The 248,171-nt window shown below is 40.8% G+C and overlaps 1 protein-coding gene across 2 annotated transcripts; it reads left to right on the top strand.

Moving 5' to 3' along the window:
- The first annotated feature begins 24,679 nt into the window (after positions 1-24,679).
- GPR158 (G protein-coupled receptor 158) lies at positions 24,680-234,638 on the top strand. 2 transcript variants are annotated; one of them, XM_027799290.2, is made up of 12 exons: positions 24,681-26,166; positions 40,914-41,019; positions 113,926-114,028; positions 121,621-121,838; positions 145,642-145,710; positions 176,559-176,668; positions 209,110-209,348; positions 221,829-221,967; positions 225,969-226,074; positions 227,999-228,145; positions 228,902-229,724; positions 229,851-234,638. In XM_027799290.2, exons 1-12 carry the CDS (start codon positions 25,295-25,297, stop codon positions 230,354-230,356), a joined length of 3,438 nt encoding a protein of 1,145 aa, XP_027655091.2. In that variant the 5' UTR covers positions 24,681-25,294; the 3' UTR covers positions 230,357-234,638. The 2 variants fall into 2 exon arrangements, with proteins under 2 accessions (XP_055565568.1, XP_027655091.2); XM_055709593.1 differs by having other exon boundaries at positions 24,680-26,166; positions 228,902-234,638.
- Positions 234,639-248,171: the final 13,533 nt, after the last annotated feature.

The following is a 248,171-nucleotide window of genomic DNA, read 5'->3' as shown; positions in this document are numbered from 1 at the left end:
AATGTTGCTAAAGCAAAAGAGTTTCTTCTATAAGGCTTCAGTACTACATTTCTGATAACAGGTACAGGAGTAGGAATTACAGCTGAAAGTTCTGAGCTGTGCCTTAAAGATCACTTACTGATAAGGGGGGCAGTTCTCTGACAGAGGAGAAATCTTACCTAAACTTACCTGAGCTCTAAGGAAGCTCCCAAGCAGATAGGCATCTTTCCTTGAACATGAGCTCAGATATGGGTTGAGTTCTTCCTGTAACAGCTTATCTTTAATACAAAAATATCTGTCTTTTTAAGGCCAGCAGATACACCTCCTTGCTGTTTGCAGTCCAGCTTCTTTCTGTTAATCCAGCGGATAGGAAATCATGGCTTATCGCTCACATCTGACACTTGGCCTCTAATGCTTTCCTGTTGCTTGATTTCCTATTAACCTAAATTAGCATCATTGAAGTCAGGCCGAGGCTTGTAGTAACATTCTGTCATGTTCTGCTACCTCTTCAGCTTTTAAACTACTTCTAGATTATCTTACACTATTCGATACACCAAAGCCCACAATAATAATGAATATTGAAATATACTGAATAATTAAGATTATTCAAAAATTATACAACCGTGTGCGCAATTAACACTGCATGTCTTGTAATGCCACACGGAGCCATTTCCTGGGCTGCATGTCCCGCTCGGGGCAGTACCACAGCTGTCTCGCCTCAACCTTTGTCACCTCTCGGAGGGAACACACACAGGCATAACATCTAGTGGCTTATCTGTCACACCACCATTTCATTTGTACAGATACCGTAATAAGGTTTCACAGTTTTAGGGCTTTGGGGTATCACTTTTGCTTATCATGTAACCCTTGATCAATGTCACCAGCTGTTTAAAGTCTTCACAGCGGGGGGTCTGTTAATCAACTAGCTGGTTTTCTTCACCTGGCCACCATCTCTGCTGAAGAAAGTTCCTGTTTGAGTAGGAGGCACATAAGCTTTAGCAAATCTTGAAATTTGTCTTTTGTCATCAGTGTTGCTGTCTAGGCCCCAGAAGAACTGGAAAGACAGTGGCAAGAAAAGGCAGATTGGACTCACAAAATGAAGTTTGCAATTTAATATGTGGTTGCTATTGCCTACTGAGAGTTCGTAATAGAAGTCTTTAATTGCAATTTATAAATTGCTGATAGACAGATTTCCAAAATGATCATTATTACACTTACCATCAATCTGCCAGTATAAATGACTGACCAAGGTAGACAGACAGTTGATATAAAAATCAATCTTATATCCCTTTTATCAGGCTTGGCTACACAATTCTGTCAATTTTCCACAGAAAATCAATAGCAATAATAGCTGTCTCATTAGCAGCCGTCACAGTGTCACTAATATGGCTCCTTTGTAGGGCCAAAACATTGGCCTGCCTATTTTTTTTATTTCACAGGGACTGTCTAGGGATCTAGAAATACCAGAGATGAGACAATTGTTCAAATTACATTTGGAAGATTTCTTCAAAAGAAGTCCCAGCCTGCTTTATGAGGACTGGCGCTAATCTTCCAGGGCCCAGTTTTTCATCTAAGCATCTGTTTTCTTGCAGAAATAGTTTTCTATCTAGGATCTGGCACTGCAATTCTCTTGAGCTTTTTCAAGGAAATTGATGATAAAATTAAGTAAATTAATTTTCCAATTTCATCTATTAAATATCCACTCAGCCCCATTAGCTAAGACTTCTTATAAACTAACAAAGACCAAACCAAGCCTTTCTTCTCTCTGCCCAGTGGGGTCGGGCAGGGAAGCATCCAAGTAGGACAGCGCACCCTGAACTTTCCCGTCATTCCTGTTCCCAGAAAGGGGGTTGCCTGTCACCAGCCCCGGTGCTGCAGAAGCGCTGTGTCCTGTCACCGGCCTCCCTCAGTACCTCCTTTGCCCTGGTCCATGATGTCCACCCTTGGAGAACCTTGCCATGCAGAGGCCATGTAATCATGCAGTCCCTGCACCACCTCAGTATTGCCTGCTTTCACTGCCGACAGGGTTCCTGCTGTTAAGGTGGGAATTGGTTTTTCAGTGGTGTGCTGAAAGGGAGGGGTGATGGGGCCCACTGCATCCAGGACTCATCTGCCACAGCTTTACTTGCCATCGCTTGGTGGTCCTGGCCCAGACCTGAGAGCCGATCTGACTTAGAGAGCTGAGGGGTTGTGTTTAGAGACAAGGAGACAGCAAAGCCAAATAGTTGAGCAGGAAACTATACCCTGGGAGGAACTGTTACCAATTAAATTCTGATTTAAGAATAAAACCAAAAAGAAATTGTAATTGTTTTGAAAAGGCTCTGACACTGAAGTTTTTCACTTGGGTGATGTAAAGGCTCTCTAGAAGGTTGCACTGGGGCTACTAAAGGGTGCCACGGTGAGGGGCTTTGCTGGGAGGGTCAGCCAGGTGCTCACAAAGACCAGCTTTGCTTCTGAGTGTGACCAACACCCCTGGCAACAGGGAGCTTAGTCTCCACCTGGTCCTGAGCATTTGGTTAGAAAGGTCAGTGTTGAAAGAGCTACAACAAAAAATAATGGATTATTGTCAGTTTCTTTAAATGCTCCTGCCTTTCTTAGAGACCAGACAGCAGGCAGAGGATGCAGTAGGCCCTTGGCCAAGGTCATCCAGCGAAGCATCCCAAGAGGGGACCAGAGTGGGGGAATTGTACCTAGTCACCTCAGTCGTCCCTGCAAGTGCCTTCACCTTCACAGGGCTGGAGACTTCAAACTACACCAGCTGTTTGCATTTCATTGGCACAATGAACCTCCCCACCACCAATGCATCTTAACTCCAAGTGCTCAAATTGTTTTTCCTTTTCCTGTTCCTTTATGCATGGGCAGCACTGAACTAAAGGGTGGTTTTGATTGTGTTTATGTAGACACAATTTGATCCTTGGAAGTCTGTTTCATATCCCTCAAGTAAAACACTGCCCTGCTCCAAGGGAAAAGCAGCTTTTTGCCAATCATCACCTTGCTCTTTTATAAACAATCTCTGTGTTAGTGCTAAATAGAATAGGATCAGTGCAGAAGAAGCACCTGTTCTCATGAGACATAAGTGAGATGCCTCTATACGTGGTTTCTGGAAAACCCAGGAGTCTCTGCCCCAGCGCAGAGAAGAGCTGTGTGCACATTTAATTTCCAAATGCTTCCACCTTGTGCTGCCTCTCAGTGATGGTGATGCTTCTGACCTCACCATATGTGTGCAGACTGCTGGAGCTGTTAAATAACTGCCGTGTTTTCACCCCATATTGGTGCCTATCTGTGGTGACCAAAATGTTTCCTAGGACTATAAGGCTATGTTTTATTTTCCCAACTTTGAGTCAATGGTAGAGCTTTCAAGCTGGCTCTGGCCACTGATAAAGAAGGGCCGCCTGAGACACTGCCTCGTCCTTTTCCCTCATAAGCAGAAATGACATAAGCTGAAGAGATTTCCTGGGAGAATGAACGTAGGAACACCCTGCTTTCCTGTTTGCCTCTCCAACTCCTGCCATAAGTATTTTTTAAGGGATTTGGACTCTGCGGAGGAGTCTTGGTGTGCATGACTTCTGCAAGGGCAACAGAGCTGGAGGAGATTGGAATTCCTCAGGAGGGGGTATGGAGAAGCAGGACTACTGTGTGGCTGTCTTATGGCTTCATTGTCTCCTTATTTCTGTGCAGATGTTATGGGATACTGGTGGTGGCTGATTTTCCTGCTTTGTCCTTGAGAAGAAAAGTGATAAGCCCAGTGCAGCTGGAGCAGGAAGAAAGGATAGGGTGTTGTGAAGGGAAACTCACTGACTGCAAGGTACTGAACAGGAGTACCCAGAGAGGGAAAGTCATTTTGGTTTATGGTTTACAGACCAGGCAGTAATTTGTAAAGCATTCGTATACCCTTCCATGCCAAGATGCCAGGCAAGTGTGACACCCAGTCAAGAGGTACAGATGGCAAAAATAATTAGGAAGTCAAGGCACGTAGTTTTGATAATCTTATTTAATGACAATAACAACCTCCATTTCATCCTAAGAGCTCTGAGGCTAATCCTGCTATTTTATTTCTGAGCATTCTTGAGTGTGACTTTTAAAATCTCTTTGACTAATTCACTGCCTTCTATTTTAGGAAAGCCTTGAGAGGTGCTGCTAATGAAGACAAATGAAGGAAAAGGAACTTGACCCCAGAGTATGAAATTTTGCTCATTAACTTGTGCTTCCAGTTGGCTTTTTGATATTATTTGGATGTAGATGGGGTAATTAATGACAGGAAGCAATGTAGCAGGATATGAGTTGTGTGGAATGCACTTCAGTAAATCTACCTTTTATTATGTTTCGGTTTATTTACGTGCACTGTATTTGTTATGCCACTGCCTGATGCAGTTACCACCTTCATTCGGAATTTCCTTAACTGAATTGTTTTCTTCATTCTTTGATGCTATTTTGGGAATTTTTTGTTTATGTTTCTGTGTGTAACAATCTCCTAGTCTGTTTTTAGTAGCATGAGGATGCATTTTCATGGCCATAGGGAACATTTCAGCATGTGAAACATTTTTTACAACAGGAATTTCTGTTGAAATGAACTGTACTTCCTTCCTACTTCATTGGACAGGCTATTGGTATTGCCAGTAAATTAATGGTCACAAATCTCCTATGTACTCTCACTTACATTTTTCCTCTGTCGCAGAAGGAAATGAGCTAAATATGAAATGTTTTACATTTTTGGGGTGGGTGGAGGGTGAAAGGCTATGTCAGAACTTCTGTTAAATGTCACATCCTCCTGGGAAGGAAATTGTCCTATGATTTGAGCCAAAGGATTTTAAACCAGTAAAATATCACTGTGCTGTTGATTTAGCTTCTTGATGTGTGTGCAACATATATCACCAAAGGAAAAGATGAGCTTAAAATACTAAGTGATGCGACGTGACCCCTGGAAAGACTCTGTAAATGTTTATGCCTGTGAATAATTTTACACAAACTGACTGAGGTGATAAAGAGAATATGCTCAAGAAAAAGTTATTGACCTGAATGTTTGTTTGAAGGATCAGGCTGTTCCTATGAATATTTTTACTCAGGTCTCTCAAAGAACACTATGTTTTATATGTTTGCCTGCCCACCTGTCTTTTGCCACCCAAAAACCTTTGAATCCTTGGATATAAAACCTGTACTTACACTTGAGGTGGCACAATGAAACCTCTTACATAGCGCATGGCTCATAAAACAAACAAAAAAAAATTGAACAACAAAAAATTATGTACTTTTATGCAAGATGCAAAGCAGCAGATGGAAGAAAATGCCAGGACAGATTAAGAATGTGAAATTAAGAGTTAATGCCTGTGTAAATGGAGCTGGTATGGTCATAGGCACAGATAGATTCCTAGGAAGGAGGCAGACAAAATGGGAGTTACAGCTTGGGGCTACATGGCATTGTCTGTGTGTACCTCTCCAGATCAAGGGGACTGAGACTGCTTATCTGTGAAAGAGGGGAAGATAACCTCACATGTCCTGCAAGGAAGAGCATTCAGATGAGCAATTATCAGACAATAGCAGATGCTCTGAAATTTCCTCTAACAATAACTTGATTGCTTGCATATTCTCACAGGCATTAAAAGAGAGAGGCAGGGAGAATCAGGTACTCCAGGTACTCCAACAACTTTGATACGCCTCATGATTTTATTTAGAAAATGTTGAGATAAACATTGAAAGTGGTGATACAGTGTTGTATTCCTACTGAGGGTGACAGTGTGGTTCAGGTATATGCTGCTTATAGATTACAGAAGTATCCTTCCCCGTGCCAGACTGCTTCATCCCGCTCACTTCAAACATGAACATCTGGGTGTCCAGCATCCTTGGGGCATAAAATGGAGATCTTAACCCTTGAAGGCATCCAGTGTTGGCTGCAGAGTCTTTGCTAAATATGGAGTGACTAAGTCATGATACTTAGCAGTGTCCTGTACCTAAACATGACATTTACTTGTTATCTTGGATCATTATGCAGTGAAAGTGGTATCGTGTTTGTATTTCACCCCAGACCTGTCTGCATTCTTCACTTTTTATAAATGAAATGGGTTGGGAAGAAAAATCTCTCTTTAAAGTTGCTTAATTTACTGAAACATCCTTGGAATAGTTCAGGTGTAGGCTCAGTAAAGGATCTTTAAGTAATCTTACCTTTTAGCCTGCTTCAAAGAGCTAATAACACCTTTAAAGTTCATAATGTAATACCCTAATAATGAATATTACTTCATGTGGGCTATTTTTATGTGATAATAACAATGTGAAGTGAAAGTTCATCTTGCCAGAAATACATAACACAGCCAAGAGAAAAAAAAGCTCTCACCCTCTCCAGTGAGAACTGCAGAAAAGAAAAAGCAGACTTCTATCATTCAGAATTTACTGAAAACATGTTGAATGTTTATTTGAAATGAGAGGAATGGCCAGCCAGCTGGCAGCCTTCTGAAAGTCTGTGTGTCTCCTCTCAGCAGATGGTGCACACAGAACCCAAACACTAAAGCCTCCTCCTTTTGTCTTAGGTGCTTCAAAATGTGCTTCGAGGCCCTGCGGACTGCTCCTGCTGTGTGACCACTGCCAGTGCTTTCAGGGACTAGTCAGGGTAGGAAGCATTTTAAGACAGGTAACAAGCCATTTAGTATGAAGCATTTTATTTTTCCTGTTGAAATAAGCCTTGATTTGATTTTGTGTTCCAATGTTAAAAATAATAAAGAGAATAATCCCTCTGGTCATATTACATAGACTTCATTGTCTCTTCCAGTCTCTCTTGCTCTCCTTCACTCTCCCAGAGTACCCATCCTTGTGCCCTTCCCCACAACTGCTCTCCTGTGCTCTGCCTGCATTTATTGTCTGTAACTCAAATTCACCCCTTTGAATCAGAACTTTTATTTTACTTTTTCTCCATTTCTTCTCTAATGGTGATTTATGAATTAACTCACACACATTGCAGCTGATACGAAAACAATAAATGTTCTGGGAAAATTACTGTGGTAAACTGCATGGGTCATAAGCCCCAAAAATTGCAGGGAAACTGCCAAAAAATTTCATTGTATAGGCACGACAACCTGGGAGCGCGAAGTTCCCATAGCTAATGAGAGCGATAATTAGCCAATCAGTCCGTGGATGTAAAGACTACAGTTAAAAGTAACTCTCTGGTATTTCTGACTTTTTGTCAGAAATGAGAAAATCATTGTTGGTAGTTGGCCACTTCGAAGAGCGGGATCAGCTGGCTGCCAGTTTTTCTAATAAGAAAATAACGTGTAACTGGCCTGACCTTACTGCTCCCCAGCGCCGGCCGCCCCTGCGCAGCAGGCTGGGGCTGGGGGGGAGGCTGGGGGTGAGGCTGGGGGTGAGGCTGGGGCAGAGGGTGAGGTTGCGGCAGAGGCTGGGGCGGAGGCTGGGGCTAAGCAGGGCAGGCAGTGGCTTCCCGAGAACTGCAAAGCCCTGCCCGGCCAGCTGCACAAGGCCTCGCAAGGGCGCTCCCCCCAACGCCCGTGTGTCACACACGCCCGGGCTGCCGGCCCTGCAGCCCCGGCCGCCGGGGTGCCGCTGTGGCACTTGCCCCCCCCGCAGGCTCTGCCCGCGGAGCCCTGCGGCTCTGGGGAGGGATGCTCCGGGTGCCGTGCCTGAACGAGGAGCCTTAGTTAGCCCACCCCGAAGGTCTTAGCTGGTTCCACTCCTAAGACTGAGCCATATAAGAGCTTAATGACCATTCCTGGTGTTAAGCCTCCTAGGAAAAGCTTTTCGTAGCTATTCAGGTTGCTAACTCTAAAGCAGGAACAAAGTGAAAACTAAATTTCTAGCCTACCTTTAAGGATTAAAGGCATATTCCACTCACTGATGTGAGAGGATTGCCTTTTTCCGCTGCAGGTCCCAGGATACTGCTCAGGTAGAATTATTCAGCTGCTCTGTTAGTCATTGAATACAGCTTTATGTAATGTTTCTTTAATCAGCCTTGAGGATCTCAGGTGTGATGGCTGCTTTTATTATAGCCACAGATCCCTGTGGCAGATCCTAGGAATTATGTAGTAGAGAGAAGCTTTTTTTTTTTTCTTTTTCCTTTTAAACCTCCTTCCACAAGACAAAACAAAAAGGCTGTTGTTTATGGAGAGTAACATCCACCCTATTTTACATGTACTCAAGCATCTCATCTCTGAAGTGCATAAGCCTTTCACAGATAAAAATTATCCTATCAGACATCAACAGTTATTGTATAGATATTCCTGTTTCCATTCAGATGTCCAGAAGCCTGCACAAGTCTGTAAGCTATACGTAACACAGGTGCATTTAAGAAACTAGTGTGACTTGGAAGGGGTGGCATTCTGGGTGAGGTTTGTGGCTGCGTTAGGTAAAGGATCTGAGTTATGCTGCCTGTTGGCAGAGCTTGATCTGAAATACCATCATGTGGTGAGAAATATTGCAAAGGCTTTAAGGAAAGCCCCAAAGAAATGGCTCAGGACAGGACTATAGACCAGACTAGCATCACTGCTGCAACAAAGCCCCATGTAGGTCAGGGTAGTTAGAACAGACACAAGGCTAAAAAAATCCCCGAGTTCTGAACTTGGAAACCATCTGAATATCCTCAAAAAAGATGTAGACAGGGTGGCTACAGCATGCAAAGACTGGAATATTATGTAGTACCCTTCACTCAGGCACAGTGCATTGACAGCAACCAAGAGGCGAAACTAAGGTGCACAACTTGTAACTGGCTGCCAGTTGGATGTGACTCTGTTCACCACCACTCCCTGGGCCTGGCCATCCAGCCAGGATTTTACCCAGCAAAGAGTACACCTGTGCAAGTCAGCTTCTCCAGAAGAATGCTGTGGGTAAGGTGTCCAAGGTGGACAACATCCACAGCATCTATAAGGCTACCTGAACTACTGAAAGAAGGGGTCCAGACAAGGTTTAAAAAGACTTACTTGACTTTGTGTGACTTGAGAGCAAAACCTGAACCAAAGCTAGAGCTGAAGGAATCTTGGGTGAAAGAAGTGGTGTTGCTTATTCTCTTGGATTTATCTGTCATAAAAAGTTGTATTTCAGCATTTATAGTTCTTTCAGATTAATGTCTAAACTAGTTTTTTAAAGTAAAAAAGGCTCTCTGGTGAGATTTGTAATAAACTTCAGTGCAAAAGTTCACATCGTGACCTCAACACACTGTGTGTCTGTGCATGTCTGTGGATGGACACCCACCTCCGACAGGTCTTACCTATCACTCAGAGCAAATCCTCCTGATTCATTTTACTGTGTTGCCCTTTGGGGCATCCTCATTTCCTACAGCATTGTCAGGACCCACAAAGTTATTGTAAGGAAATTACAGGCTTAACATTAGCTGCAACCTTTGTCACAGGAAAAAATTAGACAGGACTCTCAGAAATAACTACCTCAGGCAGCCAGCATCTCATTAGAGGAAAAATCTGGCCAAATGTGAATTTTTTGAGCACTTTGGCCTGAGGATAGATGCAAAAGTTGTGAATAAATCAAAGTGTAAAATAACTGCTATAAAATCTTTTCTTGCAAACATTACACCAGGGATCCCAGATATTACTTTTCCCTAATGCTTGTATTTTTCATCTGTCAGAGTTTTTTCAGTGTGATCTAATGCTGCAAATCCTGAAAGGTCACTGGTTGTAGGTGGATTTATTTCCTTCTGTTATTTCAAATAGAAATACAGCACTGAACTTTGTGTGTTTGGGCCTTTATACATCTCGAGGAAATTCTAGAAATGAAATACTGATGGATAACACAAATCTGGTAGTTAACCCCTGCTATTTTAGGGAGAAAGAAAACTGCTGGTGAAAAAGAAATGAGCTACTTAGAAGTAAAATCTTATAGACTAGAGGAACTGACAATGAAACCAAGGGTACCCTCAGCTCAAAGACACTACTAAAGGAATTGAGAAGAATTATTAGGAAAAGGAGACTACCTTGTGGTGCAAGGATGACAGAGGAGTGAAGCAAGCATGTGCTACATCACACCAGAATTATTTCAAATGCTTCTATATATATTAACAAGCATTCCCACTTAATGTTTAGATGACATAAACCACAGACCCGAGCACTGAGACTTTCTCTCCAATACAGAAGAGTGTAAGTTTTACTGGGGAATGTGCAGATTAATGGAGAGGCAAACACGTCTCTTCAGTAAAGAGGGGTAAGTGTGTTAGTATGAGTGATCTGACAGGGAGAGAGATCTGAGGGACCTAAGGAGAGAACGCAAGAATGGTCAGAGCACTAGAAAATATGACCCATGAAAAAAAAGGTTGAAATACATGTGGCAGCTCAATCCAGAGAAGGGAAGGCTGAAAGTGGATATGTGCAAAATCTGAATGTTACCAGAAAAAGAGGAAGGAGTGAATAGCTCACCATGTCCAGTGTGCTGGCACAAGTAAAACAGGCTGACACTGCAACAGGGATAAGCAAGGACAGGGAGCAGGGCTAGCAGGGCAGGGCTCAGACTGCGTGGGAAGGCTGTGGGAGCTCCACCACTAAGGAGTTTTGAGAAATTATTTAATCCGAGAACAAGAAGTATACTTTCAGTGCACATTTTTGTGGCAAAAATGAGTGACTGAGAACAGCAGGGCAAGGTTTTAGGGAAATGATGATTTTCAAAACTGGCATGGAGGTACAGACATGGAAAAGGAGATAAACTGAGTACCAAAACCTCTAGGCTAGACAAAATTGATTGGCACCAAAACCAAGGGTGAATCAGAAATCTTGGGGCATAAATCTTTTTCCAGTGCTATAACTCACCAGGATCTAGAGACCTGTGCACTAATTTTAACACTGTTTGCAATCTGGTATTCCTTGATGTTGAAAGAAAATTTCCTAGGAAACAGAACTAGCTAACAGGGCCCTTCTGTCTCTGGGATAAAAAGGATGGGAGAAGCAGAACAGAAAAGATTAAAAAATATGTGAAAAAAGCTATGAAAGGCACCAGGAAACCCAGCTGAAGAGTAGACTATGCAAATGCAGACCAGATGTAAAAAGAGAAGCTGGGGCACAAAAGATGACAGGTGTTGCACAGAGATGAATAGTTCCTGCAAAGATTAAGAGTGGCCACTGCCTATAAAAAAGAAAAAGGGAGAAAAGAGACAAGAAAAAAAAAAAAAAGCTTGCAAAGCTGCAGAGGGAATAGCAGGGTGCTGGTGAATTCTAAAGGTGTGGGAAATGAATATGAAATGATGCGGAAAGAAAGTCAATGGAGAAGATAACCAAGAGGAAAAGGAATGAGAGAGAAAAAAAGAACTATGAGATTTATAACCTTTACTATAATATGTTATCAACTCCCAATAAAAACTGCTATTATCAGGGTGCTGCCACCAGAATCAACAGAAGAAAGGAGACGAAGGGAGACAGAAAAGATGGAAGAGCACCAGGCATTTACAGAAGATTTGAAGGAGAGAGTGTTCAGATAACAAGAAATGGAAGATGGTAAGGGGTGGTAGACTGACAAAACTGGATGCAGGAAAGGGATCAAAGGGGCAACATCCAAGAGCTAGCTGCAAAGGAGAAAGCAGAGATGGAGAAAGAGTGCATGCCTGTTTAGAGAGGTGTGGCTGAGCTTGAAATGGCTGAATCTATGAGGTGAAAACAGGAAAGGCAGAAGCCAAGTCAGGTAAGAGCTGTAGGCTATGTCTGCATAGTGTGAAATGGCCTGGGCACCACTCAGAGGCTGACTGCCCCAATGCAGTTTGCACCTATAGGGCTAAATGCTTTCAGACCACTGAACAGGGTGGCCACGTCCAGAAAGCCTGTTGGGAATGGTCCCAGCTTGGCATTAATGCCCAGACTCTGCCATGGAAGTGGTGCTGGGCAAGGCCAGCAGGCTCCCAGGGTCTGGACTACCCGTGCAGGCTGTGTGCTGTCGCTCAGGACTGTGCCCTTGCTCACCCTGTCACAGATGGCCCCCACGGGGGCTAAAACTTCAAGGGACGGGGAAGATTAAAGGCCTGTGGAGGGTGTTCTACCACTGCTACTGATAGCACCATGCCAGCTTCTGCATCCTCCTTCAAAATAAGGTGGCCTGAAGCAGAATACGTCAAGCTGCTGAGTGGGGTCAGGAGTTAAAATCCTGTTCAGGTAAATAACACACCACTGCCAAAACCAAAGGTAATAATTTCAGGTAACAGGAAGATGCAGAATTGAGTCCAGTCAGCATAAACGTAAAATATATGCATAATGAATATTCCTGGGGTAGAGGAAATGAAAATAGACTTGATAACATTCCACTTTGCTAAACATGGAGCTTATCTTCTGTTTGCAATGGGAATTTATCAAGTCTGATGGCCTAGAGCAAAGAGACAGGTGAACATCTGCAGCACAGTGAACAGCAGTCAGAATATGTGCCCTGGACCTCAGCTGACTTAATCCTTACCTCTCAGTACTGCAGTCTTTGTTCTAGCCAGCAGGCACTAGTCCTGGGCATAAGGGGAACGCTGAAAGAGCCCTTCCACCTGTCTTGTCCCCTGCTCCTTCCCAGCTGTGTGAGCCAGCTGCACCTTCCTCTTCTCATCTTTGCAGATGGTTGCTGTGACATTGCCTCAGCTGAGCAACAGAGTCTCTCAGGGTTAAAAATGTAGGTGGGATAAGGGGGTTGGAGTAGTAAAGGAACATGGTTAGGACAGTGTCATGGGGCTCACAGAATGTGGATGGATGGATGGATGGATGGATGGGTGGGTGGGTGGGTGTGTGTACACACATAGATGAATACATAAGAATGCAATGGAAGAGATGAAAGCAGAGAACTTAATTAGTATCAGAGGATCAGAACTATTAAACAGTATGAAGATAAGGGAAGAAAAAGGTATTTTTTTCAGTGTTGGATTATTTTTTCAGGATTTGATAGCTTGATGAAGGTACCTGGTACATTTAGTATGAGGCATTTCACTAGTACAAAAGCACTGTCATTCATAGCAAAGAAAAAGGCAGTAGGAGATAATCTGCAGCACCACTCCCATCACTAAGCCTGTGTCTGTGTCACACTGTATGGTGTTGCCTCATCCTTCAACAATACCTGGGTTTCAGGCAGACCTTGGTAAACCCCAGCCAAAAGCATGCAATCCTGTGCTTGGGTCAAGGTGGGGCTGCTGGGATATATGCTTCTAAAAACTGGGTCCCTCCTTGGGAGGAAGGTATGGGTTCAGCCATGCGGAAGGTTGAAACACTGGGACACTAAGAACCTGCAGAAAGCAGGTATGATGGGCTTTAAGCAGATGATGTGAATTTTACCCAACTGGTACATCAAGATGTCAAGTGAAAATTTTTCATTTGGGCAGAGGCAGAAAAAGAGGCTCCTACCACCTTAGATTGCAGAGATAGTGGGACCCAAGCCAGCTGCAGGTAGCTGAGGTTTTCATTTTTGTGTAGTGTAAGCTACAGTATTGTGCAGGCTGTGAAGACATACTTCTTTTCTCTTCCCATTTTTCATGTAATGGAGCCCTAAAGCCAGCTTGCCTTCATTCTTCAATCTTCATTTGTTGTGATTGTTTCTATACAGTCTTTGCGGAGATTAAAGTGCCAAAGTTATAGAATGATTTTTCTAGAGTTAGGAGGAAAGCTATTACAACTGATTTTACCTGTAGGGAAAGAATGAACTCACCAAGTATCGCAGCTGATTTTTATAGAGAAACATTTCTTCACAAACTAATCGAGCATATTTAATTAAAAAAAGCATTAAAGCCCCTTAAGTACAATATTTCTGCCTTAAATAAAATTACAGAAAGTCATATGGAATGGCTGGAAGAGGAAAAAATTATCAAGTCTCATATTTGATTTCCCTGGCTGCTTCTTGTTGGCTCACTGAGCACATTCACTTTTTCATCAAGATGGTCACCAGAATTTTGTTCTGCTCTGTTTGTTGCAGAGCATCACAGACACTGCAGATCTTAGGAAAAATCTATTCTCCCTCCTTCTCTCAATGTGTTAAACTGCCATCTTGTAAAATGAACTAACCTTGCAATTTGGTATTAAAATAAACTGCTATACAAGTCATTTTTACAGCAGGAACAAAATTTAAGCAATGAATGCTGATACACCCACACAAATACACATACATGCACACACTCCCACACAGCCATTTGAAGTGAATACTGAGTTCCAGCTTCTGTATAAAATTGATCTGGGTTGTGCTCGTTTTGGATGTCGAAATCTGTAGGTTTTGTAGAAAATGCCTTAGAACAGTGCACAGGGCAGTGACAACACATTTGCAGAAGGGCAGTATAAATAGCAGATCTGAGATAAGATGGCTGATAAGTTCTGGCTTATCAAACAGAAGATGCCTCTCCTGTTTGTGGAAGAGAACAGATGCTTTACATATCTTTTAACATAACTCTGAGATCTGTGAGGAAAAAAAGTAAAATGTTGTGAATTGCCCAAGTCTAAAGAGTCCAAGTCTCACTTTCTGAAGTAATTTTTAACTAAAACATGGTGATTCAAAAGAATCAGCGGTGCACAGGCTGCTTACACTTGCTGAAAATATTAGCTGCAAATGATTGATCCTGAGAACAAAGCTGAAAGTTATCTATCTTCTAAATCACAGCAGGGTAAAACTAGAAGACATGCTCTTGCAATTAAGTAAACCAAAAGACATTGACCTGAATTGTCCTCAGCATAGTTATATGTGAAGGGTGCCCACTTTCCACAGATCCTGTCCGGCAGCATGGGATGGATGTACTTGTGCTGTCTTTACAGCATTATCCAGCTGCTGTTTCAATCTCCGTAGCACACACCAAGGGCAGACAGAGTGAGGCACTTAGGACTTACAGTGTCAAAAGCTACGTTATCTGTATCTTCCACTCTCTTGCATTAAATGTTTTGCAAGGGACATCAGTTCAGTGCAGAACTTGATGGTGTGTCTTTTTTGCCAGTGTATGCTAAAACACTGACTCGCCCAAGAATCAATATGCTTCTTGATCCCCACTGTGCTCCAGAAAGAGAATTATGAGCTACATCACTAGGTGGATAATACTGTAAAGACAGCTCAAGTATATCCATCCCATGCTGCTGGACAGAATTTGTGGAAAATAGGCATCCTCCACAAATTATGGCTTGTATTAAGCAAATATCATTAGTCTATTAGCTGAAAACTGTATATGAGCAAAAATGTCCTTGAAGGTATCACTTAACATGTAACTCACATACCTTTGTTTTGACTTTATTACTTCAATTGTCTTAGAAAAGGAATTGAGGTAATCAATGCAAAAATTGGACCACTGACTATAATATGTCTTAGGGAGAGGAACTACAGAATGAAGTTAGGGGTCAAAAACCAGTTATCCTTCTTTTCTGTTTCTGTGAAGTAGTTGTGTTTTTTCCTCACGGGAAATCATCACTCTTCTGGAGAAGGTAAATTGAAATGTTCCTCTGAAATAGCTTTCTTCTTCACAATAATGGTTGAATCCCCCTTCTACCTCATCCACATTAGATTCAAATCTTTTTGGAAGCCACTGATTTGTAGAATCAGTGGGGAACAAGCACCTTCTCCCGAGTGTTATCCTTGCTCAGTTGAACCATAGATTTAAGAGTCTCCAATTTTATAGAAATGTACAGAAATTCTCATCTGCTTTTGAGCTGACATTCATTTTGAAGAGGATTCTACGGGAATGCTGGATTGGCTGAAGAGACTTCTTAATCTATAGGGATTTTTTTCTGAGTTCAAAGACCAAAAGCTCTTATCCCCACAAGACCTCTTTACCATCTGTGTGAAGGATGTCACTCTGTGCATCATTATTCACTACAGGTCCCAGTGACCAGCGATCCACATCAGGAAATATGAATGCCACAGTTGCAAATAAGGGGCATTAATGATGACAGTCTCAGTGGAGAAAGTGTGTTTTTCAGTCTGCTCCTATCCAATGCCTTACTTCTTCACAGCATGCCTCCCTCTTCAATGTCAGAGGACTCTTGAGTCTGGATCAGCCCTACAGAGATCCCACCCGAACAGTGCGATGGTAAATGGCTGTGTAATCTTGCTTGTCTGCTGTCCTTGCTGTATAGGTTTTATACAACTACTAAAGACTTCTCCCTAGGGTATCCAGCCACGTGCCCTCTTTTCCATTAAAACTGCTTTCGTAAATGAAAAAGATGGGTGTTTTAGAGCCTTGTACGTATGACAAGAGGCTGTATCGTTATTACTTCTTTTTTCACTGTACTGCCTCCAGCACATTGCCTTTCTCCTCCGGAGTACAGTGTGGCTGACGTATAGTCAAGAAGAGTGTCTCTTTTTATAAGTTATTAAAAGCAAAAAAAAAAAAGAGAGAGTCAGAAACTGAAATTTTCTTGGCTCCTCTTTCTCCTTCCCTCTCTGACATGATTGGTATTTCCCTCTCATTCACTGGTAATAGGAGTCAAAGTATCTACGACATTTCACCTCTGGCTTCACTGTTGCATGTGGCATGGGACAGAAGGAGTAGGGGGAGGGTAATCTGGTTTTCTTGGGGAAATAGTGTTTTTTCCAAGAAAAAAAATAAAAAGTAGCATCTTAACTGAGAGCTTATTTTGAATACGTTATCAGCATGGAAGCAAGGACTGCCTCAAACCTCAAAGCCCACAATCAGTAGCTTCTGCTATGTACTTATTTCAAGTGGACAGCTCTGCATCAAACAGCAGAGCAGTTAAAAGGCTAATGTCTACTTAACAGCACAGTATAAAGCAACCATTTCCAAACTGAACTTATTTTGAGATTGTGATTTAGCTCCCAATTAATTGAAATGATTCCTCCCTTTGAAGTTTATTTTCATTAGCTGACATCTGCAGATTCTTAGAACAAAATGTAACAGGATGTAGGTTTTTGAAACATTTTAATAGGAATTCTGGATTTTGCCTTCTGTATGTAAGGTGAGTGGGCAAATACTTATCTATATAAACTCATGCAATTTCATTGGCTTCATTAAAGATATGCTAATCTACATCAGATGACAATTTGTTCTATTTTCCTAACTGAAAGCAAATGCAGTATAATTTTAGTGTTGAAATGTATTTGAAAAAGAGCCATTGGGAGGAAGAATATTGAATCCAGACATACAGTTAAATGCAAAGTAGTTACCATGCCATCATATAGCAGGTCACACCTTTCAAAGTTCAACAAAGTTTACAGTGCCCTAAATCCCAAGCAGAAAGAAAGCAAGGAAGAAAACAACAGATAGCATTTTACTGCTGCACAGACTGGATTAGGATAGGAGGGTAAGACTTTGGCAGGATAGTGTGCATTCATGATTTATGGTTTGATATGATTGAGATATCGTTGGAAATACTACGAATGTTACTCTTGCAATAAGACAACAAAGAAACCCACCTTGCCTGTGTTCTTATCCAGCACATTATTCTTCTCTGATAGTTCTAAGGGATGTATATTAAATGTTTTAAAGCACCATATTGATAAGTATGCTTATTGTAATCAGCTGGTTCATTACTGAAGGCAAGGTGCTCACAGGAAAATTAAGCTACTCAGTATAACATGTCCCAATTGAGATTTAATTTTCCTGATACTTATAGTTTGTTTGCTTGTTTTTTAAAAACTTTACTTTTCAGGTGATTCCTCCTTTATCTTGTCTTAGTGCATTTATCCTTTATTAATTTCTTGTGTGCTCCATTCTGGCCTTAACAAGCTGCCAGTTTGCTGTTGGGCTGTCTTCTCAAAGTTGTGGTTTTGAAGCTTTTGTTGAGAAGGGCCTCCATCTATCTCACTTGCCACAGAAGTGTTCTAGGCACTGGCTATTAATCCAAAGGTGAGCAGTACCACCACCTCTGGCTGTGCTTTAGCAGACATCCATTAATCTGTACCCAAATACATGACTTAGGTGGCTAAGCACAAGTATTTTTTACCCTCTGAATGAAAGGCTGCAGCCAAATGCTGCTCTTGCTATAACTAAAGCAGATGAACAGGGAAGCCAGCACTCCCCCTCCACGTGTTACTGCTCTGCCAGGCATGGCTGAGGGGCTGAGCTCAGTCATTCATTCTGCTGCAGGGGCTGGGGGTTTAGGCTAGCTTTTAGGCTTCACAACATAGGGCCTGAAACAGCAGTATCTCCTTTTGGATACAGCTCTGAGTCTTCTTCTACCATTATTAGGGGTGTTGCCCACTTAATGTCCTTATTTAGCACAACGTATGTATTGGAACTTATGGGGAAGCGGGATTCACTTACTGAAGGCAGCCCAGATGTAATGTGAGCCATTTATTCCCTTGGCCACACTGCCTTCACTGTCATAGATGTTTCTGGTTTACCTTTGTTGCAGTTTTGCTCTCCTTAATATAAGTGCATTACACCGTATGTCCTTGCAACATTCTGAGGCCACCAGCAGCTTCTACTATACTTGTGCAGTGTTTCCTAACATTCAAATTGTGTCTGTAAAGCACACGCAGAATGGACTGGGTTTGCAGTCTTAACTTCAGCATCCCCTTGTCTTTTCCCAACTGTGAATAGGCTTACAAAGATTTTGAATAGTGTTTATTTAAAATGCAGATTCTGCATATCAGATGCAAGCTCTCCATCAACAATTAGAAGTCAAAGCCATCAGTATGTTGTCTGACAGCCAGTTTTGTCCTAATCTAGAATAACATTTTCTGTTGGAGATAAGATGTGATCTTTCAAACATATACTACCACTTGCCATTTCAAGTGTTTGGGAGGAAGATTCTAAAGTTGGAAAAAAATCATACTATGTATTTTCAGAAAAAGACAAGGGAGAGTATAAAGAAGCTCATGAAATAATTATCACCAGGGAGATTCAGCAAAGAATTATTAAACTACTCTTTACTAATCACCTAGAAAATAATAAATTGCTTAAAATCACCCGGTGTGAGATTGTCAAGAAACTTCAATATGAAACAAACCGGAATTTTCTTTTTTGACTCATAACTGACCTTATGATATGATGATAGTGATGAAGCAGTAGATATGCTATATGTCTCCATCAACATCATTCCTTACATATTTAGCACGAGGTTCTCATCAGTAAGCTAAGGAAATTTTGTGTAGGTGGGTCATGAGTGGGTAAGCAATTACCTCTGAAGTCATTGTCAAAAAGTATCAGTTGTGTACTATCAAACCAGGACATTTTAAGTAGATTCCTGAAGGGTTCTGCTCTCAGATACATTCTATTAAATAGGTTAATGAACAAATTGGATAAGGAAATAAAAGGTCATAAAATTAGCAAATGACTACAAGAAACAGGGAAACATTTAAAAGTATTTTGAAGAACAGAATAGGAACTAAAGATAATCTTGAAAAATCAGAGACATGGCCTAAAATCAGTAAGGTAAAATTCAAGAAGGACAAGTGCAAAGTACTACCCAGAGGAAGCAGAGCTCAAATCCTCAAATGAAAATAAATGACAGATAACTAGGAAGCAACGTGTTTTGAAATGTTACGAGGATTACATAGCATTACAGACTTGAGTAGTGGTCAATACTGTGGTGAAGGTGAAAAAGCAGACAGACCTCAATGTGGGGTACATTAACAGAGAATTTTACATAGCCTGCAGAAGATGCATAGCAGGAGGCCTTGTCTGGGACACCTAGAGAAACAGGCTAACAAAATGGATGGTCAAGAAGAGAACAGCAGAGCCAACAAAAGTTTTAGAAAGCATAGCCTGCTAAGAAATCTGATTAATTTAGCCCAGAGAAAAGAAAAAAGGAAGTAAGTCAAAGTGGTCTTTTGCAGACAGATACTAGCTTATGGTGATTGTGGTCTGAGAAGAAAGCAAAGAAAAAAGAAAGAAAAGAAGAATTTGAGTATATTAGGGAACCTCCGTCCCTCACACTTGGTGCTAAGGTGATAAAACCTCGAAGAAGGTAGATAGGGTGGCTGTGGAGGCTACCTGACTGAAAGTTCTCTGAAAGAAGGTAGATAAACTCCTGCCAGAGATGACCTTGCTGTAAGTAATCCTGCCGCAGTGCAGGAGTGCTGTGCTGGGTAACCTCTGTGAGATTCCTTCTGTCCCAATGTTTCTATGAAAATATCCAGTTGGTTTAAACTGCTCACTACAAGTTAATATTAATTGGTACGTAAGCCCTTGGTTCTAAGTTAGAACTTTTGTACTCTGCATTTTCACAGAATCACAGAATGGTCAGGGTTGGAAGGGACCTCTAGAGATCATCTAGTGCAGCCCCCTGATAAAGCAGGTTCACCTAAAGGAGGTTGCACAAAATCACATCCAGAAGGAGACCCCACAGCCTCTCTGGGCAGCCTGTTCCGGTGCTCTGTCACCCTCAAGCTAAACAAGTCCCTCCCCATATTCAGACGGAACTCCCTCTGTTGCGGTTTGTGCCCGTTGCCCCTTGTCCTGTTGCCGGGCACCACTGAACGAGCCTGGCCCCAGCCCCTGGACACCTGCCCCTAAGGTATTTGGGTGCATCGGTGAGATCCCCTCTCGGTCTTCTCTTCTCCAGGCTGAACCGGCCCAGCTCTCTCAGCCTTTCCTCATCAGGGACACGTTCCAGTCCCCTCACCATCTTTGCAGCCCTCTGCTGTACCCTCCCCAGCAGTTCCCTGTCTCTCTTGTACTGGGGAGCCCAGAACCGGACACAGCACTCCAGATGCGGCCTCACCAGGGCACAGCAGAGGGGGGATCACCTCCCTTGACCTGCTGGCCACGTTGCCCCTAATGCCCCCCAGGGTACCACTGGCCTTCTCGGCCCCACGGGCACACTGCTGGCTGACGGGCACCTTGGTGTCCAGCAGGGCTGCCAGGCCCTTCCCCGCAGAGCTGCCTTCCAGCAGGTCAGCCCCAGCCTGCGCTGGTGCGTGGGGTTACTGCTCCCCACGTGCAGGACCCTACACCTGCCCTTGTTGAACTTCAGGAGGTTCCTCTCTGCCCAGCTCTCTGGCCTGCCCGGGTCTCGCTGAATGGCAGCGCAGCCTCTGGGCTACCAGCCACTCCTCCCAGTTTGGCATCATCAGCAACCTTGCTGAGCGCAAACTCTGCCCCTTCATCCAGGTCGTTGGTGGATAAGCTGAACAGGACTGGACCCAGTACTGGCCCTGGGGAACACCGCTGGCTACAGGCCTCCAGCTGGACTCTGCGCCACTGATCACAACCCTCCGAGCTCTCAGCCCACCTCACTGTCGCCCCATCTAACCCACACCCCTGAGCTTGCCTGTGAGGATGTTATGGGAGGCAGTGTCATCGATTGTCAGTTGGATATTTCACATTGTTCCTGTTTTGTGAAATACAATGCATAATTCCAAAAGTTTTAATACTTACTCTTAGTGAGTATACTCTGTATATCACCTAATTAGTTTAGGACAAATTTTAATAAATACATTTCACAGCTACAACAATCTGTCCTTCATTCCAATTGGTTTTAACAATAGAATAGTTCTGATGCTTCTAGCATTTCAAATAGTCCTGATAAACCAAGTTCTTCTTTTATAGGCCATATTCAGAGAAAGTAGGTTAGACTTACTCTAGTCTGTTAAAAATTGCTAACATTTTGCACTGCTATTTTTTCTACACTGTAATTAGACTCAGGCTGAGCTCACACCACATCAAAAGGCAGACTTCTAGTCTCATAGGTCACACAAATTGAGGTCCTTCATGTACAGGTGCTTTGCATGCAGCAATTGTGATAGCTGCAACAACCCAGAAATACATGAGATAATGGTCAGATGCTTCCTGATTCCTTGTTGGTGGATGGCTTGAAGCAGCACCTCTGGCAGAACTGAGGCAGAAGCTGAGGAAACATTATTCAATCACAGTAATTTTGTGTCTCAGGGACTCCCAGTCTATTTGTCACATTGTGGTGGTCACCGCTAAACAGACTTCTGATATAGTCAACTGTTTACAAATGACAGGCCAGAATCATCAGTGCATTTTAATATTAAAATACAACTACAATGATCAAAGGTTCCTACCTCGTTTCCAATCCTTAGTGAACTAATGTAAATGAAGTATTTGGTAGATTTCCTTAATCTAAGAGGATACTATCCATATTGCCAGCTCCTTGGATCTCCCACAGCACAGTTTTTACAAAGCTGTAAGAAGATGCATATTTGCAATGGCTTAAAATCTGTTTGTGTCTCATTTTGGACACAGTTATACACAATAGCTGTCGGGGAGCACGTCTGAACTGACCATGGGAGGAAGCCCTAGGGGATAAAGGAAGGCTCTCCAAACGCTCTGTGATGCAGCTTATACAAGACTGAACAATGAACCTGGCACCCTTAATGAGAAAGTCCTCCAGCTAACCTCTCCTCTCTCCCTCTGACTCCATGGCACAGGGAGCACAAACACAGCAAACCAGTAAGGCAGGAAAAAGAGAGCCTTCTCTTGAGATAAGGGAGAGACTTCCAGCAGCTGGAGTTGTGCCCTAACTCACTTGGGTCTTTGCTCCTGCCAAACCTTTGGGTTAAGAACAACAGCTTCTGGGGGTGTTAGTGAAGGACAAGGGGGTGGGGGAGCGGTGGGTGCTACCGGAGAAGGGTATTTGGAAGGACTATGAGGAGATCAGGAAACAGAAGGAACTTACTGTGTAAGTATATTAAAGGGATATTTGATTATCCCGAGAATGTGTGAACATGGCCGTTCAGCAGGCGTAGTGCAATTTAAATAGGTATTAATAGTCAGGCTAGAAGTAGGGGAAGTGATTTCCCATCAGGGAACTGACCTTTCCTTTAGAGCAGCCCCTGACAGTCAGTAAAGAGAATCAGCACAGGCGCACCATTAAAAAAAATGCTTGTTTATTTATGTTGCCATTGATATCTCCCCATGTAACCGATCCCATGTTAGCTTAGCTCAGCCTTGACAGCTGCTCCTGTCAAAAGCCCTGATTCTCACTTATCCACAGCAAACGATGCATCTTTAGGTATTTGTTCAGAGCAGACTTGGAAGCACAGGCTCCCTGCGCTGTGCTAAACTGTAAATACCAGCTTCTGAGTTGCTCAGTATATGTGGTTTCTAAGTAATCTCACAGGCTATTCACTGGAGGGAAAGTTCAGTAAACTATTCTTAAGCAGTGAACATCCTCTTCGACTGCATGCAATGAGGGAAAAAAAGTATTTATAACTTTCTCTCTTATCCATATGTGATATTGTAATTATTAAAGGTGACCATAAGCAAAGATAAAGTTCATTACATCACTAGGATATATAGGCTGCAAATGTAATTTGCACGTAGCTATATTAGAATGACTATTCCTTTAAGTAGCTTCAAATAATTCTGAAGTAACAGTATGCTTTAAGGAGCAGATATATTGGTGGTGGTTTAAAATTAGATCATATATTCTGCATGACTGAAATCTGCTCCTTACAGGATGTGCATGCACATGTGTGTGTATGAAAACCAAGAATTCCTCCTTTTACCACTTTTTTCATCTGCACATTTGAATTCTAAAATGGGAATTTTATATTAAACCAGAATGGGATTAATTGTAATTAGGAGATTTTGCTGTGGACCACCTCCTCTGAAATTCACCCTTTGCTAATTGCCTCCTGTCACGAGCCCCTCATCCAATGGTAAAATATTGAGCAGGAGAATACTTCTGCTAGAGAGAATGCATGAAGTCAAAACATATGTTTAAATGCTTTGCTAAACTAGATCCATATGACTGATCATGATGGTCCTATAACTGATGGCTTACTGGAAGATCCTAACTACATCTTCAATGCATTTGTGTTTTTCCAAGGGTGGCTTCAGTGGAGCAGGAGGAAAGCTAGGTGATCAGCCGGCTCCACACAGGTGCTCTGCAGGTCAGCATTGAAAGCCACGGGATTAAGGGCTTAGTTTTGAAGACAGCAGTAGGAATTAGCCTCTTGGAGTTAAAACACCAAGGAAAAAAAGGAGGAAAGATTATGGCCACAGAAGTACGATCAGCCAGCCACTGTGGCTGAAGGGAGAGGGAAGTGGCCCAGCACCCGTGAGGGTGGGAGCACCCCGTGTGATGGGGCACACGTGAGGCAAGGGCGACGCGTGGGACGAGGATCTCAGGAACGCAGCGGAGCCCACAGACGATGCGGGCATCTCGGCCGTGGGTGCACGGGCCACAGGAGGCAAGGCCACCCATTCCGGCCCAAACAGCGAGCGCTCTGCCAAGCGCCTTCCTCCTCCCGCCGAGGCAGCCCGGCCGGCCCCACGCCTGCCCGGGGGCGCGGAGGCGCAGGCCGGTGTCCCCCCGCCACCCACCCCCAGCACGGCTGAGGCAGGAGAGCCTTCCTCACAGCCGCGCAGCGCTGACAGGCGTAGCCCCCGCCCTGCGGATCTAGCTGTAACTGCCTTCCCCCGCAGCGCCGGGCTTCTCCCGTCCCCCCGCGGTGCGGCGGGAGGCGGAGATATTTTTAACGCCCGGCACCCCCCTGCTCCCCTCCGCCCCCGCCGCCGCTGCCCGGCGGTTCCCGCCGGATCGCCCCCGGAGCGTAGGCGCAGAGCGCAGCGGCGCCGCTCCGCGCCCGGCCAGCAGGTGTCGCTGCCACACTCCCGGGCAAGCCCCGCACACCGGCTGGGGCGCGGCGGAGCGCCCACGGGCCGGTTCCCCGCCCGCGGCCCCTGTCCCTCGGCCGAGGGGAGAGCGGAGCGGCCGCCGGTGCGGGGGGGGGGGGGGGGGGGGGGGGGGGGGGGGGGGGCCGCGTCTGCGCCCCGCGCGGGGCCGGCGGCGGGTGAGGCGAGGTGCCTCGACGCCTCTCGGCGGCGGCAGCACCACCTCCCTCAGTCCCGCACAGCGCCGTCCTCCTGCCCCGTGAATGGCTGCCGGCTGACTGACAGGCGAGGCGGCCACACAGGGCGGCAGCTGCCTGGCGTACACCTATAAGGGCTGGCGGGGAAGGGGTGCCGGCTGGCGAGGGGTTGCCCGCGGCGGAGCCGCCCGGTGAGCAGTTCCCCCGCAGCTGGGGGTCCTCGCTCGGAGAGCCGAGCGCCCGCCCGCCGATCCCCGCAGCGAGTCGCACTCCCGCGCCGCGCCCCCCCCCCCCCCCCCCCCCTCTCTGGCAGCGGCGCCCGAAGGATGCGGAGCGGCGGAGCGCGGGTGGCGGCGGGGCGCCGCGGGGGGACCCGCCGCTGCGCCGGGCGCGGGCGCCGCCGCCCCTGCGCTTTGCGCTGGGCAGCGGCTCAGTGAGCGCGGTGGCCGCGGCGGGAGGAGGCGCAGGCGGGCTCGCTGCAGTCGCTGCCGTCGCCGGAGGGGCTGGGAGCCGCTCCGCGCCGGCGGCGGGGCTGCGCGACGCCCCGCACTGGGGAGGGCGCGGGCGCCGCCGCCACAGGTGACTCGGGGGCCGCTTTCCGTCCCGTTGTCGCTCGGCCGCCCCTGCGCGTTCGTGCCCCTGCGCCGCGGCCGCCTGCGCGAAGCCCATCTTCAGCCACTTCGCTGTGCCTGCGCGGCCGGGAGCGCCGGGGGACATGGCTTTGCTCCGGCTCCTTCTTCTCTTGCTTCTCGCCCAGCGGGGGCTCGGTGCCGCCGCCGGCCAAGGGCAGGCGGTGCGCGGCCGGGAGCGGGCTCTCAGAGGGAGGCAGCCTATTTACAACCACATCAAGAGCCGGGAGCCGCCGCCGGCCCCGCGGAGCCGCTCTACGGAGAGCACCATCTTGGCGCAGCGGCTCGCCGAGGAGGTGCCCCAGGACGTGGCCTCGTTCCTCTACACGGGCGACTCCCGGGAGCTGCGGCGTGCCAACTGCTCCGGGCGGTACGAGCTGGCCAGCCTCGCCGGCAAGTCGCGCTTCACCTCGCACCCTTCCCTGCACGGGGCCCTGGACACCCTCACCCACGCCACCAACTTCCTCAACATGATCCTCCAGAGCAATAAGTCGCGGGAGCAGAACTTGCAGGAGGACCTGGAGTGGTACCGCGCCTTGATCAGGAGCCTCCTGGAGGGGGACCCCAACATCTCCAGGGCAGCTATCACTTTCAGCGCGGAGCCTTTCTCCTCCACCCCCCAGGTTTTCCTCCAGGCCAGCCGGCATGAGAGCCAGGTCCTCCTGCAGGACTTGTCCTCTTCGGCTCACCGCCTAGCCAACGCCTCTGTGGAAACAGAGTGGTTCCACGGCTTGAAGCGCAAGTGGAGGCCTCATCTGCACAGGAAGGTGTTAAACACTGGCCCCAGAACTTTGGAGAACAGCTGGAAGAGGCGGGAGGGCTTCACTGCTGATAAGAGCCACATCAGGTGGTCCTCGCCATACCTGGAGTGTGAGAATGGGAATTACAAACCCGGCTGGCTGGTGACTCTCTCGGCAGCTTTCTATGGGCTGCGGCCAAACCTGCTCCCCGAGTTCAGGTAGGAGGGGTGTTGCTCTGCTTGCTTTCTGCCAAGAAGCGGGTAGGATGGGGTTCTGGTTCTGCCCCCCTCCTAGGAAAGGGTGTGCGGTGTCTCTGGAGTGACCTGATCAACTCTTGCAGGCAGGCTGCTCAGTCACACCGCAGAGCAACCTCAGGCCTTCCTGTGGAGCTCTACCTTCGTGTGCCTTAGGGAGGTGTTACTCGGTAAAAGAATCGCTTTCATCTCTGTCTGTAAGACAGCATTTGCTTTACCTGCTCCCAGCGAAACAGGTGTGCGTGTGGGTTATGCTCCTGGTGTATTTCTGGTGGGGAGAGGGGAGCAGCTGTTGCCAGGTGTAGGTTATTTCTGACTGCAACTGGAAGATGTTTACTGAGGTGTTGTTTCTTACTACGCTGCATAATTAAACCTTGCTTGACCCCAGCTGTGCTTTTAACCAACTGGGCATACAACATTGTTACGCTGGTGAACTGTGATTTCTGGTCTCCAGAGCACATCATCCACTGTGGGGTGCTCGAGCCTGGTCAGCGGTCAGTACGTTTGTAGGTAAATAAGCGTGTGTGACTGCAGTTCTGTCACAGTGCATGTGGCAACATCCTGAACTGGCAGTAGAAAAGCTTTCCTTAGGATGCCTCCCGGTTTATAGCTGTGTAGCTGATACCTGGCATATGGAAAGAATTGCTGACTTCTTATTGCTGTTAACCCCAGGACTCTTGCAACTAGGCTGTGACTAGCAGAGAGGGGGCTGTAAAAAGGCCTGCTCCTGTGTCTTCGTGTTTGACAGCAAAGAGGGATTTGCTCAAAGAATGAGAGCAGCCTGTGGGGTACAGGATGCCAGATTTCCTCACAGCGCTTCTGTGGTGAAGCTCATGGGTAACAGTATCCTTTGGGGAAGGCCCACTGCCCAGAAGCAGCTGGCATTTCTCTAGGGGTGAGAGGAGCACAGAATTTGCTTTGTGCTGCAAATCAGTAGTGGGTAAAGATAAAAGACAAGAACATAGTAGGCACCAGAGAGATCTTGTTGCACCTCAGTAGTGAGGCAGTAGTGTCTGTGAACGCTGGTTTTCTTGGCTTAGTCTGAAATCCAGTGGGATCAAACGGGTGTGAATGCAGTCATGCATCCTTGGGGAAAAAGTCTGTTGAATAGAGAGTGGCTGCTTATTTCCCTATTGAATTACCTTTTGCTCTGAAATTTTCACTTAGGGGGTTGGTAGGCTTAAGGTAAAATGAGCTCATCTGCAGGCTGGCTGTTGCTGAATTCCTCTCAAGACTAAAACCCAAGAATAGCTCTACTGCAGTGGTCTTCTGGACCCTAGCAAGGGGTCCAGAAAAGTTCAGGAAACTTCTCCATAGGTCATTGAAATACAGTATTTCACACTTCAGGATGAACTTCAGGATGCAGGTGAAAGCTCATGCAGGCTGTGATACTCTCTTGTTGGGGGTAGAGGTTCACATAACCTGAAAAACCACCAGGCTGGGAGTGGGATGGCAGCCACTAACCACCTATCTGAGAATTTAGATCTTGATATAAAGCTTAATCCAACGGAGCTCAGTCGTGACTTCAGTGAAGAGAAAAAAACATGCCTTTTAAACAAGAGAGTCTAAAGCTTCAATCTCAGGTCTGTGCCAAGATGCTGTAATGCCAGGAAGCATCTTGGTGGTGTAGGTTTCTGCTGTGGTAGCGCTGGTGTGCATAACGCACCAGGTCCATTTTGGGGTAACCCTGGCCAACCAAGGCAACCAGTAGAGGTCCTCCTGGGTGCAGTACAAAACGCTGCCTTCATTTCCTTATCTTCCCAGTCTCTATTTACCATGTGGGTGTCATATCAGTTGAAGAAATGGAATAAACTGTTGTAACTGATACTTTAAAGGGCTTCCATTAAGCACATCTAAACTTGGAGAACCTCTTCTTATTTAGAAGATCTTGCAATGGGGTATGCTGTGCAAATTCAAAGTATTTTATTGTTGCTGTACTGAACAGTTAGGACAAAACTAACAAAGTTTTGTTGTATCAACACTAGAGATGAGTTGGTAAGCATTTCTAAGGAAGTGGGTCAGTATGTTTTTGGTAACTATATAAGGAAACAAGTGTAAGAAATACATATATATATCTATATGCACATAATCTGGCAAGGCTAAATGATAGTTCTTTGTTCCTAGGTTGAGATATGTTACATGAAAGATGGACTTCTAAGAAAAGCTTATTATTTGGGATACTGAAAAAGTAACTCTGCAACTACATAGGAAATAGTATAAGCAAAATATACTTCGCCCAAGACTTGTGGGAATGTCTTAATATTTGCACAGTATTTTATATATTTGATAGGCAAACAGCCTCAATGAGAATTCTTAAGAAATGGTTTAAAGTACAAGCATGTAATATAAAAATGTAAAAACTGATGTAGTTATTAGAACATTAGTATTAATTATTAAAGGTGCCTCTTGAAATAAGCTTTATTTCCCCTCACTGTCTGTCTTTGAGTGACACAATGGTTTCAATTCCTGTTTAAGGCCTGTGTGGTAAAAAGCATCATGTATTAACCTCCATCTTTTGAGAAAACTACCTTGGTTTTCCCAACAAAGTGCCTCTGAACCATCTGTTAGGAACATGTAAATGGATCAGTTTACATGCTCTTTCTATTTAATAGACTGGTGTGAGGTCACTGATGGTAATTTAGTGCATGCCCCTTTAGTGTTCTTCTAACAGTTTATGTACCTTTGTCTTTGCCGACATTAGGTTTATGGCATGGTACATTAGGTTAGGAGACCTTCAGAACATGTTATCTCCATGGAGTTCTTTCAGATTGCAGAAAGAAAAGCCGTTGCTACTGCTGCTTGATATCTCTTCTGTTGCAGCATAACAGATGGGTATGTCATGTGGTGTAGCAATGGGAAGAGTTTAATGAAGGCAATACTAATAACTCCTACTGGTTATGTTCAATACATGCTACTACTGCAATCTTGTTGTCAATGATGTTCTGAAAGTGCAGCAAAAACACAAAAAGCTTTGTTGTTGTCTTGAAGGGTTAGAGTGCCTCCTGCCAGAGGAAGCAAGTGTTCCAGGCAGGGACGCTCTTGCAAGCAGCTTGCTATCTGTCTTTAATTTCGCCTCCTGCCCTCTCCCCCCCTTCCCAAGAGATGACAGCCAAACTGTCCAAAGGAAGACCAAGGAAGGTGAGAGAATACGGTTGTCTTAAGTTGTCTTGTCAAGGCTAGCATTGTAGACCAATACTGAGATGAAGCGGAGAAACCAAGGACAACTTGATTGTTCTGTTAAACTCACCAGAAGCTGTCCAGGCCCAGTAGGACCACATTAGCCCAGCACAGTGCTAAGCTAGTGGTCCTGACTGTCAAGCCTCTTAGCAGTGCTTGCTGGTGGTTTTTTTTGTCTGCATTCACTGGTCTTTGGTCCACCCAAAGTGCAGGGAGAGAATGTTACCACCTGCTTACAAAATACAGTGTAGGCTTTCATTCAGGAATGAGGATCCATGAGACTAGGAGTAATTGCTTAGTGATATTAACCATTCCCTTCTCCTTCTGTAAAAAGTCTAAATTGATGAAGTTTGCAGCTAGAATTCACTAATGTGCCCAATCACTTTACAACTCTAGTACTGGCGAGGGTAGAGCGCGATAGCATTTGTCGCTGATCTTCTGTGACTCTCCTCTGCTACTTCCTATTATGTGATGAGACTGAACCATATTCCATGCCACATGGTGATCTTTTTGCAGCCCTACTGTGGAAGTGGAAAGGTGTGAGAAGCTGCATGTTGTGAGTACAGTTCCTTCTCTAAAACTGCTTACTTGGCTCCTGGAGAGGAAATGGGAGGTTTTCATTGCTTCAGCAGCCTACAAGGCCGGTGAGGAGGATCACTGCTTGATCTAGAAGAAAGACATGCTACTAGGAACATACAACTTTAAAAAAAAAAAAAAAAAAGTCTTCCTGAGTGACTGTTGGCACAAGCCAACTTAGTGTCATCGGTTAACCAATGTCCATCTTGAAGTAGGTGGGTTTCCCTCTTGACTCACCAGTCCACTGGCATACCAGGCCTAATGGTTGGTTAGTGTCTTCTGATTTCTGATCTAAATTTATTCACAGTCAGCTCTTATTCATTTATTGCTGTTCCAGAACTGCCTTATATCTGAAATAGCACTCTTCACTGATGTTTACTGCCCTGACCTATTTATAGGCAGCACTCCCTTCTTCAACTTTGTTTACTAGACTACACAAATCAGCTTTCTTTAGTCTCCTGTTATAAGCTCTATTGCTATATTCCCTCTTTTCAAGTCTTGTTCCAGTATTTCTTGAATGTGGGTAGTCAGATTCATGTGCAGTGTTTCAGCTTTGTGCAATGACATCAGCTATCCCCAAACTCTGATGAATGAATTGCTGCTTTTGCAGTTCAAAATGTTCTTGTGTGCTGTTCTCGGTTTTTTTAATGTTGTGTTGTAATATGCCAACATTTTGGGAACTGGTCATCGCTCTTGCACTGTTCCACCTAGGAGGTCAGAATATCTCTAGGATACAGGGGCATTTTTCCTCTCCCACTGTGTTCCAGCAAGGCCAGGTAGTTTTTTCACCAAAGCTAGGGCAGTATTTGCAATCTTTTTTTAAGGACTGTTGGGAGAATGCAATGAAATAATGGCTGTTTTGGCAGAGGTACACAATCAGCAAGCTGAGTAAGTTTTTTTTTGTTGTTGTTGTGTGGTTTGTGTTTATTATTTTGAATGATGGTGTTATGGAGCATTTGCTGATAACTTCATTCTGAAGTTTGGCTGAATTCAGTGTTACCTCTTAATATTTTTTTGTCTTCCTGACATTTGCTACTTCTCTCTTAATTAATGGAAAAGTATTCCTTGGTGCAAAGATTAATCTTTATTGCATAGCTAAATTTAGCTTTTTCTTCCCTAAAGGCAGTGTAATGTAGTTATTTCCACTGTACTATTAACAATGACTCAGACCACTCCAGTGTTAGGTCATAATGAGGCTCTTATTTGCCTTCAATAATGTTTCCTTAACTTAAACCATGGAGGTAGAAGTATATATGACAAATAAGTAATTTCTTGTGGAATATATGTGATTCATCTTCTGCTAAATATTTCACAGCTATTAAATTGTTTGGTAAAATAACCATAAATGTAGATGCAAGAAAAGAGATTGTAAAAACAAGTAACTTTTTTCGTTAATTTCTTCCTTTAGGCCCCTTTTTATTTTCTCCCTTAGTTTCTCTTTAGTCTCAGTGCTGAACTAAGAAATAAAATGTATTTAAACTGTTTAGGAGGCTTTTGATTTTTTTTTTTTGTGCCATGATACATTAGTTGTATAATCCTGAAAATATTTTAAAATCGTGAGGCTAACATTTTTTTCTGTAACACACCCTGGCCTATATAATGTGATTGAAGGTGTGGGTGGCTTTAGAACAGGCTTTAAAGATGAAAAGGAATAACTTATTTCCTAGAAGTTCTGAAAGTCTGGATTTATATTCCTGAAAAGAAGTGAGAACAAAGAAACATCTTCCTATGACTTACGGCCGGCTTATAGAAACCCCCAGTATGCTTTAAGTATTCTCTAGACAATCAGTTAAGTCTCTGCCTCTTTTGTACGAGGTCATGGATGAGGGTAGAAAACTGGATGGTGATGAAAGAAAAGAAATAATAAATAGGGATTTCTTTTCTTAGAAACATGATTCAGCTCTCTTCACTATTGGAGAAACAGAAGTGGGTCTTAAAAGAAAGAAGTTAAATATGGCCAGGGGAGGACTGAAACACTTGCTGCATTCGTGTCCACAATTATGTAGCGCATGTTGAGTTGCAATAAAAGGAATTGGCTTTTGGGGTCAAACTGCAGTTTCCCCTCCTCTGTTCTCCCGCTTGGGCAAGGCTTCCAGCACAGCAGGTTATCAAAGCTCTTTTGAGGAGAATGGACATGTGACAGTCCCTGCTGTCTCAGATTCAGCTCCAGGACTGTCACCTTATATTCTCTCTGCTCATGAACCTGGGCTGAGATAGAGAAATGTTCCTAAAGGTGACAACAAAAACACTGCTGTGTTAGGTCAGGTGAAAGGCTTACCTGGCTCGCTCTCCAAAAGCAGCTTCTCGCAAGTACTTACGGGAAAATGTAAGAGCGGTGGATGTGCATGGTTCTCCTATCTTTGTTATATCCCATTACAGATAATAAGTGATAATAAGTAATAATAATTAATAATAATAAAATCAGAGTCTATTCTATCTAAAGAAGTGTTAATAGTATGAATTAAATTGACCTCCTTGATTCTAATTCACTTTTTAACCCATTTTTGTCTTCTGCAATGTAGTTCGGCATGGATTTCATAATTATGAACAGCTTGAAGAAAAGAGACAACTTCTGTTTTTAAATCTGTTCCACGAATCTAAATTCATTGGGAGATCCCAGATTCTTGTGATTAAAAAAAACCACACCAAAACACTGTGGAAAGAGTTCATTCATCTTCTCTATGTCAGTCAGATTTAGCTGTGGGTTATACTAAGTATTTTTATCACCGCCAAACTTTGTCACTGGTCATCCATTTGTGGTCATCTGGGAATGTGTTGAACAAAGAAGGGATAGTTGTGGTGCCCAGCTTGTTAACCTCCCTGCACGTGAAAGCTGACTTTTGTCATGTTGATACTATCAGGAATGGCTCAAAGGTTGGAGCCTTCCTGGCTCTAAAGTGTGCAGTGGTAAAAATAGTTTTCTGCAAAGGCTGTCTCTACTCTGAGCAAGTTTTCTATCTTGATTGTCTGTTGGCCTTACAGATTTTACTTAAGGCTTCGTTTTTCTCAGATATTTGAAAAGTTTTTAATTAGTAGAGCCTATGCTTTTAACATGCTGCTTCTAAAAATGTCTCTTCATTTTTGTCTTACACTTTTGTAGTTTTGCATGTTCCTTGCCCAGATCTATGCCTCTCCATTTTTTTTTTTTTTGTAAAATGTTGGCTTCCACTTTTCAGTTTTAAAACTACCTTTAAATAAATCTTCAGGGTCAGAAAACTGGGTATAGTTAAGCCGAGGCCACCTCTCCTGTGTAGGATCCTGCTAATTAAAAACTTCTTGTTCCCAGTGTCTTTTCTTAAATCTTATATTCTTTTATATATATCTATCTTCTATACTGTTCCTTGAGGCCCTTTATTTCTACCTGTCTCTTTGACCCCATGTATAGTAGTGAGAGCACTAAAAAAAATATGAATACTGGTTTCCTACCGAATAGCTTGAATTTGACTCCACTGTAAGGTGATGCTTTGTTGACTGAGTTGGATGCTAGCAGCTACTTGAACATCATTGAGAAAAAATAATGTCACCCCTCAAAGTACTTGGGAAGCTCTCTGACTAAACTGCAAGGAAATCCCTAGAGAGATGACACTGCATGCCATAAATCTGAAGGCTGATTTAAATCTGAAATAATTCTTCAGATGACAGAGGATTCAGCTTCAAGTATGCTGCCCTTGTAGTACTGCCTCAAATGGCCTGGAGGGGTGTTCTGTGCAGGTGAACCCTAATTCATGTGCCCACACTACTATACCTTGCTCTTCAGTTAAGTTTATTTTTAGTGAAAGCTGGTTCTCCTGTCAAAATGTGTGCTGAAAAGCAGCAGTCATGCTGTGGCTGAGGTATTAGGTGAGTTTGTCTCTGTCCTAGCTATAAGAAATCAGCAGTAACTCTGTGACCAGGTCAAAATCATGTTGTATGTAATGTCCCAGTAACCTTTTGTGAATCTGCCTGGATATGCAGAGGTAATGGTTTCAAAAATGTCTAAGTGATGCTTGATCCTAAACCTCAACTCTCAAAAGCAACTTGAACCTGCAGAAGCTGCTGATTGCCAGTAAGACTTATGGCTGAAAGTCACTTTTGAATTTGACACCAGGATTATTTTTGGATGCTCAGTTGATGGTACACTAAAGGAGCTTCAGGTGTCAGGTGCTATGCACTGTTTGAAAATTAGTATTCTTGAGAGTGTCAGGCTCCAAAATGAGAAAGGCCAGAAAATATATCTGCCCTGAAAACATTTGCTGTTCTGATTACATTCATCTAGAGGTATGGGCATTTGCAGATTTGGGATGGCTGTAGAGAATTTTTCTTACCTCCTCATTTTGTGGTAAGGAGTAATTATGAAGGGCAGCGTGTAGGGGTGAATGAATATGGCAGCAAGGATCTAGGCAGGTATTTGGATTTGGGGGCTGTATGCTTCAGCATGTGATAACTATGCCTTATGCCTTTTTCATGGCTGCCTGCAATGCTTACAGGTACAAAAATAAGCATACAAACTTAGAAGACAAACTTTGAATGCCTGTTTAGCTCGGCTGTGATGACCTCTGGGCCAAAAAGCTTCTGAAGATCTATAAGACAAAGATACTGTTTATCGCTATCTAAAAGTTGACAGGCTATTATTTTGTGCATTTCTGGCTTAAGCTGGCTGGGAGAAAGCAAACACGTTCCTTCTACATTTTTTAGGATGTAACAGTACAGGCAAAAAAAATTCTTCTGTAAATACAGGTTTTATAACATGTTGTTACAATGAAATATTATAACTACTGAAACTATCAAGAATAGCTAGTAGGTTGGGAAAATAAGCTTAAATCAATTTCTGGCACAGATTTCAAGGCAAACAGCATGCCAACAAACAGTGCTACTGGAAATTAAGACAGATGTGAAAGCCTCTTAAATAAAACCTCTGACCTGACAGAAAATCCTTCATGACATCATTCTTCAATGATTATCTATTATGTACAATTCAGCTGATTCTTTCTTAACTACATGTTAAACACGAATGTGATACCCTTAAGTATCTTTTTCCGTGTTAAGGACTGTAAAGTTGTGGCAGAAGACATATTTATTGTTAAAGGAGATTAACAAAATATACTTACTTGCCAGATGGCCCACAATTACTAGTAATATTGTTACTAACTCTCCACTGTGGCTTGGGTTCAGCCAGGCAGCACTGTCAGTGTGGATGAATGTGTTATGCTGATAATCTGAGTCTGCTCTTATACTGTTAATATTTGTCTTGATTGCTTCTATCAAGATTGCAGAGCTGCAGTTATTCCCAGTTAGTTCAATAAATATAACAGGTAGTTGGTCCATATACATTCTAGGAGGATGTGTTTTCCCGTATGTTCCATTTTCTGAATGTTGAATCAAAAATAACTGGAAATGTGGGTGGCTAAACAGACTGTGCCAGCTCCTGTATTAATCACAGATGAATTTCAGAAATATATCACATATTGGTGTACTCTATGTATAATAATGGTGGGGTACAAGTCTGAGGCGGTGTTTTACTTGGGGTGCGTTGCCATTTTGAATGCAGTAGAAGTTTTGTGCTACCATCATGCTTTCTGTAAATGCCACATGCATGCTTAAAAAAAACCCTTTTCTTTTGAAAGTAAGGTATCCTCAGGTAGTAGCAGACCCTGTTACTATATCATCAGAACTGCGATGTTGCCATGAAGCATGAACATATATTGCAGAGGTCTAGTGAAAAAAGAATAATGTGCACCACAGGGGGCAAAAATGGAAAGTGTATGGTAGATATTAACTGTCAGGAGAGGTTGCTTTCATATGCCTGCCTCTGGGCTTTACTGTAGTTTTTCCTTCCTGTTTTCACTGCAGAAATTCATAAAGCTCTGAGAAAAGGAAAAAACAGAACAACTTAATCGTATCAGAAGTTGAGGCTGTGCTACAGAAGAGCTACAGACAGGAGAAGAGTGTAGGTAGAGATGTATTGAATTCATGAAGACTGGGTTTTGTGAAAGGCAAACGTTCTAAAAAGCTTTAGCATGAGAAGCAAAGGGAAGACACAGTTTTAAAAGGAAGAATTTTGTAGTGTTTCTGGAAGAAGTATTGTGAAAACATTTTGAAATTAGATAATTTTCAGGCCTTTGTGGCATAACAAGGAGCTTCTGACAAAACTCAAGAGTAAAATGAAAGTGCACAAGAGGTGGAAGCAGGGTCAGGTAACCTGTGATGAATATGGAGGCATGGTCTGAGCATGATTGATACAAGATGCTCGTGTTCACAGAAACAGTGTGGCCAGCAGGACAAGGGCAGTGATTGTCCCCCTGTACTTTGAACACTGTATTCGAGTTGCAGTCTCAGTAGTGCCGTTTTGGGCCCCTCACTGCAAGGCAGATATTGAGGTGCTGGGGTGTTCAGAGAAGGGGAACGGAGCTGGTGAAGGGTCTAGAGAACAAGTCATATGAGGAGCAGCTAAGGGAATGGGGGTTGTTTAGCTTTGAGAAAAAGAGCCTCAGGGGAGACCTTGATCGCTCTCTACAACTGCCTGAAAGGAGCTTGTAGGCAGGTGGGTGTTGGTCTCTCCTCCCATGTTAGAAATGATAGGACCAGAGGAAATGGCCTCAAGTTGCGCCATGGTGGTTTAGGTTGGATGTTAGGAAAAATTTCTTCACCAAGTGGTTTATCCAGTGTTTGAACTGGCTGTCCAAGGAAATGGTTGTGTGACCATCCCTGGAAGTATTTAAAAGATGTGTAGATGTGGTGCTTGGGGACGTGGTTTAGTGGTGGACTTGGCAGCGTTAGGTTAATGGTTGGACTTGGTGGTCTTAAAGGTCTTTTCCAACCTAAATGATTCTATGCATGGAGTCAGGGAAACCAAAGCCCATATGGGGCTGAATCTGGTGGGAGGGACATGAAGGGCAACAAAAATACGCTGGAAGCAAAACTGGGACTAGGGAGAATGTGGGCCAGCTGCTCAATGAGGCAGTGGACTTTGTGACGAAGGACGTGGAAAGGGCAAGACTTAATGTTTTCTGAGAAACACAGGCTGATCAGCCTCATCTTAGTCCCTGGGAAGGTGATGGAGCAGATCTTCCTGGAAACTACTTCTGAAACACATGGAGAAGAATGTGATTAGGAGTAGTCAGCATGGGTTTATGAAGGGGAAATAGTGTTTAATCAACCCAATAACCTCCTGTGTGTAGTGACGAGTTCAGCTGGAGGTCAGTCAATATTAATATACCCCAAGGGCTGATAGTGTAGCCAATTCTGTTTAACACTTTCATTTGGTGGCCTGGACAGTAGGGTAGGGTGTGCTTTTAGCAAGTCTGCAGATGATAAAAATCCGGAGGAGTGGCTGAGAGACCAGATAGTTGTTTTGTCATTCAGGGGGACTAAAACAGGCTGGAGAAACAAACAAATGAGAACCCTGTGAAGTTCATCAAAGGGAAATGCCAAGTACTGCACCTATGGAGGAATAACCCCATGTATCGGTACAGGCTGGGGGCTTAATGGCTGGAAAGCAGCTTTGTAGAAAAGGTCTGGAGGGTCCTGGTGGGCACCAGTTTGACATGGTGGTTTTTTATGATTTAACAGTACAGGCAAAAAAATTCTTCTGTAAATATAGGTTTTACAACATACAACACACTCAGAGTGTGCTTGTGGCAAAGATGACTGACAGCCTTCTGGGTTGTGAGAGGAAGAGTGTCGCCAGTGGCTTGAGCGAGGTGGTCCTTCCTCTTCACCCAGCCTGATGGGGCCCCATCAGGAGGGCTGTGTCCACTTCTGGGCTCTGCAGAATGAGACATAGATGTGCTGGAGTGAGCTTAGTGAAGGCCACAGAGATGATGAAAGGTTGGAGAATCTGAAAGAGAAGGGCTGAGTGAGCTGGGATGATTCAGCCTGGAGAAGAAAAGGCTCCAGGAGGATCTTACACATGTGTGAATACCTGATGGAAAAAACCATAAAGGAGGTAGGGCCAGACTTTTCTCAGGGGTAGTCGGTGAAAGGGCAGAAAATACAACAGGCACAAATTGAAATGCAAAAAAACTACGTTTAATCATCAGAGAAGCTTTTTTTTTTTGACAGTGTGAGGGTGGTCAGACACTAGATCAGTTTTCCCAGTGGTGGTAAAGTCTCCCTTGAGGTATTAAAAAACCCAGCTAAACTGAGCCTGCTCTAAGCAGGTGGTTGGACTGGATGATCACAAGAGGCTTCTTTCAATGACAGTTGCTGTATGAATCTATGATTTTCATATCTGTTTTGAACAAAATAATTGTAACAAATGGTTTTCAAAGGATACAAGTAACTTAATTATGATGTGAAAAACCTGGAAGTACATTTCCTTTCTTTCCGGTACATGGCTCTGAGCATTAGGATGCTATCCTGCTTTTCTGCCTCTTGGCCCACTAAAACATGCCACTAATTCTTCAAATTGCAGTGTGTCTGGTACAAGGCCATACTCAAATGCTTACTTAGTGTGTTTACTGTCCCCAGTTCCTCTGGCTTGTATGTGTTGTCTTTCTCACAAGTAAACTCTAGTTAAGTTTTCTCTTGAAAATGTTTATATCTCTTTGTACTGACACTGTGCTTCTTCAGGGTGTGCTCATGATACTGCAAGCAAAATCTTAAGGTGCTCTTCCTCTCCTAGGAGCGATTGTTTACCCTTAATTTGCAATCTGTCCCTCTTTGTGGAAGCATTTGTAAAGGGAAAGGGGAGTTTTCTTTCCTACCAGTTAAAAACAAAATGTCCACAAGGGAAAAGCTTTCCATGAAACGGAAATAGACCTGCTTCCCTAAGGTGCTTGAGAGTCTCCCAGGTGAATCTCTTGCAGTCCTAATAAGGGTGAATCATCACTTTTTTTAGTACTATATAAACTGATTTCTGTAATGTAGTTGGAATCATGTTAATGTTTGAGAGACCTTTGCCAAGGTGCCTGGTGTATAACATGAACTAGGAAAGCAAGGAGTAGTGTTGATCCTGGTCCTGCTACCTGCTTTGTGCCTGTATGCAGCCATGGTGAGATTATTTACTTGCAGAACATCTCCTGTCCCCAGTCCACATGCTAATATTTATGCTCAGAAAGGTCCGGAAAGTATTAGAAACTTACCTGGTGGGATCTGCATGTGACCAGATGAGGAATTAGTTACCTCTGCCTATGAGTATCTGAGACAGATACCTTGTTATCAGGTTAAGATAAGCTTGTAATCCACTGACATCAGCATCTTATAAGGAGTTAGTCTGGACAGGATGGCAGGTTTTCCCTTGAAGTCAGAGGTCACCTGGGACACGGAAGAAGCGGTTAATTGGGGTGGAAGTGTAGTTTTAGCAGTCCCTGGAGAGACTGTTCTTCAAGTGCAGAAAGGCACAAAGCTGTAAATTAAAAATACTTCTGAATATTCTAGAAGCTTGGTGTATGCTATTTCAAATTGAACTTGGTGGAGCCAGCACTTAAATATTTCAGGTAATTTCTAAGTGTGCCCACCATTATATTGTTTAGATTCTAGGCAGGAGGCAGAGGGTAATGAAGTGCACCTGTGCTGTCTGACTTCCTGCATAATTGCTTAATGCATTCTTCATTGGATCACTTAAACGATATGCTTGTGTTTCTGCAATGACTGTATAGCATGTCTGAGGATGAATGTCCAAACATAGCTGCTATGGTCACTTTGCACTTGGCTATACTGGGGTCAGGTATGAGGGAGCAGTATTGTCCTAGTTTGGATCAAGCTCACTCTTACGCCTGTTCTGATTTTGTTCATAAGTAGCCTCTCAAATATATGGCTCTGTAGGAATTATGATGATGGTGATGTACTGAGCTTTAATTAAAGAGGCAGCATGCTTTGAGGTGGGTAAGGTGTTTGTGAGATAGAGGTTGGGCTGCACCTTTGGCAGTCCACAGCCTGATGAGGGGATGATGGTGTTTGTAGTCACGGAAGTTCAGACTGTGGAAATAAATCTTTTTTTTCTGAAGTGGCTGGAATATTTGACTTAAAAAGGAATGGTACCCTAGATTTAAGATATCAGTACAGAGTATTCTGTTACAAGTGAGTCTGTGTAATGATCTAACTACCAGAAGTTGCATACTGACATTTTTGCTAAGTCCAGACAGCAGTGAAGCAGTCACAGATACATGCTCTCACAAGATGATGCTATAAATGTTCTCCATCCAAAGTAGTTCTGGAGGTTATTTTAGAGAGAATAAGGAAATCTTAGAAGGGTTTTTGTAAGGCACACAACTACAGTCTTGGAGCTTTTTTTCATTTGGTGATTTCAGAGTTATTTATAAAATAGTGTTAACTTTGTTATCAAGTGGTTAGCTTTTCATTCAAAAAACATTTCTGAGGAAACAGATGATGAAAACTCGAGTGTTCTTGGCATAGCACTAATGCAGTTCTGACAGTCCTTGAAGACCTGTGTGTTGTATCTGGTATTATACCAGCACCAGCTGGCAGAGGTGGGGGAGAGGGGTGTTTGGGTGTCTGCTGGAGGAGAGGCCTGAGGCCAGGCTGTCCCTGGGGAGGGTACAGAAAAAGACTTTTGCCAGTTGTTGCAAATAATGTTCCCTGGAGCATAAGTGAGGGTGTCGCTGCTGGGCTTTGGGGTTAGGTGTGGCACCTGCTAATATATTCAGTGTTGGACAGGGAGGTTGCTGGCCTTGGGAAAAAGTAGTGCAGATCCTCCACTGTATCGTAGTTCTTCGTGTTGTAAAATGTGAAGGGCGTTAAATTGTTTGAGTGTATAACTTATTCTTACCTGCCGCAATATGCTTCGTCAGTGTGTGAGATTTACTGAGCTTTTGTTGTAATCTCAGTAAGGTCTAATGTGAGAATGTGTCTCTGCCATCATGGCTTTAGGAACACAAAACTGACCCGTTTTCAGACTTTTCATCAAATCCTATATTTAGAAGAAAGATGTAGTTCCACTTTGCAGGCTACAGCATCATAAAGAGGTTTAACCTGTTTCTGTAGTCACTGTGTTGAAGGCTGGTTTTCTCTGTTTTCAGAGGCGTTGTCAAAGTTGACATCAATCTGCAGAAGGTGGACATTGACCAGTGTTCGAGTGAGGGGTGGTTCTCGGGGACGCACCGGTGTCATCTCAACAATTCTGAGGTATGTCTGTCCCTAAGGGACTGAGCTACACTTCAATAACAAGTCTTTCCCCTATGAATAATTTTCTGTAGTATAAATGCTATCTGTTTTAAAGACTTTAAATGTGGTTTGTAAGCTGAAAAAATCTTTCTGTGCAAGTTAATAGTCAGCAGAAGTTAAGTTATTGTGCAGAAATAACAGCTATAAACAAAATATATTACCAGTGAAATGATTTATGAAGTTCTGCTTGCAAGTCAAACAATTAGTTAACACTCAAAATCGACTTCTAATGTCAGTGTCACTTTTGACTGGACAGCCTTGCAAAATACAGATAAAGTAGCTCAAAAGCTACTAATAATTATTCAGAAAAACATGGGCTCTTGGTAGAATGATACAGAATAACAGGCAAGAATTGGATACTGTGATTCTTAACAGAAATGCCAAGGTTTTGACAGAGCTGACTAAATGTTTCTGTTCAGCTCCTTCCTGCTTCCCCTTTCTTTTGAAGGTCTGTGCCTGGCTCCGTCTGTTAGCATATGGTAGATCATTCAGCCTGGCCAGTCATATATGTTCAATGAAACTTTAAAACAAAATACATTCAGTGATTATTTTTTTTTGTTATGGCATATGTTGTTGTTTTCAGAGGCACCCTTTTGTTTTCTGTGGGAGTAGGTACCTCATGCACTTTGTGCTTTCAAAAAGGGCGATTAAAATGTAGGGAAAGTTGACTTGTCTACTGGAAGTCAGGAGGTGTTTACCAAATTAGTTATAAAATGCCAATTTATCAAAGTCAAATCTAAATTTAGGGAAAGAGTTGGTTTTGATGAATTCATCTGCTAACATTCTTGAGCAAGAAAAACTCAGAATTTTTGTATACATCCTTTCTGGTATTTTTCATTTGCAGTTTTTTTCCTTAAACTTGAAATGAGAAATCAAGTAGTCTTTGATAAAGACTAATTTCAAATGGAAATATTTTTCCATTTGCAAAAATATTTTAAGTACTTTTTGACTTCTGAATTCAAGGGAATGCTTTAATATCTTGTTTCTTCCTGGAAGAAATAGTTTCCCATGAGATCTGATAAACATCTTTTTAAATATATGCTAGTTATCCTGAATGTGATTATATATTTTGGCAAGTTCTCCTCCTTTTCTTAATGTCTTATGAGCAAAATTGTCAGCAGAGGAGTGGGATTGTAAGTTGTATCTCGTCCTGCAACTAAGAAGAAAAGGGAGGAAAAAACCCCTATGAGAAGGCTTAAGAAAAACCAAGGCAAGAGTGAAATGGAGAAAATGAAGAAAGCTCAATGGTGGGCTTTAATGCACCTTTGGTTCGGTTCAAAGCCCGTTGCTGTAATGGGCTGTAATAACTTTTTTTTTTCTCTAATCATGCTCTGTATTCTTAGGAAACCAGAAGATGAGTCAAACCAAACCAGATATAATCCCACAGTTACACTCCTTTCCAACTCTTAAGTCCTTAAGCGTGTCCTGGAGAGAACAATGCAAAAAGCTACTCTCTCTGGAAGAATCTGTTGAAGAAGGGAGGGAAATAAAAGGATTTTTTTCACTCTTCACAATTCATTTTCACAGGAGTAAAAAGTAGTTTCTGTTTCTCTGTAGAATTCACTCTGATTATAGAAAGGGGTTTTCTTCATGAATACGACATTCAGTAAAATCTACCTTCCATTTTATTATTGCACATGAGGCAAGCAGACTGCTTTAGGGAACTGAGTGCAGAATGAAATTCTGCGTGAAAGAACGTTAAGGGTTACAGAAGATTTTCTATGACTTGCAAACCCCATTTTAATTCCATAGTTTTTAGTGTCTCAGTGGGTAAACTGGAAAAATCTCACTTCTATGATTTGGTCTCTTACTGTGCATGGGAAACCAAGGTGGCTGTTGTGGGTCACTGATGCAGAGACAGTTTTTTCACCAACTTTGAGCCAGAACTGGGTTCTTGGCATTCTGGGCTTCCCGCTGTTGCTGAGAGGGTAGTGGACATTTCCTGTCTGCTGAAGGAGACCATAACATTTCTTCTACTTAAAATGTACATTATAGATTGGTTCTTCATGTTGGGGTTCTGGGGTGTGTTGTTGTAAAGCTTTCTGTCCTCAAGCAAGCTTCTTTGCAGAGCTTTTATTTACCGGACTGACTTGCACTGTTTTTACTTTGTTTTTTTCTGTCCCTGTTTATTCTGCATAGTGTTTTCCTTGTTTTTTAGGGCTAACAAACTGCTCTACATGGTTTGCAATAATACTTCTTTTTTGTACAACACTTCTGCTACTGTTGAGTCCAACCTCATATATCAGTACAAAACCAGAGCTGCTTTGTGCTGTTTTGACAATAGGAGGCACTACATTTACTGATGTTACAAAGGAGGTTGTCTTTTTTTTTTTACTGGACAGTTGCATGTTTTTGTTTTAGTATGCCTACTGTGATGCTGTAGTCCATAAGTGAGTTCTTATGATGCAAAAAGGAATTAAAATATACATTATAGGGCAGAAGATCTTTAATGAGGGATGCTGTGTATGTGAGTGGCTTGTGTTCACACCCTAAGGTGTTAAAAACATGGGCAAGGAGATTAATGCCACTTCATGAATGGCTTTTCAACAAAAACCTGCCGGCTGTTCTTCCATCTCCATGGCACTTAGTAGAGTGTTAAATCAACAAGACTTTCATGGCCAACAAGGATATATAGGTAATACAAACCTCCCCCAAAATGAAACTTGCAAAACAGGGAGTGTCTTTCCTTATTGCACCTAAAGAGGATGTGACTCCTCGCTCAGTAACAGTGGCCCTGGGTATGGGAAGTTGCTGGGAACAATCTATAGAGAAACTTTCTCTTCTTTTACCCTATAGTCACCACTTCAGGAGAGTTCAGTCTGATGAGGACTTCTTTCTTTACAAGCAGGTCCCATATGCTGCTTTTAACGCTTTGTTAAAACAGAGGTCTCTGGATTTTCCTTCCTCTCTAGTTTTGTTAGGTGACGTGAGTATTTAGTGCAGCATAGCCTTTCCACAGACTGGTAAGCCTTTGCCATAGTGAATTTCTGATTTGGTTCTGAAAATCTGTTTACTGTATAGCCCATACTACATGGCTGGGCTGCCAGTGCCATTAAATCTTAAGGCATAAAGATCAGTATTTCAGAGATAGAATTCCTCTCTTCCCTAATACTATGAAAATATAGCAAGTGACAGAGAAGGGAAAGGGAGTGTCTTAGGGAATGGACAAGAGGAGAAAAAAAGCCAAAACGATGGGTTACTAAAATGCTTCTTTTCTTTGTCTTATTTTAGTTAATTTTATAGTGGCTGGAATCTACTAGACAATTGCAGACAAATTTTCCTACTTTCTGTGCTGTCCTGAAGTGTTTACCTTCTAAATAAGTATCAATGGAAAGGAGGGAGACGGAGGTGCACTACAGCGCATGTAAACATGTAGTAAACCAGCGGTCCATATGTGGTAGACAGGAAGAGGGAAGGAATGGATGGGACCCATCTTCTACCAGAAAACAAACAGGTTGTTGTTGAAAGTACTGTATTGCCCTCATGTGCTGTGGCACAGAGTCACTAGGAGATGATGCTAACCATGACATTGGGATTTGGCTTTGGGAGGTGTCAAGTAACCTGATGATGTGATGAAATAGTTGTAGTGCTAGTCCTTGCTTGAAAGAAAAATAGTGTGTGATTGGGAAATTAAGGAATATTACAACTCAAGTACACAAAATGCTTAAACATAATATTCTTCCTTTAACTGCCGTCTGTCACTAGATTTAGGTGTGCCTCAGAAGGTGGATTGGTGACTTAAATATCCTGATTTGTGCATGGTGCCCTCAAACTGAGTACAAAACAAAAGCAAGTGCTGGGTACTCTAGATTCCCCGCTTTTAAATTGACTACCTAAACTCCTAATATATAGTAATATTTTTCCTGATTTGTTCTTTTGTGCATGGAACCCACGGATCCCTGATTTCATAGCAGCCTAGATGAACTAGGAGAAGAGTGCCCTCCTACAACCTCAGTATGAATGGAAAATGCCCAGTCTAATTAGGCAGGAAGTTAGGTGAGACATTACACAGGAAAGCCAAATGGCAGCAGTGGCTAAAGCCTATTTCAATTGTGAACATTTTTTCCTCTTTTTAATTGTATCAGCCAAAAAGAGGCTGATGGCCAGGTGTTATCTTGTTGACCTAAGTTAAGAAGGGACAACTCACAGTGAAGTGTGGAGCTACATTTTCCTTCCTGCCCTCTACCTTGATGCACAAATAGGGAACAGTTTTCCCCAAAAATATGTGGGCAAGAGATTTGGATTCTGTGGGACTGCAACAGATGAGGTGGGTAATATCTGCAGGGTTAGAAATAATTAAAATTAATTGGGTAGAGACCAAAATGATGCAAGTAATTCTGGAGTTAACAAACACAGGAAAAAAATAGTTACCCAGGAATGTCTTTACTTTTTTTTTTTACTGAAGTAATGTCATTATACAGGCAAGGCTGGTTGTGGGGGTAAGAAAACATGCCTTTTTACCCTTTTGAAACCTTTGAAAATTCTTCTTTTAATGTGTTAGATTCCTTCCCCATAGATGCTGTTAGCAGCTGCTGGCACTTTTAGTAACAACTTTAGAGTCCTTGTTGAGACATCAACAGTAAAATCAAGACTGAGGAGCATCTGAAGAGATCAGCCAGCATAGCCCATTGAGCTTGGCCAAATGCTTCCAACCAGCAGCATCAGTCTGTGAAAAAACAGCAGCGGACTCCATGCTGTTCCCCCATCCTTAATGAGACTGCCAACAGCTTGCAGTGCAAGGCAGGCTCAGCTGACATCCCTTTAGGTTTCAACAGTATTCCACAAATGACAGTGTGCAAAAATATCTAGAGGGAATGAGAGGCAGAGTAAACAGAAAAGCTGCATTGCTGTCTGTATATAGTGTGTATATCTGTGTTTGTAGGAAGTTGCATAGGCCTACTCTGTGTGTATTCATTCTATGCAAACACAAAAACAACTGAGAAAGGAAAACAAATGAGCAGTACAGCCAAAATCTTTTTTCTATTGTTTAGCAAAACATTTGGGACCATCATATTTTACTGTATTGTATATAGTGTTACAGACAACCAACTGAAAAAGGGAGGCAGGGGCTGATTTAAAAAATTGCAGTGGGTCTGAGTTGGGAAAGGAAAAAAATCCAGTGCTTTCTGTTTTTTTTTTCAGGCACTTTCCAGTGCCCTTGTCAAACTGGAAAAGGCTGTTAATGCACATACTCTGTGGGAGGGGAAGCATGACAAGACATTAGCATCTGAAGTCATAACTCAGTGGGTTATATCCACTATTATCAGTTTTGCTTATTGCATGTATTTTCTGTCCTTTTCATTAGGAAAAATGCAGTCAGAATGAGAAAAATTTGAAAAGAAAGCTGTTCGGTGATTCAGTCTGAATGAACAGGGTTTATGGAATATAGTTAACTTCTATGTTGGAAATAATCATCCTTGGAGCTACAGATTGCATCTGGCATGGTTTAACCCCGGCTGGCAACCAAGCACCACATAGCTGCTCCCTCACTTCCCCCTCACTCAGAGAGATGGGGAGGAGAATTGGAAAGGAATGTAAAACTCAAGGGTTGAGATAAGAACAATTGAATAGGTAAATCCAAAGCCGTGCATGCAAGCAAAGCAAAACAAGGGATTCATTCAGTACTTCCCATGGGCAGGCAGGTGTTCAGACACCTCCAGGAAAGCCGGGCTCCATCATGTGTAACAGTTACTTGGGAAGGCAAATGCCATAATACCAAATGTCCCTGTCGTCCCCCCACCCCCCCCCCTCCTTCCTTCTTCCTCCCCCAGTTTATATACTCAGCATGATGTCATATGGTATGGAATATCCCTTTGGCTAGTTCAGTCCCCTCCCAGTTTCCCATGCCCCTCCAGCCCTCTCGCTGGCGGGGCCCAAGGAACTGAAAAGTCCTTGACTTGCTATAAACATCACCCAGCAACACCCAAAAACATAGATGTGGTATCAGGGTTGTTCTCACACCAAATCCAAAACACAGCACTGCACCAGCTACCAAGAAGATAATTAACCCTATCCCAGCTGAAACCAGAGCAGCATGCAAGACAGGGCAAGAGAAGTACCCAAACCAGGGTAGAAAGCATATGTCAGATCATATTTCTTCCTAGAAGAAAACAAGGTCTTTAGTGCTAGAATACAAATGTTAAATGCTATATCAAATCCTGGGCTAAAGGGGTAATCTAAGACAGAAAAGGGAGCGGCTTGGTTTGGTACAGAGATAAAGGAAAATGCAGCCGGTGTTCTTGGATCCAAGTGCAGAAAGGCGTATCTGTTCTCTCAGACTGATGGCTGCTTGCACAACTTGGTGTGTTTGGAGAGCATACAGTAGACACAAAGAACATCTCTGATGCTATTTTAAAAATAACTTTGCATCATCTGTGTTCATGGGAAAAGTCCCTTTATGACAGTATTACTAGATCTGATCTGGCACTCCCTTAGACACAATTACATAAAATAAGGTGGAAGTTTGTCAGAGCTTTCAGTGATAAACAAGGTGCTATGAAAACCAACTTTCAGGTTAAGGAAAAGCCAGGTTGCTTAACTACACCATCTTTTCAGAAAAAAATGAAATTACTGTGTTTTACAGGAGCTAATCTGTTATCAATGTTTTCTTCAAAGAAGAAAACCTTTGCAGCAATTCCTTTCATCCTAGTTAGTAGCATTCATTCAAATGAATTCATCCAGCTCAGTTCTATTTGCTGCTGTTTTCCTTTCCCCAGAGTTAAAAAGTGAAAAGCAGTAGATGATTGGTTGAATGATGCTGTCTGACAAAAATGAAAATAGCAGGAGGTATTTGGTTTCTCGTGCAGTTGATGGGCAATGATAGCATTGTATCTATTACCAGTTCTTTTAGATCCATTGCTATGGCTTTCAGATCTTTCTCTGCTGGACTCCTCTAAGCATCCTCTTAGGCAGTGCCCATCAGATGAACTGTTGGGTCTTCCCATCCTGTTTGGGAAGGAAAGAATTGAGGCCCAGAAGTTTAGTTAGCTGGGGGGACATGGACAAAATATGCCTGGTGGGAGCAAAGGGGAGGTCACAGGGAGGGGAACGGACATAGGGAAGAGTTCTTCCCTGGAGAAAGACTGAGAAACTGACTGTCTGTGGTTGGGGCAAGAGGTGGAAGATCAGGTACTATTGGGAGCCACAGAAGACCTGCCAGCAAGGAGCCTGGGGACTGTAGCACGGCTGGACTGTTCATCCTCAGCAGGCTGGCTGTGACTTATCTTTCCCAGAAGTAAAGTGGCAGTAGCTGTATCAGATCTAGGCTTAAACAGAGCACAGCTTCATTCGGGGCTCTTGGTTGTTATCGCTACATTCAGAGCACCATACAATATCTGCAAAAACCTCTAGTAGCATTAAGCGCAATTAGATGTACGCAATTAGATAAAGATACAGCATTTCAGTATTGAAGCATCTGGTCCATTCTATGTGAGATGTGATACGCTTATCTTGGAAGATACACAAGTATATTCCCATATCTTGTGAGATATTATAAAGACTATTACCCCCATCTTACAGCTGGGATGAGAGGCAAAATGATTATCTCTAAGCTGATAGCCACCCTGACTCAAATTGAGGTGTGATCTCCAGGTGTGCAAATTACCCTCTCCACAGTTTGGTTTCTGCAGAAAAGTACGCCAAGCATGTGACGAAAAGGAGTCCTGATGTGCTCCAACCACGGACCCAGGCTGGATCATCTTCCAAGTGGGATTTTGAGGTGCATTACAGCATGCATTTCCCCCATACTTCAGATAGTTCCAGGAAGTTAAGCACCCCTCCTGATCTATTTTTGAAACCTGTGTCTGAACAGCTTCATAGTTTTCTTAGTGATCTTGATTTGTGATAGCATTCTGGTCAAAAATTAAGCCACTCAACGCCCTCTTAGCTGAATGAGCTGTTGCTGCACTTGCTGTCATTGCAAAGGACACCAGCTTCCTACGAACTGTGCAGATTCTTTTCCTGACTTGCATACTTAGTGATTTGCTTATTCAGGCCATATACTGCAGAGGGTTTTTTTGTTGTTAAAATATGAAAATTTTCTCATGCACATATTCTACAGTTCACTACTTTTGTTGAAAGAACATGGACTTGAGCAATAGTAAACCAATACAAAAAACTTGTCTGCCTTATTTTTAAAAAAACTTTATTAAATGTAACAAGTTTCTCCTGTTCTTTTAATACTTCATGATACATGCACGAGACAAGTTTAATTTAGCCTTGAGAAGAAAGGTCATTCCTCTTTCTCCTATAACAAATTAAAATTAGATTGAAAACTTATTAAAGACCCTAAGATGAAAACCTAGAAAAAATAGCTGTTGAAACTTCATATTCAAAGCAATGTACTGAGGTGTAGTAATAGCCTTAATGGAAGCAAACTCATTTAGTTATAGTTTTGGGGCACAATTTTAGAGCACTAGACATTCAAATGCCGTCATTTTTGTTGGTGACTTACAGTAGGAGGTGAATATTTTTTTGCTAATGAAAAAGAACTGCTTTTGGTTTACCTATGCTTTTGTTTAAATCCCAGTAATTCATATATTTTGTTTTTCTAGTTGGCATTTGCCAGTATTGTAAACTGATGGTTATCAGGTCATCCATTCACTGAGCAGGGGCTGGTCTAGAAATTTCTCAGTCTGTACTATTCTACTTAATGTCTTTTGTTTTGTTTCTTCATTGCTTTGTCGACCTGTGTTGTTTTAGATCATGAATATATTAAGCACCAGTACTAACATAAGAATGCAGAACATGTGATTTTTAATCTTTATCTTTTTGAGTATTTTTATTCTTTTTTATGTTTTGGCTAGTTTATAAGCCATTACTGAGTTTCATCATATTACTGCTTGTATTTCTCATTCATCTCCTTTAATGGTTTTACTCTTTTGTCTTGTTGGTGAATGAGTAGTGAAAGAAACAAACACTTCTTCCCAATGACTTATGCATGTAAACTTAAGATAAAGAAGATATTTATCATCTTTGATTGCTTCTTTAGTTGGAAGAGGTGGTGAGGAAAAGTAGGTATTACTGTAGAGACAAATAAGGCAATTTTGTATTTGTAATACTGCACTGTTTTCTTTTTGCAGCAGGATCAGAATTCCTCTGCAGTTAAATTTAGGCCCTCAATTTGCCACAACCATTGTTTATGGGGCAATCAGTTTCTATTTGCTTGTATAAAGTAGATAGTAGGATTTGCTTACTGAGCTTCGCTCTTTTTATCAGAATATAGTAGTTACTTTTTTTGCACCACCAGTTCCATCTACTTATTCTGTCAGTTTTTTCATCTTTCAAATACGGTTGGCTAGGGAGGAAAAGCATTCATGGAGTGGTATAACTATGCATTCTAATTTAGGCAAAGTGAGTCCTGTAACTTTCTTCTAAAACAGTTCTGGTGTTACTCTTGCGTTTTAAAATAAAGCTCACTAGGTTGGCCTGACATGAGAAACAAACTGAGCTTTCTCTGTAGCTAATAAATTGAATTATTTGCAACCCTCAAATATTTTTATGTATGTTTTTAGATATACATTTATTTACAGCTAAGCTGTTCTTGTGTGTGCCTATGTATGAATACACACATGTATGCCTATATATACATATATGGGGAAACTGTGAATTACTTGGTCATTTGCACATAGACATTCTATGACTGTTCTGTGATGAGATGTTACAGCAGCTGGGGAGATGGTGGTCCTTGCTTCCACCTAACCCCATGCACCCGCGCAGGCTGCAGGGCTGAATGGCTGGAAAGCAGCTTTGCAGAAAAGGCTCAGAGAGTCCTGGTGGACATCAAGTTGACTGTGGGCCAGCAGTGTGCCCTTGCAGCAAAGAAGGTCAACAGCCTCCTGGGCTGAGTCTGGCAGAGCGTTGCCAGCTCATGAAGGGAGACAATCTTTCCTCTTTGCCCAGCCTGTTGAGGTAGCATCTGGAGGGCTGTGTCCAGTTCTGGGCTTCCCAGTAAAGCGACATGGCTGTACTGGAGTGAGTCCAGTGAAAGGCCACCAGGATGATTACAGGTTTGGAGCACCTGTTGAACAGGGAGAGGCTGATCAAGCTGGGACTGTTCAGCCTGGAGAAGAGGAGGTTCAGGGGATTTTATCTGTGTGTATAAATACCTGATGGAGAGGTGTAAAGGAGACAGAGCCAGGCTCTTCTCAGGGTAGTCAGTGGCAGGACAAGAGGCACAAACTGAAACAGAAAAAGAAAACTTTTTTTCTTTTTTTTTTTTTTTTTACACACTGTGAAGGTAGTCAGACACTAGAACAGGTTGCCCAGAGATATGGTGGAGTCTCCATTGCTGGAGACACTCACAACCTGAATGTGCCTGGCCCTGGGCAACTTGTTTTTGCTGAGTCTGCTCTGAGCAGGGGTTGGGACTGGATGATCTCCAGAGGTGCCTTCCAACATCAGCTGCTATGTGACTCTGTGGTCAGCTCTTTCATCTTTTGTGCAGTTTGTTTTTCATGTCAGATTTATGTCTGGAGAATATGGTATCCCTTTTGAGCTTTGTATTTCCACTCTGTTTTATTCATGCTTATGTCTTTTCCGTTGCCAACTGCTTTTGCTCACCAGTTATTTCTTTTAAACTTCTTATAAGTATGTAAAAATGTGTTTGAATTTTTTGAGAAATCATTTACTTCTGATACTTTTTCTATAACAAGTTCAACACTTCTTTTTCCTACTACAACAGAAGAAATGAAGTTAGTATATTCAGATTCTTATTTTTTAGTTAGTAGCTACAAACATATCTACTTACTTTCTTTCAGAACTTCAAAAGCTGATTTAGTAGAGATAACACCAAGATTTTGAACGATGATACTGCCTTGTTGCTTGGGCTAGGTTTGAAATATTTTTCATCCCTTTATGTATATTATCTGTGTATCTAATGGTCAAAGCTTTGAAAGGGGGGAAGATCTGTAATATAGATATGGTAGTGGGTTTTACTTGGATAACATATGCTGCATTATGAAATGTGAGTTTTCTGAAGAGAGTAAATTAGCCTACAATGTATAGGATAATGTCCTAGAGATAGAGGAGAATTGCTAGGGCTATTTGGTAAATTGTTATTGGCTTGTTTGAAATTATGACATCTTGATACTAGTTTTCATTGTGAAATAGAGTGAAACCAACATCAGCAGTGCATTTTTCTGGATTAACATTTTAAAAACTCTTACATTTTTAAAAAGTACTGATTTGGAAATACAAAAATAGGTATTTCAGGGAGCTGCTCTAGGAGATTGTATAATTTGAAAGACTGATAAAACTTGATTAAAAATATGCATTAGTTTGAATCCTTTCTTATGCGGAAAAATGAGAAGACATTTTGAGAAAGTTTTGTTGTATGGTAATGGAAAATGACTGAGTGATGACATTTTGAGCAGTTCTAGAAACCTATGTTCCTGTCCAAGTCCCACAAAGAAAAACGTTCTTTTTCTCTCTTGGAAGGTTTAGAAACTTTTGATACTATTTGTCCAGTTCCATCACTATCTATCTTACATCACTGAATAGTCATTGTGTTTTTTAGCTCAGCCAAAACAGCTTGTCTCTCTTCCAGGAAAGGAAGTCAAATAAAGCAGCCCTCCAGAACTTGCAAAGTTTTACAAGGCATGATAAAACATCTTTATATTCCAATATGTACAAGACATGGCAAAAATTGGTTTTAAGGATGTGAGAGCAAAATGCCACATAGAGTTTAAATTCCTGAATTCATATTGTTCCAGGGCCCTTCAAAGTGAATACTGCATTACATTAGCTGAAAAAGGCATTTCTTGGTATTTTAATTATACAGAAATTTTATAGATAACTAATAGAGTATTTGAAATAAATGTCTAAATAAAATGCTCCAGTTATCCTGATATGAATCTTCTGGATTACATTTGTAAAAAACTCCAAGACCGATATTTTTTTTTTTGTAATGGAATGAAGTTTGATTTTGAAGTCAGAGTTTACTTTCAGGATAGGGCTCCATAATAATGATTGCTTTCTAAGGGACTGCTTCATTGCTACAGATTCTGTGTAATTATAAGAGCATTTTTTATGAAGTATTACTGAGTAAGCCACTTCAAGAAGAATCATTTTTACAGGTTTAATGCATATTTCAGTTATGTTTCATTTCCATAGGTGATTGAGAGTTGCTTTTAATTATGCGTCAGTGGATTATTCTAGTGGATTATTCTAGCTGCTTTCTAACATCACTTAACAAAAATGATACATTACAACAGTAATTTTTGTTGTAAGTGTAACCTAAAAATATTTTCTTCAGTGATTACCTGGTTATGAGGAGTCACATTTTGCATCTTTGTCTTTGTATTGTACTGCACCAAATTTAAAAGTATTTTCCCTATTTGTATATTTTTGTTACTACACTGCTAAATGGTGATGATGTTGGAACAGCTGGAATAATTAAGAGATGCATGAATTTTGAAGTCTTCACTAAATTTTCCATAGCCCTTGAGTTAGTTCTACATTTAAACGTATATGTATGTTACACAAGAAATGACTGCCATGTTTTGCAAATGTATAAAAGAAAGCAAAGTTGGTGTATATGTGAAGCACCACATATGTCAGTTGGATCCTATGACGGGAGGAGGCTCTCCTTAAGCTAGAGTCCTATTGATAAAAGTAATGGAAGAAGAGGAAGGCTTGAAAAGGATAAATTTTATACAACAGCTGAATACTTACCTTCTTAGTAAGAGTTAAGAATAATACTATTAACATTGTTAACGTTAGCTCTTACAGTGAAATAGGATCTCACTTATTGATTATGAACATCAAACATTTGACTTTGTGCTCTTATTTCACTTCATCTGTTGTCTCCAGAGATATAAACACTGTTACAAAAAACAATCCTTGCGTTTTTTTGGCCATTATTTCTTGCCTTGATAGAGTCCCAAATAATTCTGGGTCACAAGCGTGAGTACATTTATAGTTTTCTATTCAGATATTCCATAGCTGTATGATTTCATAGCAATAGGTTTACATTAGGAATTGGTGTTTCAGTCTGGAGCATGCAGACAGTTCTCACTAATATGATTTTAATTCTTGTTTGAATCTAAAGAATGGAGGCAGTGTTCTGTGACCTGTGGAAAGTTCAGCAGAGCTGCTGACCTGTTGTGCTGGCCCTGAGAGCCCCTGTTGTGGTTTGTTCTATGACCAGCTTTTTTGAGTATCCTCTGGAGCAAGGCATTTTAGATCTTGGAGGGAGAATGAAAGCAAATGGAATATGTTCTTCCCTCTCACAACAAAGGCTAATCAGCTCACCATTCAGTGGATCATTCTCCCTTTATCACCTTCTCAGGTACTATTGATCTTCTTGTTCAATTAAACCATCAGTACAAGCAACATACTCTTAGCCAGTACAGCTCTGTGGACGTGGTCCAAATCATTGAGGTCAGACTGGTTTCTGGCAGGCATTCATTCTGACTTCTGGAGCACCTCTGTGCAGGTTAAAAAAAGTCTTTAGCTTCTGCTTCCTCTTTGGGAAAGGAGAACCCTTTTATTTTCTGAAATAAAATAACCGCTTACCTTTCCTAGTGGCTTTTCCCTTTATTTTTGGGATGACTGCAGACATCACAGTGGTCATATTTTACCTTTCAGGAAGCAGCTTTGTATTGATAGTCACCACTGTAGTGATGTGTTTTTGATGTTTTCTGTCATTGGCGATTTATTTGAGCGGAGGTTAAATCTGACTCTGTCTAGCGCTCGGTGCAATGGGACCCTGGGGCTCTTTGACTGTCTTAGATGTTACCAATAATTATTTTCACCTTTTTGATACACTGTCATAGTTGGGACAATCAGACCCTTTCCCTATTATCTTCTTCCCCCACCAAATCCCAGTCAGTTTGCTTTTTTTTTTTAAAAAAAAAAAACAACAAAAAACCCCTGAAAACCAAAAAACAACAAACCAAACCAACGAACCAAAAAAACCCAAAACCCAACAAAAAAAACCCCCAAAACCCTACCCCCCAAACCCAAATAAAACCAAACCACACCCAAACCAACAAAAAACCACAAAAAAACCCCAACAACCCCCAACAAAAACCTAAAAAACCCAACCCCAAGCAATGCATAAATTTGTGCTTTTGAGTCTGCAGTCTTATTTTAAATGGGATTCTTCAGCTTAGCCTAGCCTTAGGTTTAGATTATATTCCTGGTTTTGAGAAGTGCGCAGATGTAAATGAAGCTATTTGTGTGAAACTCTTTGTCTTAAGTCTGTTTTTGTTTTTCTCCTCTCTAGATTGACTCTCAGGTGAAATGCTTTGGAGTTTCAGCTTTTCTTTCTAACTATATTTCTGATCTCTTCTACTGTTGTCTTCCTATTATTTTTGGTTTTTTACCAGCTTACGTACCACCTCTAGTAAATACGTTGGAATGCAGTGGGTTGAAGTGAATTTTGAAACTGGCAAAAACTTGTGTGTTGTACAAGTGTGTGAGTGTTCAGGCATGCGGGGAGCAGCAGAGTGCTGCACCCTCCCTCGGACCCAGGCTTTCCTCTTCTCCCATCTGTGTGAAATCCCTTCTGCCCTCTGATAGCTGAGCCACTGAAGAGGTGCAGGGGGGTGTAGGTATAATCGTGCATTTGTTTGTGGTGTTTATTTTGCCCTGGTAACTGCGAGCGCAAACGCATTGTAGGCTGGTGATATTTGCGCTGTTAACAAGGAAAATCAAATCCAAATAGGGTCTGACCTATTCTCTCTCTGATTTTCAAATGCAGATACCTTTCTGGAAGACCCTTATTAGCCATTCCCACACTGTTGGGATCTGGTTGAAGTGGTGTGGTCTGTGTTAATACAATCTCACCAGCTCTACTATCTAATACTCCCCTTTGGTTTAACATAGAGTCAATAAAGACACGGAAGTACTGAATCATTTCATTGTATGTACCTTTGGTCCTGTTACTCTTTCAATTGCTGAGAGTTTTTGAAGTACAGTAAATGCCTCTCCTTTTGATACCTTTTCTAACCTAAGTTGACTGAGAGTCTTCCGAACTCAGACAATTACACAGCAGTCCAGTACAATTTTATTTAGAGATTTATACAATCTCTAACCCCATTGGAGAGCTTTCAACCTCAGAGCTGGTTTCCTTTTTGCTTCAGCCACTCACATTTGTGAAGTTTTTGCCATAAACAGCATAATGCATGTGAAAAAGCTGCAAAACTTATTTAAAACTTTAAAATGTTACTACTCTGCAATGGATTTCAAGAAGACAGGAGTCAGTGTGGTCACTGTAAAACTCCTGGTTGCTGGACTGTGGAGCAAAGGCTGGTGCATTGCCAGGGCAGCAGAGGACAGGTGGCTGCAGGTGGGTACTGTGAAGGTCTCTGCCTCTCCTGAAAAAAGTGACAGTGCAGAAATAACAGCATCTGGCAAGCCAAATCAGCAGCTTGTCTCTGTTTCGAACCAGTTCTGCTCATATGTATGACAACTCTACTTAGTACAGCCAAAGAAATACAGAGCAGTATTAGAAGAAACTTCCCGCCCCTTCATGCATGTTCCTCAGACTTGTTAACTTGGTGGAGAGTTAAGAGCCTAATTCCTATTAAGCTTGTCTCTGTAATGAAAATCAAGGAAAGATGTCTGGTGGGCCTCTGACAGTTTTCTTTGTGCTGCCTTAAATAGCCCTGCTACATTTTGATTACAGAATTAGTCTTGTTTGCTACATCACATCTTGTTGAGAGAAATGAGGCAACGTATTGGGGTGCTGTGGTAGCCTGCGAACCTTGTGGGCAGCACCACTGGACTGGTCACATCTCTTTTACCCTGATAACAGTCTGTAAGAAGAAATACAACAACGAGATTTTGGATGCTTGCCTGTGACTGCCAGTCTGGCTTTTAGAGAGGAAAAGCTATAGATGTGAGTGAATTTTGTTCAGGGTAGACAGAAGAAGTGTGGAGCCTCGTACTAACGGTCTTAGACATTCTTTACACAGAAGATGACAGGTTTTAGGGAAACAGCATAGCTTTTTTTAAAGCAACTTGCACAGTTTGCACATTTACCTCAAAACACGGTGGCCAGATGTCTGTAAGGAAAAACTCCAGGTTCAGAAAAGCAGACATTAGACTTTTTGTCATTTTTCTTTTTTTTCCTCCCTACTTGTGTAAAGTAAGTTCTCCCTTAAACCACTATTAACATTGATTTTGTGAGAGCTGACTCAAGAAACTGCTCTGAGTGAAAGGTAAAGATTACATGTTGGAGGCATGGTGAGTTGTCAAAACATCTAAAGCTGTTTACAATGTAGATTCCAAAATGAGTATTTTTTCGGCACTCCTTCAAACTAGTGTTGTGCTTACCTAGTCCCCTTTCTCATGAAGAATTGCTTTTTGTTGTCTCTGTCAAAATGCCGTTAACTGACATTTCAGATCTGATGGTCCTGAATTTTGAGGCACAATCTGATCTTCACAGGAAGGGCCCCTGTTATGGCTTCTTCAGGAGAGATGATGTTGAGGATGTGTTCTGTAACGTGGTACCATGTGCCAGAGTTTCTCCAGCTCTTACAGAGAAAAATATTAAGAACTTTTCCCCAAAAAAGCTTGTACTGGGAAAATGTGTGATGGTTCTGCATCACAGAATGTTTATTGTCATGTAAGTAAACGTTCCTAAAAGCAAGTGTCAATCAGACTTGAATAATTTGCAGTCAAGTAGACTATTCAAGCCAAGGAAAAGGGACAGGGAAAACATGCCACTTAGAAGGAGAGACCCATGGTTTTCCTGTTGTTCTTCTTTCCAGTTTTTTTTAAATGTTTTGTAATGAATCAGTTTAATAATGAAGCAAGTTTTTAGGGCAGTAATTGACAATACTGGGGTGGATTTAGACCCGGCTGGGCAATTCTGGATGATCCCTTTCCTCGTGCTGGATAGGAAGTCAGGAACGCTGAATAGGAAGTTTGGAAACAAACCCTTCTTTCTTGTGACTTACACTGAAAATATTTGTAATGACTAAAGCTAATGTTTGTTGAACTATTTTGTCAGCCTCTATCTGTGAAAGTCATACAGTTAAGTTTGTTGTTGTATAAGGTCAGTAATTTAAAAGTGGGGTTGTATTTGGCCGTATACAGTCACATTTGAAGTGATTAAAGCTGTTGCCGTGTTGCCAGTGCACCTTGCCGCTGCTTTGTAAAACACAGCTCAGCATCTTGTAGGTCATGAAAAGATCCTTTTGTAGTTTTTTTTTTTTTCTCCTAGAACTTGAAAATTACAATAATATTCTAGTGATAAAATAAAAGGTGCTTCCAGGTATGAGAAGTAATAAGTAAAAGATGAGCAAGCTTCCTAGCTAAAAAGAAAGTGTAATGAAATCTGAATAACAGGAACCCCTTCCTTGAAGATGTAATTATTTGAGAGAGCGTAGTGAGGGTATTAACTAAACAAATCAGATGGGGAAAAAGCTGTTTTATTAAATTTCAAATATGTAAACACTGAGAAAAATGCAATTCAATTAATTTAATTGTTTTCATTATGGTAAGTGAACCATTTTTATTCAGTAGACCACTATATAGGAAGCTGTTATAACATAAGTTAGAACTAACTTGTATTTTGGCCTCTGAATTTAGACTTCTATTGTATATAAATTTCTATCAGGCAGTTTTTTATTGGAAAATCTCTGGCTTTAATATTAATTTCAGATTATCCAGAATGAAAGTAATGCCAAATCTGTTTTGTAATCAGACATTTTTTACTCAGTAGGGGTGTAGTTCTGCCATTACAGGAGACAAGGATTCCAAAGAAATTCTCAGAAAACGCAGAGCAAGGAGCTGGTTCCATAGAGGTGGTAATGAGTACCTGTAAAGTTAGTTTGTCCACAGGTGATCTCAGGGTTCCTTCGTGAGAGGAGCCATGGTAAAAATTTGCGCAGGCCAGGAAGTCCTTTTCAGCTGCTGGCACGAACCTCCTGAAGGGGATCTAGTGCTGACTTTAAGCACGATTTGAAGGACCACAGAAATTTAGCAACTATTAACTTACATTTTGGGATGAAATGAGGACAAAAAAATTTCTGGTATGGTTGAAGGGTTATGTCTTGTTTTACTTCTTTCTCACTGATGTTTGGCTGTTAGTTCATACCACTAAGTAATTTATAAATCTCGGGGTTTGTGGCTGAAGATGACTAAGGGAAGGAATTAACTGTTTAAGTCTAAAAGAATGAAAAAAACCTATTCTTAGTGTGTAAACCTGGGGTTATTACTCTAAGTAAGAGGTATTTTTGTCCTAAGGATGCCTTGAATTGTAAAACATTTGAGAATTATTTTTTATTTCTGTGCATTGATTTTAACAGTAAACTTAAAAAAAAAATAGAGGGAATAGTTCCCACAACAAATATCATGTAGGGAGTTCGAGAAAGTGATGCTGAACTGAGTGAGCATGGGTAGAAAAACTGGTTGCAATTTTAGAGGAAATTCCTCTTACCAAAAAGGGTTTTTCTGTATTCAGCAGTGCCTTTGTATTCCTGACAGTTTTTCTGTAAATATTATGTTACTTTATATGAAAGCAGAGTAACTTTAGTTGAGAAGCTGAAAAGCCCTTCCCCTCTGCAGAATATTACTCCAGAAGAGCCACAGAGGAAGTGTGTCTTTTGATTTTGAGGTCAATGTCATCCTTTCAAGAGTAGCTTAAAAGATTTTAAAAAAACCTCAATCCCAAACCAAACAAAAAATCCCAGACATAAGAGTCTTCCTGATTGTTTTTGTGGATAGTGCTTTGCTTTCACTTTTGGTGTTGCAAACAAAAGTGACACATTTTATTTATCTTGGGGTGGTGGTGGAAACTGGAAATAACTTTTTTCCATCAAGAAAAACAGTGTTCCCCATCCTCCTTTCGCCCTCTGTAGCCCAAAGGAGATTTTGAGCCACTCCAAGCAAAATACTTTTGGTTTGAACACTGGAGGGATACACTTTTTGGAGAGATCTAACTGCAGAAGCTCCAAGACCTGTAGCTTTAAAGCTATTGCAACTGGGTAAAAGTTGCACTAAGACCGTAGTAGTTGGCAGTGCCATGTGTACCTGCACAAATATGGCTACTACGTGTAAAGTCAGCAGAAGCTGGTCTGGTGTAGGTCTGAGAGATGTTCAGCTTTGCTCCTCATTGGATAGTGCTGCTCTTGACTTCAGTTTCAGACTGAACTTCTCACTGCAGAACTTTGCCCTACAAGTGATTGAACATTATCAGATGGTCTTTGAATTCAGAAAGTAATGATTACTACTTTTGAAAGCATTTAGAAATTTCCAGAGCTTTCTAAAATGCTTGTTTAGGGAGGAAATCACTGTATTAAAAGTTCACAAGAGTATGGATTGTCTATGGGTAAAGGGGCCCTAAATCCATTAAAATTACCTCTCTGAAATACCTTTGTTCTTCATTCCCCCATGCAAATTCTCTTTTTGTCATCTGAACACAAATGGACATTTGTCTGCCACTCTCTGCATCAGTGCTTGAGTTTCTCTCATTAAATCAGGCAGGTGCCCAGTGATTAGCATCTTCCCAAGGCAAGTGGCAAAATCTGCTGTGCTGATTTACAGGTGTCCCCATAACAGCTGGAAGTTTATTAGTATTCTATAGCATCCTGTGGCCTGTAGGAGGACATGAGTTGCTGAGGACTTTCTTGGAAGAAGATGACAAAATGATTACTTTTTGCTTTTACTCTGCCTGAGAAGTCAAAGTAGATCAAATAACTCCATTATGCAAACAAGTGATGGATACATTATTCATCTCTGTCGCTCCCAGTTCATGCAGTTTGTATATGATCTATTTCCTTCGATTTAATGAAGAATCTAAAACTCCCTTGATCCCATACTAAGTAGCTCTTTTTTTTTTTTTTTTTTTTTTTTTTAGTTTATTTATTTTTTTATTTTAACAATGTTCTTGCTGGTGCTGGCTTGTAAGAAGCCAGATCAGGGTCAGGGTATCCAGTTTACTCAGAGTGAAAAGGCTGGACCTAGTTTTAAAATTGGAAGCTCCAGCAGTGGACGTAATTTTTAAGAATTGTTTTACTGCTACAGTTGGTGACTGAGCTTTTATATAATTTTGTGACTGGCTGGGATGAGAGAAACTTCTGATGCAGGAGCTAGGTATTTTAAGAAAGAGCCCAACTGAAATATTGTGTGGTAGGGGTGTATCTTGCTGCTTGTTTCACGTCTCACTCCTATCCTGGCAGGAGGAAATAGAATACTTGAAGATTATTGAAGATTAATACTGACATGTTAATAAAGGGTTACTGGTTCCTCTTGCTTACACAGTTTACTTGAATGTGGTTGCATAGACTCCAAGGAACTGCTTCTGAGTTAGGCTGTCAAATTATCACTGAGCCTTGCATTTCTGAGCAGTTTCAACCTGAGGCATTGCTCTAGCAACTGTCCTGTGTAAGCTGTTTAGTTCTCCCCAAATTCCCAAAACACAGCTCAGAGGTTTTAAAAAATTAGTATTCCTCCATTCCTTTCTGTTTTCTATTTGTGACTACTACCTAATTTCTGTATTAATGATTTTTTACAGCTGTCTTCACTTTAGCTTTCACCCATACAAACTCAACCTGAAATCTCAAAATTACTGTGTGCTCTTACTTCTTTATATGACATAAAATCAGGTTCATGTTTGTCCCATTATATTAGTGTATCATACAGATACCAGAGGAGTTCCTTTCTCCTAGGTTGTATGTGTGTGCTACTGCTAAAATTAGGGGAATAAGAAAATGCCATCTTTCTTGCTGTCCAGGTCTATTGCAGGACCAAACTTATGAACAGTTTGAACAATTTAGTATTGGGTCTAACACTGAGTGTTAAATCCAGTATGTGTATAAACAGTTTACAGTTCAGTGCTTTAATGTTAGTTTCAGGTTTATATGTTGTTTTGACCTGGCTTTTCCCAAGTACTTGTATGCACTTTGTTTACATTTGTCAATTAATCGATAGGTAGCAATGCCAATAATGAAAGGTAAGCAAACTAGTGTGCCTGTGTAGTCTGTGAAAAGACTTCCAGAGTTTACTCTGTATGGCTGACTGTACCAAAATGGAATTTTTATTTATGAACCATTACTATAATTAAATTCCATTTTCTTTAGGTTGTGTATTCCTACTGGAACATAGGAAAAGTAGGTCAAAAAAATGACTGCAAACACACAAGCTGTTTTTGGAAGCAGAGCTCAGCTCTTGGAGACTTTGAAAGTTCAATTCTCTTGTGACTGATAGGTGTTGAGCACTCTAGAGGGTTTTTTTCCCTAAGAATCTAGTGAAAAATAGACAAATTACATTTCTCAGGAATTTAATGTGACAATACCTGTGTTGTCTTTAGTGGCTATAGGGTTGTTGGACCTTAAGGACCTTATTTTAAAAAAGCAATGCAGTGAAGAAAGGCTTGAGAGCCTTGTTTTCTGTATAACACTGCAAACAACAATCAGAGAACCAGCAATAAAGGAGGCAACAATAAGGTTGGCTGTCTAAAGCCTTTTGCCCTCAAATGAAGACTATGACCTTGAATCTGTTCGCATATTGGTGTGAAGTCCTAGATCAGGAAAACATTAGGAACAAGACAGAAGGACTTAAACCTCAGTGAACTGAAATGCCACCTTAATTTTCAGCACAAGGTTAAGTGCATTCTTGATATGAAGTCTGGCATGGAAATGACTGAAGAAATGAGGTCAGTATATTGTAAAACTTGTCTCCAATCATAAAAATGTACAAGACCACTCTGTTTGGGTCTATGGTCTACCCGTCTTTGTAGTGAATTTTTTTACATGCCTCCAAGAGGAGACGTAATACTGAAAAAGGTTATTTGATAGATTCACCTTGGGTCACTCTTTTCTGGCAAAGATATTTTCACACTTAAATAAGGATAAAAGTGATAATAGTTGTCCATAAGACAACTGTTACCTACCTAGCCTTGGTAGCAGCAGTAGCAAAGACCAACAGGTAACAGAGTTTGGGACAGATTATGCTAATTTGCACATCTGTGTGTTGGCTGGTTAAGTACAGGTAGCTGAGTTGTTTCCTCTTCATGCTGAAGACATGATTTTCTAAGTGTTGCATAAATACTTATGGCACTCCATACCTCATAATTAATATAATAAAAGTACATACTATATGAAGAGAAAAAAAGCTGAGGAAATGCCAGGACAGATGGCATAATCTTGCCTGTGGTAATCAAAACGTTGTGTCAGCATTTGTCTAAGTAACTGAACACTAGGAAACCTCTCTGGTCTGACAGACACAAAGCAAGCCATTTTTATTTGGAGACTGATAAAGGCATACAAAGAATGCTGAGAGTATGTACGTGTCAACTAGTGATCTTGGTGAGACTCCTCAGGGAAAGAAAACAGCATGTGTTTGGGGTTTGTTTTGTGGCGGGGAGGGACAACAGTAGAGGTTTGGGGAAATCAGTAAGATGGGTTGAGTCCTGTGGATCTCATTTGTTATCTACTGAGAATCTCCTCAGTCTCAGTTCTCTTGCAAAAATGGTAATTTTCCTACCGAGTAAAATTCACTTTTTTTTAACTTGTCAGCATTGTCACAGCATTAGAATTCATTACTAGTTTTAGTGGATCAGAAAGAAATATTGGAATTTTCTTGTTGATGTGGACCACTGTATGGGTCCCTACCAGTGCTTACTAAAAAGAGGGAAATCTTTTTGTCAGTAGAAAGATGAAATGATGTGCAAATTTTATCATAACTCTGCTGTTCAGAGGCACGATGAATCTAAATTTAATTAAATACAAGACCATTCCCATTGTGTTCTCAGAGAAAGATGCTCATTACCCTTCTCTACTTCAGTTACACCTCAATTCACAGGCAGCGCTACTGGATATAGTAAGATAATGTTTGGGAAAAAAAGGTGCCATTTAATGTAAGAGTTGCAGAACTTAGAAATCCTCATTTGTCACCCACTATAAAGTATATTTCAAAATATCCATTTTTATTTAATCAGAAAGTATTAAAAGCAATTTTCAAGCATTTTTTTATTTTGTCCTTTCACCTTCAGTCTCCATCTCAGCAGTCTCCACATCTCTTCAATATAGGAACATTTCAGTCTGGACAGCCCTTTTTGCAGGGCCTGGTATTAGCTGATTCAAGGGTTTTCTTGCTTAAAAGGGAATGTTTACTGAGTGGTTAACACAGATCATTAGCATCAGTTGGCTTGTCATTGCATAAAGACACATTTTTTCCTTAAGGCTTCATAAGAGCAAGAAAAGCGCATCATTTTATGCGGGTCTTTTGGTATCTAAAATAATTTCTTTTTTTTGTTTTCTTTTTTTTTTAAATTAATACTGATGTTGAATAATTATTTCTTAGGAGAAATGATTCTCACTGTCCAACTAGTCCTACATACTGTGAACATTACAGCAGAATCGTGTTTTTAATTCAAAAAAGCTAAGGGATTCCATCACCCATTTTTATGGAAGGGACAGCCATATTCCATTAGTCTGCTGTTACTTTTGTTTCAGATCATTTTTCTCTTGCTTTCAGGAAAGTTTTCATGGTTGTGGTCTTGTTCATGTTGCATCTTTGTAATAGACTGGAGCTGCTCTTTCAGTCTTCTACATTTGGAAAATGCCAAGATTGTAAGTATTTCAAGGGGAGCCCAACAAAAATCAAAGCCACCAGCTGAATTACTGACAGAGTTAAAAGTCATGCAGTGGTAGCAGGCATAGGACTGAACAAGAAGCCTTCTAGCCTTATGTTATTACTCGAAGAGAGTACCGCAGGCTTTCTTTGTTACATCTTTTGTGAAACAATTCTGTGCAGTAATTTCCTGAGAAAAGAAATCAAAAGGCCAAGCCCTTGTGCAGCACAGGTTACCTACAAATTCCTGCATTAAATTGGTAGACAACAAGGCTATGACTCGGAGAGGGAGATCCCCTCTTGGTTTTGCATTTGAAATGGTAAATAATCTGGTGGCATGAGAGGTTTTCCAGCCAAAATGACTGTTTGTTTAGCTTCAGTTTCTTTTTCATCGTAAATGTAATATGCAGAGTCAAAGATAACATGTAAACATCAACCTCATCACACCACATATCTAAAGATCTCCTTTACTATTGATTAACATCTTTCACTATAGATACTTGGTTGGTAATCAACTAAAATTTGCTGCCTTTGTGAAAATATGTCTCAATCTGAACAACTCAAGTCTTTTTTTGTCATGAAGAAGTCTTCATTTAAAGCCCATTTTCTGGTGTTCAGCTCGGTTTTATGGATCTTTTTCTGAATTTACTCCAATGTACTACTGATCCTTCACAAAATGTATACACCAGGAATGGGCACACATCCCAAAATGTGCTTCACCATTAATGATATATCTCGTTACTTCACTATTTGATATTTTTCCTGGTATTATGTGTAAAGCTTATGTTTTCTTCTAGTCTTTCAGGTGACTGGGATGTTAACCTTTATTCTTGTAACATGTTTAGACTTCTGAGTGGATCAGAATTTTTTGGAAAAAAATTAAAATAATTGTTTGGTATCTTTACTCAAACTGTTAACAGAATGTAGCCTTTTGTGAAATAGGAAGGGATTTTTGCAGATTTTGCATGCATCAATATTTTTACTCAGTGTTTTGCTGCTGTTGAAAAACTGAAATGTGAAATACATGCAGGTAGTGTGTTTGTGTATCTGTAACTGATATGAAAAAGAATTGGAAATTTGAAGTGAACTGCACTTGCAGATCTGTGATGCTTCCGTATTTACCTAGGATGCTTCCCTAAGTGGGTTACTTGAACCAACCATGAGTTTTTTTCAGGTTGGTCTATCCCTGGTATGTCTGTTACATCTTGCAGCATTTAAAATTTGCCACTGAAAATAGCAGATAGTATAATACTAAATTGTTTTAATTAGCACCCTTTGGAGGCAGTATTCAACAATATAGCGTGCCTAGGTATTAGTTTTCCTTAAAACTTTCCAAGTATAATTACTTCAGTTTGAACTGGATGTTATAATCTTTGGTGTGTTACTCAGAGTCTCTGTGCCAGTGCTTAATATCAGCTGTGTTGAAGTGAGTCTTGGATAAATTATCTGAAATCAATGGAGTTGCCCTGATGCGCTGAAATCTGAAACTTACAAAATAGCTTTGTCAACCAGGGTGGGAAGAACCACTGTCTTTGTATAATTCCAGCTAAACAATTTAATTTGTCTCTACAGCATGTTTGTAATTACTCGTTCAGTTTCAACAAGTTTTCTATAAAGGTATTGGATTTTGGTTGAATTTCTTCCAGTCACTTATAACCGACCACATGAGATGACAGGCTGTTCCAAAAGTGTGTGACTTTAATTGGCAAAAGTAATAAACTTATTTCCATTTTGAGGTTATGTAATTTCAGTTTCTGATAAATGGAATTAGTCAGGCCACTTTTTTTGATAAAGAGGCAACCAGTACTAGAACTCTGTCTGGCAAGGAAGTATTTATGAAACTAATTGATTATTATTTTATTTTTTAATAAATGAGACTACCATTGTGCATATTTCTCAACCTTTGACTCATACCTATAGCTGTTTTTGACTTTTCCTTTTATTTGTCCGTCTCTTTTCTGAAATTTGAATGCTGAGACAGGACACTACCTTTTGATTATGGCCTCGTGAATGCCATAGTATGATGTTAGCATTGACCCTTCATTCTTGCGATGTAACCCTGCTGATATATGCCAGGATCAACTGTCCTGTTTCAGCAGTCAAGAGTAATTGGTGATGAATTCTGATTGCTAATTTCTTCAGAAGTCCTGTAGAGTTTCCCTTCCCCAATTTCAACTTCAGTGTTTATCAGACTCCTACGTGTTTTCTGAAGATCTGAACTTCAGTTATGTTCTGTGTAACAGATTTCCCTAACACTGTCCTTCATCCACCTTAGCTCCTTGCTCCTTTAGGTATAACGTTTCATGTACAGCCATGTTAAATTCCATGTTCTGTGAACCTCCTTAACTGGCTGTGAAATTCCTGTTTTTCCTATGTAATCTCAGTAACACTTGTTGATTATGGCTTCCTTTTAAAAAGTGATTTTCCAAGTTTGTCTTTCCATTTCCTAGGACATCAGGAGGGGTTTCCCATATGTTAAAAAGGGAGAAAGTGTCTGCTCTCCTTTCAAAGTGAATGCTTTTTTACATTAACTACTTAATGCATGTGATATTAGGTGAAGAAGGTGACTGAATTTATTATTTCAGATTAAGTATCTTTGACATATTATTTGAGTTACCTGCCCAAGCATGTTTTTAGTTTAGGTGTCAGAAGACTCAAGTAACCATTCCTGGACTGCTGGCCCTGGATTTCTAGCTACTAAGAGTTAAGGCTTTTTGTTATCCAGAACTGAAACATTATGCATCATCATTTTGGGTAAAATTTTGTTCTGCTGATGAAATTGAGAAATTTTTGCAGATGTTTCTGTACCAGAAGGGCATTGTGGTCTATTGAGCGTAGCTTCTTTCCTTTGTAGTTTCAGCAGCAGCTTGATAGCACGAGCAACTGGGGTACAGATGAAGCTTCAGGTTTGCATTAGACATCCCTTTCTGGCTAAGACAGTTCTGAAAACAGAATGTCCTGGCATCCTAATGGAAATGGTCAGGATGTTTTTTCTTAGGCCATGAGATTTTCTAAACTTCCCCTGCAGCTGCAGCTGTAGGAATTAAGCTGTTTCTGAGCCTCAGCTGTGAAATGTGATCACTGCATTGGGTTATGGAACCTGACACAGCACAGGTCCCTGTCACATGCACTAAGTGGCCATACAGAATATAGAAAAAAAAATTTACAAAAATCCCAAACAGGAAAAAAAAGGTGCATGTATTTAGATCTGTATTCCTATTGCAAATTCCTGAGGTTGTTCTTTGAAGGCTTGAATTACCTCTAAATTTTATGATGTTTATTATATTATAATATATAATAATAGAATATTATTATTATAAGTATTTATTCATGAAACTGATTATCACATGTTCTGTGGCCTTTAAAAATTGACAGCACTAAATTTTTGAAGACCTACAAATTAGTAAGCTCTAGCCAAATGAATGACCAGTTAAAGAGATGCAGCAGCGCAGCAAGGCTGAGCTGCCTTGTTCCTCTGCCTGCTTTGCAGCCTGTATCACAGCCCTTCGCTTCTGTGTTAGATACACCCATAGGCACTCCTGTGCCTGCTTTTTTTCTGCAGTCAGTCTTTTGGAGTGTGGAGATCACAGTAAGTAGTTAAAACTCCCATCTGCGTGAACCATTCATGGTCAGCATGGCTAGGACTGCATCTTTTCTGGTGACTTTTCTAGGTGTCTTGGCCCACTCCAAATAGAGTAGCTGGATCTCTGTTACCCTGAAGATGCTGATCTGCTTCTGCCCTGAGCTTCTGTTGTCATCCAAACAGAAAGTGAAATGCTTCCCTGTGACACAGTTAAATTATTACCAAAGGTCGAACTCGATGAGTCAAAATAAATCCTGTAATAAGGTGAAAAGTGGTGAATCCTTTTCAGTCTCTACAGTTAGGACAATTCTTTATGCTGATGTGACTGTTGGCCTGTGAGAAGCAAGTTTGCCTCTATTAGCACAGAAAAAATAGATCAATGATCTGCAAAAGTATTCTTAGCTTTTTCAGCTGAGTTCTGAGAGTTTACTCAGTTCATATATAGTGTAATATTTTGCTTCAGGTTAGCGACCATTGCCCATATAGAGCAAGCATCAGCATTTGTTTGGAGCTGGATGTGTTTCCTATGACTGTGTTTCAGTTATATCTGGAAAGTCGCTCACTGATATTTTTAGCCTGTTCTTGTCTTAGCACATTTCTAATTTTTGCTCTTTTTTTCTTGCTTGTATCTGAACAGTTTTGTAATTTCCTGCTGGCTAATGGCTTCTAGTAGGAGTGGCTGCTACTGTGGTAATGGATTTTGACAGACAGATTTCAAAGCTTCAGGAAAGCAAAATATGTGGCCATTATTATTTTGGAGGCCAGGAACTGTAGAGGTTCGGCTGCAATTGGCAGCAGTTTCCCTGATAAATGTGGTATTATTCAGGGTATATACATTAATACACTGTAGTCTGCTGTAAGAATATAGACTACAGCATAGAGAGGCAATGCCTATCCCTATGTCATCTGTTTTTCTTTTAGTTAAAGCAATCCCATAGTTTATTTAATCTTGAAAATATAATCTGAGCTAGTGTTTCTAATTTTAGGGCAGACAGCATCTTAGAGGGAACCTAAGAGAGAGGGGTTAGTCAGACCCCTAGAGGGTCTGAGAGAACTGGTTAATATCCACATGTCACATCCTCCAAGATCCAGGTTGGTGCATCCCTATGAGTAAGAAATCAAGCAAAGGGGGCAGTAGACCTTCATGGAAGAGCAAGTAGCTTCTGTCAAAACTCAAACAGAAGAAGGAAGTTTTATGGAGTGTGGAAGAAGGGACAGGCCAGTTGGGAGGAATATAGGAATGGTGCCAGAGTATGCAGAGATGCGATGAGGAAGGCTAAGGTTAATCTGAAATTGAATCTGGCAGGGATGTCAAGGACAACAGGAAGGGTTTCTTCAAGTACATCAGTAGCAAAAGGAAGACTAGGGAAAACGTGGACCTGCTGTTGAAAGAGGTGGGTACCCTGGTAACGAAGGTTACAGAGAAGGTGGCATTAATGAATGCTGCCTTTGCTTCAGTCTTTACTGAGGCCAGCCCTCAAGAATCCCAGACCCTGGAGGCAAGAGAGAAAGTCTAGAGGAAGGAGGACTTTCCCTTGGTTGAGGAAGATCAAGTTATGAGATCATTTAGGCAAACTTGACACCCGCAAATCCATGGGGCCCAATGGGGTGCACCCCTGAGAGCTGAGGGAGCTGGCAGGTGTTATTGCTAAGCCTCTTTCCATCATCTTTGAAAGATGATAGAGAACAGGAGAGGTGCCTGAGAACTGGAGGAAAGCCAATGTCACTTCAGTCTTCAGAAAGGTCAGGAAAGAGGACCCAGGAAACTACAGGCTGGTCAGCCTCACCTCCATCCCTGGAAAAAGGTGATGGAACAGCCCATCCTGGAGGTCATCTATAAGGCTAGGGGCTGACCTGCTGGAAGGCAGCTCTGCGGGGAAGGGCCTGGCAGCCCTGTTGGACACCAAGGTGCCCGTCAGCCAGCAGTGTGCCCGTGGGGCCGAGAAGGCCAGTGGTACCCTGGGAGGCATTAGGGGCAACGTGGCCAGCAGGTCGAGGGAGGTGATCCCCCCTCTGCTGTGCCCTGGTGAGGCCGCATCTGGAGTGCTGTGTCCGGTTCTGGGCTCCCCAGTACAAGAGAGACAGGGAACTGCTGGGGAGGCTCCAGCCGAGGGCTGCAAAGATGGTGAGGGGACTGGAACGTGTCCCTGATGAGGAAAGGCTGAGAGAGCTGGGCCGGTTCAGCCTGGAGAAGAGAAGACTGAGAGGGGATCTCACCGATGCACCCAAATACCTTAGGGGCAGGTGTCCAGGGGCTGGGGCCAGGCTCGTTCAGTGGTGCCCAGTGACAGGACAAGGGGCAACGGGCACAAACCGCAACAGAGGGAGTTCCGTCTGAATATGGGGAGGGACTTGTTTAGCTTGAGGGTGACAGAGCACCGGAACAGGCTGCCCAGAGAGGCTGTGGGGTCTCCTTCTCTAGAGACATTCAAAACCCTGCCTGTATGTGATCCTGTGCAAGCTGCTCTAGGTGAACCTGCTTTAGCAGGGGGTTGGACCAGATGATCTCCAGAGGTCCCTTCCAACCTCAACCATTCTGTGATGCTGTCATCGTTACCCAAGTAGCAGACCATGGATGTGCATGAGAACTAAGATTAAAAGGATGGTAGTCTCCTCCCCTTGCCTTCTCAAAAGCATTGCCTGGAGTGGTAGGTAATATCAGGTGGTGTGATGGCAGCTGGCTGGCATTGAAGTCCACTTTGACCCTTACACCCTAGTCTATTGTGGCAGTATACAGCACTGAGTATATGGAATGGAATCATAGAACCATTGAATGGTTTGGATTGGGAAGGACCTTAAAGATCCCATCCAACCTCCCTGCCCTTGTTTGTTTTTTAATGTTTAAAAGTACTTAGAATATAAAGGCTGGTACTTTAGCACTGTTTTTAAAATTAAATTTTTCAGATAATGATCTTTCTAGTTTAAAAGGAAGTAAATGAAAGTACCACTTGGTACACACACATCTGCTATGGTAAATACCACAGCATAATGTTTGAAAAGCAGAATGTACAATTTGTCAGCAAGCATCATTCCCGAAGTCAACTACTAAAAAAGTAAACAGTAATTGGAACTAAATCAAGTGGGGGGGAAAAACAATTCAGAATGAAACATCTGAAGTTATTCTAGCTATAAATGTCTGGTTACTTTTATTTCTTATTTAACCATAAATTTAATTTCATGTTGATGAAATAGCACATAGCGTAATGTGCTTAATAAATTAATAGCCAAGTGAGATGATGTGTAAGAGTAAAAGGAAGAGATCTTGAATTCTTTAGTAAGTATATCTCTCTTATTGTTTCTGTTTATGTAAACAGCCTGATTTTTCATTAAACATATGGAGTTGAAGTCAGCTTGAGAATGTGTCTAATTTTGTTTGAGGGCTGTCTTTAAAACAGTGGATGTGAAAAGGCATGGCTTTGTGTGTGTATATATGTGTACGTAACAAAGCTGTTGAAGAGTTGCATTTTATTTTGGAGAAGCCGTTGTTCAAAGAAAGGTTAACAGAAAAAGGTGTTTACTCTTTTCCCCAAATAATGAAACAGAAAAATGCAAAACCATTACAAATTAAAACATGGTACATAGCAGAATCGAAGTGGAGCTTTCTGTTTAAAATAGGTTAATATCTTTTAAATTCAGAGTTTTTAAAAATAGTTCTGTATAGTATGAACTAGGTGTCTATTGGGGATTTTGTGTACAAGTAAGAAGGGTAGGCAAGCTGCACTCCTTGCTGGCATGGTGGGGAACACATGTGATGGGTGACATCTTCCTTTGAGCCTGAAGTGTGTTACCTGTTCCCATTGCCATCAGAGAAGACTGCCTTTCTGAGGCTCTCTGGTACAGATAGCTCTGCTTACCATGTGTTTGTAGCAGTGCTTACTTTTAAGCAGGGTTTACTCTCTGTCTCCCAGAATTATATGACATTATATGACCATATTGGAAGCCTGTGGTGATAAAGCCTCTGCAGTTTTGCTTCTTGTTGTAGGTGGTTGTTTCCTCATTACTTGCAGCCCCCTTCCTTGGGACTAGCTCTGTATTAGCCACCTTTTCCTACGTTTATGCTTATTCACCCTGGAATTTATTTAATTCCCTGCCATGTTCACGTGAGAAATGCAGTTGTAAGGAGTTTTATGTGAAAATTTGTTGTACGTTTCTGTTTCACTCAGGAGTGTTTCTTTCAGCATTTACATAAAAATCTTAAGTGCCTGGATATAAATACACACTGGAGCATGCACTCCTTGGAATGTGAGTAATTTTATTGATTAGTCTGTTAAATGTATTCAGTGTTGCCTCCCAGTGCTTCCAAACAGGCTGGCAGACTGAGAACCCTGAGAACCAATTCAGGTTCCTCACTGGCTGTGATACCTATGGCAATGACTCGACTTCCTCACAAGAGCCCAGGGGTGCAGAGCCCTGCAGTCTGTGCTGCTGACTACAGTTACAACCCCTGGCTTTAATGGTCTGCTGTAGTCTTTGGGGTACACCTCTCTCCTGGAGAAGACTGCTCTGGTTTCTCAGGTTGCTAGGAGAACACCATCCTGTATCAACCTTCTTTTCTAGTATTGGTTTGTTATTGTATACAAGGAGGTCAAGATTTGTCATAATTTTTATTTTTATATTAATTCTTTCCCCCACAAGTGGTGACTATAGGTGCCAGAGATTCTTTTTCCATAGTAATCACGTTCTTCTGAGAAGGAAGATACCAAATGCATCAAGCAGGTGACAGAAGAAAGGATTGCTTTGTGTGCTGAATAGTTCAGCACTGAAATTCCTTGACAGAGAGCACCATGGAAGCTAACAGTTCATATATGTTCAGAAAATGTATGGATACTTGAAGGGAAGCAAAATCAAACACGGGTTATGAAATCAAATGATACACCTCTTACCCCTGAGCTGTAAGTTGGGCAAGTGTTGTAGAGAAATATCGCTGTATATTATTCTAGTCTCCTGTGGTCTTGAGGGCTTTCTTCAAAGGATGCTCATAGTAGGAAAACCAGCTGAGGTCTCTACCCTTATGGAACAGAAAGTAGGAGTGGTTGCTGGCACCATGTAGCTGCTGCTTTCTAGCTTTATGGAGAATGGAAAAGTTAAAAACAGTAGTGAATTTCTCTCTCTTTTGCTTAGCTTTCTGAAGTCTCCCTTGCTCTCTGCCTATCACCATACATTATTGAGTCCTAAACCTATGCAGTTTTTTTCCAAGAGATCCTCTTACAAGCATCATTTTGGACCAGACACACGTAGCTGTACAGTGACCTCCTGGAAGCTGAAGAGTTTTGAAGATCTGTGTTAAAACTGGAAATCTGCACTACAGCTTCCAGAAAAATACACAGGCAGACTAAGAAATTTTACCCCATTGCTGAGTGCAGTTACTTTTTTCTTCTGCTAAGTCTACTTTATATATGCGACTATCTTTTGATTGTTGATAACGGCTTCTTAAGTTCTGCTGCAGACACTTTGTGCTGTCCCTGAAGCAGAGAGCAGTTCCTGGCCGGTCCAGGGCTGTGCCACAGGTGATACAGGCTTTTTCATACAACCGTGGTTTTCCAGGGTGAACGTGTGAGATGATGACAGTTTCTTGTTTTGTCACTGCATTTTTGTTGAGCGGGCTGTCCTGAGCTAGTAACTCCTGCCAACAAGGGGGCTTACTAACTTGTGTGCAACTCTTGCTACGTGCAGATACTGTCTTTCTGGAGCTGAGCAGTAACCACACTACAGCTTTCCATGGCAAGGTGTGAGCTTGCTCTTGTCTCCTAGCCTCTACAATTTCAGGACCGTTAAGCCATGAACATGCTTCAATAGCAGAATTGCTGCTCACACCCACAGCACCTCAAGCAGCCCATGCAGGTTCAGTTTAGCTTCCAGTAGCTTGATTTATAGCTCCCCTTTTACCCAGCATGCATCCCAGCATATCATATAATGCATTTGCTACTTTTTTTTAAACTAAGGATTTCATATGCTGCGTGGATGTCTGTGCATGGTGCAAAAAAGCGCCAGTTTTGCTCCTTTTATTCCTTCATGTTTTGTGTACACCTGAAGTACACAAGTCTGTAGCTGTTTCAAATTATTATGGTATGCAAATTAAAAAAATGGGTTCCAGATACAGTTATTTCAGTTAAAACCATAAATATAGCAATTCAATTGAAAGTGTCTTATTCTTTTTTGCTTCCTTAATTCCACCTGCTTACTCAACCCTGTCAGTACTACTGGGATCATCGTTACTAGTGTTTAACTTGTCTACATGTTTGTGCAATTAGTGCAGTCTCTTTCCAGCGTAAATCAATTTTGCCTGTTGGCACATATACTGTATGTTATTCTAATGCATGTAATATCGAAGTATCTGAGACCTTGCTGAGCTGTCATAATAACACGGCCAAAAATCCCACTGCTTGATATCCATATTATCAGTTGACAACATCCCACGGTCATTTTAAGTGGTTTCTTTTGATGAAAATGGTCAAAAGATCGTAAGACCTTCAATGGTCCTTTCAGTAATGTAAAAGTAGTGACAAATCCTTTCTCTGCTATAGAGAGATGCTCTGGGTTCTCCTAGGGCATTGCGTTGGCACTATGTTTAAAAGGAGATTTGAACATGGTTTCTCACGCTAGCTTGGTAGTAGCACTACAAAACTCAGAATATCGTTCTAGATCACTGGTGGAACAAAATGAGACTGTTAAAGTAAAAAAATTTGTGTAGCAGTATCACTGGGACTTTGCTACAGCTTCTGTATTGTTTCTATGAAATTTGAACAAAAATTTCTGATCTTTTTTTTTTGTCAATTTTGAGAATCTTTTAGAGTGAGACAAAGTAGGAAAATTTTATTTAAATTTAGTGACTTCAATTTCCTCTAGATAGGTCCAAGTAGAGCCTCATATTTATCCCTTTTTGCTGCCACTGGAGTGTGATACTCACAGAAGGGCTGAGTTTGGTCCCTGTTTACTTCCCCTGGCCAAATTTAGTCTTAATGATATTTTTTTCATTACACTGGTTACTGCAGTGTAAAAAGCAATGAGACAAGGAATACATTGCAGTTGGTTGCGGGGTGCTTTATGGTGCTGCTACTGGGAGAGATTATAGAGTACAAATAATGCTTGGAAATTCTTATGTAACCTTGTATTATTTATGCCTTTCCCAAAGTATTTATTTTCTGTGAACTGCGAGATGTGACCCTTTGATATCTGATATCTTTAATATCGCCTCCTCCCATTTCAGATACGACTTAAGGATCCAGTGTATAATACTCCTTTTTTAAAAAGTTAAAGGAGAAAGTTAATGCTTCGTAGCCTTTGAAATGTTTTTTAAGCTATTCTTGGGTAGTACATGGATCTGATTTCTCTTTCTGGCTACACTTGAATTATTGGTTGCTAATATATCCAAATTGAAATGAGGGGGAAGGAAAGTAAAAACGTTATAAAAATGAAATTATTGGATTTTTATGTCTCATATTGTGCCACTTGCCAGGAATAGAATGAAATGTTTCAACCATTTGGTAATTGAGAATTGTTGTGTTCTATTAGCGTGAGGGATGTTCTGCTGATGATGGCCTGTGAGATATTAGCTTCCCCAGCCTCTTAACGATTTTCTGTGGGGAACTGCGGAAATTTGAATTTACTGAGTCTTGTATTAAGTAATTTTTATTCTTTGAGTTCTTCAAAGACATAAAAAGAATACAGCAAAGATTACAAAATCACTTAATATTCCTCTGTCTCAAAATTGCTGCAGATTAGCAGTGATAAGAATTAATGTATTAATGTTACTGAAAGAAAATATTGGTGGGTTTTCTTTACCCATACAATCTAAAACTGATCATTACTTCACTTTAGGGCTATGGTTTGTGCATACATGATATGTTTCCTAATTCTGGACTTGGATTAGACCAGAGCTGAGAAACATGTTCCTATTCAAGGAATACTGAGAGCTGGACTCAGCCAGGACCTGGTAACGATGAACTGTGTCACCTTACAATTGTTTTAGGCAGACTAGGCTGTAGAGTGAATTACTCATTTGGAAGGATCAGGCCACATCAAATCAGACATTGTAGCCTCGGCTGTGACTCACTGATTTCAGGGTCACGTAGAGAAGATACGAATAACTGGTCTGATCACTTGCATAATTCAAAGCACAAAATGTCACTCTGTAATTCCTGCTGTGGAGGAAATTCATCTTTCTAGGATGTATGTAAAAGCTGTCAAGTCTGATAAATTGTAGCTGAACTCAAGTATGTCTTCGAGAGAAACCTACGCTCTGAAATTAAAGGCTTTAATCAATGAGAAATTCCTTAGTTCCTTTGGTAATCTATCCCACTGTTACTCATGGCTGTGACTAGCTCATACTCTGCTGTTGCACTGAATGTAAGTGTGATTTTTTTTGAGGGAATTAAATGTATGGTAATGCTAGCCTTTCTCCATTTCTGCCTTTCTCCTTGTGCACTTCTTTCAAACTGTAATTCTCAACTTGATGAAAAATGTGCGAAGTGAAATGAAATGACTAAATTATAGTAGACCAAAGACTAGGAGGAAATAAAATTACCTGTGAAGAGACACTGAAAGGAGAGAATTTCAATTTTGGAAAGTACCTAATCCTGTAATACAGTGAATGTTGCAGCTTCTTTGCCAATGGGCAGAAGTGACGCATATCAGCTGAGATAATTAGGGTGGGTGGTGTTGAAATCATCAAAGTTGTTAAAGTTTGAGAACAGAATTTGGCCATTTATGATCCATTTTTAGTGTATTACTCTCATAAAACCACAAAGATTGGTTTAGTTTTCAGAACAGATGTTCTTAATGTTTATTTGAGCAGTCCCACCCAAATGTTCTGGAACTTCTGCTTGTCATGCAGGGTATTTCTTGAAGCTCTATTTGCAAAACACTTGGATAGGGAGGAAGACATTCTTGCAGAGTAAATGGGAATTTAAGACTGCACAACCAACCTATACTTTGAACTGGGAACTGTGGGAAAGACAATTAGGAAGGTATCTAGCTTGTCTCTTTATTAGTTCAGGAAGCCTTAGCAAGGCTGGATTTTGAAAGGCACATCTCTGACTTTTGGGTCTAGCAGGATTCTTCTTTGTTTGCTGTGCTCTGTAGTTTGTGCTTTATCCCTAGTTCTTCCTCGGTTGTTTGGTAACTCTTTGGAACAAGTGTTACAATTTCTGAAATACTGGACTCAAGAATGCTTTGCAGTAGAAAATACTTTGGTCAGGTTTGCTTTTTCTAATGTCATCCATCTCTCTCACACCTCTCCTCTTTCCCTCTCTATGAAAATCTGATTACAAATTAATATCATGCTGTAATTCCAGTCTGCAATATGGCAACACCATTTGTGGTACAGCCAACTACTCTGTCAGGATTAATAAACTGTACAAGTTGTTTTGTAGAGATAATACCTGAATTTGATGTGCTGCTAGTTTCCACGGATCCTTTCAGTTGCAGTGCAGACCTGTCTAGGATCTTGAGAGGTGAATTCAAATGCATTGCTCCTTTATCCACATAACTTCACCTTATGTTTCACTGCATAGACAAAAAAACCCACGATGTAATCTACTATTGCATCTTTATTTTTGTAGCAAGCAGCATTAAAAAAAAAGTATTGTTTTTAATTTTCTTTAGATCAGAACAAATGTTTACAATTATGTATGTTATATATGCAGCTGTTGTACTCACTGTTGTATTCTGAGCTGTATCCTTAACCAGTGGAAACTGAACAGTTTACTTTTATTTTCAATTTAACATCGTACTGCTCTAATATCTTAGGGTGTAGGCGCTTGTCCCTAACAGTATTCATTTATTTATTCATATTCAAACATGACAAGTACAAAGTAAACATTTGTGAACTTAGTTTTGAGAACAGCATTATTGTGGAGAGGTAAGATGGGTTATCCTGATCCCTGAATGCAAAGGGGATCTTTAACATCCATGTGCTCAGCAACCAGGGATAGGCAGAAGGGACTTAGTTTTATCCTCTTAACAAGGCTATAAATACATTTATAATTAAAATATATAGCCTTTGTGAGTTGAAGCTCTGAAGTAATTTCAATGTCAAATAGTATCAATATCTTATCATTAGACATACTAATGCTAATTATGTCTGATTTGGGATGTGTCTGGAGTCTTCTGTAAGTGATAACCGTGAACTTTGGCCTTGGTTTCATGGAGGTTGTGAATTAATAGAGGCATTAACAGCGCTGTGCAGCAATGCCCATTTCTGTTGTTGGTGTAGCTCAGGATCTTACCAATTGCCTGCAGAAGCAGTTTGTAAAGGTGGGACGTGGTCCAGGGGATAGTAAGTGTCCTCGCTGTTCACACAGCACGTCTGAGTGATTTTTCCCAGAGGGAATGACAAGAGCTAAGGAAAGAGCAAAGGTGTTTGGGCACTGGGAGACAGGATGCTCTCACAGATTGAGCCAAGAATATGGACAAGCCTGAGCCTAATATTTTAGCTCCAGGAGCTGCTGAAGTTCCCTTTATCAGTACTCCTTAAGAATACCTGTGTACTTGTCTAAGGTCTAAATATGTTTTCTATGCTTCAGTGAATACGTTGTTCCCACATCCAGTCTTACTTGTGATAGCGCCTGAAGTCTCATGTAAAGCATTTTCAGTGTGGATGAGTAGGGGAAATAATAGCAGCAAGACATGCAGTGGCACTGGAGACTCTTAAATATAAGGGCACCCAATTTAGGGAAGAGTAACTCCGGCTTGGGAAACTTTTGTGCTTTCTTGGAGCAGCCTGGACTTCAGTCTTGGATGTGCTGCCTGGTTGCTCTGCAGAGAGCCTGAGCAGGCAACTCCCTGCCTCTGCCACCGCTGAAATGCTTTCTGGGCAGCTCCACGGGGCTTGCACACTGGCTGAGAACAGCACCATTGCAGCCTGCTTCAGCCTGCTCCCATCACATATTCTTTGACTTTTTAACACTACAGTCGGGAGCCAGGGACCAAAGAAAAGAATTTTTGAAAGCCGTAAGGAGTTAACATGCAAACCCGGGTGGATGTGGTGGTCCAAACCGGAGCTCTGTGCTGCTGCTGTAGTGCGGTTTCCCAGTGTGCGAGCCAGCCTGTTTAAAGATGGTATCTCTGTGCTGCACTGCGTCCAGCAGCATCAACACACCCACTGTCTCCTGCTGTTTGATTCCTTCTGTGCTCAGGGGAATAGGACTTCTATAAATATAAATGCAATTGTGTCAGAGGAATTTGTGGATCTCTGATAATTGCTTCTCTTTCTGAAGGCAGCCCCCAAACCGCTGACTCTAATAGTGTATGTCAGAAAAAGTAGCAATACCATATAACCACATATATACACAGAGATTAGCAAGTCACTTTGGCTTGGTTTGTACTTCTATTTTTTGCTTTTTCTTCTAAGCTGTCTTTACTTGCTGCTTCAAGATAAGTACTCTGCGGTGTGACCTCAAGTTTGTTTTTAGGAGGTGACAAAAAATATGGAAAACTGAGAGAAAACTGAAGGCCTGTATGTCTGTGACAACCGAAGTAAAAAACCTGTAAGAAGATAGTACTAAAACTTCTATTAGCCAGCGAGAATATTGCTGATTCATGCCTGCCACAGATCTAGCCTGAGGAAGAGGAAGAGTCAGGGAGGCAGATCAGGTGTTTTGGCTGTGCGGCGGGACCAGGGAGCCAAGCTGCTTGGCCTCCTCAACATGACCTGCTGCTGGAGAGAGCTGGCGCCTGGTGTGTTTGGTAAGCGGGCCTTTTCAGGTGAATTGGGCTGAGGCATCCTGAAATCAGAATACATGCGAGAGCTGGCTGCTGTGGAAAATGTTGTGAAGATCTGTAAATGCCTTTGAAGTAGTAATAGAAGCATGGGAGGGGAGCAGTGCTCTGCCTGCATGCATAGGAAGACAAACAATTTGCTGATATGAAGTCCAGGGGAAATCCCAAGCTCTGGCAGATGTTTGCTGGCAAACCTACATGTGGAAGGTTGAAACACTGCTGCTCCCAGCCCTCTGCATGTCCTTGCTGTCAGAGACCTGCACCTCTGCCTCAGGGGGCTGACAAGAGGTTACGGGCAGGTACGTTACCTACGTCAGTTTTCCATCCTGAGTTTTAATGCAAACCTCTCTTTACCAGCTAATAATGGTAAGGGCAGAGTGTGAGCTGAGTAATTCAGCTGCAGCTAGGGCAGAATAAACACCCAGGGCAGCAGTGTCTTCAGCAGCGGCAGCAGGTAGAGCCAGCTTTGCTGGCTGTCAGGCTAAATATTCAAAATAGTTAACAACAGGTGTGTTCTCAAGGAACATGTGCGAAACTTGTCTGTTTTGGCATGCTTATGTGCTTCCTCTCCTAATGAAGTGTCTGAGCACTGACAGCCTTTTAAAGCAGCTCTTTGTGTGACTGGCCATCCGGGAGGTATGCGCTGTAACCTGTGTCTTTAAACGGTGATACAGTCTCAGACAAATAGCTGAGTTATGGTGGGGTAACAAACTGTTGATTTTTATATAAGGTACTGTAACTATCAATCTGATAGAATCAGAGAGCAATTCAGAGTGGAAGGGACCTCAGGAGTTCATTTGCATGTTCCTGGTCTTCCCAAATAAAATGTATTGGCTTAAAACTTTTTGTTGAGATTTTAAGTGAAGCTGCATTACTTCATAACTGTTTAGACAATGGGGGATTGAAATATAAAAAGAAATTCAAGGGAGTGGGTATCAGGTTGAAGAGAAAGTATTTAGAGATGGCCATTGATTAGTTCACGTGACACTGTACTTAAATGATGTGGCCAGAAGAGCCATTGGTATGACGGTCAATTTGAAGAAAGAAAACCCAAATCCCTAAAGCCAAATCTGGCAGCAAGGGCTGAAACTTGAAGCATAAGGTGCTTCTGACACTGGAAGCACTCAAAGGACGGTTTACTAAACAGTAGTGCAGATCCTGTTGGCAGTAGTAAAAAAAAATATGGATGAGACTGTTCTCATAGAGTTTAGAAAAGGAAACTAAAACCTTTGAAGGTGAGATCATAGGAGCGACTACTTAGAGAGTTAAGGGCATATGGAAGGAAGAAGAGACAGACAAAAAAGATAGATAAAGAGCATGAGAGGACAGAGTGTTAATCAGGCAACAAAATGAACGATGAACAGCTGTGCAATGCGGTTTAATGTGCCCTCAGCTTTGGCACAGAGTCATCCATCCTGGGTATGAGACACCATTCTGAAGCACCTGCTTCAGCAGCAGGTGGATAGGTTAGCTGAAATTTGGTGGATCAAACCAGCTAACTAGATGGAGTTTTCTAACTTACCTGTCATTGTAGTCACTGAATTTTCCTATTTAATGAATTTTCTCCCTTCTGCTGAGAAAAAAGCCTCATGACCTCTGTAGACAAAGACTTTTGCCTTGTGGTTCACGTAGCCTGGACAACATTTGGTCTATAGGTGGAAATCTTCATGACTTCTGCCATCACATTTGGGTGCTTGCTAATTTAGATCGTTGTACAGTTTCTGATAAGCAGAGCTGTAATTTATAGTTTACATATAAATTACGATAAGCAGACCTATAAATTCATACTCTTTATTTCAGATGATCCAATCTGGTATTTATGCTGCCATCAAGTGAAAAATGATGGATAGACGCCTTATTACATTTACATCTAGAAACATTACAGTTTGTTATTCAATGTGTCATATTTATCTACTTCTATTGACAGCTTTAATGAACTGTAGGTCTTCTAAGTTGTATTTTCCCTGTGGTCACTCATGAAATCATTATTGAATGGTCAATGAAGTCAGGCATCAAGCATTACAACAAAAAGCCGAACACAATTTAGTTTGCCATAACAAGAAAAGAAGGATGTTATTATTAGGAGGCCTAATAATGAAAATATAGCAAGTCACAATGTAACTAATATAACTGGTGGTTTTCTTTTGTGCTGTTAATATAAAGGTTTTCCTTTTATGTTTTGATGATGTATTTCCCCCCTCATTCCTTCCCCCCACCCCCCATCTACCCCTATGGGAAGCTACACTTTTAAGATTTATGTTTGGAAAAGTAGGACAATTTCAATTCTTCCTCCCATAAAGGTGCCTTCTTCTCAGGCTTCTGAGTCATCATGGCTCTGACTCACATGGCTTGCTTTCATGAAGATGAGTCACTCCAAATTTTCTGGCATTAAGTCTATCCTACTGTCTATCAGTGTGTTATCTGCAGTACACTGAGAAATGTTCTGAGCCATGCAGTTTTAAGTAGACATTAGAGAGTGGTAACGAAAGAGAGGGAAAATCTTTAAGCAAGTGATGGTTATTTTGATTTATCCTTTTGAGGGAGAGGGGAAGGCTGAAGAAGGTGATGGTGATCAAGTATAGATTATTCTGGTGACATTAGCAGATGTTATTCCTTTGACTGCCAAGTTCTATGGACAGCAACTCGGGAGACAGTGTTAGAGACTGCCGTTTAACTGTCAGAAAGAGGGAGAGAAGTCTTTTAAGAGGCTGAAATAGCTGATGTCTGAAAGTAAGAAGCCTTTCCCCCCTTCAATAGCTGTAGTAAGCATGTCAGCAGTTGTACCAAAAGCCAAAGAAGCTGGATAGTGATCACATGCTACGTAAACTGCAAGAGTAATTATTCACTTTTTTTTTTGTGAGCTGTTCTTTCTTTTCTTCAAAGGACCTAGAGGAGAGTGGAAACAGCAGGGATAGTTTTGCTTTGATCATTTGACCGCAGGTATGCACTCTGAGAAGGTTCCCCAGAGGCTGGGCAGGTTGGCTCTCTGAATCTTCCCCCATTTGGCTTTTTCTCTGCTTTGTCCTCTTCTTCAAAGCAGGGGAACGGCACCTAGACATAAAACCAGCAGCGGAGGAATAGTGTGTGTATGTCTTCTTGGATTTGTCCAAGAGGAAATGTTCTGAAGGGCTTCAGTGCCCTGTGGGGCAAACTCGCATGAAGCTAGGGAATCTTGGGCAGCTGAGCTCTGCTTCAGCCCCGGAAGCTCAGAATGTGCAGCAGAAAGGGCACTGGGTTAGGAGGCAGATTTAGATTCAGTTCCCCACTCTGCTGCTGACCCATTGTATGACTTTTGGCAAGTCACCAAAGGCAGCAGAGAGGTTTCTTTACATGCTGCTGAGCCGCAGCCCCCGCCCCCCCTCCCTTATGGGCAGCCTTTTTATTTTTTCCCATGGAACTCACCATGCCTCACTCTTTTAATTTAAAACACAGCTGGAGGAAGAGATGCGGCTGGTATCCCTGATCTGCAATGGCTTGCTAATTAAAACTCTCACCCAGGATGAAGGAGACCAGATTCCAAAATTCTGAGTGCATTCAAAACTACTCAGATCAGAGGAGTAACATGCCACCAGGCTAACACTGTCCTTAGCTGGGACACTCATTTCTCGCCTTGTTGACTTGATGCCACTGTGTAACCGAGGACTCAAGATGAATCGGACAGGAGAAAAGGGTTGGGGAAAGCACGGTTCTGTAGCCAACTGATCAGAGACCTCACTAGATAAGGAGACTTGTTCAGCTTATCCACCAACGACCTGGATGAAGGGGCAGAGTGTGCGCTCAGCAAGGTTGCTGATGATGCCAAACTGGGAGGAGTGGCTGGTAGCCCAGAGGCTGCGCTGCCATTCAGCGAGACCCGGGCAGGCCAGAGAGCTGGGCAGAGAGGAACCTCCTGAAGTTCAACAAGGGCAGGTGTAGGGTCCTGCAGGTGGGGAGCAGTAACCCCACGCACCAGCACAGGCTGGGGCTGACCTGCTGGAAGGCAGCTCTGCGGGGAAGGGCCTGGCAGCCCTGCTGGACACCAAGGTGCCCGTCAGCCAGCAGTGTGCCCGTGGGGCCGAGAAGGCCAGTGGTACCCTGGGGGGCATTAGGGGCAACGTGGCCAGCAGGTCGAGGGAGGTGATCCCCCCTCTGCTGTGCCCTGGTGAGGCCGCATCTGGAGTGCTGTGTCCGGTTCTGGGCTCCCCAGTACAAGAGAGACAGGGAACTGCTGGCGAGGGTACAGCAGAGGGCTCAAAGATGGTGAGGGGACTGGAACGTGTCCCTGATGAGGAAAGGCTGAGAGAGCTGGGCCGGTTCAGCCTGGAGAAGAGAAGACCGAGAGGGGATCTCACCGATGCACCCAAATACCTTAGGGGCAGGTGTCCAGGGGCTGGGGCCAGGCTCGTTCAGTGGTGCCCGGTGACAGGACAAGGGGCAACGGGCACAAACTGCAACAGAGGGAGTTCCGTCTGAATATGGGGAGGGACTTGTTTAGCTTGAGGGTGACAGAGCACCGGAACAGGCTGCCCAGAGAGGCTGTGGGGTCTCCTTCTCTAGAGACATTCAAAACCCTGCCTGTGTGTGATCCTGTGCAAGCTGCTCTAGGTGAACCTGCTTTAGCAGGGGGTTGGACCAGATGATCTCCAGAGGTCCCTTCCAACCTCAACCATTCTGTGAGACTTGCCTTCTTCCTGCTGCATGCCTAATTGCCTTGTCTTGTACAACGGATCTTTAATTTGAATTGATAATATTTCAGCTGCATGGCTGAGGAGCACTCCCTGCCTCCTCCTGTCCTTCATCTCCTTTCACATGTGCAGTCCAGAGCGTGGTGGTTAATGCTGTTTCTTGGGATGTATAGGGTATGGGTTTGAACCTTGTTCAGACAAGAGGGACCTAAACGTATGTCTTTCCACATTCCATGCAACTGCTGTAACCCAACAACTATAAAAATGAGGGTGAGTGGCAGATGCTCACCTTGGCAGCACCTGCCTTGTGCAGGGAGCCTGCTTCTGTCGGTACTTGCGTGCCTGCCCGGCTGCGCACCAGGTGTGAAGGGAGTAAGGTCAGGAGGAGCTTCTGCACCCTCCTTAAATGTCAACATCTGTTGAAAGCATGTAGAAGCCTGGTTAGCTCTTGTTAAGGGACACTGCTAGCAGGCTTACGGCCTTCAGTATTCCATGACCTGCACTTTTTTTGCAGTGGGCGGGTGAGTGGGTTGTCAAGGCTAGTAATGAAGTGTTAAGGCTGAAGTCCACCTGCCATTTTTGGAGGCATTCCTGAGTGGACTGAGGTAATGGATGCTCAGAGCTGAAACCTGAGGTGACCTTCTCTGAAGGTTTTGTCCCAGAGACTAAAAAGTTATCAGACTTAACCAAGATACTTGAACTTTCCTGTGGTAAGTATCTTGGTTTCCTTACTTTAGAGCCAGCTTTTCAGAACATAGGAACAGTGGAATAGACAAAGATCTTTGCTTGGGGTTTTTTGTGCAAAAATACAGAAACATTTACAGTAATTTAAAAAAAATACATCAGTTTGATTATGTTGCAGAGTTTGCAGGATTCTTTCTCCTATATTCTTGTTTTGGTACAGTCATGTTTTGAAAGGGACTTGACAGCTTTATGGAAGATAATTTGAAAGAATTGAAAGTACTATGAATTAAAGTTTTAAGATGTCTGTTGCAACATGCATTTCTGTAGTTATTAGACTTGTTTAACATCCAACACCTCCAAACACACATGCCAAATTTGAATCAAGGCATTTTTAAGGCCTCCAACCAGTTGGCAGTGTCCCTTTAAATTTGCTGTTGTGTTGCTTTCATCAAGCTAACTAGCACGATAGTCAGTGCCACGAAGAAGCTTAAAACACGCATATTTTATTAGTATTTCAGAGAACTGCCTCATAAAAGGAGCAGTAGGCTATGTCTACAGTATTATCACTTCACCTATTGTAACCTTCTCAAGGATTTTTTTAGATAAAAGAAAAGCTGCAGTGTATGATCACTGCAGGGTAGGGTCAGAGGTCATAGGAAGGGGGAGAAAAACAAAACCTCATGGTGTTTGAGGACATTTCTTGTCACCTTGGTCCATGCCATCTGATTGTCAAACTCTGTTCAGAGCTTTATTCAAAGGTTATTGTTGAAGTCATTCAGAGCATATTAACCCCCAGTACTTGTTTCTGATGTTTTTTGGGTAAATTTTATGAAATGCTGGCTGGATGTTTCCTATTTTTTGTTAACTCTGAAGGCTTGTGAAAGCTGGGAATTAGATAGGACTCATAAGACACACAGCATCCTTTACTCAGTTTCTATCAACGCCTGTGAAAACAGCTTTTCCCTTTAATGAGAGTGAAATGTTTGCTAAAATGAAATGCTGTAGTTGCTTATTTAAAAATAAAACAGCACTGTCTGCATCCTTTTAGTGTTTTGACTCCTAGAATATTTCCAGGTTGATTCAACTGTAAAACCACCATTGGGAATACAAGTTTAGTTGTAGCATTATGCAAGTAAAACTAAGTGTGCAACACACCTTGTGTTTGGTAGGCCACACAGAAATTGTTGAAATAGTAGTATTGCATACTAATACATAGGAAGAACTGCAACAGTTATTATCCATTGACAAAGACAGCAGCCAGGGACAGAAGTGTTGTCCACGCTTCTAGCAATATAATAAATATATATTATATATAAATATATAATATAAATATAAATAAATATAATAAAAAATAGCAAAGAAGTAGATGATGTGTGTAGGGTGCTTTGGGACAGGGTGGGTGTGCAGTGAAGCCAGCAGAGCTTGCTTCTGCTGCTGGGGTCGAGTGGTGTTGGGATCTGTGCCTCTTGCTGTGTAGCTGGGAGTGCAATCAAGCACCCTGTGAGTCTGTAAGCCCCGATGCTTGGCGTGCAGGATGCTTCCAACCTGTGAATAGCTGCAGGCTGCTGAGCTCTCTGACTCCAGCATTTATTTCAGATTTCTTGTGTGGTGGCCTTTGGAGGGCTATTTACACAGAAGTTTTAGAAGCTCTGTTAAGGCGGCTCTTGCTGGAATTATTTTCTGTTATTTACTCATGGCCTTTGTTTCTATGTCATCTTTTCTTTTTCCTGCTCCCATCTGGCTAACCACTGAAGTTGCTGATCATACCACGTATGGTTATCAGACTGCTTCAGCTGGCTTCCCTCTGCAACAGCAAGAATGTTTGAGTCCAGTGTTACCTGCTTGGATGCTTGTTTCTTCTGATCTCTGCTGCTTTGCTTCTCTTGATTTTGGTTTAACCAAAGTCTACTGTGCTCAGGCTTGAGCAGATCTCTGCCTCTTGGAAACCTTTTGCTTCCTGTCTTGATAGGATAGCTCTCAGGAGAACTGCCCTGAGCAGCACACCTTCCTCATGGCAGTGGTTGAGACAGGACATGAGCCATCCCTGGGTACGGATGGGGTTTAACCAAACAGACCTCAGTAGAAAAACTCACGTTCTTAGTAAATATTTACTGACATCGGGCACCTTACATGCAGGCTGCTGCCTGACTTCCTGCTCAGGGAATATAAGCCTGGGCTTTGTGCTCTGGATGTGTGTGGTCTTGGATCAGCTCATCGGCAGGGTGAGCTCGTGTTGACTTGGAGAAAGGGCAGGGTGAGCTCAGGTCTGACAGATTGATTACACATCCCCTTTACAGCCTAGGTAGGGATAGAAGCAGGTTCTTCAGGGAAGTACATAGTTAGATGAATCATGAAATCGTCTTGCAAGTCCTCTAATGCTTTACTTCATTTTCAATGCACTGTTCAGCTACTACAACAAATGAAGCAAGGTTACTCAGGCAGCAGGTGCTGTCAGTAAGCACCAGGATTTGTCTCAAGTCCAGATCTAGCCTGTGTCCTAAATCAAGAATGGGAGACAGCCTTGGATTTTACAACTGAAAATAATATCCTGTGATTCTCTTCTTTGTCTTAGTGTTTGCTGGGCCATCCTAAGTTCCTCTTCTTGCTTCTGGTGTCAGATAAAGCAATGCTATAAGGATCACAGAAATAAGAGTTTTAGGACCATGGAGTGGAGGTAGAAGACAAGGTCAGACAAGTCATCCCAGAAAGTCTATTGCTACATTCAAAAACAAATGAAAAGAAGGCCAGGTGGTTTAGCTGCAAATGGCATCAGCATAGAGCAGGATGTGATTTGTAAAATGGAACAATCAGACACATCGGTTCAGAGGCAAGTAGGTGTGTAATATTTATGGTACATAGCTTGAGAAAATGGTAGAGAAGGGAGCCGGTGCAGGGCTTTCAAAAACACGGCTAATGACATGGCCATGAAAGGACAGACCAGGGAGTCTGCAATGGAGAGGTTTGTGTGGCTCACCAAGGCTGGAGTGTCATCAGGAACAGCCACTGGCACAGTGTTGGTCTTGGTGAGCTGTGTTGGATAAGTCAGAAAGCCAAGAGAACCGTAAAAGAAGAGCGAGGCTGCAGCTTGTTCTTCCCAGCTTTACCAGGAGCAACCTTTCTAACTGATGTTTCCCATAGGAAGGGGCTGTGATGAGCAAGCGGGCTTCTGGGAGCCACGGTATAGTGCAGGGCTGAAAGCACATCCTGAACTGTTGGTCCTTCCCATCGGTCAGAAGGTGCAGCAGACCTGGTCAGAACTTGGAGCAGACAGTTCACAGTTTAAACTGTAGTCCTCTGAAATACAACCTATTGGGTGTATATCGCATTTGAGACGGACTCATGTCTTCTGCAAGTAAAGCACGAGCAAAGGTTCAAAGTGTGGGAAGATTTTCTTCAGTCTATAAGTGGGTGCATAGAGACCACTGATCTCTTGTCCTTCCATGGTCCTCTCCTAATACTGTCCACAAGTCCAGGGCAGTGGATGGACCTGGATCTCTCGCTACAGCATCTGCTTCCCCAAATTGCAGTGGGTGAAGGTGATTTGGCTGTTCTCTGGAGAGAAAGTAAGTTTTCTTTTTCCTACAGAAAGTAAGTCAGGTTTCCATGCTCCAGGATCAGTTAGTTACTGGGAAGCAATGTCATTGCCCAGTCTCACCATGCTGGACACTTGCCTATTTGTACCAGTGAAACATAAAAAAACTCATTTCTGGTATTATTTATTACTGTTATAGGAGTTGTAAACACTGACCTCTTTTCAACCAAGTCTTTGCTGTCAAATACAGAATGGTTTATACGCGTAATGCCACTCCTGACAGCCTAATAATACAGTTGGTAGAATTATGGGTGTTACGTCTATGAGCAAGATGACTTGGTTTGCACTGTCTGTTGAACAAGCAGAGGAGCTGCCTCTGCAAACTTTCTAAGAGGAGGCATCACTGTGATGCAGGGAATAGGTAATATAGGATTTCATTTTTATGTTGAATAACAGGATGAGTAACAGTTTGTAAGGGATAGCCAGTAATGACAGAAATCGTCCTGGGGCAGATGAAGTTATTCCTGTATGGTGTGGGGAAGTTTTGTGGTTATATATGAATATGAAATTAATCTTGAGAGGGAAGGAAAAAAAAGAAAGATAAAAGAAGAAAACTACCACTACTCGAATAACCTTAGCCTAGTTGTGTAAAGGAGTGGTGAAATGGGGAGGGAGTAAACAAACAGCAAAGATGCTGTGCAACTAAGTTACCTATTAAAGCAAAAAGAAAACACAGTTAGAATTCTATGGGCTATATTGCCTCAGAAATCTATGTAGTGTCTTCATGTTGATATTTGGTTCAAACGCAAGAGGAATTTTTCCACTAACTTTGACTGTATTTGACTTAAATTCTTTATTGCACAACTTTGGAAGTTTTGATTTTTTCTTTTATTTCATGTATACTAGTTAGAACTGAGAAAACTGAAGAATGCACAAGTTGGTTTTACAAATTGAATTCTTAGATATGTTTTTGTCAGAGACATTCAGAAAATATTTGGTGGCTAATACTTGGTTTACCTTAGCTTTTCTCCACAATTTAATATTCCAAATTCAAGCCATCTCTTTTGGTTCTCTTAAAACGTGTTTGTTGCATATGTTCTGTACCCTTATTACAAATGTCTAGCTGTTAGGCGTTTGTCATTTGGTTTTCATTGTTTGCACTGTTATTTCTGTTGGTAAACTGCTTGGGTGATTATATGTGGGAGTTTGGATAAAGGAAGATTCACTGAAACTTTTAATAATTCCACAGTATTATGTGAAATATAAGATTAAGAGATATCAAAATGTTCATTTAACAGTTTAAAACCGTTTGTATGAATGATCAAGATAATGCATATTTGGAAGTACGGCTATTTATATTGCTAGACAGTTACAGAAAGCGTGATTTCTTATTTATGAAAGCAATAATGATCCTAATATAAACACTTCATTAGTTTCTAGGTGAGTGCATTTTTGAATGGAATAATTGCAAATGAAGAAGGTATAGAACATTTAAATCCTTTTAAGGAAAGTTGCTTTGAGAGATGTATCTGCATTGCGTGCTTTTGGTCCACAGCTACTGAAAAATGAAACGAAAAATCTTACAATTCCCAGACAAAACCCCCATCCTTAATTTAGCTGAAAGTGTAAATATGTATCTGCTAAGTAAAAATCTTATTAGTGTTATTAGATTTTCCCAATACGCCAAAAAGCAAATCTTAAATTCAAACAGAAGGCTAAGCACAAATGCAAATGTGTACCCATATCTGCACTGGAAAGAGTAGCAGCACGCAAATCAAAGACATTTTTATCTGTCGGTAGTGATAATGGGAAAACCCAACGGTGGTTTATTCAGCCTTGAACTTCATTTTATTTTTTTAAATGAAAAAATGACCTTAGTGAACTGACACTTCAATTCCTGCATTTTCTTGCTATTTTTATGTTTCTGTTCTGACACTGAAACTCCTTAGCGAAGGCATCTAATAATTATTAAAACTCTGGAGACTGACTAAGAGGAAAAAGAAAATAGATGTTGCCTGTGTCCTAGACTCTGACTCCTGTTTCTCCTGGAAATCTTTTCACATTATTGTTGCACTACTTAGGGGGCAGCAAAGGTATGTTCCTGTTATGTGGGGAAAATACAGATTTTTTGGTGTGTGCTTGTTTTAAAAATAGCAAATCGGAATGTCTTGAATTGAATCAATTGGGAAAACTAGATTAGAAAGTACATTTTTTTTCATAAGCAGCTCTCTCTAGTCCATCCTTGTATTATATCCATAAAGTTGCAACTGCAGCCTTGGTTAAGATTGAGGACAGTCTGATTAACAGTGTCTGTCTCTGCAAGGTGCAGTGGCCCCCCCAGCTGTGAGGAAATTTCCAGTTATTCTCAAATTGAAATGATGCAGGTTGAGGCTGCCCAGCTTGATGTCAAGGCTACGAATGTGGCAGATGATGGATCAATGCTGCTGTGTTTTCTGGCTCGGTGTAGGTCAGTGGTGCTTACCAAATTGTTTAGGCAGCTTTGCATTATCTTTAGACCTTTGGATTTTTTTAGGCAGATTCTTTTAGGCTGCAGACAAGTGACCTCCCTGGTTGGGAAAGGTCCATGAAGAAACCATTATACAGTTGCTTATGGTGATTATTAGTGCTTTTTTTCAGGAGGGAAAGATAGAGTATCTGATGGTGAGGCCACTGGGTAAATTCTGCTCAGGAAGCTGGTTTCTGCTGATGATAATCAAGTTAATTATTGATCGATAAGGAGTTAGCATCTAAGCAAGGGTGGATGATATAATGCTGCTTTGAACAAGACAGGAGCCATACTGTGAAGGGCAAGCCATGGCAGCAGTGGTGGGCACAAGTGCTATCAGATAAAGCAGCTGACAGTTCACTGCGTGGGGCCAGTGGTCAGCTGGTGGTGCTGACTTCCTTGCAGCTGACTGAGAAGTGGGTGGCACTGGTTGGAAATGGGATTATCCTCACCTTGCTCAGAAAGCATGAAGGGTTGGGCTGTTCTCTCTCTTCTTTGGACACCATCAGTCAGTAGGGGCCCATCTTCTTTCTGCTGTTGGATGGCTACAGAGGCTATTAGCATGGTGCTGTCACAATTTTTATCTGTGGTGCTTGACTCAGCGGTACTGGACACATAAGACATGTTTTTGAATACCTGTAGTGAGATTAACCTGTCTGCAGCTGTGGCAGCGCTTGCAGAAACGTGGAAGCTATGGTGGAGATAAATGGATTTGAAGAAAAAGAATGTATTTTTCTGATGATTTCTACTTTTAATTGGTAAAGTGTCAAATATATTGGAAGCTCCTATGTTTCTACAGTCACCTCTCTATCCAGGACATACAGTTGAAGTTGTGATTGCAGAGATGATCAAGCTCAACATCAGAGAAGCGTTGAAACTGAGCACTCTGTAATGGTGTTCAGTCCTGCCCTGGGATAAAGAGAGTCAGATCACAGCAAATTTGCGGGCACGCTCAAACACCCCAGTGTTGCTAAGCAAGGAGTCTGCTTGGAAGTATTTTTGGGGCCATCCATCCAGGTTAAGTAGGAACAGTCTTGTAGTTTGGTGGATAACGAATCTAGGGTCTGCGAGTGGTGGAAGTGGGGGAAACTGTGTTATCGTTGGATATATTTCTATTGTTATTTAAACCCGGTTTCCCATGGAAAAGATGCATTTGCTGTGTTGTGTGACTGTCAAGTTGTCTCATGTAGAGCATTTTGAGCCAGTTGGCCAATATGTCAGTGGAGTGGAGGTCACAAATATATTATGGTCCTGCACGTTTTTTGAAGAGAAGGGAGTGGAGGAGAGTGACGGCTTTCCATAAGGTGAAAGACGTGGAGAGTGACTTCATCTGTTTCAGGCAGGAGAAGTTGCACAAGTGTAGAAGTTGTAAGCATCCCAGCCATGTGAGATGATTTAAGTAGAGCTCACAGTGAAACATGAGGTACATCTGTTAAGAAACCAGATTTCCTTATTGTACTGCCTATAGACTTTTTGTTGTTTGTTTTTTTTTTAGATTGTAACAAAGGCATCCAGAGTAGCAAGAGAGATGTCAAATCCTGTTGTCACCCACCCTTTATGTTATCTTAAGGTCTAAAAGTAAGGACTGTATATTCTCTCAATACTGTAAAGCACTGCACAGTCTGGGCAGGCATTTCTAAGAAAAGTAATTTCTAACAAAATTAAAGGGACAAAACCTAGTGCTAACCCATGAGCTTGCTGAATTCTTGCCTGCTAACCACAAAGGGTACCGTAGCAGATTGCTTTGTTCTTCTGTGTCCTTTTGACTATTTGCTATTTGGGTAGCACACAAATGGGTAGTAAAGTGTTACACAATGCAGCATTTCATTGTCACCTGCACCCCTGCTGTTGATGCTTCCCACTGGGGAGCTGTTGAGTTAAATGGTGCAGAGTCAGCTGGCTGTATTTTTCTTCTATCCCATGCAATGACTTCATCTCATTACCTCCCAGGTGAAACTGGAGCTGTCTGCATCAGCAACCTGATTCTGATTTCAAAGAATGAATTCGGGTGAAAAGGAAGCTCAGGGGAGACCTTAATGCTCTCTACAGCTACCTGAAAGGAGGTTATAGCGAGGTGGGTGTTGGTGGCTTCTCCCAAGTAACAAGTCATAGGATGGGAGGAAGTGGCTTCAATTTGCACCAGGGGAGGTTTAGATTGGATATTAGGAAATTTCTTCACCAAAAGGGTTATCCAGCATCGGAACAGGCTGCCCAAGGAAGTGGTTGAGTCACCATCCCTGGAGGTATTTAAAAGATATGTAAATGTGGTGTTTAGGGACATGGTGTAGTGGTGGACTTGGCAGTGTTAGGTTGCTGGTTGGACTTGATGGTCTTAAAGGTCTTTTCCAACCTGAATGATTCTATGATTTGTGACTGTTGACTGTGAAAGACAGGGCATTTGGAGCGCTAGCTCATTTTAAATCTATTATACCAACTTTCTGTTGTAATCACTGCTTCTGGAATTAATTGTTGGGCTTTCTTGGGTGGTTTTGTTTTCAAATACTGCAGTAGAAAGTTGAAAAACATAGGAAAGGAGAGAAACACTACAAGAGAAAATATGTATTAAAAATCTTCCCTGTGACTCCTGAGAAACAGCACAGTAATCCTAGATGTAACGTTCAAGTAGTGATTGCAGCTCTCCATTTATCAATTTGAAAAGTGTATAGCTAAATATCAAAGTATGCAGGTCATAATGCATTAGTAAAAGAAGGGGAAATACTGGTTTGTTTGCTTCTCTGCTCTGGCAGCTTTTTAGATAATGCAGACTAAACACTTCTAATTGTTTTTTTTTAAGATAAGGTTGAAAATTCATCAAACTCTTACCTATTATTCTAAACCAGTTATATAAAAGGTGTAAATCCTTTCATTTCTATGAAGATGAGCAGTGACAAATAATTACAAGTGTAAGCTAGGATCAAGTGTATCTGCAAATAAAAGCCTGTGTTCTCCCAGGGTGTCTGCAGCTTGAGAGTACCTGAATCCAGGCTGCCCAGTGAGAGGTTTCTTGGCATTCCTCTCCTAGTAGGCTAATCCTACACTGACAACACTTAAGAAGAAGAAATCTTTTTTTTTTCTTCACTCTCCCTCAGCATTCAGCATAACCTATTTAATGTAGAGGCAACAACTAAAGCAAAAAATGACAAGCTCAGCTTGTTCTGTTGCTCTAAAACCCAGCGTAGAAACTGAGGAAGTTGGATCATGTGGAGCAATTTCCTATGTATTTGAGTTAGCTGCAGGCAAAGAGTGAGCTGAGTGAAAAAATGTTCTCAAATTCTTCTCCCAACGATAGTTTCATACTTCTGCACGTGGAGCTATTTGCAGCACTGGCTTTTTTACAGGCCCCAGGTGGGAAAAGCACTTCCCACAGAACCCTTGGGAGCTCTTACTGTGATGGTGCTCTACCAGGTTGCATGCCTCATTTCTAACCCTCTTGGAGATTACCAGCTTTCCATTAGCAGCCGCTCTGAAGACACAGAAAGTACTGAAAATATGGTGATACAGATCGCTTGAGAGGAAGTGCCTTGGGAAGCTGAGAGAAGTGGTACAGAGTTGTAGGGAGCTGGTTCATCCTGACTGAGGATGCCCAGCTTCTCCAGCCAACCTAAACACGCTTCTGAGCTAGTGTCCTTTGATTGCATAGGTTTCTCTGAAAAAAATAGTTAGCTCACATAAGCCTCTGCTTGATGACTTAATTCTTAAGCATTTCACGTGTCCTGTGTTACGGGGAAGAACAATGTGATTAGGTTTGTCCTTCATTCATTAACCAAAAGTTATAATAGGTTTGATTTTAGTCATATCAAAGCAATCTAAAAAAGGAATGGAAAAGGAGGGAAAAGCCAGAAGCAGAAAAAGACTGAAGGAAATTTAAAAGGTGGAAAAACCCCGAGATCAGCAGAACAATTCCTGCAGGCACAACTCAGGGCTGTAAAGATGCCTCTTGCGAGGCAAGGGCTCTGGAAGGCATATAGGAGAGGGCCCAGCACTAAGTGGGAAAGGCTGGGAAAGGCATCTCCCAGAGGTCAGAAATTGTGACACCAAACTGCTGCTGGTGTCCTGCTGCCTCACTCTTGCCTGCTTCTCCAGGCTGTGAGTTCCTGCGGCAGGGATCATGTCTCTCTGCCATCTGGTGCTCTTGTGAGTGCTATAAAATATTTCCGTGCTCTACTGAAACATGTGAAAACCCAGAGGGCACCTTGAACAGGAGAGAAGTGTGTGGGGAAAAAAAATAAAAATGTAAGGGGAATGCTTCAGTGTGAGGAAATGGGAAGTAAATTTTACACTTTGACTCTACCCTACTACTGTCACGTAATAAATCACTTAAATGAAGTGCTGCCACATGGCGTGGAAGCACTGAGGAGGTGTGAATGGATCAGTAGCCTGGTAGCTAAAGGGTGCATATGAGAGGTGAGATGCTTTTTCTAAGGCACATTCAGAGACTTGAACTAAAATTCCCAGAGATCAGTATCACACAGTGTTCTGGCAAGTCTGAGAGAGACTACTCCCAGAACAATTCTGAGTGCTAGAACAGTCTCTGGGGATGGGAGATGCAAGTTTGGGTCCTTCAACACAAGGGAAGGACCTGAACGTGTGATGCCTACTGTACCACGGTAGGAACTCCTCGGTTTTCCAGTGGGAGGCTACCATTTCTGCAGCCATTCTTGAATGTTTTAATCATACAGAATTTAAGCTCTCCCTCTCCTCACCAGTATTTTTCAGTGGAGCAGATTCAACAGTTAAATATTTTAAATATGACCCAAACAATTCTTATTTTGCAATGTAGTGCTAGAGCTTTCCTTCAGCCCATATGTTATCACTGTAAGTTAGCAAAATAGGAACGACCCCAATTTTTCAATGGAGGCTCTAGTTCTGCTTTCAGTTGGTAGAACTCAATTCTTTATGATATATCCATCAAATGACACAAGTTTGTTAGGAGAAAAAACGGTGTCACAGCTGTGTAGCTGCTGGCAGCACTCGTGGGCAAAGCTGATGCCCTTCCCCAGGACAGGGCAGGCAGCAGCTGAGCAAGGAAAGGGGAGTGGGAAGGGTCCATAGCTTGATCTGCTGGTTAAGATGACTGCACAAAATATGTGTAGATAGCTGGAAATGTCCTTCCCTCTTGGAGAAGGATGGCCATGGTCCATGTGTGGTTGGCAGGGACCCCTGTGCAGCTAGCAGCTGGGGTGTGAGGGCAGGCACCCCGAACCTCCATCAGGCAGGAGGGGAGGGGGAGCACAGGGAAGGTTGGGAGCAGCTGTGGCACTGGCTCGCTGCACACAGGCTTGGCTTCTCTTTGAAACTGAACGTTTTGCTCTTGCTCCTGTTGAAACAAATAGTACTCGTGTCTCCCAGGCATGCTTTTCAGCCAGGATTTTTGCCTGGTTTGAAGTGGGGAGGTCAGTGGACCACAGCCTTTGCCACTGGATGGGACTGATGCTTTCAGGCTGCCTACTACCTACTTGTGATCCGTATTAAACAGGGCAGAAAGTAACATTGTGCTGCACTAGGTATTTTTTGGCAGAAAAATTGCAATTCACTAATGGCCTTTCCCCAGTTAAATGCTGTGCAACGACATTCTTGTAATTAATATTTAATCAGACACTAATAGCATTTTATGCAGAGTTCAGATAGGCTGGTGAGACCTTTCTGCATCAGAGCTTTGGGCTGTTGTGCTGCTTAGAGAACAGTTGTGTGTATGTTTTAAAGTGGTACATAAGCAGATAAGCTCTGTTTACATCTCTGCAGTCAATGTAGAGGAAATAGCACATAGGTAAGCATGACTGCAAGTTGCTTTGCTCTATGAAATTTTATGACACTGACAGCAAAGTAAGACCTTTTGAGGCCACAGTTCCTTGGGAAGACTAGACAGTATATTTAGGAAAATTACCATGATTGTTGGAGTGCAACTGGCACTTCCTGTTTCTTTTTAGAATTTTACCTACAAAATTGAAGGTTCATAAAAACTACAGTAAGTTTTTCTCTTTCTTTTCTCTCCTCTGACCATTGGATCTGGTAACTGTGCCATCAGGCAACATGGCTTGATCTCTTGTGTTTCTGAGAATAAAACTTTGGACTGCACTGCTAAACAGAAAACCTTAAAGCCAAGCCGCAATTAAAGCACTCAGTGAAATTAAATTGAAAGCTACATGTGTACAATTAAGAATAATAATGGGTAAAATCAATCTTCCTGGTGAAGCGGGTGTTGTCATACTAGATACTGCCTTTCAGGTTTGAATGAAAGCGCTTATAATGTTTTTCTTCAGTTGTCATTCAACGCAATGTTAATTACACTGTAGGGTTTCCCCAATGACATGTTTGTTGAGCTGTATGTAAGTGACAAGATGATTATGTCTAAATGATTGGTAAATGTGTTGGCTTTGAGGCCTTAAGTATTTATATAAATGATTTTTCCAAAAGCTGAGGAATGCTTGACATCTCCACAGATAGCAGGATAACAGTTTTGTTATGCAACTTATTTTAGGGCTATATTTTGATTGTCTTGCTCATTTTGGTAGTTTCTTCTCCAGCAAAGCAACCGGGAAAATCCAAGGGGCTGTTTCAGAGTAAGAAGCAAACCAGCACAGAGAAGATGACAGAATCTCCCATGCAAAGAAGGAATTTCTGTTGTAGCATTAAGACCTATGCACCTATGACACCTACTTCTCTGAGAGCAAATGAGGAGAAAATATATCTGTAGTGTCTTCAAGTGGGGAGTGCCTCTTACCTCTGTGCAGGAGGTTATTTGTTTGGACAATAAGTTTAATAGAATTCTGCAAAGTTATTTTAAAAGATGAAATTTCATAATAAATAGCCTGATGGAAAACTGCATGTTCTTAATAAGAAAAATATTCTAACAATTCTAATTTCTAAGGAGTTGCTGACACATTCAGTTAAAGATATGTGTGTAATGACTGTCAGTGTTGGGATGACAGCCTAAAAAAATTAGCAAATGTCCTACAATTTTTCTATAAATTAAGAAGTGTGTCTTAGACCAGAAAGAAAAGTGGAATAAAGGGGTATGTGAACCAGGGCAGAGAAGAGGGAGCTTTAACTGGCACCATTTCAGGGTTGCACAGGTAGAAAAACCTCCCAAGGAAGCAAATGGGACTGCAGGCGGGAGGGGGAAAGGGCAGACCCAGCCTGTGTGTTGCAGCAGGTGGCCCTTCCAATCCAGTGGGCAGTTCACATGAAAAACAAGTTATGACATGAAAAGTATGGTGGGTTTGCATGATAAAAAGGAGAGAATATTGTCTGTGGAAAGATCTGGGTGATTATTGAAACAGTCAAATTCTCACAGCTCAGCTCTGAGTAACTGCTGCGTAAAAACCGGTTAATTTACTGAAAGTGAAAAGCTGACTCTGGGCTGTCAGAAGTTCTGCCGCTGGAAGTGCTTTTTTTGAGACAGTGGCTTTTTGCAGCCTAATAGCTATTTTTGGTTGTCTAATAAAGATGTGAATCAGGCCACGGCCCAGTGTTACGTTCTGAACCAGCTTTTTCTGTAATCTCAGGTGATGCTACAAATAGGTATTCCAAAGGCTCTTTTGATTTTCTTGGGAAAAGCCCATCTTTGTTAGTTCTACCAGTGAAGTTCAGGCTGTGTGCATAATTGTCCTGGCATTGATCATGGTGAGCAGGGTGTTCAGCAAAACTACCTGTTAATAGTCACAAGTCATGTAACTCCCTCCCTCCCTCAGAGATCCCATAGTACACTTTGTTGACTTCAAGATTAGCTCAGGGATTTTTTCCACCTGTTAACACTGACATCCAGCTGTTTCAGTGGCAAAACTTGGCTATTGTTTGGCATCTCAAGGCAAGTTTACACTTTACAGCCAGGAGAGGAGCTTGCTGAAACTGTGAATTGGAAAACAGCATTTGAGGATTAAACAATTTTAGGAAAGTATTCACTGATAAAGCTGGAAATTGCTGAGGATCTGGGAAATCATGTGGCTTAATGAGTGTTGTTTGCTAGTTGGCAATAGCAGCAAGGCTGCCTTACCTTTGGGTCCTTCTGGAATCTGCTGGAAGCTGGCATCATGGGTGGCACTTCAGGCCATGGTGGTCTTCATTCTTCAAGGTTTATATCTTAGTAATCTCAATAAATGAATTTATATAAAAGCAATTGAGTATAAATTAAAGCATAAAAGCAGAATGAAGCAAAGTGGATTTGATTCTAGCATCATTAGCTAGTAATTTCAGTGAGGTGGCGGAAAGCACTGGAGTTACTGGAATTTTGTTTCATTTAAAATAAAGGCAAATGAGAACAGAGTTGAATCCTTCTCATTTTGTCTTTCAAGTATCTGTTACAATAAACTTCACGTGACAGACAGTATACGTCTTTTGTTCTGTGCAGCTCTGAGCACGTTAGTGTGTTTCTGAAAATAACCACTAATAATTTCCTGAAGAATTGTCCTTTTTGATGAACCACTGTGTATTTTCAGTTGCTTTTGATATTATGCCACTAAAAGCTGGTTTGCTCTTCAAATGTGTTTCCTCAGCTGTAGTTTGAGGTTCAGCAGCACAACTGCCTGTGAGGATAAATGTCTTTGTCTGGAAGATTTAGAGGTTACAAGGTTGGGGAAATAGTATCATGGAGGAAGATACTGGATGGGGTCTGTGGGATAAGATACACTGAATTTCCCCCCCTTCCTCTATATTGTTCGTTTTGACGTGAGAGAAACTAAAATAAGAGGAACATAGCTATGTTTTTCTGATGGAAAGAGGTTTTCGTGAAAACGCTAGTTCAACTGATGTGATTTTTTTGAGGGCATGTATCAGCTCTGTTCAACTTTGTGCAGGAAGGCAAGGAGACCACCCAGGTACTTGGCTGGGCTGCAGCCCCTGTCTGCTTCTCCAGTGGGCTGTCTTCTGGGTACAGACTTGTTCCCGTCATCTCCACTCACAGATTACATGCATATATTCAACTGTATCTACATTTTGTTGGAATTTTACTTGATATTATTCTGTATTACACTCTTAAAGTTAGAAATTTCTCATTGCCAAACCATCCTTTAATCCAAATTCTAACTTGAGTATAAGTAACCCATGAGGGTACTGACTGAGCAAGTCAGCAGTTACCAATTAGAACAACAATTTTAAAATTTACTGATTTTTGAGACCTAGAGCTATTAAATGAAAAATATATAGACTATATGCAGTAAGATGTGATTCATTGAGGATATATGTTGCAAAGTGAGTGCTGTAATACATTGCAGCATAGAGTCGTTACTAAAATCAGAATGATTTTTTTTTTAAAAAAGTGTGAGTTATTATTAATGTCATTAGGAGTATTTCAAATACATTTTAAATGTGTCAGAGACACGTTGTTGCTTTAGCTATAGATGGTGATCTTAAATTTCCACTCTAGTTGTTATTTCTGTTATTTTCAATGCAGATTTACATGAAAACAGGTTTATTTGGTGGCTAATTGTGAGTTATGGATTTTTTTATATTAACTTTATATGGTTGTATTTATGTAAATTTATATCATTTTTATTATTCTAAATTAACAGTAGTTACTTCTATTACTAAGAGATTAATGAAAGATGAGACGTCTTTTTTTTTTTTTTTTTTTTTAAGACTCTGTTTATTTCAGTGTCTTACAATAGGAGTTACGAGATGTGACTGAGGAACCTGTAACATATCTCTAGAAATGAGACAGTTTTCTGGATACTAATAGTTTCTACGCATACCTGGGTTCAAATTTTGTAAGGTGCTAAAGAGTGCCGTTGAAAGTAGTGTTTCTGTGTTAAATCATCTGTCATGAAGCTGTGGAAACTATGATGAGAAAAAGCACAAATGGTTCAATATACAAATGCCCATCCTTCCCCTCTCCCACATGTGACAGCTGGAGGCAGATGAAGGGGCACTGGCACTCACCTGGCTGCTGGTGGAAGGGTGCGTTCTGTAGGTGGAGTGGTTTAATTGCCTGCTCACTTCTTTATATTTGGTCCTTTCCCAGGGAACTTCTCCTTCACAAAACTGCTAGTTGTTCTAACACAAGCCTATAAAAGTTCATTGGGGAAATGAAGCTGTGCATTTACAGTAGATTGTAATTTGAAAAGCGGCCAAATGCTGAGCGCATCTCAATATGTTTCCCAAATTTACTTTACTTTGAATATAATTAACTTCAGGGTCTATAACTTGCTCTGCCAGTACCAGCATTGCTGCCAATATTAACAGGGTCTTTTTACAGGTCAGGGTAATTATAAGCAGCATACCAGTCTCAAATGAGCTAATAAAGATAGCAAGGAATTATAGCAAAATCCAAGCACAATGTTACTTGTCAGGTAACCTCTATGTCATGGGAATACTTTAATAATATTTGCATTATAGTGAGCAAGTTAGTACTTTTTAGAGTGAGGATCCTTTTTTTTTTCTTTCTTTTTTGTTACTTACCATACTTCCTTATGGGTACGATACTGACTAAATATCCTGGCATCTATACCAGGATGATGGTTCACCAAAACATTTCTCATGGTACAAAGCTGTATGAAATGCCTAACCTTGAGATGCCTTGGGGGTTTGCAAGTGAGATCAAAAAAGAAATTCCCCCACCCCTGAGAAGTTCATAGATAAGAAATAAGAAAGATGTATCATTTGCAAGACAGGCAAAAAAGAAACCTGTAGGTCAGTGAAGGAAACATTTTTCTGGTGAGAGATAGGTAAGGATTGTAAGTAAAAAAGTCATATTGACAATCAGCTGAAGTATTTGTTCTGGAGTGCTCATGCAGATGCTTATGGGCCTCTGAACGTTTCAGACCTTATCAAGAACCTCCAAACTTGACCCTGAAGCATGCAGGCTCTGCATCTCAGCAGGGCTTTCATGCTGCTCATAGAGAGTGCTTTGCTTTTTCAGCTGATGTTTCTGAGTTTCTTGAGCTTTCAAAATATTGCTTCTGTGTTTAAGGGTTTTCATTACATTTTTTGCATCTGCGTCTCTGGAAGGTTGATGTGAGTGAGAGTAGACTTCACCATAAGCTTCTGCCATGGTCCATTCATGCAGCTACGTAATTCTGTAATATAGCAGATACAATGTTATCATATGATAACTAAGTTTTTAACTTCTAGATATAGTTATCATATTATAGGATTGTATTAACTGTATTATAGAATTATAACTGTTGTATATAGAATCCAAAAAATATATGAAGCAATGACAGTAAAGTTTGCCTCAGACTCAAGAAAACTCCATGGAAACTCTTGTCATCAAGCTTGGCTGGTTTATAATTTGCTTACTATACAGAAACATGCTAATACAATTTACCTTCAGGAGGTTTTTTTTGTTTTAATGAAGTCAATGGTTGAGATGGAACTTTGGAAGTCTCAGAATGAAAATCTGGAAGACCTGATCTGTGTCCCATTTGTTCTGTTAGGAAATTTGGAAAAGTACTGGTCAATGTATTTGAACTGGGAAGGCTATTCAGACTGCTGAGCAGGCTGGTGCCTGGATTTGCCTCTTGCTTCCTAAGTGTTGGGAATGAGAGTCTGCTGTCTCATTCCTGGGGTGAGCTGGGAGACTTTTCTAGGGAGTCAGGTCACAAGTCTCACATCTGTGGTGATATGTTGCATTGTGCATCAGAGTAAGAGTAGAAAGGACAGAGAGGGGAGACCAGTAACACAAAACATAAAAGTTAGTTAATTTTACAAGCCTATGTGCTATAATGTTGTTCTTGTGGCATTGTTAACCCAGGAAGACAGGTGAGCGTTATTTATCTATAAATATGAAACTAAATCTGATGCCGTTAACTGCAGGTTAATGAGGTTACTAACCAAACATTTTCGTCTTAACCTGGGAGTTGTTTCCTTTTCCACTGTCACCTTTGTAATATCTACATAACTGAAATCTATGCATGTCTAACAGGACCTCGTTCTGCCTTCATTTGTCCTGGCTTTAACTTCATTGATCTCAGGGATTATGCCACTCAGTATAAGCAATAACTGTGTTGCAGCCTCTTTAAGTGATTTCAAAGTGAGAGTTAAAAAGTGAGATGATACAGAGCGAGGGTGAGCTTTTATGTGTTCATGCATGTGTCACATTAAGGCTGGCAGGTCTTCGGTGCTGTTTCTGTAGTGGCTTCCAATAAAATGGGTTTGCTCTGTCAGATGGAAAGTAAAGTTGACATTTTGTTGAGTCTGAGGCAGAGTCTTCCAAGTATCTTACTGTCTGCTGAGGTTTATATGTCTGCAAGGTACTGCTAACAGATGTTGTTGCTTCTGAGAGCTCTGAAAACAAGAGGTGCATGTCTATAATTAATAATAGAAAAATTCCTTTTTAATGATGTCAGAAAATATCCAGTCCACCTTGCTTTGTGAACCAGCTCCTGGTAGCTACTGAAAAATAGAAAGAAAACTCCAGCTTCCTTTATTTCCAATGGATGTACCATGTTACTCTTTATTCATTAGGCTCTGTTTTCATGCAAGTTCATTAAATATAATCGGTGGGTTATAGGTACCTTACTGCCTGAAGGCCACTTTGATTCCAGTGTTTTAGTGTTACCCTTCTGCCACTGTATATTGCAAGTACTTGAGGAAGATACAACTATGGTGCAGGTAAACTGTAAGAATTTTTTGACATTCTTAATGATCCCTAGGAAGCGGAATTCCAAATTTGCAGTTGCTTGCTTTTCACGTAGTGTTATTATTAGTTACCCTGCCAGGAGAAGGAATACAAAGTTTCAGAGTTTCTGGTTCCTGAGATTGTTTGATGCTTTGCTTTGGCTTCCTGCTGCATGCTGGCATGTCATCTTTCCTGTATCTCTGTGGTCTTGCTGTCTATCATTGGTGTTAACAGGGAACTCATTTTAGAATTGGTTAAACTGTCTGCCAGTTTGGGACCTTGGCTCAAAAATGGTGCGTTGCTGGACCAAGGGAAAGTGGAGTACCAAACAAATTAAAACTAAAAGTATACTTCATCCTTCCAGGTTAGATTTGAACTTAGCCTTCATGTTGGTGTGTGTATTGTTGTACATCTTGGAGGATTAATTAAATATGGCTATACTTCTGTAGTAGAGATTAGTTACACTTCAGATTTATACAAGATGAAAGCTGTCCTGCTTGGAGCTCTCACAAGGGAGGAGGGCTACTGCCAAGCTTTTAAGCCACCTTGGCACACTCGTGAGTCTGGGCTGCTCCGTTGAGGTCCCTGGCGTAACACTGACCTGAAGCCCCAGCAGGGCTCTGGGACCCGTTAAGCTATGGGCGATGTGCTCCAGCAGACAACCACCTAAAATTTCTGTGGATAACGAGAGGACTCTGTAACACAGGGGGTCCCTGTTGGAGGCAGGACAAGGGAATATTTGCTTTTATATACATGTCTAGACACAATAGTTTTTTCTCAGTCTGTTAAGATAAGAATGCTTCTTACAGATCTGTGTCAAAGCTGGTGTTCTACCACGAGCTTTAGAGAACTTTATAATGGGTGGCTTTTGTAATGTTAGACAGAGGCTGGCTGTAGCTTTGTATGAAGGAGTTCAGCTTGGGCAGAAAATGGCAGTCAAGCAGAACAGGCAAAAGTGGCTTTTAATCATTGGGGCACAGGTATAGCTTTGTTGGATTAAGTGCAAGCCTGAGGGAAAAATAATGATGGGCAGAGAGAAGTATCATTAAGTATCAAAAATGGTCATTTAGAGAGAGCCTTCCAAGGAATTTACATTCATGGCCAAACCCTCCAGCTCCAGAAGGCGGTGGAGGAGTGAGATATGAGTCATCAAGTCTACATTGGCTTTGGATAAAAAATAAGAATTTAGATTGAGATAAGGGAAGCAGAAGAACAGAGGAAAGATTTTCAAGGTGTCTGTTTAGAATATGGTGGCTCCAGATAGGGAGCTGGATCACCAGCTCTCTGGCTAGCCTCAGACCTAGAAGTGAGAGCTTACCTGTAGAACAGTTACTACTCGAAATTAGGGCTTTTTTCGTCAAAGCTAATAAAGGTTGTGTGAAAGCAACAAGCATTTGAAGCAAAACCCAGGACTTCATGGTATACTCTAGCATATCTCTCTGGTGTCCTGCATGAGAATCGGTAAGCAACTAGACGGGTATTAATTCATTAAGCATATTGCTGTTTCATATTAGCTTTAGTTATTACCTTTTGTTTCTGATTTGTTACCCAAAAGTATATCTCTGTGTCTAGTCTAAATACATTTTTTAAAGCCCTTGTGCTGGCCTAGTGCTGAAGAAGAGGCTGAATGAGCCAGCAAATAGCTGGCAGATAGTGGGTGCTGTATTTTCATGCTAGAGGGATATGCAGCACCTCTGTGGGGCTTGTGCCTTCTAATGAGTGAGTATACAGCCCCAGGCTTTGAAGATCAGTGTGAAGCTGGTACTGTCAAGTAATGGGAGTTTGGGAGGAATTTCTTCTGACAGCAACAATATGGTGATTCTTCTGACTGCGATATGACCCTTATGATGGTCCCGAGTAGTCTGACAGTCTGCAGACTGTCTTAGGCAAGAGGAGGGCTGATGTCTTTGTCACAAAATCATTGTTACCTCTGATAGATGAAATTTTGAAAGAAGCCGGATTATAAGATCGAAAGCAATCAAAAGGAATCTGGTTTAACAGAGCTCAGATCATAGGTTAAACCTAGAGACTGTGCTCTGAACTTCAGTTCTGAGGGACAACCCAACCTTGAGGATGGGACAGTTGTGGCTGGAACACGGAGATATTTTTGACAAGTAGAAAAACTCAAGTTCTGGTACTATCTTGTAAGCAAGACTAACTTTCTTGATGAGCTGACACATTGTCAAACTGTAGAGGCTACAATCCAGAATAAAGCAAAATTAATAAAAGGATATTGATCAGTCGTGAAGTCATGCTGCTGCAGGACGTGACCATCTTCTTGAATGAAAGAAATATGCTTTTAGAGTGCATGCTGCTGATGGAAAGAACTTAACTGGGAGTTTTGTTTTACCAATGACTACCAAGTAAACAGAAAAACTCATTTAATGGACCATGTTTTGTGATAAAAGGTGCTGTGTCTTCATTCAAGTACCAGTGAGGTTTCATTCAATTGCTGTCTAATGTTGCACTAATATAAAAAGAAAGAATACCACAAAATTCAGCAAAGATACTAAAATTTAGATCCTTAATACAGCCATCTTCTCAATCATGTTTCACACAAAATACTCAAGTAGAATTTCAGTAAGAAATTATTTTGTGACTAGGAGCATCATTTATACTTCACATAGTTGGACTCAAGACTCCTGGCAGTCTGAAGTAGCAACAACCTCTATAAAAATGGGCCAACTTGTCCTAAAGCTGGACTGAATGCCAAGGAACAGGAACATCAGATTAGTGCAGCTTGGTCTCTTAATGCATTTTTTTTATGCTGTTAACTGACGTCTAAGAATGCACCAGTGCTGGCTAAAGCTTTTCTTGTGGCTGTGGCATTTCTAGGAGCATTCTGTAGTGTCTAATGAAAGGTATGTCCTCATGATGTAGTCTGTCCCTCAGCAGGGACACTGATGGGTATCTCTTCTTGCCAGGATGTTGTTTTCATGAAGTTTGGGGGAACTTAGTAGGCTTCCCACCCCTACTGTACTGTCTGGAACCAGCCAGTAGGTCCAAAAGTTACTGTTGGTTGGGCAGACAGACACAAACTGTTACACACCTTTTCCAGGGTGATCACATATGTCTTGCTGGTGTGTGGAATTAGCCTAAAAATAACATGTAATAGTCAAGAGGTAACTTACATTAATGGTTGCTGGGAAATGCAGTATAAATGACAGATACAGCAGCTGGCTGGAAAATGTTGGTTTAGCGATATTGTCTGGGTTAACATTAAAATATTGTGCACTTTTTTCCACCATTATATTTGCTTCTTTGAATTATGCGTCTAAATTACCCATTGATTATAGCAGCTATTGGTTAGCTTTTGTATAAGCTATAGGAAACCTTTTCCCTTTCCAACCAGCAGGGCCAGCAGGCTATCCATGCTGGCGGTGCTTTAAGAGTCAGGCTCTTTCTAAAGAATGGCACAGTCTACAAGATGTTTGGCCATGCCCCTCTGTGAGATGAGCTGTGCAATTCCCATGCACCCTCTATTACCCTTTCCTATTCTGAATGAGTTTTCTTTGCTTAAATGCCACAATTATCTTGATGAGTTACTGGCTCGGACTGGCTCTTCTAGTATTTCCTATTGGCCTTTAGAAGAAAATGTAAATGGCTGTTCTTAGTATTGTAAATAAACATTTTTAATAAAGTTTATAAACATGCAAAATGGCTTTCAAAATGAAAGTAATTTGTATTGTCACAGTGCGGGTATCGCGTTTATTGACAGGCTGGTCAACTGTGAAAATTTGGTTAAAAAAAGTTAAAATCAGTAGGTAATTCAAAATAGAGGGGGTTTGCATTTTTTAAAACATTGCAAAATTCTGCTAGTTTGTTAATAATTCAGGGAAATACGGATAGGTGAGAAAGAGTACTCCACTGCTCAGAACTGCACCCTTCATGGGGATCAGGAATAGATCCAGCTTTTCACCCCACCAAAACATTCCAAAATGTTTTTGGAAACGCCTCACATTCTTGCAGGTTTTGGCAAGCTTTCTTAATCGCGTCTTACTGTGTCTTACATCTTCTAGGCAAACTTTTGCAACACTGAATTGGCAAGTCACAGATGGATTCAAAAGTAGTTGGCAGAACCAATTGTCCAGCGGTGAAGGACCTCTGTATTTTGGCATATTCCTTGACAGCTTGTGGAAGGTCTTCTGCAGACAATGTTTGGTATTTCCAGTATTGCCCATGTATAAAGCATAAAATTATCCTAGTGACAGGGAAAAAGGGGTAGAGATTCCGTATAAGGAGAATTCTCTCCAGTGTAGGTAGGAAGTGAATTAGTCTTTGCTCTAAATGCAGTTTAACCTGTGCTGATAGTAAAAAATGTCTCCATTTATCCTCAAAGCCAAGGAAGTCTGGCCCTGAGAAAGTGCCTTCAAATTAATCACACTGTGTTATGTAATGGCTATAAAACCATCAGTCCGTTTGGTGTCTGTTAACAGGTTCCCCTGTAATTGCTGTGCAGTTTTCTAGGAGAGAAGAAATTGTAAGTTTGTTGTTAATCAGAAGTGAAGTTTGATGTGTTCTAAAATGATATTCAGGTTTCCAATGACAATGCCAGTCTGTCATATAAAGAGATGATTATTTTTTTAGGTAGCTTGATTGTAGCCGGCACAGGTATTGTCAGCAGTAATGAAAAATCTGTCTTAAACATTGACGTTGCTGAGAACCTTTGAGTGTCCAAGTTACCCGTTCTCTGAAAATTGCTGTAATTGTTGTGTTTTCATCCTTCTGTAAAGGATCCCAACTATGGGAAGGATAGTTTTTAAGCTGACCTTGGGTTCTCCATATACATGACAACAGCTTGGATGAGTTTTCTGCTGCTTAGCCCCATTGTGGCCCCCAAGTCACCTGCTTTCAAACACTGCTAAATTAAACTTGTTCCTCTCTCGCTGTCTTCTAAGCAAGTGCCATGATTTGTACATATTTCTGATCTCATCTCTTCCATTTCTTTGCCAAACGCTCCACTTCCACCATTGTTTTTAATTCCCCGCTAGCAACTTGCTTTTTTGTCACATTTGTCCACCAATGGGCTGATAACTTTGGCTTCATGGGAGTGATGGAGATGAGAGCCAGAAGTGAGTCCCGTATGTCCTCAGACACACAGCCTGGTCACCAAACTGATTCACATTGCAGAACAGGTTAATTAGAGTTAAAGACTCTGCACTCTCTTACATTTAGCATATGCCTTCCTGCTCAGAGTGGGGGTGATCTGACATTAACTTTTCTGTTCATGGTTTGTCAGTAGTCACATGTCATTTATGACTTGTGTGGATGAGCTGAGACTCTTTACCATTGGTATTTACTGTCATCCCATGGCTTAAAAAAACCAGAATAATGAAAAATCACATTAAAAAGCAGCGAGGAATTTTTAGTAAAGCATCAAACTATCAAGACAAATACTGTCCTGATGCCTCCCTTTGCTTTAAGCAGACAGCTGTCTCTGTGCTTTATCTGACTCAGGATTTATACAGCCCAGTGTCATTTTAGTCCCTTGTTGTTGGAAAACACATTTTTAAACTTGAATTTAAAAATAATTAACTCCACCAATGCACTGAGAAGAAAGGAGAAAAGCTACAGAGGCTTATCAAGTAACCCTGCAGCGTAAATTATGAAGTGGCCAGCCCTGTTCTGTCCTTTTGAAACAGAATGTTGTATTTGAAGAGAAGTTTATGAGTAGTGTTGTTGGCAGGCTGGCTGCCTCCTGAGCTGTCCCGGGGCAAGCAGGGTGCTCCTGGGTGATGCACAAGGTCCTCGGATGCATGGATGTGCTCACTGTTCACTTCTGGGGCTGCAAACAGACTGTAACAAAAAACTCTGCTCTTGAAGGGTAAATGACGTGAGAAAACACAATGGGTAAAGCCTTTTCAATGGCAGAGCCATCACTGATTTCAGCAGAGAGAATTTTACTCTGACTTTTGTCATCTTTCATTTATTTTTATGAGTGGGCATGCTTGACAAAATGATAAACAGGATCAGAAAGAAGCTCTTGGGGTCTCACAGACCACCAACCTGCTCCAGCTGCTATCCTGGGCCAGGCACAAAATGACTCTTACGTACGTAGCATTTTCTAGAAATTCCCTATGTGCTGCCCCTAACCAGAGCAAAGAAATATGGACTTATTTGTATTATTTCCATTAAACTTTATCTATAATGACTTTGCTCTTACTACATCCTTTAAACATGGAGTTGACTTTAGAAAAGGGAGACATCCTCCTTATTGCTGTACACATGTGGGAATACAGTTTTTAAAACCTGCTCTTTGAAAAACTTGGTATACCCCAGTCAAAGCTGGCTGCATTTTTAGTCTTTTTTTTTTTTTTTTTTTTTTTTTAATTCTAAAATTACTGGTTCAACCTCTCTGCTCCAGAATGCCATAGACAGATTTTATTTAGTGGTTTATCTGAGTTTCTAAATTACATGCAGGACATGATGCCACGTGTTTTCTCTTCAGTAACTACTTTATTTTTGCCTTGTTCTCCCCTTCTGTTTTCTGGTGTGGAGGTAACACCTGCTTTGTGTACCTGCTGAATACTTTGTCACTTGGTTTATGGCTAATCGGATCTGATGAAGGGCTCTGCCTCTCTTATGCCAGGTTTGGCTCAGACTTCCAAGCCAATTGCACAGGTGATTCGAAGGATGTATTTTCTTTCGAACAGAGATATTCTTTATCACATTAGATTTTTCCAACTTCATCCTTTATAACTAGTAGCATAAAATTAAGCCAATACAGCCTTTTTTTTAAATTGCTTTAGATGCATCTGTGTTGATTCAGGAGCTCTTTATTTATAAATAATTTCAAGATAAATATTCACTGAATATCTTGTGTTTTGAGCTGACTGTATAATTTAAAGCATACTATGTTAAGCCTAGGAGTCGTTACATTATACTAATACTGTAAAGCTGAAAATACACTGCCAGAGAACAGACAGGTGGAATAAATGTGCTGTGAAATGTAAATGTGAATTGTATAGACTCCTGTTACTCTCTTTTTAGCAAAGATTATGATAAAGCTTATCTTAATTGTAACTAAGCCATCTATAACAACTAATAGCTGGAAGTTAAAGCAATACAAATTCCATTTAGGAGTATGATGTCCTGAAGGGTGTATGGGGGAAGGCTCACTCAATAGCTAGCCTACATCTTTCACCGTTTTCCTTGACACTGGCTGCTGGGCACATAAGAGATGTGATACAAGCCTAAATGGAACTTCTGTTCTAGCCTAAGGTAGCTGTTCTTATGAATTAAAGAAAGCATGATTTTAAAAAAGCTGATGACCACTGATGAAGAAAAATACTCAGGAATATGGTGGTTTTATTCCCAGAGCTTTGCTTTCACATTTATAATAAAATCTGAAACCAGGTCAGTTTTATGCTTCCTCTTTTTTTTGCTTATGTGGAGGCAGATATTTTTCACACATCTGCTTTTTTTGGTGCTAAGTTCTATAAATCTGAATTAATTTAGCAGCAGGTTAATATTTTAGTGGCTGTGTCTGTACAGTCTGTTGTGGGTTGCTCAGTCTCTCTGTTTCTGATGGTCTGAAGCCCGTGACTGGTACTGGGGGCTGCTGTAGCTGAGCTAGTACAGCTTTGCAGGGCTTGGGCTCTGGGTCTGCCAGCACCATCACTGGAACTGGGGTGCCGTTTGCCAGGGCAAGGACAAAAGTTGCTTGCACGTGCCTGCTGTATGTTGTGTGGTTTCACCCACAGACAGCCAGGAAAAGCCTCTGTATCTGAGGAAGGAGCCCTGATTAAACAAATCTGGACCTTGTTTGCTAAAGAACCTTCTGTACACTAGCAAACTCTTACTCATTTTATTTATTACCTTTTTCAATGTAACATTTACCACAATTGCTTAATATACTAATAACTGTTAATTTTTTTCCTAAAAGGAAGGGACTTTTTTCTTTCCAGGAGAAGTATTTTCCCCAGTTTTGCACACATGATATTTAGTGTTCTTTGCTGCCTGGTCGCTGCAAATTCTTAAAAAAAGTCAGGCTGTAAATAGTTCTGTTTCCATGCAGTGTGAGCACAGGGGAACTTCAGAGTTTGAAATTGCATCTGCAGGGATCTAGACTCCTTCCCCTCCTTCTCTCCATCCCTCCTCTCAAGAAACTCAAGTTCTGATCCCTATTACATCTTTGCATGGGATTACATGGACTGCAAGAAACAGAATTTGATGGATGGTTCTTAAGGTGTGCATTACAGCTGCCAATGACTGGAAAGAAGGGTAATATCCTAGACCAAGGAGAGATAACTGAGTTTGAGATTTTTTTTTTTTCATTTTCAAGTTTTGGACTGGTCAGTGACAATAAAATAAAAGTTACAGACCTTTATTTGGTGTGAATATTGGATGTGTGTGAAAGGAACCTCAGTTAAAACACTTATTTTAATGCAGAACAAATACATAAGCATGTGACACATTTTATATGAAGAATTTGTTCAGTGGCAATGCATTATGGATGTGGTACTAGAGGTGCTGCAGTGTTCGCTGAATACAGTAGAAGCTGCTACTTTTCTTTCTTGCCTTCGAAAAGAAAAGGCAGTCTCTATAGCAGCATGTACCTTCCTGTTACAAAGCAAGAAGCCAGAAAGGCGGAACAGAATTTTCCCCTGAAAAATTCTTTTTACTACTTTAACTGCTGTTTTGCGCCTGTTTAAAGAGGTTTTGCTGTCACTAGACTTGCACACACGCTCATCCCACTTTGATTTCTCCTGTCCTCCATCCTTTCAACAGTCACATTTCTGTAGGGTGAAGATGGGGCATGAAAAAAAAGTGGTTTGTGCTGCCTTTTTCAGTTTTTTCTTGCTTTCATGTTTACACAAAGGCTGAATAAATTTTCAGTGTTCTTACATGCCGGTTACCTGCTTATTAATCATTTTCCAATAGCACCCCAGGCCCCCACTGCATGCACAGACATCAGATTGGCAAAGGGTGGAGAAAAGAGGACGCCATCTGGGGGACTGAGGCAAAGAAAAGCAAAATGGCTTTCCTAATGTCAGGCAGAATTATGTCACAAAGGTGAAACTTGAGATAAAATGAGTTTTTCTAAAGTGTCAGTGCAGGCTGTTCTCTCCTGTTGTGCGTTTGATTTTTGAAACTCAGAAAACCTGTCCTCTGCATCTCCCTCCCCGTGGCAGGCAGTTAGAGATTGAAGCATAGTCTAAGGTCACAAACAAGTGAAATGGAAGGAAGTGCGAGGACGGAGGGTGTTTTGGTTAAATCGTTCAGTTGCTCACTGAGGAACTAGAAGTGTCTGGTTCCTATTCATGGAGGCATGTTGGTATAGGTACACCTATGCTATAGATACCACTATACTGATGGGAAAGTCATCTAGTACAGTAGCCTACTTTGATCTGATAAAATGAAGTAAGTTATGTTGGGGGAAAATAGTTTTATCAGTCTTTCTGCCTTATGTTGCTGAACTGTTACTTCCCTCTGTTCTAGGCAGAGTCTTATTTGTTGTACAGAAATGGTCTGACAGTAGATGTTCTGTCACTGTAATAAACTTGCTGTGCTTGCCCTGATGTCAAAATTAAGCAAAAGTGAAGTTGAGTTAAACCTTGTTTTGCGTTACTTCCTCGAAAAAGGAGGAGAGAGCTTAGAAGTATGGGGCTCCCATTGGCGTAGGTTTGCTCTCTTTCACCTCGGTCAGATTTAAGTTTGCAGACATTTTCTCTAACCAGTTGTTGGCTTTGTTTTGGTTGGGTCAGTCTCCACTCTGGTATGGTTGCCATTGGAGGGGGGCACCAGCATGTGCTGCCTGCAGAAGGTTGGTGGCTTGGTTGTGGATGGCCACATTCCTCCTCATGTAGCATGAGCTCCAGCCTTCTGAAACCCACCTGCTGTGCTGGGGAAAAGCGCTGGAAACTCTCCAGGAAAAAACACAACTTGCTGTTTGTTGGTGATGGACAACAGGGAAAAAAAGCTGGAGTGATATATGGCTGTGGAAAAAGTCACTGAGAAAGTACTGTCAGATGGAAGGGGTGCCTCTTTATTCTTAGAAGTCTGCTCATGGTACCTTGTAATGTTTTTATGATTGCATGTACTTCTGAGTATACAGTTGTATGATCATCTGCATGACTTTTCTTTTTTCTTTTCTCACAGTGCATGCCAATTAAAGGCCTCGGATTTGTACTCGGAGCCTACAAATGTATTTGCAAGGCTGGTTTCTATCATCCCAACATCTTCTCAGTGAGCAGCTTTCAGAGTAAGTGCCTTTGCTTGAGTTTACAAAAACAAACAAACAAACAACAAAAAATCAAAACAGACCTAGCATTAATAATGCAGGCTTCCTTTTTATCCTCATCAGGGTTATATAGTAAAATCCCAGTGGTTTGCAACTCTTGGATTATATAATCACTTAAGGAGTTCTAGCCCTTTGGTTTGTCATTCATGATACTCTTGAGGATCCTGTAAAACATACCCATTTGAAGAATATTTGATTTGTAAATAAATTTTAAAACAGGAAAGAAGGTCTTGCTATGGGGAAATAGAGGTTTCTGGCATCTGTGCTCAAGCACAAGTATTGAGGAAATTAATCTAGTAATTTTGTCTTTGGTCAGGATAAACTAGAATGCACTAGCCTCTTGCTTTGCATGGAATTTAATTATTTTTATTTTAATTCATTTGCAAAGGAGAATCCAAAAGAGCATCCAAACTCTAATACTTGCTGATGAGGTATGAGAGATGGGTCAGGCCTGAGAGTCTGGATGGATGTATGATACAAAAGACACGTAGCCTACACTTGACCAGGCACACATCGCTTGGTATTTAGCCTGAGTTGCCCACATTAAGGGAAACAGGACTCGGTTGACTCAGCAGGGAAATACATAACCTGCATGCCCAATGTTGATGCCTGTTGCTTTCACATATGACCAAAGTGTAATCTCTGCATGGAATTTGTGCCAAAATTGTTGCAGTTATACTAGTAGAGCTTATGCTGCAGTGTGTAAAGCTGTAGCTTGAAGGTGTAAGAGGGCATCCTCCTGCTCTGAAATGAATACCATCCCCAGCTTCTTCGCACCATCCTTTAGCCAAAGGTTCATGTTGTCAGCTTTCTGCCGTGGGAGCAGTTTGTTTGAGATACCCTGGGAATGGTGATGAACAGCTTTCACTGTTTCAAGGACAGCATGTATTTTCTCCTGCCTTGTGTGAACATAGCTGTTCCTGTTCCACTATAGAAGTATGTCTAGTAGTATTCAATACTTAATGTGTACCTAAGTGATACTCAGAGATTCAGGTGTTTTGTACCGGTAAATCGTGTGCAGGATTATATGACACGGTACTTGTAGAAGTATGTCCCTGTGCTACAGAGCTGCAAATAAATCTTCCAAGTTCCTTCCTATGTTAGTTGCTCTTGAGCTCTTCTTTCTTATGTGAAAAGTGACAGGGATTATAGGTGAAAGGTGAGTAACTTTCAATATTAGGAAAGCTTTAGAATTCCCTATTTGTTCACAGTCCTGAGTTCCTTTGACCTGTGTTGGCCCATTTTTATCAATTTGATCTGGTTTGCTTATAGATGGGGCAAGATATCTTACCCCTAGCTCAGTATATCCCATATATATGTATGATACATATATTTATGTCACTTGTGTGTGTGTGTGTATATATATGTAGCATAAATAGCACAGTTTGTTCAACAGCTTACCTGGTGACTGTTTGTTTCCCTTCTCATGTTGTGGAGTGCTGCAGAAGGCAAGCTTATGATAGTGCTTTTTCTCTGGTCTGTGTGAATCTTTTGATAGAGTAAGGATGGTGTTTGGTTGCTCTTGCAGTGCAGTGAGTTATGGTGGAGCTGGGATTTAACTCCTTGAATGAGAGAAAAAAAAAATCATTCTTAGATTTTTGTCATACCAAATGCCACAGAAAACACAAAAATAATGTGGCTAGAAATTGAAACAGAATTGATCATTAGGGATGAGACTCATTTTATCTCCTATCACCTATCTAAAATGTATATGCTTAGTATGTGTTAGCCACCTAGGTTTCAACTGCAGTCAGCATCGAGAGCGTGACTCTGCTGGAAGGTGATTCTGCTGATTTAGAATGGCAGAATTTGTATTTATATGGGAAAAGTAACTCTTGGCAAATAACCTTTTTTCTTCATTTACGGTAAGAGAAGCCCATATCGATTTGATACAGATCCACTTACCTTAGGTTGGATATTTAGCTTTTGAATAGAGTAAAATTTGTCTCATGAAAGTGTTTGCATATGCTGGTATTTTAGGATGTGCAGTTGCATGATCTGGGGCCACTTTGATTTGAATATGTGTTACTGTGAGCTAACATAAACATGAGTTTTGAAACAGTCAGTAATAAAGAACTGCTTTAATTCATGCAGATGCAGCTCAGTTTGCCCCAGGCTCTATAGGTGATTTCAAAAAGTGAACAGTGAGACAGCTAATGTGAGACTGGAAATGAGTGAAATAATGGTGGAAAGACCAGTGGTTCAAGGGAATTTAGCCCTTTCACCCAGCTGCATTCTGTAAAAAGCAAAAAGGAAAAGGTGACATGGTTAAAATGGCTGCAGTATGCATTTGCACATTCAAAATGATGCTAATAACAGGAATTCTAGACATGAATCCTGTAAGCAGTTTTGACAGAAACTGTCTGACCTGAAAATCTCTTTGTGGAGATAGGTTGGTGAAGTCTGATGATAAAAGAGATGAAAGTGAGTAGAATTGTTAATTGTTTAGCAAGTATTCCTAGTGGAAGAAAATAAAAGAGGCAGGAAAGATTTGCAGATCTCGAGATGTAAGCAAGCAGATAGATAGGTAGAAAAAAATAACCAGTGTTGTACTTCTGTGGATTGAAAAATTGGGTTGAGTGTGTTGTGTCTTGAAATGGACGCACTTCTCAATGATAGTGGGATTTTGCACAGCAGCAAAATACGGGTAACTACAGTGGCACAATTGTGCCTGAAGTGTCAGACTTTTAAGCAGGGGCAAGGTTCTGCTTTAGGTCCAGGTGAATGTTTTGGTTTGAATCTGAAAGATAGCTGTATAAAATGGCTTTGCAGGGATGTTGGACACTCTACATGGTTTGCTGGTGGGAAGGCTTAAAAGACTGCTTTTGGGCCTCCTCTGCAAACTCAGCTGGGGCCCTGAACACCAAGGTGCAATGTTGCATAAACTGTGTCCTCTGTAGGAAAAATTCTGTGAATTCGTTGTTTTTCTGACTGAAAGCAGCACAGTGTTGCTGCTCCCAGGGATGTTGCACATATTGCAGGTTCCTGAAGTGTATGTGGGGCAGGGGCACAGCTGAAATTTGGGTTGTTCTCTTGCTGAATAGGAAGACAAGTAGGAGAGTGTTTCCCTCCCAAGGCTGAGTTTGTTCTTCAGAACTGACGGTGGCAAAATACGTAAAACCTTTCTATTTTTTCTGCGTTAGTTAATGAGGACTCTGGGTACTAGTGGGGCACAGAGTTACTGCCATATTTCCAAGGTCTCTTTTGAGGACAGAAATAGGTTTTAGCAAAAAATTTATTTCACGTGTGCAAGTTGCATTAACCTGGAAGTGCTAAGCACATGATTATGCACTTTCTCCTAATGGCTCATGTTTAGGTAGCATTATCAGTATAGGTAGAATAGACTAACTGCTGACTACATACATTTTAATGTTTTTGCAGCACCCTCCTCCAAAGCACTTATGTTCTCCATCTCATGGGGTAATCAGGTTTGCATTGGAAGATCCTTAGTAGAACAGCGGTGCTTTGTTCAACCTAAAAGTTCATTCTTTAGTAATGCATAATCTGTGCGTTGCAGAGATTCTGCTCAGCTCTTGCTCTTCTGATGTGGAACCTGCCCTGTGCAAAAAGCTGCTTGTGCAAGAGATGGCTCTTCTGTCTGGGTTATATGGGACTTCACTGTCTCTAGTGGTGGTATGATCACATAAAAAGTTCCAAGAGGGGTTTCCAGTTCAGTGGGAATTACTGGTTTTTTACACTTGTCCTTTGGCTTTGGTTCTTCAACAGAACTCACGCATGCAGATCTTTGCACATATGAATGCTGTCACTGACTTCAGTGGTCTCTTTCAGGGATGAGGATTATGACTATGGCTAATTACCAGGTTTTGATGCTAACAGGTCCAGTTACGTTCACACACACTGTGTTACTGCAGCATCACTGATGCTACTGGTGTTGTTCCTAATTTTCTTTAATATTAGAGGACAGGAGCAGAGTCAGTCTTGTTCTGCTCAGTGCTCAGCATGCAGTCTGCTCTGTGTATTCATCTGCTGGGTTTTGGCTGGGGTCTAGAATGATTTTGTTTGGGATGGTAGCAATCTCTGCCCTGGCACTTAGCAGTCTGTGGTGCCATTCTTTCTTTGCAGGAAGATCTCAGCTGGCAATGTCCCAGCTGCTGAAGCACCCTTTGCATAGCAGAATGTGCTTAGGAGAACCAAAGCTGATGAAGAGTTGCCCTCAGGAGACCATTTCAAAAACAGATGGGCTGATCAGACAGAAAAATAAGACTGGGATAAAAGAGAGAAGAGCTAGAATAAAATACAGTAGAGGGGACACAACTGAAGCATTTAAGCTTTTTTTGTTGTTCCCCCCGCCACCCCCAGTACTCAAGCATTTTCCTTATTATACTTCATGTTAGTTTGTGTCCCTATTACTACTTTCCACCAATTCTTTGTACTATTCTTCTTCAGTTTTCTCCTTTTTTTTTGTTACTGCATTTTATTAGTTTTTTCTTTTTGTTTCTCCTTGAGAACGGTACTTTTTACACCTTCCTCATCCTCATTTTGAACTCCTGCAGCACAGTCAGTCTTTCAGTGTTTGCCTCCATTTCATTTGCATCAGTGCTAAAACTGTTGCTGCCATACATGGAGCAGTATTGTCTTCTTGTCCATCTACCTTATCATTGTTTAAATTTTTTTGCCATCTTTTGAGGGAGGAAAAACTGATTTTCTTCACTGGAGGAGGCATGTGTAATTCCAAAGAGCTGCCGAGATAGGAGAAGGCATGGCACAGTGAAATCTCTAGCAGTGCTCTAAGAGGCAGTAACTTCATGCTTGGCTTGTACCATCTGTGGCTTGAATTGATGTTACATTGACTTCGGTGAGGGGACAGGGCCAGATATAAAGGGCAGAAATGTTCAACTGTGCAGTGGGCAGCAGTGCCCTGAGACACGTAGTCAGGGCAAGGGTGTGTGCGGGCAAACGAAGCTCCCAATCAGTTGTAAATACAATGATGAGTTATTTCCCAAGAACGTTTTTTAGAGGGTCTGGAAAATGTTTGTTCTTTTGGGCAAGAAGAAAAAAATAAATAAGTGGATTGTTAATAATTCGTTATCACATTGTGTAAAATCCCAAGTAGATACAGGTTTTTTGATCTTTTTTATAGTAGCTATAATGAAGAATCATTTCAAAGTCAAAAGATAATCAGTCATAGCTGGCAGTGCAGGAGGTGCATATCAATGATATTCCTTTGTATACAGCAGACAGCATGGTGCCAGACACATCTAAGCAAAGCCTTACTGTTGTGTTATGAATTCATATCCCTGGGATATTTACTGCAACATGCAACTGTTTATTGGCTGTTATCCCTGTAGTATGTGAAGAGCATACACATGAAGAAACTTCCATGCATGACTCATGTAAGAAAATGATTGATGAAACAGATTATAATGCATTTGCAACAACTTTCAAGGTCGAACAATTAAGAAAAAAAGTAAAAATATCAAGCTTAGGATCATGCAAAGTTGTTAACCCGTATTCATATAATATTTGTGACTTAAGTAATATCACAACCTTAGGTTTTAAATTATATCATTTCAGTAATCAAGTTTTTACACTGAAAATAATTTATATGGTTACCACAATAAAAACATATTAACAGATGTCTCGTATGACTCAGAAATGTGAGGTTTATAAAGAGATTAAATAGTCTTTTTGGGGCTGGGGTAATTGAAGGGTGACTCTTTATGGAAATGATAAAGGAACAGATGTGTCATGGAAAAGCAGGTTGGCATGAGTGCAGATGTTGAGGAAAGAGTGAACTCAGTAGGCAGAGCACTTTAGATTTGGATTGGGAGGTGGGAGAGACTGTGACTTCTGTCTCTCAGAGGTCAGTGTGGGTCTGTTGCTCTAGCTGTAACTTAGAAAACACTTAATGTTGGATATAGAGAAGGTGGTTTCTGGCAAAGCTCTTGAAATGGTAACAGGCTGAGGTCCATGGGTGTTTGCTCTAAAAAGAAGTTCCAGTCATAGAGTATCTTCAGCATTAATGTTGCTTAGAGGTTCTCCACCTTCTTGGGATCCCCAAGCACAGTTATTTTCCAACATTTCCATTCCTGCCTCCCACAGTCTCGGTCAAGACGACACAAGATCTCTTCTTGCTGTCTGCTTGTATCTAAGAAAATCTGGCTACCAGCATGAGTCAGCACTACTCGGCTATATTCAGGTTTCCAACATCTTTGTTTAGAATAAAGCTCCAAAGAGAAATTCACAGTCTGCATGAGAAATACCAGCCTATTCTCTGCTCACTGCGGGATGCAGGAGCGAAGCATCCTACGCTGAGGACAAGGAGCACAAGGCTGCTGGAACAGCACACCAAATAAACAGACTTAGGTATACAGGCTTTTTATCCCTTTCTCAGGCTTTGTCTGTAAGCAGATGTGTGCTCATGTGCACTCGTACATAGATTTGAGAAAGCAAGAAATAATTACCCTTGTAAATAACCCTCTGCTTCAAATGTTTCAAGCTAAAAGTCTGAAGAGAGTTTCATCAGTCAGTATGCGTGTGCAACATTGGTGGAATAGGCTGCCTCTTGAATTAAGACTAAACAACTCATGATTTACTCCTTTCACTGATGGAGAGGACTTTTGATCAAAGACAGTGGAGCAATTCTCTGGTCTTGCGAAAGTGGGAGAATTTAACATGCATTTTAACACACTTTTGATTTGGTTTCGGCCACATTCTCTTGTTTCTGGAAGTTCCTGAGGCTGTCTTGCTTACATTAAACATTTTCAGCTAATTCAGTTTTTCTTCTTATTTAACAATATTCTTTTTCACCCCATTTATTTCACCTTTTTATCCGTTAATTGCCTGTAGAGTAAGCAGCCTTTACAGGGGGTTACGGGCAAGTGTTTATGGATCAGAAAAAGTAGGAGTCCTCCGGTGTCCTCTGTTGGTGGGATTGAAATGTCAGCTCAAGAATCACTAATTTTCATAGACAACATATTAACTTGCCAGTAGGTTCTCCAGGTTTCCTGGTGTGCTTGTGTGAACAATGGAAAATTATACTTAGTGTAAGTGCACTGGTTTTGCTTTGGGGACAGAGTAGTGCAGTCATGCAACAGCATGGTGAACAAATGTTAATTAAGAAGGGTTTTATCTAATTTGAAGGTAATTAATTCACTGATAGTGTCTTTATGAAATTGAGGAACGATCTGAAATAGGATCAGAGCTTGTACTGTGAACATTAGGTAGTTAATGTGTCTGCTCTTCATGTGTCTGTAAAATCCTTTCCTTATTCCTGAATCTTTGATGTAATTTTTCCCCATTCAGAAGTCTCCTTCAAATAATTTCCCATGCAGATTTGGCCCACATTAAATACAATGGGAGAGCATTTGGCATTTGATAAGGTCATTTTCCCTCATGTCTAAATTGGTCTGCATTTTCTGAACATGACAAAGGAGGGTGAAATGAGAAAAGCAGCCCTGACAAGCCATTTTGTAACTTAATGAGAGGGGCCAACCGGGAGGGCGAGGGAGTCAGCAGAGGACTGTTTTGCTGCTGTATGGAGCATCCTGTACAACTAAAGGTGTCTCCCCTTACCCTTCTGATACTTTCAGGAAAGGATGCAGAAAATCGCTTTTCTGGCAGTGAATTATCGGAGGAAGTCTACACCTGCCTACCCTGCAGGGAAGGATGTTCTTACTGTACAGATGATACTCCCTGCTATGCACAGGAGGACAAGTATTTACGGCTGGCTATCATCTCATTCCAAACACTCTGTATGCTTCTGGACTTCATAAGCATGCTGGTAGTGTACCATTTTCGCAAGGCAAAGGTAAGCAGACATGTTTTACTTTGATATTCCTGCTCATTGTGTGGTACAGATGTATGTTAGGTGTATAGCTTCTCATTTTGACAGTCAGTTTCTCAGGTAAGGAGCTCAGCTCAAGGAGGGGATGGGCTTTCCAAACAGGAATGCTTTGCTTTAGTCATGGAGGTACCTAAATTGTTTATGTAGTTTTTGAAAAAAAATGCTGAGCAGTTTGTACGTCCCAGTGAAATCCACTTACATTTATGGATGGTCAGCAAAAATCATGGAAACCTATTATGTTTGAAGTAATTTTGGAAAATCAGGCCAATTATGCAGGCAGCTAAAAGACTTGTGGGTATTTATAGTCTCAGGATCTTGAAAGTCTCTGTTTTACTACTGCTAGGAATGATGTTTGGTTTCAGTATGTTTGAGAGACTAGCTGGTAAATAATTATATCAAAGAAAAATCTCTCCAAATAATTCTAGTTCCTAGAGACTTTAAACTTGATTCTATGGTTAAAGATCTTACTTTTTCTCTAAAGTATTAATATATTAAAAGGAGTGTCTGTAAATTGCTGATGGAGGCTACGGTTATGTTTTATGTACTAACCTAATGAACCGTCTGATTTTAGCTCACTCAAAATCTTTTAACATATAACATGTGGAATCTCACTGTTGCCTTAGTAAATGCAGAATATTCTCTGAAGCTTCCAATTTACTAAAAAAAAAAGCAATGAACTGAAGCTGGCACGTATTCACTACCTACATTTGGGAGATGTAGGTGTGCACACAGTATGCTACATTGTTGAAATTAATAGATTGCTCCACTTTCTATAGATAAGCATTTCCATTTTGGTTTTTGAAACACTTGATCCCACAGTCTTCCTAATCCTACACTGTGTTACTAATGCATGGCTCATTTTGAAATACTTTAATATCCTGGCAGGAAATCACAGAATGAGCAGTAACTTTTTTTTTTTTCCTCTTCTGTTTCTGACAGAGTTTTTGTATTTAATGGTATTGCATAAAATGATTCAAATTACAGACTTAATTGTATTTATAAAGCTTTTCATTATGAAAAATCTGTTGTAGGCATCTGTTTAGTTGCTTAATGTTAACTTAGCAGAAGAACTTAATTCCAGTTTTGTGAGATTTTAGTCTGTATGGTAATGTTACTCACTTTTAATGTCATAGACAGCATCATGAAAGAAGCATTCTTTGTGAGTAAAAACTTTACACTCCTGAGTTACAAAATGAACAGAGTAGATTACTTGACATGCAGCTATTGCAAGTTTGGCCTGATTTATTTTTTTTTTACACTGAAATATGGATTGTTTTATAAGAAATTCATGTATTTTCTCATAAATAGTTTGAGATCAGAGATGAGTAAAACTGTTTACACTGTTGCACTTTTACACTTACATATGTTCTATGTATCCACTACAGTAAAAAAAAAATTATGTGTATGTATATATATATCTTTAATAATCATACTACAGAAATCTGGTATTTCAGAAAACCTGCCGGTAACAAAAGGTGCATTTTTACTTCTGTGATGATTAGGCATTTCCTAAAGTAGGCTATGAGTAAAGAACCAGATGGGATCTGAATTTTTAATACCAAAGCAATACTAAAGAGGCATATACACACACCTTTCCTTTTTTCTAAAGAACTTTTCAGTCTATATGCAAAAGCTTGAGCTTACTGTTTTCCAGGTTACCTCTTACCATTAGACATCATGATATCTGAACGGGTGAGAACCAGACATAAAACAAAACATTCTTTTTTCCAGAAAGAGAATTGTCTTTGAGACATTGTATTTCATTCAGTTCGAAGAGATTAATTCAATTATAATTTTGCTACATTAGAAGAGAGTTGACTTTGCTCTAAATATATATTTCACAAGGGAAAGGGGAGGAATAATATGGTGATTAACAATCCTTTCCTGTATGATCAACGTTTTCAAGGAATAGAAACTCATAAATAAGTGTTCCATTGCTTTTCATGTCATTCAACTGGATTTTTTTCTTGGATTCCTTTATGTTCTTTACGTTGTTGGTACAGCATGATTTTAAAAAGATAAAGATCTTGTGTGATTATCATGAAATGACAAGCTATGTAAAGGGGAAACATACTGGGAACAATGAGTATTTGCATAAGAAAACTGCTGGTTACATTGGGTAATGACAGAATTTTGGAGTGAAGGAGTTAGAAGACTAGTAACTGACTATGTACTCTCCACCAAGGGGAGAAAGTCACAAAAATGGAAGAACAAATATTAAAATATATTAAAAATATCTGCATTTTGAGAATTGCCAACTGTTAGCAAAACAAACCTCAATTACGTTAGTATGTCTGTCTGTGATTAAAGTTACTGTGTTAAACTGCTCATTTCCATTGTGCTGGGTGGGTGTCAGAGGAGAGCACTTTTTGGATTCACTCCCACATATGGCACTGCAATATTCAAATAGTTACAACAAGTAATTTTTGATAGCACGTTTTAACAGAAAGAACTGTGTACTGCTACCATATCAAGAAACAATATTCAGAGTGTTTTAAGAGTGAAAGATAAGGGTTAAGAATAAAAAAAAATGCTAAATGAAGATGCCAGTGATGAAAAAAGGAAGAGTGGTACTTTGGTACAGTTGTTGATGGGTAAAATGAGCATGCAAATGGGATCAGGTTACTGCTCCAGTAAAAGTGACTGTGCAAAACACTAATGCTTGTACTTCATGGAGGCTCCTGGTAAATATAAACTTCAAAAAGCTAAGGTCCTGAAAAGTTAAGGTCTGCCAGCAGAAAGCACCCTGGGAAGAAACACTCCTGGCACCTTGACTGTGAGAATAATAATTCAGACAAAGACTGATTGAGGTCCATAAGGGCCCTGTAAAGATCTACTGCTCCACTTCCAAAAGAACACAGTAATAAGAACAGAAACGTTTTCAACAATTAATGCCAAAGTATCGTTGACAGAATGTGGCAACATGACTTTCATTTTGACATGGTCTTTATTACTGACCAAGAATGTAATAACGATCTACAGGGAAACATGGTAAGTATCAGCCAAAGTGGTTCCACAAGTGAAAGATCTTGGCAAAATGAATGGTAATAAATAGCCAAAGCCTACAGCAAGCCAGGTGACTAAAGCCAGGTTTCTCTTTAGAGGAACCTTTACAAGTCTCTGAAGTTTAAGGTGTCTTCTTTTAGAACTAAAGATGCCTCTAAAGAGTCCTCTCCACGCTTCTGAAAGAACTCCTCTACAAAACTGTGGAATTACTTACTGTGGAGCAAGCTACTGCTTACATTAATAGCAGTAGAGGAGGAATGGAAGATGAGAAATGTGCCATCAGTGTTTACAAAGAATTCCCATAATTGTGACAAGAACTAAAGATCAATAGGTCCAACTTATATGCTTGCAAATTCATAGAAATGGTAATAAAAAGTAGAACTAATGGGTCCATGGATAAGTGTGGGAAGTGGGCTTTTGTGACAATGTGATGCCCTACAAATGTATTTATAGCTCTGTGAAAGTGGGTTATGAGCATGTGGATATGAGAGTACTTTTTCCAAAGTCTGCCACCAAAAGCTCTTAAAAATCCATGATCTCAAGGGGCTAGGGAAGTCACATTTCTTGTAGGTAACCAAGAGATGACAAAGGAAAAGACAGTGCAGGAAATGTGGTATAAGATCATGTAAGACAGGGACATGTTGACATGTGAAGAAATATTCATGGTTCCTTTTTTAGTATCGCTAGAGGGTGTTCAAGGGATCTCTCAAGAGGTTAAAAAAAATCAAGTAGGTGTTTTACACAACTTTTAATTGCTTTGTGTCACTCATTGGCAAAAAATATAATGGATCCCAAAGTATAAATCAATTCAGATAGAGTTTAGAAGGAATCTTGAAGGGTATTTCCATTATTAGCTGTTTAAACACAGTGGTTTTTGTGAAACATCTGGTACATGAAGTCCATTTTTTTTTTATTGTTAGAAACTGGGAAGATAGTCCAGAAAGGATAACTCTCTGCTGCTCTCCTTAAATAATGCAGCACAGGCCATGACCTGAGGTAGGACACTAGAGTCTGAATCAGACGAATCAGAAAAGACTCTTGGCAAAGAGTCATTAAGGTAGATGTCATGCCTCTTCTTGAAAGCATTGTAGTTACTCATATGGACTTACACATTTGATAGGTGGCAAAACAAAATGCAACTCACTTTTCCAAGACACAGTGACTCCAAACTATCACTGGTACTACTGACCAAAATCTTGACGTTGCCAACCTGTAAATGAAATGGCAAATTAATGACTTAAAGCAGTAGCCAGCTTTGGCAAACAGTACAAAATGGAACTGCAGAAAGATACTGTGAGAAAGCTCAGATCAGTGCTGAAGAATTCGAGGCATTGTCAAACACAGGTGAAAGTGACTCAGCAGTCCCAAGATTAGCTCAGCAGTAAAGTTATTAAACTACAAGAGTCATAACAGGAGAAAATCACAGGCAGAAAATGTGGCCCTGTGCCGAGAAAAGGGAGAGCTCCAAAGTAAGAATAGAAGAAATTTGGAAGAAGGCACAGGAGTAGCAGAAGCTAAACCACTAGTGAAAAGCATTGTAGGGAAAGACAGGATGAAAAATGTAACAGATAAAGCAGATGCTTCTGCTATAATGGGAAAAGACAAAGCATTTTTAGCAGGAGAATAAATGGAGGAAAAGTGCCAAACAAAGAAAAAAAATGAAAAAAATATTCACAGCTAATATAGAAGCGAAAGCAGATGTGCAGATCACTTAAAAGAAATTGTTAGCTACTCTAGACAACCCTCATGCCAAGCAGTAGTGAAAACTGGAAACCCTGAGCCAGGCATTGACACAAGCTGCAGGAGACTGAAAAGCTCCTGGGAGATGGAAATGGATGAAATCCCATCAGAAAAGCTGACAGCACTTGCCGCCACAAGTTTAATGACACTGGGAGTCAGTGAAGCCTGGGAAAAAGATTTTTCCTCAGTAGTGGAAATGTTGGAGTTTTGATAGACTGGCCTGACAGGGTGATTTTTCTGAGTACTGCAGCTGGGGAGATGCTGAGGCTTCTGCAGTGTAAGAGGGGTAAAGGGACACTGGATGCAAAACAAGGAACAGGCTCAACTGAAGCTCTCAGCACTTGGGGTGGGCTAGATATGTGTCCTAGCATTTGTAGAGGAGCATATAAAGGAATAGACTCCTTGTATTACTTTGGTTGTCAAAAGACTGACAGACTATGAAAGGATTTTGAAAAACAGCTTTCAGCCCTACGGAGTCAGATCTTCATGGCTGTATACAGAGGTGCAAAACGTTCTCTAAGTTGAACAACGAAGAAGCGAATCAACTCAAGGTGAACACTAGCAAACATCCTTGTGTGCTATGGAATTATTGATTGGATAATGCAAACATTGCTACTAAAAACACATCCAAAAAGTATGAGGCTAAGCTAACAAAAGTAGCCAGCAAGGACAGAAATCACTGGTGCTAAAAGAAATATTTTCAGAAAATAAGCAACTTAATATTGATTTTTAAGAAAAAGCATCAACAAAATAGGAGAATTCATCTATGTGAGTAGGGTTACATGAACCAATGGAGAGCGCACAGGGAGTGACCAACTGCAGTATTGATTTCATGCAGTGTAAGGGTAGCAAAGCTATACAGCACCAGAAAGAAACAGAATGTTTAAATAAATATAAAGAAAAAACTTTTTTTCATTTCAAAGCTAAAAAAGGATTTCAAGGGCTAAAGATCTACCAGAGCCTTAGAGAGGAAACCAGCTGCATTGTAAACATGTTCTTACAAAAGTACCAGACCGTGGAATGACATTACCTGTGAAGAACCTAAAGAGCTCATCAGTTATCAGGCTGCCTTTTCAAATAAATCAGAAAGAGGAGCTGAAAATAACTGACCTTCACCTAGCAGCATACCAGCTCAAACATGGAGCTGTCAGGTAGAATACAACTGCTGGGAGGAATTTTAAGTGCCCTTAAGAAATGCTAAGAACCACTACTGGCAAAGACACCAGAGAAGCTGATCTCAGCTGTAGCATAGAAGAGGCAAATTTCTACTTCAGTGATAAAGGAGGAATGACAATGTGATGCCAGCCTTGACTCACACTAGACATGTTCAGAAAGGTCATTGACTGTGAATTCTCATTCAGATCAATGCTAAAGGCCTCAGAGTAGTTGCACTAAAGCCAGGCTACTTTGCCATCATCTTTGCTCATCGTGCTCTGCTGTGCTGCCAGATCCTGAGCGTGCAGGGGAACTGCAGGTGTGTGGGAGGAAACCTTGGGGGGATCTGGTGGTTCAGTCTTCCTAAAGTATCTGTGGCCAGCATCTGTAGATGTACATCCAGCACATCAAGGTAAAATTGGCAGCAATGAGCGCACTTGGAAAAGGTTGTTTTCAGCTCTGAAAAACAATGGGAAAAAACGCTTAAAGGAGAGTCTTCAAAACAGCAGTTTGGAATGGTTTTGTCATATGGCATTAACAGTGATGAAGGATTTTGATAGAGCCCATTGAAATGAAGGGCTTTGCCCTATTCAAGACCATTTCCAATCCCAAATATTAGAAATTTATAACTAAATGACCCTGTATTGTACTGGTGCCCACCCCCCCTCCATTCATGAACACTCAAGAACTGTTGGAAATACAGAAATGCACATACTTTTAATGAGAGGAGAAAAATACATATCTGGAACACTGATCAGGGAAAAACCTCACAGTTAACAAGACACATGGCTAATCATCAACAAGAATAAATCATTTTACATCTCTTGAGAGAACTGTAGCAAATGAAAACAACTGACTGGTTATATATGGTTTTTACTCTGTCAAATACAGTTTTCCAGTGTTTGGAGTTCAGGTTGGCTAGATATTCTATGCTACAGCTTTCCTATTTTTCCATTTAGTGTAAATACGTTTAAGTGTTCTGCTAAAAATTATTTCAAAACTTTGAAGACAGGCCCTAAATAATGCAATTTTAAACACTGTAGGAAACTGCACATAGATGGAAAGGCAACATGCAAATTAATGCTTAGTTCCCCTTTCTAATACTGAGAAATCAAGAATATCTTTTCTCCCTTACTGCAGCCATGATAGGATGCAGTAATTCAGAGTGAGATAATCACAGGCTATTGATGCGTGATACATCTTTAAATATTAAAGCATGCTGGCTTTGCAAACATACCTTTTCTGCTAATGTAAAGCAGCTAATTCTTTTTTTTTTTTTTTTTAACTCTACAGTGGCATTTTGATGTGCTTATGCCTGGATGCCTTTCATCTTTGGTGCTCATTCTGCTTTTTTCTCCCTAGACACCAATTTCTGACATTTCAGCTGAAGTGGAAACTTGATAGAGGGAAGAGATCTTGCACAGATGGAGCAGCTGCCTTTACATGCTGTGCTGGTTGGTGGGCATACCTGACAGTTCACTCAGCACATACACATTCTGTACAGTGCTTTATACACCCTTTCTTTATCATATCCTGCAGTGAGAACCTAGTTTCTTGTCATTTTTCAAAGAAGTTCATTGTAGTCTTGAGGTGTGCAGCTTTAAAGACATTGGTGATGTTTAAGACTTATTTTTAGTGGAATTCTCATTTCCTTTATTCATAAAACAGAACTCATGAAATGTTCTTTCCCATTTTTCTGCATAGTTAAGGTATGCCTTTAGGGATGCTGTAATGTTTTAACTCTCACGTAAATAATTGCAGAGTGCCATATTGAGAAGATAAAAACTGCAGGGGCTTTTAGCCTGCAGCAGCAGTTGAGAGTGCCAGATGATACTGGCTGCTGGAGTTCCCAAAGACAGCAGGCAATGGTAGCCATGGCTGCAAAAGTTGTATTGGCCTGTGTTTGCAGGGTGTTGTGGTATTCACTTCATAAGAAAAAGGTTTCATATCTGTATATATTTGCATTCTAATATATGATTTAGAGGAATTAAATACTTGTGAATAGAAAAATAAACCTAGTTCCATTATAGACACTTTAGGTCTAAGGAAAAACTGAAGTATGAAGAAAATAAGGAACTAGCTATATAATATGTTGGTTAATTCGGTCTCGTAAGAAGAGATAATGAGAAGAGCAGGGTGGTAGGGAGCACAGAAAGGCTGTATACAGTGTTTGCTAGGCAGTCTACCCCTAATTGACACGGTAGGTCTTAAAAATGACTTTTCATCGGTACTCAGCAGTAGCTCTGAGGATTCAAGACCTATGATCTTCTTCATATATCTTTATATTAAGCCAACATTTTTCTCCAAAGTTGAATTATGCACCTTAGGGCCCATCTGAACAAAATACATGACTTGTAGGGCTGTGCACTGCCTTCAAAGTGATGTGAATCAGCCATGAACCGTGACATGTTTGTTCCACTTTGGCTTTGAGACTGATTCCTGGCTTTTACTTTGTTACCCTTAATGTCTTGCTGTTTAAGACCTCGCAGTCTACAAATCATTGTCATCATCTGTTCTGCCAATATTCCACCAAGCTCTACAACATAGACCCTCAAAGATGAAATTGATGGAGCTGATAGTAGTGCACTTTCAGTGCAGGGTGCTGGCTGGGAAGATTGCTGTCCCCAGAGACAAGGCTGTAGTAGTAGTAAATGTAAGTTTAATTGTATAACACTATGATTTCACTTTTAAAATAAATGTAAAATAAAGGTAATTGAATCCTTGAATTTCAGCATATATTTTCCAGCAATGAGAACTATTTACAGCATAGCATAGTTCTTCCAAAGCTGTTTCAGAGCTAGAAATAAAACTGAGCAAACTGCTAAGGTTTTGGGTTGTCTGTTAGTCTCTGTCTTCAATCCTTGCCGAGTCTTGTGTTTGTGGACCTTGTAGGGAAGCTGAGCAGACCAAATGGTCTGTCACATGATAATAAGCTTTCCCCACTGCTTCTCTGATGCAGTTACTTCAGGACAGTTGCATTTAGCTGAAGTTTCATTTGGGTTTGTGAATGGACATTTACAGATTTGCTGGGAAGAGACTTCCTATCATGTCAGCAGAATAACAGAGACATTACTTATTTATCCTGTTATTTGTCTTGGAGTTGTATGCTGCTGTGAACCTTCCTTGTACAATCAATAGCAATAGCAAAGTCCCCAGGGGTTTGCATGAGGTCTTTGGCATGCCTCCCATTCCAAGAGCAGACTTCTGTCTGCAGCAGGCCTTTCTTTTTGTTTTAGGAGTCTTAAGCATAGGCACAGAACAACTATTCCAAGTGTGAGCCCAAGTTGTAGTGGGGGGACTTTTCAACCAGGAAGGCTTGCAGAATTTCATAGGACAGTCATTTGCTTGATGAGCTCTTTGTCTCTGGGAAAAGTATTTGGCCAATGGACAGGGCCAAGTTTCAGAGATTGGAATGTGTTTTTTGATGCAGCTGTGATTTCCATTCCAGCGTGCCAGTGCCTGGACCCCATTTTGATGCTGAAAACCAGTATAACTAAGGTGAAGCACATCTGAAGATGCAAAACCACATTTTGTAGAAAATTCCACTCAAAGAGAAAGAAGAAATAGGTTAGATGAAGAAACAGGGAAAACAAACTATCAGAAAAAATGTAGTAAAAGAACTTTCAAATAGCAGAAATAAAACTGTATTGGAAACCTTATTCTAGGAAGTGTCTTACATTTTTACCTGATTTTTTTTGTTGTAAAACTTTTATTTAATGGTGGCATCCACAGAGAAACTTTATGTGCTGCTTTATTGTGGTTTTTTGGCTGTATCATGGTGAAAGCTGAACACAGATCGTTGAGACCAAAACATATGCCTGTTCTTCATTCTTTTATGCATTTCTTTGGGCAACAGTTGAAGGTTTATAGCTCACAAGCAGCAGCCTTATGCTGTCAGCTTCTCTTTAGGACTTGGTGCTGTGAACACAGTCAGATTGCTTTCTGCCTTTCCTGTCCTGGCCATGCCTCCCTCTGTCTGGAATAAAATCTTGACATTTTTCTCTGACATCTTATCATCAATATCAATATAACTGAACAGAAACCTTGATCTCCTCCTGCTTCCCTCTAAGACATCCCAGCTACTGCTTTCTTAGTTGCTATAGCAACCTGCTTGTTATCTAACATAATTTTGGACTCTGGAGCTCACTTTGCCTCCAGCTATGTCTAAGCCTTCCTGAACTCCTTCTAATACATGTTTTCTGCTTGGTCCACAGACCTGAAATTCTTGTCTCACCTTGTTATCGTGTCTCGACTGCTGCAGTGTCCTTTCAGCTGGCCTTGGCAAATGCAGTCATGGCCTGCTCCCATCTAGTCAAACCAATGCTGCAAACGATTATCTTCTTGCCACTTTGCATTGCCCTCATTGCATCTCCCTGCTGATACCGTACATGAGCTGTACCTTTTGGTTTTTGAACTCCAACATGAGTTTTTCTCTCTGTCCTGATGCCATTTCTTTGATGCAGAAGTTTCAACACTGGCCTCCATCATCATCTTGTTACATTTTTCAAAAAACAACCCTTGTTCTGTTCATACTTTCCTCATGCTTAGTAGAGGCTTTTTGAGAGCATCCCCTGCTCTCCATATCATGACTTCAGATTCAAGTGCTAACAAAGTATGTGACTACAGGTGGGAAACTGATAGGCTGGGACGACTGGTTGCTTGTTGCACTATGAGATATTGCCTTGTTGTTCCATCGTTATTTGCAACTGTTGTCCCTTATCTTAAACTCCTAACAGTCATTTTTACTTTCTGCTTGTGCAGGGTCCGTGATAACTTGAAGCTGACCTGGGGCTGGGGCTTTCGGCAGTACAGTGCTAGGAAGAATAATTAAGTTATACATAGTAATATTTTCTTCAAAGGCAAATAGACTTTTATTTCCAGTGAAACATAAAATCCATGATCTAAACTTAATGAGAGATTACTTAGTGTAATAAATTCGGAAGAGCTAAAAGATCTCACTGTTTTGGGGATCAGCATTTCTCAGATCCAGTCATAAGTTACTAGTTCTGAGCAGTTCAGCCACTTAGCTCTTGTAAAGTGAAAGTGAATAAAGTAAACTGTTGTTGGATTTAAAATCTTCACAATTTTAAAGTTTTGTTTGATTTGAAATTAGTATAATGATCTTAATCTATAGTTTGTTTGCCTTCTCAGTCATGTGAATAATGAGATTTTTTTTATCTTTATCAGGTTTATTCTAACCCTTCTCTTCTTACATCATTCTTGGTTTGTTTCCTCTGAGATACTATGAACCTTGAGCTTTGCAGTCAGGTTGTTTTTTTATCCTGTAATTTACCATAAACTCTTTCTTTCTACGTGATTGAACTATAATTTATACAGACTGTTTTAGTGAGCTGTGGTATTATCTTCTGTAACAGGTGATGCCATGCTGAATAAGAAAGCTGAAATTCAGTTCAGGTATTCTGAAGGTATTTGTAAAGTAAACCAGGGGAACACGCTAACTGATCCCTTCCTCCTGCTCATGAAATTTGGTTTTGTATTCCATCAGATATTTTGTATAGTCTGTTTGCTGATTAAATCCTTGCTGATTAAACAACTATCAATTTTAAAGCACATTTCATTCTTGAAGACCATAATGCCTTTGCATCTTCCTTTAATTTCATTTCTGCATTAATTTAATACATAACCTAGTGAAACAGGCACTTTAAGTGATCCTGAATTTTGACAATCATAATTTTACATACTCAGCTTTCAAATTAACTATAAGGACCAGACTGAAACTGAACTTAGACATTATTTACCTCATTACTGATTTTCCTTCATCTGCATACTCATGACTATTTGGTGAGAACCAGTTATCTTGATCTAAGCAGCGTGTCTATAAGGATGGAATTCCTACTCTTAGAAGAAAAGATGCCCCTGGGACATTAAACATTTTCACAGTCAGGGTTCTTCACCAACAAATACTGTTTTTTCAGGTATCTATCTGTCTTGTAGGCGGTGTAGTGCAACTTACATGCAGCAGGACCCATGTTTCAAAATGCAGAACACCTTACCTTCATCATGATGTACTGTAGCAGGTTTCATTACTTGTATAACAGAAAGGATCAAGGACCACATGAATTGGAAAATAAAATATTTGGGGATTTCTTGGATCCCTAACACCTTGTGCACTTTTAATGAAATTGATTTATGATTGATGGCTGCTTGACCTTTGCTTTTCCTAATTTTTTTTCAAGTAGAAAGTAAATTTAATAATTATATTCTGTTTGAGCTCAGGTACAACTAGTGATAGAAAAAAAAGTTGACCTTTGTGTAAGTATTCTTTAAAGGAAAATGAAAAAACATGAGGATTATATTTATTTGGTTTAGGAGTACTGCACAAAGCCTGCAGATGCCAGAAAATTCTGAAAGTTTGCCAATATAGCTTAAGTGGCAGCACATAACTGTAGGCCTATCTTTGGAAAATTGGCCTTTACATGAAATTTACTGTATTTGCAATCCGTGCTCTTTTAGAACGCTGTTATTCAAATAGAACAATTATCATTAAAACTATTTCTCTGTGTGGTAAGAGGTTGAGCAGGACACAGAATTTCATCTTACTTCACAAAGAAATTTTCAAGAGGTGCAACCATTTCTCACTTTAAGAGTGTTTCCTGCGGTTAGCTGGGAATTAGTTGCTTGGATGTTGTACATCAACCAACAATAATAAAATGAAAGCGTAGCCTTGTTATGGCATTTGACATTTCCCTTTTCCTCAGTAGCAGTCCTAACCAGTCCTGGAGTTTATTATCAATAAAATAAAAAAATGACAACAGTGCTGTTCCAGGGTATCTAACTGAGGCTTCAGGGGACTCCTTCCAGTTGCCTCTGTGCCCATTTTGTAGTCCCTAGTAGTCCTTGTCCAGGTGCAAACAGGATTAAGATAACCACCAAAATGAAATGCAGTTCTGCTCTTAATGTCAGCGGCTGTCCGGCTGGGAAGATCCGGCTTTTGCTTCTTAACAGAGGAGCCAAACATATTGCTCGCTGTAGCTCAGCCTCAGGGAAAGAATTCTTTCTCTATACTCTATATCTCTAGATTATCAATGTATTCTATTCCTTAAAGGTAAACTTCAAGTGAAATAAATTTTATGAAAAGTAGCACTTCAGTATTTCCACACAGCTTCTTCGCTGTGAAAAAGATAACAATGTGTTTGTAGCTGGGAGAAGTTACACAGGTTGAGAGACAGGGATGAAGTTCAGTGGGCTTTAGAAAAAGAGCACATGGAAATCCAAGCAAAATTACAGTCACACTGAAATAAATTGTTCGCTAGGAAGGCGTATTTCAGTAAGAAAAGAAACTGGTAACAAAACATTTCAACCGGCTGTACTTCAGACCAAATATTTTCAGCTTGAGGAAACCTCTCCCTTCTGTTGTTTGAGAGAAGTAGAGAACCACCTGTACCAGGAAACAAGAATTTGAGCAGGAAGGGTTTTCAGAGAAGTAAGAAAAAGGCAGATCTGGGAATACAATGCAGTAACTTGTCATCACATCTCCTGGGTCCTCATGTGTGGAGTTGAATGAATCTGCTAGACCTGCAGCTCCAGGATCACACCTGAGCTGCTACTCCAGGGAGCACTAGGGAGCGAGCACACTGCCATCATATGTATCTTTAGCTAAGCTTTTTGTTTCACTTGTTTTGAGACAGTTTTGCACAGTAATTTATCTGGTTACTTCAAATACATCAGCTTAGCACAGCAGAGCAAACCTGTATCTGTTCCCTATGTTCTATGCCCTTCTGTCCTTCCTATATGTTTTCTTCTGTATCATTCTGTCATGTGTCCATGTGTGCTTTCCAGTTGTGCACGGAGTGGTACATACCCTTTACAGTTTAGTAAGTACGAATGTGTTGTGTTCAAAGGTGAGATCAAAGATGAAATTTGTCTTCGCTTTTTTTCTAATAATTTCTTGTAGGCCTCATTTATCTGTTCTGTAACAAAAAAAAAAAGATCGTGTTGTGGCGGTAAGCCACATCTGCAAAAGGAAATTTTCTTTAAATCACAGCCCCACTCAGTCATTCTTTATATTGTAAAAGTGACAGAACTGTTTAATGAAAGTGAAAAAAAAATCAAAATATGCCAACCTTTTCCCCTCACTAGGTTTCCATGGTACCATGCTCATATAATACACAGTGACATGTGGCCCTGGGGAGATCTGCAGTCTTCCTGGACTGACACCAAAAGTCTACAGTTCTGTTAATTCAGTAATACACAATGTAGCAGATACAGAAATACTTTAGCTTCATTTAGGCTCTTAATTTCTTCTTTTTTCTCCTCTCTGAAAATACTTTGACACTTATATCACAGGCTTTGTGTGATGATATTCAGAAATTCGATGCTAATTAGTGCTGCTGTATTTCCTGGATTGCTTAGGACCACAGAGAATTGAAATGCTGTATCTCCTGTGCTTGTTTATCCATCATTTCAGCTTTTTGTTTTGTTACACTTGATGCAACTTGGCCAGCTACATTTTTTTAATTTCCCTTATGCAAATAAATTGTTAAGCATTTATTTATAACCCTTTAACTGTGCCTGAGAGGCACAAATGACTTCTTTTCCTAATGTGATTTGCCATAGAAGTGGTGTCACTTTCTGAGATCCAGGGATAAGGCATGACTGTTTATCTCGAAGGCTACTAATGTGGTCTAGATAGTATGGACAGAGAGAAGACTGAGCAAATCCCAAGGCATAAAGCAGCCCTTCACCATCAGTGTTATTTTTGCAGGCCTGGTCAAGTAAATGTGCTCTGCTAAGACAATCGGTAGGGGGAAACAGAAGGTGAGATGGGGGATACTTGGCCTGTGCTACCTATAAACTCCCCACCCCCTCATTAGTTTCACAGGCTATATACAGTAAAGCTCTAAGTTGAGAGGTGGACTGGCAATAGCACGTGTGGAGCTGATGAATATTTCATTCCTGCCATGGAGAAAGCTTCAGGAGCAAACCAAATAGCACAGTAACACAGAAAATCCTGCTTTTGAAGTGTGACATGAACATGATCTGGCTTTACCTATTCTTCTCCAGTGACACCTGGGAGTTATACCACATGTGCTTGTTCCTCAGCTCTTGTAGTCACCATTTCAGTTTTTATCTAGGAACTGCCCTCTTGTATTGGTCAGTTTGTTTAAGAAGTAGCTGAAGGTAATAGCAAGAATAGAGAATGAAATTCCATTTTTATGCTCTAGACACATGCAATTTTAGCTCCTTCAGATCAAAAATAGAGCCAGTAGTCAGACAGATAAAAAACTCTGGCTGAAACGCTGTCTTGGAATGAGGTGGATGAGGAAGCTCTATGAAAACCCCTTGCCTTGATACAATCTGTTCATATCTTGTATGTCTCTTCCATTTGTCCTGATCTTTTCATTAATCAAATGCCCTGAGTAGCAGCCTGGCTAAGACCAGGTGGCTCCAGTGTAATCAGGCTGAATATAAGCCTACGGTGAGCTCTCACCACAGTCCAGGAAAAAAACATATACTGGGCAGCAGGAGGGTGGCCAGCAGACAAAGGAAAGCTGTTACTCCACTCTACTCAGGGGTAGTGAGGCTGCTCCTGAAATACTCGGTCCAGTTTTGAGCTCAGTGGTTCAAGAGGAGTGTGGAGAGATGAGAGAGTCCAGTGGGTGATTACTAGTGGAGACTAGAGCATATAACCTACTGGTAGAGCTTGAGGGAGCTAAGCTTCACCAGGATGGCGAAGAGGAAGCTGCGGGGCAATCTAGTAGCAGCCTGCTTGAAGGATAGTTGTGAATATGGTTCCAAACACTCCTTAGTAATAACAAGTGATGGAAGGGGATGTGACGAAGGGAAAACAAGTCACAAATTATGGCTTCGGAGGTTTAAGCTAGGCATTAGGTAAAACTTTCTCAGTAGGAGAGAAGTGCCGGACCAGAGTCAGCTGGGTAGCACGTCAGTTACCCAGCTCCATTCTTGGAGATTTTCAAGACCTTGGATAGACAAAGCCAAGGCTAACCTGATCTAGTGTTGGCAGTACTCCTGCTTTGGCCAGGGGATGGGACGAGATGACCTGTACAAGTCCCTTCCAACAAATGTTTCTATGAGTGATTCTATGAGATTAGTTAGATTTTATTATGCACATTGTGACATATTAGAGTATTTATCGATACAAAGCATGCATAATAACAGGTACTATGGAAGGAAAAGGGCATCTCAGTCTTCTTTCAGCTGATGATTAGTTGTTTGTAAAGGTCATATTCCCTTTATTAGAGTATCCTGGAGAATATAAAGACTTGGAACTTTCTTTTTTTAATTTCCTTTGGATAAAGTGGATTAGAACAAAACCCTGTTATTTATAAGAATTTTTCTGGTAACTTTCCTTGACATCATTTTAATTCATTATAGTGAATAGTACTGCTTTAGGTCAACTAATTGATGTTTTACCTTTGTCAGTAGTTACAGCTTTATCTGTCTGTGCAGTGTTACTTCATTTTCTTTCAGTTTCTGCAAGTCCATTCTGTAGATTACTAGGCATTTTTGCTCTGCCACCCTACCCAGACACCTCCTTTTCTAATATATTCAAGAGAATAAAGGGTGGTGATCTTACTATGAAAAGCTGTGTAAGTCTCAAGTTTCACTGGTCATTTTCTGTGTCACAAGACTTTGCAAATGAGTGTTTGTTAGCAGATGTGACCCCTAGGACCCACATTATTTCTACTTTTACCGGCCCATTCCATCTCACTTCTTTTTTTTCTTTTCAGATTAATAACTTTGTGTTTTCTCTCTGTACATTCCTAACATGCTAGCTCCTTGCCTAGAAAAGCTGTAGACCTCAAAAACTCGTAATGGAATCGGGGTGATCTACATGTTAGCCACCTGCATGGTAATAATGCAGCTGCACCTCAGTTGTGTTTACTTTTATCCGAGCACTGATGAGTGGTCACACAGTCTTCTGCGTTTTGCAGTAGCTATATAAAAAGAATCTGATGTTCTTCACTCAGGCATACGCTCCCTCTTTCATTGTGCCGCCTTCTGTTCAGGTGTTCAGTTTTCAAAGCAGGCGTTAGCCCCAGTCCTGCTGGTTCAGCCGAGGCCGGCAGTGACTCTGTGCCAAAGGGGTGCTTCTGTCTCAGCTGGACTGCCCTTCACAGGGCAGCACAGACCTGTGGTGAATGGCTTCCCCCCTGTAATAGTGTGTTTGGTTTGCTTTTATTAATGAGAAAAGATACATGAGAAAGTTAGAAAATGGCTGTATTTCTCTAATAAACAGTGAATGAGGCCTTCTGTAAAGGAATTGCTCTGCAGAGACTGCTATGTTTGCCTCACAGGAGAGCAGAAGTAATGAACCAGCCTCTACTTCCTTGTCTTGCTAATTAAGAATATTTTTACGTGGTGAAATATTGAAAACACTGTTAATGACAAAAACAGCTTTGACTGCCTAGGTGTCTGGACCACATGAAGGTCTGGCAAGGTCTCCTGTGTCACAGGGTTGCCTTGCCTTGCACCCCAGCACCCTGATTTTGCTTTCCCTGCCCCTTGCCCCAAGGCTCTGTCTCCTCTCATCAGCACATCTTGCTTGACTGAGCAAAAGAACCTGCTGTGGGGTTACCATGACCCACCATTACATCTCATCTTCCAAGGGGAAGCCTACAAAGGCAGTTTCAGTGTAGCTCTTCCTCAACTTGTTTATGGACTGAACATGTAGCATGACATGATGTATCATGACTGACCCTATATGTGGACACGGAGTTGCAATCAAACCCTGAATCTCACATGGAGGTGATATCTAAACTCAGAGCCAGTAACAACCATGATTATTTCTTGACTTTGTGAATAGTTTTGTTTACTGTAGATCACCAACACTTATTTAAAACTTTTAGTCACTGAAATGCAAAACAGTCAGTAGCATCTCACAACTGTTAGTAGCTGTATCACAGCTGAAGGAGCTGCTGTGAATGTTTCCTAGCGTGTTCCTCCTTGAGTTGGAGTGCTGGTCCAGTCTGTAGTGGCTGTATAACACAAGGGTATGTGCTCGGCTATGTGGCCTGTGCCACTGCCTACATCATACTAGTTTACTTAAGCTCACTTTTTCCATAAATGCCTCTCAAAGTACATTACATAGAGATGCAAGACATTTTACTGTTCTAGTATGCAGATTTTTAGGGACCTTTATGTCTTGTGTCCTCACTACTTCATTATTTGCATTTGCTACCATGTACCTCAACCTGTCTTGTATTTTGCTAGCTGGCCCTGTTGATGGCTTCCCATGAAACACATATTGTAGTTCACTTGAATTCTTCTCATGGCTGACAATTTGACAAAAGCATCAGATTTGCTACAGCTGTCCTAGAGGATTTTATTGTTCATTGGAGAACTGAAGGACGGTAGCTACTCTCTAAAAAAATTCTAGCTCAGGATGAACAAGATGGTAGAAACCAGTACATATCTGGTCTTGACCTCTAATATATATATCGTACTACTTTTTGCTTCCTTTTGGTTTGATTCCAATTTTTTATTTCTGGACAGAGACTAGATTGAAGCTAATGCCTAGTTCAAGCATTACCTTTCCTCCTTTGACTTATCTTTATTATCTATATAATATATATTATCATTATTACTACTACTACTACTATTATTATTCCAAGATCTCAGTTACCTAACAAGCAAACAAACCTAGAGAATATGGAAAATGTGTGGCAGAGGTAGCTAATTGAAAGTTAGCATGAAGCTAGAAGCAAAATAAATTGCATTTAGGTGTCAGCAATGTGTAACCATTGAGACAGGGAAAACCAGAAAGGACAGCTTTACTGGCACAAATAAGTAAACATAGAAGTAAAACTCCAAAAGGGAAATGAGCACACAGATGAAGTGACAATAAACAGAACTGTATGTAAGATGAACAGCCAGATAAATAAGCAAACCCCAAAATAAATGCCAACAAGCAAGGCAGATGCAAAAAAACAAGCAGCTGTTGAGGAAGAGGAAGAGAAATTGAGCAAATGTTACATGCAAGTGGAAGAAAATCCTACTGTGTGGAATTTCAGGGCTATGTCCTAAACGGTCATGATTTCTGTGAATTCCATTGGAGATTTTTAATTGTGCAGACAGTATAGGTGGGCACCAGTTGGTGGAGGCTTTGTGTTGTTACTTGTTTCCATCTTTCATTTGTTTTCTTAAAAGAGCAAAGGCCTTTTTCCTGAGGTATGTGGGCATATTCACTCCTGTGTATGTTGCAGATTCCCATAAAGTCAAGCTGCCCACAGCCATGCCTTAAGGGGGCTGTATCTGCAAAGTCTGTACAGTGGAGGATTCAACTTTTGGTGGAAAAACTGGTGCTCAGACACTGGCGGAAATACTGTCTATCTGATATAGAGCATCCTTGTCTAATAAATTAATTTTAAAACATCCTGCTTAGTTTTGGTTTTCTCCTCTTTAGCTATTCCCTGATACTAAAGCTTCAGTGTTGGATGAAGATACTACTTCCTGGACCTTACCTCTTGGGCTACAGTGAGGGTTATTGGAAGAAAAAAGTCTCATACATTTTTTAAGTCAATGTGTATTTTTTTCTAACCCAAAAGCTCTCATGTTACCTTTTTGTTATTAAAAGATCTTTTTCTTTGCAGTAGAGAAAATTAACCATTGGCATTTCAAAAATGTAGTTTGGGAGCATTCTGATATTTCCATTTCCATCCCATTTTTTTCTTTTCTCTACACTTATGCAAAAATAATTCTTTGGTTGGAATATTTCTTATTTGAAGTTTGTGCTTTTCTTCATTGCTGTGGATGGCATTCATCTCTGCCAGAATGTGTGCTCCATTTGCTGAAGAATCCTATTAAGGAGAGCTGTGGTATCTGTAAACATTGGGTTAAAACTCTCATACTCCAGGTATCAAAGACTGAGATAAAATCCCAGTCAAAACCTGGATTCAAGCTCACTTTGAATTCCACTGTTGCTCTGTAAGCCACACTTCTTTCAGGGCAGGAAACAGAAATGCATAGAAAATCCAGAGAATGGTTCTTACTGGAACACAGGTGAGAAGAAAATCATGTTTGGAAGAGGAGCTGGAAACACTGAAGTTCTTTGCCCCTGCAGGTTATCTTATGATCGTGCTGCCCAGAAAAAAAGCTTGATAAGAAAAGACTTATCAGCATGTGCAATAATTGTTTAGGAAACGATGTTCACCTGAGGAGCTGTTTGAAGACCAGCTTCTTTAGGCCGTTTCCCTATATCTTCCCTATATGATGCCCATTTCAACTAGTGGCTTGGCCATTTGTCATGCATAGATGCATTGTACAAAATAAGAAAAAAAACCCACCTTCTTCAGTGGCTTGAGTATTGCTCAGAGAGACATGAGTTCACTGACTTCTGCCATTGTCTTGTACGGTGTTGGACAGAGCCCTCTGCAGTAATTTCCAATGAGTAAAGTGCTGTTCTCTTTCAAAGGTGTTGTGAAGAAAAACTGATTCAAAACATGTGGAGCTCCCAGCTATGGCAGAATCAGGGCCACAAAAGGAATCTTGTGGACATGGTTCTATAATGCATTTTTTAAAATTTGTGATACAATGCTGGACATCACAAAGTGTGAAACCTATGTTATCGGAGGCAGACTTTAACCTTTTCTAAGCTTTCTGAGCTTTTTTTTTTTTTTTTCTCCCATTTGCTACATACAGAACTTACGTCTCAGGCTTAATTTGTGCGTTCACTAGAAGTGTGAAATAACTCACACTGCTATATATGGTTTATGAAAATATTTGCACTTTCTATTGTATGTGTCAAAGCAGTGTGCATGATCCATAGCTTCAAATGTATAAGCTATAAAGTAATTGGCAGTCTAGTCACTTCTTAATTAAAATAATCTGGAAGTATTCCATTTAATGACTTCATAACTGGCATCTAAACATTTGCTTCCAGCTTTTTGGTGTTAGATCAGAACAGAAGTGTCTGCAGAAAACAGTTTTGAAAAGTTATCTATATGTATTGGTTTTTGTAATGCTGTTTGAAAAAGTTGAATGCATCTGAATACAGAAATATGGGTACATAAATAATTTTATTACAGCAGCCATAAAAGATAATATCATCCCTGTGCATCTTTGTTTATTGCTTAGGGATGCTTATAACAAATGAGTGTCTCACAAATGCAGAATCAATGTGCTTTGTGCAATTTTTTTCCCTGTTGATATATATGCTTTGTGAGTGTCTCTCTGGAGCATCCTTCTAGATGAAGTGAGGCAGGGCTGTTAACGTGGGGGAATGCAGTACAGAAGTGGTGGACTGTCTTTACATTAGCAGACTAGTGGGTAAGGCTGCCCATATGTCCAAGTGACAGAAATAAATTCTATAAAGTACTGACTCAGCTGAATTTGATACATCATTGAACAGTGTGATCGCTGGAGCCTAAAAAAACTGACATTGGCATTTCAGTTACTAGTTTCCCAGCTTTTTGCATCTGAGATTGTGTTTATGCTTTACCCAACATCATAATGGAGAAAAAAAACCAAACCAAAACACTTTAACTTCAGTTCTTGAAACAAATGTCTTCCATTGCAGGAACCCAGTATAAATATAAGCTGCACTTGTGAGTCAATATTAAAGTTTTAGCAATCGCTAAGGCAGACATTGCATTCTATTCAGAAAGGTGGTTACGTTATTTTAGATGTTTGTCAGTGTTTTGTTTTGTTTTGCTTTGCTTTTTTAAGAAACGTTTCATGGAAGCATGAAAATTTTACTAGAAATATATATGTCTCAGTTTCAGGGTGCAATTTTAGAGAGAGGTGGCAGAACAGTTTTGCAGTCCTTAATGTGAAACTCTTAGTACAATAGTGTAAGGTTAAGATCCACAAGGAAAAGTGAAAGAATTGGAAAAATCTAGAAGAGAGGAGGCATAATAATGGTTCTCAAATACATGAAAAATTCTGGCCAAGAATAAGGAAAAAAGGTGTGCTCCTAAGATTTTCCTGCAAAAATCTTGCAGTGGTTGAACCAAATAGTCACCACTATCATCTTAAGACCAGTGGAAAACCATTCATAATCCTCACTCCAGGCTTTAATTGCGATTAAAATAGCATCAGTAGCACCAAGATGCCCCTGGAGCTATTTTGTTTTTTCTTTATTTAAAACAGAAGCTTTGATGTGAATACCCATTGGAAGTAACTTCTGATAATTTTTGAGGTGCACAATTATGTAGGATGTTGATGACATCTCTGCTGATATACATGCTTTAGACAGCCTTGCTGCAAAATGTCACCATTGCTAGAAATTAGGTAGCTCCATAATTGTCTCATATCAAAAAGGTTTTCTGAGAATTTTCTCCATGTCTTTCAACCTATGTTCAGTACATTAGATGTTGTAAAAATGACCAGTTGAAAAAATTAATGATGAAATCGGAAATCAGAGTAAGATTATAGATTCACTGAAAAGCTGCATTTTTATCTAGCAAATTCCCAGTCTTTTGCAAGCTGAAACTGGACCCCAGGGCACCAAAAATTTGTCTGTACATCCATTCAGTTTTGGGGTTTTTTTTTAATTGTCTTACTTCTGAAAGATAAGTTTCTCCCATCTAGAACTATTAGAGGGATTACCATAAACCATTAATTCCAGCCCACAAGATTTTGTGATGTGAAAGAAGGGGATTTTTCAAAAGATTTTTGGAAAAGCCTCTTTGGCTGTCCAGTCTGCCAGCATTGCTTGGATTAGGAAAGCACCGTGTTCTTCCAGAACAGCGTATGGAACAGGGTCTCAGGGGAAGAAGATGGTTAAATGGGAAGCAGTGATGACATTTTGTCTTTAAGATAAGGCACAGATGCACTATACATAAATTGTGGAACTTATTGGAATACACATTGTATTAGGAAAAAAGCTCGGGGAGTGTGTGTGGGGGTATGATGGATGACACGGAACACACATGGGGGACAGACGGACCTTCTCACTCTCTACAACTCCCTGACAGCAGGCTGTCGGCAGGTGGGTGTCAGTCTCTTCTCCCAGATAACAAGCAATAGAACAAGAGGAAATGGCCTCAAGTTGCACCAGGGGAGGTTTAGATTAGATATTAGGAAAAATGTCTTCACAGAAGGGGTGTTCAAACCTTGGAACAGGCTGCCCAGGGATATGGTGGAATCGCCATCCTGGGAAATGTTTAAAAAACGCATAGATGTGGTGCTTCAGGACGTGGTTTAGTCATGGACTTGACAGTCCTGAGTTAATGTTGGACTTGATGATCTTAATGGTCTTTTCCAACCTAAATGATTTTATGAATCTGTGATTTTTTTTATTTTAAAATGTAAGAAAACTGTGATGGAGAGCATGCATTAGAATCAATGAGCAAATGGCATGATGTTTTACAATTCTGACAAGTTAATATCTGAATCTTTGTATATATTTTGAATCTGAATATCTTTGTACAAAATTTCAGGAAAAATAAAGGTGCTTTCAATCTAAGAGCACACTCTGTATTCAGTAGAATTGTAGATTATTCATACATATTATAGAAGCCAAGTTATTAATATTGAATAAGCCACAATGTTCGAAGAACTTCTTGAAATTTATATAGTACAGAACACATTCTACAGTTGAATTCATATCTGTAATTCCCATGACCCATCTTTCTTCACACTTGAGAGCAATTTCATCAGTTTCAAAACATATCCAGGTAATCTGTGTTGAATAGTATTTCACATAGGAAAGAGTGATTTTTTAAATTGGATTTTGTAAAACACAACCATTGTAAGGGGCCTGTGAATTAAAGAATGTGGAGCATGCCAATATGACAGACAGCTTAATACCGTGCTTTAATAAGCATTGCTGTAGAAGCATTATGCTGACAAAAGTGAAGGTGCCTTCTGCAAAGAACCCAGCTTCTAAATGGCACACAGAGAGAATTTTCTAAATTTTGTATTGTTTTTTGTCTTCTAGAGTATCAGGGCCTCAGGGCTGGTGCTGTTGGAAACCATCCTTTTTGGATCGCTTCTTCTGTACTTCCCAGTAAGTCAAACTATACATTTTTTGAAAAATTTTATTCTTGCAGACATTTTAAAAAATTGTATGAATTACTTTGATGTAAATATAAATTTCAAAACTGTTCATGTAATTATTAGTTTAATCTGACTATAAAATATGCTGTGTTTTGAAAAGATTCTTAAGAACACTTGAATGTTTTACTATATTTGTAATAATTCTTCATTTTCAGTGTAAGGAACTTTCCAGTGTCTTTTACTTGGAACTCTTAGGTGTTCTGGATTAAGCTGAGTTTTTGCTTTGAATGATACCTCTCTAAGCTATGATATGGGAAAAATATGCAAGGTGTGTAAAACATTGATTATACCAAGTATTTCTGTGGAGTGTAGTACAAGGGAGAGTAACAATTTCAGTGTATTACTAGCATATATTTTGATGTTTCTGAAGCTACATGGTATCTGCAATGCCATGTATTTAGGAAAACAGGATGGTATGATCCCTATGCTCTAAGTGGGGAAAAAAATGTGATTTCACTGTTACATAAGGATTCTATCACAAAACTCACAAAAATATAGATCCTTTCTCTTTTAAAAAATCCCAGAAAACCTGAGTTTGTTAATTGCCACATAAACCCAAGGTAATGACTAGACAAAGCAAGACAGCGAAGTGTAAATTCAATGAAATTGATAGAAAGCATGCAGATCAGGAGGCAATCAATGATGGAGTTGTGGATTATTTTAAAATATGTTTATGTCTCCTTTCCTCAATAGTCAGAATCTTCTGTGCTTTTACAGACCATCATGTAGTTACTGAGAGACAAGCTGGAAAACAAAACTCCTTAGCAGTTGCTAAACAAGTAGCAAATAAAGGGTAGAAGGCTGAGGTGTGAAGAATACTATAGCAAACACAAATACTGATGGAAGTTCTATACGTTGATTTTTGAATCATGTGGGCCTTTCGTGTTCTAAAGAAAAAGTGTCCATTTCTAAGATGGTTTTATGTGTTTTTTCATCTTTCACTTTGCAGACATCAGGAAGAAAGTAGTTTTGATTTTTTTCCATATTGTACGAATACTTTTTGCAACTTGCAGTACCTCTCCCCAGGGTTTTCAGAGCTTCTTTCATATAGTTTTCCAGTCAGCAGAACTGAAAGCCCATGCACTGCTTCCTCAGGTGGTGTAGAAATGCTGGGAAGCATTCACAGAAATGCATAAAGCATATAACACAAGGGCTTTCCTTTCCATGGCTATCTCCTCTTGGCTTTCCCAGAGAACCCTGGATCCATGTAGTGGCTTCCCCAGGCAGAGGCTCCGTAAGAACCAGTCAGTGTTTGTACAACCTCAACTCCAAAGTATGCCAAAAGCCTCATAGCTCTCGCTGTGCCTGCAGTCTGCTCACCCATCACTCATCTTCAGTTTCTTTCCCAGTTCTTGTCTTCATCCTCTAATTGTATTTCAAAGGATGAATGTCCTTTGGTGGCTATCTATCTTCAGGCTTCAGGTGCTCAGCCTTGGGGATACTGTCAGTGAAAAATCACTTCTCTCTCAGCAGTTGACTTGAAGGAGAGCCATACTGTTAAGTGCAAGAGATTGCCATCCACTGCCTTCACATGCAGAGGGAGAGGAAAAGAAATAGAGCTGGGAGGGAGAGATTTGATAACCAAAGCATCCCCTCAGCTTTTCACTGATGTTTAAACATTTCCACCCCCCACCCTCCCTTTTTTTTTTTTTTCACTGACAGTAGTGTTAAATGTACACCAAAAACAAAATGACAGTTTGGTGTATTCTGAGGAAATTTTTTTGCTGAGAATTCCTGATTAGTCTGTCTTCCAGCTGGGATGTAGATAGTTGACTAGAGCTTGTCCTTCTCTGCACATCTCATTCTCGTACTATATAAAATAGTCCACTGAGAACACGTTCTGTTAGAAACTAATATGCAAAGTGTATAACCTGACTTCTCTCTTATAGCAGTTTTATGCTCCACACTCTGCTGGGGCTTGCTTTCTTTCTTGCACAGGTAATTACTAATCAGGCTGCTACTCCTACAGGCTGAAACAGAAAAGAGAGAAATGTAACCATTTCTGTTTTCAAGGTCTTAGGGGAGGGATGTAGAGAGTGTGGTAGTGGGAGGTCATATTAATATTCAGACAGATAATCCTGATTTCACCAACCACAAGAATATGTTTTTTGTGGGGAAAAAAAAAAAAAAAAAAAGAAGATTGGGACTGATACAGAAGTGTCAGAATTTCAACCTCCCTGCCCCTCAATTCACTGCAAGGTAGATTTCATCAACTTCTGATCCAGGGCAAGACAGTGGAACAATAAATCTGTGAAGGCTTTAAAGTATAGTCATAGAGGTGAGTTACATCATAGAATCACAGAATGGGTTGGGTTAGAAGGGACCTTAAATATCACCTAGTTCCAGCCCTCCTGCCATGGGCAGGGACACCTTCCACTAGACCAGGTAGGTCAAAGCCAGTGTATAATCTTTGAGAAAGAAAAGCCTGTGTTTCTGCAAGGTGTGACTTATGGGGTGTGAGCCCTTGGAACACGAACTCCTGACATTTTGCTGTACATGGATAGTATCCCAAGTATGCTCACATGCTTATTGTCTGGAAAAGGACCACAAAGCAGAGCAGGGTAGTGTGAGAAAGAAAGCCTGAGCTCTAAAAAGAAAGAGTCTCGTTTGCACCAGCTGACATTCACATACATATTCCTTCATAGTAAGGTGTAGATCATAGATTATCAATTATCACATTGGTTATAACTCACATACCTGCAAAGCAGATCTTCTTTTTCCTGGGTCATATCCATTGTTTATTTACTTCTTCCATTTATTTGATCTTTTTACTTGTTTCTGAAAAGAAACTCAAGGGTGTGGTTAAATACTTTGTAACACGTGTCCAGAGGCAGAGTTGTTTCAACTATTTGATTTGGCCCTTACTTTATGATAGAAGAGTACATTAGAGCTTTAAGACTAATTAATACAGCTCTCACCTCTTACACACCCGAATTGGACTATGTTCTCCACAGCTAACATGAAATGCAAGTTAAAAGTTCAGCAGTTTTGGCCAGACAAGCATCACCGCAGTAAGGTGTTCTCCTTTAACGTAAGGCTGTTTTCCTTTTTGTATCATCTCTTCTTCTATTGTTATTTGGGAGGTAACGCCAAAAAGCTTTCCTTTCACACTCAACTAAATGCAGAATTACACAGCTTGGCTTAGTGCATGTACAATATAAAGAGATAAAATGAGAGCATTTCAGTTCTAAATAGCTCAAATCTCTGTTCATTTAAGTATTCTGTGCAAAATTACATTCTTATTTAAAAATCAAAATCCCCATAGATTTTCTCAACACTGCTTTAGAGTCTTCTGCATCGTTATTCTCCACTCCTTTACACTTTCTTAATTCTCACTTTTTCTAGATCCATTCACCCAGTCTGTCTTGGATTGTTTTGAGAGCCTTCAGCATAAAAATTTTGCTGTGTCCAGAAGGGCTTTATTGCATCTCTGACTTTCCCTACCCGCCAATTAAATGGAAACCAAAACCTACTTTGTTATGTTGCTTAATCTCTTTCACTAATTGTCATTGTTTTCATGTCTACATGCTGTAATCTATTCATAGCGTACCATCATTAATTGAAAAATAATATCACCAGCCAGCTGCTTTTGGTGAGAAAAACAGCTGTTACAATGCCCTTCTAACCAAATGGGAAGCACAAATGATGGTCTCCACCAAAATTTATTATTCAAATTCAAGTTTTGCTATACTGATAACAACACACTGGTCTTCTCTGAATTATAAGTAGGCAGATGAGCTTTGTCTAATTAGAGATGCATAGGTTTTAGCCAGTAGTTGCAGGGGAACTCTCATTTCTGAGGTTCTTTTCTTGATATTTTCTTTAGTTCTCACAGTAACATCTCTGATTTCCCTTTACTTAGTCTTTCCAATTGTTGATGGACCTCCTCCAAATGAACCCTGGGCTCTCTAATTGATTTTTCTTGTATTTCTTTGTTCTTAGATTTTGAATAGAGAGCCAAAACCTGACTGTCTTATGGAGCAGTCTCTTAATTTCTATACTTGGCACCTGAGAGGAAGATTCTCATTACTTTCCTTTTCCAGAAATACTAACTAATAATGATGGAGCTTTTAGACCTTTCCTAACTCCTTGTCATGTTAATCCTTGGAATACATCTTGTATAACACAGGTCTGAAAACTTGTTGCATGTTGCAAAGAACTTCAAATAAAGTAAGCACAAGCACAACATTGCAAAAGAGTAGCCTGTTAATTGCATTAGAGGTCAGATCTCAGCTGCTTTTAGGCATCTGTAATGGGTGCAAGTTGGAAAATAGGTGGTCAAATACTGGAATGGGTTGCCCAGCTTGTGGAATGTCCATCCTTGAAGGTATCGGGACTTGACTGGACATAGCTCTGAGTGACCTGACCTGATTAGACCTGCTTTGAGCAGGGGGCTGAACCAGATGACCTCTGGAGCTCCATTGCAAATTAAATTATTCTATGAGTCTGTGTTTCTTATATACATATCCATAGCTGAAACAGTCATCCTATGCTTAACAAAGAGTTAGTGAAGAGAAATTGGACCTTTTATGACTTGTTTTATACTTAGAACTTGACGATGAAGTGTATCATGGCCAAGGCTTCATTGACTATAAAGGAAGTCTGGGGTCTTTGCCTCAAATGGTGATGAATTCCACCCTAGGCAACTGCGGGTTATCTGATATATCAAACATTTTCCATACTTCCAGTCTACTTTAACTGAAACTCCAAAATGCACTCCAAAATCCATGCAATATTATGATACAATTTCTACAGCCAGTGATAAGAGTTAGTGAGTATCATGATGCAAAGAGGAAGGGAATAATTTCTTCTCCGTGTTCTTGATATAGCAGATAAGAAGTACTGGGTTTAAATTCCAGCAAGTGAAAGTAATGTTAGACAGTCTGTGGGAACCTTTATAACAGTGAGGTCAGTTAGGCCCTGAGATGGCATAGCTTAGGAGGCTGTGGAGTATCTCTTTGAAGACTGTTAGGATTTTTCCCTTCAGTCTTCTATTCTTTTGGCTAAAGAAATCCAAATTCTTTGTCTTTATTGCTACCCCCTGTTCTTCCAAACCGCTAATTATAGCGAGGCATTATTGCTATCAGTTTAGAGAAATGGAGCTGCTGGGTAGCAGTGCACTGACTTCCTAATGCTCATGAAGCAGTTCAGTAGTGAAGCCTGGAATAAACTTTGCACTCAGACGTCTTGTTGCATGTAGTTGGTGTTAGGATCTGTTTCTGGAACTGTGTTATTCCCACTTTCACACTCAAGCTAGAATGACCTACCTTTTTGTTTTATGAGAAGGAATACAAACTGGGGAGTAGTGTAGCTTAGATGTGATTGTGGACTTTTTCCCTCAAATGATCTGTATGTATATTAGCATAGAAGGTGTGAGCCCTGCATGTTGGGAGGATAAGGCTGTGATAGTTCCATTGGTCACAGCCCTGAGCAGAGCAGGATCAGTGGAAAGCTTTGGGTTTGGCATTAACAGATGTGAAAATGGAATAGTGCATAATAGTTTTATGCATCTATGCCTCAAGTATGCCTACAAGGGATTCATTAGAAGAGCTTAGTCACTGTTCATTCCTTACATGGTGATGCTCACTGAGGCCAATTGAAAGGTTTTGTTTTTTCCAACATGTTTAGAGCTGCAGGCTATTCTTGATACTGCAGATGTTTTAGCTTGATTCTTTTTCAGCATATAACTACATCTTCTTTACTGATAAAATAGTTTTTAAAGCTTTTATGATGAACAGCCATCATTTGATTGTTCTTGTTTCACAGTAGCTAAAGAACACGCCTGTGTTCAGTATAGTGTTTATGTCACTGAAGTCCAGGGACACAGCGTAAGTATCTGCTCAGAGATAATCACTACAGATTTCCCTAGTGCTCTAAAAAAGGGTCTTCCCATTTTATTTGGATCATAGTGGGTTAGATGTCCAGCCAATGGAAAAGGCAGACTTTAAATACCATATTGCCAGCATTTTATATCTACACTGTCTTGCTTGGGCAGAGGAGTGAGGGAACTGGGCAGAAGATTGTCTCTCTCAGTCAGTGTCCTTCCCAGGTGAACGTACTTTTCAATGTTAACCTGCAACCAGTAAACCAATAGCTTTTCTTGAGAGCCAGTTTGCTTTGAATGCAAAAGCCAGAACTAAGCTGGTGTAGCCTCTGCATTACAAGCTTGTGCTTCAAAATACAGAAACCTCATGGGCACCAGGAGCACTTGTATCCTTGCCCTGAACCACACTAAGAAAAATGTTGATGACTTTTTATTAACAGGAAGCAGGCACTGAAGAATTTCTGCTTTTTGAATAAGCGTATTTGAAATAGCAGAAAAACAACATACACAGTGCAATAGTTTTTCATGATTCTGTTGTCACTAATCTACATAGCTATCCTAAAAAAGGTAGTAACTACTACAAAGGAGATAACTAGAAGCTGTTGTATATATGATATCCACATCTAGAACTGTGATTAGCCACAGCTATGTGTCCTGAACTGTCACAGCCAGCTGGTTTGGAGAGTGCTGGAACACTGACCTTCATTAGATATTGGTATTTCTGTGTATTTGACAAATGTTTGGGATATTGAAAACTCAGTAGAGATATTATACAGGTAGAATTTGGTGAGGGGAGTGTTCTGTGTGTTTGTGTACATCTATGTGCTGTGTTCACAGGATACCTCAAGCTGGAAGGGACCTCAGGAGGCCTCTAGTACAACCTCCTGTGCAAAGGAGGGTCAGCTATAGGAGTAGCTATAAGATAAGGTTACTAAGGGCTTTATCCAGGTAGGTCTTAAAAATCTGCAAGGATAAAGACTACCCAACCAGGCAGTGTGCAGGCACATAATACAGTCACGTGGCTGTAGTTTTTGGATAATGTCATGAAATATGTGACGTTGTTGCAACATGTAGTGGGATTTATAAATGACAGGCTGTAGGTAGGTCAGTGAAGGTACAAGTACTGTACTTGTACTGATGTTACTATTCTTTCGTGTCTTAGACTCCTACGCTCATACTTGTGACGCTACTTGCAATAGCAAGACAAAACCTGTTCTTCTCCTTCCATGGATCCAAAGGTACAGGACAGGATTGTAGGAGGACAGTGTTATTTTTGCTACTCTGAAAGCTTTTTTGAGAACTGAATTTGAAGGACCCATTTGTCAGAATCTAGGTTCACTGAATAGGCAAGTATATGTGTGTATGCAGGGCTTGAGAGCTGGAGAGAAGAGGACAGCAGTCAGTGACCTGAATCAACTGTCACATTGGGTTTTCACTGACCTTTTTATTTTAGATTACTGTCTTGCACTGCTGGCTTGCAGGAACTTTTGTGGTCCAGTCTTGTCAGCCCTTCATTCAGTGAAATTAATCCTGCGGTGAGGGGAGCAGAGCAAGATCTTGTGGTCTTTACTCATAATTCCACTGAAGTAACTTGCATGAATACACTTACTTGCATGTATAAGAATTTGTAGATAAAGACCCTACATTAACGTCTTCTTTTCAAACTTGTATTTTAAAACCAGACCACAATCCTGAAAAACATTGCGCAGTATTTAGCCAGGGCTTTTAAGATTTTTTGATACAGTATGAGCGATAACATGTGCGCAAGTTCTGCTTGTACAGTACAAGTACAGTACTTGTACCTTCACTGACCTACCTACAGCCTGTCATTTATAAATCTGCTACATTTGACATGTAAAGATTGTGGAGAGCTCTTTTCAGACCACAGAAGGCATTGACACACAAAAATTATCAAAGGGTGCCATGTCAGTACATTCATGTGGAGGAAAATAGTGCTGGAAACATTCATGGGATGCTCCTTCCTAATGCCTGGACCCATGCTGTAATAATTCATGCATTTTGCTCGGCTCTCTAAAGCTAAACCATTAGGAGCTTGGCTAGCACTTGAGTGGGAGACCACAGCAGTGCTATAGGCAAGGCAAGGAATTCTGAGAACACCTGATAGAAAAAAATAAATCTAATTAGTGAGTCTTCATCTGACTTCACTGTTTCTGCTGAATTTGAGTAACAAAACATGAAAAACGTCTTATTTAAAAATTATGTACTTCGTTTTATATAACTCTTGTTGGATCCCAGTGGCATATAAGCTAGAAAGGATAGGAGTATTGTTCTCAGCCAAACATTTTTTGATGATCAGATTGACCACAGGGCACATGAACTGAATCGATATGCACTATGTTTTAGAGTATGTTCAGGTTTTACTGTAGTAACTGAAATTACTGAAAAAATCAACATGTGAAAAAAGGTGCCGTCATACTAAAAATATAAATGTGATAGAACTTTAACAGGAAAGATAATGAAAAACAATATACCAAATTTTTATTAAACAGTGAAACTAAAGAGAGAAGAGGTTTTGATAGTGTAGATGAGCCAGGATTGAACTATGCCAGAAAGGAAAATCCTAAAAGTTGTAGTCAACATCTGACATATTCTCAGTAGGGCATAGTCCTGACGTCAGTGATTTACCTTCACTAGTTAGTGTAGCACCTGAGAGACTGCATGTTGGCGGGAGATAAATTTCAGTCATTCTTCTTCACTTACCCAAGTGTCTTTTAGTGAAAGCTAGGGGCATGTTCATATTTTTCCACCAAATGTTATTTCTCATTGTTTACGCATGCGGTCATACCTGAGACTCAGGGAGCAACAACTGTAGTCAAGTGAAAGGCCTGTAGCTTGTTGTTAAATCTTGCTGAACTTGCTGGACTCAGCTGTTGTCTGCTTCCTTAGTTCGGGGTTGTGATCTGCATCAACAAGAATCTGAAGTAAAATGAAAGCAGAAGCATTTCATGCCTAAGAAAGACTTAACTTTGATAATCAGGTGCTACCCCACTGTTTCTGGTAAGAAATTGAGTGCAACTGTAAACCAGAGTGAAACAAGCAATATGCTAACTCACTGTGCCTTGGAATATGAGGTTGAGATATTAACCACGAGACACAGACTGGTATAATATGTACAGCTGAGTGATAAAACATGCTATCTTACCTATCAACTTCCATGTTACTTGATAGAGTACTCTGCATTAACACAGCGGAAAAGGGAGAGGCAGAATCTCCGTTTCAAAGCCTGTTAAGTGTGAATAATACAGGACCTGATCTATGCTTTTTTTTTTTCAATTGGTTTTTCTTCTCAGTTTGTTTTCCTTTATATATGAATGCATCAGGTATTTCCTAACTGTCTACTTGAGTTTAAGTGTCACACCATGGAGGATGAGTAATGGTAAATGATTCAGAAACATGAGAAATTCAATGCATTACAATGGAGAAAGGGAAAAGTTGATGGTTTTGGAAGACATCCTTAAGAAAAGAGATTTCATCCACTGGAGATGAGCGTTTATTCAGTCTTTCTACATGCTGAGAATCAAGAAGATGTAGGCAATGATACTTTATGGTGTTTAATACCAACTGCTAGATGTTGTTAAGCAGTTTTCAGTTTACAGGCAAAATGATACTATAACTAGTGAAATCTTTGCCCTGGAAAAATCTTATATAATTATAATAGTGATAGTGGAAAGTTTTCATTACTGTGTAGCTCTTATAAACTTCTCATTTCTAAACTCTGGAATAAGAGATTAGCGGGATTAAAATCAATGCTTTTACCCCAACGCCACTTACAACATGATGTAAATAAGAAATTAGCTTTTTGCTTGTAGAGAGGAATTGGAAAAAGTAATATAAATACTTATGAAAGCAGAGACAAGTTTACGACATAAAATATAAGTGCAATATAAAATTATCCAAACACATCAACAAGTACTAATGTATAAGTTATGATCTATTTACTCTGTTATTGGTAATAATAAACTCATCTGGCAGAAATGGTCAAAATTTTAGTTTGCCAGTGTTCAAAAAATGAAGAGTTAGGGGCCATCAGGTAAGAGACTCACCATGAAACTAGCCAGATTAATTTCTGAAAATGAAACATTCAAAGGAGTAGTGACTGGGTTTAAATCTATGCCACATGAGTAGAAAGAGATGAGATTTCTTCTGTTCTTAGAAGTAACAGTAGTGCTGGGGATGGAACTGAAGATGTTCACTAGAGCAAACAATTAGTCTTTACAAAACCCAGCTCTTTCCTGTGAGATGTAAGCCTTCTGATTTATTGTATGCATCTCAGTTTATTAGGGCCACACAGAAAAAGCAATAGTATTTTCAACAGTATTTTATACAAACTGATTTCTAGATCCTCTGCCTTTGTGGGACTAAGCACAGATCTGTAAATATATACAAGTTTTGAGGAAGCTGTTAAGGAATATCATGTCCTTCATAGCTAATATACAGCATCCATGTGCTGATCTGTGTTTGAAATCTGAATCCAAAGTAGATTTTTTTTGTAGTGGCATGACACAGTTCAGTAAGTTCTGCACCTTCTTGAGAAAGAAAAACCAAAACAAAGCAAAGAGAGAAATATATCAATTCAATCAAAACTCGTACCAAAAATGTTTGGGGGGATTTCAAAGGTTAAAAAAAATAAATTAAGCAATTCCAAGGTGATATATATGGACAAAAAACATAGAAGAAAATAGAATGAAATGAAACTTTCTTTCATCACAGAAAAAGCTGCAAGTGAAAGAAAAGATTATTTTTATGTAGTTCTCTTACAGTGTATCATTTATCAAACATATTAAATTATTTAAATCATCCGCAATTTTCATTATTCTTTGATACTAATTTTTTAAATAAGTCAAGGTACTAGAGCCTTATTGCATATTGTTTAGTTAGTAAAAACAATGTAAAGAGAAAAAGGAAAGGATGCTAGTGAGAAAAAAGAATAGAGAACTTCGCCTCAAAAATGAAAACACAGCAAAAAGTCTAATATAGCAACAGGGCAATGAATCCAGAATTGAGCAACCAAACAGTATAGAAATGAAAACAAGACAGAAGTGAGATCTTGTACCCTGATACAGCACTGACTTTTCTCTCATTGTCACAATTACATGTTATAGAAGGTGTCTATAAAACCACAGATTGTACATTCAGTGCTTGTCTTTTGCTTGCATTCAGTTATTTCTCACTACTCCTTGCAAGCTTTCTTCTCCTTTCCTAAACCACCACTTACATAATTGCAGAAGATAAATCTTTTATTCTTTCCTTGTGCTTCCTCTGTATTGACGTGTGGTTTCTCATCTCATATTTAAATTATGAACTCTTTGGTACAGGGATGTTTGGCATAGCTGTGCTGTGCACAGCAGGGTCCTGATCAATGGGTAAAGAATCACATTACAAATGGCTGTTACTAATAATAACAATGAAAGTGATTAAAAATATTTTATTTAAAGGTGTGAGCAAGGACACATTTGATGGTGAATTTTTCATTTTCTCAAAGGTCTGGTAGCATGCAACTGTTTTTATACTCTTAGAGATGATAGGTACTCTGTAGGAATGATCTGAAAATATTTGATTTAGACTTTAAAAGATTAAGCGATAAAATTCTAACAGAAAAAAGCCTGATTCCAGTCCCATGTGGACTGTATTTCAGAACTAATCTACTAATTTCTATGGAGCTGCACCCAACTTGCATGACAAGACATTAGATGGTAAATAAAGCAGCAGGGAATAGTAAGAAGAAAATCCATCACTCCCACTAGAGAGCCTCAATCTGTAGGATTTAAGATGACGGGGGGATCAGTGGGAATGCTTGCAATGCCAAAGGGCAAAAGCAAGAAGAGGTCCCAGTTTTACTCAAATGAATATTTCACTATTCTACTGAATAGTCACAGAACCATGAATTTGTAACTCAGATTTGTGAGTGTTTTAGGGAACTGACCTGAGCTCATAAGGTACAGACTGCCCTGGTGAACACGTTCAAGCATTGCATGTAAACGGGAGCAGTTCTGCTAGCACGGGTTGAGAACCGGCCAGCTTCAGATCACCAAGCTGCCTCACAGCTGGCATACTATTACAGATAAGGGTCTTTGAGCTCTCACACTAATCAGGGATTTAAAACTGCTTTTCCATGGCATGAGTGAGGTTACTCAGTCCCCTGGTCTGGCCTTGGTAGCAAGACTGGCTCCTACATGCTAACAGCTGAAGAGGGCTCAGGAGGGAGTTACACGTTGCATAGTTTGGCACTGGCATGAGTTAGGTGGCATCATCTGTATGCAGTGATAGTGCTGGAAGGGTTCAGATGCATGCTAGATTAGGCAAGGTTTTTGTGTCTCAGAGCGATGCACAAGTCTTGAAGTGAATATAGTCCTTTAAATGCTTTAAACCCCTTGGCAAGGAAGGACTACAGGTTACTTGTCATCTTCTCCTCTTACATATTGCAGATGATAGAAAGTCCTTGCTCTGCATGTCCAGTATGAGATTGACTCAAGGGCAAGGACAAGGGCAGTAATCCAAAAAGCAGGCAGAAGTAAGCCTAAGTAGTCATCTGGAATACCTGGAAACTTTATCAGTGTGAGGGTCACTGGTTTTAAAAGTAATCTGAAGGGCCGAATTGACTGGAAAATGCAAACCAGTCATAGCGTACATACACATTAATTCAGACACATTCTGCCTAAGTCAGGCTGGTGCACATGGGCAGATCAACCGTAAAGGCAGACCTTGTTCCTTGGGTGTGCTGAAATCTCGGTGCTTTATGATGGAGTAAATCTGTGTTATGAATTTCTTAGAGGAAGGCGGGTGCTGCTGCCATGGCTGGCTAACATTCATGCAGCAGCACATCACCGCTGCGGGCGTTTGCTGACTGAGAGCATTTTACAAAAAAGTTTGGTTCTACTTTGTGGTGTGTGTAAAATTTGGTGAAGAAACGTTTTTGGAAAAAGGGAAATCTTAATAGTTCTTTGTTTAACTTTTTTTCTATTAAGTACATATTGATACTGCTTTTCCTGTATGATTAAAACTTCTTTGATCATTTTCACTGAAAGAAATGTTTAAACCTTTCACATGTGTATTCCAACAGGTATATTTTGGTATTTTGTATAACAGATGCTGGTACTTGTGCAGACTATAATGACATTCAGGAAGAAAAGTAAAGGGAGTTTTGTTGGTACAAGGAAGTTCTTTCCACTTTTCCTTCAAGTATTCTTTCTTGTTTGGAGTTTTATCTTCCTTTTAAATTAGGGCATTTTCTACAGGAAATAGTTAAAATGACCACTGTGTTTAAAGCTTGGAGCTATGATTTAATCTTTGAATCTCTTCCTCCATGTCAATCCGAGTGTGCAAGTTGTCACGTTAGTCACAGTCCAAAATAATGTTATATATTCCAGTAGTATGTTGTTAAATCTACTAGTCTTGCTTAATTTGTTAACTAGCCTAATCCTCTCAAATATAGCATGTATTGGGGTGCGGAGCAAGCGTTCTCAATGCTCAGCTCACTCTCTTAAACTCCTAATCCAAAATCACCAGCATGCTGAACCACTGAAATGTTGTTTTGAAACTCAGGCAGAGCTTCCTGGCCCATGGAGTCAGCTAGTCCTTTTTTTCTGTCTTTACTGATGGCATTGCCATGAAATCTGTAAAGAACTTATCTGTAAAAGTCTGTGCACTGGGTTCTTTAGTCAGCTATTTATATCCATATTTATTAAACTTTTATCTACCTTCCAAGCATCAAGGCATATTTACATCTTTGAAATCATAATCCAGGTAAGTTACTGCCACAGTAGCAAGCACTCTATGTTCAAGTAATCACCAGTCATTGCTACGAGAAGAAAAGGCAAAATGCTGTCATAGCAAGTCTCTTAAAACCCTAAGAAACATTTATATTAAGCATTAATTTAGCATAAGGCTGTGTATTGTATGCTCTATTTTATAAGGACCCAGGAATTTTGGAAGGTAGCTGAATCAGAACATACCCTAAATACCTAAAATGTAAGTTTTAAGCTTAATATTTTAAGATTAACAGATTTAGTGTTGGTAATAATGAGGTCAGGCCAATTTCAGATGTCACCAAAAATATTTTTAAAATCTAAGTTTAATTTTTAGCTGATCTTTATGTAACTTCCCTGGAACCAAAAGACATGCCACACTCTTAGTGGTTTACAGGAAAATAAACTTGATCTGTTTTGACCCCAAGATGAGATGCCTTTCTTGGGCTGCAGTTGCTACTCTTGGTTGTGGGAGTTACCAAATAATACGGAGCACTTCTTTCCTCAGGCAAGGTGTCTGCTCTGTTCAGGGTAAGTGCTGTCAGTGCTTGCTACATTTGGAAAAGAAACCTGTGGTATATTAGGCATTCCTCAAGTGTCTATAAACTGCTCTAACCTGATAACATCAAAAGCCTTTCATATCAAATGGAATAGTTGTGAAAAGCACTTATTTCTGTTCTGACTCTCCTGGGTGTACTGCAGACATCAGAGGTGATCAAGAACTTGTAGACATGAAATTAATATATTTATTTTATAAAATTATATAAAATATATTTATTTATATAAAATATATTATATGGTATGAAATATATTTTATACCATAATTAGCATGTGTTATTGTTTATATTAATGACAAGGGCCTAGGTACAGACCAGATGAAACAAAAAAGCAGGTTGACAGAGAGAATTATTGAGCAGACAGTGAAGTTGGGAAAAGCCATTCTCTGTTATTTTCAACAAATGAAAAAAAGAGGTTTGGAACCTTGATCTAACTTCAAGTAACTTTAGTCTTAACTGATTAAGTAATAGGTTACAGAACAGGAAAAAAATAAAGTCGCAGCCACTCAGAGTGAAAGAGAGAAAAAGAAATCAAGGACAGAGAAGCCCCTGTTGCTAAACACTGAGTCATCTGTTGGTCTAGAGAGCATGGCAGACATTCTTCAGATTTTGTAGTTACCTAAGCAAGTTCAAATAAATGGTTTTTTTTCCCCTCCATGTGTGTCTTTCATAAAGTAGATGAAATTTGTAGCATGATGCACTGAATCTGCTAGGTTAATTTCCTTAGACTGTCTAAAGTAATGCATTTTTCTCAGACATGTCACAAGCAATCCTGTCAAAATTTGCCTGAATGGGTTTGTTTTAACTCATAAATAGTTGTGATATATATAGTAAGTGTTCAAGAACCTTGAAGAAGAAGAAGGTCATGGCCTTCTGAGTACTCCCAGCTTCTCATCTAAATCTGGGTCTTGAAGTGTTCGTTTTGGCCAGTGTTTTATATCATTGCTATCTCTATCTATCTTACCAGCCTGACATCTCTTTTAAATAATTGCAGTGTTTCTCCCTGGGCCCTGGAGTTGGTTATTTTGGTTTCTGTTCACCTTCTTATTCTTAGTTCAGATGACAACTGTTCATGTTGCTCTTAAATATATTGTTCTTCTGCTTTTATGCTGGTTTAATTGTACAGTTGTGCATCCAACAGCCCAAGCAGCTTGGTAGGGAGGATGGAGGAGTAACTTCATAGGAGTAAATAATTGTTGTTAGATGCAGAGGAATGCCTAGCAACAAAATGCAGTAGAATATGCGTCTCCCAGTAGATGGTGGGCCTTTTCTTTGATAAAGGGGTGAAAGGTTTGGAGGACTCCCCCTGTGCCTAGAAATGAGTGAAACATTTTAAGAAAGCCACCTTCTGCTGTTTCTTGATCTGTTAATGAATGCATTTTGTGGACCGTGCAAGTCAAGATGTGTCAGGAATGCAAATGAGAGATCTTGCCCTGGAAGACTGGTGTATCTAATGCTTTATTTTTACAGCTGCAGCAACAGGAGGTTAGCTAATCAATGAGCTATTTTGGTCAGTGTCTCTGAAAGGAGGAGACCAAAGATGATTGAATAGTTAAGCCATTAGCAGGGAACGTGTTTCCTAGCATAGCTTCAGTTTTTATCATGGCAAGTCTTTGAAGGACTCAACTTACTGTAGTGTTAGACATTGCAACTCCAAATTGCAGTGCCTGGGTTTGGTGCCTTCAGGTCAAGTGAGGTACTCTTTACGTTAGAGGGCTGTGCGCGCAGTCAGAGACACAGCAGCCAGCACGCCTGCTTTGCTAGCTTAGGGAGCTGGACGTGCTGAAGAGAGAGGGCTTTGTGGTTTGCAATCTGCCTGCTTTTTGTCCACCGGGAAACGCCTTCCTTCACAAAGGCCTGCAGTTTTGAACCCTCTCTTCAGGCGCATCATGCAAGCCTTACTTTCTTCCCCAAGTATAGATGGTAAAACCCCCAACCTATAGATAGCTTTTTTATTCAATATCCCAGTTGTTAATATTTTTGTTCTGGATGTGACACTGGGGTTCAGTTCCCCTCTGTGGCTCAGAGGATACAAACTTGTACCACCCTGAAGAAAGCGTTAGTGATTTGGCTCTGAGATGCTGTAGCATGAGGAGTGTTCAGCCTCTTGTGCTGCTATTGTTCCAGTTCACATTGCTTCATTAAGCAGTAGTAAATGGGTGTTAGCACAAATACTAATCTAACTCTACAGTGTAGCAGGGAAGGTATTTTACCTATGGGTTAGAAGGGAGAGACCTATCTTCTAATACCTACTCCAATAAATGCTTAATTTATTTTTAGGTATCAGCAGTGAGATATGGACCTCAACTGTTTTTGCTGGAAAAACATGGCTTGAAGTTAATTGTTTTCCAGGTTAAAGTATTAACTGTTAAGAACTTTCCTCAGAAACTGGCCAATTGGTGCACTGAGGACAGGTGTGCTGTTTTGTCTAATCCTACTAAATTTTCAAAATAATAAAAAATTGGCTCCTCTGAGTTTGTTTTCCTTATCCACAATTTATTTCTCTACAGCTATTTTACATATATTTACATACATGAAATCAAAGGCAATTTTAATCACAAGAACCCAAACCCTAAGTTACAGAGAAAGCATAGTTCAGCAAAACAAACTGCTGGTCCTAATGCTGTTCTGGATGTTTGAGTTCAAATATTTAGGACCTGAAAAAACATCTTGCCATGTGAGAGAGAGGATTAAAGTTTTTAATGACAACAGAAACAGATGTGACAAGATAAAGATACATGCATCAAATACAACCTTACATCTCAAATGTAAACCACAATGTTATTGTGGTTTATTTGTTTCTTTTTAAAAAAGAAGTTGCCCATGTCTGATAATTAAGAATTCATGAATATGTTCACTTATGTATTTGCCAGTGTAGTTTTATGGAGAAGATGTATGCAAAGGTTAGCAAATGCATTATTTGAAAGATGAGATGTGCCTATTATCCCTTAGGGATTTTACTGTTGCTGCTTTTTGAGATGATGAGCAGCAATACAGATCATTGAAGTGTCATGAAACTTTGTTTTCCAGAGGAGAATTTATTACCCTTAGTTTCCCTCAGTCAATGGTTTCACATTGTGCACCTCCCCCTTCACCCGACTTCTCTCTTTCCTTGCACTATTGTACTTCAAGCTTCTCACCAACTGCTCAATGACCTCCACAGACTCTTTTATTCAAGCCCACATGCAGTTTCCTGAAGATCTGCTCCAAGATCCATCCTTCCTACTTTCCACTTCCGTGCAGCATTTCCAGGGGGAGATTTCTGTTCTGATTTGTTGCTCTCTTTAGTTGATTGCCACCTACATGTGTTGAAGCGTTTGAAGACTGCTCTTTCAGAGTTGAGTTTGTTGTTCTTGTACTATTAAAGAAATATTCTTTCTGAAGTCGGTAAAAAAGAATTCTTCTCGGGCTTTTCTGAGTTCATCCAGCTACGTTGCTGATACATTGCTTGAGATGGCTAGTCTGTGATCATTGCTTTTCATTTTAAGACTTTTGCATTTTTCTTCTGTACTGGTGCTGACACCTGTCCATTCAGAACACAGCCCTCAATAAGCTAATGTCCGTGTTACTTTCATTGCCATCTTTTTTCTGTGTTTCTGCATTCCCTGGTGGTTACCTTGAAATCCACAAAACATACCTTGTGTTTTAGGCCCGTTTCTTTCCAAATCAGTTGAATTGTCCTAGTTATTTACCTCCTTTGAGACCCCCAGTTTAAAATAGTAGTAAATATTAAATTAGGCTAAATAGTTCTGAAGCCTTTTCCAGCTTGTTCTCCTCTGTTGCATTTTAGATTTGAAGGATGGGCTTTACGTGGTCTTCCAGGTTACTCTTTGCATGTAAACTCATTCGAAAAGGAGAGTGCTGAGAGTGCTGAGAGCTGTGGGTGAAACTTTGGAGTGGGTATCTGCAGTGCAGGAGTTTTTTTGTTAGTTTTAACTCTGAACCCATTTAACCTTAGGTTCCCTTTATAGTCTGTGGAGAAAAGAAGGCACCTCTGGAGGACAGTGCTTGTAACTCACCTTAGGTGCCTGTAGAAGGATTATGTGAGTTGTCCTCTGCCTGTGATGCTCCCCATTGAATACAGCGTAAGGCTTAAACTGACCATCTTGGACTTAGGTGTTTCACTTGTCTTCCCTAGCTCAAGTGTGTGGAAGCTCCACTCCAGACTTCTATTCCCTATAGAAATACAGGGATTTGAGTATCAAATCATCCTACTTGAACGTGGTGAAGGAGGGTATATATTGAGAATATGACTTTCTCACCTACCATGTGAAGGAATGTTTTGTGGCTCATGGAGATGTCCCGTGAACCCTTCTGAACTGAAAGTGTATTTCAGGGTTGCTTAGGATTGCAGGAGACATACTGATGAAGTTCTGTGTTGCTTTTTGTAAAGAAGGAAACATCAGCACAGATGTACTTGAATTATGCTGCTATTTTGGAATCAATGTGCTGTAGAAGTGGTATGAAAAGTAACTTTTGAAAGAGAATAATGATTTTTCAGGCAGAAAAGAAATCACAAGGAAAGCACCAAATTATTTCTATACAGAAGTATTAATACAAGCATGTAATTAATTTTTTATGTGCAAACACACAGAGACATACATGTCAACTGGAGAATGGATTAGGAAATGTCTCTGTTTGTAGAACTTACACTTAAAAAAAAAGGTTTGACGTTTTATTTACAACTGTCCCCCTCATAGGCACGCATATACCCATAAACACAGAATAAAATTCTGCAGCACCATAGTATCAATATATATCTGTAGTCTATGGGATATCAAAGTTTTGTGAAAGCATTTCAGTTTTGCACCATCCAAGTGTCTATTCGATACTGCTTTATTTAAGAATATTTTCCTCCTCTGAAGCTCTATGACAGGAGAAGTAGAACTCATATATCTCCTGAGACCTTAATGCAAGGACTTGAGAGGCTCGTGAGTCAGACTTCTGCAGTTAAGGGTTAAGTGTGCCGGTTAAATTCCATGAGAGATAGGAAATCCTATCTCTAAAAGAGTAAAAATGTTATTGAATAATTGATCTGGCAGTATATTGCATGTGCATGGCAAGGAATGTAAGGGTCCAGCTATGTCTGAATTAAAATTCAGATGTCAAGAGCTGAGAGCTCCTACCTGAAAGAGATGCTTTTCTAGAGTCTCAGCTCCAAGCACTTCTTAGGTAGCAAAAGCAGTGGTCAGAAATGTGGTAGATGTTTTACAAGCCCAGACAAACGGCAGCCCCCATGACAACAAACATGCAGTAGCGGAATATATTTCTATTGTGTTTTCAATGGCCGACTGACATGAAAACAGGAGGACGGGAATTGTGCTGCAGTCTTCATTCACCTGCACCTTGGAGCTGAAATGCAGCGAGGAAATACAAAGCATGTTTCCTTGTCTGTAGTCCTTCCAGTAATCTCAGCCGTTCTCTAATTATAGAGGTGATTGAGTTTTTTCTTTTCTGTCCATGCTTAAGCACCAGAATGGCAGAAATACATCACAAATGGTAAGCTCTGTGAAGAAAAAGTTGCTGAGGAAAAGAGTAAGAAGAACAGTGACTTTCCAGGTGACTGGGGTAGTATTCCCACTTACACATATATCACATTCACTTTGCCTTTATTAGGCCATTACTGAACTACTGCTTTGCAGCATCCCTGAGCCATCCGAAGGTAAGTGACTTACCTATGGATGTGTCCGTGTTTCCAGAGAGGAGGACCCGTAGTGCACGTGCTACACTCTGTGCAGAGAAGGGCTGGTGCTGCAGGCTGCTCTGCTCCAGTGCTGCAGAGAGGAGTGGAGCTGATTTATGCTGTTCTTTAAGGATCACCTAGAGATCGTATGTGACTGAAAGAAAATCTCTGAAGAGTCTGATCATTTTGAATACAGAAATTTACTTTGCTAAAGTTGTTTTAATTTCTCAGTCATAATAATTTATCAATATCGTCTCAACACTGCACAAATATTTTTCTTGCCTGGATTTATAGAAAACATTTTTTTTTCCTTTTGGCTAGAGCCAAAGAGCATGAGCAGTCTGGCCCTCTTAGCCAGGCGAACTGTCTACAATATTTTTTGGAAGGCAACAATATTCATTTCTGTGTGATAGGAGAACTGTAAGAATGCCACTAGGAAGCAGAATAGAGTTTCTTTTCAATTTCTATTGTTTCTACTATGGAGTGTATTTTGAGTTTGCACCTGTGGCTGGTTTCTTCTGAACTTTGTTAATCACCTGTGATTAGTTAATTATGTTAATGACATAATTTGCATTATGTCAGTTAATATATTATATATAATATAATTTGCATTATATATGGATAATATAGATCTATGAACAGTAGGATCATAGATATTGTTATCAGAGTATGTCACTAATTTTCTTGGTTCATCCAGTTACCTTTCCACTGAAGCTGACAGCTTTAGTTTACCTAAGGCAGATTTCCCAAATGGGCGTTTGTTCTTGGTTCGGGAACATTAAGAGGTGGCATGTTCCCACCACTTTCTCTGGAGGTTTGTCACACTGTGGCATTTGGCTTGTCCCCACTGCTGTTTTTGCTACAGGTACATGAGCGGAAAATGAAAAGTCGATAGTTCCAGCAGTGACGTCTGCACTAAACTAATCAGCGCTGGCTGGATTGAGATGTCTGGCTGGTATTTTGTGGAGAGAGGTTTTCTAAATTACTGGTTATCAAAATAAATACCAACAAAAACTTTCCTGCAGAGGGTAACAGCCAGTTCTGTACTCCTCTTTGCTGTGTTTTAGCATGATATTTTAAAAGACCTAGTCTGTCCCTATTATCTTTTCCTCGTAATCATCTTAAAAAGTCAGTGTCAGTAAAATTTCTACCCTTGGCTCATGAACCTGCCCAGTGTGTAGTTCAGAGAGAGCATGCAGCCAGGAAGGACATATTTCTGAAGAACCTAAACTGTCAGGGAGATTTTTTTCTCACAAATTTGATGTTAAATACTTCACTGGCTTTGTTAGATTAAGGCCAGGAGATAAGGTACTTTTGGAACTCTAAATAGCTGCATGTTTTCTTTTTCCCAGGGGGGAGTCACTCTTTGAAAATACATAAAACTCCCTCTCTGCAGTGTATATTTGTGGGGATTTCAGCCATATTGTAATGAAATGAAAAAGTCTGTGTGAGTCTGTTTTATGATCTGTGTCTTGCATTAAGTGTACTTGACAAGTTGCTCTGAATAATTCAGCTTATAATGTCTTGAGTTAGCGGCAGCTCTTGCAAGATTTATTTTAATATATAGTACTTCACCATTATGCTTTTTAAAGTTTCCTTTTTTAAAAAAAATTGCAGACGTGGTCTTAAAATGAATTGTTAGATTTCCTTTGTTTTTAATAAAATATTTTATTGCATATTACAATTCTTCAGTCATAAAATAAAACTAGCATATTTTTAACCCCGTCGTTAAAACATTTCAAGTATTTGGCAAATGGCTGTGCTGAATAGGTATCTGAACTTGTTCATTAGATAGTTTCAGCTCTTTAAAATGTTTTTCCTTCAGCTTGTTGGGTGACCACATCTTTGTTAAGAAAAGATGATAGTAGTGTATCCAATAAGAAAGTTGTTAGGGTTTTTTTCCCCCTCACATATGAAGTAAGTAAACTAGGACATTCAGTTGACTGTTGTTATTTACCCAAGTGGCATGTCACACTGAAAAAAATGTATATGGACAGATGAAAGAAGTAGTTGGATTATAAAAGTTAAGTGGTGGAAGAAGGAAATATTTTAGAAGGTATTTTGGTTTTACAAGTTCTTTTGATTTTCCACTTTCATAATTTATATCGGCATAAACAGTTTGTGAAGTATGCCTATATATACGTACCTGTTGCCTAGATAAAACGTTCTGATTAAATTATTTCTATTAATTTTGAATTACATTTTTGGGATGTAATTCAAACCATGAAAATAGCAGCTTTGAATGGTGAAGGAGCTTAACTTCTCCTCTATGTTTCACTTGGGCTTTTCTCATCCTCAGCATACATGTGGCTGGAGCCCTGCATGTCCCACCTGCTCATCTTTGCTTTTAGTGTTGCTGCAGGCAGAGCATATCTAATAATCTTCACTCAAAACCTGACTGCTTGATCCGGAAACCCATATTTTCACATATATTTGAATATTTAACTGGAATGTAATCCAAGGCCTTTGTGTATAAGTTTAAAGAGATGAAACATCAAATGAAAGCGTACGGGAGGTCACTGCAATCTCTACTGTTCTTAACACTTGCAGCTCTTTTTGAAGGCAAGGAGCCAGATATTTTTTAAATGTTTGGGTGGTTGCCTTTTATTGAAGCCAAAGGCTCCTAACTCCCTGGCTAGCTCATAACTATCTTTAAAACCAGATCAATGATTATACGTTAATTTTGTGCTTCAGGGCTGTGGCTGGTGACCTACCTGAGTCAGGAAAAACATTTTTCCCTGTGTGCAGAGTTAGCCACATGGATTCTGGTAGGCTTTGAATTTTCAAATACAACAGTTGCTTCTGTTTTTAAAAACCTTGTTTAAACAGATTTTAAACCTTCTGTGGTAATGTGTTGATTTCAGTGGAAATTTCTGATGTCTAGCCAAGTCCACATCTGGCCAGCTTGAAGTCTCCAAACTGCTGAGATCAGCCAGCTCTAAAGTCTTCAGGGACTGACTTCTCAGGCTGTTCAGGCTGCTGTTAGGGTAACTGTGTTAAAGAATGTGAGGCTGTCAGAAGTGAGCCAGTATGTGTATGAGGCAGACATACATAACAAAGGTGGAGAAATAACTGGCACATGAAAGCAGATGGATAAGAAGATCCATTGGGCCAACCAAGCCCTTCCTGTTTGGACTCCCTGAAAAATATTTATTTAGTGGTTTTGCTTTGTGGTGGTGGTAGAGCAGAAATACATTTGAAGGAAAGAGTAGTATACAATTCAGCCTTTATTTTCTTTTCTCTCTTAAGATGGGATGTGAGTAGAGCTGTTGTATAGATATCTTTTTTTTTTTGGTCTTAGATTTTTCAGTGTTAGTGCTACGCCTTGTCATGGTCTCAGGGGAACTTCTAAGCTTCAGAATTTCTCTCTGTCTTGTACTGGATGCTGCAGGAGCATCCAGTAACTCACAGTGATCAGAAAGACACCTTTCCTGAGCAAGCATTTGCCTCCAAGAAACTGGATTTGCCAGAACTCCAATAGCTCAGTGACTATAGCTCCTTAGGCTGGGACACCTAATACTTCCTGAGGGATGATGTTTTACTGGTTTGGGATCACCACTCCTTGGGTCAGTGCCATTGAAATTTCTCTTTGTATTTGAGACCTTTAGAGTTAAAAGATAAATAGTTTATCCTATTACAATGATGAAGTAGGCATTAATTTCTCTGTTTGGAGATAGATACAGAAAATGTATGTGATAACCTGTCTCATGATCTAGCTTGCTTTCAGGGTGATTTCTGTTTGTCCTCAATTCCATGGATGGTCCCGACAGCTGCCTGGGGCAGGGGTCTAGTCCTTTCGGTAAAACTAGTCTGTACGCATTTCTTGCCCCAAAAAGGGTACAGACTTAGCGTGTTGTTTTCATTTGTATCCCCTTCCTCTTGCTGGTTGTGAATTCACCCTTGGGGAACCCTACAGACCTTATCATTTCTAACTGATTCAGCCAGAGTGTCAACTGAAGTCTCTTACAAACTAAGTGTTTTCTGAACAAGTTTTAGCCATTATTAGGAAAAACCTCAGAATGTTCTTCTATACTGTTTGGGCCTTGCAGGGCATAATACTTCATTTATTGTGAACAAATCCATTTAGAGTGCAAGCATGTCTCTTTTTAAAGACATTGTGGATTATATGTTAACTTTTTGTTACTTGACTTTAGAATACTGTTCATTAGGCCAATGTAAATAGGAACAGTGAAGCTGGATCATTAGTAATGCTAAGTACAGGCTAAAATTTATGGCAAATAAATGCATTTTCAGGCCATGTGCTCAGGTCACATATAAGTGAATATTACCAGAGCTGGTAGGATCTGTGACATGTCAATTTTACTCTTCAAATTGGAGGAAAGGCGTGATGGCATCTTGGACATCACATGGACATTTATTTTCCTCAAAATAACCTATTCAGAGGTGCCCTGTCAAGCATTAGCTGCAATCTGCCTTATGAATAGGGGGAAAAAAAAGAAGACATAAAATAGCTGAAGAGATATCAATTAAAAGGCATTCAAAGTACGCAGTCTTGTGTCAAACCAGAATGATCTTGAAGGTTCTGTTTGCTTAATCACCAGATAAATCTCTCAGGAGGCTAAATGAGCTCCACTGTAAAAAATATGTTCCATAAGGAACTTTAAAGATCTGCTGTTACTGCCTGATGGGGATGAATCCAGAGTATAATAAAATTTAGCAATAGCAAAGCACTCTGATGAATCAAGTTCTAGAAGTCTGTCCTTGTATTTTACACCAGTGCTGGTGGTTATGTGTTTATACTGCGTTGTGGACTTCCAAAAGACTTCACAGGCAAGACATGTCTTTGGTGATACACAGGCAGAACCATAGCAGATGTTTTAAGACAGGCAATGGAGGAAACCTATTTACAGTTGAAAGTATAGTGAGAGGGCAAAGAGGATTTCAGTAGGCGGAATTTCAAGCTGGACTTTGTGTGGGCAGCTATGAAAAACTTGTCTTATTTTATGAACCCAGAAGTTCTTAAATGGCTGTAATTGTTGTGACATACATCTTACCTGAAATGCATTGCCCCCAGCAGCAGAGTGCCTCAATGCTGTGTGCTGTGGAGTTGGTTCAGCTCCAATTCAGAGGCAAGAATAAAACCTACTGAGTAGTTACTGTGGTTTCCTGCAGCAACTGTGTGCTTTATAGAGGCATCAAGCTAATGGTGCAGCACAACTCTTCTTAAAAATTATGAAATTTGCAAGGATAACAGGGTTTGATAATACTGTGTGTCCACAGGCCTATTAAAATAAAATGTTATGGCTTAAAAAGTACATGTGGTTTAAAAAAATGAGACAGAGATGGAAGGAAGTGTTCTTTCATAGTTAGCTTAAGTATATATTCAGCAGTTATCATACCTCTAAAATGTTTCATGTAGTTGCACTGGAAATATTTGTTGGTAGTGCAGGATTGGATAATGAGTTCTGCATTCACTAATATTTAAGCAGATGCTTTGAGCTGTGACTCATGTTTCGAACAGTGGTATGTGGTGCCCGTAGTGTACACAGGCTCGTGAATGCCTTCATTCATGCCCATCTGTTAACATGGCAGTGTGCCCACGTACAAGTGGATTGGTCCCTTTTCTAGAAAGCATAGTGCCAGACTGTTATGAGTTTGGATGGCAAGCTTATCTAACATTGCAAACATTGCATCTCTGTTGCAGGAAATCCCTTCTCAGTATTAGGACTGAAGCATTAATAGGTGACTTGATGTACTAGGTTACCCTGGAGGATATTTTATGCGTTGAAAGAAACTACTGAAACATGGCAGAAGAAAGAAGACTGCCCATCTCAAAGCACAGCAGGATACCGAGAGGAAGCATCTGATGGCTTGTTCCGTAGCAGAATTGCCTAGAGACAGCCCAGGACAGCTATTGCAGTCAGGCAAGGGCAGATGGTGCTGGGCAGTGGAACAGATCAGATGGATCTCTTCGCAGTATCTCCTAGATGCTTGCTAATGGAATTAGCCCAAAAGGCATTATCTTAAACGGCTGTGTCATGTCCTGTATTGAACTGTGCAGAGTACTTGCAGCGAATTCTGAAGTTAAATGAAGTAGGTAGTTTTCCTGTAGAGCTTTTTGGATGAACTGGCACAATTTTGAAAGAAATCTGATTATTTGAAAATGAGAAAAAAATTTAATAATTTTGCATTGCTTTTATCTAAAGTAGGTGACTTTCAACCTAGGATCCATAAGCAGATCATGCTGATGCTGAAATTCTAAGCTCTGTGTCACATTTTGATGTATGTAAAAAGGATAACATCCCTGCCCAGAGCACTTGGAACTAGATGATCTTTAAAGGTCCCTTCCAACCCAAAACTTTCTATGATTCTGCCACTGAGGGCACAAATAAGGAGTTCAAAAGTGAACACTTTGGGACTTTTTTAGCTAAGGTCCTCCTCAAAATTTTTCATGTTTAGGTTTAGGATATGTAGCACTGAAAATTCTGTGTATTTTTAAATATCTTTGTTCTTTGACTTCTGATCTTTTGAGACATTATAGTGTTGTCCATTCTCTCTCAACATGGAATATAGAAAGATGATTGAAAAGTGAAATGAGCTTTTGATCTATTCATGTGACTTTTATGGATTAAGAAGCAAAGTAAAAAGCAACTTCTCTTAAATACATTACAAAATTGTTAAAGCTGGCTGCACAGTGTTTGGCTTAGTCCTCCTAATGCAGATTATTAATTAACATACACTGAAGCAAGTTACTGAAAATAAATGCTTAAGTGCCTTTCTAATCAGTGGAGATGCATATTTGAAGCCTTTAGGCCAAGATTCTGTCCAAGTAACTGAAGTCCTGCACTTCTTCAAGGTTCTTCAAGATACCTGCCTTTATCCATGGGTTATCTATGGAATTCACATTAGCAGGGATGATCTACTAGTCGCCTACAGTGTGGATAGAAATTATAGGCCTGATTTAGGCAGACTGAATCCCTTGGGAGTACTAATTAAAACATTTTTGCCTGGATCTGATGCTCAAGGTGAAGGGCAAAATTAATCATCTTTTTTTCTTTACAAGGTACACAGTAACGTTAATCTGAAAAAAAAAATAATATTAAGTATTGCTCACTGTTAACATTATAGGACTCTGATAAGGTGGATTTTTTTTTCCTTTAAGGAATCCTTCTAAATGCTGTATATATTTTAAGAAGCAATGGCACTGAACCTATAAAACTAATTACTTGCTCATTTTTTGTGAGGACAATGTTTGTTACACTTTTGAACATGAAGTTGTTCAATGTTAGTTCTGTTAGCACTTTTACTGTCCTACCTGTCCTGATAACAAAAATTTGCTGTAGTGGGTGAGGTGCCTGTATTGACTTTAGCCCTTGTCTTTAGAGAGCGTGTGTGTCCGTTCATCGTGTCAGCTGAACAACTGAGCTGGCTGATCGCTGTGTCAGCAAGCTAAGGCTCTCTTCCATGTCCGTAACTCTCCAGCTCTAAACACACTTGACAGTTAGCTGGTGACCTTAGAAAGTCTTTTCATCCCTGACTCCCCAAGTGGTAGCGTGACTACTGGGACAGTGTTTTGGCAAGGGTAATGATAGCTTAAAACACATTGAGGTTAAAAGCAAACATCTAAATGCATTTGTCCGAATGACAAAGATGAGCCACAGTTTATGAAGTCTCACGCATAGCTGCAGTAACCGGTACATGAACAGGCACTGTTTGACTTCTCTTCTTCTCATTTCCAAACATTCTTTTCCCCAGGTCTTTGTTGTTCAAGGAACAGAAACTGATGTCTAGTATTTAAATGGATTTCAGGAGCTGGCAAAACAGGGGATATCACATTTCCTTATGTACAGTAAATAGGTTTTGTGACATCCATCAGCAAAACCTCTAAGAGTTTTTAATGAGATTTATGCTGCTGTCATGGTCTAATGCTTTATAAAAGCAAAAAGGGAAAATGAATTATTGTCAGATTTTTGGTGGGCAGAGTAGTCTCTTAGAACTTCAGAGGGATTACCTTGTTCTGCTGAGAGAAGCCTGGGTGTGTGGGTGAATCCTCTGCTCACCCTACACTCCTAGCTGGAGCTCAGCAACCCTTTGCTGCATATTGTTTGTCACTTTAAGGCAAGCTTATCTCTGGGAATAACAGTAGGGAATAGGAGTTTGGTAACCAGAAGTTAAAAGAGCCTGGTATGAAACAAAACCAAGACTTCTGTATGTTATGTTTCTTTTTTTGTTTGTTTTTTAGCTAGGGATGGTGAGAGATGGAGTGCAGCAGCCCTCCAGATCTATTTAAATCAGTTCGATATTCTCTGCAAGAATGTGGTTCCACTAAGATGAAAAGCTTGAGCATGGCTTTTGGTGTACCGAGCTTCCAGGGCAGTATTTCTGTAGCCCTTGGCTCCAATCCATTAAAGATTATTCAGTTTTAAAATTGTGCCACTAAAATTCACTGTGCTTTCAAGAGACCTAATGCTGACAAGAGCTTAGAGAGGGCAGTCACCTGAATATCCTGGCAAGCCCTGATGGGAATGGGAATGCACATTTGTAGAGTAACCTTCCGAAAAACCTAAGAAGCAAGCAAAACATAGGTATAGTGATTCTTGCTGTTCAAAGCCAGACCACATGCAAGTTACAGACTAATAGGTAGAAATGGATTTTGGCCCTTGGGAGAGCACTGTAGCTGTTCTCCGTCATGTAAACACAGGGAGACACAAAAGGGAACCAAACTTGAATCAAGTCTTACTTCTGCAATGTACTGGACGACTGGGTGAAGGTGTAGTTAAAATGGGTCTGCACTCAAATGGGAAAACAAGAACAGTTTTTGTCAACAGAGGCTTGCCTCTGCAGCCTTTGTGGTGAGCCGCCATGTACCAGCTCACACCGTGCTGCATTTGAAGTGATGTTTTCTTGGTTGATAGCTAGCCAAATGCCTCAGCTGCTCATACAAATGGTTCAATGCAAATCAATGAGATTTTCTAGACACGAGCAGTTAATATTTCAACAAGCAACTGCAGATAAAATTGCTGTGTCAGATTGCATGGCAGAGAGAGCTGTTGCCCTTGTTCAGAAAATTCTATGCCTGAAGAGTTTTCAGACCTTCCCCTTTCAATCATCTGAAAAATTCTGCTTTCAGATCAGTTTTGAAATGTTTGGAGTCTCCGTATGCCAGACTTTTTTTGACGTTGTTTTTCTAGTTTGGAAGAATCAGAGATGGAAAAAAGGGTGTTTTCTACCCCTTGACAAACCTCAGGAGGCAGGTTACTGCTACAGACTTCGCTCTGGTTCTGCAGTTGTCGTAACGTGTATAACTGTATATTAGGATAAGAGGTCATTACTGTCATTCAGGTCTTTCAGAGAAACTTCCTCCTGGATCCTTAATTTACACAAGCATGTTCATGCATGTGTGGATGCATTTTGGGTTTCCAGCTGATTTCCCAAGGAGAAGTGGGCTTTTTGCTGCATGCTGTTCCCTTCTCAACATGCAGAATTTGACAGATTCCCAGAAAATGTCTGCCTTGAAACATGTCAGTATAATAACAGTGAAGAAAGCAGATTAAATTTTGCACCATGGTTTGATTCAACAAACCATATTTTTTAAAGAAATAGCTTGATTCTGCTGTTAAAAAAAAAAAAAAAAAAACCACACAAAAAACCACATGCCAGCAAAGCACAGCAGCTTCTTCTATCTCAGCCCACATGTCTGCCATTTTTGCCCCTACTCTCCTAAATATGTCTGTGTCACCCAAAGGACATAGTCCCGGGCTTTTGGCCAATATCCTGGGCTTGAATTCCCACATAGAAAAGCATTTACTTAGAAAAATAATATCATGTGGCAGCCGGTAGGCACAATACTACCTCTGCTGCCAGAATGTACTGACTCTAAATGAAGCTGTGGCAGATGGCCTGAAATGTTTCAGTGCTTTCTTTCTCTAGACCAGGATTACCCAATTAATTTGTACTACAGTGCATTGAGTTGTTCTACCAGGTTCTGTTCAGTTGGGTGGGATGCGCTGGATCTAGCTTTGTTGGACCAAGCAGGGTCTGCAGGTGGGGTAAGGGCAGGATACAGCCAAATCCCTGGGATCTCAGGCTCCTGGTGGGGCTGGACAAGTGGGAAGGAATATGGGATCATCCCTCAGGACACCAGGGACAGCGTCTGTTGGAACAAGAAGAAATGGACTCCTCTTTCAGATCCTGACTGAGTCCACCATTTGAGCAGCCCTGTTTTAGATAAGGGTGGCATTTTATTTGGTAATGATCCTCTTCTGTGCACTATACCTGTAGAAGTAGCTTTATGTTACTGTTTATTGAGTGCTCTCCTCATGCATGGTACTTAGTAGACAAAGCAAAAGGCTGCTAAGACCTTTCTGTTGTTGCAATTAGAGAAATCCATTAGTGAACGGAAAGGTTATTTTCATTAAGTGGGTGACGCGTAGGGAGATTTGGTATAGCTTAGGGAAAATATCTGGGGAAGATCAAGGAGGAGTCAAATATGACATCAAGATTTTGGGGTTTTGGTCAGAGAGAAGCTGCTACATTTTTAGTGTGGCAGAATATTTGGCAGAGAAAAATTAGCTGCTATCATTTTGCTAGGTTTATTAGAAATTACTTTGAAGTGTAACCTAGTAAATACAGTCCATCAAAACAGAATTAGGCCAGCTGCATATTACTGGAATAGCTCAAGGAAAATGTCCTTGTCTGTTCTATCCTCTTCTCTGGGTATATGTTTTCACTCAGTTAAGAAAAGTCAGTGGAATTGCATTTAAAAGTGTTGTCACTTCACAGTCTGTCACAGGGCTTTTGCCAGCTCCCTTCAAAAGGAGTTGGTGCCTAGAACTGTGCCAGCTGGTTGATCTGATCATCCCATCACTTTACTAGAAAATCTAAATATACAGCAGTACGAGCTGAAATATGTCTGCTGTCCTGTTTTGCAACTATTCTGCATTTGAATGAAGAACTACTTTCACATTAAAGCAGTACTGAAGCTCTCTCTATCTTTCTGTTCTATAGGTTGTCATTTTGTATTTTGAGCCAAGTGTATTTCGCTGTGTTCTCCTAAGATGGGTTCGTCTTCTGGGCTTTGCTACTGTTTATGGAACTGTGACGCTCAAGCTGCACAGGTATTTCACATATTAATTTCCATCTCTGTGGGACTATGTGCGATCTGTGTGGGTACTTAGATGGAAAAGCTGCAAATATCATAAACAAGCGCCGTTTCTGATTTTTAAAACCACTGTGTACTTCTCCTCACTATTCCTGCTCCAATTATATGCTACTAATCCCAGTAGAGAACCACGAATGCAGACAGGATTTGATGAAAAATTTATACATCAGCTGTAAAATTCTGCAAGAACCCCTCTTCACAGAAGGTGAATGTATTTTTCTTGAATATAGGAAATTACAGAAGTTTTTGTAGAGTGTTCAACAGTGTTCAAAAGTTTCCCTGTAAAGTGTTCATAGAGAGATGCTTTCTAAGTGTTTAGATACAGGTGGATAAAACAATACACTATGGCGTATGTACTTACTATGTTTCCTTATGGCCCATTATTCAAGGGCTGCTTTCTTCAGGCAATCACAGCAGACAGGCTACCTGCTCACAAGCATCGTTCGTGCCAGCAAAACTGTGTGGGAAATTCTGGGTTCCGCAGGGTTGGCAGTGCATTCACATGCAATCCAGAGATTAAGATCCAGAGACCCAACTTCAAATCCCACTTCCACAGTCCCCTTAAAAACTGAAGCATTTTCTGGGTATGCTGGGTAAAATCCTAATGCTTTTTCTTCTTTAGTGAAAAAAAATTATGGATACATTCATTGCTTATTAAAGCAAAGAGAGATGTGCTGTGTATATATTGGTACTTGGACATCTTGGATGAAGTAGGTTTGCTCATAATTTTATCTTACTTTCATTACTGTGTTGGCACGTTAGATAAAGGAGGTTTGATACTGTGCTTGTAAACTGAATGAGGACTGAGAATATCTTGTGTTTCATGGTGCACTATTGGCCTGTCACATTTTAGGTTTAAAACCCTGTTTTCCCATTGAAATACAGCCTCTTCTTGCAGCTCCCCTTTATTTGTGTCCCTGGTTACAAGTGTACGCTTGGTAAACTCTGTATAATGCTATGTCTGGCCATGTCTTTGCAGTGAAATTCATCCAGAAAATCCCACAACCTCATGGTGTTTTCTGGAGCGAACAATGTCTAATGCAAAAAGAACAACTAGAGCACTATAGAAAAGCTAGAACATAACTGGTGACTTTGCTTGGATGGTTTGTTATCTATAGCTCAGATATGTAGAGAAACAGCCTAAGACTATGGAAGACTCGCATGTCATTGCAGTTCTGCTACCCTAACAGATAGTTTATATGATTTTACTTGATCTGAGGAAGCAATATCCTGACAGGGCAGTTGATCTTCCGCTTATATGAAGTGAGGACAGGCTGCAAAATTGGTCAGTCTTGCATTTCTGCTTTGCTCATTCAGCTGTTCAGCGTTACTTGGCACCTGTGCTGACAGGGTCAGCAGAAGGGAAAAAGACTGAATAAGAAACCAAGAACGAATAACATCCTCATCCTTGATCAGCACAAAACAATGAAGGGTAGCAGTAGACTGCACTGTATCAACAGGGCAGCAGCCAGAATTTGAAGGAAGTGATTATTATTATTCTCCTTTACACCTAAGTTTTGGACACTCCCAAGACGTCAACTTGAGCAAGTTCTGTGAAGGGCCATCAAGATGGTCAGGGGTTAGAGCACTTGCTTTGCAAGGAGAGGTTGAGGGAATGGGGCTTGTTCAACCTGGTGGCATTGGAAGGACCTAACAGCAGCTATCTGACCCCTACAAGGAGGTTACTGAGGAGATGGAGCTGTGCTCTTTACAGCAGTGTGTATTGGCAGAACAAAAGACAATGGCAAGTTGAAATCAGAGATTTCATCTTCATACAATGTAAATTAGCATCAGAGCCAATGTTTTACAAGGAAAACATTTTCACTACCAGGGTAATTAAGTAGTGGAGCTGGTTGCCCATGAAGTTTCAACATTTTTCATGCTTGGAGGTTTTCAAGACCCAGCTGGATAAAGCCCTGAGCAACCTGGTCTGAATTCAGTGTTAAGCCTGCTGTAAGCACTGGATGACCTGAAGTAATTCCAAACTGAATAAGTCTGTATTTGTTTGTGAAATGTGAGGAGGAAAAAAACCCCCTATTTCATATATTAATCTAGAATTACTTTCTCTAGGAAGCTGTCTTTGTTCTCCACCCAAGTATCCTGACCATTTGTTTCCTACATTCATGACATTGTGGTCATATTTTAGTACTGAATATTTCAGTCAGAAATGTGCCTTGCAAAAGAGAGTCTATTTAGATATATAGTTTATTATATACATTTGCAAAAATGTTGGTAATTAGGAATAATTTGATGCTAATAGAAATTTGACAGAAACTTTTGGCAGCTCTAATTTAATCCAGTCATTGCAGGGTTGAAAGATGTCTTGCTGCAGACACCACAAATACTCACAACGAGCACTGGTTCCCTCCTGCAGGTAACCTGTGACTTGCCTGAGGGAAGAACTGATTGCTAGCAAGGAACCTGTGATTTTTCTAAGTTTAATGGGAAAACTAGTATTAGGTAAAAGCAGCCAGTAACAATAACCAGAAAGTCTAAAGCTGTGTTTCTCAGCAAATGAGGTGCTTGGAGGAGTACTGGAGCATGAAGGTTATCCAAGGGCAGGTAGGAAGCACTGGAAACACTTGTTTTCTTTGTGGCTTTCACCCCCCCCAGCTCCCCACTTCCCGAGGAGGTCTCTGAGGTTTCATTAGGGTCAAGCATCAAGGAGAAATCAGAGAAGTGTAGCCAAAAGCAGATGCTTAAGGAAGAGTAAAAGACTGAGGAAGTCGTGTACTGATTCACTCTTTGAACAAAGTCGCAGTCAGTTTCCGCAGTGCTTCATGTTAAATTGCCTCTTTCTTATTCATTGTGCTTTTTAAAAATAATGAGCTGATGCTTATGGGGGTGGAAAGATGGGGGTAAGGAAGTGAGCTTAAATTTAAGAAATCTAGGTGTAGAGCCATGAACATAAAACTCAATACTTGCCTCAGCAATTAATTCTTCAAAAATAATTCTTTCAAAAAATAATGATGGTTCAGTTTTAACCTTCTGGTTTTACAAGAGCTGCTGATGTTGCCACCTTTCACTGTGTTTCTGTGACTGAAGACTGTGTCCTTTTCCAAGCCCTGTATTTTATGAACAGGTTGTCTCATTATTTTTAATATTTTGTGAACTTCTGCCATCTTGGTGTCAGGATTAATAGAAAATCCTTAATTCAGGATTAAATCATAATGGAAGAAAGCTATGGGTATGCACATAGGGACATACAGGAGAATGAAAACCAAGAATGGGGTGTCTAGTTTGTAGGAGTCTCCATTTCTTATATTACTAAGAGAAAAAGAGGAGACTGAGGAAATGAGAACTGAAAAGGTATGGAAAAGGTAATGCTCCAGGTATGGAAAACAACACAATGACGTACAATGGCTTTTTTGTAAGGTGGGATGGGTATGTTAGTGGGAGGACAAGAAGATGTTAACACTATGAGGCAATTCTGCGCTTCACGTAAATGCTGTGCTAAGATTACATTGCTGTGCCTTGCCATCTGGTACAGTTGGAGCAAGTAGTGGCCCTTCCTACAGATCTTTTTAGGTGATAAAGAAATGAGGAAAAGAGCACTGTAGGTAGTGTGCAGATATTTAGGGACATGGTTAGTGGTCGTCTTGGCAGTATTAGATTTACAGTTGGACTCAATGATCTTAAGGGTTTTTCCCAACCTAAGTGATTCTATGATTCTATGTGTCATGGTTCAGCATGTTACAAAAGAGGAGACTCATGCTAGCAGAGAAACCAAAGATGATGTCAGTTTGCATACAGATGATCCCGCCTAGAAGTGGCTCATGGGAACGTGGTGCAGAAAGGGACAGAAGGTACATCAGCACCTAGAGCCTGTATAGCTGTGTGGTCCCTAGGCAAGTATTTCGCAGTTCATACTGCCAATATATGATAGTTCAATAGTGCCGACACACCACTACCCAATGTTTCCACAAAAAGAGGCATTAGTGATGAAGCACCATGAAGAGAAGTTTTGTCTTAGAGTAGTGGGTGCTGTATAACCTCAGCTTAGATGGACAAGGAAAATAAGATGGGCATCGGCTGTAGCAGTGTACTACCCTTTGTTTTTGTAATGAGTCAGGCCCTCGTGGTCATTTTGGTTGAACACTCTAGAAAAGTGGAATATTTAATTCCTATCAAATTAATTGTGGGTTTTTTTCTTATGGAAGGCGGGTGTGAAGTGTCTTCAGGCAGGTGCATTCACTGCTGGATTTTGCCACTGGATGTGGTCTGTAGTGGTTGTTATCCCTTGTGAAACAAAAGAGGGGAAAATTGTTTTGGAGGCAGATGTTGCTGTTGCAGAAATGCAGTGTCCTGAGCTCTAGTCTGATACTGCCTTGTGGGATTGTTTGGGGTTTTACTGCTTTAACTTGTGTGATTAGGTGACTGAGTCTTCAAGGCAGGAAAAGAGGTGGTTTAGTCAAGCTGTAGAGATGGTTGCACTGTAGGGGCTTACTAGATCATTCTGACTATATGTCTTTCTCTTCCTTGGAAATAGTGTATTTTTGCATCTGAAAAGTTTGATATTTGTTATATTGATGCAACTCTCTTCATTTTATAAATCCAGTTCCTGTGATCTTACGGTAAATGCTCAGGGCAGCTATTCCTATTTATTATATTCCCACAAAATAAATCACAGCATCACCTGCAAGAAAGGCAAGTGACCTGTCACTGTGAACTCCCCTCTAAAGACCAACCATCCCAAGACAAACATGCTGTGAACACTATGGGTATATATTATAGGATATATTCCATGGTTCTTTGTGCTGGAATTTGCTATAAATCTTGCCCAGGCCCTGGGAGGAGAATTTGTCTACCTCTCCTTCTGAGGAATTTGTGGAACTGTCTACAGATGAACGATTTCCCCTCTCCTCCTCCTGAAAGCAGGCAGGCTGCAACTTGAGTTAGATTTGACAAAAGACTCATAAACTTTAAAGTACTCCTCTCTTGGGTGAGATGGCTTTTTGTAGGAACTGGGTTTGAATTAATAGATGAAACAGATAAAAACTCATGTTAATGTTGCACAGTTACATAACAAAGGTGTAATCTCAAGTTTCCCTATTAACTTTAATTACTGATAATGCAAACAAAGCTCAGTGACACCATGTTTCTGTATCTTGCGTGCAGCCTCATGGAAGGAGGTTTCATATGCAGTTTCCCTGGTCTCTGACTGCATTGTCTTAAGCAGGAGAAAGAAAGGGGTGTGTGGTCAGATACAAAGCAGCCATCAGAGAAGCAGTAAGTGCTGTGTCTTGCAAACCAGTCTGTGCAGATCCCTGGAGAGAGGGAGATGGAAGACATGAAGACATTTTTCTGGAGAGGAGAGATGCACTTGGTCTGAAGCCTTGGCTGAACATTGTTGCCTGAGCTTGTTATTGTTCCGGCTTCTAGGAAGAAGGGCAGCTGGACTTTTGAAAATAAACATCCTGCACTGAGAAGATATTTGGTTTGTACTGCCAGTTTCTCTTCTACAAAGAAAATTAACTCAAGAAGGTTCCAAAATTTGCCAGTGCTTGGCAGAGAAGGGCTCACAGCCATATACATTTTGCTGTGGGCTGCTGGAGCTCCATGCCTCTTCTGATGCTCTTGCAGTTGTAGCTCCCTGTTCTGCCTTTTTCTTTAATTTGTGTTCACGCGAGAGGTTCACAGTGCTGCTTTGAATATCAGAGCCAGAAGTGCTGCAGAAACATGAGGATTAAAAAGAGCCTTCCTGCATTACTGTCACCTCGCTATCATCAGCTTCATTTTCTTGTAGTGGTGACTCAGATGAGAGGGAGGTAGCTAGTTTCAGCTAAAAGAGACATGGGGAAAAAGAAAGGCATCAGGTGCTTTTTGTATTAATTATGAACTGAATTTAATTAAGAACAACTATATCTTCCATGAGAGTAGGGCATTCCTGTCCTCTTACACTGCTTATTCCACACATAGCACATTTACCCATATTTGTTTAATAAAGAACAAAAGCAGTACATGGAAAATGTATGTGGATTCTTATATCATTTGTGTTATTTGAAGCTCACATCACTGATGCTTCTTTTTTATGCAAATTGAGTTCAAAGACAGCAGTAAAGAAGAGGTTGTACACACCAAGTCCTACAAAGCTTTGTGAAAAGCACTGTTGAGGCAGAAAACGGACCTTAGAAATGTTCCTGCAGAGCACAGGCTGAAACCCTCAGCATCAGCAGGTCCCTCTCTGCCTGATGTGCCCTGGGTGGTCAGCAGGAACGTTCTGCTGGTGGCTCCAACGCTGTGCCTCATGTCTGGCTGCTGGAGGAAATTGCAGAGAAATGGGGGCTCTAAGGGCTGGGGGCAGTGAAAGGCTGGGAGATAGAGTTTAGGGAGGATGGAAGTTGGACTTGCTGCAAAAGTGTATGCACATGCAGTAGCAGTTCATAAGGAACAGTTTCACTGATTAGACTGGTCATGGGAAAATCTGTTTTCTTGTTAGCATGTCTTAACCTAATTAATTAATTCCAGAGTATAATTAATTTCTTTTGCCTGCTGCCAAACCTTTGCTAGTTTATTTGTTTATTTTCATGGTATACAGGGCTTTAGAGAACAACCTAAGAGAGTTTCCGTTCCTGCATGATGCACATTCAGGATGAAATTCTTGTATTTGTAGTTCTTCTAGATTAACTAAGAGTTACATTCTGTTTTATTGTGGCTTTTTCCCCAATAAAATCTGCAGTATTAAAACCCTATTTAGTTCTTTCGTATCCCTGCCACTTTCAAGCAATAACTAGCCTTAACTAGACAGCATAATGATTCTGTTTCATATTTCTGAATACAATATCAAGTTTCATATGTATAAAATAATAAAATGTAGCACAGCTGTTATAAAGACACTCAGTGCAGAATTAATATTGATGGAGCACAGTGTAAAAGTGGGACTAATAAACATTATCTTTAAGCAAAAAAATCAGTGGCATATAAAATGCATAAGATTATTAGAGCACTGTGATCCTGAAAATATTCTCATCCATATTCCTATTAATATTTAATTTAAAAATAATATAGATGCGGCTGTACAGTTCCATGGGCTGCTTTTTTTAATCACCTTAATATAACACACATTCTGCTTTATCATACTAGACTGAGTTTGGCTAGGAAGTTTCAAAGAGAAAATAAAGTATCTGGTGTTGTAATATTAAATTATATTCCTATCATGATTAGAAGAAACAACAACAGTGGTTTGGAAGGCCCACTGCAATGGTCTACAGATACCACAAGACCTTTCAGATGTCTTTTGATGACATGCAAGAGCACCGTGACAGATAATGGGCAAAAGGGCTGGTTTTGCACATCAGATTACATGATAGCAGAGAGGCTTCAGAACTGGAGCTGGAACCCATCCTCTCAGAGACCTTATCCAAGTCCAGGACCTCCTCAGGTGGCAAAACTTTGTGCTGTGCAATACAGCAGCATTTTCCTTCCAGGTAGGCATGTATTTGTGACACAAGTAGTGTAGCTCTACAGACTTGGTTTTTTTCTTGTTACATGGAAAGGACAGAATAGGCCGGTGGAACAAGGTATCTGGTGCCCAGCTGTCTGCTGGGTGGGAGTATGGCATGAAAGAGAAACCAGGCATTGCACTGCAATGCATGAGTTATAGGCTATTTGTGGAGGAGTGTGAAGAGGGAGTTAAGTATGTGACTCACACTCCATGCACAGGGGCTGATGATCACAGTTAAGTGGAAGCAGAGATCTGCAGATCACATACACTGATTGTCAGTGAAAAAAGTGAAAAAATCATGACTGGAGGGGAGGCTTCTGCTGGGCTACTGTGAAGGATGAGGAGTGAGCAGGATACTATTCAGTGTTTTCAGTTGCAATAAAGAACCAAGCACAAAACGATTACTCATAAAATTTGTGGATAACACAAAGCTTGGTGAAATTGTAAATTTTGTTTCAGAAAGGATGGTAATGAAAAATAATCTTTATTGCTTGGTAACTTGGGCTTAGTCAAAGAGATACACTTGAATACAGCCAAAAGGCAAATTATCATTATGGACTAGTTAAAGACAAAAAGTTGAGGAGAATAGGTGTTTTAAAGGTTATCAGTAGAGAATTGATTTCACAGCAAGAGGTGACATCTTTGAGATGAATACAAATGCATTATGTCCTGTTCCTGACATGCATTTTTGAAGGAGGTGTGCAATAGATGGATGTGATTCAGAAAGTATTTGAGGGCTGGGAAAAGTGCTTGCTACTGTGAAACCTAATCTGTTTTTTAGATCAGCAAGAAGATTGAGAGATGACTTCTGTGGTATATAAACAAGCAGGGAGAGAGAAGGTAGTCACAAAAGACTCTTTAATCTATGGGACTGAGGTTTAATAAGATCTGGTAGCTGGAAACCAAAGCCAGAGAAATTCAAATGTGCAATCTGGCTCAGATTCTTCTCAGAAGGGTACTTAGCTATTGAAAAAACTTAACAAGAGAGATGAGGATGTTTTTGTGCTGCTTTCAGATCAAGACTGAATCCCTTCTTGGAAAATATTCTATAGTTAAATACTACGACAAATTGCAAGAGTTCCTGTAGAAAAATGTAATGGTCTGCATTACATAACTGAGCAGGCTGTATAATTTAGTGATTACTCCTATATTTGGCCTTTATTTTACGAACATGCAGTAGAAATGATAGCACTCATGTTAGTATGGGTCTATTGAGCAATTAAGGATATTTATAAACTGAAATGACGTATTTATAGTTGTACTGTTTAATGGGATATACCAGCTACTTTGAAATTAGCCCTGATCACTTACCCTAATGCAGATCTCTAGTACTGGGGAAACTGATGCTTGGTCCAAATATTCTTCGCTCCTTTCTGGTTTATTGTGAAGGCCAAAAATTGCCACTATGGTCTTGAAAAACTGAGTCTTTATCTGACCAGTGGTAACCACTGGCAATATAAAATGATGTGCTGCCATGCTGCAACATACACAGGGATTAATCACAGAATGGTTGGGGTTGGAAGGGACCTCTGGAGATCATCTAGTGCAACCCCGCCTGCTAAACAGGTTCACCTAGAGCAGGCTGCACAGGCTCACATCCAGGTGGGTTTTGAGTATCTCCAGAGAAGGAGACCCCACAGCCTCTCTGGGCAGCCTGTCTCTGGGCCTCCAGCTGGACTCTGCGCCGCTGATCACAACCCCCTGAGCTCTGCTGTTCAGCCAGCTCCCAGCCCACCTCGCTGTCGCCCCATCTAACCCACACTCCTGAGCTTGCCTGTGGGGATGTTATGGGAGATGGTGTCAAAAGCTTTGCTGAAGTCGAGGTAGACAACATCCACTGGTCTTCCCTCATCTGCTCAGCCAGTCATTCCATCATAGGAGGCTGTCAGATTGGTCAAGTGTGATTTCCCCTTATGTCAACCACTGGTGACATAAAATGCTGTGTTGCCATGCTGTAACACAGGGGCAAAGCTTGTCAACAGTGTACCAGCCTGTACATTGGTGAGTTATCCTCATACATGCTTTTCTGAAAGATGTCCAAGATGCTCTAAGAATTTCAGATGCAATGTATTAGATCCATGGTCTGAACTGGAAAGGCCAAGACAATGCTGCCTTGGCTGCTTCAGATTCAGGAATACACAGACAGTAGGTCCTCAAGAAAGCTTCAGTATTTATTAATTCAGTTGCGAGTATCAAACTGTTCCTTTAAGAGCTAATCTGCGATACTTTCAATGAAAAATTTCCACAAAAAAAATTTGTATTAAAAATTAAAACTCTTTTGCTATTGCAGAGTATTACAGTACAGTGCACTGGCAGGTTTTACATGCAGCTGAGATTTGGGTTTTCTTGACTTGAGTCCTACCTCTTTCATGTGCACAATGTGAGCCTCTCTACATCGTTTCAGTTGGTTGTGTATGGTTAAAGCTGGAGCCTCTGTTTCTGGGCAAATCTAAAAATACTTGCGGTTAATAATCAGTGTAAAATGTTGAGTGCATGCTTCTAAAGTGTGAACTAAGTTAGCTAGCAGCACTGAGTTACCCAACAGCCGCTGGGTCTCTTCCCAGCCGTCACCACTGGTTGTGCTCTGGCAGTTCATAGCAGTGTAGCCATCCTGGTGGAGCCACGTTCTGCACTTGGCCTCTGCAACAGCAGCATCTATTACCTTTCCAAGATCTTCTTGAGCAGAACAGTCTCTCACCCCCTTGCTGGGATTTCAGGGAGATGCCACTTGTTCCTCCCAGGCGTCCCTAAGGGAGGGTACAACTTTGGATGAGTGCACAGCTGCTAGTGGTAAGTCCTTGCTGTTGGCAGCCTCTGCTTCAAGCACTGGCTTGCACACAGTTGTTGGGAAGTGGTAGCCACTCTTGTGACCACAAATCTTCTTAAACTTTTTGTTTGTCCTTGCCTATCTTTTTGTATATCCATTAAGCCCCTCTGACTCTGGCATCAGATTTTACCAGTGCAGGCATTCTTGTTTTCAGCTTTCTATTCTAAAAAACTTCAGGCAGTGGCAACCAGGGATTCATTGGTGCTGCCTTGTTGCTGTACGTGGACCAGGGTCTTTCTCTGTTTTTCAGCATTACTTTGACATTGTTTTCTACTGTTCAGTTGTGAATAATGCAAATTGGCATGTCTAAGATTTGCATGTATGAAATCATATTTCAGTCCAAACTACATAAATTCATGGCCTCTAAACAGGGGCCAATGGCAGAAGGTACCATGACAGTTTCACCAAGGCTAGTAAAAAGAGAGTTGATCTGTATAACCATGGAATTGTTTGGTAGCATTGTCTCACTGAAATAAGGCTAAAATGCTATGAACTGTTTTATTTCCAGATGTTGCAGTCAAATTGTATGCACATTTTTGCAGATCTGTTCTTCTGCTTGACTTCTTTCTAGTTTTGGCATGTGACAAGCTTTTAGAACTTTTTTCATGCTACTGTTTGCATTTTTTTTATAAAGTTTTGAATTGAACTTTATATTTGAAATTATTTTTTATTAAACTGTATATTTTCTAGCTCTCCTGTGGTTTCCTACAGTCCATAAATGATCAGCATGTATTTCTTTGGACATATGTCTGCAGCACCTCAGAAATCACTTGCTTGTTGGCTTTGAACAAAACTCAATATAGTGCTGAGAGCCTTGAAACTGCTAAAAGGGCTGGATTTATGCTGTCCCAGCCATCCCTTAGTAGCAGCCTTAATTACTTTATGCAGGAACTTTCCTCAGCAGTAAGTCTGCCTTCTATCTTAGACTGGACAGGCTTCTTTTTTTCTTTTAAATCGGATTACCATAATCCACCTCTAGATTCTGCTCCTCTACACTTTTTCAAATGCTTTGGAGAATGTGGCTGCAATGACCAAATCTCTTCCAAGTTTTTATTCAATTTGCAAATCATACTTTGCTAGCTGAGAAAATAGCTTATGTATTGCTCTTGGGAACTTGTAGGTGGTCACTGTCAAACTCTTTTTAGAAGCAGCAATTGATGGTTTCTGGTGAGTATCAGCTACCGTTGGCCTCTGATGAAGAAAAACCTTTTATACCCGTGAAAAAGACACATTGACTGTTTTACCATTTGAATGCATTAAAATGTAGAGTTTGGCCAGGACATATGTAATGTTCAGTTTTGGCTATGGCTCAGTCTCTTGTAAGGAAACTTTGCCAGCGTCCCTCCTCAGAAATACTGGCTGGCACCCTGTTCAATTTGTTTGCTTCCTATGATGACACCTCAGGGCTAGAAGCCCCATGAACAAACTTTACACTAGTTTTCACATTCTTTGTTGGGATTTGCACTCACATCTGCTACACAGCTGCACCATCAGGATCTCTGATACAGGCAAGACACAAAATCCTTGTTGACCAGTCTGTGTGTTTTCATATCCTTTTCTCATTTTGGGAAGGAAACATGATGGTGATGGCCACTGTCTATTTATATACTCCTCTTTGAACTTTATTCCTGTGCTTGCTGTTTCGTGGCATTCTGGTATTCATTTATCCAGAACCCCTAGCTCTCAGTAAAGATATTAGAACCTTGGACAACTGCTCTGGAGTTCTTTCTGTACCAAAATGGCACTTACCTAGATTAATGGCTTTTGTGCTAACAAACGACTTCTGTGTTTCTGGCTGAAAATTTAGTCATGCCCAAAATATCTCACCCAGAGGAGACAGTGAGCAAGTGCCATGCTCTCCTGCAAGGTACAATGTCATGCAGATACCTGAAAGCAGTAGAGCCCTGAAACAGCATGCCAAACAAAATCATAGAATCATTTAGGTTGGAAAGACCCTTAAGATCATCAAGACAAACCGTAAACCTAACACTGCCAGGTTCACTGAAAAACCATGTCCCTAGGCGCCACATCTAGTCTTTTAAATACCTCCAGGGATGGTGACTCAACTGCTTCCCTGGGCAGCCTGTTCCAGTGCTGGATAACCCTTTTGATGAAGAAATTTTTCCTGATATCCAATCTAAACCTCCCCTGGTGCAACCTGAGGCAAACTTAAGCAAAAAACCTAACTCGTAATGAATAGCTGAGGTGTGGACCTCACTGACATAGTCATGGTGCTCCAGTCCTGATACCGGTGTGCTTTGTACTAACACAGCATCTCTGTGCCATGTCCCATAATGTCTCCTGAAGATGAGAGTACTGCACAGTTGCCTCAGCATTTGGCCTAGTCCATGTCCTCCAGGTTTTCCCTGGTTAGAACAATCAAATGTTTCTTTCACATTCTTACTTATTTTATAGCCTTACAGGGGCAGGGTTGCCCCATTAGCTAGTCTTCATTTCCCTTCTGGAGAACCAAAGTACCTGCTCCCTTGCTTGTTTGTCAGAGCAGCAAGTGACTGTTGCTCCACTTTAGCTGTTGCTATGTGATAAACAGCATAAATCACTGACATCATAAAACTACAGGTCATTTGGACTTTCATGTCATTGCTATGTTTTGCCAGGATGTTCCTTAGTTGCCTGTTCCTTGCCACTCCAAATAAAGGTATAGCTCAGTGAGACCAAGGTTGAGGCATGCTTTTATCCTCTTAATTCATATGTCGTTTTGTTGGTAAAAGCTATAAACTGAGTCTTTTCCAGTTATTTGTTTATCCATGTAAATTTAACTTACCAGCTTACGGGATATTTGCTCATCGCTTAACTCCAAAACTACTCTTATTTTTCATAAGCTGTGCATTTACTTGGAGCACTAGGCATTTTTTCAGGTGCTGTTTTAGTTTGTCTGCTTTGAACTGTTTTAGGGTTAATGGTATGATACTTTGCTGGTTCATTCATCACTGCTGTGGAGCTAGCAGCATTGCTGGTTTAGTCCTTGGCAGGGTGTGAGTGCTCAGATGGAGCAGGCAGAGTTGTGTCATTCTTCAGCCTTTCTTCAAACACCAGACATGGCACTACATAAGATGTCAATACCATGTCTAGTGTCATCAGGTGCAATGCAGCGTTTATTGTAGATTCCTCCACATGCCTTTTTGTCCCACAGGTCTTCTCATCCCAAGTTCTGTTTTGGTAACTTATTTGTTAGACAAATCCTAGTGGCTTTTTAAAAGATCATGGTAATTCCCTTCTGAGTCTTTTTGATCAGATGTCAGCCGCAACCAGGTCTGTTATTCAGCTGTTCCACCTCAAATGACAAGACCAGTTCTTCACCTTAGGCATGTTGCAAACTCTTGTTCCCACCTTCTTTTGAGTGTCTGTTTAAAATTCCACTTTTATGAAGAAAGTCTGGCACGTTCAAATTTCAGTATAGCAGTTTCAAAGCTAGCTGTCATCGTCCCTGCCTGCTGCTTACTCCTCAGTGCTCCTGGTTGCACGTGCACAGGTTGCCTGGGTTAGAAGGGTTTGTAAGTTCCAGCTTCAGGCACTATGAAACATGTAAACTGCTTCTTGAGCGGAGAAGGGTAGGTTGACCACAGAGAACTAAGAGTTGTCTATATTTTGTTTGGTTGCTTCTGTAATGTTCAGAAATCATATAAAGCCAAAGTCTGCTTTATCCAGTGGGCACAATCCAGTTGGCATTGCATGATGGAAGGGGCACAGCCACCAGCCGGTCCCTTTCTGCCAGACTTCCCTAAAGGCACAGTTCCCCACAGCTGGCAGGCAACTGCTTGTACATGTAGTGACCGGAACACAATGTGTTGGTTAAACCTGAAGTGCAGCCAGAGTGCTCAGGCTTTCTGGAAAAAATAAACAAAAACACAAATCCAAAGCCTTTTAGACTTCAGCTGTGAGTCATTTTGTTGGAAAAAAAGTAGACTTTGTAAATCAAGTCAGTGAACTCTGTACAGTTTTCTGCACCTTGTTACTAGAAGCATAGTGACTGTATTAAAGGCACTGACAGCAATCATCCCCCAGACCCCAAAAATACTGTTTATCCCAAATTCTAAAAGTGTTTCATGGGTGGGCTCCCCAGCTTCTGGAATGAACGCAAGACTGTCAAGAATAGCAAAACTGGGTAATCGTAAAGATATTGGAAATCAGAATTGGTGAGACGGATTTTGTAGCAACCTTCTCAGAAGGCAATGAGCATTTAAGCTTTGCTGTTTCCTAGCTTGTTGCAGCCTGGATGCAGCCCTAGCAGGCTCGGATGTATGAAGAGCTGGCAGCAGGCTCTGTCCTGGAAAACCTCAGGTCTGTCATCATGCATCTGTCTGCGTTAGCATGCGAAGTCAGAGTCATCAATGTCATTTGCAAGACTTGTCAGATAGAATACAGAAACCAAATGATTTTCAGCAAAAGCAAACCATGTTTTCCATTCCCATTTGTGTCCATGTCCAGTTGGACTGGGTTAATTTATTTTCATCTTTATGCTATGTGAAGCACCAGGTGTGTGCTGCTTGCTATATTCAGGAGTCCAAATCTGTTTCTTGTGTGATTAGCTCTTGTTGCATGGATGTCACCAAGTCTGAATTTTGATCAATGCCTTCCTATTAATAAGAAAGGAGTCTTATTAATCCCCCTTTTATTCCCTGTTTGTTTCTTTGGGTTATTTTGTTGTGAAGCAAGGTCATTGCCACTGCATTTCTTAGCGCTATTTGGTATCTCTCTGACTGGAATATTTCTGTTTAAACTACTACTCTAAAAAAAAGTTCTATCAACACTTTTCTAATGTGTACGTGACCTCAAAGTGAAGCTGGGAATCTTCCTCCTTACTTCATCTTTGCAGATTTTATGGAGCTTCAAGCTTACTGCATTTTCCTCTCATTCTGCTCAGTCCATTTTTTGTCGGTAGGGTCTCATTGCTGTATGTGGTTAAATTGCCTGGGTCTGCATCTTTTGTGAATCTCTGAGTGTTTTATCTATCTCATAGCAATAAACCTTTCCCTTTCCTGAAAATTCTGGTATTTAGATTAGCTTTCCTATGTGCTTGCTTAATGGCAGAATAATTTTAATTCAGTTTATCTTTAAATAGACACATTATTCTTGTTTTTCTAGATTGGCTTAGAACCCTTGAAAACTAAACCTTTGACCATAATTTAAATTTTATTTTTTTTCATTATTTTATGGTGAACACACAAAGCAACACTTCTTAGAATTCAGCTTGTTAGGTGATACTATTTCTTTCTGTGCATATGAGAGGAAACACAGAAAATGAAAGTTGGTGTTTCTTGCAGTTGACTTTTAAAGCTTGAATATTTTATTGCAGAATGACAAATGAACAGAATGTTTTATTTATTTTTTGAAGTTGTATGTTGCATTGATATATATAACCTTGCCAGGAAGTCGTGAGTATGGCGTTACCCTCTTCATTAGAATGGCTGACAGTGTTGTCTAGTAGTAAATTTGGAAAATAAAAGTGAAAAGGTGTACTTTAGTGGGCCCCTGAGAGCAGAATTTGTGATACTTAGTGGAATATTCAGTCAAAGCTCTGAAGAAGTTCATAGAACAAGTTATACAAAAGAACTTACAATGCTAACTATACTTTTAGCGCTAGTACACCTCTAAAGTATATTAAATCTTAAGAATTAAAGTCTGAATAAAAAGCTCGTTGCAGAAAGAAAATATAGTTCCTTCCATCTAGCTATACATCTGTATACTGACTACACAAAGATTATAGAAAAGTTGAGGTTGGCAAGGACCTCTGGAGATCATGTAATCCAACCCACCTGCTCAGAGCATGCTCAGCCAGATCAGGATGCTCAGAGCCATGTACAGTCAGGTTCTGAATTTCTGCAGGAATGGAGATCCATAACCTCTCTTGGCAACCCATTCTAGTGTCTGACCACATTCACAGAAAAAAAGGTTTTTCTTATGTTTAAATGGAATTTCCTGGATTCTATTTTGTGCCCATTGCCTCTCATCTTGTCACAGGGCACCACTGAGAAGACTCTGGCTCCATCTTCTTTACTCCCTCCCGTCAGATATTTATGCACATTGAAAAGATTCTTCCTGAGCCTTCTGTTCTCCAGGCTGAACAGTCCCACCCATCTCTGTCTCTCCCCTTATGAGGGATGCTCAATCCTTTAAGCATCTTCGTGGCCCTTCACTGGGCTCAGCTCCAGTATGTCCATGTCTCACTTGTACCAGCCAGCCCAGAAGTGGGCACAGCACTCCAGGTGTGGCCTCAACAATGCTTAATAGAGGGATAGGACTATCTCCCTCAACTTGCTGAACATACTCTGCCTCATATAGTCCATGAGGCTGCTGGCCGCCTTTGCCACAAGGGTACCTCAGTGGCTTATGGTCAGTTTGGTATCCACCAGTAGCCCCAAGTTGTCTTCTGCAAAGCTGATTTCCACCCAGTTGGCCCCCAGCATGTACTGCTGTATGGGGTTTCTTGCCCAGCTGCAGGACTCAGTTTTTCCTTTCTTGAACTCTGAGATTACTGTTTTGTTTGTTCATTTCTCCAGCCTGTTTCAGTCCCCCTGAAGAGCAGCAAAACCATTTGGTTTCTCAGCCACTCTTCCCAGTTTTGCACCATCTGCAAACTTCTTGAAGGTGTACTCTGCTCCATTGTGTAGTTCATCAGTGAAAAGGTTAAACAGTGTTGACCCCAGTGTCAACCCCTGCGGCACACTAGTAACTGGCATCCAACTGGACTTCTTGCTGCTAATCCTCAACCCTCTGAGCCTGGCAGTTCAGCCAGTTTTCAGTCCATCTCACTGTCCATTTATCTCACCTTATTTCATCAGCTTGTCTATCAGGGTTTTATAGAAAACAGTGTCAAAAGTCTTCCTGAGTCAAGATAAACAACATCCACTGCTCTTCCCTCAGTCAACTCCTTGGAGAAGACTATCAGGTCAGTCACATATGATTTCATCTTCATAAATCCATGCTGACTCCTCCCAGTCACCTTATTGTTCATGTGTTTGGAAAGGTTTCCATGACTATTTGTTCCTGAGGGAGTAAACTTCTTCTTTACTCCCAAGGACTGAAATGAGTTTGATTGGCTTGTAATTCCTGGGATCCACCTCCTTGCCTTTCTTGAAGGTCAGAGTGATACTTGCTTTCTTCCAGTCAATAGGAACCTCCCCTGATCACCATGACCTTTCAAAGAGCATTGAGAGTGGCCTCACAGTGACATCAGCCACATCTTGTCACATTCTATGCATGGATTTCAGTATATCCAGTCCACTTAAGTGTTTCCTAACCTGACTTTACTCCATCAAGGTTAAATTTTCCTTGCTCTAGACTTTCCCAGTAGTCTTGGGGACCTGGGATTCCTGAAAGCAAGTCCTACTGGTAAAGACTGAGGTGAAGAAGGCATTGAATATTTCAGTCCTTTCTGTGTCATTTGCCACCAGGTCCCTGCATCATTCAACAGTGGGCCTGCATTTTCCCTAGGTTTATTTTGTTCGGGGTTTTTTTGGCTGCTGTTACACCTGTAAGCCTTTCTTGTCAGTTGCATCTGCTGTCACCAGACTGAACTCCAGGTGGATTTTGGCTTCCCTAAATCTATTGCTGTACGCTCAATGTCTCTATATCCCTCCTGGGTCACCTGGGTCTTCCTTTCACTTCTTGTACACTTCCTTTTTATGTCTGAGTTTAGTCAGAAGTTCCCTGTACATACCCACACACCTTCTGCCAACTTTGCTTGATTTCGTGCACATTGGTATGGTCCATTCCTGAGTTTGGAGGAGCTTGAAGCTTTTTTCACTTCTGTCAGGATCCTGAACTCCACCATTCATGGTTAACTGCAGCCCAGGTTGTCCCAGACCTTCATAGCCCCAGCAGTTATTCCTGTAAGCATGAGGCCCAGCAGAGTGTCTCCCTCCCCTGGCCCCTCAGTCATCTGCATCAACAAGTTATCATCAGGATGTTCCAGAAGCCTCCTGGACTGCCTGTGCCCTGCCGTGTTGTACTTCCAGCAGATGCTGGGGTTGCTGAAAACCCTCATGAGGACCAGGACCCGTGAACATGAGGCTTCCACCAGTTGTCTGAAGAAGGCCTACCTCAGGACCTACTTTGTATTCCTGGTCAGGCAATCTGTAGTGGACAGCCACCACAGTGTCACTGTAAGGCCTCAACTGGCTCAGCCAGTGTCCCCCGGCAGAGCTCCATGCATCCCAGCCACCCTTTCAGAAACTGAGCAACTTGCCCATCCAGTCTGTCCTTCCAAAGTGCCCGTACCCGTCCATGGAGCCCTCCAGTCTTGTGATCAGCAGTTACTTTTAATGACATCAATAGTGCTGTCGCTTCAGGAGTTAGCCTTAGCTGTTGAGAAAGATTCCTAGCAGTGTGGTATGCAGTGCAGGGCAGGGAACAGCAAGTTATTTGTCAAGACTTGCAACTTTAATTATTTTGACAAGATTTACATTCAGACATATTCAGAAACTAGTTTCCCGGAAACTGTAGCTTCCACAGTGCTCATGATTAACCTAATTAGCAGGTTTTTTTCGGATTGCTACATATGCTTACACATACTGCAAGTAAACATAGTTGAATAAGCATTTACCTGGCCAATAGAACAAGGAAGCTTATGTAAGGATTAGTTTTATTCAGATATTACTGACACTATGCAATGATTATGGACTACAATTCTTTACATTTTCTTTAACTCTATGTTGTACTTTATGTGAAACATCAGAAGAAGGACATACAGAATGCAGTTTATCTCCTCCAGCACAATGCAACTGATCTGTTTCAACAGCAATAGTCAGTAGGATGTCAGATCCATGCAGAAATAGCATATGCAAAATCGCAGGGCTGGTCTGCACTGCTGTTTGCCTGAGCCAAGCTGAGGCTAATCAGAGCCGAAGAATCCATCCCTCTTAAACAAGGGCATTTATCAGATGTTGCTTTTATACAGCTGGGTCTTTTTGGTTGCTGATTTTTTTAGTTATTTGTCCCTTTACTACAGGATTATAGTGATGTATTCTTCTGTATTTGACTTTGTTCTGGCCAGAATTTGTTTTCTGCTTTAGCTGAGAAACTGCAGTGCACATACTGATGTTCATTTTCTTACACGGTCATTGCTTTACTTATTCTTCCATCAGGAGAGGTGTTTGACATACTGGAGTATGCGTGAGATTGGACCTAAAAAATTCTGTTCTGGTCTGTTTACCTTTAATGTAGAGTTTTCTTTTTTCTAAAGTTCCTAGTGAATGCTAAGAAGGAAACATAAATCAGTTGGGCAATATGTCAAGGAATTCATGTGACAAGCAGCTTGGTTACCAACTAATGTCTTCTTGTCCTTTGCATCATCTGCATTCAGAAAAAAAAGACAGGGGTTTGAAATAATGAAGGCTTGGAACCTTTTGTCATTGTTGCTTTTGAGAATGGAGAATGAAAAAATGTAAAATAAGATGACTACCAAAGCAAGGGAGGTCTGCGGGTAGTACTGCAACCTTTAACAGCCATATCTGCACCTTTGTCTTGATAGAGACATATTTATATGTGATGTTGTTCCTGCATCTTAAGTATCTCCTGTGAACCTGGAAGTTGCACTGAAAGACATGAAGCTTCAGTGGGAGTTAACTTGCATATTGGACTTTTTATTCTACATGAGGGTCACTGCTCCTCCGTGCTTGCTAGTGGCCTCTTCCTTTCCCCATTGTGGGAGTTGTTTAACATAAACCAGTAACTGGAAACCCAACTGTACAAGGTCCTGAGTAACCTGCTTTCATTGATCTAGCTTTGATGGGAAGTGTTGGATTAGGTGATTGTGGTGGTTTGACCCTGGCTGGATGTCAGCAGCCCACCAAATCCGCTCTGTCACTTCCCTCCTCAACCAGACAGGGGTGAGAAAATACAACAAAAGGCTCATGGGTCGAGATAAGGACAGGGAGATCACTCAGCTATTACTGTCACAGGAAAAAGACTCAAATTGGGAAAGTTAGTTTAATTTATTACCATTCAAGTCAGAAAAAAAGAACCTTCCCCCAACCCCTTCATTCTTCCCTGGCTAAAATTAATTCCCGATTTCTCTACCTCCTCCTGCTAAGCAGCACAGGGGGATGGGGAATGGGGGTTATGGTCAGCTCATCACACGTTGTCTCTGCTGCTCCTTCCCCCTCACACTTTTCCCTGCTCCTGCGTGGCATCCCTCCCATGGGAGACTTTTCTGTGAACTTCTCCAACATGAGTCCCTCCCACATGCTGCCATTCTTCACTAACTGCTCCAGCGTGGGTCCCTTCCACAGGGCGCAGTCCTTCAGGACAGACTGTTCCAGTGTGGGTCCCTCATGGGACACAAGTCCTGCCAGCAAACCTGCTCCAGCACGGGCTTCCCATGGGGTCACAGCCTCCTTCAGGCATCCCCCTGCTCTGGCGTGGGGTCCTCCATGGGCTGCAGGTGGGGATCTGCTCCACCATGAACCTCCCTGGCTGAGGGCACAGCTGCCTCACCGTGGGCTTCACCAGGGGCTGCCGGGGAATCTGCTCCGGCACCTGGAGCTGCTCCTGCCTCCTCCTGCGCTGACCTGGTGTCTGCAGAGCTCTTGCTCTCATATAGTCTCACTCTTCTGTTCTGCTGGTGCAGATTTTCCCCCTGTCCCTTCTTAAACACACTGTCCCAGAGGCTCTACCACCATTGCTGATGGGCTCAGCCTTGGCCAGCAGTGGGTCTGTCTTGGAGCCGGCTGGCATTGGCTCTATTGGACATGGGGGAAGTTTCTAGCAGCTTCTTACAGAACCCACCCCTGTAGCCCTCCCTCTACTAAAACCTTGCCATGCAAACCAGATAGAGCAATTCCTTAATTTCTCTGTTTCAGCCTTGACTCTTCTGGCATTCTGTGAATTAATTGACCAGAGGCACGGTAGCTCCCCAGATGCCTGATGAGCTTTAACACCCTTGCCAGGATTTTCATTCCCTTCAGTGTAATCTACTCCAGGTGCACATTTGTAGAAGAATATTGTTAATACAAACAATATTCTATCACATGGAAATTTTATCCAAAGAAGTTAGCATTGTTTATATTCTCGATTTCAGTTGGTGGTAACACTGCGATATCTCATGACAGGTGGAGATGTTCCTGATTTTATCTGTTCTAAGAGTGGTTTGAATCTTATCTTTTGCAGACAAGCTGAAGAATAAACTTTCCTTTCAAATACACATGAAGGTTTTAGCCATGATACCTGCACGCACAACTACGAGATAAAGTTAATATTTATTCCACAAGTGGAAGGAGAACACAATGCTGATAAAGAGCTTATTTTTCAGTGGAGTTGATATAAAACATTGTGGCCTGTCAATCACGTTATAAAGTGGTTAACATTTATTTTATTAACATGCGCACAAATCCCTCAACAAATATTGTAACTAAATATTACTGTTATGTGTCTTTCTGCAGCTTTCTGTACCACTTTTCATTAACCCATGTCAGCTTTGAGAGGAGGATTGTGTCCAGTGGGTGTGATTACTCTTTTTTTACACCTAAAGGAAGTAAAATAGTAGGACACATTCTTTCTGTTACATTTGTGCTGTTTGCTTGTCTGAATGAATGCATGGTAATGAATGCATGTAAATGAGGATGGAACACATCAAAGACTGGACCTTTCAGTGTATCCTCCTCCTCAGATCCCTCATGGTTGAAAAATAATGCAGATTTGGATTGCTTTTGTTCATGATTACTTAACTTTTGTATTATTAGAAAAAGGTAGGTAACTTGGAGGGCTGATATTTAAGAACTCTGTATGGTTAATTTATATGGACTATTGGAAGGAGAATTTTCCATGTATTAACTGTATTAATTTGAAGGAAAAACATGAATTTTGGAAATTCCACTGTGCAAATTTAATCAGCTGAAATACAGGACATTTTTAGATTCTTTTTAAGTGAGGTTTTCATACCTGCATATGATTCATAATGAAGTGGTAAGACTGGGAGGATGATGGTGAATATTTATATGGCTTTATTTGGATATTTGAAGGTGCACATGCTTCTGGTCATTCAATATGGAAGCAGCTGTATGAGCCTGTCATAACCAATTCATAGTAACTTCCAGCACTGAAACATTCTGACAGAAGGAAAGTGAAAGGAAAACAACACACTCCAAAAGATATGGAAGAAACAGAAGGGCATAAAAATGGTGATGTTTTATAGTTTATAAAGATGGGAGAGGTTCCTGTTCCTTCAATTGCTGATGCTTGCTTCCTGTATCTTTAATAATGGATTGCCATTTTAAAGTAATGGTAGGAACATCATTTCACAGCAGAAAAGGAAACAAGTGCTTGCAAGTAAATTTGTGAGGAGATACTTTTGTGCCAAAAGATTTCGTGCATAATGCTTTAGTGAGTGCTCCACAGACAGAGTACTTGTCCTGGTCTCATTACTAGAATTTTTTCAAGGCAATACACTTAAACCTGTTTATTTTGAAAAATACTTCTCTTGAGTGTCCTCTGATAATGCAGTGAGGCCCAAAGTCAGTGACAGCTTTGAGCAGTATGCACCTTCTCCTGCAGGAAACTCCACCAAAAACGGAAAGAGAGAATTCAGAAAATTAGGCATCTGTTTGACCAGTCAAGGTGAATGAATTTCTTAATGGAAAATACTCAAGGCAGCTAGGTATATGAGACAAGGAGTAGCAGTGTTTGTGCCTATTTCTTCACTTGTGTAGCCCTTGATTTGGTCAAGCTTAGTGAATTTTGAAGTTAGATCAAGCTCTCCACAGTATTCTCTGTTTCTTAGGAATTTTGTTTATAGGCTTCTGGATCTGCCTCAGGTCTCCCACTGTCACCCACTGCTGTCTCCCAGATCTTTCCCTGAGCTCGCTCAGCAGTCCATTGACAGACAGGGCAGTATCGCATCTGTCAGAGAAGTCTAATGACCCCATCATTTCTTAAAGAGTTGTATCTTTAGTATCAAACATAGCTAATACCAGATGTCACATGGAGTTTGAAGATCCTCAAGAAAATTGCATCAGCATGAGAAACTATGTAAGAAAAACACAATTCAACTCGTAAGGAGAAATGAATTTTGCTCTACTTTTCATTTCCTACAAGTGGAGTATTCAGAGCAGCCTTTTTGTCACTGAAGCTCCTGTGATGACAAATCCAAACTTAAACTCTATGCTTAGATCTTGTAATTCAGCGGGTTTGTTCCTTTAGAGCAGGGGTGGGGTACCCTCTCACTGCTGGGGCTGTGGAGATCATGCAAACACCTCTACTGGTCTGTGCATTAATGGGGTCCCAGGGATGTCAGCCAGTAACTTCCCAGCCTCGGTGAAGAGCTACATCTGGCCTGCAAGCTGTAGGATCTTGTATCCTGCTCTAGAAACTTCAGTAGCAGAATTGTATGATATTATTATAAGAGCACCATTAATAGTTTTTAATGTTGTTAAAGCAACTAATAAGATAAAAGAGATCACTTAACAGCACGTGTCATTTTATGTTGCTGTAGTATAGAAACTTGCTATGTAATTAGAGATAAAATTTAAGTAAATTAATGAGATTTTATTTTGAAATCTTTTTATCTTGCTCAATCTACAATGTAGCAGACATGAGCTAATATTTACAATATCGTATTAACCACTTCTGTAATGAGATACAAAGGAGAAAACAATAAAGCATCCATCTATGAACATTAACACATTTATATGTGAAATTTTCATTATCTTGTTTTCCTTCAGTTGCTGGTTGCTCTTAAGTGCATTTCTCAAAAAGCACAGTATAGGGATCTGTAAATATGCTATGGATATATAGTTCAGTCCTCACAATAAACTGCTAGTTTATTATCAAGTCCACAAAATTTTTGTTCACTGCTTTTAAATCCAGAGAAAAGCCTTGCATTCTTTCTACATAGTACCTTAGTAAACTAATAAATTTATAAAAGTGGTGAAACGCATAGTGCAGCTGCTCTGGATTGCTAAAAGTTACGGTCCTGTTGAAAATTTCATATGTATTGTTTTTCTTAAAGCTGCAACTTCTCACATCATGCAAATGGACCAGAGTATCTACTGCCTTCAGCTTAAAAGGAAGGAGGTATTTTGTTTTTCTGGTCACATTAAAAGTGCAGAAAAGGGCTTATCATTCCTGATCAGAAGTACAATGTTTGCCAGTGAACTAAGGAGGACAAGAATGGAAAGAAAATCTTTCTGTATCAAAGTATATAGTCACCCTTAAATTTACTTTGGCCTGGATTTGGATTTTTTATCCATGGCAAGACTTTCCCTATCTATAGTGTGACTATTTTAAGAACAAAAATACAAGCTTCGGCATAGGGTTGTGACCATCTACCTTATTGCTGATCACTAGCAAATGCCTCTGACATTTGAAAAGGTTGTTGAAATTGCCTGTGAATGTTTTCAACAGGAGAGGATGCCTATATGGAGCAGCACTAGCAAGGAGGGGAATTCGTGTCATCCTGGCAGGTTTTACTTATCAGTCTTTGTTAAATGAAACATTGTGAGCTGGGATCAGGTGGGGAGTTGGCTTTTGTACATTCAACTCCACAGCACTCTGTGAAGCACATTTTGTAATGAAAGCCTTGAAAATGTTCTTGACCTATTGTAGGAAAGGATTACCAGGAGACAGCTCTTGCATCTATTTTCACAGTGTAAACTTCCTGATAAACAGTGACCTTGAGATCTTTTGTACTGCCTCTTCTGAAAGTCTTGATAAGGGTAAAGAACTGAGTGGCTTTAGATTTACAAAAAGATAAACACCTGATGATTTTTAAGAAGCAAATAATTAGCTTAGCTGAAGCTTGTGTAGGCTGAAGGATTTATAATCTTCAGTCTAAAATACTAGTGACAAGGAGTCTTAAGGATCTATGAATTAAGGTTTCTGCCACAAAACCACTGCAAATTTAAATGAAGAAAAGAGCTCGACAAGATTGGTTTGGTTATGGAGGAAAATGTCTGAGGAGCTGACCTCATTTTTACTGGCTGAGGGAGGTAGTTACTTAAACATACCTATCAGGAGGGAATTATTGAAATGGCTGTGTTAACCATTCTGTGGCAGACTCAGAAAGGAATGGCTTTGTGCCTATCCCAAGGATCCAGGATTTTCAAAATTTTAGGAATCTCACATAAGATTCTGTGTCCTGAGCTCTTGATTTTGGTGCCACCGAAGCAACTGCGTGATGTAACCTTAAACCCAAATAGCTGACAAAGAGGAGACGTGTCACTGATAGTTGTCTGAGGACGGATTGATGGGCGTTTTATTTAATGGTTTACATAGTCATGGTGTGCTCTGTAACAGCTCTGTGTGTGATCAGAGTTTGACAGCGAAGGGTCAGATGTTTCGCTGACGCTCTGTGGTTCTGTTAATCTCAGCAGGATTCATGGGGGTATTAGTGCAGTAAGTGGTTTATTAGAAGAGATAATTAGCACAAAGCAGATGAGGATTTCATAAATAAGGAGACTTGGTCTGCATCACTGAAACCTAGTTACGTGACATGGCAAGTCCCCTTGCTGAGCCTTCTTACTTCTCAGTTCCCCAGTGCTTGGTACATCCATCAGGATGGGCAAATCCAGTTGAGGAACAACCATTTCTCATGCGAACTGCCTGGATAACGTGGTGATATAAACAAAAGCACTTCAAAAAGCAGCACATGTGCACACACACACAGTTTCAGTGCCTTCTGAAATGGGAGCTAGCAGGCAGACAAAATGGACATGGGCAGCAGGGCAGTGAGCTGGGCAGTGAGAAGGCACTGGGGAAAACCAAACCTCAGCTGGTCTGTCAAAAGATTCCAGCTACAGTTCTTGGAACTGACTGCAAGCAGAGAAAGCTTTTTGATCTATGGTCCACCAGGAAATGGAGCCTTTCTCACCTGGAAATTTAGATTTGCAGGTGAAAGGAGAAAATAAAGCATATGTATAGCATGAAAAATGTCAGAATCTGGGCTACATTTAAAGAAAGAAATAATTTTGTTTGCTCATTCCAGGCTTACCTACACATTGACAGACAAAAGCTACTTCAAATCAATACATTTCCATTGAAGCAAGTCATATTTTTAGACTCTTGTCCATGTTATTAAATGTGCATGAGACTGAGAGTCCAGTGCTGCTCCCGTGGGAATGAGTGAGTGGCTCTGATGGCGGTGGGAGGCCTATTGGACTCCTGTTGCCTCCCAGTACCCAGAGCCTTCACTTGATCAGCCTGTAATTTCCCTCCCATCTTCCTCAGTTTGCACAAACTCTTGGAAATTATGATAGCACAGATTATCTCCTATATGTTGACCCAGAAGGGGAACTTTCATTTAAGCACGGTAGAATTACCTTTATATATATAGTATCAAAACTAATCTAGGTAACTACTGTAAGGCGTATGTTAGCATGACCCATGTGTCTTTGCTTACTAATGGTAGTTTTTACTAGGCGCTGAGGTGAAATACATTTTTTAACTCCTCTTCAGAGCTTGCTTTTCTAGCCATACATCTGATACATTTGTATTACATTAGTTTTCCACAATAGGAAATAACTTTAAAACTCAAGGGAAAATATCAAGGAAACTGTACTTTCAAAATCACATTTTTGAAAGTAAATATAATTTGTTAAGGAAAAAGGACACCGCTGTTTCCCTGATCACTCAGCACACAAGATTATCTGATTGGTAATTTGTTAACGTACCATCAGGATATCCGCAGATAAGAATATTGCCGTTTATTAACCACAGGCCCCCAGGTGAGGATTTGAAGCCAGGCACATTTCCAGTACAGAAGAAACAATCCTGCAGCACAGTCTCCCTCCTGATGTCTCCAGTACCATTGATACCTAGGGTTTACCTTGAAACTATCTAGCAAGCTTATGATACTGTTAGTGGTCTCACTGTGCAGACTAGCCTTCAGCCAACATGTGCTATGTTACCCATGAAGAAATCCATGCATTTGGAAGGGTTTGTCAATTCTTCTAAGAATCTGTTGGCTTTCTTGGCAGTGGTCTTCTTGACAGTGTATTTGCTATTACAAAATTCTTTCCTGAAACGGAAAATGTGGGGGATACCCTATTACCTACACTTTGATTTATTGCAAGTGTGGCATGAAGGAGTTGAGATATTTTGATGGCTGTCTGTGATATGTGGCCAAGTTTGCTGGCCACACTGGATGGGAACTCTCAGAAATATTCATACACCCAAATAATTGCCAGAATTTCTTTTTCTAGTTGTTGTACCTTTTCACTGGACATGACATGATGAATATGATGCAGGTCTTTGTCATGCTGTTGATGTGGCACAGCTCTCAGCTCAGGTTTGCTCAGGTTCAAGAAGATCAGACTCAATAAAGCTAAAGATCACCCTGATTTCAGTGAGCATCTTCTTCAGTGCTAGACTTCATGTCTGTTCTGTGTGGAGATCTTAAGAAATCACTTGGGAAGTAGAGAATGACTAATTTGGAGGCCTTCAGCTAGGATATAGTTTAGAAAGCTGTTCATTTCTATCTCAGGTGGGTTTTATCCTTTCCAGCCAAGAGCCAGTAACTGGTGGCATGAGTACATCTAAATATGATTTATGAGGTCTTGGGCCTTAAGTCTTGATGTTCTTTCTTCAGTCATCTTTCCTGATGTGGAAACAAAACCTGCCGTCAGTATTTGTGTATGTGTGTGTGCCTGTGTGGGCTCTCTTTCGTATTGATACGGTGCCATACATGTGCCGTCAGTACCTTTTCACTTTTAGTAGAATCACATCTGTTTACAAACTCGAAGTAACGAGTGGCATGTCCACTGTTACTCCAGAAAAAGCAGGTAAGACGTAATCCCTGCACCATAGGAGGGCAATATACTTCATAAGAGCTTGACCCATTATCTTTCTGATGTAGCTTTTGTATCACAATAAAAATCATCAGCCTGGAACAGAACAGTTTGACAGGATGACTCAGTAAAGCCACAAATGACAGATGATAGAAATAAAAAATAAACAAACTGTGCCAGGTCATTGCTGTCAAAGCAGGATCCTTCACTTTTTCCTGCTGCTTATGCAGTCAGCCGGTAGTCTGGGGGCCATGTTTTCTGTTTGCAGGACAGATTATTGATATGACATGAAAATGTAGTATGGTTTTCTTTATTTTCTAAGACTGTACACTACATCTTAGTGTAGAAGGATGTAACTTCTACAGTAGCAGCCACATGCTTTGCTTGCTGTTTTCAAGCTGGTGATCCCAGCCAGTCCTGTGTACCAGCATGCTCTGTCCCCCTGCTTCAGATCCATTTGCAGCATCACTTCTCTTCCTGGCTGCTGGGCTTCCCTTGGCTCTCCAGCTCTCAGTGTTTTCAACCAAGCCCTCCCCTTGTCCATTTTTATGGAGCCAGACACCCCACAAAAACCCTCAGACCATATAGCTTAACCCTCCCCAGACCTGATGGTGCAGCCAGCAGTTGGGAGTTGCCTGCAGTGGTCTCCAGGCAGTTCATTCAGTCTGTGCTGTGCCTGCTGTTTACTCTGTAAAAAGGATGGCTATTGCATATCAACTTTAACGCTGTCTGTAGGTCAGAGCTTTGCTTGAAGGTAGCTGTATCTTCCAGCAAGGCAGGTAGAGCACATTGCAGTGTACTCTCTGATCTGCCTGTAAACAGAGCTGATGACACGTCACTGAAAATGATTGTTTGATTATCCAACAACAGCACATAAAAGTGGGTTGCATATGCTGAATGGTTTTAGCTGGCAGAAGTGCTGGAATATGCTGAGGAAGATGGTTAAGTTTCCTCTTCTGCCTTAGATCAGAGACCACATGACTCAAACAGTGCCCTAAAGCTTCTACTGTGTCGCTGCCTCGCATTTTGGGGGCAGACGGGGCAGGAGGAGGAATCTTCCCAGCTGATATTGCCTTACTTGATACTCATAATTAAGCATTAATTTGCTCAGGGATTTGAGTCTAGAACTACATCTGTATTAATAAATCAACTAGCATCAGAGAACATTGCTGAGTGCTGGAACTCTGTCCTCTGTCCTGCTGAATTGGTTTAGTGGTCCCTGGCCTGGCCTTGGCCAGTGCTAACTTGAATGCTCCCAAACCGTTTCCCAGCATGGTTCAGGAGCTGGCACAGGCCATTGCAGCAGGCAGTTTGCATGCAGCCGCCCTGTGTTGGAGTGTAATAGCATAGATGCCAGCTGTTCTGTGCCGGTTGGCATTGGTGCCGGGGACAGCCCTGGGCATATTGGATTTCCTAGTATAGATGCAGCCCACCAGCTCCACTTCTTACCTCCCTGTGAGAAATCTCTCTCATTTGTTCAGTACCTAGTTCAACCCAATATGTAGATAGAGAACAGTGCGAAAAACGGGGACTGAGCATTGTCTGTCCGGAAGTCAGGGCAGGGATTTGAACCAAGAACTCCCCAGTTTTGTGATGGAGGGTGCCAGTCATTAGACAATGCGTGTTTAATGAGGCAATTTGGTCTCATATTGTGGCAATTCAACTTTTTTGTGGTGAACTTTGATAGCATATGAGCCAGAGGTACAGGAAGGAAAATGACCCTCCAGCCTGGTGACTAGCCATGCTCTTGGGAGGGGAATCTCCTGGGCACCGGCCTCTGCTTTGATACGTATTCAATAATACATAGGAGATGAGAGAAGATGGAGCACGTCGGCCAGTGTTGAGGCGGTGAGCGATGCAAGTTTGGATTCACATTGCGGTAGGAATATGAAGGGATTGCAACTCTCAAGCTCATGTTCTGGTTGAGTACTTTTATGCCACAGCCTCTGGAAAGGAGATTTTCAACGCTACAAATCCAACCCAGCATTCCTTACAGCTTCTCAGGAAAAAAAAAATTGAAAAAAAGATTTGTAAATGTTGTGTTACATGTAGGCCTACATTTCCAAGGCAGTTGTTGGTAGCAGACACTTATTTTTGTGAAAAAGACAAGAAAAAAAGAAAGGTGGTTTGATCCAAATTGGAGGGGGTTTGACTGCTGTACTGCAAAATGGTACTTGTTTCTCTGTGCTTAGATCAATGACGTAAGGGCAGCCCACTCCCCTCCCTTAGAAAGCTGTCTCAAAATCAGCCCTTAATGACTTAGTGATGGAAAAAAATGTAATGGTCCTGCCTTGTTATATCCTGAAAAGGCTCACATGTTGGCTTTCAGTAGAATCATCAAGAATTGGCTGTGGAGAGCCAAAAGACAAAGAAAATTAGTTTCTAATAGTCCTCAGCTGCTTAGTATGATTTATCTAATTCTTAAACCTTCATAATTGTACATGATAAGATTTTTCTCAAATGGCAAACTATAGCTGTGAAAAGATGCTTTCCAGTTCACTACATAAAGAATACCTTTTCCTTCACTTCAGAGAAGCTAAATATTGATCAGCCTTCACAACAAGGAAGAGGAAAGCCTTCACTTACTGATTTTTAGTCTTCTATAAACAAGGATTTACCAATGCTGCCCTGGAACAGCAGTGCTGCGGCTGAGCAGTGCAGAGGGAATTTGCCTGCCTTGCCTCTGTGGAGTTTTCTGTCTGTCGTGTCTGAAGTCTTTGGGAAGCTGCTTCCGACATAAAACACTTAGCATCTGTAAAGGGAGAGCAGAACATCTATCAAACATGGAAAGATCAAAAACTGTGACTCCCTGTGGAGTAACCATTGGGAGGGAAACAGCTGAATAATGTCGAACGTATTCAGATCTCTGACTTCACCTAATGCACACTGTGAAGGCTGCGTTTGTAGTCAAACGATGATTCATTTTTATGGATGTGGAAAAGCTTTCATGCTTCTGCCCTAAAAGACACTGCTTTATTATTTGAGAGGCAACGCCAGTTGCTTCCGCCTTCCCTTAGACAAATATAAGCATAAATATTAATCTGGATTGTGGGTTTTATTTTTTCTAAAATGGCAGGCCTGGCTGTGGAATGATTTGGGAGGTGGCTTGGTGCTTGAGAGCTGACAAGGGCATTTAAAAACTCAACTTTCTGAAAAAAATCAGGTTCCCTAAACCTCAGTGATAATTTGTCCATTTGTAGATATCAAGAGTAATCACTGGATGCGCTCATGCTTAAGAGTCAGGAACCACTGTGGTTTGGAGGACAAAAATCACTGAAATAGCTCACTTCTTCGCTTCGAAAGGCTTCTCACCCAATCTCTAAAGTAGTCTTCAAACTTCAGCCCATCTGCTTCTAAAGGCTTGGGTATGTGAAAACCGCTGTGGTAGCCTTTCCTCACTGCCCAGCCTCAGTAGCTTGGCAGGGCCAAAGCAGAAGCACTGCAGTGGCATTCCCTTGGCCCCCTTTTCTCATAGGAGAACACCAGGAGAAGGTCAGATGCTTCTGGCAGATCCCATGCTGCAGGCAACACGGAGGAAGAGTCTGCACTCTGCAAAGAATCAAACTCCTCCCTATTCCTGAGGCGACCTCTTCAAATTTTGGTTGCCTTGATGCTCTCTGCAGGACCTTTTTGTATTTTAGCAGGTGGTGATGGGTATTAAATGTAGGTGATATTTCCCTGAACAGTTCTTGGTGGGAGTAAACCTATCCTAATAGTAAGTGCAAATATTTTGAAAGTGTTACGTGTTCAGTGGCTGTTACACGGTATGTGTGCCTGACATATGATATGGCTTTTCTTATGATGGTTCTGCGCTAGCTCAAAAAATATGTTGTTGCCTCTAAACAAGTCTGAAACCACTTAATTAGCAAAGCGCCTTCCACAGTTATTTCTATGAGGAGTAGATTGTTGTCTCAGAAGCATCAAATTTGATGGGAAAAATATCCAAGAAGTGCTAATGCTTTCTCTGGAAATAGCACGATGGGGATGAGCAGACAGCCAGCATCAAAACAAAATAAAATCTCACGCATGTGGTTACTATTTTATGGAAATGACCTTCCCTTTTCCAAAGACAGGAGTCTTCCACTGGGAGCTGGAAGGTACAAAACAGCTTGATAACACAGCATGTGAATGCGTGTCTCTAACATAAACATAGCTAATATTTTCTGTTACTGCTGTGTAGCACTCTCTGGGCAGCAATCAGTTCCATTTAAATACGATGAGTATGAAAGTAATAATGTTTCAGATTTCACTCATGTGCATACTGTTGGGGAAAGAATGATGATCTTTTTTTTTTATTATTAATCTGATAGTGAAATAAAATGAAAATCTAATTCCTGAAGCACTGCTAGTGCTCTTCTTAATTCTGCACTGTCTAAATTTTTCAGGGTTTTGAAGGTATTCCTGTCCCGAACTGCTCAGCGTATTCCATACATGACAGGTGGGCGAGTTATGAGGATGCTGGCTGTTATTCTCCTGATAGTCTTTTGGTTTCTCGTTGGCTGGACTTCTGCAATAACCCAAAATTTGGAGAGAAACATTCCACTCATTGGCCAAGGGCAAACATCTGACCACCTGATCTTCAATATGTGCCTCATAGACCGCTGGGATTACATGATGGCTGTTGGTATGTTCATTTTCTAGTTATCCTTAATTTCTAAAATAAAGCTTTGTTGCCTTTTCCTTTTTGTTCTTTTAAAATATCTTAAAGTTTTGTCAGACTGCCTAGCACATGAAAAACTTCTAGGGAAATAAAGTATCAGCATATATGTTTTTTAAATGGGCAAAACAAAATATACTGAGACTTATATGACTTTCAAAGGTTTGTAACTTGGATTGTAGTAATAAAGTGGTGGGTGCTCAAGAAATTTCATCTTTGGAGACAGAAGTTATCTACCTCTTTTAGACTATTAAAGTGAGAAATTATGGCTAGATTATTGGAGGTTTTTGCTTCTGCACCACAGAACTGGGCAGAGCTCTCATGTGTGAAGAAGAAAAGAATTTGCAAGATCACTCATTCATAACCTTACAGAAATTAGTATCAAAGTAAAGGGAATAGGAAATTCACATCAAATGCCCCAACTTAATGTATTTGTTAGATCTGCTCTCAGTGCTTGGGACAGGCAGGAGATAAAAAATTACACCCTGCAGAACTCATGTCAAGGAGAAAAATGACTCATTTTTGTTTCCTTAATTTTATAACAGACAGTGGATTCCCCGTGCCAGGGTTCAGTTATACAGTATAATGTGCTTCGTCCTGATGGCCAGACAGCTTCGGTGCTTCTGCATCTAGAGCTGCTGTTTCTAGTACAGCCCAGGTGTGCCACCTACTACCTCAAATACATCAGTGTTTTGAAATCTGAAATATTTCCCTGCTTCCCTCATGAATATCCCACTGACAGAGCTCGGCTGCTGAGGATTAGGGAGAGATAACAGTGGCACCTCCACATGAGAGTGCAGATGAGTGGATGGATAGAAGCAGCCTGGGGGTATGAGGAGTGCTTTCTCTAAGAGTGGTGTACAGAAAGCCAGTGCATGGTAATGCACAGCAGTTTTAAGGGGCAAAACATTGCTCCCAGCTTCACCAAGGACTTTGCATGGCTCTAAGGTGCCCCTGTGCTCTGTTTTTCTCTCCTTCGTGTAAGATCTCAGAGGCAGTCAGGCACACTGGCAGCCCATGTGTCAATATGCTCACTGGTAAACCATGCAGAGAGAAGTATAGAGTATGTTTTGAAATCTCTCAATTTGGGCCCTTTTGGAGGGGTGTGCTCATAAAATACAAGTACGCTTTACAGTAATGGAATAGAACTATTGCCAGAGATGATGTAAAATTAATAACAAAAGAGAATGAAATGCAAACACTTGATGATGTCATCTGCACTAACCCATTTTGCATCAAATTGTTACTGCATTTCACAGTCAGTACTACAGTGTATTTTTAATAAAACTTTGATAGTTTTATTTGCTTATTTGTTAGTTTTGATAGTGGTTGTTGCACAATGCAAACAAATGTCTTTATTCCCTGGATTTTATAGCTATGGTAGTATAGTGATTAGCAACTCAGATCTTAATACTAATCATGATCAATAGCGCCTTTTTGGTAAGAAATTGCATAAGTTGCTGTCTGTCTAGTGTTGGAAAAAACAAGGATCATTTTTTAAGGTATATTTACATTTAGAGGGGGTTTTACTGTTTTTCAAAATACACTCAAGGGCAGTAGAGGCAAAGCCAGCTCTTGAGCCTGAACAAAATTGGGAAGAATTTCTTATGTTCTGTCATTTTGCCTTCTTACCCAAACTACCATATAAGCAGAGTCATGTTTGTGCAAGTCTTCAGTAAACTGTGCAGCCATATTAGTGGTACCAGGAGATGTACATCTCCAGGTCTGTACTAACGTGTGCGTGTGTATATATATGTATTTAGTTTTTATATATATATATTTGTGTGTGTGTGTATGCACTTCAATTGATGTTTTTACTTGTTAATAGCAGTCTGAAAAGCTTACAGCCAGTAGGAACTAGGTCTAAAATTCGATGATTTCATCTCAGAGATATGTCAGGAGAAATACCCGTAACACAGAACCCCTTTTAGTCCTATAACTGACAGGGAGCAGCTTGCAAAAGATTCTATGTGATGATTTAATTGATAGATTATGATACTTGATTTAAAATGCTAGAATAAAAATGCTGGATGATAATTTATGAAAGGCTTATTTCATTTAATTTAGTCAGGCATCGTATTTTATATAAAACTAGTGACTATTTTGGAATATATTCTGACACCTGTAGCCCTAGCTGGAATACCTCCCTGTTTCATTCAGTTGTCAATGCTTTACTGAAATGCAGAAAGGGAATTTTCAAGGTCACAGATTAGTGAAGTGAGAATTAACAAGGCTCTGTTAGAAAGTTGTAATGAGATGAATCCTTTATGCTACTGGAGATTATTGGAGTTAGGATTTATGAAGCATTTTCCACACTAATCATGCTACTTAGGCTCTATCTCTGGAGGCTTTTATTACAGTGAATGTTTTATATTTATATTTCCATTAAGTTTAAGAGGATGCTCTCTGTAAGGGAAGTAGGGACTTAGACACAAAGGCTGTCACCATTTGTAGCATTGCCTCTGTACTCTGATACGCTGATGAGAAAAAATAATCATTCAGTAAATCTGATTTTATGTACATAACATAGTGTAAGTTAGTATGCATTTTCCTTGAGGTTGGATACTTGTGGGTTACTTGCCTAGATTCTTTTATTTCCTTTGTCTTTGTTTCTGCATCACTTTCAAGGTTGGGGCATCTGTCTCATTGACGAGCCGTGGCTGTTTCGACAATCTGAGATTTTAGAGAAGGACCCGAGGGCTTGAAAATGCCTTTTTCTATGGCCTGAATATATTCTATACATCTACCTGTCACAGACAGATTCCAGGTGGGGGAAAAAAATCAAGTGATAAACTTTGGGTACCTAAGGACTTGCAGGGTCACAAACCAAACCATTATTCTTTGCCCTGAGGGAAAATCATGTAAGTGAAACAGATATCAGCACAGGATTTAAAACAACTTCCCAGAAACTGGGGGAAAAAAAAGCAAAATTGTAAGTTTAATGAACAAAGCCCTAGGCAGGAGGGAAGGGCAGGCTGAGAGATACACGTGTGCACAAACACAAGTAAAAAGCAGGGGTGAAATCTCAGCAGGTGGATGTTCCTGGCTCCAGCAGGGCCGGGGTTTCACCCAGCACAGACAGGGTTTGAACTATAGCTCTTAAAAATCCCCCCAGGCCTTCTGTGTGTGGTTTTCAATGTTTTATTGAAACCAGAAGTGAATGACAGGTAGTAACTAAGCACAGGGAGGTGTTTTTCCCCAGCACCTGTTTGATTCCCAGCTGGCAGGAGCTGTGCTGCTTCCACACAGCTGGCCTGAGCTGCTGCCATAGCCCACTAATCGGTGCGTCATGCTTTGGGTCTTGGGCATCAAGAGGATTTCAAACACAAGGATGCATCATGATTACTGCGTGCCCTCAGCCAGGGAAAGGAACAAAGTGAGCATTTCAGACTGTTCCGAAAAGAATTTCCTCCCACTGTTCATACGCTGATACTTAACATATATAATCTTTGCATCTAAAGAGGGCATGAGTTGCCAGGACAGGCTCTGACAAATCGGGCATTAAGGCTGCCTATACAGTTTTGAGCTAGGGCATTGTAATACAACCTTATGAGGCCCTTTATTAGATTTTCTACAGGCCTTCTGCTGTATTCAGTGAATGAGGGAGTATTATTTCTCTTTGTAATCCCCATTTGATGTGGCCCTGTGCCATATTCAGGGTATATTGTTCAGAGCACCCAATGAATAAAGAACTGTTTGTTTCCAAATGGGCATTTTTAAGCTGTGTTCTCCTTAGCATCGATGTGCAAAGATTAAAGCCAAAATTGTCAACAGTAGCTATCCATTTTGAGTGTCCATCTTGAGACATCTAGGGACTGGTTTTTCAGGGTTCTGTTTATAGCCCCATCTGTGTGAAAAGCACAACCAGGAGGCGCTTGTTAGAATTCAGCACTGATGAGGCTCTGGCTTCAGTCTCCACATTCAATACTCAGAAAATGCATCATGTAAAAATAGTGATCACTTGTGAAAAGCTTATTCTAAGTGACAAGACCAGGGCTGTATAAAATATTTGCAGCAGAAATAGGAAAAGAATCCTGTTTTACGAAGATGACTTCAGCTCTGTCCCTGCCCTGTTTGTAACCCACTCCTCCTGCCACCGTGTACGCCTCTTTTATAGCCCACATCAGCAATGCTATGTGGTTTATGTCCTTCGTCTCTAGGATATGGTAAATCTGGAAGAGGTACGGGAAAGAGCGATGAAGATGATGAGTGGTGCTGGAACCCTCAAACTGAGCAGTTTGGGTTGCATTACCCTGCAGTAACGTTGCTTTTTCTTGGAATCCATTACATATGTATTGGGTTTGCATGGCTAGGTTTGGTAGGGGGGGGCTACAGGGGCAGCTTCTGTGAGAAGCTGCTAGAAGCTTCACCCATGTCCGATGGAGCTAATGCCAGCTGGCTCCAAAATGGACCTGCCCCTGGCCAAGGCTGAGCCCATCAGTGATGGTGGTAGCATCTCTGGGATAGCATATTTAAGAAGGGGGAGGAAAACCTGCACAAAAAAATTGCAGCTGGAGAGAGGAGTGAGGCTGTGAGAGCAGCAGCCCTGCAGCCCCCCAGGTCAGCGCAGGAGGAGGCAGGAGCAGCTCCAGGTGCCGGAGCAGATTCCCCGGCAGCCCCTGGTGAAGCCCACGGTGAGGCAGCTGTGCCCTCAGCCAGGGAGGTTCATGGTGGAGCAGATCCCCACCTGCAGCCCACGGAGGACCCCATGCCAGAGCAGGGGGATGCCTGAAGGCGGCTGTGACCCCATGGGAAGCCCGTGCTGGGGCAGGTTTGCTGGCAGGACTTGTGTCCCATGAGGGACCCACACTGGAGCAGTCTGTTCCTGAGGGACAGCACCCTGTGGAAGGTACACATGCTGGAACAGTTAATGGAGAACAGCAGCATGTGGGAAGGACTCACGTTGGAGAAGTTCATGGAGGGCTGTCTCCTGTGGGAAGGACCCCATGCTGGAGCAGGGAAAAGTGTGAGGAGCCCTCCCCCTGGGGAGGAAAGAGTGGCAGAGACAATGTGTGATGAACTGACAGTAACACCCATTCCTGTCCCTCTGCTCCACTTGGGGGGTGGAGGTAGAGAATTCAGGAGTGAAGTTAAGCCAGGAAAGAAGGGAGGGATAGGGGGAAGGTGTTTCTAAGCTTTGGGTTTATTTCTCTTTACCCTACTCTGATATGAATGGTAATAAATTAATTTCCCCAAGTTGGGTCTGTTTTCCCCATGATGATAATTCCTGAGTGATCTCCCTGTCCTTATCTCAACCCGTGAGCTTTTCATTATTTTTCTCCCCCTCTCCATCTGAGGAGAGGAGCAATAGAGTGGTGTTGGTGGGCACCTGGCACCCAGCCAAGGTCAAACCGTCACAGGTGAAGATCTGTAGCCTTCATTTAGGCACTATTTCTATGAAGTATTTCTGCTAAGGAAACCATATTTGGGTTGCCTTAGCTGCATGTTTATGCACTGGGAAATGCCAAATTTAGATGCTTCTACAAGCCACTTATGGGAGGGGATGGCTTTGGGAGATACTGGAAGATGCTCTGACTTCTTCTTGTCTTTGCACCACCCTTTTTGGAATCCACTTCTTGTACTGCTCCAAGTCTTTCCAGCCCTTCAAAAAGTACTTTGGATACCATTGGCATTTGCTTGCATTCCCTTTAAGATGTGAGAGAAGAGGTCCCACACTCAGCTTGCTTTCAGCTGCTGGTGGTAGATCTTTCTGATCCTCTTTCATCCACACGCAAGTGAAGAGGGTGATGGGGCACATGGAGACAGAAGAGTGGCCAGCTGACTTTAACAGTGGGCTATGGAAGGAATGAGGCAGGACAGCACATCTGTGTCGAGGAAGGAATAAAACCGTAAGAACTAGAAGTGCAGAAATTAAGGGAGTCCCTAGAGACTGTAGACCTGAGTGCTGGTATATGTTTCATGCAGTGAGGCACACAGGCATGTTACTCACACTCGTCAGTGGGTATGTCTCCACTGCCAGCAAAAGCCATCTCTAGGTCACCCTCAAGCTATAGAGCCCACAGATCGTGTGTCAGCTTGTCCCTTGTGTCACTTCAATTAGACCTGCAAGGCAGTCTTGTGGCTGTGTGGGGGATGGAGTGTGCTGTGCCCCCCACCAGCCCCTGGATCCCTGCTCTTCTCTCTCAGCCTCGCACAGCCACAGGCCATGGAAGTTCTGGTAGAAAAATAAAGTCAGGATTTGGCACCATTAATTCTTTCTCCACACATAGGTCTCTATATTGCTGTGCCTAGCTAATTAAAATGATGCTGAGATATGGTGAAAGAGACAAATAAACCTCTGGTAATTTATATTTTGCTAGGAATAACTCAATACTAAAGAGTTCTACATGTAATCACAGTTCATTGAAATCTATGAAAATCCTTTCAGTTGAAGAAAAAGACTTCTATGAGATGGTGCAGCTCTCCAGGTGGGAGATTGGACGCAGTGAGGCAGAAAGAGACTGCACTGGCTGGCAACACAGGAGCAATTGAGGACACAGTTTTTCTCCTGTTTTAAAATGGTGCATGCTCGACTCCAGCTGGCACCCTGAGTGAATGAACGGATGGAAGAGCCGTGCTTCCAGATCTGCAGCTCACTTAGTTTTAGTAAAAGGGATTTAAAATGTAGACATTAGTCTGATGAAATGAAGTGTAATGGAGAAGTAGATGATTTGTTGTAGCTCTGTTACGGATGTAAGTAGAGTTATAATCAGTAATTTGTGTCCAAAACCTGAGGAAAAAAATGGTTTAACTGTTGAAACAGTACTGTTTTGCCAACAGTGCCAAGTTCAGAATACCGAATGAACTTAGCCAAGTTGCAGCTGTAATGAGCTTTCCCTTATTAGTGCAAGGAGAAGAGGCAGAGCGCATCACTGTCTCTGGAGAGCATTGGCCAGTTCTGGGCTTACAATGGTACTTTTTAAGCAAATGAGTGTGTTCAGACATAGAACATCATACAGAGTCATGAAAATGGGCTTTACTCTTTCAGGGGTGTCTTCTTTTTGCAAGTAGCTTTTGGACAGCAGAGTGCAGGCGAGCACAGGGATGGGTATCCTGGCTCCAGGGAGCTCCTTTCAGCAGTGCTGCCCACAGCCATCTCCACCACAAGGCTGGCCTGAAGCAGCACAAGAGGAAGGCATTTCTGGCAGGGTAGGAGCACTGCGAAGCAACCGGGACAACCTGAAATAACTCACTTTTCTTTCCCAACCGTGGCGGGAAGGAAACTCACAGTTTAGGATTTAAGCTTTTCACAAGTGTGGGTACATTTATTTCTGTAGTCATCTTGGTGTGGCAGGGTGGAGTTGTCCCCATTTTACACAACCAGAGCTGAGGCACAATATGGTCCATTTAATCTGGGTGTCCATTTTGCAATGCCTTTGGCTCAGTTACAGAGCTTAATCAAATCTCTGTATAACACGTTATGTATGGTCTCACTGGCTACAAATACAGCCCTGTGTGCTTGGTTCTGCTGCAAATCACAGCAAAAATGCCTAGGCTGGCACCCAAATAGCAAGAGAAATGCTCTCTGGTAATCTCTGCAAAGTTTGGCTTGGGTGGGGACTTTTTTCATGTGCACAGGTGTAGAAGAATTATAGATGAATGAGGCAGGTTAATTAACATTGATAATACACAGCTGTGGGCTTGCTTCAGGGTCAGTGGGTTGGCTGATGTGGATAATGTGCAGCTGTGGCTGGTTCCTGCTAAGTAGTTAAATAGTTCTAAGGGGTATGGAAGAAGAGCACTGGATGAAGAGAGACCTAGAAGAAGGAGAGGGAGGTGAGAGAGAGCATGTACCCCACACCGTGCATGAAGGAGGGGGCCTGGATGAGGAGAGGCTGGCTGGAAGAGGAGCCTGGAGAAGGAAGAATCTGGATGCAGCAGGGGCAAGAAGTAGGGTGGGCTGGCCTGAAGAGGATGGAGAAACAGCACAGACAGTAGATGAACTGTTGAAACCTTGTGTGGATTGGTGGCTGTGCTGGGGCAGGGTGTGGGAGCTACTTATTGGAGTTAACCTGGTGTGGGATGGTATAAAAGCATTGTTGCAGCCAGCTAGTTTTGATAGTGCTGTGACACACAGGAGCTTGAGGTACAAAGTTAGAATTCAGTTGTGCCTACGCACAAGAGCGCTTGTGCACTTTCTCCTGCAGCCTTTTCTCTCATTCACTAGATGTCTAAATGTCACTTGCATAAATTACAGGGCCTTCTTCATTAGCCAACCTTGATTTATCTCTAGGATTGCTCTGTCAAGTGCATTGAGTCTGGTCTCTTAAGAAATGATGTAGTTAACTGAAGATTGTATACGCGAGAGAGAGCAAGTTAAGGAGGCTGCATATGTGGTAGTGTTCTTGTGGTGCTGTCCAAGTCTTAGAGACAGCAGAGCTGTAGAAGTAAGGACGAAGTACTTCCTGAAGGCCTCTAAGATGAGCTGGTGTGTAAGCCATGTTCAAAAATCCAGTTTCACGTTTCTTGATTTTTTTTGTGTTTCCTTATATAATCTTTGCTGTTTTGAATCCCGTTTTTCTTACCTCTCCAGAAGTCATGCCCTTGCTGCCTTTACTCCATTTGTCATCTGTGAGTGTTCTCTTCCCTTTACCCACTCAAGTGTAAGGAGGCTCTCGGTGACTTCTCCAAATCTTGAAAGAGGGGAAGGAGACTTTGGTCACTGCTTTCAGTTCATCATTGCTTGCTTTGCAGTTCTGTGCAGTCAGGCGAAGTACCAACATCTGCAGGGCAGGCAGTGAGCGAGGATATGGATTAACACAGGAATTTGCTTGTACTGGGGGTGGGACAGGTGGAAGCAGGTCAATGTGACACAACTTGGCTAATGGACACTGGAAGAAAATGTCACAGAGTGTCTCTGGACACGGCTTTGCCTTGTATGGGCTTTAAATATGGAAAAAATAATTTGCAACAGACAACTGTGTGTTTAGTAAAACCTAATAAATATATTAACTTGGATCTTCTGAGGAAGTTTTGAGTCAGTAATACTGATCCTGAGTCTGTCGTTTTCTATACAGCAGATACATATCACAAACTGTGAACATATATCACTGTCCCTCATTATCAGAAGCTGCAGAATATGAGCAATGGCCAAAACAAATCCAAAGTGAGCAGACGTGGCACACTCTTAGTTGTAACAGGCCAGTGGCATCAGGCATGAGCCTGGTGCAGTGCATTAGATGACCATGCTAAGTGTTTCAAAATGCTTCATTTTCTAAAAGCATGATGGGCATTGCAAGCAAAAGGAACAATCGTGGGTTTTGGACACCAAAGAATATAACTAAGCATGTTGATTAGATAGTGCAAAGACCAGATTAAAGGTTATATGATAAGAAATAAGCAGTGACTAAGACCTATTTAAAGATTAATTCATTTATGCACATGACATATTGAGGTCACATTATATTTTCATATCTACATGCATTTATGCCTTTAAATCAATTGTGCCTTTTCTCACTCTGTGATGTATCAGAGATTTGCACCCGAAATCTGAATGCCTGGTTTGTACATTACAGAATAGCTACTGCAAGTTTTTTCAGAGCTCTTTTAAGCTTTATTTTTTTTTGCCTTCACATTTTCTGTCCAGATAGCTGTTGACAGCTCTCTCTCCTAGGAGTTCCCATCATTCTTCAGAAGGGAAAAAGGTGTTTCTTGTTCTTGTGCTTAATACACAAAATGGTCTAATTTATAAGCCTTATGATGAATCGTACTTAAAGGAGCAAGACCGTGTGTTTTGCGCTTTGAGTTTGGTTTTGGCAGGTTTGCAGTATGCTAAGATAATCCTTTAGTGGTCAGGAAGTCACCCTTCTACACCAGCCTTTTAATGCAAAATGATTCAGCAAGCCAAATAGAAATTTCTTATCATGTCTCAGATTTTAATCTTTAAAGATATTTAGTGCAAAATAGTCACTAGTGTGCTATAGGCAGAACTAAGACCTCAGAGATGAGTGGCACGTAAGAACCTTGCTGCATAGTGGCCAGACATGTTCTGTTATCCGATCTACCTATTTGAGGTTAGTTATATCTGTGTTTTTCATTGGTGTAATAATGTGTCACCTTATTTTATACTGAGAAACCAAAAAGGCCATATAAAAAATGCAGCACAATTGTATAACACCTTCAGATTTTTGTTACAAACTGCACTAACAGTCTGTAGCTAATTATATGAACTTGATTTCCCTCCTCAAGCACAGCTTGTACATGATACATTTAAGCTGTGTAATTAGTGGTTCGGATAATAAATTGGTTTTCTATCAGTCTGTTTTGTTTATTACTGCTAATGCAATTATTGTAATGTTGGGCTTAGCAAGTATAGGAACTCTGTTATTTTACCTTGTGTTTTAAAAGCTATTTCCTATTTGTGTTGCATACCAGATGTCACACTAATTATTATCTGCAGACAGGAATGCCAACTGTGCTCTAAATATAAAGCTTTTATAAAAGCATTATGCATTAAATGGTGCAAGCTACTGTTATGCTCCAGTATATTAATACTTTGAAATCTCCCTTTGTTGTCTTAGGAACTCCTTGTAACTATGATTGTGAAACTGAAAACTATGAAATTTTCAGAATTGATCAGATCCAGAGATCAAATGCTACCTTCATTCCTGCTTAGCCCAGCTCATTGAAAATGTTTTTTATTATGGAGATGTGGCTTTTTCACTTACTGTCTGAGATACCTGTATACAAGTCTGTAAACAAAATAAAATTAATTCTTGTAAATCTTCAAACTTAGAGCAGATTTGTTCTAAAAATAAGCAAAATTTGGCCCACACTCCGTATTTTAAGTAGGAATTCCTTCAGCACGTGGAGTTTTATACATGGATTTTCATCCTTTTAAAAGCCCAACTTTTTCAAACTCTCAGCTTGTGTTAACACTTATAACTGGTGTTTTCAATCAGTGAGAGACTTGATGCTCTTCTCGCTTCAGTTGAGGAAGAGAAAGAAGAATGGACCAGGGGTAGTTTAGTGGAGTATGCCTGTTATTTCACAATTAGCTCATCTATTCAGTTCTGCTGCTACTGTTGGGGTTTTTACTGCAGGTGGACTTTGGATGAAAGGCAAAAGGAGAGGAAATAGGCTCCCTGGCATGTTCTGGGGAATACCTGCTGAGCCATATTAGTAAGAGTTTCCACAGAACACAGGACAGTAAGACAGTGATTTGGCTTTAGCAACCTCATTCTACCCGTTTTCTTCTTTTCAATTTCTTTTAAATCAATACGGAGCAATTAAAGCTATAAGTTACAGTGCTTTGAAGAGCAGTACGTTTCAGTGCCATGGTTCTTGGTATGCAAGGCAACTGCACTTAAAAGACAAAACTCAAAAATGCTAACATTTGTAAAGGAGCCTTTAAGCTTATTTCAGTGAAGCAAAACTTGTATTCTACTTGGTCAGAGAAGACTTCAGGAGCAAGATGGCTTGGGAGGTCATTCCTGTGTAAGTGTTTTTAAGAAACAAGAGTAACAGGCTTCACTGGTACCATATCTACTTATCTAGGAATGAAATGGAAGTGGGCACACAGTTTGCCCAAACCCGGAGTAGGGGTCTAACATGGAACTGCACGCTGCTGGATAACACTCAGACGCTTCCAGCCATTGTTAACCCAGATGGCAAGGCAAGCGGGACAGGCACCAGCTCTACTCATAGCTAGATGGCAGAGCTGTGGGTTTTTTTCTGGGAGTTTATTCAAGATGGGTATGAAATAATTTCATTTGTATCAAAATCAAAATGATGTCGCAGCAGACTGTCTAGTGGAAGCTGAAGTCGAAGTACGGCTGGGTGCAGATGAGTTAGCCCTAACAGGATAGTTTACACTGATCCTGACCCTTTACTCTTTTCTTCCTTTATTCATTTTTCTCCTAACAGAGAGAAACACGTCATTTGTTATAATTACATTAGACCTTCAGAAATGACTCATCATATTATGGGCACCAGCAGAATTCACCATCATGAACAGAGGAGGTTTTTTAACCCCAAATATATTCTTATATCTGAGTTATAAACCTTTGAAATGATACTGTTGTCTTAAAAATCTTGTAGTCTGGTAGTAGCACCAGTATCTGCCTCTATTACAAGAACCAGAGCTACAAATAAAAATTCTTGTTGTCTTAAGTGATGTCAAACTTCTGTAGAATCAATTTAACAAGCAAGCAAGACATTATTAGACATTGTCTTAAAGCTTGTCAATTGAAAAACTGAAACACCGTGAATGCAAAGGTTCCTGATCTCAAAAAAAGAAATGCGTGAAATTAAAACCAAATGTATCATGTACAGTGACGGTATCTGAAAGAGTTTGAATACCTGTGTGTGTACATATATACATGTATGAGCATATATTGTCTTTGCATAAATATTCACACATACAGAAGATACTATAATACTTCAAATTTCCTTCCTTTTTTATCTATAAAACTAATTGCAAATTATTTCTTTTTGTTCTTCTCACAGCTGAATTTTTATTCCTCTTGTGGGGTGTTTATCTCTGCTATGCAGTGCGGACAGTTCCATCAGCATTTCATGAGCCACGTTATATGGCTGTTGCAGTTCACAATGAGCTCATTATCTCTACTATATTCCATACAATTAGGCAAGTGATCCATAGATCTAGTAATTAACTATTTATCTTTCAGGTTTCATATGGTGCAACTTAAAATGGGTGAATGTGATAGGATGCATAATGGCAGGTCTCATAAATATTTAATTCTGCATAATTAAGTGATTATTAAACTTAAAACTGCTCCCATAGGATTCAAGAATATGTACAGTCAACTTGTTAATTGTATAAACAGGGTTTTTTTCAGTACAGCTAGCTGATATGTTCTTGGATAAAAGTTCAGTATATATGATAAATTAGATATAGCAAAACTATTGTCTGTCTTCAGTCATCTACATACTGCTCACTGGTTTGTATCCCTAGAAAAACAGCAGGTAAGAATGTTGGTTTATATGAACTTTTGCTGGTGTGTAACACGTTGGTGAGATGCAGCGCTCCGTTAAGATAACTGTAGTGGTTTGTGCATGAAGCATAGTGTTGTACATGCTGACATAAAAGATTGTTATGCATATGATGCTGTAACAGTAATGTGAAACGTGTTTCTTACTAAGTTTATAATGAGCTCTACATTTCATACTTCTAAATTACCAGAGTAGTAATACATAAATAAATAAGGGTCTTTGCCAGAGCTACATGAAAATTTTTATGCTGTCCCTACAGAGTACCCTGTAAAAATGAATTGGTCCTACAAAATTCAAAATAGCAAGATAACATGAATTTCATCTCATCCTGTAAAATACTCTTACGACTTTCTTCTGACATTCTTACACCTTCCTTTGCCTCCTGACAGACCTGATCTACTAAGATTTATTTTTTATTTCTTTTTTACATTGCTCTATTGACAGTTCAAATACTCTTCTCTGTTCCTTCATCTGTCTTGGAACTCACATTTCTCTCTGCCTTCTTGATGTTTGCTTCCGTGAGGCATAATATTTTCTGAGTAAACATCAGCAAAGCCAATCTTTCATCTCTGTTTCTTCCAGGTGCTCTTTTCCCTTATCATTGTTACAAAGTTCACTGCACTTTTCAGGCTTGCAACTTTTTGTTTCCTTCACCTTCTCCTAACCCCATATCTCAACATTCACAAACTCAAAATCTTCTTTATCCCCAGCAAAAACATCTGCAAAAATGTTTGAAGTCTGTATTTTATAGAAGCATTTTTCTTTTCATTTGTGATAGGTATAAAATTCAGTTACAATAGTTTTGAATTGATTATAACTAATATGACAGCTTCTCAGTCAAAAATGTCTCCCATTAATTAATTATGGTTCCTAAACCATATTCTGGGCTATGTTAGAAGATATATTTCTGTGCATTAGGAGAGCTATTACATAGGCTGCAAGTTTCTTTTAACGATAGGACAGGATGAAAGTAGTCTTGGATTAAAGAGAGGGGCAAAGGGGGAGATATGGCAATATAATACATGCCTTCTGAAGGAGACACAAAAGCATTAGGTCTTTGCATTTATCCTATTGAGGATCCTGTTCCTTCAGCCTAAGGTCTCCTGATCTTGTTCTTACTTCTTTAAGGAAAAAAAGTACATTTTGTATTGATGCTTTGCCCTGTGATACAAGCTGGTTTGTTGAAGAAATACAATGAACTGTTTAGGGATAGGAATGAATATAATGTAGTGGAAGCACATGATCCCTCTTGAGATTATGTCTATTTCTGTATACACAAGTCTTAATCCAGTCTCTTTGAAGTTCACATTTTTACATTATTTTTTTTTTTTCTTCTGTCTTCCCCACCAAGTTCTGGATGTAACTGAAAGAGCTGAAGTGTAAGACTCATATTTATGTGACATACCTGAATTGTAATGAAGTTGAAAGCACTGGAGCCTTGAAGGACACCTACTATTACAAGGCAGCTGTCCAGTCTGAAAACTGTTGAAGTTTGTATAAGATTGATGTTAGCACTAAGTAAAACCTTGAACTCTTTGCATTTTGGTTTCCTTTAAAAGTATTCTTCCCATTTCAGAAGCAGAGGATTCTTGATTATCTTCAGCATATAAGATCAGCGTAGCATGAAATTTCTGCATTGCTTTTTCTCTTGTATTACTGAGAAAAACAAAATTTATATGGAAAAAAGCTCATTTGAATATAACCCCCACCTCTGCTAGGTCTGAATGGTTACTACAAATGCTTTTTTGCTTTCAGGGATGTGAAGTGGCTACCTTAATCATGGAAGGGTTTCACACATAAAAACAAGGAAAAAGCTTTCACATAATTTGAGGATTGGAGCTGTTAAGGGTTAACCAAATCTGGTGGGCATCAGGACCTGGGAGCTTTCTTCCCTCTCTGATAGATGTGGCTGCTGCTGTTTCCATTCCTTCAAATAGGGGCACAGTCCTAGGTTCTCAATTCTGGAGCCAGTCTGATATCCACCTTTGGGGCCCAAAGACCTTGGGTCTTCCAGATGCAGGTCTCCCACATGCTGGCTAGTCCAGCCTGAAGTTTGCTCATGAATTGCACATACGTATATGCACAACATAGAGAGTGGGATCACATAGACATCAGAAGAATAATTTAATGAGAAGATAGGAGATATTGCAGTGGTCAAGTACAGGGCTCAGTCAGCGGCAACTTGCTTATATGTCACTGGCCCCTTTTACCCCTGCTTCCTTCCATGCTTGTTCTCCTCCCATCAACCTTAGCCCCTCCTTGTCTTCTCCCAAATGAACAACCCACCTCTCGTTACGTCTTTCCTGTTGGTCCCAGTTTTGCTGCATCTACGCTCATGGCATTTCTGGTATCATTAGCTAGGTGATCACTGACATGGTTACATCAGTACCACTGACCTTGCAAGTTCTGCTCCTCCAAAGGCCCCCCGTGCTCCCTCAGTTACCTGTGAACTTTGGCCATCTTTCAGATGACTCCCTGTGAAACCTTGCCATCCCTAACAGCACTGTCTTTGACTTCTGTTCACTTTTCACACTTTCTTATATCCAGTAGTTTCTCATGTCATCTGCGATAGTCTTCACATTGTGTTCAGTTAGCTAAACCTCAGGCCTGAGCCTCCTCATTTCCCTGCACACCTCAAGATCTACATCTCTGTAAGAAATAATTACAATATTTCATTGTGCTTATGAAACATTTAATTTGCAAAGTATTAAACAAGAAATTATGACTGTATTATTACGGCATATAGGCCAGTGTTTAATGCCAGACTGTCTGTGTTAACTAAAGCTTCTGCAAAGTGCACATCTGTGGACTTGGATAAGTTGCAAATGTCATTTCTATCTGAATGATTTTTGTAATCCTGCAAATTACAAGCCAGTGGTACATCCATTCATCCGTTGCATTGCTTGCCATTTCTATCTTTGGGAGCTCACTGAAGCAGATAAGCCAAGCATGCTGCAGCCAGCTTTAACTGCACCCCTTGTTCTACCACTCTTAGAAAGCTCAGCAAGGAATTGATTTGTTTGGGAAGTTCAGCCACTCATTTCCTAGCATTCGCAAGGCTCTCGGGCCCTGCAGTATTGAGCTGGGTGGTCCTGCAATCAAGACCATTTCTCTGCTTCCCATGAAAATGCATTTCAGTTCAGTTCTCTTTGATGGCCTATCAGCCACACTCTGTAGCTGCGATCTATGGATGTCCTGTGTTTATGAAGTGCACTGCAATTTGTCGCAGTACACATGCTTACTTAACCTAAAATCATCTGTTCAGATCCTTAATGTATGTAAGCTACCATAAGACAGTTCAGGCCAAAGAAGCTCTGGCGATATAACCCATCCAAAAAAGGCAGCTAAATAGCATGAGAAAGATGGAATAAGTGATATAATTTAAGGTCTGCTATTTTTTTTTATATTTCGTTTTGGCTTGTTTTGTTAGTGGTTGTTTTTCTGAGTTGTTTTGAAATTGTGATACATAGGTAAAGCACATGGATGCAATTTCTAGTCTGTATGAAAGCAGTACAGAGCAAAACCAGTTGTGTTTGGCCTCTCATTCAAAAGAAACCTAAGGAACATTAAACATGTTAAATCTAATGCACTGGAGAAAAGGCAGTGAATTGCAACCCTGACTTTTGTTTTCAGATTCATTCTTGCTTCAAGACTTCAGTCTGACTGGATGCTGATGCTGTTCTTTGCACACACACACTTGACTGTGACAGTCACTGTTGGGCTACTTCTGATCCCTAAGGTATTCATTCGAGTCTCCTGTCTCTTTTCTTTTGCCAAGACCAAGGAAGATAAGTGTTGTCATGCAAAAGCAATTCTGTATAAAAATAACAAGCAGCTGTTAGAGAAGGAAGATGTAAAGTTTGAATACGTTGCCTAAAAAGCAGTGTATTTTTTTATTTTAAAAACTCTTCTACATTTTTAAAGATTCTTTCAGCTTTCAAATTCCAGGAGTTTAAAGTATTGAAATTTTGACATGATTAGTACAAGAAGGAAAGAATTCTGCCTAACGATGCTTATTTCAGGTATTTGGGTGACTATGCTGCTGCCAGAGTTAGCTGAGATCAGGCAAAGAGTTTATGTGAGGGGACAGAAAAACTGGAATGGATGGCTAAGTAAAACTGGAATGAAGAGGTTGGACTGGCTGTGAGATAGAGAGGTTGGGATATAAACTTGGCAGGTGTTACAGGCTGAAGAAGGAGAGCCCTTTGCGAGTCAGAGCCTGGGATGGACAGATGCTGAGTACCAGGAGGGGATGTGGTCCATGATATGGAGCCAGGAACAGTGCTGGGTAAGAAGATGGCTTGTGGGGAACACAAGAAGATGGAGGATGACAGGAGGCAAGCAAGAGAAGAGAAAGTGCTGCAAGCACTGCAGCACACCTCCCGTCAGGCACTGGGAGCGAAGTAACAGTATGTCAGTCTCACCAGGGGCTGCAGAACCACAGGCAGCTCCACCTGTCCCTAGCAGAAGTCCACAGGGTTTGAATGGAGCTTTCTGCTTAGCCAGTACCCCAGCAAAGCAAATGGTTTTATAATGGCTTTTGAAATGACCAGTAGTATTAATCAAAAGGTCAAGAGTCAAAGAGAACAGTAAAGGTGAAAGCTATATATAAAGGAGTAACATTAAGCGGTTCAAGCAGATACAATTTTCAGGTTAATGAAGCTGCTATTCCGATCTTTTGCCTATGTGTCAGAACAGGGCATGCTGGTAACTGTCAAATACACATACATTAAACGGTCAGAACAAGGGAACACATTGATGCAGCCTGAATACTGAATGACCTTGTCTTATTTTAAATTACTTTTCTGGTCTTTAGCACTAGTCTTATTTTCTATTTTTTATTCATATACTTTATTACGTATCTACAGAGATGTCTTTCCATGTTTATTATCTGTTTATTATTATTATCTGTGTAACGCTGCACAGACTTTTCTTCCAGCAGACCAAAGAGTTCAGGGGATTAAGAGAACGTCCATGAGGTTTAGTTCCATTCATAAAGTCATGAGGCCAGATAACTGTGTGGACAATCGAAACTGTAGTTGAGTGAATCAATATGAATAAGAAAACAGCTGACAGCCTCTCTCCAGCTCTTGATCTGAGCATTTGCTAAAATTTAGAAGAGAGAAATTAACTTGTCTCATTTTTCATTTGTTTGTTTCTTCCGTACGTGCCCCCACCCACCCCACCTTTTTTTTTTTTTTTTTTTTTTGGCACCCTATCTCTTCCTTTTCAGGGTCAGGATCTGAAATGGGAGAATTGCTTTTTGCAGAATTATTAAACTGTATGGACTATAAAATACAGTCTTATGGTTTTAGCAGCCTAATTGGAAATACTGGCTGAAAGTCTATTTCCATACTATCTTAAGTTAAATGCAATTTAAAGAGGTTCAAATAAGTATCAAAATAAGTGGGTTTTTTCTTTATGCAATTATCTAAAATTTTTCAAGATAAACTATCATTAATAGGAGTTCCTTCGATACAATATTGATATTCTGTAAGACACTGCCAATGATGCCTATAGCTGGTGTTTCAAGTTCAGAAGATCCCAGGAAATCCACAGAAGGATAATTGTGCCATAAAAACAGTTGATGTAAACTCTTACAGTGATGTCAAAGTAAACTTTTGCACTGATGGCAATATCTTTTTTATTAATACTTGTTGCAGTTTTCTCATTCAAGCAATAACCCAAGAGATGATATAGCTACAGAAGCTTATGAAGATGAGCTTGATATGGGTCGATCTGGATCCTACCTGAACAGCAGTATCAATTCAGCATGGAGTGAACATAGTTTGGATCCTGAAGATATTCGGGTATATATAACTCATTTAAACAGCGTTTATTTTCAAGAACAACACTTTTTCCTACGAGTAAATTCTGAATTGCATCCATTTGACTTTTTTTTTTTGCAGATATCAGCCGAAACAGGCCAGCTTAGGTCTCTCAGTGATTGTAGTATCATATCATATAAAATCTCCTGGAAAATACTCACTAGTGTGAAGAGATGCTGCATTACTAGTTGTAGCAAAAGTCATACTGGAGGCTAAAGAGGAGGAATCATCCACAGCAAGAGCTGTATATCAGTTTACATAGGCTCCTTGAATTACTTTGCAGTGCGAACACCATTTGGTGTCAGTGTGATTTTTACCTAGCATATACATAACTATACAGATAAAATTTACAGAGGAAAAAATACTTTGTTCCTGTCTTACATAATAGAAGAGCTTATGTCCCCAGAATAAAGAATAGCTTTAGAGTTCAGCAGGAAAGCATATACCAACAACATTGTCAAATCTGAAACATACAGCATGAATGTATATGAATTGTGCATGCTGAATGATGCACAGCTATGGAAGGAAACAAACATGTTTGTGCACAAGGGCTGAACTTCTAAAGTGGAAAAAAATGGGATTCAAGTTGATGGAGAAATGGCATATTCAAGAATTAGAAAAGACAGTGAAATAAGTTTAGTGCCAATTTTAGAGCAAAGGCTAATGCGTTCGTCAGGCTGCTTGTTTGACTGTACTCGCTCTGTACATACTAGTTTTGCCATTCACTTTGCTTTGCAGGATGAGTTGAAGAAACTATATGCCCAGCTTGAAATCTATAAAAGGAAAAAGATGATTGCTAATAACCCACATCTTCAGAAAAAAAGGTGCTCTAAAAAGGGCTTGGGGCGCTCAATAATGCGACGTATTACAGAAATCCCTGAGACAGTCACGCGACAGTGTTCCAGGGATGAGAAGGACCTGATGGAGCATGGTGCTGTGAAGAACATGACCGCACTGAGAAAGAACCCACAGGATTCCACAATTTCTGCAAAGCCAAAAGAAGAGACTTCGAAAACCAGAGTCTTTTCCTTAAAAAAGTCCCACAGCACTTATGATCATGTCAGGGATCAAACAGAAGAACCGAATAGCTTAACTACAGAAAGCACAGAAGTTATAGCTGCTGAGAATTCACTTCTGGACTCCTTGAATGGTAACAAATTAACCAAAAACCCTCCTGAAAAAGTTGAAGCTGTCTCCACTGAATCAGTCCCTTTGGTGTGCAAATCAGTAAGTGCACATAACTTAAGTGCCGATAAGAAGCCTCTGCATCCAAAAACATCTGTGTTACAAAAATCACTCAGTGTTATTGCTAGTGCCAAGGAGAAGACTCTGGGACTAACGGGTAAGACACAAAGCCTAGAAGAAAGCGCTAAATCTCATAAATCTCAGCAGAAGGCTAAGGAGGCCAGCAAAAAGCACTCAGCCTCTGATAAAGGGGAGCATAAGGATTCCCACCGGAAGAACTCTACCCACTCTGAGGAAACAAAGAAAACCCATAAATCTGGAATTATGAAACAGCAAAGGGTTAGTCAGACACCTGCAAATCCAGACACAGGCCCAGGTAAGTCTCTGCACAAGGACAATTTCGACATAGGAGAAGTTTGTCCTTGGGAGATATATGACCAAACTCCTGGTCCTGTGCCTTCTGACTCTAAAGTTCAAAAACATGTGTCTATTGCTTCCTCAGAGCCAGAGAACAACCACCCTTCCCAGCCAAAGGGGAAGACTCATCATAAGCTGAAGACACCTGAGGGGTATCAACAGTCAAATCAAAAGAGCTCAGAGAAGGTGGAGGCAGCCACTCAGGAGACGCAAGAGCAGCAGGTCTCTGAAAATGAGAAAAAACAGTCAAATTCCAAGTCTCAGGTCTCCCCTGGGCTGCAGTGTGAGAATGTTAATAAATATACACCTAATACCTGTGCTGGGGAGTGGGAGGAGCTACCCCAGAAAGCAGCAGAGAAGGAAAACCTCAATAAGTTGGCAGAACAGAAAAAAAATGCCTCTTCTGAAGGAAATGTGCTTTCATCTGACTCCCATAAGCCAAGTAGTTACTCGCAGCAACCTTTAGCATCCCGTGCTGAAGTCTGCCCTTGGGAGTATGATACACCAGATTTACCAAATGCAGAAAGAAGTGTAGCTTTATCAAACACCTCTGCTATAAGTGCAAATAAAATAGCAACACCTCGAAAATAAGAGGCTTTTGGACTGAGGAGAGTAGCAACTTTGAGAAGAAAGACAACAGGAAAGACAGAGGGGACTTAGGCCAAAAGGATCTGAAAATTCCTAAGGAGCATCACTTAGATCAAGGAAATCAGCACTACAAATAAGTAGGAGTTTAACAAAGTAAATTAGCATTAATGTTGTTATTATTTATTTGTTGAGTGCCAACAATGTGATTAGCAGTGCCCAGGATATGGTCCCTGCTCCAAGGATTTTACTGTGTCAATGAAAGAAACCTGCCTTTGTGAAATCACTTCTCTTTTAAAAGAAAAAAAATGTAGTGGTAACAAACGCACAGTGTAGATCTTAACTGAATTATTTCTGAATGCCGCAACTGGCTTTAACTTGCCCTTGGGACTTTAAAGATCCAGCAGAAGTAGGGCACAGAAAATGTCCTGATGGTAAAAAAGGGGTATCAATGAGCAGCTTATTAAAATGACGACTTTTCACTTTACGTATTTAATCTAGATAGCACTACTAACTCAATGCATCCCAAAAATACATTTTATATAATGGTTGCTCTCATTTTCTTATTACTGTGTGTTTAAGTACGTTGTTGTGTCTCATATTAAAGCATTCCAGATTGTATAATTTTTGCAAATAACTTTGATATTATGTGACACAACAACACATTTATGCAGTCTGCATATACTTTCTTCTAATTGCAAGTTAAAATACCTGCTGTAGACTTTTTTGTTTATATATAGAATTGCAGTAATCTTTCACTGGCTATGGAAGCCGTAATTCATATTGGAAAATTCCTTTGGGCTTTGGAGATTTTCTTTTTTTCCTTTCCTGTGATTTATATAGTGGATTTTTTTTTGTTTACTCTCTGTTATTTAAATTTATAGTTTGATACTGTATTATTCAGGGGTTTTATACGCAGTAAGTTACTTGTTATGCAGTTCCCTGTTAATGCTCATAGACTTGTTAATAGTGGAAATTCAGTCGTCTTAGCTGCATATTCTGGTAAGTCTTAGGACAACTTATCTGTTGTTTGTTACTAACTGGAAAATATCATCTAACAAACCAGAATTCTTACTTTAAACATCGATGGTGATGATCTTGTCCAGTATTTCGTATCTTGCTAAATAAGACAAGCAAGAATGACAATGAATATACCCCAGAAATGGATCACCTGTTTTACTAAAATCAGAAAACTTTGGGAAATATATTAGCTAGCTCATATAGAACAACAGTGTACTGTTTATCACTGTTGGCAAACATCCAAAAATTAGCCTTTGGAGTGAGGAGAGAAGCTCAAAATATTATACTTCCCCCAAATATGCAATTGTGAGAGGTAGTGGGAATAGAAATGATGGCATCTCTTTCCCACTCTCCACAATGCTTTGATATTTTTTTTTTTTATTTCTACATACATTTACAATAAAAGTTAGTGTTTAATACAGTGCTAATTTTCAGTAATAGCTACAGTCCTCATCATGCATATAAGCTTAATTCATAGATGGCCCATTCACAACTGTGAGTCTTAGTGATGGTTCACCATCAGGGCCTGAGGACATACTGTAAAGATTCTGAGGAGTATCGCTAATAACAAAAACCCCTCAGCCATCTACATGCAATACCAGTAAAGTGCTATTCGCTAGAATTGGCTATACATACAGTGCTTCAAAACAAAGACAGCTCAGTCCTAAAGAACTTGTGCAATTTGAGAGAAGTGATGTGATTCAGTGGAAGAACATGAAATGAGGATGATTGACTAGAATGTGTTGTTTAATATATATATACTATATATAAAAATAGATATTTATATATGTTTGATATATATATATAATGCCATATCTAATACACACATGCACATACACGTATGTAGTATAAACTGGTTTTTGTGGCATCATAGAAAAAGTGGCTTAAGATAAAATGCAATGAGCAGAGGGACTTAGACTAGCTGGGTGTGAGAAGGACTTTTTTCGTCCTTTAAAAAGGACAGGAGTCTATGGGCATGTCTACACTGACAGATCAAGATGGATCTGATCTTCCTACTGCCTTTGCTAAGCCCAAACCTGGAACATGCTGACACCTGAGCCAGCTGGGGACAGATCAGCTCGGGTCTCAGTGCTGTCTAAACACATTGGCCTCACTCATAAATTCTGCTCATTAGTTCCAGATTAAAGTGGCCGAACTGCCCCAAACAACCTGGTTAGCCTGGATGGTGCTCAGTTCCACCATGGGGACGTGCTGACTTAGGTCTTTGCTAACCTGGCCTTGGCTGGCTCTCCCACCCCTCTTTATTAGGGTGTAATTATGGCCTAGGAGATCTGGTCTTTGCCTTCAACTCATTTTCTGACTGGGACTCTTAGAACCCAGCATCCCTGTTCACCTGTGAAAGGGCATCAGGCATATAAGTCTAGATGCTTTGGACATCTGTGCAGCTGCTTTGCACACACAGTGCCAGTGGCATCCTACGTGCAGCCCAAATCCAGCTTTCTGGTTAGTGTGGAAAAGACTGAGGTTAGACCCAGTGTGCCCAGATTCTCCCTTCCCTGTCCCAGACACTCGTGAGATTTGTCAGTAACATTTCTGTCAACTTCAGTGCGATTTGATCAGCTTTCCAGAAAGAAGGTAACCCTGAATTTTCCTGCATGGAGTTAAGTGCATCCTGGGAACACAGCTTTCTGGGAGTCCTCCAGGAGCACGCTGACCCTGTGTGCAGAGAGATGCACAACTTTAAACCTGCTGAGTATGGTGACCACCTTGCACCTCTTCTACCCCTGAAAGGAGGTTCTGCAGCCCATCTCAGCAGCGGTTTGTGTGAACGAGGGAGGGGGGGAAGGCTTATGGCAGGTTGCCCTGACTCACTAACGGGAGTCAGTGCTTTGTCAGAGCCAGGTGCTGAGGTTTGAAGTGGGCATCCCTGGAGGAGTCATGAAAGGAGATGTTCGTACGTACTTGCCACCTCTAGGAGACAGTTGCAAGGAGCAGGCACCAGCCATGGTGCCCTCGTTCATCTTGCCCTCCATGCTTTACCTTGGGGCTGAGCGAGGACATGCTGCCCCTGCCCTGCTGTGCAGCAGCTGTGTCGGGGTGCAACGTGCACCAAGGGCAAGGGAATCCACATCGGCAAAGTGTCCACACGGTACCGCTGCCCCTCGCATCACTGGCAGGATCAAGTCCTTCATGCATGACTGAGTCTGTGCCACTACTATCTACAATTCCTTGCTCAGTTTCTTTTCCCTTTCTGTTTTTCAAATACAACTTCATCAGAAACAAAGCCCATTCCTTGGCTGGTTTAAAACAGCCCAGCTGCATGGCAAGCAAAAGAATGGTGGCTGGTTTACCAGGGAAGGCACTGGCTTGTAAATTATTTGGTTTTGTTTTCTTTCGCCCTGACCCCTTCCCTCACTTCTTAAAGAAATGTCTGTTGTGGTTCTTTAGGCTTGTTGTAGTCACATCACCTAAGACTGATACAATTGAAGAACTTCCCTTTAGAAACAACAAGGCTTTCCCCAGTTTATTTAGCAACTGAAATTTGGGCTACACATTCAATTGGGACTTTAAATTATTTCACGCTTAAGAAAATGAGGGGCCAAATTTCACTCAACTATTCTATTTCACTATGATGCTGCTAGAAACATTGCTTAATAAAGACACACTAAGTTAGACATAAATAATGTTCTGTGTTTCATAGATTTTTCTCCACCAGCATATATTGGCTAGATTGCTTAGTTGTCTTTTTCTGGAGTTTCATTGTCATTATTCAGCCAAGAGAAGTGCAACTCTAGAATTAAGATGTTTTCTAGCAGATCTGTTAGGAGAAAAGATAAACACTAAGGTCACAAACATTTGCTAGGTTGTCCTTTTAAATGCATGTGCAAGCTGCATTTCTCCTTTATTTCTAAGCCATGGTTTATAAACAATTAGATTTATACCAACTAGACTTGTATAATTTATGCAAGATTATATGCTTTAAAATATAAATCAGTACACACCTATCATCAGCTTTAGTGGCATCACAGACCTGAAACCAGACAATACTTTTCTATTTGCTCTCCTTAGGCTTTTGCATGCATATGACAACAGGCAGGCCTGAGAAAACACTGCCTTTTGACTTTTAACATTTTAGCTACTCCAAGTTGTAGAATATATAAAGCTGTAAGTCTCTTCACTTTATAATGTGGTTCTTATAACAATGTTATCTGGCAACCAACAGCATCCATCATGAAATACTTGATAGATTTATGTTGTAATGTGTTGCAGCATGTAAATAATGTAACTTCTCTGCAATAAAGCACATTTATATTAAATTTGTCTGCAGGCTTTTGTGTTGTGATTTCCTGAAGTCATTACTGATCCAAACTGAACAGTTTTCTCATCAGTCATAAAATAACTAACAGTGAGTTTTACAGCTTATATGATCTGATCATGTCATTAGCATTTTCCAGATTTTCTTCATGTTTTCTTGATAGCAACCTTTAGAGTACATGTGTTCTGTGTTCAGAATTTCAGGTTAAGGAAATAGCTGTCTTAGTGGCTGCAATTTTGAGATCAAAACTGTAGGGTCCATGCTATGTTCTCCTGAATTTAATGGCAAATACAATGCTAGAAAACATTAGGAAATAAATAGATAGCATTTTATGATGTCATTGTAAAATCCTGTAGCTCCTCTGTAGTCTATGTGTGCATGCCTGGATTTCTCATCTAAATTATATGTCTTAACAGATACAGAAAATGTGCAAAGAATCATAACAAAGATGATCAGAGACAGAGAATGGCTGCTGTGTAAAGGGTGACTAAATCAACTGCAACTTGTTTAGCCTGGGAGAGATGACTGAGAGAGGGTCCAAAGGGAATTAGGAAACTGGTATTTGGTGGGGTTTATCATGCAGGAACTACAGAACACCCAGGGTGGCCATCATGCAGCTGTTTAAAACAAATGATGTTTTCTTCTATGTGTGTCACAAAGAAATTGTGGAGCTGAGTTTCACAGATTGCCGTGAATCCCATGAGTTCAAAAAGCATTGGAGAGGTCATGGAAGAGAAATCCATCAAGATCCCTGAACATGGTGGATGCAAAGCTATTAAATCCCTAATCTGTAGATGGCTGATAAGTAGGAGAATTGTCTTTGCATAATCACCCAGTTTTCTTTCCATAATCACCCACTGCTGGATGTGGTGCTAGATGAGCATTTCATCTAGCATGAGCTTTGTACATTCTTATGTCTCCATAAATACAGATAGTTAGGCTCAATTAGTTTATTTTCCATTGTCATCCCTGTTTACCCATTATTGATGTTCAGCTGGATTCTTGCACGGGCATGTATATATTCACTTGTACCTTTCCCCGTGCCTCCTGGGTTGAAACGCTGCCGTTTGGGTCAGCAGTCTGAATCATGTTATCAGGCGTAATGGAGACGTGAGGGGGAGAGAAGGGGAAGGGGTTTACTTATGTTCAGTAAATGAACTGTGTACAAGTCCTTTGCAAGCAATACCAGCAAAATAAGGCCTGGAGATTTTCCTCTGAAGCACTTCATGGGGCTCAGCTCAAACGTAGAGCAGCTTTGCTCTCTCAGGTGCAGGGTGTCAAAACCAATAGTTGCCTTCTGAGCTCTGCTTCTGATATTTTTCAGCTTTTAAGAAGTAAGGGACTGGTTTCCAAAGTTTTGTGGCTTTGGAAGTCATCCACAGCTGTATTTTCTGATACCATCTTCTCCTATTATAAAATTTATTTCATTTGAGAGGAAACTGGCTGCTCCTGCCCAGCCATGAGAAGCTGGAGGTGGTGGGTCCCACCAGCAGTGGGCTGAGACCCACGTGGAGGGTATTGAGAAGACAAGAGATGGGCTTTTCACAGTGGTGTATGGTGGGAGGAAGAAGGAGAATGGGTATAAATTCAGACAAGAGAGGCTCGGATTGAATTTTCAGAAAACTTTTTCACCATTAGAAGTCAGGCAGTGAAGAAGGTTGTCGAGAGGTTATGCAGTTCCCATCCTTGGAGCTTTTCATGCACTGACTAGATAAAGCCCCAGTCTTGTAGCTGACCTTGCTTTGAGCAGCAAGTTGGACTGGAGATCTCCTGAAGTCCTACCTGAATAATCCTATCATCCTGTGAACAGTGGTCACTACTAGAACATGTTCTTCTTACCATTCTTTTGAAAGCCTGCAGGTGGGTACCCCAGGCATCTTTGATTCCTGCTTAGGAGCAGAGGACACGTAGTCGTTTATACAGTATATAACTGCGGGCAGGCCCTCTTCACCAATGCCAGCTGCTGTAACAGAAAGGAATTTTGTTTTTCTTCCGATCCCTGCAGCCTAGAGTGATCACAGTGAGAAAGAAGGAAATTATTTTGTAGAGCTGGTTGGGAAGAACAGTTTTAACTGCCTCTGTTGAGTGAGTGTTTGAGCTGGTGCACAGCTGAAAGAATGTCTTCCACAAAAACACCCCAAACCCTAAAAAAGGGATAATGTTTTTCTGTAACACTTTGAGGATTTTTTTAAAATCAGTACTGGATTCTGAAGGAACCATTAAAGAATTTCTAAACTGGGGGGATGTGGGGGTGTGGTGTGAATGCAGTTCTTCAAAATGGGAGTTGATTTGGTTCAGGGTTACAGGGCTGCATGCCTGCCTGCAGAGAAGTTATTTCAAGCTGAACACTTTTTTTTTTTTCTTAATAAAATAGTATTTCTGACAGGTTGAAGTGAACTTTTTCCAATTCTAAAGGAGCTTTTTTCATCAACTTGGAAATTAGCTTTAGCAATTCTAGACATTTAGTAAAAGATATTGATTGTTTCACTTGGTTTGGCAGGCTGCCATCATATTGCAATATTCAATCTTCTGGTTCTTTAATCCTTGGAAAATTGAACATTATCTCTCCATTTATGCAGGTGATTTTTCTTTTTTTCCCCACTTATTTATGAGTTACCTCTTTTAGTCACTGAAAGTGTACAAACAAACACTGGACATTTTACCATGAAATTACTGGATTTTAGATTTCTGGATATATGAGTTGGGTTCCATTTTTCACTGTGACAAAGCATGGAAAAACATTATGCTGTACCCAAAATAGGCACATATTTTTGAAAAGTGCATTTATATTCTGTATAATATATATATATATATATGCCTGCGTGTTTGCTTCTTGGCTGTTGGGGAGATCTTCTGAGGCAGAGCAAATGCAGGTGCCTCTCCAGTCCCACCACAGCAGGGCTGTCATGCCCACATGTGTGGACCTCTTGCTTTCCTGCTTGCTCTTGGCCTGCTGTGCCTGCACTTCATGATGGGGAATCATGGAGAACTGAAAAACCTGTATTTGGCTGATCTATTTGGCAAACACCCATAAGGGTGGCTTTCTGTCATACCTCTTCCCCTTGGTGCTGCACAAATGTTGACAAGAGCAGTGGCAATGAACTGGGTTTGGATGTTGCAAGGTTGCCAGAGCAGGGCAGAGTAAGTCTTTTGAAGGTTGCCTGGATCTCTTTGGCGTCGGATACTATTAGCTGTACTGCCTGACAGATGATGTTGACAGGGAGTTTAGACTGGCTGCAGTACTACAGATGAAAAACAGGTTGATTTGACATACTTCAGTGCTAAAAGTAGTATCATATAATAATGTCTTTGTTCCATGGAGATTTTTTTGAAGCTGCAAGGTGGTAAGAACCATGTGGTTCCAAGCACTCATGTTGGAGACCTCACCAAGGGAAAATGACAGCAGCCCTGGAGAAGACACCTGTCCAGCTCTGCTCCCACATCGTGTTTTATGAGGTACTTGGCCAATGCACATGATTTGTGTAAACTAGAAAAACTGGCTAGTGCTCCTTTGTATGCAGTGTATTCTAATACTTATGTTTATACTCACTTTAATGCTTTTGTTTTATAATATTTGTTTCCCTTTGTTGACAGCAGTTCTGTCTGTGATGATTTTTTTCAATTGTTTTAAAGGAACTTGCTACAAAACTTTGATTTGCATCTCAGCTGCTCCATTGCAAGGCCAGCATTATCCTCACACATTTCTTTCTTTTGGAAGTCAGGAGGCAATAGTTTCACAGTTCATGGAATTTTCCTTCAGAAATAGTTAAATGTTATAAAACGCAGCTTTGACAATTTTTATTCTGATTAATTATGTATTCTGTTTTAATGACCAACAAAATGACAATAAGTGAGAACTGCTAGCAAAATGCTGCATTCATTACTTTCTAAGTGTTATTTAGATGTATTTTTACTTCTAAGATTTGTGATTAATTGTAGATTGCAGTTGTGCACTGCATGACCTTTCCATTCAATTGTTTGTCTGCATTACAACTGGAATGATAAAGTTGTATTACAAAAATGCAGTGTCTAGGTGGAGTTTGGGGCTTTTGGATTTGCCATCGTGTCTGTGTATGACAAGCATTTTTACATACAAACTAAACTACCTGCTAAACCACTTGCTTTGGTGTTTTATGCATTACCTTGTAAATTTAGATATTCTTAATTCTTTGGGAAGAACATTATAATTCAATATAATGGACTAGCAGATAATAATAGAAAATCAATGAGATAAAACTGCATATTTTTTTCTTTTTCTTTGTTAAATACATGATAGTGAAAATGTGAATACCTTGGCATTTCTGGGGAAGAAAACAAAACAAAACAATGAGGATTTTGTTTTGTTACTTTCCCATTCAGCACTGATTATTTTTAGTATTGAGGAGCTTAGGGAAAACTGCTACATGTCTTAATGATCAAATACTGCTCTGTACATTCTGCCTATTTAAAATACTTGTGATTTCAGCTGAAACAAATATGTATCATGTAGTTCTTGCCCAAACTCAGTTTTTACTAGGGGTGCATTTGACGCAGAGGGGATGGATTTCAACAGAAGGTGCAGAAACCAGGTCTGCATAAGGGTCCATGCCTGTGTATGATTGTGTTTATATTAAGGCACCACTTTATGCTGTTCCTGCTTTTACCTCACAGTAAATTACCTTTCTGTGGAAGTAAGTTATTTGGATATTGTTACTTCAAAAGTATGCGCATGTTTAGAGTATCAAACAGGGAGGTTATAAAAGGAAATACGTTTACACCAAACAAACAATGCAGCTTTTAGGGGCTGTTCACACACAGTTTGTACCTTAAATGCTTGTTTCTTGTCTGCTCACATGGGAAACACATTTTCTAGTGTAACTTAACAAGACTCAGAAGAAGACTTAGAGGACAGGAGATATCAAGTTACTGAATGAGAGGCAAACTGTTAGTTCATTAATTCTTAGCATAGAAATTACTGATTTTCAAAACCATCAGAAAAGGAATTTAGTCTCCAGTCCTCTTTGAATTCAATGACTTCCTTGAAAAATCCAATCTGAAAGACTGGATTATTGTTTTTGACAGTGTGACGAATCTTTATAAATGGTAATAGAAAATCTGCAAAGTCAGCAAAAGAGTCCATGCCTGTGTACAACCACGTGGAGAAACAAGCTGATGCTAAGCCAGGTGGACTGTTGGCATGGGAAACTATTTGGAACAGTACATGGGATATGCAGAATTAAAGCATTTTTGACTACCAGCAATGAGTTGTTAGAGCCAAACAGGAGAGAGAATGTGTTTGACAGCATAGGTACCTTTTCACCAAGACTGGGACGGAGAGACCACAAGCTCATTTTAACTAGGCCACTGAATGAGCTGGCCCATGTTAAGTCAGGATCTGGTTCACATTCACACCAGGGAAACAGAAACCTGCTGTCAGCAATCCGCCTGATACAAAAACCCTTAAGGAACAAAAAAGCATTCATCATCCCAAGAGCTGCCACTGCCCGTTCACATCCCTGCTTTCCAGCTGGTGGTCCCACCAGGTGCTTACTGCCCTTTGCCACCCTGCAGGTAGTACAAAAGGTTCGCCTTTTCATTGGAAATGTCGCAGTGGCTTATGTTCGGGATTGCTCTCTTTTCAGCCAGAGGCCAGAAGCATTGTGCTGCAAACTAAAGCTCTTTTCAGCTTTTTCTCCTGGCTGTTCAGCTGCCTTTGATCACCCAGAGTTACTTTCCCAAGCTCAAGTCCTGGGCAGATGGCAGCACTATTATCCTCCTCTTCCCCAAACATCCTACTTTATTTTTAAATGACCTGGTACCATACAGACTAGAGCTGTCTTGGTGAAATGCCTCCCCCCTGCCCCAAACCAGAGGTAGCTAGGATAAAGCCACACTCATTCACTTTTCTGCCTAGCTGTAAAATTCCGGTGTAATATTTGGCTTATAATTTAGGGGCAGATTTTTTACATAGGTAGTGGTCTGGCTCCCAAGCTCCCTGTGCCTTAATTTTCCATCGTTGTGTGGGGATGACCTAAGAAACACACGCATGATACTGCTCCTCACTTTTTATATGACAATGGATTATATACTGTTGAATAGTATAAAATGCATATTGATGCACAAAGTAGGTGAATATCAAATTGCAAGTTATGGAAGCTTGGTTAATGTAATACATTTTATAGTATGTGAAATTTCCTCTTGGCTCTTATAATTGCAGCTTTTCTTAGCAAAACAGATAAAGCCCAGACAAGCTCAAAGTTGAAATGACCTGACCTTTTCCTACATAGAAGTTCTTACAGTCTTCTGAGCTTTTCAGATGTAGGAGATGTATACCTGCTCTTTTTTAGCACCACCATCCAGAGTTCACCAGAATTTCCCTTGCCCACCCGTACAGCTTGCCGGGCTATCATGGCATTCCCGTGTGCACATGAAGAGCAAATTAAAAATTCTCCTTGCTTTTCCAAATAGTATCCAAATGTCACAGGGCCTGTCTTGGGTATTTGTGTCTCTGGTACATCTGGTACAGTTTTGTACGTTTGTTTAATTTCAGCAGCTCTTCATCTCTGTTCAAGTCCATGGAGCCAGGTGAATTTGAAGAAAGTATCAAAGTCCATTCCTCTTTACATCCTTAACAAAAATAGCTGGGGTCTGTAAACAGAGCTGACTCTGCTCAGAAGAAAGGTAAGTTGCGGCACAATGTGGAGATCAAATCTGTCATGAGCATCCAGTTTATTTGTATTTAATGTCACTGTTGTAACCTTCGTGCAAGAAAAACCCAGATCTTGCAGAAAGCTTTAAGTGCATTTACCCTGACGGTCCTTTCTGTGTCCTCTACTGATCTCCAAGGATTGCATTTTCTCCCTCCTCTCTTCTCAGACGCAGAAACTTTGTGTTGTTTTCTTCTGCCTTTTCCACTAGGCCTGCGCTTGTGCCTTTGCTAAACCCTACTCATATTCCTCTTCTTGCAGCTTCAAAATCATTGCAGTTAGCAAAGACAACATGCTCCGTCCTCACATCCCGAACATTCATGCCCCCTCACCCTGACTTCTGCTCTGGTTCTGTCCTCCCCACTGACACACGGGCTTTGCCCCGGGCACTGCTGCCCTCTTGGCTGAACCACCCCTGCTGCCGCTCTCCGCCCCGCAGCCTCTGGATTCCCCCCGCAGCACAAGGCAGGACTGGCAGTATCGTTGCATTAATTCAGGTTGTGCCAGGCACTGGGGAAAAATGCCCATACAAAAATATGCGCTGGTTTTATATATATATATATATTTTTTTTTAATTATTATGTTTTTTTAGTCCTTACGGCCTAGGGTTATGGGAAGATGAAGACAAAAAGAGGAAGAGGAGTGACTATCACGTGAGTATAATGAACACATCACTGACAATAAAAAGATGTATTCACCACTTTTACAGCACTATTTGCCTGTTAAGATATTGTTTAACATTTGATAAGAGTATTTTCAGGCAAAAATAAAAGATAAAAGACATCAAAATAATTTTAAGAGGTGAAAATAATTCTGTGGACTAAACTAAAGTCTGTGCGTATCCATACTGTCTCAGGAACCACATACTCCACAGTAATGTAGGACAACTCTGCTTGTTTGTATAAACTGCAAATTCTCGAAGAGTTCTATAGCTTTGTTTTCTAGCTGCTTTGCCGACAGCAATCTAACCATGTGCATGGACTGCTGCTTCTTTCTGGTCCATCTCCCAAAATCTTGATTTTTCCTTTCTTAGGACTATGCTGGATTAGGATGTGCTTTGTTTGGAAAAAGCTTTTGGTGGCAGCTGGCTGTAGCCAGGGCTGTAGTGCTGATAAATGAATGACACTAAAGGACAAGGTCTGATGCTGCTGTGTTGTACCTTTTGGATGCGTCTTTTAAGTGTCTTGGATTTTGAATTAAATGCTTCCTTAATAGTATTACCACCAGGAGGAGTCGTCCTTTCACCTTGGTGCTGTTGTCCCTCTGCTGTGTGACACTCTGGTGATAGTGTTCATGCACTGTGTTTTTTCCAGCTCCATCTAATGACAAAGACTTCACTGTCTTGCTGATACTAACCAGCTCAGCTTTCTGGCTGAGGTGCTACCTGTCCCCCACTACTTTCCAGTATATTCAGTGCCTCACTCTCTGGAGTCTGTAGACACCTTACCTACACATCATGTAAGTATGTCTTTGTTTAGTGAGTTGTCCATTTAGCATTGTTACATTTTCTCTTGTTTGCAGTCCCTTGCTTCTGCATGGGACTGCAGTGGACAGTCTCCTCTCAGAGGATTTCCGTGCTCCCTTAGCCTCTGTGGAAGTCTCTGCTTCCTAAGGCGTGTATTGCAGTGGCTCAGCGTTCCCAGGCAGGGATTCTGCCCATTTTGGTGGCAATGTGTATTGGCAACTGGGTCTTTCTGTTGCTTTGTGGAACCCAGCAGCAGGTGCTTTTTGATGGGACCGTCTTGAATGAATCTCACCATGTGGAAACGTACATATGAGTGAGTTGTCTTTGGACCCTTGTATGGTCAATGGAGATTTATTCAGTATGCTCACTGGAGTCGATGGCATAATTTGTTTCACACTAAAGACAATGCCTACAGATGGTCTTTTAAATGGCACCCTAAAGCTGCCATCTTTCCATTTTCCAAGGGAGATTAGGATGACTAGCTCAGATCTAGAAGTAACCAAGATGTGTCATCCTAGGTGAGATGTGGGATCCCACATAGGACATGATTCATCCAGTATTGTACATATTGGCACTGACAATGCCTTAGCCTTCTTTCCAGCCTCCCAACTTTTCATCTGGCAAGGATCATTCAAATAGATGATCTTACAGTACTGGTGACTGTCTCAGTAAGGCAGAGCAGACAAGGCTAGACAAAAAAAAAAATCTTTTAAAACAGAATACATAGTACTCCTTAGTGTTCAGTATAGAGTGGTAATGCATACAGAAATAATATACTCCTTATCGCTAAGAGGTAGCTGATCTGTTTTGATCTCTCCCAGGAGCTGAGTAGGGATTTCATTAAACTGAAGTGTCTCCATTTGGTTATTCATCACTGTTTATTGCACACTTTGTATCGTTGCATGTTGCATGTATACTCTCACGCAATCCCTTGCACCCAGCAAATGAATAACAGCCTACCACTGGGGGATCAACAAACCCCGATCCAACCAAGTCCAAACAATAATTATTCCATGGTTTCTGCAGTGGGGAAATTCTGTGCTTTCTGCAGTAAGAGACATCTGAAGGAATAAAATGTAATTACAGTTCCACCTAGAGCTTGGTCAGACTCCATCTGTTTTGCTGAGATGAACGTTGCAGCTACGAACTGTGCCAGAAGCTGATATGTAGGAGTCTGCCCAAGTTATCAGCCTGTTGTCTGCTCCTTTCATGAGTGTGGTTCTGTTATTTAGTGGCAGTCTGATATGAAGCCCAGTGAAGCCACAGGGAGTTTTTCCACTGACTTAAGTAGGTTTAAATCAGGCCCCAAAATAAAAATTCTCTCTTTAGAAGACAGGATGTAACAGAATGATGAGGAGCTGTGAGTGGCTTAATCATTACATTTACTCAGCTTTATGACTAATGCCTGTGTCAGTTAACAAGTTTTATTAACAATGTAGTGACCTTGAAAACTCTGCATCTGACTAACTCATTCTCTTTTATGAGTAAGTGCTCTATATATTGAGCAAGGATGTAATTGAAATGATGTCATATAAAGTGACTTAAGGCTTAAAATGACTTAAATAATATATGGATTGTAATTTCACTTGAAACCGATGTAGTTTTTAAACATTGAAAGAATACCTTAAATTACTGAAATTAAGGATGGCAGCATAGTATCAGTATCAGGTAAAACATATGTGTATAGTGAGGTGCATATTAAGGCTATTAATCAGAGAGGTATGAAGTGCTAGGTAGTAAAGGATTATTCCAGCACTGGAAACTATTAAATGTGGATATGATGAATTTGGGGTCTATAATTTGCCAAGTTTGAATATCTGTTTTGACAGTGAAAATGGATATCTATGAAGTGTATGGATCATAATGTTAATGTTGTGGCAGGTCACGCTGAACATGAAGTGAGGCTTAGAAGATGCTTCATACACAAGCAAGTGCAGAGAGCTGGACAATTACTGTATAGTTGCAGGGCATGGCTGAGATTCGCTGTATCAATGGTGAGGGTGCAAATCATACATCACACTCCAACCCACCCAGAAATCTAACCACCCCTTCTTTCTGGCCCCAAAATGTCACTTATCACTGAGCTAAATCAGCACATCTACTTAGCCATTTAAGTTCTTTCTCTTCCTCAAAAATATATATGCCGTAGCACAGGTATGATATATGCAGTGTAATCACACCTCCTGAGATACATAGCTGGCCTGCCTGCTGTTGAAGCCAATCTTTTACACCACCCAGCTAGATATCATACCCTTTCTCTGAGAAATGAATATCCATACATTTCTCTGCGCATGCATGTTGTGTTTTGCCCTGCATTATAAATCTGCAGCCCATAGCAACCATCAGTGTAATAAACTATATGCATCAGTAATGCACCGTGGTTGAGCACCATGACTTCATATTCCCCTTGATGGCTTCATTCATGCAAGAAACAGATACCAGGACCCACATGCAGGTGAGACATGACCTCCTTCCAAATGCTTAGTTAAACCCTTTATTGAACCCTGCTTAAATGTGCAAGGACAGTACTCCTGTGTCAGTTCCCTCATTCAGGAGCACAGTCATGGCACAGCCTTTCCAAATGACAACATGACTCTACCTCCTTGAGGCATGCTTTTTCACCACAGTGCCCAGCTGCATCTGCCCAGGCTCCTCTCATCGCTTTTAGAGATCTAGCACAGGCCTGTTGACATCATGTCGTGGTGAAAGGGCTGAGCCCAGTGTAGGCAAATAGTCCCTGTGAGTACCAGAGCCTTCTGTCAAACCTGCTGTACAGATCACAGTGGTCTACCAAGATGACCGCCCTTCACACCACGTTCCAGCCAAATCCTATATTGGGAACCAAGAGGAGCCATGATTCTCCTGTGCTGCAGGAGTTGGGGGGAAAAGCAGCAAGAGAGAGAATTCCACCATGGAAGGTGTGTGGGAGGGATGAGTGAGGGAACTGAGGAAACCTGGGAAGTACCAGCAGCTTTCTTTACAAAGACTACCCAAAATAGTATCTGCCTGAGTAAGAGGCAGTGTCTCTATCTGTAAGACTCCTTGGGTCCCCTTTATAAACAGAGATTGAATCAATATAGTTGAGGGAGTCTGGGACACAATTATTCTCCTGCTGAACTCTGCATCTAAGAGATCAATTAAAACACACCCCAAAATATCTTGCAAAGCACTGGAACAGGCTGCCCAGGGAAGTGGTTGAGTCACCATCCCTGGAGGTATTTAAAAGACATGTAGATGTGGTGCTTAGGGACATGGTTTAGTGGTGGATTTGGCAGTGCTAGGTTGATGGTTGGACTGAATGATCTTAAAGCTGTTTTCCAACCTAAATGATGATTCTGAGATAGTGTGATTCTGTACTGATTCTCTCTCTTGAACATGAAGGAAGTTAAGGTTCAAGTTCAAACATCAGTGTTGACCATATACATGTCTAAAATATAACCAGGGTAAGAGCCACCACTTTTGTCTTTACTAGGTGTGCTGGTTTGGGTCAGGAGAGTTTGTTTTCTTCACAGTAGCTGGTACGGGGCTGTGCTTTGGATCCGTGCTGAGAGCAGCGCTGATAACGCGGGGCTGTTCTCGTTCCTGCCGAGCAGGGCTTGTGCAGCCCCAAGGGCTTTTCTGCCTCTCACCCCCCACCAGCGAGCGGGCTGGGGGGGCGCACGGGGCTGGGAGGGGGCACAGCCGGGACAGCTGACCCCAGCTGACCGGAGGGACATTCCGTACCCCATGGCATCATGCTCAGCACGTAAAGCTGGGGGAAGAAGGAACGGAGGGGTGTTTGGAGTTGTGATGTTTGTCTTCCCAAGTAACCGTTACATGTGATGGAACCCAGGTTCCCTGGAGAAGGCTGAACACCAGCCTGCCCATGGGAAATGGTGAGTGAATGCCTTGGTTTGCTTTGCTTGTGTGCACAGCTTTTGCTTTACCTATTAAACTCCTTATCTTAACCCATGAGTTGTCTCACTTTTACTCTTCTGATTCTCTCCCACATCCCACCAGGGGTGACTGAGTGACTGTGAGGTGCTCAGCTGCCAGCTGAGAAAGCTACATTTCCTTCCCAGAATACTGTTAAGCACGATTACTAATTATGAGTAACAAAGCCTGTGTATGTCAGGTGTGTCGATAAATGTAATCGTTAAGCATTCATTTAACTTCTTGTGAGTATACTGTAATTTTTTTCCTCCTAATATTCCATAATTATAGATCTCCTTTTTAATCTTCTTATCTTGAATAGTCTTGAAACACTTAACTAAAAGTTTGGGAGAATCTTATGTTTGCACCAATTCAGTTTGCTGTCAGGAGGCAGGTGAAGTCTTTACTCTGAAGTCTGTCCCTGTGCCTACAGTTCCTGCAGCTGCCTGCCGGCCGCCCTTGGCTCTTCACTGACAACGTGCATTCTTGCTCCATGAAGGCTGCTCTGACTTCAGCCAGAATCCCTTTGGGAGCATCAACGGTAGGTAGGAAGCAACATGCCACGACTGTCTGCTATGAGTCTTCAAAATCCCTCTTGTACCATTCTTTCATGAATAGCCAACCAAAGTAATTTCTGTAGAAAAATAGTTTGTGCGTGTGTATGTACATATATAATGTATATGTGTATATATAGATACATGTATGTATGTATATATCTCTGGAGGGAGGGTGTGTGTTGGTGTGTGTATATATATATAATGCATGTAAATACACACATAGGCACACATACACAGGTATATCCAGCTATTCCTGATTTGTCTCCTAGGTGCTGCATAAAGACCCTGACATATAAAAGTAGTTATTTACAAATACAAACAAAAGCTCTAAAAGCAGGAGGCTGGTACTGTATGTTAACTTTGTTGTTACGCATATATATTCCATCACCACTGCAGCTGCAAATCCATTAGGCTATACCTTCCCTCCAGTAATGTTTATGCAATGCTCCAGAGTTTAATTGATCAAATAAGATGACAGTCAGTCCATGTACATTGAATAGATGCTACTTCAGAGAAGTGTGACTCAGAATAAAGTGCCGTTGGGGAGATTTTCTGTGTTATATCTACTGAAGTGAGTCACTACGGAGTGAACTGCTACTTTTTGCAGGCAGACCTTTAGACAAGAGACTGTGAAACATCAAGAAGCTCTGCAACATCAGCCTTGTTCTAGAAATCCTTTTATGTAAAAAATATCCAATCTACTCCAGCCTACTCTGACATGAGATGCCAATCCAAGTCTTCTTCTGTCTCAGTTTATTGGGGTTTACTATCTGGCAGTGCTTTTCCCGGAGTGCAGGAATGCTCTGGTGGTGTTAACATTCCCATTCAGAGGTGTCCAATGTACAAAATGCTTCTGCTTTCTGTACCTGAGTGTTATAGATGACTAGGCTGTTGCAGCTGTAGT

Source organism: Falco cherrug, chromosome 4 (genome assembly GCF_023634085.1).
Source record: "Falco cherrug isolate bFalChe1 chromosome 4, bFalChe1.pri, whole genome shotgun sequence".
Taxonomy (NCBI): Eukaryota; Metazoa; Chordata; class Aves; order Falconiformes; family Falconidae; genus Falco; species Falco cherrug.
The sequence above is the reverse complement of the archived record's forward strand: the minus strand, read 5'-3'. Positions and strand labels throughout refer to the sequence as shown.

What these genes read in the sequence shown, in the direction of transcription:
- GPR158 (XM_055709593.1), top strand. Translation starts at nt 25,295, where the DNA reads ATGGCTTTGCTCCGGCTCCTTCTTCTCTTGCTTCTCGCCCAGCGGGGG. An exon ending in GGATTACATGATGGCTGTTG is followed by an intron (nt 209,349 to 221,828) that starts GTATGTTCATTT and finishes TTCTTCTCACAG; the next exon opens with CTGAATTTTTATTCCTCTTG. An exon ending in ACTATATTCCATACAATTAG is followed by an intron (nt 221,968 to 225,968) that starts GCAAGTGATCCA and finishes TTTTGTTTTCAG; the next exon opens with ATTCATTCTTGCTTCAAGAC.